The 288,358-nt window shown below is 37.8% G+C and overlaps 12 protein-coding genes across 22 annotated transcripts; 5 read left to right on the top strand and 7 right to left on the bottom strand.

Annotated features, from left to right (window-relative positions):
* Nucleotides 1–57,182: 57,182 nt before the first annotated feature.
* On the bottom strand, nucleotides 57,183–62,893 carry socs6a (suppressor of cytokine signaling 6a). The gene is made up of 2 exons (XM_079447287.1): nucleotides 62,533–62,893; nucleotides 57,183–61,883 (listed from the first exon to the last, which is right to left on the bottom strand). Exon 2 carries the CDS (start codon nucleotides 61,763–61,765, stop codon nucleotides 60,200–60,202), a length of 1,566 nt encoding a protein of 521 aa, XP_079303413.1. The 5' UTR covers nucleotides 61,766–61,883; nucleotides 62,533–62,893; the 3' UTR covers nucleotides 57,183–60,199.
* Nucleotides 62,894–68,625: 5,732 nt separating this feature from the next.
* Nucleotides 68,626–109,475, top strand: rttn (rotatin). Of its 3 annotated transcripts, none has more exons than XM_079488058.1 (49): nucleotides 68,626–68,820; nucleotides 69,415–69,602; nucleotides 69,805–69,997; nucleotides 70,196–70,273; nucleotides 70,639–70,729; nucleotides 70,833–70,947; nucleotides 71,975–72,122; nucleotides 72,579–72,744; nucleotides 73,263–73,450; nucleotides 73,565–73,680; nucleotides 74,653–74,820; nucleotides 75,110–75,322; nucleotides 76,405–76,517; nucleotides 76,627–76,753; nucleotides 77,147–77,272; nucleotides 77,535–77,651; nucleotides 78,047–78,186; nucleotides 78,271–78,442; nucleotides 78,803–78,902; nucleotides 79,409–79,497; nucleotides 80,198–80,315; nucleotides 81,414–81,510; nucleotides 81,934–81,999; nucleotides 82,102–82,293; nucleotides 82,400–82,639; nucleotides 83,160–83,304; nucleotides 84,849–85,018; nucleotides 86,379–86,598; nucleotides 87,363–87,491; nucleotides 87,966–88,076; nucleotides 90,138–90,296; nucleotides 92,958–93,035; nucleotides 93,204–93,381; nucleotides 95,063–95,160; nucleotides 95,261–95,357; nucleotides 95,444–95,639; nucleotides 96,539–96,626; nucleotides 96,935–97,085; nucleotides 97,219–97,356; nucleotides 97,897–98,087; nucleotides 98,253–98,358; nucleotides 99,332–99,429; nucleotides 100,552–100,632; nucleotides 101,075–101,201; nucleotides 104,024–104,229; nucleotides 104,928–105,204; nucleotides 108,666–108,769; nucleotides 109,037–109,106; nucleotides 109,224–109,475. In XM_079488058.1, exons 1-49 carry the CDS (start codon nucleotides 68,784–68,786, stop codon nucleotides 109,304–109,306), a joined length of 6,699 nt encoding a protein of 2,232 aa, XP_079344184.1. In that variant the 5' UTR covers nucleotides 68,626–68,783; the 3' UTR covers nucleotides 109,307–109,475. The 3 variants fall into 3 exon arrangements, with proteins under 3 accessions (XP_079344184.1, XP_079344183.1, XP_079344185.1); XM_079488057.1 differs by having other exon boundaries at nucleotides 68,665–68,820; nucleotides 73,266–73,450; XM_079488059.1 differs by having other exon boundaries at nucleotides 68,665–68,820; nucleotides 104,928–105,129; nucleotides 109,224–109,429.
* A 427-nt stretch (nucleotides 109,476–109,902) lies between these two features.
* On the top strand, nucleotides 109,903–115,315 carry cd226 (CD226 molecule). 3 transcript variants are annotated; one of them, XM_079447586.1, is made up of 6 exons: nucleotides 109,903–110,016; nucleotides 111,222–111,548; nucleotides 111,691–112,041; nucleotides 112,409–112,511; nucleotides 113,328–113,382; nucleotides 115,075–115,315. In XM_079447586.1, the coding sequence occupies exons 1-6, from the start codon at nucleotides 109,950–109,952 to the stop codon at nucleotides 115,093–115,095; spliced, it is 924 nt and encodes a 307-aa protein (XP_079303712.1). In that variant the 5' UTR covers nucleotides 109,903–109,949; the 3' UTR covers nucleotides 115,096–115,315. The 3 variants fall into 3 exon arrangements, with proteins under 3 accessions (XP_079303712.1, XP_079303710.1, XP_079303711.1); XM_079447584.1 differs by having other exon boundaries at nucleotides 114,429–115,315; XM_079447585.1 differs by having other exon boundaries at nucleotides 114,432–115,304.
* Nucleotides 115,316–115,485: 170 nt separating this feature from the next.
* dok6 (docking protein 6) lies at nucleotides 115,486–166,330 on the bottom strand. Its single transcript, XM_079447587.1, has 8 exons — nucleotides 165,976–166,330; nucleotides 142,007–142,114; nucleotides 137,387–137,501; nucleotides 132,681–132,800; nucleotides 129,941–130,130; nucleotides 129,596–129,734; nucleotides 128,279–128,387; nucleotides 115,486–117,080 (listed from the first exon to the last, which is right to left on the bottom strand). The coding sequence occupies exons 1-8, from the start codon at nucleotides 166,039–166,041 to the stop codon at nucleotides 116,932–116,934; spliced, it is 996 nt and encodes a 331-aa protein (XP_079303713.1). The 5' UTR covers nucleotides 166,042–166,330; the 3' UTR covers nucleotides 115,486–116,931.
* Nucleotides 166,331–174,584: 8,254 nt separating this feature from the next.
* crispld1a (cysteine-rich secretory protein LCCL domain containing 1a) lies at nucleotides 174,585–185,057 on the bottom strand. Its single transcript, XM_079487941.1, has 15 exons — nucleotides 184,712–185,057; nucleotides 183,606–183,927; nucleotides 181,297–181,415; nucleotides 180,056–180,188; nucleotides 179,659–179,774; nucleotides 179,217–179,317; nucleotides 178,827–178,973; nucleotides 178,190–178,250; nucleotides 177,962–178,028; nucleotides 177,198–177,328; nucleotides 177,076–177,119; nucleotides 176,919–176,991; nucleotides 176,402–176,477; nucleotides 176,180–176,313; nucleotides 174,585–175,657 (listed from the first exon to the last, which is right to left on the bottom strand). Exons 2-15 carry the CDS (start codon nucleotides 183,861–183,863, stop codon nucleotides 175,606–175,608), a joined length of 1,512 nt encoding a protein of 503 aa, XP_079344067.1. The 5' UTR covers nucleotides 183,864–183,927; nucleotides 184,712–185,057; the 3' UTR covers nucleotides 174,585–175,605.
* Nucleotides 185,058–190,925: 5,868 nt separating this feature from the next.
* Nucleotides 190,926–195,259, bottom strand: pi15a (peptidase inhibitor 15a). Its single transcript, XM_079487699.1, has 6 exons — nucleotides 195,108–195,259; nucleotides 194,448–194,779; nucleotides 193,606–193,724; nucleotides 193,337–193,469; nucleotides 193,130–193,245; nucleotides 190,926–192,662 (listed from the first exon to the last, which is right to left on the bottom strand). Exons 2-6 carry the CDS (start codon nucleotides 194,724–194,726, stop codon nucleotides 192,527–192,529), a joined length of 783 nt encoding a protein of 260 aa, XP_079343825.1. The 5' UTR covers nucleotides 194,727–194,779; nucleotides 195,108–195,259; the 3' UTR covers nucleotides 190,926–192,526.
* A 25,292-nt stretch (nucleotides 195,260–220,551) lies between these two features.
* Nucleotides 220,552–223,972, bottom strand: gdap1 (ganglioside induced differentiation associated protein 1). Its single transcript, XM_079487735.1, has 6 exons — nucleotides 223,575–223,972; nucleotides 223,047–223,239; nucleotides 222,396–222,569; nucleotides 222,158–222,252; nucleotides 221,816–221,930; nucleotides 220,552–221,668 (listed from the first exon to the last, which is right to left on the bottom strand). Exons 1-6 carry the CDS (start codon nucleotides 223,731–223,733, stop codon nucleotides 221,316–221,318), a joined length of 1,089 nt encoding a protein of 362 aa, XP_079343861.1. The 5' UTR covers nucleotides 223,734–223,972; the 3' UTR covers nucleotides 220,552–221,315.
* Nucleotides 223,973–224,809: 837 nt separating this feature from the next.
* jph1a (junctophilin 1a) lies at nucleotides 224,810–251,247 on the top strand. Its single transcript, XM_079447425.1, has 6 exons — nucleotides 224,810–225,441; nucleotides 227,020–227,782; nucleotides 237,854–237,972; nucleotides 247,516–248,186; nucleotides 248,263–248,359; nucleotides 248,927–251,247. Exons 1-5 carry the CDS (start codon nucleotides 225,063–225,065, stop codon nucleotides 248,341–248,343), a joined length of 2,013 nt encoding a protein of 670 aa, XP_079303551.1. The 5' UTR covers nucleotides 224,810–225,062; the 3' UTR covers nucleotides 248,344–248,359; nucleotides 248,927–251,247.
* A 3,207-nt stretch (nucleotides 251,248–254,454) lies between these two features.
* Nucleotides 254,455–256,890, bottom strand: thtpa (thiamine triphosphatase). 4 transcript variants are annotated; one of them, XR_013786143.1, is made up of 5 exons: nucleotides 256,770–256,890; nucleotides 255,979–256,054; nucleotides 255,296–255,835; nucleotides 254,955–255,153; nucleotides 254,455–254,859 (listed from the first exon to the last, which is right to left on the bottom strand). XR_013786143.1 is itself a non-coding variant. In XM_079447431.1 (4 exons), exons 2-4 carry the CDS (start codon nucleotides 256,046–256,048, stop codon nucleotides 255,053–255,055), a joined length of 711 nt encoding a protein of 236 aa, XP_079303557.1. In that variant the 5' UTR covers nucleotides 256,049–256,054; nucleotides 256,228–256,868; the 3' UTR covers nucleotides 254,788–255,052. The 4 variants fall into 4 exon arrangements, 2 of the variants coding, with proteins under 2 accessions (XP_079303557.1, XP_079303558.1); XR_013786144.1 differs by having other exon boundaries at nucleotides 256,228–256,888; XM_079447431.1 differs by having other exon boundaries at nucleotides 254,788–255,153; nucleotides 256,228–256,868.
* A 457-nt stretch (nucleotides 256,891–257,347) lies between these two features.
* On the top strand, nucleotides 257,348–269,505 carry zfhx2 (zinc finger homeobox 2). The gene is made up of 5 exons (XM_079447424.1): nucleotides 257,348–257,548; nucleotides 260,178–260,336; nucleotides 260,680–260,740; nucleotides 262,616–266,532; nucleotides 267,035–269,505. The coding sequence occupies exons 1-5, from the start codon at nucleotides 257,543–257,545 to the stop codon at nucleotides 267,404–267,406; spliced, it is 4,515 nt and encodes a 1,504-aa protein (XP_079303550.1). The 5' UTR covers nucleotides 257,348–257,542; the 3' UTR covers nucleotides 267,407–269,505.
* A 470-nt stretch (nucleotides 269,506–269,975) lies between these two features.
* Nucleotides 269,976–277,706, top strand: pabpn1 (poly(A) binding protein, nuclear 1). 3 transcript variants are annotated; one of them, XR_013786142.1, is made up of 8 exons: nucleotides 269,976–270,474; nucleotides 271,894–272,002; nucleotides 272,203–272,270; nucleotides 272,401–272,507; nucleotides 273,011–273,098; nucleotides 273,323–273,474; nucleotides 276,169–276,412; nucleotides 277,046–277,706. XR_013786142.1 is itself a non-coding variant. In XM_079447430.1 (7 exons), the coding sequence occupies exons 1-7, from the start codon at nucleotides 270,343–270,345 to the stop codon at nucleotides 276,206–276,208; spliced, it is 696 nt and encodes a 231-aa protein (XP_079303556.1). In that variant the 5' UTR covers nucleotides 269,976–270,342; the 3' UTR covers nucleotides 276,209–277,706. The 3 variants fall into 3 exon arrangements, 2 of the variants coding, with proteins under 2 accessions (XP_079303556.1, XP_079303555.1); XM_079447430.1 differs by having other exon boundaries at nucleotides 276,169–277,706; XM_079447429.1 differs by lacking the exon at nucleotides 276,169–276,412 and having other exon boundaries at nucleotides 270,013–270,474.
* A 399-nt stretch (nucleotides 277,707–278,105) lies between these two features.
* On the bottom strand, nucleotides 278,106–282,140 carry ngdn (neuroguidin, EIF4E binding protein). 2 transcript variants are annotated; one of them, XM_079447428.1, is made up of 12 exons: nucleotides 282,048–282,140; nucleotides 281,745–281,768; nucleotides 281,451–281,510; nucleotides 281,222–281,293; nucleotides 281,002–281,139; nucleotides 280,792–280,876; nucleotides 280,637–280,689; nucleotides 280,431–280,548; nucleotides 279,770–279,944; nucleotides 279,375–279,522; nucleotides 278,287–278,344; nucleotides 278,106–278,212 (listed from the first exon to the last, which is right to left on the bottom strand). In XM_079447428.1, exons 2-12 carry the CDS (start codon nucleotides 281,766–281,768, stop codon nucleotides 278,193–278,195), a joined length of 951 nt encoding a protein of 316 aa, XP_079303554.1. In that variant the 5' UTR covers nucleotides 282,048–282,140; the 3' UTR covers nucleotides 278,106–278,192. The 2 variants fall into 2 exon arrangements, with proteins under 2 accessions (XP_079303554.1, XP_079303553.1); XM_079447427.1 differs by lacking the exon at nucleotides 282,048–282,140 and having other exon boundaries at nucleotides 281,745–281,800.
* Nucleotides 282,141–288,358: the final 6,218 nt, after the last annotated feature.

Genomic DNA, 288,358 nt, shown 5'->3' with positions numbered 1-288,358 from the left:
CTGCAAGGACTGTTTATTTATTAGGTAAAAAATGTGTTTTTATGGAGACTCAGTGCCTTTGAATGTATTTTAAGACATTTCATTTAAATAATACAATCACAATAGTTTTAAGAATGATATTTCTCTACACAAAACACGTAAATAATATATTGTCTGTCTGTCTTTTTGTTAGAGATAAACTAAATAGCTGATTTCAGTAATTTAGCCCTCAATTGCACGATACTAAACAGAATTGCACACCACCTTACGGACACACACGTTTATCCATCTCATTTCCGTAAAGAAGCTAAGCGTCCTATTAATTTTCGGAAAGGAAGTGGATTCCCCAGCTCATTGTGTCCAGGAAAGGCAATAACAAGGGGAAGGGGTAAGAGCTCTCAGTTGCTGTGAAAGGAACTGATAAAGAGGAACCTCTGGTAAAGAAAGAGAGGAAAAACAACCATTGGGCTATTCTGTGGTGCACAGGGAGTTATATGATGGAGAGAATTATACAGATAGCATGTAAGAAAAGACCTTCTCCTCCCAAAAAAAGAGCAGCTCATTAAACTTGGGAATTGAAATGTATTTCTATTGGGAATATATCAATTTGTCTTTTCATTTGGAAAACTCTGGAATCACTAGGCTATTGTTATTATTCAAACAAATACACAAACAAAATATTGGGAGAAAATTGGTTCTTTTTTATCATAAAAGAATCGGGTTTTGCTGGGAATCACAGAGAATCTTGTTATTACATTTTTACTATTATATATTTAATATTTTTATTATTACTTAATTTGGTCCTCAAATCTGATTGGACAACAGCCTAAATACTGATATAATTGTTTTATGTTTTAAATAACTTCATATTTTATTTATTTTATTTTATTGGTAAATTGTAATCATATTTTATTTCTACAGTCTAATTGGGCGTGAGCCTGTATAATGTTTCACTATGCAACAACATTTCATTTTTTTAATTAGCTTTCCTGATAGTACACAACAGCCACTGTAATATACAAATAATGAATGTAAATTTAAGCTATCTTTAAAAAAACAAGAATTTATAATCAAGCAACGCAACAAACAGAGCCATATGTAAAAAGTATTAATTTATTTAAAGTGCTACGCAATTAGTTCCGCCATTGGATTCAGATGCTCAAACCAAAAAAACGGCATGATAATAGCATCACAGAGTCACGTTTATATTTTTCGAGTATAAACCAATCTAAAAATGGCTTCTGCATAGTAAGCCGGCACAGGATACATCAAAAATTGCACACTTCAGCCTTCATGAAGGATGCTGCAGTGCTCTGCTTTTTAAAAGGGCAATACTGAGGTCAACAGATCATAACCTTTGGAGATCATGTGTCAAAGTTAGCCCCAATTGTTATTCACATGATGAGCACTGAAATTAATGAATTCTCTTATTAGAAATACACAGCCTCCACATTTTCCTCATCTGATTTCATTCATAATCGTTCATAATGCTATTTTGGTTCTCCATATGCATTACATTGCGTGTCATTTATAATTAATGGCTTTAAAAGAAAAACACAGATAGTTTGGAGAATACATTGCTATAACAAGTGGAGCATACAGTGCATGCAGCATATTGAAACATTGCAATAGCGAGCCAGAGCATTCCTCATTCTCTTGCAAACCTCCATGCTTTCTGTTACGACAAATCACTGATCTGCATTCGTAAAAACAGAGGAAACTGAAACAATAGGCTTATCTTTCTGTCTGAACACGCCATCAGATTGTTACCAAATTGCTCATTATTTGATAATTGGTCTGAAATAAAGCGATCGCCCTGAGACTGATTTTCTCATCTTGGTGGATTTTAAAGTGCTATGTTATGCTTTTAGAAGATCAAGCTAATGCAGTAGGAGGTGAAAGGGCCAAAGAACTGACATATGTGATCAACCACCTGCATTAGATCCTGAAGCTCGGTGCCAAACACATCATAACCTGTGGGCAACCCTGCAAATGTTTCTAATGAATCAAGCTCATTAAAGCCAAGCCTGTGAAATCTGTGCTGATATTTTCTGAAGACATTCAGGATACGTGGAGCGGAGTGCAGCAGATTTTGAGCTGGTTGGAATCAAAAGAGCACGTGAGATTTCTGTCACGAATGTACATTTGGCTTTTAAGCACAGTGTGTACCTATATTCAGATTTTTTGTGTCGTATTTACCCACCGGGATGCTGCCAAGCTGTTCAAATCCCTCCGTCATCCAGCAATCATTTCCCCTCCCGGTAAAATCTCCTTCGAGACCTCTACCCTTCTCCAGCAGGTGTAGCCTTAATGATGCTTTGATGTCATATGTCAGATTTCATCACTTGCTGAGCGAAGTAACATTTTTCTTAATCACTCCAAGCAACTATATCACTGACCGACACTTCCATCTTCCAACACAAATAACTCCTTCGGAAAACAGTTTACGCGGGCGGTAACTCTCTTGCAGAAGATGATAACAGGCTCCAGGTCCATTTCTGTAACATAGAGATGTGCTTTTGGGACGGTTATTAACGACAACTAGATTTGTCAAAAGCAGATGGGCTGTAATTTCTTAGTGCGAGAATCTTCGGGAACGTGTCTATGTTAGTGCTTAAGTGGCAGACTTGGTTGAATCTTACAGACGGACAGTTCTATTATTAACATTGTCACAAATTGCTTTCAGTAGATTGTGGTTGCACAGAATGGACTTGTTGAGGTTGGTAACCAGTGTTTAGCGCCAAGGTAATGTTTGGTTTCTCCAAGTACCGAAATGGCTGCAGACATTGTGTCGCAAGCAAGATTGAGCTCAATTGAAGGAAAAAATAAATAAAATGGAGAGATAACACAGCTCCTGACGTTCCATAAACTGTCTGTGGACAATTTAGCAGCCACTAGAGCAAGCAATTCCTCTGCCCGAGGCAGAGCCTGAAGAGAATAGACGAGCTGTATTACTTCTTCAAAGTTATTCTCTATCAACTCTATGACGGTATTTCAGTATGTTATATGTTTTGCTATTTTACCAATCTTATAGTAGTGAAAAACTACTTTGTTACTTATGCAAGGCATGATTTAAGAAACACATTTTGTGTTATTCTAGCCATACTTTAATGTCTCTTGTTAGCCAAACAGATATCATCCCCCATTACTACCATAGTAGGGAAATTAAATACTATGGAATCAATGGAGGAAGATATCTGTTTGTTTTTTGACATTTTTTCCAAATATCTTCCTTAGTATTCAGCAAAACAAATAAATGTATACAGGTTTTGATCTGGGTGTGAGTTTTTTGGGTGAACTACCCCTTTAAATATTTTGTTTGCTGCCAATTAGATTGAATGCAATCAAACATGCATACTGTATGTTTAAAGGTGCTAAAAAGTGCTATTCTCAAAATAGTCAAACTTCTAAGACATTTTAAAAGTTATGAAAGATTAAAAAGCGAAAATTAAATCCTTTTACCACTTGATCATTGATCACCACCAGCAAATGCCTGAAACCAACAACTAAAATATTTGCAGGTAAAGCTTACAACCAAGTTTTGTTTTGTGCCGTGTCGAGGGGCGTCAAATGTCCCCACAATAATAGACAGTGTGCATTCACAAATGTCTTAAAAGTTTACAATAACAATGTTTAGGAGTTTATGCAGCTGACTTCGCATACATTATCCAGCTTGTAGTCAATCTTAATGAAGATAATGAACCCATATCCTGAAGAAGAAAGAGGATGACTTTGAATCTGCTAAAGTGTTTCTAGTCAAGACCTTCAAAATAGCTCATTACTTTAAAAAGTTACAATATTAGACTGGGTGAAAATAAGGTTAAGTCAAGTGTTAAAGGGATAGTTTAAAATTCTGTCATCATTTACTCCCCCTCTTGTCGTTTCCAACCTGTATGACTTTAGTTCTTCCACAAACACAAAAGAAGATATTTTGAAGAAAAACACGAGAACCGTTGAACCCAGTATCTTCTTTTGTGTTCTGTAGAAGAAATAAAGTCAAACAGGTATACAAATAAGGCGACGAAATGTTAAGAGTTTCCAAAATGCTGTTTGTGCCCAGTATAAACAGGTGGAGTAAAACTTTACCCAGTGGCAAGATCCAAAACATCCGTTGGTCTCAACCAATACAAGCAAATGTTAGTCTTTAGCTTTTGCATTTTTGTGAAAGTATGCATAGAATTAAAATAGATTGTATTTTTAGACTACATGGAAGACAAATAAAATAACTGTATTTTTAAGACTACTTGGAAGAATACTTGGAAGACTACTTGGACACTACTTCGAAGACAACTTGGAAGACTACTTTGAAGACAACTTTGAAGACTACATAGAAGACTACTTTGAAGACTATTTTGAAGACACGGTACAGTTGCATACAGTTTGTTATTTAATTCAGCAATATTACATTAGTATCAGATCGGTACTTTGTATCGGCCAATACTGAATCTCGGGTATTGGAATCAGTATCGGAAGCAGAAATGTAGATTGGAGCATCCCTTTTGAAATACAATAGTATTTGAGTAAATGATGACAGGATTTTAATGTTTTGGTGAACGTTAGGGCCAGTTCACAAAAAGGACTAAAACCCTAAAAATATATAAATAAGGACAAGATTGTTCTATTAGAGCAAATTCTTTACACCACAGCCATAATAAAAGTGATAAAGAGAGTTACACACTTTGTGTAGACATGCAGTTTTAACACTGGATTTAAATTAACAGATAGGTTTTTGTGAGTTTTAACTTAATCCACAGTAAAGTCAGAAATTGGAACCCATGTAAAAGTGTGTCATAATTAGCCTGGTGTAACACATTGAGAAAACTCACCTTTAGAGAAAACGCCAAACATGAATCTCATTGACTTTCTGCAGCAAGCATGTGATTTATGCAGAGAGCAGTAAACATTTTCTTCATTAACAGCTGGCTTGGCCTTACTGAAACAAGTGTGACGGGGTAAAATGAACAGGGCACTGTGAAGGTCTAAGAGCACGTAAACGTTTCTATTCAGATCCTTTGGGAGTGCCTGTAGGTCATGAGCAAGCAGGTTTTCAAAGCCTGTGGTTAAACCGAAGGCTTAAAATGGAAATATCACATCAACAAAAAAGACAATCACCCAACCCTGCTGTTAGAAAGATTAAAATGCTCGCTTTAAGACTGTATCTCAAAACCAAACCATGTGTTAACATACTGTACACCAAAACACGACTGACAACTGTTGTCTGTAGCCATTATGAATTACTGTAACATCCCGCAGCTTCAAATGATTGGCATCTAACTGGCATTTACAAATCCCAAGTAAAACTCCAAAGTTCACGAGATGGTCTTCTAGAGTTGTTTATGAATCTTTTGAGACTTTTCGGTTTGTATCTCATTTACAGTTTCAAAGCCGTGCCGTGGTTGCCGAATATTAAATACGAATTTTATTGACAAGTTTAGAATCCTTAATTAAATTTCCTGTTTACGCTATGCAGTACAGATGTTTAGGACACAGAGAACAACATTAGTGATTCAGAGGAGGGGAAAACACATTTCAATGACCTTGACATTTCACTACAGTTAAATGCCAGTTGATTTTCTCAGCTGACTGTAAAAGGGATCCAACCAGCAGGAGACAGTCAGCACGTTATGCATGAAAGATTGATTTCAAATGGGAGCACTATACAGAGCCTCCAAGATTTCATTATTCATCGTCTTGTCTGAAACGCATCTAAGGTGTGTGTGGAATTCTAAAATCAAACAGATTAGTCACACCGGTGAATACAGCTGAACACACAGAATTAGGAATAAATTGATGGCATCATGTCATTGTGACCCTACAAACAACCAAAAATACAAAACAATTCTGCAACCCTGTGTGAGACCCCCTCGGGGAGCCAATTAGATAATGATTAAATAATCATTGAGTATAAAAAGGCATCGAAGCAGCAAATGTGTGTTTAAACATGCTTTAAACCATGTATGACACGCTTGGTGTGCATTTAGGTAAAACAGGACACACTGTCCGGTATTACATGGGTGGTCAATTGATTACAGACTCAAACATATAACCGCTGTAGACGCAATAAAAAATTAGAAAGGAGTTTATGAGAAAAAATCATTGGCCAAAATAATTTCTGTCTCTATCAACCATCTATTTCACCCACTAACATTCGCACACTTGTCAACTTGGCAGTTCTCAATTTTTATCACTTGTACAAAAATGTAAAAATAGCTAAAATTGTATAAAACAGTTGAGATATGATTGAATATGACATTCTGAGTGTGCATGTGTGTGTGTGTGTGTGTTAATAGGCGTGAGCATTGAGAAGTAGCTGGAGCAGGTGCTTTGGGCTGATTGACTCATCTCTCACCCGCTTTCCTCAAAGACCTCGTCTCCTCTTCCCAGTAGTCTTGTGGCTCGAGCCCTACAGGCAAACACGCACACACACACATATGGCACTATTACACACACTGAACATGCCCAACAAAACTCACAACTATGCTTCCTCTGAAAATATAAACATTCAAACCATGTGCCTTCACGCACAGAGACACATGACAATGACATGTCCAGAGGCAAAATATTGAAGTTTGTTTATTGAGGACTGTTGCATTTTTGCCATGTAGCATTTATTATTTAGTATTATTAGTAGTGTTAGTATTATTAATGTTAAATTAGTTTTTGTATTAATTATTATTTTTATGAATTTGTTAGATGCTTTAAAGTGACTTATATTGCATTGTGTGCTATTCTTTTTTTGCCAAAAATATTATAGAATGGTTACAAATTGATTTGGATTTCAGTCAGTGAATACGTATTTGATCCTTGAGCAAAACATAACTTTGTACCTTGTAGGCAAGCACAGAGGTCCGACATTTCTGATAGTTGGTCACCAGGTTTGCACATGTGTCAGGATACATTTGAGTCCACTCCTCTGTGAATCTTTAAGGTTTCTTGGCTGTCGCTCAGCAAATTGGAGTTGTTGCCTCTGTCACATACTTTCTATAAGTCTAGAGACTGGCTAGGACATTTAATGTGCTTCTCCTTAAGCCACTCTTTGGTTGTCTTGGCAATATGTTTTGGGTCTTTGTCATGTTAAAGGCACATCCACGACCCATCTTCAGTGATCTAGTTAAGGGGAGGAGGTTCTTCCCTAATAGTTTACGGTTCATGGGCCTGTCCCTCAGCCCCTCAATCCTGTGAAGTCCTCCTATACCCGAGCAGAGAAAAAGCCCTAAAGCATAATGTTTCCGTTACTGTGTTTCTCTGTAGGGATGTTGTTCTTGGGGTCATAGTCAGCATTTCTCTCCATCCAAAAACAGGAGTCAATTTTCTTCCTGTTGGACCACAGTACTTTCTCCAAAGCCTTTTCTGAATCATTTGATGTTCATTGTCAAACTTCAGACCAGCCAGGAGGACCTTCTTGGGCAGGAGGGCCATGCGGGTGCTTCAGGATTGAAATAAGTTGTGGCGTAGCGTGTTACCAATGGTTTGCTTGCTAACTGTGGTCTCAACTCTCTTGAACCCATTAACAAGCTTCTTCTGTGTAATTCTGGGCTGATCTTTAACCTTTCTCATGATCATTTTTACCCCATTGGGCAAATCATGCAGGGAGCTCCAGACGAAGGACAATTGATAGTTATTCCTTATTTCTGCTATTTCCAAATAATAATAAATAATCGCACCAATAATCTAAGTAGCATATTAAAAGTTTGTGCAGGTCTACAATCTTGTCCCTGTCACCTTTGAAACGTATAAGGTCTTGACCATTGTGGTGGAGAGGTTGAAATAAAAGATACAGATTCTGTTGGCAGGCATCTTTTATATACATAACAAGCTTATTTAGTCGTAATTTCTTAAAATAACAGGGCTAATCTATGGTCCATATAGGCACATAACCAATCTGTAGAGCCAGATTTCTTGCTGATTGGTTGGGGATCAAACACTTATTTCACTGACTGAAATGCAAATCAATATATAACCTTTATATATATTTCCCAGATTTTTTGGTTGATATTTGGATTCTATCAGTTAAAATAAACCTACCATAAAAAGTATAGAACCTTAGTTTCTTTGCAAGCACTCAAACCTACAAAATCAACATGGGATCAAATAAGTATTTCCCCCACTGTAAGTTTTAGGGCCCTATCATTTCTGCAATGCGGAAAACGGAAAACCAGACATTTGCTGTATAACATGGGAACGGCACAGATTCTGGCAAATGCATTATTTCATAACCAGAAAGCAACGCTGAACAGTTTACAAATGTCAGATTGTGGTATAAATAACGTTAGAAATATTCAGATATGGTTTAATTATGCAATGTTTTGCTCTTCTATGAGCACCAATCGCGCCAAATCGTTCTAGTTGCATAATTGTTCCTCTCCGAGCCGATCTGTACCGGCAGGTATGTAAATGGTTTCATTTTCCACCGCAGGGCTGATAACGGAAATTTTTAGAATGTAAACACAAAAGTGTTACGTGCTGCCTTGGTAACACAAGAGACTGAGCTATAATGGCTCTCCGTGCATTCATTTTCAGGATTCAGCACGGTTAGACAACCATGCCGAAACTGTTTGCAATTGTGCCCGTCTTGAACCAGTTGTAGATCAAAATAATGCCAAACAGGTGAAAGTTCCACACTGCAGGTGATGTCATTTTACCCACAACAATCATGCAATGCTAGTTTATTTTTGAAAATAAATGAAGATTCTTCAAGTCTTCTATGCAGTGCTTGCTATAGGTGGCTAGCGAATACAATGTTTTTCGAACTATATTATCCACAAAAGTGCCAAAGTGTAACGTTTAGTTACAGAATACTGTACGACATTGCAATTATTTATGTTTGGAACTGAAGACGTTCATATCTGATGGCATTTTTCTTTTGTTCTTATTCTCAGCTTCTAGTAAATGTAAATGAAGTATCATGAGCTCAGAGCAGACAAATGTAAGTGAGTGACAGATAGAGGCAGAAAGACTTTCCCCTTGCTCTTCTGCTCCCCCAAGTATGAATAAAAGCAAGTTCGAGAAGAAACCCCCATGTGGCAGAGACTGATCTCTGTGAATGATTACAGTCTCTGGTGAAAAAAGGAAGCAATTCTTAATATGGATTTAAATGATTGTTTTAGAAAACAAACAATAACAAATAGAGATCATTACAAAGGAACAATGTATCACTAAATTTACGAAATATTAGAATTTCTTATTTTCAACAACAATCTCAGCGCAATATTTTGCCTAGTGAGCAAATGAAACATTCTAAAGAGTGTGTGCCAAACATTGTTTATTTGGTTAGCACCACATTTCTGATATTTACACCATCTTTACCTATGCACATGATGAACAACCCTATTGTTACTCTTTTTTTAGAAATCATAAATAATAAATATCTACTAAAGCATACAAAAATATGACATTTACATGTTACTATGTAGCTCCTTTGAAAAATTCATAAACGGGTGTGATATCACTTTTTGGGGACTGAACCGCAAATCTTTGTTTTGTTTGTGTATAGTCACACTTAGTAACACTGTGTAATAGAACATTAATTCCCATCTAATTCTCTGCTATTCCAAGTGATGGCCCCAGAAGACGGTCGAGAGATCTTCAAGAATATATGAAATTGGTTTTGTTTGGTTATCCAAAATTGGATTACTGGAAACCTACTTAGGTCGATTCCACGCAAGCTGACGGAAAGTCAGTCATTGTGTATTGCGTATGGCAATAGCTCACGTCCAAAGAATCACAATCACCTCGTTTTCAGCTCGCTCATTTATTCAGCACAACGCTCTTTTGAGTTGCTGAAACCCAAGAGCTGGTGTCGTTGAAAGCGCCTCTCAAAACTGGCTTATTTTGCTGGATATAAAATGCACTCTGCTAAAAAGATCTTGGTTTAAAGTGCTTCTTTGACAGTTGCAGTGCAGACCCCACATGAGATGTATGAAAGAGTTTCAAACTTGACAGTTTTGTCAGGGTTTCCATGGCAACCACGGAAGGGTCTCATTATACCTTGGTGTATTTTTGCATATAGGAGCCCCTTCTCCAGGGGGAGAAAGAATCAACAAACACAATAATACATGAATAATTAATACGAGGAAATAAAACAAAAGCAAAAGTATGAACATCTGCGAAAGAAAGAAAGGAAGAAATAGAAAGAAGGAAGAAAGAAAGAAAGAAAGTTTGTCTGAGATTCTCAGTTAAGTGGATTGTAAATGAGGTCATGATTTAGCACTCCAGACACCTTCATTAAATTAAAAGGCTCATTTAAGAGATGTTTGAAGGGCAACAATCCAATAACCTTTCCTCCCTCTTTTTTGAGTTACTAGAACAGTTCCTTAATCTCTCCTCATTAGATTATTTCCACCAATCACATTACTTTCCTCTCAACTTAAATCTAAAAAAGTCTAAGGCATCTTCAAACATTGCGTTCATCCCTCTCCGCACTTCCACCTGATTTATTTTTTATTTTCATCACATTTGCATCTTAATAATAAAATTCAAATTTCCCTCAGATATGTCCCATTACCCTGCTGCCTAATTCTGCAATCGTTAAATAAATCTTGTTAATAACTCATTAGCTCTGGGATCTCAATATTGTTAAATTATGAAGCATTCTATACTTCTTTCATCCGCAGGACGTTTCATTGTGTTGTGTAATGACAGAAAGCCCCAGGGAATCTCACAGTTTAATTCAGTCGGTGCGACTAAGTGATGATTACTGCAAATTCATCTGCAAATAAGAACTTTCCATATTTATTGCTTCTTATAGTTCCGAGCAGATGGTGATGTTGTGAATTTGCTAAAGTTAATGCACAGACATTTGCTCGCCATCATGGTTTCTCAATGATATAATAGGGAGTTATGATAAAACCAGAATGCCAGTTGTTTTTCAACTAATAACTAAATAAAAACTGGTAATAATGTTGATGTAGTGAAAAAATAACAGAACCAAAAGAGAAGCTAAAAAAAGGATTGAGGGGGAAACAAACAAACAGTAAAATCTCTCCGCAAACATGGAAAAACATCTCTGACTACATTAACAATGTCTGGCTGTCATTCTGTTTATCAAAGTCATAAAGACGCAATGTACATTAATTACATGCACTATTATTGTTATCCATTTATCATAAAATTCACAGTCAAAATACAGACTGATTCTTTTACTACTGTTGTCATTAATTGTTCAGGTTTAAAACGTTACCCATCACTAAACAATGGCAACGTGCATCTACATTATTTAGCTTGTATTTCTATATTTTAATATTTTAATGCACAAACAGCTGTTACTTAAAAGTATAGTTCACCCAAATATAAACAGTTCTGTCATTATTTACTCCCCCTCATGTTGTTTCAAATGTGTATACATTTATCTATTCTGTTGAACACAAAAAATATATATATTGAAGAACAGTCCCCCGGAACTGTTCTGTTACATTCTTCGAAATGTCTTCTTTTGTGGAACAATAAAATACATGTTTGAAACAACGTGATCACAGTGTTTACTATTTTTGGAAAAAAAATACCTTCATTATTATTGTATTATATTATTATAAAGAATGTACACTCACCTAAAGGATTATTAGGAACACCATACTAATACTGTGTTTGACCCCCTTTGCCTTCAGAACTTAATTCTACGTGGCATTGATTCAACAAGGTGCTGAAAGCATTCTTTAGAAATGTTGGCCCATATTGACAGGATAGCATCTTGCAGTTGATGGAGATTTGTGGGATGCAGATCCAGGGCACGAAGCTCCCGTTCCACCATATCCCAAAGATGCTCTATTGGGTTGAGATCTGGTGACTGTGGGGGCCATTTTAGTACAGTTCTTTTCTGCAATTTAAGCTTTGTGACATGGTGCATTAGGGGCAGTCATGGCCTAATGGTTAGAGAGTCGGACTCGTGAACAGAAAGTTGCCAGTTCGATCCTCAGGGCCGGCAGGTAACGACTGAGGTGCCCTTGAGCAAGGCACCTTACCCCTACTGCAGTGATAGCTGCCCACTGCTCCGGGTGTACGTGTGTTCACGACTTGCTGTGCGTGTGTTCACTACTCTCTGGATGGGTTAAATGCAGAGGGCACATTTCAGGTATGGTTCTCCATAACTGACAAAATAGGTCACTTTCACTTTCATTATCCTGCTGGAAGTAGCCATCAGAGGATGGTTACAAGGTGGTCATAAAGGGATGGACATGGTCAGAAACAATGCTCAGGTAGGCCGTGGCATTTAAACGATGCCCAATTGGCACTAAGGGGCCTAAAGTTTGCCAAGAAAACATCCCCCACACTATTACACCACCACCACCAGCCTGCACAGTGGTAACAAAGCATGATGGATCCATGTTCTCATTCTGTTTACGCCAAATTCTGACTCTACCATCTGAATGTCTTAACAGAAATCGAGACTCATCAGACCAGGCAACATTTTTCCAGTCTTCAACTGTCCAATTTTGGTGAGCTCGTGCAAATTGTAGCCTGTTTTTCCTATTTGTAGGGGAGATGAGTGGTACCCGGTGGGGTCTTCTGCTGTTATAGTCCATCCGCCTCAAGGTTGTACGTGCTGTGGCTTCACAAATGCTTTGCTGCATACCTCGACGAGTGGATATTTCAGTCAAAGTTGCTCTTCTATCAGCTTGAATCAGTCGGCCCATTCTCCTCTGACCTCTAGCATCAACAAGGCATTTTCGCCCACAGGACTGCCGCATGCTGGATGTTTTTCCCTTTTCACACCATTCTTTGTAAACCCTAGAAATGGTTGTGTGTGAAAATCCCAGTAACTGAGCAGATTGTGAAATACTCAGACCGGCCCGTCTGGCACCAACAACCATGCCACGCTCAAAATTGCTTAAATCACCTTTCTTTCCCATTCTGACATTCAGTTTGGAGTTCAGGAGATTGTCTTGACCAGGACCACACCCCTAAATGCATTGAAGCAACTGCCATGTGATTGGTTGATTAGATAATTGCATTGATGAGAAATTGAACAGGTGTTCCTAATAATCCTTTAGGTGAGTGTATGTACCTTTCATTTTTCATAGTGCTTACACTGTAAACATAATCCTCTACAGCCAAGGAACAACCTCTGTATTTGCGGAATAAAGAGAAATGGCAGATGAACGGTAGCGTTCTCTTTGCCTTAGAGGTAGATGGGAAGAGGTGGGAACATTTAGAGTAGCAGAGGAAGGAGAGAAAGCCGGAAAAACAACACAGGAAATTGCGGGGCCACACCGGGGGGAGCGGAGCGAAGTTCGAAAAGCCGCAGTACCTCTGTAGGAAAAACACAAGATCGTGGAAATGATTCAGTAAAATACCACCCAGTGACATCATGCGTCGCTTCACAGAACATCAGAGTCAATATTTACTTTCTAATGTGATGTTCCTGTAAGCCAGGAGTTTGAAAAGAGTAGAATGCTGACAGTGTCAAACCCCTGCTATGATACTAATTACACTCCTCACAAATTAGCTTAATGTGCACAAAGTGTCTGGACTCATTATCCAGAAGAGTGTCGTGGGCACAAACACAGCCCTGACCGAAAGCCCTGGTGACTGGTGTACACCTGCAATCAACACAACATAAAAGAGCTTTGTTGTGACATTTACACAACTCAGGACAGAGATGGGGGTGTTAAATGGTCAGAAACAGAGGAAATCAGAGTCGAACCACAGGCAAACAGGACTTTCTGTTCAGTGATCTGTTGTGTTAAACCAATATCACACTCACAGGCGAGTTCTTATAGGCGTACATTTTATTCATGCTATGAGTATCTGTGGCAGAACATTTATCAAATGAAAAGTCACATCAAACGATGTTGTTGACAATTTAAGTTAATTTCTGTCTAAATGACAAAATATTTCTAATAAATCTTTTTGTATAAATATTCCTGAGTTCTACAGCAAAATCTTAATTTGAAGAAAAACAGGTCAAAATGCTTTAGTATATTTTGTCTCCTCATAAAGCAAACTTCAGATGAAATTGTATTGCTGATGCACATCCATTTCTTGAAATTGTTTGTTAGTGACCTGTCCTTTTAATTCACTTGCTAAAAATCTCAAAATCTCTATCAGCAATACTATTAGAGATACTATATTAGAATTTCTTGATTATAACCCCAATACAAATGCTCATTAATGATGTCACCACTTGTGACCTAGGCCCCCATGCATGGTTTGCAGGGTCCCCCAAGGCTTCAGGTGCGCCACTGAGCAGAACCCATAGAAGAGGACAGATTTGCACATACATGCATCTGTGGGTTTGCATTATATCTGGTGCTATAAATGAATATACAGTACAAGGTTTCATAACACTAGCGACTGAGTAAAAGAGGCCAGCCCGGACAAATTTTGTGACAGACCAGAGAGACTGGCAGAAAGGCAAACGGGAGAAGGTGACTAAGGAAAAAATCTGAAGATATGTGGAGGAGTCTCCAATTTGGCACTGTCCTCCTGTCAATGTGTTGGCCCCCATCTCACCCATACTTTCGCGGTTGGCCTTGACGGCTTCTGTTTTCTGTGCGTGCGTGTGTGTGTGTGTGTGTGTGTGTGTGTGTGTGTGTGTGTGTGTGTGTGTGTGTGTGTGCGTGTGTGTCTTGCTTCAAATCTCTTCCCTCCCCTGTTAATGCTTGACACCACAGTGCCAGAGCATCTCACAGTCTCTTTCCACCCAAACCCCTCCCCTTTCTTACTCTGACATAATGACTGATGAAAATTCCACAAGAATTATTCTTCATCTTCGGAGCTGAAATAATGCAATTAGAGAGAGAGAGCGAGAGAGAGCGGGGGGAGAGACAGGAAGGAAAAGACCCGAGAGGAAGCGCCAACTACTGCTGACAGTCAATTACATTCCTGGCCTGACCTATACGGTCCTGATGCAAGACTTCCTTTCCTCTGTTTCACCTTTGTTTTATTATCATCGTAGCTGAATAATTCAGCAGGGACTATTAGAGTTAAGAGGCAGCACGAATGCTTTATATTTAGTCAGCTGTGTTGACTGCATCACCAGCTTTCATCTGAGACCCTCGGTTAACAGTTCTGACAAGACAAAAAAGAGCGGTGACTCAAAGCTGACTGCAATTAAAGACCGGGAAGGTGACGGAAGGTATTCGAAGTGTTTTTTTCTTGAATCACCATCGGTTTGCGTAAGAACGCACAACAGACTTTTTTATACCGTGTCGTCATAATAGAAGGAGGGACAGCTTATTTTTCTAATGCATGGAGTTACATTAATACAAAATATAAAAGTAGAGTTATTACTCATCTCTGTTTTTCCAAACCTGAATGCTGTTTTTTTGTCTGTGGGACAAATAAATCTGAGCTTTATAGCTATTTTATTTCATTTTTTGTTCGTTTTGGAGATTGAAGGTTGTGGTCAACATGAATTACAATTGTATGGAAAATAATTTGAAGATTTTTGTGTCTCAGAAAAAAAACGTCAGTATGGATATTAGCATATATTATTATAAAAGTAAATCTTTTATAACTAAACAATTTACATATATACAAATCTAAAACACTTATAGAGCAAATGTATTAAACCTATCGAGGACATCGCTGTGAGTTTGTTGTTTCACTTCGATGTGATCGAAAATTAAACGTGATTGTTTGAAACGCAGCGATAAGGCCGATACACATGTGGCCACATTATGAGTGACACAGAGCTGCATTTATGAGTATGTTTCTGCTCTGTCTCTATCCTCGCCAGCTGTGCTCTTTGACTGGCGCCAGGCTTTGATGAACTGTCATATCTTAAGGCTGTCTTCGTTCATTTGATTTGGCGCAGTCGCCATATAAAAAAAACTGACGTGCAAAGATAAAACAAACTTTCTGGTGTGCCCGGCTAAAAACGAGGAGACCAATTAAAAAGAAAATTCTTTAAAACATTTCTGATGTGAAAATACATTTTAAAACCCTACTGACACATCTTAGGAGACCAATAAGGAACAATTTGAGAATATCAGAGCCAGTCAAGTTGAAAGCTTCCAACAGCAGTTGTTCTTATGTTCTCTTTATATGTGTGAAACCAGTCGAAAACCCCCAACACACATCTTATTTAAGACATTAATATAGCTCTTAGAAATTTTCAAAAGAGTGAAAAGGGAATGGCTCTTCCCACACTGTCGCATGATATTCCGATACAGCACATTATTTGTGATGAGGGCCGTTCGACTGTGGGTGGAAGTGAGATATTGCTAGCTCTTCATGTCTCTCAAGAATGTGTGTAAAATAAATCTATTTGTAACTCCAGGACCTGCCTGCTCTCTCACATATGTACTGTAGTCAGACCACAGCTTCTGAGAAAGTTTTGGATGACATTCCTGAGGTTTGTTCAGTCAGAACTATAAGGAAGGGCTACAGGATTTGTCCAGATGGGTGGAGTTTAAAAAAGTTGGAATCAAAATTGGCATGGAAATTATCTTGAGTATGAGTTATGAGAAGAATCATATAGAAACTTTCTCCAGAAAAGACACTTATACATTATCTTATAGGTAAAACTCAGATGGGGCAGTCAAAATAATAATTTACTTTTTAAAGAACAATTATCATTCAATGATTATAAAAAAATCATAAAGGCACTTTCAAGCTATAGATTATAAACTGATTTAAAAACATTTTAAAAGGAATAGTGCACTTTCATGGGAAAATGTTGTCATTATTTTCACGCCCTCTTGTCAATTTAAACCTGTATGACTTTCTTTTTCTGCAAAACACAAAAGAAAATGTTTTGAAGAATGTTGGTAACAGAAAACAATTGTTCCCCATTGACTTTCTTTGGTTTTGTGTCCATGCAATAGAAGTTAATGGGACCAACGGGTTTTAGTTACCATCATTTATCAAAATATCTTCTTTTGTATTTTGCAGAAAAAAGAAAATTACACAGTTTTAAAATGACAACAGGATGAGTAAATGATGACAGAATTTTCATTTTTGAAGGTAAACTGTCCCTTTAACTGCATTAGCATTACTCTTAACTCAGCCTTGTATGGTCCCTTTTATCTATTTAACACAAAATCCAGGACACAACGACTTGTGTTAAAATTTCGAAACTAAAAATGTGTTATTATTTAACACATGCTTTTTGAGAGTGGCAATGGCACATGCAAATCTTTTTGTTTCAGTGTTATTGATTTATATAGAAGCAAAATCTAAATCTCACCAATTTCCCGTGGACCTCCTGGGGCAAGTGAACTTGGCTGGGAATCATTGGTATAGATTAACTCACTGTCAAAGAATGGGATGGACACTTTGAAGAGTTCTGGAGGCCATTGATCTTCAAGTGACCTCTTGATGTGGAATAATTTATGCTGTACCTTTGCAAAGGCATAAGAACATCTCCTCTTTCTCTCACTTTAGAAATTCATCTCGGACAAGGTCAAATATTAATGAACTCCTTCTTTTGGCACGGGATGCAATATTATATTGTCCCAAAAACAGACACAAATCCTTCATAATTCCCTATATTTCCTCTCATTCCTCTCCATCCAATACAAAATGACTGGCACTCTCAGAAAATAATGATTTTCTGCAGAGATTTCCCCTCAAAATCCGGATGCCACGGCTTCCTTCGAGCTTTCGTCAAGTTTGCTAAAGGGTTCTCGATGGGCGTTGAGTGAAACACCTCCACATCCCTCTCAGAGTTAAAAAGAGAAGTTCTTTCACTTCTATGAGCAGCCACTCAGTCTGGGGTTTGTGTTGAGTGACAAAGAACGCGTTTACACCGTGACACATGTCTGATAGGAACAGCCACAACTCTCCTATGACATGTTTCTATGTGCTTGAGAGCGCCCGACTCTTCCACAATCCACCCACAGAATGCCAATGATCAGGATAAGGGTCTCAGCTACAGAAACAGCCACTCAGGTATGACCGAATGTCAGGATTCAGTCTCACAAGCCGCAATTACACTATTTTCCTCCTCCATTGGAAGGACCTTCTGAGCACGAGGCCGATGCTCTCATTTACATGACCTTTGAAAGGGGTGGCTTACATTCGACAAAGGCCCTCTGCCGGAACCGCAGAAGCTGCCTGCGCTAGCTGTTATTATATCCTCTACTGCTCTCCCACATAAAACGTAATGAATATTAATACAGTCACAGTACAGCTTGATGGATTATTAAAGGTAATTATGGCGAAAGTTTTGCCAATGCGGGATCGTTTCATTGTTCTTCTGTATAATAGCCGGTGTAATAGATAATTCAGCATAATGAATTCAGTCCTGTGCGGCTCTGCTATATCTTTTAATAGCAATCTGCAACCACATAAAACGTAAAAAGGCAAGTGTGATACATCAAATGTTTTGCAGGACAAAAAAAGTTGCATTTAAAAATGAACACTTTTCAGGCTTATAATTGGAGTTGTAAATAAGGCACCGCTTTTAATGAACCAAATTTACATACAAAGAAAATAATGATAATACACAGTACATGCTTTTAATGCATGAATAAACTGAGTCGCAGGTGGTTCGAAAAAGCTGGTTTTTGTACTGAAACACAGCACGCAAATCTGACGCAACCGCCGCATGAATTCACCCCACAGTGTTTTATTAACATTGCATAAATGTCAACTGATTACGGGCTACAGAAATGCTAATCGCGAGCCAACCCGACGCAAGCGAATGAGGGTTTTTGTACGACCCCATTTATGTTGTCTGACTGCTTCAGAGTCCTCCTGGGAACAGCCTGCAGGGCTTCCGTACATCTGACATACAGCAGCCATATGAAATGCTCACCAAGAATAAAATCTGGAGTCACAGCCTCAAAGGAATTTCACTGAATACATTAGAGGAAAAATAAAACTGACTTTTCAAAGTATTACCAATGTCAGGTTAGAAATTAATAAGCTTGGAATATCAGACGCACATCATTTGAAGATGGTTTCAAGGTAGCGATGTTTCTTTCATTGGATATTTTCACATCATTTTGAAAGCTCTGGTGAATATTAAGCGAGAGGCGTCGGAAAAGATTGATGAATAGTGTTTGCATTCACACAAATATGTGCAAAACTCGTCTCACGTTTAGCTCCACAAATTTGAAAATCAAACATTAAAATACACTTTGTGATTGAGACAGAACTAGATCTAGATCCAAGCCCCGGTCTACTTTGTAATGCCCAATATATCTGTAAGGTTTTGCTTTCAGCTTACATTGTTTGGTTTAGATGCACAAACATACTCAGCAGCATTTGTAGATGAAGAGGAGGCAAAAGTCAGAAGAAGTTGAACTGTGGGCTCCAGGGGTACAGGGTGCTGGGGAGATAAGGATCATGCCACACAGAGCGAGGGTATGGGGACGGGAACGGGAATATGTTTTATTTGATGGGTGCTCTGACTGGCCCTTCCACTCAAGAGCTATGGAGAGGTCTCACAGCAATCCACTGATCCTCATGGCAAAGGAGCTAGAGAGATCCTGGACGTACATAAAATATGAATCATCTCAGATGATGAGGAAATATATGTGGTGTTGAGAGCAGGTCTTGATGTGCAGACTCATGTGATGGTCTGGAAGGTACTTGACAAGTGGAAAACATTTAAAAATGTTTCTTCAATTTGGGATGTGGAGGTCACATTAAAATGTGCTACCACTTTTTTATTCATTTTAGCTACTTTTTAAATATATTATTTAAATTTAGTATTAACATTTATAGCTTTACCCCAGACCGAGACTAAGGATGTACTCACACTGTCTTAATTGAACCGCACCCGGGCATGTTTGACAGATAAAGCCTGGTTTGATTGACTACTCTGAGCTAAGGCTTTGTTCGCTTATGCTGAGGCCACACGAAAACATAATCGGGGCGATTTCTCCCCTTCTGACAGTCCTAGGTAAAGTCCCGATCATTTTAAACGGCTCTTAAGATTATCTTATCAGATTTCCCTGTGGTGTGATGTGTGTTAAGAGTGAATGAACCTGATCGGAAGAACATCGGCACCACACTGATCGCAAATCTTAAATATTCAACATGTTGAAGTTATCACTTGAACAAACCCTTTTCTTTATTTTCTGTCAAAAGCATTACAAACACTATCATCACAATTACAGATAATATCAATAAAACCAGGCTATGTGCAAGTGACGGTAGTGATTGGAGTCCGAGTGTGCGGATACTTTAAGGTGTTTTAAAACTGTATTAATATTCTTTTTGAGTTACTGTGAAGACATAAATACCACAACATTTGAGTTGCAATAAAATTGTATCTAGTGCTGTGCCACTTTAAATGCTTTAGACGACTCTGCTTGATACATAGTACATTTGCAGTCACCCAGAACACAACGCATGGAACGAATGTGCTTTGTAACCAAAACAATATTCTGTAGTCATTTTCGGAAACACACTCGCGACCAGGCATTGTGCTTTGTGCAATCACTAACTTACAGTCAACTCGCTATAGGAATAGTGCCTAGCATAGTATCTATAGACACCAATAACTTTAGTCTACGTGCATGGACCAAGGAATCAGCAACATTTGACCATTAAACATTTATTGTGGTTTGGTAGTCATTGTTTACATGCATAACACTCAGTTTGTGACAAGGCACGATCATGCTACATAAGCTATTGAGATCCGTCAACATTACATTATCTCTAGTCTACCTTACGATTATAAATTGTGAACCAATAACGTTCGTGTGCCAATAAACAACCTGAGCACAGCCTAATAATAATTAACTACGAACAGTAAGAAAATATGTACATATAAGAATTTCAAATCCTGTAGCAGGAAGGCAAGCAAGAAGTCTCCATCCGTTTTACAACCTGTTGCCTCCTGCAGCTCCGTCAGATATTTATTCGTGCTCGTGTCCAATCATTATGTTTCTTTTCCTTTATTTTTTTGTGCTGGCTCTGCCATGGTGATGGTTTGGAAAATAGATTGTTTCATAATATTGTTAGCTGTTGGCTTTCTTTACTCAGTCTACGAGTAAAATGTGACGACTGCCATAAAGCAGGGGATGGGCGGAGCTTGTGCACCTACCTCCACACCAAAGTTACAAGTGTGATTTCAGCTGATAAAGGTCTGCTAAGGTAGCAGCGGCAGTCAAATTCATCCAGTTAACAGTTGTCCTACCAATAAATGCATTTTTGAGAGATTATTTTATTGGTCGAAAAACTCGAGAAATGGAAAAATGAGAAAATAGTAAAATTAAGCTGACAGTGTACATTGCGGCACACAGCAGTTCTGACCGTGAAACGTGGATGTCACACATGCATAGAGCCCATAGTGTCAGTCATACACTGTTGGACATTGATTGTAGACAAACAACACTGATGTCAAGTCGCAGTCCTACGTGTTCCCCCTTGCAGTGGTTGGTTTGTTCATCCCCGCAGTGGAGGAGGAAACACCTGGGGTCACCACTCATGCTCCAATATCTCTGTTTCTGCCTGACTGCTTCACCTCGTCATAGACTATAATTAAAACCACAGGTGGGAGCCGCAACGCACCCGGTCCCCTCCCAGTGTGAAGAGGACACCATATGGTTCAAAGCAAGGTTGTTTATTCAGTGACAAGAAGGGGTTAAAACATCAAAAGGAACAAACTTTTGATCAGACTGCAAGGTGCAGGGTAGAACAAAGGGAATCGCTGTCCTTCAAATCATTCTGCAACATAAAGCGTGAAATCTGAGTTGATGTCCAGCATGGTGAAGCTACGATTGCCGTCGGACTGGATACCCTAACATCTCATGGGATCGTGTTGCAGGATCTCATCACATGTCAGAACGACCACATACAAATAAGTCTGTGTGCAAACAGTGTCTGAATCCAAAAGTAATATAAAATGACAAAAATGTATAGAAAATAAAGACCCTAAAAATTGGTTTCGTTTCATTAGTATTTTTTTCTATAGCCTGATACAAATGCAAGCAATAGTGATGACACATAAAAAGTATATGTCATAGACAGTGAAGCACCAGCTGTGCTATATTTAATATTGTTAAAGCTGCATAATTTGTTTGTATGAGAATTTCTCAGCAGGGCAAGTGTTGGTGGGAGGGGGTGCCTTTTACACTCTTGTAAACATAGAGCACATCGCTCCCTGTAAAAGCATCATTTAAATATTTTCTCTTAATGGAATGATAAAGAGCCATCCAAATCGCTCAAATTTAAGCTTGCGTGAAATCCCATTGTTTTCAGACCAGTGATGACAGTCCCGGCTGCAAGAGCATTGAGCATTTGCACCAATGAGATTAAAGTCGGGCTGTTTTTGTCTGCTCATGTAGGGCCTCCGAGGCAGATACATGGGGACCGAGGTGTTCAGAAAGCATAAACAGAAACAAAATGCTTCATCTGCTGGATTTATTCAACGTGTCTGCAGCATCTGTTAAGGCCAACAGCAAATCAAGAGTTTGTGGGCGAACCTGGTTAATCTTCCCGATTCTTATTTAAAGTGATTTATTGTGTTTTGATGCATGAGAATGAGTTTGTTTCATCTACATTTTGTATTTTGCACAAATGATTCGTGAATGACAAAGTTTGCCGGGCGTGTACTGATCAGGGGCCTTCTGTGGAGGGATGGTTATCACTTACAAGTATTTTACTCTAATAGGAACTTTTTGATTAACCAGAAATGAAAGTTCTGTCATCATTCACTCACCCTCTTGTTTTGTGTCCATTTAATAAAGTCAATGTGTACCGCCATTGTTTGGTTACCAACGTTCTTCAAAGTATATTTTTTTATGTTCTGAAGAAGAAAGAAAGTCATTCAGATATGAAATGACATAAGGGTGAGGGAATGATGACAGAATTTTCATTTGCAACTATCTCTTTTAAATCATTTAGATATACATATAAGAACACATTTTACATTATCTGAATCCTAGATTCTCAGTTGTGTTTCAATAATTGGGCCCCATACAGTACATCGCCATCACCTAGAAGTCAAGTATCCTTTTGAATTTGACATTGAATATTGCATTTTGAAATTATCAGCTTATTTTCCTCTCTTGCTTATCACACTAAATATTCAAATTATAAATAAATTATTTTGGTTGGTTAACCTGTAAAAAATCCAATAAATATGCACATAAAAATAACATGATAATTCATAATTCATGAATTTTCACTCTAAACCCCAGGATTTAGGAATAATAAAGCATACTATAGAATCTCACATCTCATTATGATATTGAAACTCCTCCCGTTTTGACATCAGCACCATCGTCTATGCATGTATATGTCCGACAATTTGTTTACTAGTTTCAGAAAAGAAAAAAAGTTTTTTGCTTTCTACAGCAATTTGCTCTTCTTTCTTAACTTCTCTAAGCTCAAATACTTATATGCAGGACGTAGAGTAAAAAACCGCAGAATTCTGATCTGCTTCTTAGCCTGTGACCCTGCAGAGGCAGCGATCACGTAAATCAATATGACCGTTTGCTCGTGGTTACACCAAGCAACTCAGGTTGGAGGAAGTAAAACTATTAGGACTGAGAAATCTAAAAGACCATATGTGTTTCAATAACTGGAATTGTACACCATGCAGTTTAAAGCGGTCCTGCAACTGTGTTTCCTGCATTCTAACTTATTTACAATGTTAAACATGTTGTCTTATCATGCTTGACATGGTCAACTTGTCAAAAAACAAGTTTGATGTATGTTGTGGTATTTCTTTGTAAGTGAAACTGTCTGTGTTTTGTTGGCAATGTGTGCGCACATGCTTTAGTTTAGTCTCCTCCCCCCACACGCGTTGCATGTTTTCAGAAATAATCATACAGCTTTATCTGATGAGATCAAACTAAAGACCCTACTGATATTTGAAGGGTGCAATACTATACTGTAAGTAGTAAAGATTAACATGAGATATACAGAAACTGTCTGAGTTAGGGCCGCTTTAATATCTATGAGCTGCAAGACTGAAACAAAGTTATAATTGCAATATTTTTAATAAAACAATGGTGTTTCTTGTTTCCTCTCTAGCTTCAAAATAACTGAGGTTGTTTTCAAAGTTCTTTACCCACGGTCTCAAAAGCAATATCTTTCAATTAGCAGGAAAGCTGTTGTGTGTTTAAAGCCTGTACTGATTTTCTGGGTTCTCTAAATGCCTAATTTTGCATATGGTGATTTTTCAGGTAGTGCATTTTTCATATAAATAAAGAAATGACTACATACATGCATACATACATATATAAAACCCCACTTGCTTTTACTGTTTAAATGTAAGTCCTTCCATAGCTTAAAAACATATAAAAACACATAAATCCCCCAACAATTAGCCTGTCACCTAGCTCCTACTTCTACTCTAAATAAAGCACCACTGAGACTATTAAAACATGACAAGAAGGATAGTCCCACATGGGTTGCAGCTATCTTTTTGACTCCCAGCATGGATCCTCCTGCCTGGATAAACTCCCATCAGATTTATCCCACATCCACTGACTTTGAACCCTTCGTCAGGTTTTCTCATTTTGCCTTCTCCATATGACCAAACCGGATCCCTGGAGCCCTAAACACACCCATCAATCCATCTCTCCATCTCTCCGCCCTAATATTACATCCTTCAACCAGCCCACGATCCTGTCCCAGACGCCAACTCAATTCCAGCCCAAATAATAGTGACAGAGGAACAGTAGAGTGATGTAAGATCACAGTTTTGCTGTATAACCATGCACTATAGCTTTGATAAAGGCACATGACTCTTGCTTGCTCCTGGGGGACTGCACCTGCATTGATTGTTCTGGAAGCTGCTTTAGATGAAAAAGTGGAGAAGAATTAGTGGCACAACAGGAATTCCTGATCATGTCGGATAAAATAAAGGGCCATTTTTAGACACCTGTACAGCACAGACTCAAGGGCCTTTTTCCTTTTGTAAGCAATGACTACAGAATTATTATAATGACAAAAATATGCCATAAAAAATAAACATTTCATTATTATTTTGAAGGTTTAGCAGTAAAGTCGTGAATTGTAATCAACGGCTCACTCCACCACAAGCCTCTACCTTTCGAAGCACTATGGTGGCTGACACAGAATGAAGATGTCGTCACGTTTTCGCTTCTTTGCCAAAGGAGATACATTTTTGTACTGCATTTTTGTACTAATCTACTTTTCTAGTATGATAGGACTCACTGAAGGTCGGACCGTATTCGTCAAGAACAAGGTCACAGAAACGACTGTTTTTTAAAAGATTAGTTGCGTATCAAGTTAAATGCAAATGTTAATACATTTCTTAAATCATCAAGGTCTTTTTTTTCAACTCAATAATTTTGTAAGATAGACTTGATGTTTAAACAAACCCTTTCCTTCTAGCTGTTTTCTGTGGTGATAATTCAGTGAGTGTCTGACTGATGTTGCACACCAAAATCATACTTCAGAAGAGGGGAAACCGCAAAATATCTGAAGGAGAAAGACTGTAACATATTCTGACAGTTAGAATGAAATCTGAGAGGTGTCCTTGATACCAGACAGTCTGTTTTAAGACAAAACTTCTCAAACTTAACAACAAATTCTACACGTATTGAAATATAACTGACATTCTTTTTTATATAAAGGTTTTTCATGTTCTTGTGGTTTAAAATAAGAGTTGTGCATACACACAATCTTGGACTGAGCTTCCTTGTTTGTGAAAATAAAGAAAATAAAACTGTAAATATTGTGAATTGTAAATTAGCATAAAGGGAGACAATTATATGTGATTTAATGGGTCATTATATTACATTTATTTAATTAGATGTCTAAATATTGAATACATCAAATCAAAGAAATACAAATCCAGTCTGCTACGCCCCTTAAGTCGTGATTCATTCCTTGTAAAAGACTCCAATTGAAAAAAAATCTAATATTTATCAAACATCTAAAAGTTAACTGAGGTTCATCATTCACGCTGCTGTTTTTCAGCCCCCTTTGACACAATTTAATTGAGTAATATTTAAAAAGCGTGACAATTAACACACTCCAAGTCTCAGTAATACCTGCGCCCAAAATTAATTTGGACATATAGTCTCAAAAGCAATTCCAGCTAATGACTTTTAATTTGTACACAGAGAGAACCGACTCTCACACAAAAAGTGTGGTTTTGAAAAACCAATGAAAAACCTTGCTTGAATCGCTCATTCATGAAGATCCAAAGCATAAATTTATTTTTGAATGACAGAATTTTGTCCTTTGGTCTACTTTGGACTGTCATCAAGGTACCATCATTAACACCACTGAACCTTGAACCAGTCTGCAGATAAGAGATTTTATTCTGCTGCGAGACAACTTCAGACTGCAAATGAAGGTGGATGAGACTGACAAACTCCTGTGTCAAATACTCATCAGAAAACATGACACATGTAGTGCTGCATGTCTTTTCCTTGAAAAAGGCCAACGGCTCTGCTTCAGACGTAATGCTGACAGTGAGTTTTAAAACAATGGACTTTTATATGCCATGTCATGCCTCCAATCAAAATCAATTCTTACCGATTACAGAACTAAACTGAAAAATCAAAACACACATTAACATTCAGCCTCTTGCATTATGTTTGAGGAAGAGGGAGCAGATCTTGAACTGTGCCTCACTTTAACCCTTTCTACTTCCACCACCAATTCCACGTTAATGAAACTTTCAGAAAGAAAGCACTGTAAAGATACGAAAAGAGTGAGTTTAAAGCACCTGTGTCATTCGAAAAACTATTACTAGACATTGGTGGACTTTGTACTGTGTGCAAGAGCCATAGTGACCCTCTGCTTGCATGTATCCATAACTGTGTGATTTGTTCCACTAAAAGCCGCAATTTTATAAAGGCTTTATAGGAGTGTCTGTGGCCAACACAAAACATTTAAAAGAGAGGAAAGTGTCCGTCCAAGGTTTCTGACTCTCAATGACGTCATCAAAGCCCTCAGCATCTGCTGTTAGAATATCCCCTCACTTTTCCTGGCTTTTTGTGTGCACCCTACATGTAAATTTTACACTGGGTGTTTCTTTCAATAACTGCACATTTTAGTGATGTGTTCTCGGTACCCTTACCACTGGCATCAATAAAGCCATGTGAGGCATCAGCCTGTGGGTGTGTAGTCACTCTGAACTACGATGACATGCATCCCTCTCTGCATTTCAAGTGTCAAAGTTCTCCCCGCACCAGACACATACTTTACTTAGTTATATCAACTACAGCGTTCCTCCTGCAATAAGGCTATGCCACAGTCACAGCAAAAAATTATGGGAGAGTATGGTTTTAAATATCCCATTTAACCTCCTTCCATTCCTTTTTGAGGCAAAGCTCAAACTTAACATTTTACAATGCTGCATAATATAATTTAATTTAAACAATACAAATGTAGATTTTGTTTCCAGAATGAGATAACTCAGTTTGAAACATTTTCAAAAATATATTATTTTATCAACTTCAGTTTGGCTTATCCTGAAAGGCTAATTGTAATTTGGAGAAAGGCCTTTCAATACTAAACTAAGAGGAGGCTGAGGATCAGAAAGACATTTTTAAGGAATACAGTAAAAACTTAAAAATGGATTTAAAGTTATAATAAGAATTTAAATATATGAACAGTTCCACTAGCCAGATCAATCAACAAACACAGTTAACTTTAGGCCAACGTTGTCTGCATTCTATGAAACCGTCTATAAGTGATATGAATCCTATGAATAGACCCTGGACTCATTTGTTTCGTTTAATAATTTACTTTTAGTAGATTTAAGATTAAAAGGTTTTCTTCAAAATGATTAAATCTCAAAGAGAAAAAACTTTTCTTTATTTTTCTTTTTTCATTATTTTCCCACCTTCTAAATAGATTTTTATATTATGACATTCATATGTGTGTGTCCCCTTCACAAGTTAACATGTGGTGAATCCTCCAACACTGCTCATTTTTTCGGCACCTTACAGTGAACTTGACCTGTTCACCTTGCTATACTCCAGCATGCCTCTCCAACAATCTTCTTTTATTGAACTCAATACTGCAGTTTTCCAAAAGCTCTGGAGATAGAGAGAGAGTAAACCAGACTAAATTGGGCATCAATATTTAATCATAACAGACGCAATATCTGGTGCAATATTTTTAGATCTAGTAAACATTGGTGAAATGACAAATGGGTAACCTAATAGAATGTTTTACTGGAACAATTAACCGTTACTTTTCTTTATAAAAAAAGAAAAAACTCTTCCTGGACTTGCATGAAGTGATTTCTAAATGCAATTTTATGAATATCTGCTAGATGTTGGTTCTGTGTATGTGTATTGTGAAAAATATTGTGTTTGCTAGGCTGGTTCAAGTGGATTGATCCGATCCATACAACGCAAACATTCTCCTAGCCAATCAGCAATAGGGGGCGTTTTAGCTCAAGGTGTGGGAGGAGCAAGCAAGCATTCGTTATTTTGAGCGTGAAAAAATAAGGGTAAGGGGTGTATTTGTTTGGATATTGGTTTTAAATATCAAAGGTGTTTGTGTGAACTCACTTACTGCACCTTTAAGAGACTGCGGGCACCGTTTGGGTTCCAAACAGAAGAGTGTGATGGAAATTACTTCTAATAAGTGTATCATTTAAATATTAATGTTATATCAAAGGCATTCTGCTCTAGTAAAGTGAGATTACATATTTTTGTCTTTCATCAAATGAGAAACAACAAATGAAATTTGACCTTTTCTAAACATTTTTACAGTATAAAATATGTGCTCTGTGCAAACTTTACTTCTTGTAGCACAATTTATATGATACTCCTGCATTTGATCTTCCAAACTACAATATTGAATCATTATTTTAATTATATTAACAGTTCTGACCTGTCATTTGTTTAATGACAATGAGTTATCCTTATGTCTACAAAACACTCGCTTGCGCTCTGCAAACGAACAACGTGTGGTGCCATCCCAAAAAGGTAAAAAATCACTGGATCGCTTCCACTTATGTGGAATGATCTGCCCGCTGCTACAAGATCAGCAGATTCTGTAGCCATCTTTAAGAATTGTCTGAGAACACATCTCTTCCGTCAGCACCTGACCGATCAGTTCTGACTTCTTTCTCTTTTCTACCCTTTCAGAAAAATAAAAAACCTTTAGAACTTAGCCCTGTATACTGTGGTAGGCTATAATGAGAATACGCTTTGGATAAAAGCGTCTGCTAAATAACTAAATGTAAATGTAAAAGGCAATGTTTTGTGAACTTGGTGAAATACTCTGTAATTGATTTATTTTTAACAAATCTCTTTTCAAACTGTTTATTAGGTATAAATATAGCATGAATAGTTTGCAGCACTATTCCTGAATATCAATTAAGATTAAAATAATTGTGGTTGTGATCTAATTAGTGTATTGAAAGCTCCAAAATGTGTCAAACTAGTGTGAACGAAGACTCTTAACAAATGACGTCTCTCCCTGTGCCATCTTTCATATATCCCGAAATTATCCACAGGAACCCCAAGAACAATGCTGCAGTTTTCTGACAGACGCTTGTTTGCAAACTGATACTGATATAAACAGCACCATAAGCACTGCACCGCCACTGTTGTGACAAGCCGTGGCAAATATAACATGACATGACACTCCGAATGTGATAACATGACATTCCCCTTTCTGGTCCCAGTGAAATCACCTGATATGTGGCCGGTAATGAGGGCACGTTTGTGACACATGGTGTCACGCACGGAACGATCGATTGTCAAGATTCTCGATGTGTGTCAAAATCATTCGTCATAATACACAGCAGTCTATTATGTCTCCTCACAGGTTATCCACATCAAATTTCTCAACCAGAAAGCCAACCATTGAGTCGATTCCAAAAGTCTGAGGCCACACAGACAATCTATGAATCCAATTCTAATTTTAACCTGGAAATAAACTCAAAGCTCGATATTCTCTCACTTAAAATATGCAAATTTGTAACACTGATCATATAAACACCTTAAATATTTCCTGGCTTCCATTGAAGCGCATGAAATGATTCTTGGAACATTCTATAATCATACTGGGATAACATGGATCATTTCACAAATGTCTTTGCCAACCTGGAAGCATGCTGTTATTAAAGCAAAACGGGGTGTACCAAAATGAAAAAACATCGTAAAAAATCAATAGATGTATACTCACATTGATTTGCTCATAATTTCATATTGAAGAAATTGTATTTATCCTTGTGTGGTGTTTGGGTCAGTGGGACCAGTTTTCAATGTTTACAAAAAAGTGATTTATTGTCATTTATATTTATTCAAGTTAAACATGTTTTTTTCAATTTCAATAACATTACATATTAACAAAGCACGCTAGTTTGTCCTTTTAAGGCTCCTGTAAAAACAGAATGACGAATTCCATGTAGGGGGACCCTCGGTGTATAGATAGAAATAGTTCATTATAGCTAGTAAAACATATCGCTTCATTATCTCTGCAGACATAGTTATGTATATTATATTGTAATTCTTTCAATAGATACTATTAAAAACTATACATTTGTTATGATGTATAGACAGAACCCAAGCGCAGGCAGCGGTTTGCTAAATAAAACATTAAAACAAAGACCCTCGATGGGAAAACATGAACACAAACAAGACAAGACTAAAAACTAAAACTTCCCACAAGGGGGACAAAACAAACAAGGTCATAAGAATAATAAACTATAAGTCCACAAACTTGAAACAGGAGCACGGGTAATCCAAAACAAGGCAGGGTTAGCAAGACAGACTAGGATACCTGGGAAAAGTGTGCAAATGAACCTACAAGGGACAGAGGGAAACTGGGGCGTGATAAAGGGAAACACTAACAAGGACTGATGACACAGGGAGAGTGGCCACAGGTGACATGGATGAAACACTAAGGGAAAGCTAACAGGAGGATTGCACGAGGCAGGTGAGGGGACTGAAACACTAAGGGAAAGATGGACCAGGGCTGGAGACAAGACTAACACTAATGGACCGCTAACAGGGAAACAAGGGGGCGGGGCTAAAGGACGTGACACCGGAGAGAGAGCATGGCGTCTCAAACCAAAACAATGCTCTTTCTCCACACAAAACACATGGGACTGACATGATCCTGCCACAAGACTCGAAAACCAAGACAACATTGGTATATGAGTATTTGCAATCTTGGCATTGCAAGTGCCATGCTCTAACCACTGGCATAACCCAGAAGCAACAAATTCCGAAGAAAATAGATTTCTATTGACAAATATTTCAGATCCATCATTATGTTCACCAAATGTTGGAACTGCCACAACATGCAGAGCAATTGTTGTTTGTTTTGAGAAAAACTGAATAAAGTAAGCAGTCGGTTGACAAAAGCAAAATTTCCTGCAGAAAAGTCCCAGAAAGAAAAAACGATAGGACGTTTGCTTTTAATTATACGAAGCCGTAAGATATCGACATTTCTTTTTTCTCCAGGGTATGTGTGCTCTAATGGTTGGATTTGACACAGAGAAGCTAGCTTTCACCTGCAGGCGCTACGATCCCCCACATAAAGGGAAGGTCTATTTGAACCAGTATCTGTCTACAAATTAAACAGAAAGAGAATGGAGGACAATGCCTTGCATGCTCTCAAATTCTCAGTGGGGACCCCACACTTGTTGGAGAGAGCCGTCGTCTCCCACTGCACCTTGACGTGGGCTGAAATATTGGTTTTCACATTAGCGGCTAATAAGGAGAAGCAGCCGTAGCTATGCACCCTACTCGTGGCTTTCATGTGTCCAATTACAGACAGATCCTCCCAAAATCATATTCACCTCTTCCTGTCTTTAATTACATCTTCATCATTCCACGTCTTCACCACATGTCAGACTCAAGCGCAGCAGCTCTCATTCGCAGCTATCACGATGCCTGAGATGTCATTAATAAAGGAAAACAATGCTTACAGCAACATTGAGTCTTGGATTCGTCTGGGGGCTCTGGCATAATGTGTAGAGTGCACCTTTGTCGAAACCTCACATATTTAAATATGGCAGAAGGAATTTATCAAGAGACTGAAGTTATGCAGATGAAATCGCAGTTATGTGAATGTGGTTTCTAAGGCAAAAAAAGAGAGACGACAATGAAATTCAGCTTTGTTTATTAGGTGAAATGAGGATATGAGTTGGATTCAAAACCTGTTCATGATAAAAACACACTTCCTAGATCTGAAATCCAATTACTTATAAAATCACCAGAAATGGGATGACCAGCAAAACCATGTAATATCACATCACAAATACAACAGCTTTAAACAGTAGCCAATAACAATCTTAATGTAGTTTTCATGAGTTTGGCGATGAGTTATGACCATATGTGACTTAAAACGGCTACGTTTTAGCCTTAATAGATGACGAATGGAAATCTAAGCAAACCTACTTTGAGTTTGAGTTTTGAAGAAACTGTCATATTAAATAAACTGCTCAATAATCGTTTCCTGTTTCTGACATTCAATTTCAATGTTTCATCCAAATGTGAAATAAAGAAACAAACGAATGGCTTAAGAGAATACAACCAAAGTTTGTAAAAGTGAAAACCCAACCCAAACAAAATAAAACAGTATTGAGCTGATGAAGTGACATGATTTTAATTTTGGAATAGCTTCTTCCTGGAAGGGGTAAACAGTGTGACATTACAATTCATTACATTGATCAATGAATTCTGGGACTCTCTTGAAAATGACTTTCCCTTCTTTTTGCTGTCTGCTAATTATTGAAAACAAGATTTGCTTCTGATTAAAGAAGACGATCGTTGCAGAAACACATCGACATCCCGGAAACCACTTAAGGTCACGTAGCAGCTGCTTCACTTATGTACATAAACCATTACCTGAATGTGTCTCTTTATTTTCTTTCAGCAAGTACCGACTGAAAGCTTAGATTTAAAAAAACGGATCTTCTATTATGCAAGTGGTTATTATTCATCTTAGATCAGTGCTAACATGTCTCAACATAACAAATAAAGGGATAGGACGAATGAGCAATATAGGGAAAACATGAAGCTTATTCTAGGTCAAAGGAAAAAGGGCACCCACTTGAATGAGCATGCCCTGCACGTACTTGGATGTGTTTGTCAAATTATACAGACAAAAAAGTTCCCATCCCGCTTTGTGGTGACACAATTGCTTTATGTAAAGTCGGAGGCTATCCACGACCCATTCTTGTTCCGGTGAAAATATCATGTCTTTCAATCACCCTATTGGCTGTAAGCTGTGATGAAGGATTGACCTTTTCCTGTTCTTTGCTTTCATTTTGCTCAGGTTTCTGCTGAAATGAAGCCGATGGTGTGATTAAGACGCACACGCTCAGAATGAAAGATCTGGAGAATTCTGCAAAAATGGAAATTGACGTGGCAGCCAGAAACGAAAATGCTCTAGGTGGTCAGAGGAGGGAATAGTAATTCATTCATTTTTACTTTAAACTATTGGAACAGCAACACATATACAAATAAAACTCATGAGTCTGTGGAATATAAAACGGTTTTGTTTTAAGATATACACATTACACTCTGCTACTGTACTGTACAATTTCTGAAGCACCATATAATCTAATCTTAATGCTATTTAGGCTCATATACAATGTTGAAGCCAACCACCAACTAAAACATCCAGATACATGTGACCGTTACATAATGCACTACACTTTTATTACGTACATACTATCTTTTGAATGTTGAATAACACAAAAACAATAACAACAACTATCCAATGTCTTACATCTGTTCAGACAACTTTCAATGCGCTACAACATTTAGAAATAAACCTACCCTGCTGGCTCAAAAAAGCACAGCATATTTTCTAATTAAAGTGCCAAGGACCTATAGTTGCACCTGCAAATTATTAAAATTAAAAAGCCATTGTCTGCCTAATTTGCACAGTCACAGATGTATTATCATCTCTGTGGACATCTGCATATTCATAACGTGTTATGACACGAGGGAAAGGATAATGTTCCTAAAATGCAGACATTGCAACATTTTCACAATTAGCAAATGTGTGTGTGGAATCAAGGTCTGGAAATATCAGAGAGAAGGCTGGGAAACTACCCTTGTGACTTGTGTGCTGTGATTATTTATAGCCCTTGTGGAAGGCTGTTCACTCACAAACAAACAAACTGGGTTTTATGTTAAAATTTTCTTCATCTTTACCAAAGTTAAAGTTCTCACGTATCATGTTCTTCTGAAGTGAAGTACATACGGAGCTGCAACTTCATTTCTATTGCGGTAGTGCAGTTTATAAATAATCAATATGCAGAATAATGTTGGGCTGAAACAGAGCACATGACTAAAAATAATTCGTTATGAAAAAACACTTGCAACCCATTCCCTTTCACATTTAACAAAATAAGGATTTGTGACAGTTACAGCTGCCTCAGCTTAATGATGTCAAAAAAACATGAAACGTATGTCATACTGGCCATGCCCTGAAGATGTTTTGCCTGCCTGGCGTTTGTTATGTTTTCTGCATGATTTTCATTTTAAATAACAAATATTTTGTTGTTAAAATTATATTTCTTCTAATATTTATTAAATGTATTATTTTATGTCATTCGATGACTTTAGGACTGTGGCTGCTAAAAACTCACTTAAATAAACAGAACCTGTAACATTATTACACGTCTCGTTGGAATGCTTGATTCTGATTGGCCATTCGCTACATTTGCAGGTTTGTTTTCCCAGATAACAACCTCTCAATTCGATAAACACATGGGAACCCGGACGCAGCAAGTCATTTTGACAGTTTCTTTTTACAAAATTGAATATAAATATGTCTTTTAATAACATATATGACATTATAATTACAAATGATTAAACCAAATTGCCTGTTAGTGACATTTGTACATCGTTTCTTACCTTAAAACTGAAAGAAAATGGCTTTTCCTGGCAGAAGGTCTGCGTTCAGTAAAACTTGGCTAATGAAATATTTCAAATTCACATTTCATGTCCAGGTTTTTTCTCATGTGGCAAGTAGCCGTGTAATAACGGGAGACTGAGGAAGAAAACCAACGGTAAGCTGTTGTACATTGTACATAAATCCCTTACTTATATACAGTAATGACAGCATTATGCTATTGAGTAAAGGTGAGGATCTCACCTGACACTGATATAACAGTTGGCAGCAAGTTCTTCTTCTAGGGTTTAATGGCGGTTGGCAAACCAACTTTTAGAGGGTTATTCCCGCTATACCATCGGTTTTATTTTGACTGGATGATTAAAACGTAATAACAAAGTTGAGGGGGAGCAACTAACCAGGCTGGCTTTCTATGACCTAGCTGGCTTGATATGAACAATCTCACCAATCAGATAACTAACCTGGCTGGTTCCCTATAACCAATATCACCAATCATCCTTATAGCTCGGGAGAAAACTCCTACAAATAGACAAGACTCTGTACCCTCATTCTCTCTGCATTTTCGCACCCTAACTCCTCACCATCAGCCCGTTTTTCCTGCGGTATATCAAGGGGGAACGACCCAATTCCGGGCACATACCCTCCACGGACTGGGATGGGCACTCAGAGGACCTACCATGCTCGGAGCCCTCTCCCCGGGACAGCATGCCAAATACGCAAACTATCCGTCCCTCCTTTTCCGTACTTATTATAAACAATTTGCTGAATGGGTCATGTATACGGTCGCATTTTAACAAACCATATGGTACATTGACATCTAGCAGTTGAGCTTGGTATCTGAGTCTAAATTCTAAATATCGGAGAGAGAAGTTTAGCCAGGTAACCGTTCTTCTCGGTTTCTTTTGATTGTTATGATAAATAATGCAAGCACTCTATTGTTTGTCAATGTGTACCGGAAGTTCAGTTGGGGTCACAAAACTCTGCGTTTGTTTATGTTTTTAAGATGAAACCGTCTATAAATGAAAACAGTTAGCAGATAAAACAGGCAATTAAGAAAATAACATTACCAGACAGGAAAACAAATAACCGAATGAGAAAAACTTTCCAAAATTAAGATCTTTGGTAAAAGTCGGTTATTCATGACAGAATGTGATAACATTCTCTCACCGAACACTCCCTCTCAGGCTTTGTGGTCTAAAAAAATTGGTTATTATTTTGATTTTAGAGCTTTAACAATTAGTCATGAATGAATGAATTATACAAACTGTACACAAAAAACAACAACAGTAAACATCTGATAAGCTAAGCTCAGTGTTATGTGTTGTAGCACTGCTGAACTAAGCAGCATATGATGGGGCTGAGATCTCACAGAGCCTGAGATGAAATCAGGTGTTTATCACCGAGGGAGCACGAGCGACTACGAGCCATTTTTATCACCATCAGCAAAAACTTCATTTCATGACCAAAATACAAACAAGTCTATCCTTTAAATTTTTTTAAAGGATAAATGCCCCCCCTTCTAGGGAAATTAAGCCAATGTGGGGTTATTGCTACCTTGGCAGTATTCAGAAAATTATGGAGCAATGTGCACTGTCTTTGATGTCGTAAAAAATATATAAGGTCCTAACCAAAATGTATACAGACTGCAGGCGAGGAGGGATCAGGGTCGCTCGGCTGCAGAGAAAACACAGAGTTTGCTGTTGGGCATGCTTTTACACACAAAAAAACTGCTTACATCAGAGTCCTAGAGCATCTTCATCAGTGCCGATTACACCTCTGTGGCTAGAAAATTTGATGACTATTAAGAAGTAAAACTGGGCTGCTGACGTAGTGAGCTCCAAAGGGGGGCATTGTGGGAGGAAGGCCATGGGGGTGGAAGTAGGCACATTACACATTCAATACGGTGAGCTTTGGTGTCCTATTTTAAAAGCATTAGAGGTACTAATCCCATATTTTTATTTTGTGTGAAATATAAGATGTTAAATTAACTGTTATCTAGCGGACCTTTAACATGGCATTAAAAGTACCTTGTTTTAAGCACATTACGGCCCCACACCAACTACATGCTCACATGTGCCAGCATTCCTGTTATCTCATAATTGTCCTCATTACCAAAAATGTGACATTCCTTAAACTCTGTTATCCTTTAGTTGTTTAATACATTTTATTTGTTTTATTAGATGTTAAATGAAGTATATTATGAAATCATACAAATCATTTATCACATTTTGGTATCAGAGTCTCAAAATCTCAGACTCCAAGAAATACAAAGATAAGGACCCAGCTCATATTTACTTTGACGTCCTAAGGTTCACGATCAACGTTTCCTAAAGGTCAAGTACCTGCTTTCAACCATCATGGTAATTCAAGAGTTCCAGGACCTATTTTGTAACCTATTCATGGAAACCGCCATTAGCTCTAATAAGGGGAAATACTCCTCACATTCATCTCTGTCTGTCTGTCATCCTCCTCTGCTGCTTCTTGCTAGAAGCTGATCAGCTCTCACAGATTTCCCTTCTCAGTTGATATAAAATACATTGATTTGTTGATTAGATTACCCATTTGTTTGTCTTAATACATTTAGGAATTGTTTTCTTTTCTTCAAGCCTTTTTTAGTCATTCTTTTTGGGGGTCTGGATTATTGTGTCAGCAGTGAGCGTGAACGTGTCAGGAGATTTTGTGTTATTACAGTGGATCAATAGGGGCTGCTCCATTGGTAAGACACTTTGGTATGGATGACGGGTCTTGGCAGTTGTTTGGAATTAAATTAGGGGGAGGGGAGAGAGAGGCCGGGTGATGAACAGTATCAATCATCCTGTCTCGCATGTGAAGTTATTTGTGGGTTAGACAGAATCGGCAATAATGAAAGTTCACTTGTTTTCACACACAAAGGGTTTGTGGATAAATGTATTTCTCTGTGTGTGTGTGTGTGTGTGTGTGTGTGCATGTGCGTGCGTGCGTGCGTGTGTGTGAATTTAAAGATAAATATATATGGTAAGTGAAAGAAGCAAGAGAAAGAAAATAGATAACTTTCTTTAAAACACAAACAAAAAAGCTATTGTCAAGTTTTAAGTGCTCTCTTTTATGTTCTCTGTGGGAGCTGTCCTTATTTCCCCACAACAAGCATTACTGCTTTACTCCTTAGGGTCCTACACTGCGACTGATAAAGACTGCGAAGTCAAGAGTTTGTTTTATGACAGACAAGCAGAATCTCAGTGGCAGCCTTTAGGAGTGTTAAACAGAACATTTCTGTGCCATCTAACCAGCATGGCTGTTTTTTTAAATAAACTTTGAAAAAAACTCCCTTTAAAACCCTTTTCACATACTCTCTATCTCTGATTTGTTCTTTTCGCAATACGTAGCAGTGTATATACATGCATCACAGGACGATTCATGTCATTTTTGTAGTTTTCAATCATCTCAAATGATCATATATTCGGTGGCAAAAATAATGCTGTTGGAAAAAAAGAATTAATACATATTTTAATGCAATAAATCAAGTCTTTTATTTAAATCATTTATTTTATTGTTAATAAAACATTACTAGAACATTTTATTTATATTTCTAATATGAAATAGCATAAGAGAGAGTTATCTTTATTGTTAGTTTTTTTTCTAAATGTTTCCAGTCACACCACAGGACACATTAACAGCATATTTGTCAACTACCAATATACAATTATATTTTACGTATTATTACAATCTTACTAGCTTGATGGAAAAGATTAACAAGAATTCTGTTAAAAGTGAAGGACAATAACTTCATAGGGGCAAAATTATTGGAAATTATTCAACAACTAACTATACGTTAATGGCAAATTTTATTTTCAATTTTTAAACAGAACGTCTGGAACAAAATCAACCCATGGGACGTAAAAGTGCCCAAAGTTGAAAAAACACCCACATACGACATGCAACTGTGTTCCAAATATGGCAAAGGTTGCTTTAGTTAGGCTCCGCCCCTCCTCTAGCACATTTAAAGAGGAGTAATCACCCTCTTTCTGTTTCAAGAAGAATGTTTGTGGCAATACAGTTGAATTGCTTTCGGAGAGAAATTATCTGTCGGTGCCCCGTGGCAGCCGATGATATAAGGTTTTAACTAGAATTGATTGATCCCAGGTGGGCTGATGTCTCAGTTTTCCAAAGCTGCGGAAGGGCAGATGGAGTCAAGCTGGGGAGAAATCTGTATGCTGTGAGAAGAGATAAACCATGGAAGGATGGAGAGAAGATAGCGTCTGGCTAAATGCTTTGGAGAGGAGGGGCCATAGGTTGTGGTCCCACCCTTGGGTCCAAGACAGCAGTGATTTTGACAGCAGGATGAGAACATGTGACTTATGTTAGCAGAAAAGTGGTGATCTGGGAAAGAGATTAAAGTAGACATGGAGCACCAAAATGTATAAGTGGGAGAAAACTTTGGAAGAGGATCTTCACCACTGGACATTGGATTTGGATATATGCAATTTGGATGTATGACATGCAGTGGGGTTCAAAGCCTGAAGTAAAATGTGGGATTCAAAGTCTATTTTCTAAAGTTGTGCTTAAAATAGTTTAAAAAGTAAATTTTATGGCATAAGAAAAATTGAACACTACTTCTGTGTCACTACTTTAACTAAATGACCGTGGTGATTTTCTTGTTTCCATTAAAGCACAAAATATGCTATTTGGAACATTTGCAAATCATGATGGGATAACATGGATCATCGGCTTTTGAACAAATGTCTGGATTTCAGGCTAGCTCGAAAACATGGTGTCATAATGGGGACCAAATAGTTCTGAAAATTTAGATTACATTGTAACAATCTTGAACTGCGTTCCAATTAATTTCTCTTTAAGGAAAATGCAAAAGAGAAATACTAGTGGTTTCACCAAAACAATAGGATTGTCTGCATTGTGCATTCAGGCTACAATGTTTAGAAATGTATGTTTGTTAATACATGAATTGAACTGATTCTATTATACTGTATATCAATAAACTGTCATGCTAAGTCAAAATTCATGTAAGGATTCAACGAAACTTAACTTTGGAGCTTCACCATAAAACTTTTGTTTCATAATTACTAACTAGACTCACTGTGTGGAGAAATATGATGAAACATTACTGCAAAATCTTGCAAAATGGATTTAAACAGGTTCGAATGTGTTAAAAAGACACAGGAGAACAAGAGACTCCAACTGATGCCTAAAAGCATTCAGATCTGCCAAAAATATATGAACCAAATATACAAATTAACACGAGCGACATTTTGTAAATGACTGTCAAATCAGTGGGTGCAATGTCTATGTTGGGAATTATTGTGCCTTTAATTCATTTTTAATGCAGTTTATCAGGTGGCTGTCCACATGCCAGCATTAAAATTCACAATTATATAAACAATTATGTCATTTGTGTTTCACTGTGATTCCTGTAAAACATCAGTCGAAATAAATTAGAAACACCATCCCAAAACAGCTTTTACATGCATAGTGTTCAAAAGGTAACTAACAAAAATATTCTAGTAAGATTAAGAGTCGGGCAATACAGAATAAAAGACAAAGAACATGTGTGGGGACTTTTTTGGTCCCAGTGAGAGCTTGTATAAGGACAGGATTGTGAGATATGGGTGTAAATCACCTCTGCACAGTAAACAGTACAAATGAACCACTATCTCCAATAATGCCACCCAAGAGGGGCTTGAAATGTCTTATGGCGAACTGAAGGTGGATGGAAGAAGAAAGGAATTATGGGAGTGTTTTATAAGATCTAAACACACTCAGTAAAAGAGGTTCCCATCAGCAACATCTGTGCCACGATAAGTCTGCTGAGTTAGAAAGAGCTAAGTGACACCTGAACACGCACAAGATGAATGTTGCAACAGGACACACAAGCGCAAATAATAAAACTAGAATGCGTTCTGCTATATCATCCTCTGTCATAAATTGGCTAGTGTTTATGAAAGCATTCTTACCGAAAGTAATATTAACAAACAATTCTGCATTTTCCGATCCATCCACCTAATAATATAGGAATACGCGATGACGAGTAACTTTCCTCCCAAAGGCGCTACAGAAATTGCAGTTGATAAATTAGTCTGACTGCCACATTAATACGGGAGAATAAAAAAGGTAACATGGCAGCACTGGAGGAAAATAACTTCCTTTCAGGAACCCTTGACGCAGCGCCTGGTGCTTTCTAACTTCTACAGAATCAATTATTATGGAAGGTAATCGAATGGAGATAATTGGTGGCTGTGTATATTAAACAGTCCTACACAGGCTCTTGTGGAGATGGATCCAGAGCCAGTGGTGCTGAGGGGCCTCTCGGAGGCCAGAGGGCGAGAGTGGAGAGTGGGAGGCTCAGCTTGCGGAGCGCGCCTCGCTGTGCGACTTGAACACTCCTCAAAACTGAAGAGATGCTCGTTCGGAGTGTGTACGTTTAATAGGATATGCAAATCTTTTACAGTCAGAGGTCATGTGAGTTTATGACTGTGTTTTTGGTTTAGCAAAGTATTCTCTGCTCATCTGTGTATATAACCAAATGTAGTATAATGACAGCTAAAGTTTTTGGAGATTTTCTGATATCTACAGTATGTTCCTCATCTTGACAGTCACGTTGTGCTGGTTTTAAAGGCAAGTATGTCAAATAATATCTGTAGATTAAAACAGCTGGGGTTCATAATCCATCATTGACTGAACATAATACAAAACACCTAAACTCAATAATCTGTGTCATCATATGAATGGCATCTTATTTCTCTCTAGAGCTAATAACACAATGACTCTGAAGAGATGTTGCCCTTAAAGGAAAAGTTCACATAAGATAAATGCCCTAAATTTTATATTTGAAGAGCAAGGTAGACTATTAATGCTGACCTGGGAAAAGGGTTGTGTGCTGCTTGTGTGTTAACACGGAGAGAATAAAAGTCTGAGTGTTACAAAGAAAATGTACAGACTAGTTATTTGTTTATGAATGCATTGTGCACAGTAAAAAAACAGTCAAATTTGGGAAGCTCAAATCAATTTTTTGTAAAATAAATTATACGTTTTACCATGTTGTTCTTCACTCAACTTACACATTTCCAGTCTATCTTCTGGAATTTAACATCCATATAATTTCAAAATGCTCGACAATATAACATTTCTTTAAAAATTAAATTGCATTCTTTCCAATAATTTCCACAATTGTAATTGACTTTCAGGAAGGCTTAATAAAACATTCATCTAAAATTATAGGATGGAGTTCTTTTTCATATTTTAGCGTATTAAGAATAATAGACATGTTTATTTGTTACTAAGATATATTTGTTATATGAGTTTATTGTTTTGTTTTTTCATTTATATGGCATTCAATATTCTCATGATGTTATTATTAAATCTATTCCTTAAAGGGATGGTTCACCCTAAAATCAAAATTCTGTCATCATTTACTCATTGTCTTTGATCTGCAGAACACAGCGAAAGATATTTGGAAGAATGAGAGGTAACCAAAACAAATCACATCCGCCAGCTAGACCAGTAGAGAAAATATTATGGGAGCCAAGGGGGATGAGATCTGTTTCGTTACTGACATTCTTCCAAATATCTTCCACTGTGTTTAGCAGAAAAACTCTTTATGTTTGGAACAATCTGAGGGTGGGTAAATGGTGACAAGATTTGTGTTTTTGGGTGAACTATCCCTTTAACAGATATCCCCTCAAAATCAGTAAAAGTGTGAGTAAATTCATCAGACTCCACGTTGGCCTATAGTTCGAACAAACAAAAGCTGTATACTCCATATTAAAACAAACATCTATTCAATACAGTAAGAAAGTTTTTTTGTACGAGGCAACACAAGGTGCCCTGGCTTATTAAAAGCTGCACACACACAGCATTCTGAGAAACTATTCTTTTGTATCCTTCGAGTGCAGTGTTCTGTGCATTCCATAAAAATGTGATCGCACCAATAAAACTGGGTTCCACTGTAAGAGAGACGAGAGGCTCCTTGAAATCGTTGTTTGTGACTCGTGAGAAAGCGAGAAAGAGAACAGCTTGGCAGCTTTCCCCGGGGGACAGACATTCCTGCTATTTACAGCTGGTGGTTGTTTTTAAATACTCACATATTTAATTAGCAGAAAGCGCAAACATTTCTCACAGGCTCAAAGTCAACATTCTGGCCAGGTGCACTGTAAAAAAGGATTTGAGGATTAAGTTGACTCAACTTATTTTCCTAAGTATATTCAACTAAAATGCTGAGTGTACTTAAGATATTAAGTTTACCTGTGTCCAACTAATCCGTTTAATCAGACTAGTTTATTCAACAAAGATTTCTCAGTTGTCTGAGTGGCATGGAAACCCCGCCCACCGAGCATGTCAGCCGCGCGCGTCACTCACCGTTCACCCCTGCATAATTGCGTCAGGAAACCCTATCAAAAATACACACGGATCACAGGCGACAACGCGCTATAACTGACGAGAAGCTTCCATTTTTTCTGTCAAGGGTTTGTCGTGGTAAGTGCAAATTTATATCTTGTTATTTGTGAAAGTTCCCGTTAAGGTGTTTACAGAACCCTGCACATGTATGTTCCTAGTTTTACGAATAAGCTATTATTTTACTAGTTAATTAGTTCCCCTAATTTTTTATTCAGTTGTGGCCACCTGCAGTATATATATATATATATATATATATATATATATATATATATATATATATATATATATATATATATTAGTTACAGTGAAGAGAAGAGAAGTGAACAAAACTTTGTATTTCATTTTCGCCAATTTGTTTGTGATTTTATGAGGTCATCATAACGAGGACATCTTCTCAGTCAGCGGCCCCTGCAAAAACCCCGCGGAGCCTTCACCACAACACAGAACACAGGTGACCATGCGCCGTGGCTGACTTCTATATGAGTTCTTGAGGAAAAATGTATATCCAGATAGTATTTGTAAAAGTCACTGTTAAGGTATACAGAACGCTGAACATGTTCCAGGGTTTGACAAATACGCTTGTCCTCGCCAAGTAAGTTAACGAGCAGAGTTCCGTGAAGTGCCTTCATCGTTTTGCTTCTTTGTGTGTGCTCACTGTTATTTTACGGTCGTGGCATCCTGTTATTGAAATATGTCATCCACGGTTTTACTGCATAAAAAATAAGAAGCCGCCTCCGTCTCACACTCTTGCGAAAATTATTTCGAAAATGATCAACAGACTGTCATTTGTAACTGTAGTTGCGCCACAATGGAGGCGCTGTTTCTTTATCAGCACCAGTGAGGCGCTGAAGAGTCGCAGAACAAGAGCTATAAGTAGCTTTGTTTCACGGCAGTTTAGGTGAATTCCTTTTCATCAAAGTACGTTCATTTTCTTGAAATTGTAAAACGTGCTGTACATCGTTGTAACGTTTCATAATGTGCAGTTGTTTCATTGAATTATACTGTTCACAACGTGTTCGCCAGTATAAATGCACATGCATATGTGATACGAATGACTCGTTTGAACAGGTAAAACTATTCAGTCACTAGCGAATATAAGATTTCAGCGAATCATTTATAGCTCCGTAAACCACAAGAGAACGCAGGATATGAATGAGATTTGCTCATTTAGTAAAACTAAAGGCACTCCGGAAGCAGTCATACTTTCATAACAAAACGCTTGTACTTTATGTGATCCAATGTTGTTTGCCTACTCCTGGCAGAAGGCGAAAATTGGTAGCTCTTTGAGTTTATCGAAATATTTATTTAAACCGTTTGAAAAGGCTGAAATTGAGCAAAAGGGCAATACTGTGCAGCAGACATTTACATTTATGCATTTGGCAGACGCTTTTATCCAAAGCGACTTACATTGCATTATTCTATAAATTTATACATGGGTATCTGCCATCCCCTGGGATCACACCCACAACCTTGTATTGTTAACACAATGCTCTTACCACTGAGCTACAGGACAATATTACATTACATACAGCCCTTTAGCTGTTATATATGCACTAACTCAAAAAGTAAATATATACTAGTCTAACTTTGACTTTTCTTTTTCTTCAGATTTGGGCTAGTTCAACAGAGCATCTTGTGACTCGTAGGAAGTGGACCTGCAAGCTCTGCCCATATTCTTCTGCCAACCAACGCAAAATAATAAGGCACTATAAGATAAAAAACAGACACTTCAGTAGATCTTGCCCCTTACCTTGCATCTATAGTGACTGTTTGTGTTCTTTTAAGACACAAGTTGCCCTTAAAAAACATTTGTTACAGCACAAAAAATATCTGCTTCATCAGTTTCAGCCAACTATTACCCACAAATCTCGTGTAATAACGCATAGGTTACAGTGTGAATTGTGCAATTTTTCTGAGCCATGTACTTTGTACATTTGGGAACTCATTTGAAGAATGAGTCTGTTAACTGTCCTTTTAAGCAGTGTCAATTTAATATGAAATGTCAATGTTAAACTTTGCCTTGTAAATATATAAGACTAACATATATTTAAAGTACGTGTTCCCTTTTAGCAGCACTTAAAGGCAGTAATTTATTTACGTATGCTGTAGTTTAACATGCGTTTGTTACTTAATTTTTCCATAACATGCACATATGAAATGTCAATGTTAAAATATACTTTATAAAAGAAAATTAAAATGAATTAAAATAACATTCTGCTTGTTATTCCATGTCCGGAAGTCCTGTTTATGCAGTACTGTTCAACCTGTTGAATTAACTTAACATTCCAAGTAAGATCAACTAATTTTGGAAAAAGTAACCTGGCTGCCTTAAAAAGATAAGTTAATTCAACAAGCTGTTTCTTTTATCTAGTTTGCACGACTAATAATTATAAGTGTATGCAACCAGATACTTAGTTTTAACAACTAAACATTTGTTGGTCTTACTAATTTTATGTTCTTTTTACTCCAATTAAGGTTTGCGCAACTTTCTTTTCTTGTTGGTCCAATTGCCACAATTGTTGGTCCAAAAAATATGAAGTTGATAACACTTAACCATTTTAACCCCAACTATTGATTCTTAATTCAAAGAACTCTTAATATGTGTCAACAACTAAAGTTTTTTAGCATACTCAACTCAATATTTTAAGGCAGCCAGGTTACAAATTATTTCAAGTTGAATTAACTTGTTTGTTTTTACAGTGTGTGAGGATGTGTGCAAGAAGGGGAAGCATCTGTAAAGTATATTTTTTTCTAGCAACATAACGTGTCAGAAATTCAGAAGAGAACAAAGAGAAAATAGAGATGTTTTCTTAGTGCTATAATAAAACATTTTACAGTATATCTAGAATTAAGTAAAGGATATGTATTGTATACTTCTTTTAAACGATCTTGATAGGGAAAAATCCCACTTCAGATCTTCATCATATTTTCGGTTGGTAATACCAAGGCATGGTTTTTTCATATAGTTTCTGCATGATAATTGTGTGAGTAGGGACTGTAGTTAACTTTAAAGTGAACCAGTGCTTGAATTGGGAAAAAAGAGGTTCCGATAGTCTATGGTGCACGTTTCCAAATGCAAATTATTGCCACATTTGAAATATCTAGAACAAAAAACTGCATTTGGACATTGCTAGTACAAACTTTTTTATTTACTAAAGGAAGCATTTGTTATGCAACTGATTTATTAATGTTTAATACAAATATGACCAAAAACATAGCTACTTGTTCTGCAGTCTATTGAATTCTTCTGTTAATTAAATCCATCACATGCACACAGTCATATCTTATACCTTATATGCTACAAACTTATTTTAGGCATGTCAAGCCGAACACACATTACATTTTGTGACAAACCACAGAATTTGCAAAAGATAAGTAGTTTGTATCTCTGAAATCTTGCCATTTATAATTTGTATTGTAAATTATAAATTTACAATTTATAATTTACTTTGTTGTAAATTTTTGTTGTGTTTTCCTTCTCCCATCTCACTATAGTCATTAGCGCCGGCCTGCAGAGAACGTTCTGTCCTCTTCTTTACTGCCTGAACTTCTGCTTGGCCTCAGTTTGATTGGCTGAAATTCTGTTGAAATTCTGTTCAAATTGGGCAGCTCCGCGCCAAAGACACTACATGGAAAGCCTGCAATCTTAGGCCAAAATAGCATAACGTCTAATGCTAAGGCCTTGGCTCCAGCCAATCACCCATGCAATGATGCTTTGACTCGGAGTGGCAAAGTACCGGCAACATGTGAGAAGTGCAGGCACGAAAGAAAAAGTGATGGTATCCTAAAGATTAAAATAGAGAAGTGCCTCCGTGCCGGCCCACTTCAAGCACTGAATTGAACTCTATAGGGGAGACTATACCGGTTTGAGTCAAAAGTACTTATATTTAACTGTTTTTTTGTTGCAGTGGTTTTAGTTCACATTGTTTATATAACCAAATAAAATGTTTGTTCAGGTAATGAAAGCGTTTATCAAAATCTGTACAATTTTGTCATTTTTAATGTTGCAGTTTAATATAATTATTATAAATGAATAAAATGTGATTGACAAGAAATTCAGCAACACTTGTTGTGGAAGAACAAAATATAAGAAAATATAATAAAATATCTTAAATAAAACACATACTCTGTTTTGTTCGCAGGTTAAATGAACCACATCTCTTCTAATAATGAAACAGTTAAATAGAAATGATCAACATAACTTGCCCAATAACTTACCAATTTGCCAATCCCAAAACTTTCCCTGAGAAACATTTACTGGAGTGAAAAGCGTGACAACTAGCCCCAGTCTTCCCTACTCAACAATTACAGACAAACATCTCCACACGGTGTGTGATATTTGGATGCTTCCACATCTGAAGAGGAAAGAACATGAACAATCATTAACCGTAACCGTGTAAGCAAATGAATTAAACAAGATCTGAATGAATACTCAGGATATCGGAAAAGATAGACATTTTGGTAACACAAATGCAAGACCTCACTCCAGAGAATAAGATTCGTGCGCACTAACGATAAGAAACTCGCAAAACCTCTGATACGGCAACATGAATCCAAGGCAATGTCAATTAACTGGATTTGCGGGTTTAACCTGTCAACAAGATGTCAAAACAGCTTTTATCATTGTGCACACTGTAGAGTGTGAGAGGCATCATATTTAATCATGCTCCCTCGCTCTTTCTCCGCTTTCTTTCATTTACTTTTTTTGGAGTAAAAATACATCCCAGCACAGGGCAAACTCCCCAGACACAGTGTTGTTTACTGCACATTAACAAAGGGGAGGCAAGACGAGATTCTGACACCAGCTTAAGTGTGCAAGGTGCCGTAAAACCAGCAAGGAAAACTCAGTGAGAGTTTCTAAATGAAAGTAGTGTTGCTTTTGTTCCTTAGCTCCCTAAGTGGACTTGTTTGCATATGCATGCATGTGTGCACAGTGTGGTTTAAAATAACAATTCATCTTCATGCCCTTACAGTATAAGTTGTGATAAAAGACTTCTGTGCAGCCATGAATTAATAAAGACCTTTGCTTTAGTTCTGTTAGTGGGTCAGGGGTTTTCAATGTAGTGTGTATCTGACATCATGTCCTGCCATATAAGAACATATGTAGAAATTTTGTAACACATCCCATGAGAACATAAGTTCTGGCTGTTTTTCTTTTAAAAATGCTATTTGTACACGCTTGCGTTTTTAACCGTTTTCCGAGGAAAACCAATTCACACTAAAAACAATTCATATAAAGTAAAAACGTTAGATGCTTCAACGTTTGTCATTGTGTCAGGTGTTTTTTCATAAGGTCATGGCAATGTACAGGACAGAGACAGAACTTTTAAAAATGGACGGACAATAACGTAGGGAATTTGCAGCCTGTAATAAAATAAAGTTGCAAAAGCGAGAACGTGCTCGCATTCTTCTGCCGAACAATAACTGTGAGAAACTAAACATTCTGTCTCCTAAACTGCAATCCAACAACTTACAATAAATGTACTTAATTTTTTTAAAGGGATCTATTGACAGAAATGCAATATGATATACATAACTGTCTTCAGAGGTGCATGAAGACTTTACATAATGATGCGTTTTGTTTGTATTACATGAGCTATTTCTATCTACATACTGTACACTGTGGGTCCCCTTGCATGGAATTCACCATGTTGTTTCTACAGTAGCCCTAAATAGACAAAATGCTCTAGAGGGCGCGTTTGATAAATATGTTAACTCCTTTGGCAAAGAATAAAAAAATTACGACATCTTAGGCCTGTTTCAGCTTCCATTGTGCTTCGAAGGAGGAGTGGAGTGAGCCATTGGTTGCAATTTGTAACCTCACCACTAGATGCTGCTAAATAATATATACTGGACCTTTAAGGCTATCAAACTGGAGAGCAGTCAAACAACTGTTAAATACCAAAAATATGTAATGTTTTAAAAATTCTCCGTATTCACAGACCATATGCGAAAACAACATTTTTATTTATCCACTTTGGGGAGCGTTTTCAATAAGCGCGAATGTGGAATGAGGGAGAGAATTGTGTTTTCAAACAACAACATAATAACAGAGTGTATGCACGTGAGGTCACCCACGTGAACATGCCAAAACAGGCTCCCTTGAGTTGCAAAACATTTAGCAAAATGTCTGCTTACAATATCAGAAAACGCAATTCCGCGCAACATATTGTCCAAGGACTCCTGGTTCCTTTGTAAGTCGTAAGGATGACCGTCGAGTCACCTGCTTTACATTTCAGCAAATAGATTGTGTGTTTTAGTTTCTTTGTTTCTCCTGTTGAAAGCAGCCATTTTCCTGCTTGTTTTATCCCCAAGGGTACGTTTCCTGGTACTTAAGGGGGCGTGTCCCGGCGTGTTAACATGGGAAAGTGACGTCAATGCATACCCTCTATTGGGACAGGGCATCAGCTGTGTGTCTACTCAAAGATGTAGTGCATAACAACTAATGATAAAAATGGAAAACAGAAATTTCAAGATCGGAATAGACACAGCTTGAACTTCTGTCGAAAGAAGTCGTATTTATCTATAATTAGGTCACTGTTACAATCCCAACCCCCAGTGTCAGCTCATTATGAATGGCTAATGCAGTGGCAGATTCCCCAGGCCCAGACTGCTGTCTCAGCTCTGGTATTATCTGTTATTGAGGAAAGTTCTTTGCTCACATTGACTGCTGATGTTCCCAGAATTCAATAAAGTACACATATCTATAGCTTTGCCCGCAAAGGAACGACAAATAAACAACTCTGAAGCAATATACGTGAAATGAATTCTAAGTGCTTCACGATGAAGCCAGTGCTACTTTTGCATATTTTAACGTTATATTTGCAAAAATAAAAGTATTTGAATAAGGAGGGGTTAGAATTTCATCATAATTCATGGATATTTTTTACATTCTTGCAATGCAGTGTGCAAAAAACGCAAAGATTAGCACTTCACGGGGGTTATAAAGTAATAAGCCATTGAATACAGCTACAGACATCACATAATACAGCAAATATTTCTTCCATTTATCTCCATTGGTATCAATGCTTTCTGACCTGACAGGCCATATGAAAAGTGGAAATGAACGTTATCCTGTGGCACTTTACAGAGAAGAATGCTCCCCTTCAAAGAAAAGAAAGTGCTCCACACTGAAAATTATTGAACATTATAACATTTTTCATGCCTCACATGAGCATTTCAGAATATAGAAGTAGGTAAGAAACTGATCATTTTGTACAGCATGGCTGTACGATCCGTTCACCTTTTCACATACAATTCACAGTCTTAGGTTAAAATCCTCATTCCTGCTGGTTTAAATAACAGAGACTATGGACTCTCACCCATTTGCTTGAAACCATGCACCCCTCCTTTCTAAGAGCTGGTATTTTACGTTCTTATGTGAAAATCATTGTTTTGTTCTTTTTTATTTGGCTCCCTTTTCACTGTAGCTAAGTGTAGAGATACACCATCTATCAGCTCAATGTTGAATTATTTATTCTTCTAAACACCACCTACGCCTGCTCCAGATTTCCATTCTCTCTCCTTTTCTTTTTCTACTTCTCTTTCCATCTATCTCTCTCTCTGTGTCTCTTGCATATAGCTGTTGCGGGTGCTCATAGCGCGAGATGACAGTTCTCCTCCGTTGTGATTCATGGATCCAAATGCAGCACATATTGCATATTTTGCATTGTAAAATCAAGTTTGTCAAGCAGAAAGGAAAAAGTGTGTCTGACAGGAACTTCAACGGTTCACTCTTCCACTTTTCCCTACAGCATGGATCTTTCAGCTGCGAAAATATTGAAGCAAACAATTGAAGCAAGCTAAAACAATATAACAACAGACAAGAGAGTATTTAGAAAGAATGCTCATTCTTTTTTTTATTAATGCATGTTGAGGAACACAATGCTTTCATGCACCAATATATGCAATCTTCTAACAGCAAGGCTGCTTAAAGTGCAAATACTGTACGTCTATGTTTAGTTTTTATGTTACTGTAATTTCTATAATAATGTTGAAAGGAATTAGCATTTTATCAATGAAGATGAGAATTAATGAGCCATGATTGTTCTTGTCTGTGCTGGTACTGCACTTTTACAGGTATATTAGGAATTGATGGAAATGAAATGTTTTGAAATGTACTTAATTAATAATTCAAACATGGTAAAAAAAGTTTAGATTTTCACATTTTCATTGTGACCTTCATATATGTAATATATATGTTAGTTTCAATAAAAATTTACCTCAGCAACATAAAAGTGCGTGTTGTTAAAGAATCTCCATATGCGTGGTGTGGAGTTACCTTTTGTCCTTCATATGAAAGACCCAGACACTCAAAGCTCTTTGATCTGTCAATCAAAATGTCAAAGAGAGAACACTTACACATCAAAAGGTAAGGTACAGTGAGGTCTAAGATCAGCTTTGACATATGCTCAGTAACCGTCAACATTTTACAAAATGTTTTTGTTTGTATGATGTGGGAATTATGTTGTGACTAAAAACATCCCAACTAACTAAACTATTTTATATTTTAGCATCTTCAAAATGGTCACCTTTGGTTTTTTATCATCCAGCTTCTTGAGGTCTCAACCTGTAAAGCTTTTTCAACACTGTTGAAGGAATTTCTAAGAAATGTATATTTTCGTGAATGAAAGTATTTCAAACATTTTAGATGAAATTTTTTTTGAGGATGATATAAATCAACTAACCTAAACTTGTAGTGTATATACAGTATAAAGAAGACTGCTAAAACCCTTTTTTGTGTAAATTTAGAAGCAAAAATAACATTTCCAGAGGGATTTGTGATTCAGATAAATGCTGGTAATGTAACATCAGCAAAGAAAAATGGCTACATACCCCCCATCTCCTTGTTTCCTTTCTTCTTGAAATAAAGTTTAAGTACGAAAAGTGCTTTAGAGCAGTTGACAGTTTGTGAAATAAATAAATCACGTGCATTCTTTTATCTCACAGACTCCCTGTACATGTAATTCGACAGCTGTAGATATTTAACAGTCATCCTCAAACAGAATTATTTCAGTTCTGCACAAGCCGGTTCCCAAAGTTCATTATTATTGCATAGCTTATGGCTACTCATCTTCATCAAGGCTGCATTACATTATTTACAAACAGAAAACAATTGTGGGAAAAGTATATTACAAGGCCAGGAACACCACTAAAAAATAGGTTTGCATAATAGATAAAAAAGTCGCCTTATATAACGAAACCCACAAAGGTATATTTAAGGAACCAACACTCATATATTTGCTTTAAGATAGAAAGTAAATGGACAGATCTAGGGCAGATAGAGTCTCTGGGTGGGACTTTATAACTTTGTAACTCTGATGGGAGAAGTGAATTTCATAGCAAATGTATCATTTTTTTGTGAAAATCAAAGAATTAGACATAAACATTTAAGAGTTGTTTTGTCAACAAGACTACAATTTTAGCTTAAAGAGACAGTTCACCCAATAAAGAAAATGATGTCATCATTTGTACAACATCATCATCTTCCAAACCTATATGAATCTGTGAAGCACAAAATATCTAAATTTGGTATCTTTTTTTAGTAAGTGAATGTCGATAGTGGTAATAGGACCAAATAAATGCTTGCGTACACGGCAATATTAGCTCAGCCAATGTATGGGTTTGGGGTGAGTATCTACACAAATGATCAAGGACAGAATGTGTGAGTGTTTTGGTAAAAAGCAAGTATTATAGTAATTTTTTGTATTATGTTTATGTCCGAAATTACCCTCTAGCCTAAGCTAAAAAGGGAAAATATTGCATATTAAACATGCTGTACCTCCTATGTGCAGTCTTTCATTTATGGTCAGCAAATTTATAAACAATATACATTATGAACTATATTCAACATAATATTTATCATTGTATGACATTTTTGGCGTTGTGTTGTCTATATAAAAAACAACTCAAAGATATACATTTATATACATTTCAACAGATTTTCCAAAAGCAAAAGAAATATTTAAAAGCCATTCTTCTCAATCGTTAGATATCATCCAAGCTTTCCTTTATAAAGACAGGTAGGGTTTTTCCTTTTTAAACTCAAAGCAGCATATCCAGGCATGTAATTTGCATAGCCCTCAATGATGTATGCACATGAATATCTCCACATCAACAATTAGTTCCATGCATGAAAGCAGTGCCAGTTTAAAAGACAAAAATAGCGACTGTAAACAGACAAACACACAGCATGTTAAACAGGGCAACATCCTGCAATGTCTGCTGGTTTGGAACATCATTAATCAGAGCCATGTTGCTGGTGGCTTATGTATATTGAGAGATTTGTGGATCATGTAAACTCTGGATAAGATGGAGTGGTAGCGCTGCCGAAATGTAATACAGTACAGAAACACTGCCTGTGGTATGAAGTCTTTGTTGGTTAAGTACTATGTGGCATTTTGATATTGGACTGGTAAGACCTATGGGACACAAGCCGCTTGAGTGGTAAAAGGACCATTAAAGCACAAAGCCAACCTTGAACACCAAAATAGCGTGTAATATGTATAAAAATAACAAAAATAACAACGTCTTAGCTTGATGATTCTGTGTAGGAGCATGGAATGGGGATAGTTGTAGTCTTTACCACTGCTGCGATAAAAATCCATGCAAAGAGAATCACAAATCAAAAAATGCTTCAAACATATTCTGGGTTAATTTAACCCTACAGTTGGGTTTGTCCAATTTTGATCCAACAATGGGTTCAGATAACCCACATTTTTTAGAGTGTATTATTAAACTCAAGTTTTGGTTATCACTATCATGGTAGCCTGGATTTTGCACAGTAAAACATACTCCTGGATCAACATATTTGGTTGGTCTTGAAAGAAGATTTCTTAAAAAAAAACACTCTTAATAAAATACATTTACACCAAACCCTAAACACAACTAATCTCTTACATCAGAGGGAAATACTAGTTTGATTAGAGTGCTATACAAGCCTATCTACAGTAACATTGACCCTAAACTTAATCCGACAATCTGATAGATTGACAGAAAAGTTGTTTCAGGCCCAAAAATGGAACAAAGAGGGAAAGAGATTACTACAGTTATTACTATTTACATCATCCTTAATCTTTATGAAAATAAAAACACCTTTATCTTAAAAAACAGATATTCGTGGTGAATTTTTAATGATGCAATCTATGTTTGAGATGTGTCGTGCCCTTCTGTCAAAATTCAAAGTTTGCAGTATATCACGAAACCTACATAGGATTCCATGGAACTTCCGTTAGTGGTCCAGTCCGCTTAATTTCTGCGGATTGTTGCAACGGGAGCACATGCCAAAGCCTCGTGCTCCTGAGACTCTATCAGAGACTAGCATGACAAAGGAACACCTGCTTGGATTTTATCTTCCACTTCTAACAGTATGGCTTGGATTTTAAAGGACCAATAGTGGGGTGCTCTTCCTTGAAGTATGGCTACAGAGAGTTCTCCCCAACCATTTCCTGATGGGCGCCACCTGTTTTTCCTGCCACATGAGGATGCCTGGATCACTGGGGGAAGAGAATATTGTCACGATTACACCGCAGGAGGTTCTGTCTCGCTCTCTCTCTTTATTCCTTTGTCACCTGTTGTCCTTCAGGTACCAGATGTGAGTGCTGGTGTAATAAAAGTCATATTCGATGAGTCTATCTGGATAGCTTCCAGCTAGAGTGTAGGTAAACATTTGTTTATTAGCGGTGTATGATATGGGCACTAGTTCTTATGTTTTAGGGGTAGGAATGTAATTTGTTGAGGGGAGGCGAGCTGTTCTTTTATCAGACTTATAGTTTTTGCTTGGAAAACAGCGCATGTAAAAAAAACAAGAGACTTACATTGTGGCTAATCACATTAAGGCATTTTAAGCGACTTAAATATATTTATGAATAAGGAAACAATAAAGTTATGTTGGACATTCGTGGTGAAACGTGATCCGTACAGAGCTTGATCTGTGTTACTGTAATTTTATTCATCATTTACATTTATGTATTTGGCAGAACCTTTTATCCAAAGCGACTTACATTGCATAATACTGTACATCGTAACTGGGTATGTGCAACCCTGGGATCAAATCTATGAACTTGGCGTTGCTAACTTGGTGTCTGTGAAACCGAGGCCAAACGTTGTGTACGCAAGTGACCTAATCCAATGTGCTATAAGCAATCCACCAAAAACAAGCCGAAACGCAAGCCACTTTATAAATTTGTATGCGTCGCTTATTCAGTAACTCATTTGAGAAGACGAGAGAAAGTCAGTCGAGACACTCCATGATCGCCACCTCATAACACGTGTCACATTTATAATCTCTCTAGAGATCCATTTGTCAGCTGTTTACTCTGACTGCACTTTATATCATATTTATTTGTTATACTTTTACTTTTTTTAAATAATGCATGCATACTGTACTGTATGACAGTCTTAAAAAAAAGAACAGTTTAGAAACAAGATTCTTTGTTAAATTAATCTGTGTTGATAACTTTGAGGTACTTAATGTTTATAAAATTCTCAAAACTGCAAAAATTATAATAAAACTATGATGAGCATTTATATTTCCTGATCTGAAATATTATCCAATCCGTGAACCAAAATCGGTAATATGATCTGTGAGTTTTGTTATCCCGCATCCCTATTGGATATGTGTGTATACAAATATAAACATGTCCAATACAATCTCACCTCAATTTGTAATTATTTTTTGATATGTATCATATGCAATTGTGCCATCCCATTTGAATGTTTTAATGCGATCTGGCAGTAATAGTTATAGGGGCGGGGCTTTGGTAATGCTTTTTCTAATAATTCACTGCCAAAACAGCTATAATTTTACAGAATTATTCTGATGTATTAACAGGTTTTTTAATGTATAATGCAACAAAAGCAAAGAAAAATTCTGGTACCCTAGCTGCCAGAATATTAGAGCTTTTACAGGTATTTTAATAGTTTTTGCACAGTATGATTCATATGCACGTACCACTTGTTCAAATGAAAATCAGGGTGACATGTCATAGTCATAGATACAGGTGTTCAAAGAGGGCTTTCATCCTGTTTGGATCATTCATACAAACATCATAACTATGTAAATTGTGTCTTGAGTGTCATGGTTGATCTTGCTGTGATTCTGAAATCCATATCAAAAGCATTTAACATCGGCCTAGGAGCAAAACTGAGCTGACAATCTGACAATATCCACGAAGTAAAACATGTAAAAATCCATTAGTTCATTGATGAATTATTCTCCATAAATACACCATGCTTTCTTGTTTCCCCGCAGCTTCAATAGTGATTACACCTTTGGCATGGGATCACAGACTAGCCTCCAAAGTGGACCTTTAGTACCCCACAAATAAAAACATCTGGTGCCAGCAGGCACTTTAGGGCCTTATTATTATGCCGCAGACCAACAAAGTTCCTTCTGCCGTATCATTTTAAAGCCATAGATATGTTCACAGCGTAATTTGAGCTGTCTTCATCATCTACGGTTTTCTGGTGACAAATGGAACTTCATGCAGAGGACCAGATGGCAGGGCGAAGTCATAAATCTAAGAAATAAGACGTTTGATTGATGACTTTGGAGAGAAAGAAACACTCTCACTAAAAAACAAACCAATCGGCAATTTCCGTCTAATTGAATCTCGCATAACACTAGCAAATCTTTGGTGATATTTGAATTTCATTTGGGCTTCTCAACAACGTTTAGCAAATTAGGTCACGAGTTCAAATCAGATTTTGAACCCAATGTGAATCAACAAAAAACACGATGTCATTGTCCTTGCATTACGGATGCTTTTTTCGCATTTCAGATGATGAAATATGAGTATTCACTTCTCATTCCTCCCTGACACGCTTTCCCCTATAATAAACAGTGTTGCAAAGGTTCTTACCTGAATAATGTGTGTTGCCAATGGTAGGGACAGATTGAGGCTGTAAATACACGACATGACAATACCATAACAGCAATTATATCCTAGAAAAGAATTGCATAGTGCTGTGTGTCAAAACAAACCTAAAGTTATTTTCACACTGAAAGTTTGACTCACTCAGTACAGCACATTTAAAAGGACGTGCTATTTTATGAGGGTGGCATCCCAGTGTGACAACATATCACCACCTAACACCATGAATAAAACATCTTGTGCCCAGAAAAAGAATAAATATTTGTCTGTTCTTTAGGAGTTGTTAAATTGTACATTTATTCAGATATAACAGAGGAAACTAAGAAACCTTTATAGTCACAAATCACACATTTCCATATCGTACCAAAAGAAATGTCAATTGATTATTACTTTGTTTTTATTGGGAAAACATTTAATAATAAAAGAAAAAATTGAACAAATTTTTAACAGATTTTTATTCATAATTTATACCAGCAGATACAATTGTTTTTAACTGTATCCAAATGTGCAAGAAATCACTATTGGTACTTTCAATAATTCAAATTAACAACAAAAAAGAAATGACTTTGGAAAACAAACAATGTAAACTGGAGTAAACAGATCCCTTATGGCAAAAGGACTGGATTCAGAGCATAATCACTAACTGAAAACAATGACTTCAAATTTTGCATGTGATCCCAAAAGTAAAAAATTCATGAAAACAGGCCAATATGTAGGAGATATTCGTTCACCCCCATTTAGTAATAAAGGCAATCATAATCATAAAGCAGCACAAATATGTATGACACATTAAAGAAGTACATTTTTTTTATTGTACCAAGATGTTCGGAATAAGATTTAAAGAAATAGATACTAATCTGTAATAAAAACATGTAAACATTCAACACCTTCATTCGCAGCACAGGGACAACAGAACATGGATCAGAAAAATATATATTTCAGTAAAGCTTGTTAAGTGCTTGACTGTCATCAAAATACTTCAGTAATCTGAACAAGCAACATTAAACAACATACACAAGGTTATGAAAACAATATTAAACGTGATGGAGTCCTGGCAACGTCATTAAAACAAAAACGCTCACACTGCAGTCACACAATTTCAGTTTTACCAAATTACGCTTCTCACATTGGAAAACAAAAGTAATGACATAAAACAATGGTACATTGCAGTCAAACACTTCACATTTATTTTTTGCATTAAGTCAACTTACACATTCTGGTAAACACAACTTCTTTGAAAATCTTGTGCCTTGCCTACGACATTCTTTTCTTCTTGCTCGTTCACACACACAGGTAATTCTGATACTAGCAAAACTGAGAACATGAATCTATTGACTCCAGACAAACCTTCATTTAGCGGGACATCGGCAACTGTGCCGTAATACAGCAAACCAATATGAAGAGCACATTCTTTATCCCATCGTAGATACAGCATTTAAACATCGGCTTCTATTGTGTGTTCAGGAGTACTTTCCACCCCTAACTGTTCCCTCATAAGCATGTTTAAAACAAACTAATTAACAATGAGTCATGTATGTATTCACTAAATGAAACATTAAAGACTGCAAACTGGGTTTATTTGACAGCTAACCTTCAAAATCTCCCCAAGGTGTCTCACGAATACTTTACACGGCATTGTTCAACGGGCTCTGCGAATGCCAACTGCCGCTTTTTAAAGGCCTGCAGACCATGTGTGGTGCGAAAACCGCAAATAGAAAGTTCTGGCTCTGATTCACGCACATTCAACATGCCAGAAAAATACATTTATAAGCTCCCGATAGCTTTTGTTATTTAACCCAAAGAAGGCCTAATGCATGGCATCGTAACATATCAAACCGTGTCATTTAAACCACACTCAAAGAAACCTTACAAATCATCTCAGATGGTTCAGATGACTAACTTTTTTCAGAAAACCCTAATAAAGCCTTCAGTAAGGAAAAAGCAACAGGCAGTTCCCTTCAATAGGAAAAAGAAATAACGAGCAGTGTGAGGAAAAACACCAACACAAAGCGAATAACGGTGTATGAATTCTCAAATGTCTGAATACAACATTTTTGGCTTGAAGCTGATTTTATGAAACACTGACAGGTTGACATGATGTTATTGTGGAGGGCAGAAGGTGAGAAAGTCTGCTCTCGTTCTGCAATGCTAAAACATCTCCCATATTCACTCAAGAGCTAACGAATGCACAATTCCTTTGGGATATTTGCAGATTCATTAAGTAAAAGTTTGCTTGTGGTTCAAGTATAAACAAGCCAACTATGGTGAAATGTCTCCATAAAACTGTGCTTTTAGGTTGGTTGTCACAAACAATTCTAATGAGCTTAGTACTATGAACTGACAGGTCAAATACCTCATTTGGTGTTTAAAAAAAACAAATTAGACTTTATAAACCATAATATCTTTGCTTAATGTACATGAGCCATAACAAAAGATGATACTGTGTGAGCCACACACAAATATGTTTGTTCTTTACCTGCTACCCTTTTTGGATAATCACATATTCTTGGCTTCTATATGTATAATATTCGTTTCGAATGTAATTCACAGTCCTTCTCATACCTGCAAGACTGAATTTGTTGTTGCACAGATCTACAAAAGTCTAATGAATAGCAAAGAATATGGATAGATATTTAACATTGTTTTTAACATTGAATAATTGTAAAAGGTTCATTCTGAATAAATACCTATTTTCTTACATTTTAGAAATTAAAATTGTATGTCGGTTTGACACGCGTGACAACCAAAAACCGGAATCCAGCATATTTGCGCGATTAATTAAAAGTACCAATATTCAGAGAGAAAATTATCAAAACCTGCCAAAAAATTTGGCTGACATCATGTTTTCCTTATACAGCAAAGAACAACCAAATGCAAATGTTTAAGGAGTTCAAAAGCAAATTTCTTGTAAGTCTACAGCAACAGCAATATGATTGAAAAATGATTCACATCATTGTAAACACCAATCCTATCATCCATTCCAAACATAAGTGTATAAGTATTACTGTAATACGTATTCATTTTATCAGTATCTTGATGTGTTTATCAGACACGCCAGAAAATTTCATAAGGCAAGTAGATCTGAAAACCTTTGTAGTACATAAAACACTGCATCTGAGCAACAACAAATTTACTGCTCATTTAAGTGGGAAGATCAGATAGTCGACCTTTGCTAATGATAAAACTCCAGCCTATAAAGTTGATCGCTTTTCCACCATCCATGTAAACTGTTTTAAGAATGTATCACAAAAGAAAAAGTGCAATTTACTACTGTATCTCACCCTACAATCAGTTCAGTAGTGCTTCTCCTGCAAATAATCTTTCATTTTGTTTGGCAAAGGCAGTTTCTGAATCAGATCTATTCGCGTATACTGTCGAATGACAAACCGGCAAAGATATTGCAGCGAACGGACTTGCATGAACCGAGAGACAGGATTGGTCAACCGAACGGGATACATGGCGGACCCTGGCACGCGGGATCTGGAGTAACAGAATGCACCGTTTTCTGAGTCTTTTATAGAAAGCTCTATAAGATCTACTATGGAAGTGTGACCTTCTACATCAGGCTGCTCGTAAAAACTGAACCTGCCGTTCGAGTGTTCTATCCTGGTGTGGAGAGTCTTTCCCTGCGACCGAAAGCTCAAGCTGAGGAGATAGCGATCGTCCGAGCTGTCCCTCACCAAAAAAGAACCATCTGGTAGGTTGATCAGCTTCTCCTCGGCTTCCCATCGAGTTATAGGTCCCCAGTACCAACCCTGCTTGGCCAGTTTTTTAAGTTCCTCTGTAAGGCTTGTTACAACCATGGGTCCACTACTTTGGAAAGAGTCGTACACCCTGCTAACACCGGGGGCGGAATGAGGGTCAAAGTTCAAGTGGTGCCTCACTCTCTCAACGTCATGAGAATCGGCGCCACTGAACCCAGAGAGGGTCCTAGGAATTCCATTGGTAGAAAGAGGTGACAGTGAGGGAGAAAATAAAGGTGTGTCAGCTCTGGAATTGGACAGGATCATTGCTGGAGTACCAGGTAGGTGTCCATTCACGGACTGGTCCATTATAATGTCCGGTGGTATGAGATCGTGGTCGCCTTGACCCTGGTCCACGTGCAGTAAGTCAGATTCCACCTGATCCACCACTTCCATGGGAGAGCAGAAAGACTGGGATGAACCTGGGTACATTCCCTCATCTAAAGGCATTGTGTACTGGATGTAATCCTGAGGTGTGAGTCCAATAGGCACATGATCCTCAATGTTCAAATGCATGTTGCCACTTTGAGTCTCCATGTCCTTCATAGATTCGCTCTGGTCTTGAAACAGACTCTCTAATTGGATATCATGGAACTCCTTTCGGATGCCATTGAGGGAGGGGCTTGGGTTAGGGGAGTGGACCATGGCTTTAACCTTCACCTCCATCTTGATGCAAGCTTCCTCTGAGCTGACGGGCCGGAAAGGCCACGGAGAAGGGCTGTAGTGATGGCTTCGGAGAGACGAGGATCTTAAGGGTCGCTGGGCTTTGACTTCGCTGAAGCTTATTGGGACCGACGAGGAAGAGAAGGTGTCATCATCGTCTCCAGAGCCCACTGTAGAGGAACCTCCTTTCACTTTAGCTTTCTGTTTAGCAGACAACCTTCTTTTTAGAGTGCCCATGAGACTCTCGCTCTTGGATCTGCTCTTGTGACCCTTCTCATCCTCCCCATTAAGATCACAACCCACCAGCCCTTTGGTGTAGCAACCTCCGAAAAGAGTGTCGTCTTTTGTGAACTCAGCAGCTAAAGATGGCTGCTGGAGCATGACAAAATCCCCATCTTCCTTGCCCTTTATGTTGAGTGACTTTCTGATCGTCTTGAGACTGATCTTCTTCATCCTTCTACACCCTGTCAGGTGAGGACATGGGACGGTCTTATGTGATGACCGATGGGTGTTAACTGCAAGGTCCTGCCATGTGACTGTGAAAGGTCAATCGTGTGCAAGTCCTTGTCATCTGCAAAACACATGATAAAAGCTTTATTAGAAAAGTAAACTAGTCATGGAGCAATGTTGTTTTACAATGTGCAGCACATGCAAAACATTAAATGAATCCACCTATACAACTTGAGATGTCAGTTCCACATAAAAACGCTGACCTGGTTTGGTTATGTCAACAAAACTATAATATATTATGCCATTATAAACGGTTGCCATTCTAGTGCAATGTTACATTTTGAAACGCATTTAAGAAATAAAAGAGCTAACGAAAACCAAATCTGGTTAATATATTTGCGATAGTTTAAGCTATCATATTTTAGAAAACCATGAAATCTGATATTAGAGGATATATTATTTGTTCAGGATTGAACCCCAATAAATTAAGCCAATATTATGTTTAGGTCAACACTGGGTTATGAGACCAGCTAGCACGATATCTATGAAGTCAACATTGAATGACTGTTTATAAATTATGTTTTATAGAATAGGAATCGGTGTTGCACAGACAGCACCGTTTAACAATCAAGACTATCATAAGCACATTTATAACCAAGCCTGACAAAATAAACAGGCCTTTAAATGAGCTAACTTAGCTAGCACGCTACAGCCCTTCGTTGACAAGACCAAGTTATAAAACACAGACATATAGGCAGTAAGCGACTCACCACTTCAAATACAACTGAAATCCCGTCGTATTAAAACAGGTGGGTTGGATGATATGTATCACTAAATCCGACGACGACAACAACATTTAGCACTAGCGTTCTAATGTGGGACTGCTATGTGCTAAGCTAACTTTACACGAACAAGACCTCACATAAACATATTCTGCTCGTGACATGTGCTTATCTAACGCACGCAAGGGATCGGCATTTTTCTCTCCCCGTGTGCAATAATCCGTTTGGCAAGAGACACACATCCCTTAAGGTTTTACGAAAGCTCAACCATTCTTCCTCCTTTGTGCTAGCTAGCCACTTTGGCTACAGTCGCTTCCTCTCCCTCTTCCTTTGTTGCCTGTTGCATTATGGGAAAATACACTGAAAGGATAACAAGAGGAGGGAGGGTCTGGGCAAACAGAACTACACACATTTGGTGGACACAAAGCTGCATTAATATGAATTGTGATTTGTAACAACGTTTATTCTTGAGTATATTAGATGTTTAATAACTGTATTCAGTTTGTGGTGGCTGAGACTGGAGCTAGCCACACTATCATCCATTAATTGTTGGAAGTCTGTTTCTGTTTGGGCCCACATTCTTACATATTTAGATTCAACCTGTTGTTTTGACTATAAAACTATTTAACGTTTAGACCGTTACTTCCCAGAGTTGTTCAGTTGTTAATAATAATTGGCCCACAATAAAATGTACAAAATAAAAAGCCTATAAGCTTTTCAGCAACATGTAAACTGAAAACGGACAAATATAGAAAATGAATGCAGAATATATACGTATACAAACCAATATAAAATATCAATAGCAATGTATTAACATACTAAGAAGTTTGAAGATTGTTCTCTTATGATAAATAAAGGTTTAACTAGAGATCAATGTTGAAGCAGACAGCGAATGGCAATGGAAACAGAAATGCGCAAAAAGATCAATATACTGTAGGCTACTGTATATTGCCCAATGTTGTGATGATTAAATTAAAAAGCCTTGAAAACATGCAAACATTCTGCACAATAAAACTGACTTTATTTTTTTTAAGTATTTATATATATAGTATATATTATGTATTTAATATATATTGTAATGCACAAGAAGCATATTTATTAAATAATTTGAATTTGACAAATGGTATATTCAAAAAAAAATTGAACTTTATACCGCAACTACTTTTACCTCACTAATAAACAAGTGTTTGACCTTGAATCCCAAATTACATGATTATAATGATATAATAAATAAAGATATTGAAATAATTTAGTGAAATAAAAGCATTGTCACTAGGATTATTCCCCCCAAATATCTGCACACAAGAATAAAATGTGCGTGTTATGTGGCAGTTTAAAATCTTGTTTAAATGTGAAAGTTATTGATTAAATTCTGAAAGAAGCACTTTGGTTTAATAGAGCTTTGTAATGGGCGGTCAATTATTTTTCCCACTTTTTTGTTCTTATGTGTTATTAGCTTAGTATAGTAGTAGGTAATAAATCCTAGGAATAGATCAACATAAACATTAATATTTTATTTGAAAAGACAACATGATTTGTTTTTGAGTGACTTACATTTTTTTATATTTTGTCAGGGCATTATATTTATTTGTTGTGAGTGTTGCAGTGTTATCAAAGATAAAATATGAACTTTAAAGTAATTCATTGGTGGCCTCATTAGTGTCAGTACTGTTTTAAAGTGGGTAATTGTGTTTACTGCTGTTGTGCTAATTTGAGCCTCACATGGCGAGATATTGCCCCCCCCCCCTTAAAGTTAAACTGTCAAGTTAATAAAATACTGTTGTGAACCTGCTTCAGCTCTCTGTGCACAGACAACCTCTATGCAAAGCATCTAATTACGTGCCCCTATTAGGACTTATCAAGCCGAACAGCATCATATTCAAAGAAGAGGAGAGAACTCGTTTTTCTCTTGAAAAAAACGTCCCTTTTGGTCTAATTGAGTATAGACCAAATCAAAATCTAAGATTTTTTGTAATGTAACATATTCATCTACAACATGATATGTTTTGAGTGACAGGAAATACATACGCCATGAAGCTTTAGCTGGATATATTCAGAATGGAATGAAGATTGAACACTACACTGTCCATCACCAGAATTTGTATATACACCCATATTCACCAAAGGCTTTTAAGACCTCTAAGGATACAAGCAGGAGATTATCATTTGTCATCTTGTGTGATTCCTCTTTTGTATGAAAGCTGCATGAGCCAGAAATGATTTGCTCAATATGCCTCTGACATGTCTCACATTGATTTAGTCCTCCAGCTTGACTGTTTTCGCTGTTGGCGGGGGCCAGTTGTCAGAGGTCCCTGGGTGCCTACCCTAATATCCTCAACACTTGCAGTAGAGCGGAAGACGTGTATTACAGCCGTGCCAGACAGTGATGGTACCGGTGGGACCACTTGGGTTTTTGTTGTCTGAGATTACTTGGATATAGCGGCTCTTGCTCTTCGGTCCAGGGTCATTTATTGGATTGATCATGTTTACCTCTTTAGCGTGCGCCCTCTTTTCCTTTCAAGCCGACAAGCGTGTGCTCCCGTCGTATTAACATGCAGGAAAGGCAATCTGCTAGCTAGTCCTTCAAAACCCTGCCTGCTCCACATGGAGAGTTCTTAAAGGGTCTCAGAGAGTTTGCATTAATTACACCTGAAACAGCTGGAGCCACACAGAATGCAATGAGTCAGCTATACGACTTGAGCCGAATGCAATTATCGAGTGCACAGTGTGCATAGAAAATGCCAATTATATTAATTTAGGTATACATGGTTAAACTAACTTACTGTGCATGACATTTTCGTATTGGGTCATTTGAATGTTTATGTCTTTTGAAAAGCACATTTTTTTGTTGGTCTGAATATAAAAAAGACGTAAAAATTAACCTGGTTTCCTTAAAGGTTTGAGTTAATTCAACAAAAAATATTAGTTAACACAATGAATTACGGCAACCAGGTAACTTATTAACAATTTCATTTTACAGTGCTGTTGATTGTGTTTTCCTTTAAGTAATTGCTTAAAAAGAAAACTCATAATTCATAATTGACTCACCCTCTTGTCATTTCAAACCTGCATGACTTCCTTCTTCTGCAGAACAAGAAGATATTTTGAAAAATGTTGGTAACTGAACAGCATTCACTTCTATACGGACACAAAACCAATGCAAATCAATGGGTTCCGCTGTTGTTCAGTTAGCCTAAAAAGAACCAAATAACATTTAAAATAATCAAATTATAAATCGAAGTGTCTACCTTGTTTACTGCAATATGAATAAATATGAGGTTTGGGAAATGTTTCGTATTGGACTCCTAATGCAGAATATTCACGATGAGTCATAGAATGAGCATGCGTGCGAGCCAGTAAGATAGATTTGGTTCATCAGCCAAGCACTTTATCTCACAGCAGGTAACCGACCGAACCCTTCCATATCGCAGTTTCACATATCAGAAAGAAACAGTCATGTGGAAAATAAAACAGGGAAATCAGTCTAAAGGTCTTTAGGTCAGGGATGTGCTAAGAGTCATATCAACCGGTCAGAATGCTCGGGGAGGAGACCGCGGCACTGGGGTGCTTAAGACAAATAGAATGATTTTGATGGTGAAGCTCTGGCGCACCACTGAAGGTGATGAATCATACTGAACCCAGGACACATTAATCTGAAGGTGTAGTCTGTTTCTGCAGGCTGCAATGCTTTGAATGACTGATCTCAGATCTAGCCTGATTACCAGCAGGGTCTATCACGGTGAGCACATGGCGAACATTTAAGCGGTTAAACCATATTTCACCCACCTCATACAGGCCCATAGTTCTGATATAAAGACTGATGATAGAGAGGGGAAAAGTCAGCTCATGGTATTCAGTAGATGATCCCTTGAATTCAACCCAGAATGTTATATAATCAAGCAAACTTGGGTCTTCAAAAGTTTATGTAAATGTTGTTAATGTTAATATGTTAATGTTAATTTCCATAGTGATTCTTGGTATTATAACAGATGGACTACACCCTAGCATTCAGCAAAATAAGTTATAATTACAGATCATCGCAGCTGTCCTTCTGAAACTTTGTATCTCGATATTTTCTGATTTTTTTTGTTTTTGCCATAAGCTAATCATTATTATTAGTCACCCGTTATGTTTGTCACTGGGTTTTAACTAAAACATTTTAGTATACTAAATTATTAAAATTGGCTTGTTAACTTTGACAACACAAGTATTTAATTTAAAATGTCAATTTTATTTTCCTTTCCGTTCCTAAAACTGTGAATTTTGAATTTAGACATCTGAATATTTTATTTATTTCCAGATTAATTATGAGTTTAAATACTAAAACACTAAAAAATATGTGATAAAAGCTGTTATTTGAAGTCACAGAGGAATTGGAAACAAGTTTTAACTTTCCAGTTAAAACTACACTATAAAACTTTACTGTAATTTTGCAGCAGGTTTGCCAGTAACTTACTGTAGACTTAAGGTATAATTTAGTTTTAAGCATAAACTTACCTAGTTTATATATTTTTCTTTCATAAAACAAGACCAAAGATCTTGGGTCACTTTTCTTGTTATGTAAATGTATCGTAATTTAAGAAGTTATTAAGAAAATATTTGTACAGAAAACGAGAGAAAAATACTTTAGAAGAATGCCATTTATGCAGCGTTGCTGTCTCTTTTTGCTCATTTTGAATAATTAAGTGTTTTGATTTTGATTAAAGTAATTGAAAACAGCACTAATTGGAAATTATATTAAGTAGTAATTTAATCTACAGTAAATTATTGGCAAACCTGCTGCAAAAATTACAGCAAAGTTTACAGTGTAGCTTTAACGTCATCCAGCAATTTATTTAATCCTGTGCTCCTGAGTATTTAAATATATACTACCATTGGCGTTTAATCAAATATTTATGCAGGGCCTGCTTTGAAGCCTTTATCCCAAATAGAATAGTAAAAATAAATAACAGATAGGTGTTGATCATCTTTTGCTGCATTCATATTTATAATCTTGAGCTCAGTTGCTATTCATTGTTGCATCTTATATGGACAGGACAGTGGACACTGAGACAGGAAATAATGGGATGAGAGACAGGAAATCAGAAGCTGAAGGACCACGAGCCTGGATTCAAACTCAGGTCGCCGGAAGTGCTGTTGCACAACATGTCAGCTCACAGTCCACCGGACCACTTGGCACCGACAGGTTCCTATTCATATTTAAATCAGCTGGAACACACACCTGTCCTCCGTCACATAGGCCTACCACTTTTAATGCACTTTTTAAGGTAAAAAAGTGCCCGCACAATTATCTCTCAAAATCCAGATGGATTTAATTATCACATTTGAGGATCCCACTGTGTTATCATATGTCACCGTCCAGAGTGTGAAAATGTTAGTCACCAAATCAACGCCACCTGCAAATTCATATGCACAGACTCAGAGTCTTTGCACACCAGTTATTTTATGTCTAATTATTGTTTGAATATTAGCTTGTGGTTCCAAGACTCTCAGAAAGAAAATGAAAAAGCATATCTAAGAAATGTCTCTTGCACACTAGACACGTTTGGAAATAAAACAGATTACTTTATTCATCTCACTGTATCGGGCAAGATTTATTTTTATTGTGTGTAAACAGTAGCTGATAGTGGTATCAGTGTTGTAATAAACAGTGACATTTCTAGGTAGTAGAAAGATTCACAGTACAAATGCCACAATGCCACACAGAAATCAATAAGGGATATATTGTAGGTCATATCTAGTCCTCGAAAAAGCATATTGTTTCTCCAAGCAATGATGAATCAAATTGTATAAACTAGCAGACTGAAGCAGGCCAAGATTTTGATCAACAAAATGACTCAACCAAGGCTTTATGAAAAAAAACGAATTTATAAACTACTGGCATTTGTAATATCGAAATGACCACGTGTCCACTTCTTATGTCCAATAAAATTTAAAGTTTATAAACAGAACAATTTAACGTTACTAATAAACGAATGGACGAACTAACTATATAAAATCTACCAAATTAATAGTCATAAATAAAAGTAAGCATGACATCACTAGTGGGATATTTAGCATGTATTGGAAAAACCGGCAGACGGAGCGTTCTGACATATACAGGAAGTGCCTGACTGTGGCGCGCTAGTTGAAAACAGACGCGCGCTGTTGCCCGCAGTGATGGCGAGGATGTGACGTTTAACCGAAAACGGTCGTTCTTCACAATAAATGTAAAAGTTAGTGTTTCACCGGAGAACTGTATGATCATGGAGTTTTCGTCGCTTATCAAGAAGACAGGTAAGACGATTTGTTTTTATAAGATCGCTCTTTTTCACGTTAAACGACAGCTGTTGTTTACGTAGCTTGAGAAGCTAAAGAGAAGTTGGACTGTACATTTGTGAACTGTTAAGCATGTTTAACGTTACCCAATCACATTGCTATTCTGTATTAATACTGTGCCTTGCGTTTATGCTGAAACGATGTCGTAATGTGTGTTTTGATCGATATGTGTACGATCTGTCAAAGTTTTACTTTACAGACTTTATGTCTAAAGCGTAGTAACCATGTACATGGTTACGTAGATCACCTTTTCTGTAACCAACGTTTTACTACAAATATCATACATGTATGGTTAACTTATAGGGTAGCACTGCTTACTATGCTTTTACGAACAATGTCAGGATTATTTTTATTGTGAGGGGACTTTATGGACTTACGTTTATTCTAATAAGTTTTTATACGCTATAAATCTATCAATAAAATAGAATGATACTAATTATTACTATTATTAATATTCAATTGTGTTAGCGGCAACTGCTGGTATTGTATTGTTTTCACTTATTCATTTGATTTTGTGAATAAAAACATACTTCACTGATTTTCCCCCACAAGGACACCCCTTAGCTGAAATCAGAGTTCGGGCTCTTAGAAATATCAGAAGCAAACTGGATCATGGTCTCATCTCTACTCCCGATCTGGTCCAGGAAAGGATGCTGTTTGTTTACCTCCTGGAATGGTTTAATTTCCCTGAGGTTCCAATGCAAGAGGAGGCTCTGGAGTTGATCTGTACACTGTCAAAGGTAAAATAATGCTCTGAATGATCCAGCTGTATTAAGTGAGATTCTAATGACAGGGAATTATGTTTTAATGGCGGTACTATAAGTTACAAAGCGCATTGAAAAAAAAGCACACATAGAGATGCTAGAAAGAAACCATTGTGTTAATTTTCTAGCTGGCATGTTTAGAGCAGTGTCTAATTTTGGTTTCCATACCCTGTCAAAGCACCCGACTGGAGCACAAATGCTACGGGATGTAGGGGCTGTCGAATTCCTAACACAGCTTTCACCTAATGTGGATCCTCACCTGCGCACAACCGTAGACAGCATTTTCGATCAGCTGTTCCATCTTCCAGAGGTCCTGCCTAGTTGTCCACCCACCACCTACCAGCCACATTCTGTTCCCTTGCTGCTGACAGGTTTGGATTTTTTTTACATCGGTTTTATTCCACAGATTTATGAAGATGTTCATTTCATCGTCTCCAAGGTTGTCACATAGGCATTTTGAATGGCTGTGTAGCAGCGTCTTTTGAAGCGCACTGAATTGTAGCATAGAATAGTATGAAGGTGCTGGTTTCTGATAAGGTTTTCATCTCAAGCTGGTTTTGTGTTCTTAGAAGAGGACTCTTCGGCGAGGGGATATTTCCAGTGCAGTAAACTCAGGCAGACAGATGCTCCAGCCCCCAGAGTATTAGGTGGGTGAGATCAACTTTCAAATATCCGCAAACTTTCTTTTATAATAACTTTCAAGGAGAACTTTATTTATTCTGTAACATGGATGACTGTAAAGATGTACTTTATGTGTTCGATAATCTAGTTGCAATGCTTTAGCGTTCTAGTATTTTTTGTTGCACCACAACAATTGATCAGTTTGAATATTTGTGTATGTGGTTGTACTCTGAAACGCATACAAGACTGATGTATGCCATGTACAAACTCACACTGGCCTTTTGTCTCTCGTTCAGAATACTTGCAGTGAAACCGGTTGTTTTAATTTTGTTTTAGTGTAAAGTTTGCCCTTATACCCTAATAACATGCTTTTATGTTCTTTCCTCTGCAGTCAATACTTCTGTTAGATGCCTGAAGTTCTCAGTTTTCCCATGGCTTTCTTTAAACACAACAGATCGGCATATATTGTCATCAAATGAAAGGTATTTGTCTCCTCTTCTTAGTGTAATTTTACAGTTAATTCTATTTTACACGTGTCTTACTTCACACGCTGGTCTAATAACCTTCCACTTGATCAATCTTTAGTTCCCTTAGAAGCGACAATCCCAATTTAGTACGGACCACCTGTGAGCTGCTTCGTGATGTCATCATGCAAGACTTCCCCGCTGAAATCTTTCTGCAAAGGCCAAATACAGTGCAAGTGAGATTTAAATGTGATTTCAGTCTTAGATCTGTAAATGCCGCTTGAGTTTTAATAAGCTGACATTAATCAATCCGATATTGTGGTGCTTTATAGTTCCAGGTCCATTTTTACTATTCAGTGGTTGTAGAATAAGTCTGGAAATTATGAAATTGACAGCAGGAAATTGTGTCTTGTTTGGGGCTGTACCATGATTGTTAGCTGGCAAGCTGACGCTTAGCATTTTGTAAATGTAAATTTTAGTACAATTTATTACAATGTAATTAGCAAAATGTTAATTTTAGTACAAGCATTTGCTTGATGATTGCTGAATATTTGTATTATGTGGTGGCATAAATAGTTCATTATGTCTAAGATAAGTGAACTCATGTCCTCAGTGATGATGGTTTAATTTCTATGATCTGCTAGAAAATGGTTGTTTTTGGCATAATTTTCTTCATTCACCTCTAATATTTCTGTGAAGATTTATTTCTGTGGTGCTTCTTACCACAGAAGAACATAACATGCAATGTTGAACTAACAGAGACATGCGAAATACATTTTGAAATATATAGAATACATAGTTGCAAATCTTTCGTAAGACACTTGCGATAAATGTACGATATCTGTTTCTAATGTTCTTGGTCTTTTGTGTAATTGTTAAGGAATTGAAGGTCGCATTGGTTCTGACTCTGGTTGATCGATTCAATTAAGTTCATTGAATCACTGTGATTCATTGGCATGGCTTTGGCACCACTGGAGGGCTAGTGAATTTCAATTGGTACAAATTACACAACTTAAAAGTCACGATCAGGTGGCTTTTTATTTAGTGCCTAATGGAATGAAAATTCACTTTTCAACAGTTCAATGTCAACATGATGTGAAATGGACCCTATTCACTTTCCCAATAACTCTTTCTGGCCTTACTGGTCACCGCATTTTATTGCATTTACTATAAATGGGCTAGACATTGATATGCATCTTTGTATAAGTCACGTAGGCTATTCTATAACTAACTAACTAACCAAATGTTGAATTTCTTCTCCAGAGTCTCTTGTTACTTCTTGATCTGAACATTAACGGTGATGTCAGTTACCTGGCGTTTCAAGCATTGGCCTGTCTGGAGCAGCTTTGTAGGAACCTGAGGAGCCGCCTGCGTTTCTACAGGGATCCCAGCTTCTGTTCTGCCAAGCAAGGTATCCCACCATCACACCCATGTATAATGTACTTAGTCTAACATGGTTTTGCTTGGCCAGTCTCCTTTTTTATCATTAAAGGGATAGAATAAAGGGTTTAAAAATAAACATTTTGTTATTATTTATTTATTTTATTTTCAATAGCCTCTGTATGACTCTTTCTTCTGTGCGAAAACAAAAGAAGATATTTTGAGGAATGTCTCAGTGGTTTTGTGGCCATACAGCGGAAGTAAGGGCCAGTGTTGTTTGGTTATCAACATTCTTCAAAATAACTTTTGTGTTCTGCAAAAGAAAGAAAGTCATACAGGTTTGGAATGACATGAGTGTGAGTATGAGTACTTGATGAAAAAGTTTTAAGTTTTGGGTGAACTATCACTTTAGTTTCTCATATATTTATGTATTTTTCTGTATGTTCTGAGTCTTAATATGCATCTCATAGTTATCTCCCTCTTTTAGATCCTGTGTCTCAGAACTCCTCGATCTCCTACTCTCATGAGGTGAGGGGAACACAGCGGTCCGGGGTATCTACCCCAGAGGAATGCTCTCCCAGACCCTCAGTAGTGGGCCGGCCCGGTCAGCGGGTGCGTGGCGATGGCCAGGACGGAGATGCTGCCTCTTCTAGGTGCAGCATTTACCATTAAAGCAAACTGTTTCAATTAATATACATGGCAGTTTATATCGCTTTACATACGAGAATAGAGCTAGTTAAAATGTTTTATGTAAATGAGAAAATGTATGCCTAGCAGTTATAGATAATGCAATATGCTTTGTGTAAGAGATTGGTTCCAAAATGAGATAACTCAATAAAAAAATTATATTACACGTGTGTTAGCTGAAACATTTGTTGACCAAAATGTTAAAATGATTTGAAATTAATACTGAATAGGCATTGAAATACACAATAAAAGCAAATATAATTACACTTATATATCCAATCACAACTAAGATGATTTATATATAAGAAATAGTGTAGCAGATAATACAGGCAAAATTCTAGAGACGAGTACGAAATAAATGAAATGATAGGAACTAAATATAGAAAAGTCGTTCAGCACTCCCTTAAAATGTTTTTTTTTTTTTTAAATTGCTTACAACCATGCGTGTCTTAGCCAATTAAGGATTCTTTTTGATTTTATACAGCAGCAACAGCAGCAGTCAGAGAGGGGGGCCCCCCAGGCCGGCCCAGCAGTCTCCCCTCCCGCAGCCCCACCTGGAGCTTCCCCCAGAGATGGAGGCGGAAGAATCACTGGAGCTACAGCTTCAGCAGTGGAGCTTGGCTAGATTCGGTGTGGCGGCCGTGGAGCATGCTCTCCCACTCATCAATACAGGTCAGAGACCTCTCAAAACTGCCTTCTCTATGAGCTACAGCTGTTCCGATCCCACCACAGACACACTTTCAAAATCCATCTTTTCAAATTCTCCTTTCATCTCGGTCCTTTAAGAGAGCCTGAAGGTTTTCCAGCGGGCTCTGGAGATGCTGGCAGCGGCGCAAGGGCTTCTGGAAGACAGCGTGGCCCCCGAGGTGTGGGACGAGCAGAGCCTCACTGCGACAGAGCTGGCAAGTGTCTTCAACATCCCTCCTTCACGGTGCAGAGCCGCAGCCGAGAGGCTGATGTCTGCATCAGTGCATACAAACACACACCTGTCGCCTTTTACGTTCTGAGCACACCACTCACTCTGAGGGACAGATGGTCATTGTGGGACGTTAAGCTATCAGTGCAGATCAATTGTGGCACGTTGGTTATTTCTTAGGCCGTTGGTTTATATATAAAATAAAGTGCTCCCATTTATTTACAGCACATTCATTTTCAATATTTGTAATTATGTAGAAATCACTACCGTTGCTGTATTATCTATATTCTGTAAAAAAAGTGTGAACTCTGACTCAGTGCGTCTATTTGTGCAGCCCTAGCGACATTGCTTTATTCTATGTTCCTGAGTTCAGATCAGGACTGTCTGTTTCCCTTGACCAATAGCAGCTAAGCGACATCTTCATAAAACAAATATTATTTTTGTAGTTTGTGTTTGACACCATTAACAGAAAATCTACACACTTGAACTTAAATGTTAAAGTACAAATACAATTGTTAATAACCTGTTTTAACCTGTCAATGCTTTACATATATTAAAACCAACCATAGTAAATGTATTGGTCGGTGTTGGTTCAGTTAACCATTTATTCTTTAGACTATTATATCTGAAATAATTAACAAACATGACATTACATCCATACAAGGGATTATGTAGGTTCTCAAAGTCGCCTCTTCTGTCAATGCTTTGTTACCCGTACAAATCACATTAAACACGTTTATTGTGCTTAATATCTGTGCACTTAAGTGAACATTACCCGCCACACATAATTATGTATTTCAATGCATGACTCTCTCCTTCATTGATACTTATGGCATTTTATCTAAAAAAACTGGCATCCATTAAACTTTCTTTGAAATGCACAGGACTCTTGCTGCCCCCTACTGGCAAGATGTTGCCAGTCCCCAGATCACTCTTGTTTTTTTGTGTTTTCTAACAGAGGGAGAAACTACAAGCGTGTATGGAGATGTTGGGAGATATTATGTGCTACCATCATGGCACGACCTCTGAACAGCCCGAATCGTCTCTGATCCACCACAGAATGGCCTTTATTGGCACTGCCATATTTACGATCCGTCTCCTGCAAACCTTGTTACCTGTGGAGAAGGTGAGCGAGCATATGGCCGTTCCATTCTTAGACATTAATAAGCCATGTCGTTGAATGGACATATGGTCGTGTCCTTCACGGTCATTATTAAAACAAACGAGAGTGTGAAAACCCCCAGAAGTCGCTGTGTAAGGGTCAATTGTTCAGTTATGCTGTAGACCTAAGGACAGCGCTACAACTATGTGAAAAATTATGAATGTTTGTTTATTTGTGTTGTATTGTATTGTGTTTTATTTAAGTGTGTGCACTTGGTAACTGTTTGCACTGTATTTTTTGTCTTTCCATACAGGCTAGTGTGAACCTTCCGGAAAGTACAGTGGCTGCCATATTTCTCATGTGTCTTGATACATCTTTCAGTGTGGCATTCCCTATTATACATGAGTCAGCCGTGGCTTACCTAGAACAGGCTTGTTTGGAAAGATACAACCTTTATCGAAGGGTGTCTCGCGTTTCTTATTGTATGGAGGCCACATGCACTTTTCTAAAGGAAGCACAGGCTGAGGTAATAATTCGATCCATCTTTGTTTTTTGGACACAATTCCATATTCACTAAAAGTTTCCATTTAAAAATAAAAGTTGTCATCAGTATTTAATCACCCTGATATTTAATACCAGCTTTGTTTTTTGTTGGCTCCAAAAGTACATTTCTATAAAGGGTCTTTACACAGTTCTTCATAGTGACCATGGCCGTCAAGGTCATAAAATAAAAGAAAAAAAGAAAGGGATGATAAAATTCTCTGTGGAGGTGACGGTTATGAGTGAATTTCGAAACTGTTGGGCAGAATTCATGGGGTGATTTTATTTTGTTCTTTTGCTTTGTCTGCTTTGCAGCAAAAGGATTCTTCAAAAATAATGGAAAAATATGTTTTCTTTTACTCGCCCTCAAGTTGTTCCATATCTGTATACATTTCTTTGTTCTGATGAACACAGAAAAATACATTTGGAAGAATGCTTGTAACCAAACCACCACTGACTACCATCAACGCAAAAGAAGATATTTTAAAGAGTGTATGAAAGCAAACAGCTCTGTTATTTTATCCTACTATGGTAATCGTTTGTGGCCAGGAACTGTTTGTTTACAAGCATTCTTTCAAATATCTTTCTCTGTGTTCATCCGTATACAGATTTGGAACAACTCAAGGGTGAGTGAATGATGACAGAAAGTTTATTTTTGGGTGAACTGTCCCTTTAATGCATTTGCTAACATTAACGATCAATGTGCAATATACACATTGGAACATCTTAAATGTTAGTTAATAAGGATACACTTGTCTATTGTTCATTCATGGTAGTTTTCATGTTTTAGTAAATGTTCATGTAATGCAGTTACGTTATGTCAATCACATTTACACCCTGCCTCCGATAAGTTTGTCCGTCATAAAAAAATTCGGACTGGGTTCGATTTTCTACAAATTGAAACGTATTACTTTTAAGAACCTACTTACTTTTGTTTCCCACAAAATAAATACACCTTACATCTTTAGAACAGAAAATGGCATCTTTAGTAAGGCTAAATAAACAGAACTTTTATTTCAAACTTTACCTTTTAAGAATTTCTTCTTAATATGAAATGCTTTTTTACAGGGAGATAAGAATTGGCACGAACTTTTGGTTCTCGCTGACCAAGCAAGCGATGCTTTCCCATACCATCAGCACCTACCGGTGGTGAAGGAATGTGTCCAGATCTGCTCCTACCTGTGAGTTACTTACAATTATGGAAACTGCCATTGACATCTGCTGTTTTGCCTAGCGCTGCTGTAGAGGTGTCAACGTATAAAAATCTGTAAAAATCGTGTCTCTCCGTAGGTGGAAATTTGAACATGCGAGCCCACTGCTGCAGTCGGAAAGTCAGAAGTTATTTCTGAAGCTTTTGTCTCATCCTATGTCCCCAGTGAAGGCGGAAACCTACTCCTGTACTCTGAGCATTTTGAAGGTACATGCTGTACTGTGGAAATTGGGCGCTGGGGCCTCTTAATAAAAAAAAGAACAAATAGACAGTAAGAAATCGACTTGGTTCAGTTGCAGTCCGAAAATGACACAAATTCCAGCCAAAACTAGCTTCTGATAGCATGTTTTACATGGTTCCTGGGGCTGGTTATATGCTTGTTTTAGATATATCCTCCAGGAAATATGATATTTGAATGTACAGTATTTTATGTTAAAGATAAAATGCAGTTACTCTTGGTAATGGGTGCGTAAGTATACTATACATTAAATATCCTTCACATTTCTTTGCAATTCTATTACATTTCACAGAATGCCAATGTCCTTTCATCTCTGTACATGACAATACTACGACCCCATCGTGCCTCTCTCATCCCCACAGGAATGTTTGGGAGTTCAAAACGTGGCAAAACCAGCCTCATCCATCTGCAACGGCATACACTTTCTGCTTCACCCCCGCGTCCTATATGAGATCAGCGTGTTTGGCCTTCAAGACCAAGCAAGAGAGGTGAATTATTCAGCTTCCTGTTTCCATGTAATGCACAATAAAGAAACCCTTGTTATACCCATACGCAGCTCTCTGATAAATAATGTAGCTCCGCTGGATGTTTAATGTGTGACTGGGGTCATGCCAAGCTAATGTTTGACATTGGAATTGGCCTCGTGTGACCGCTGTTGGTGGCGTGCCTCAGACGCGGCATTCGGATGAGATAGCTTGTTATAAGCGCAATATCATAGAGCCATCAACTTAGTTTATGTGTGATCCAAAGGTGAGCTGCGCTGCCAAGGATATTCTGCTCTATCTGCTGAAGGGACGATTGATGATGACAGCCGCAAGTTGGAGCAGATTTAATGATGCACTTTACATGGTCATTCCCGTATTACAGGTGCACACTCTTTCTTTTTCTCCATGCTTCTGTCTACACACACACACACAAGTGCAATATAACCATCAAACTAGGTTGGAAGAATAATTTTCTATGTAATATTAACGTGTTTGCAAAACGCCCGAGGCAGACTAGTAATCCAACTACAGCAGACACATTTTATTTTTTAAACACAGTGTGGTGGGTAAGATGTCTGTGCTGTTGAATATTCATCAATCTTGTTGTCAAGGTCGTCACATTTGATTCATGTTTTCCTGAGGAGGCTCTGTAATTGGTTCGTTCTGTCAATAAAACACAAGTGGTGTGTTTGTTTATCATTGCGCTCAGCTGGATTACGTTTGTGACTCCTTTATCTGCCACGTCCGCGCTAAATCCCGATGCATTCTGTATATTAGAGTTACGCGGGCACAGACGACGTCCTAGGAAACTGCGTCCTGCTGATAAGTGAAGCATCTGCCGATAGAGGAGATGAGCTGCTTTCTCTGACAGCCAGGCTACGGGCCGCCCTTCGGCTTTTGTTCACCAAGCATCACACGTGAGTTTAAGCTGCATGCCAGCAGGTTTGTTTTCTGTTGACTGTTTGTTAAATGCAACAGTTGTTTTTGTTTGGGGCCTTCAGCGTGAGGAAAACAGCAGTGCAGCATCTGCTTCCGCACTTGACCAGCACTGAAGGTGACGGGACCACAAGACCAGCCCTGGACAGTTCCACACTGTCCTCTTTACCAGACATCTACATTGTCAATAAATCCGTTGACGTCAAGTTGAAAACTCCAGACAAGTCGTATGTGAAGGTAAACAACAACTGCATGCATATCACTTGCGATTAATAACATGTTCCGTTGAGTTTGGCAAAATAATAAAGACTGCACTGTTGCTAGATTTAGATGAGAACTGGTCATCACTGTTAGTTTCTTTTCTCAAGGAAATGTATCTGAAATCTCATTTAATAACACAATGCTGAGGGCAGGAAATGCAAATAAGAATTGTTTTCCAAATATTTTTTCAGCGTTTTATGTCTTATTTTTAATGTAAGAAGTGCTAGTGGAATATTTACAGTATCTTCATTCTGTTGCTGTGTTCCCTGTGCAGTTTGTTTATGTGATATACTGCTCTCTCTCTCCCTCTGCATGGACTGTGTTTTCTCTGAGCAGGTGGAGTCTGTAAATAAGTTGTATAATATTCTCACATCAGAGACTGTGGATGTAGTTTTGCGGAGATCTGCAGCTGAGCAGCTGGCTGTTGTTTTGCAAGGTATTCATTCATCCATCCATCCATGCGTCCATTCATCCCCACATCCATGCACCTATCCATCCCTGCATTCATGCGTTTGTCTTTGCCATCCACCCACCCATTTTCCCATCTATTTATCCATCCATCCATTTATCTATCCATCATTTATTCCATGTGTTTTTCCATCCCTCTTCCCTTATACATGCATCTGTGCATTTATCTTTTATTCCATGTTTTTTTCCATCCATGCATCTATCCACCCATGTATGCATCCATTTATTCATGCATTCTTCCGTCTGTCCATCCAACCATGCGTTAATTTATTTATGCATCCAAACCGCCACCAGTCCATACATCAACCCTTTCTTTCTTCCTTCTTTCTTTCTTTCTTTCTTTCTTTCTTCCTTCTTCATTCGTTCCTTCCTTTTTTCCTTTCTTCCATTGGTTTGTTTGTTCGTTCTGTCATTATATCATTCCTTTTTCTTCGACCATTATAATTTAGACTCCCTTGTATTTGTTTTTTCCAGATCCATCAATGCATGCTGTTCTGAAGGCCTTGGGTTTATCAGACAAGCTTATATCTTTCATCTCGGAGAGTGTCAACAACAATGCATCGGTAAAGCTTACAATTTTCTCGTTCGCCTTTTCTCATGAATGAATTCAATCAAGAACATTTAGTCTAATGAAGCCCACATATGCAGCTATATACTGGTGTCATTCAAGAATAAGTCAGTTCTTATTTCTTCTCTTGTATGATCTGTATGTCCCCAAGCTAAAATCTTTGTGCAGAACTATGCCCTGCCAATATAGCTAATTCGTAAGAATTAGTTACAAATGTTGTGGCACTTACACCGCAAGCAGAATCCGGTGCTTCGCCTCCATTCGCTATGCCTTGTTAGCTGTTGCTCTATATTATGATGTTGTTTGAGTTTTTGTTATGACTTCTTAGCCTTGAGGCTGTCGAACTTTTTGCGGCACAGTAGTTTCACTCTGACTATTATAACTTCCTTTGTGATTGTGTTGACGGTGTAAACACCTCTAGACTCAATTGTGATGGCTTGTTAGGACTAAAGTGTGGTAACTTTGGCATACCACCTCTAAACAACCTGGTGGTGTCACACAAATGTGGTTTCCCCAGGCACGACATTGTACCGAAGTTCTTCCAACAATGAACAAAACTCTAAATTATTATTTCAGCATATTCCATTACATGCTTCTGAAAGCCCTGGAGCTTCTCATCTCTTGCTCTAAATCTAATCTGCTAGGATATGTTGACAGTAGAAGGTGTACCATTCAGGTTTTGTATCATTATGTAGAGCACGGATTGCTTGTTGGAGCTCAGCGTGTGTATGTTGAGGAAGCTGGTGTTTGAAGACCCCTCACTGCGTCACAGTCTGGCTCAGCAGACGTCTCTTCTCATCACGTTGCTCAGAGGTACAATCCGCAGTGGATGACGCACCTTCATCTTACTATCTGATTGTAATTGTTTCAGCTCGCTGTCGTTATAAAGTTTATAGTAGTTACTGCTTTTAAACTCGAAATGGACAAGATCATAAACAACCCTTTACATTTTCTAGCACAAATTATGCACAAGTGGCAAATATAACTTTTTAACCTGTTCCATCAATCTTCCAGACATTAACAAGCGTTTCCAGCTCCCTTACATGCTTTTGTGAATGTTTGGAGGTTTACAGTCATCTGGAGTGTGCTAACATCCTTTTTTTCTTAAACTGAACATTTTCTCGTTTTGTTTTTCTCGTAATGTGTAATAAAGGAGCTGTGTTGGTTTGCCCCTTATAGCTTTGTTTTTATGTTTATTCCTACTCCGCCCCAGAATGTGATTCTTAAAGGGATAGTTTGGCCAAAAATTTGTTTTTAGCATTTACTCGCCCTCATGTCATTTTAAAGCAGTTTCACTTTCTTTCTGCTGCAGAACTCCTAATGTAGTTTTTAAAGAATGTTGATAACAGTTGCGCCATTGACTTCTATTGTATGGACCCAAAAACCACAGAGACATTTCTCAAAACATCTTCTTTTGTGTTTCACTGAAGAAAGAGTTTTTGAATGACACCGGGGTGAATAAATGATGACAGAACTTGTATTCCTTTAAAGCTACGGTGTGTAAATTTGTGTGAAGGTAAAATGCTTTATGCTGCCTGCCCATTGTTAATTTACAAAGACAGAAATTGCACTCTTCAGCGTTCAAATGTGTTTTCCATGTATTTGTCATAAATATGGGCAACACTTCAGTATAGGGGGCAGTTCTCACTATTAACTAGTTGTTATCAGCATGGCTATTATTGGCATATTGGCTGTTTATTATTACTTATAAAGCACATATTCTGCATGACCATGCTCTATATCCCTTATCCTACCTAACACCGTAACCTAACAACTACCTTACTAACTATTAATAAGGAACAAAATAAGAGTTTATTGGGGGGAAGTTGTACTTAATAGCTAAATGTGCCCCCTATACTGAAGGGTGACCTAATAATGCAATTTCAAACTTTGTTCCTTATCTTTTTTAAGCTTCTCTGTTAATAAAGGAAAAAAAAGATGATGTGAGTGAGGTTGCTGCATTGATGTCTATTCTGCTGTTTGATGAAATAGCACGAATGGATGTTTGGTATGTTTTTGTTTTATGTTCTAAGATTGTACATCATACATGCCATTGGTCCAAATAATATGTGAGCCTTAAAGAAACAATTCACCCTCCCCCAAAACATTTTTTCACAATTTATTCCTCCTTATGTCATTCAAAACCTGTATGGATGTAATTTCTCTGTGGAACACAAAAGAAGATATTTTGAGAAATGTCAACGTTGTTCGGTTACCATAATTCTTTAAAATATATTTTTGTGTCCTGCAGTAGAAAATGAATCAGGTTTTGAACGACATGAGGGTGAATAAATACAAATCTTAATTTTAAGGTGAACTGTCCCTTTAAACATTGGCACATCCAGCAGACAATTATTGTGATGGCAGACTTTTAATGAAAAAGGAATGCTTTAGCTCATGTTGCATATAATAATACTTGTTCCTCAATCAGGACTGATAAAGCAGGCTCAGATACAGCCTTGTCTCCCTTCTCACTGCCCGCCTCTGTTATACGAAGGTAAAGCTCATCTAATAAAATCTAGCTGTGCGTTAAATTAAACTGTTTAATTTGCCTACAAACTGACTCTATTACGTTCTCTCACCCATGCTGTTCGAACAGGTATAATCTGCCATTTCAAGCTCCCTCACACCATGCGGTGAGTCCCTACTGTTCAGTTCTGCCTATCTACTCAGACCTGCTAAGTCTGAAGCCTGCATGGGAGGCGATGCAGATCACCTGGAACAGAGCATGGCATTCTGGGATAGATGGGTTGCTGGAGCACCTAAGGGGCTTTAGGAGTGATGTACCTGAGTGAGTTGGATTCACTATTGTGTATATTTGGGTTGGTGAGGTTTTTGACCGGTCATTGTGATCATTTAGAGGGAACCCCATTTTCTCATGATGTCTCACTCTCAAGGTTTCACAGTGATCTGGTGCTGTCGGAATATCAGGCCGTGGTGTTACGTATAAGCAACATCAGGTCTGGTTTGCAAGACTGCGTTCAGGCGGTTCAGGATGCCAGTTCACACAGCGCAGTAACCTCCGCTATGACCAGGATGCACCTTTACCTTCTGACTGACCGACTGGCTGTCAAATCCACCGCAGAGAGCAGCAAGAACATCCTGCAAACCCTCAGCTGGCACGCAGCTGTGAGAAGGTGCACAAACAATGTCCTCTGTGTTTGATCTATTGATGCGTTTGGTCTATACCTCAGATATGTGTTTTGTGATCACCGGGCATGACTTTGCATGAGTCTGATGGAGTACGCTTGCATTTGATGGAGTGCGCTTGCATATCACAACCCTGAAGAATTAATGGACTGACAGATTCCAGACACAAAGCCGAACAACACTTTATCTTTAGAAAAATAGATGTTAGATATGAACTGTCGCTAAAAGAGAAACCTACAGCTCCTTGTTCCAGTAAGGAGTGCGTCAGTTTCAGGACAGAATAGGCTTAGTCAACAGCTTTTGTGGGATATTTTCAATTGCCACCAACAAACAACAAACAGAATACATACATTAAGAAGTATGAATATGAGATTTATTCTGAGATTACTTTCGTTGTAGTCAAAATGGGTCCCTGTGGTCAGACAATATTACATTTTTTTAACCTGACATTTTCTTTTCAAACAACATTGACATAAACAGTTCTCTCTTCCTTTGTTTATCTTATAGATTTTTCATGGTGCGTCCAGCCTGCAGTCAAGATGAAAGACTATTGGTGGATATTGTGTCATTCCTCAACACATTTTTTAAGCAAAATCAGTCTGAATCAGACCACACAGACCTGAAATGGCTCTTAGAATTTCTCCTAAACCAGGTATTGTTGAAGAAACCATAACTGTGTTGAATCTGTTATGGATGAGTGCTTGTGTTTGTCTGAGATTACTTTACATGCCTTGTAAGACAAGAAAGTGGCTCATCCACCTTTAATAAAATTTGTTTGCCCCCACCACACACCTTCAAATGAGCACAGTGTGGTGTATTTATTAGGAGGAGCTGAAATAAATCACCGGCAGAGCGATAGAAATACATTAATAACGTATTACTGCCAGTAACCGAGAGCCGTTCGTCAACCATAGTTATTTCTTAGACAGAGGCTGTTTTAGTTTTTTAGCTAGAATCAGCCTTTTCCTGTCCTGCCTCGCATGAATTTGTATGTATACATACAAACCTGCCCTGATGCGCAACAGAGAAATCTGGATTTCATGAATTGCCTGGTGGGGCAGGCGGTGAAACGCAGAGCAAATCCACAGTCGCTGGAGTGCTACTTAAAAATTGGTGCTGTCTAAATGGAGCACATAGTCACAATAGTAAATTTATTCTGTTAAGTAGTGCTTACTCAGGCAAATATTCCTCCCCCCATATTATCAGTGTGTGACTTGTCCTGCTATGGTTATGAATGATAGCTCTGTTGCATGGAATATTGATGTGGAGAGTACTATTCTTTTTTAAATAATCAAACTTCAATCTAAACCTCAAGCCCGACACCGTATTACAGAGACAGGGGGCTGGGCTTTGTTAACTTGGAGCAAGACGCAGCAAGCTCTCGCAACCACTCAGAATACCCTAGCAACTGGCACTTGGTTTTCTAACAACGGTCTCTTGTTGTCCTTGAAACCAACCAGAACACAATAGCAACTGGCACTTGGTGTTCTATCAACCAACCAGAACACCCTAGCAACTGTCATACTATTTCCTAGCAACCAAACAGGATACCATGGCAACAGTCTGTTGAGGTCCAAGCAACCAACTGGAAAACCATAGCAGATGCCACTTTGTGTTCTAGCAACCAACCAGATCGTCCTAGTAATTGGCAATTGGTAACTAACCAACACACCCCAGCAACTGGCACTTTGTGTCCTAACAACCAACAAGAAAGCCCTAGCAACTGTCTCTTGATATCTTAGCCACCAACTGGAACACCCTAGCAACTGTCTCTTGATGTCCTAGCAACCAACCAGGAGACCCAAGCAGCTGTCTGTTGGTGTCCTAGCAACTGGCCTAAACGCTCTAGACACTATCTCTTGATGTCCTAGCAACCAACCAGTTCACCCTAGCAACAGGCATCCGTAACTTCCAAAACATGTTAGCAAGTTGTATATGGCCCAGATTTCAGCTACATTTTATTCAAAAATGTACATATGTTGTTTAGTCATCTGGGTGGCTTTGTAAATAAATTCTCTGCAAGATTTGTATTGCTGCTGTTGAATGAAGGTGGATGCATTTCTAAAGAAGCTGCTATTTTTATTCATATTTTTCTGTGGCAGATGAATCCGGTTGTGCTCAAGCATGCCCAGAGGCACTGGGTGGTTGGAAGTTAGAGATCAGATTGTAAAGTAACCCATGTGTGTTTGTGTATAGGAGTCACACACCCTACTGAACCTGTTGCTGAGGGGTGAGCAGGCAAAAACACAGATCCAGTTGCAGGGGGAGGCAGATGAGCTCCATGCCCACCTCAGTCACCGGCTACAAAGAGAACTGACAGGGCTCTTCAACACTCTGCTTCTACGACTGACACACACTTCTGACAGGTAAAACACGCACACAGGACAGTGAGTCACAAACTCGGCACATGGAGTGACTCACTGACTTATTTAGCGACAGAATCACACTTAATGACTCACCCATATTTTTTAACCCATGCAGTCAGGCATCATCCAGCTCTATCTTTAGAACCCCCAAACATTGTGCCACCTGAGTCCTGCCTTGGCTTTGTGTCTTGTTTTGTGGCCTTATGGTGTGATGTTCAGTTCAGTTTAAGGGAAAAAGTGAGGATTCGAACCTGTGTCATCAGCATGAGCACCAGGGCGTGTTTCTGGAGTACGTGTTAACCACTACACCATGGTTCTGACAAGCGGTTTATTTTTCGATTAAAGGCATGAACTGACGCTTTGATGTGTCTTGTTTCAAGTAGGATGATAGTTTTTTGAGACCGCTGTGCATTTAAATGACTTCAAACTAACATGTCTTCAAGAGCTGTTGCTGCTATTGAGTTCATTGTGCACCTGTGGTTAATGAGGGTGTGAAAACACTCATCAACATCTGTTTGCTCCTCAAAACAAACTCGCTGAGACCATTTAGGCAGACAAGGCAGATTTGTTATTCCAGAAGTACTCTCTCTATTCTCTCTCATCCTTTATATGCATAACGCTCTTTACTACCCTCACAGGGAGACTTGTACCTCTACCTGCCATCAGGGGTAAAATACAAATCTAATGATGCCTTTGATTTAATTTAGTTATTTATGGAATAACTCCCGCATAATCCTTGAGGATCTGTAAATCTAAAGCTCCCGCTGTGTAGTGCAAATCTGATTTAACGAGACATTTCCCTGCCTACGTTTTCATTTTATAAGCTGCCAACTAAAATAAAAGCTATCGTTCTGGCATGTGCTCACAGTCTTTCTGATGTTATGGTTAATTTAACTCCGTGTTTTTTCATAACAAGCAAAATATTAAAGAATAAGCACAGCATGCACATGTTTCTTCGCAGATGTATGTAATGTTGAGATATTTTAGTATCATGTGGAGTTGAAGAAGATTTATAAGACATTTAGTATGTCTTATTCCGTGTCTGCGTTATGCTTTTGCTCAATGTTCTTCGTTTTAAAAAGGGCTGGGCTTTCTATTCTTTGTAAACCACAGTATGTAAATACGTAGGCGTGGCTACCTCGTGTAAGATGGATAGAGGTGCATGTGAGATAAACATAAAAAACACATAAACACAGAGATTAAAAGGACCTCCGGTGAATCCCACACAGGACAAGAAGCTTATTATGGAAGAGGTGTAAATAATATATATATTACATATAAGAACATCTTGGCTTGTTTTGCACCACAACATTTTTTCTTAATCTATATTTATTTCGCTCTCCTGTTAATGTCTCTAAAGTATATGTGAGGTTCTGTCCGGACCGTTCGCCTCCGAGCTGTCTCTTCGCCTGCTACAGTGTCTGCGTTTATCTGATGCTCCACGCTTCTACGGCCTGCCCTCTCTGGAGCGCACGCTCAGGACTATGGCCCATGTGACGGCACTGCCTGGCTGGAGCACACACACACCGAACATGGATCCACACACGCTCTGCCTTAAGTACCTCAGTGGCCTCTTGGAAGTATGTAAATACACATACATGTGTACTGTGTGCTTCACATACCTCAGACACAGATATATGCTGGTTAACTAAACATTACAGGGATAGTTCACACAAAATGTTTTATTCTCTCATGAATTGCTCACTCTCTAGTTGTTCCAAACCTGTATCAATTTCTTTGTTCGGTTGAACACAAAGAAAGATATTTGAAAGAATGCAAACAACTGACATCTCTGGGGCATCATTGACTACCATAATAGAGAACATTAGTATGGTAGTCAAATGTGCCCTAGAACTGTTTGCTTTCCTACATTTTTCAAAATATTTTTTTGGGTTCAACAGAAAAAAGTTAATATACAGTACAATTATTTTCCTACTAGTGTAGGAAATCTAGTCGTTGACATTCTTCCAATATCTTTGTGTTCATCAGAACAAATACATTTATACAGGTTTGGAACAACTTGAGGATGAGTAAATCAGGACAGAATCTTCATTTTTAGAGTGAACTATCCCTTTAAGATTGAGTTATTTGAGATGTATAACATTCATCCATTACGCTTCATAATAACACATCATTTGACTTTAGTACTGCTGAAAGACATCCATTTGTTCTTGTTTTTGTCAGTTCTAGTTAAATCTCCATAGACTACAAGTTGTTTTAGTCAAAAGCAACAAAAGTAATTGAAACACAAATGACCCCTATTTATCTTTCAGACAGTGTTGTGAAACTGGTTTCATTCTGTCCTGACAGCTTATTAAAGTGTTCATTTAACTCCTCTGCACAGGTCATTTCCTCATTCTACATAGATTTGGGAGGAAACTCCATGTCCTTCATGGGCAAAGGTGTGACAAAGAATGCAGTAATCTGTCTGCTTCACCTGTCACATGAGATGATGAAAGAAAGTAAAAATGAGGTCAGAAGTGCCATTTTCTCGTGCATTCTTGAAATAAATCGGGATTGGTAATATGGATATTATGGGTTGTGGTGATAATAATCTGGAAAGTGGCGTAGACGGTTTCCAATAAACTATAATGTTGACAAAAAAGAAGTAGCCTACTTGTGATCAAAAATATCTCTAATAATTAAAAAACAGTATCTTACACCATATTTACATTAGAACCCGCATTAGAACCCGTTTTATCCACAAAATGTGGATGTGGCGTGACACGACAAACCCATTAAGAACAAACAGGTTGTCATGTTGCGTAGTGTAGACATGGTGTAAGAACTAACACAAAAGGGTGCTAAGAATTTAATTAGCCAGGCTGAAACATATGTTATCATGGATAGATCAAAGTTAATAGTGATACTATCAAATAAATATACTAAACATGCTTAAATGAATGTTTTACACTCAGAAATAGGACGTTTTGTGTCTCTTTTGAAGGATTGGGTATCTTTGTGGTCTCTGGGGCGTGAGCAGAGCTCTGATGAACAGGGTGCTGCCCAGCTCGGCCTGGCCTGGCTAATTCCCCTGTGGGTGGACCGTGACCCTGAGGTAAGACATAGACATTTGACATAAACATTCATATTTGTCAATGATTTTTTGCCAGAGGGTTTCATTTATTTGGTAAATTCAGTGCAACAATTGCATAAGGATGATTTTGTAAATTTGAAGTGAGGTGCGCTTTGTTCTGAAGATAGAAACTGTTGATAAATTGATTGTTTACTTAAATCATGCTAGACAGAAATTATTTATATATGAAAATGTCCTTGAAATATATGTATTTTTCCCCCAAATTCCTGTCTTCCTTTTTCTGAGTTCTGTATTTTCAATGCTTTACTGTACAGTAGTTAATACATTTGTCCATAAAAATACTATAGTATTTACTGCAGTAAAATTCTTGTGTACTATAATAACAAGGTTCAAATATACTAAAGCATATTATAGTGTTTACTACAGTTTATACATGTACTACAAGTTGATTATTTTATCATCTGGTTCAAATCGAGCTGACTTTTATTTTGCTGTTGCAAAAACGTCTGAGCTTCAGTGTGTTTGACAGTAGTTTCACAAAAACAGTGAAATGCTCGTAATATAAACTCTGGATTAAGAGTCAAGTAAAACACTGGATTAAGTTCATCTGTTCATGTCCTCGTATAGTAAGAAACTAAGAAACTTGTAACATGTTGAAGTGTGCTACTCATTCACTCGTAGACATGGCAGTTGCTTCAATGCATTTAGGGGTGTGGTCCTGGTCAAGACAATCTCCTGAACTCCAAACTGAATGTCAGAATGGGAAAGAAAGGTGATTTAAGCAATTTTGAGCGTGGCATGGTTGTTGGTGCCAGACGGGCTGGTCTGAGTATTTCACAATCTGCTCAATCACTGGGATTTTCACGCACAACCATTTCTAGGGTTTACAAAGTTTGGTGTGAAAAGGGAAAAACATCCAGTATGCGGCAGTCCTGTGGGCGAAAATGCCTTGTTGATGCTAGAGGTCAGAGGAGAATGGGCCGACTGATTCAAGCTGATAGAAGAGCAACTTTGACTGAAATATCCACTCGTTACAACCGAGGTATGCAGCAAAGCATTTGTGAAGCCACGACACGCACAACCTTGAGGCGGATGGACTACAACAGCAGAAGACTCCACCGGGTACCACTCATTTCCACTACAAATAGGAAAAAGAGGCTACAATTTGCACGAGCTCACCAAAATTGGACAGTTGAAGACTGGAAAAATGTTGCCTGGTCTGATGAGTCTCGATTTCTGTTTAGACATTCAGATGGTAGAGTCAGAATTTGGCGTAAACAGAATGAGAACATGGATCCATCATGCTTTGTTACCACTGTGCAGGTTGGTGGTGGTGGTGTAATAGTGTGGGGGATGTTTTCTTGGCACACTTTAGGCCCCTTAGTGCCAATTGGGCATCGTTTAAATGCCACGGCCTAGCTGAGCATTGTTTCTGACCATGTCCATCCCTTTATGACCACCATGTCTGATGGCTACTTCCAGCAGGATAATGCACCATGTCACAAAGCTCGAATTATTTCAAATTGGTTTCTTGAACATGACAATGAGTTCACTGTACTAAAATGGCCTCCACAGTCACCAGATCTCAACCCAATAGAGCATCTATGGGATATGGTGTAACGGGAGCATCGTGCCCTGGATGTGCATCCCACAAATCTCCATCAACTGCAAGATTCTATCCTATGAATATGGGCCAACATTTCTAAAGAATGCTTTCAGCACCTTGTTGAATCAATGCCACGTAGATTTAAGGCAGTTCTGAAGGAGAAAGGGGGTCAAACACAGTATTAGTATGGTGTTCCTAATAATCCTTTAGGTGAGTGTATGTGCAGCACCTGATTGAATATTGGTATAACAGTTTAATACTGTTAAACATGTTATAATTTTTTCTCATATGGCCTTTTTTGGATGGTTTTCCCAAGCACTGTTGCGTCTAGGCCTCCCTTTTACTTAGCAGATGCTGAGCACTGAAAATAAGGGCTGTGGTAATTACAAATCTGTGTCAGCCCTTCGTGCCAAAGAGCTCATGGCATTTAGCACTGCCAAGCACATATGTCTGTGTGTGTATTTTACTGTGCTCAGGTCCGCTGTGCCAGCCTGGCTGTGGGTGCGGCTCTGAGTTCGCTGGAGAGAGGGTGTGTGGCTCTGTCAGCGAGTTGCCAGAACATCTCAGGAGGCCTCTGGGCTACGGTGCTCAACATCCTGCTGGACAGACAGGAGTGCAGTATGGTACGACGAGAGGTGAGTCCAGAAATCGCTTTCTGAAGTCAGAAATTTTCATCAGGCTTTAGACAGTTGGAGATAACCCACCCCAAATTGTTTGGTCAATTTACATTTACGTTCTGTCAAAAGTCAGGTGTTTCTACAGTAGCCCTAAACGCCGTGGCTCTCAAACTGGGGCCCCAAGATAGATCCAGGGGACCATAGATTTTGTGGCATTTTATGAAATATAGAAATGTATCATACATTTAATGCAATCAAACATCAGAAAAATAAGCCCACCAACCAAAATAATTTATGTTCCAGCATTGTGTAACTGAATATGTTTTGGTTAAATTAAAATTCTAAGTTCAAGATAATAAGTCTTTATTAGGTGTCATGATTCTCGTGGTGAGACACGGAGAGAGGACCCAGGTGCAGACAGCGGGTAAGGGGTTAACAGATAATTTAATAAATAATAAAACAAAGACCCACTAGGGAGTAACAGAACAAAACATGGATGCAATAACATGAACAAAACTGGACTAAGACTTACTACACTATAGAAAGACTTAAAATAAATAACTAAACTAGAGTACAAGACACAAGAACTCACCACACAAACCACAATGAACCAGCACAAGACAGAAGACACAAGGGCATTAAATAAGGGACCAAATCAAGAGGGAAACAGGTGAAGGGCATTAATCAATAACGAGGGTAACGAGAGGATGGGAACAAAGACGCAACACAAGAGAGAGTATGGAAGGCCATAAGAACAATAATTGTCTCTCTCCACATTAAACATGAGGTTCTGTCATGATCCTGCCACTATACTAAGAGAAACATGACATGATGCAGCAGAATCATAACAGAAGCCTCTCCTTAAGGAGCAGCAACCTGATGCTCCTCAAGGCACAAACAAGACAAGACAGACAATGACATAGGCAAAACCAAATCAACATGATAAAACAAATCAAAACAAGCAAGCACAAGAGTCAAAGGGAAGGGGCACACAAGAGTCCAAAGGGAAGTCCAAACATGGGCAGACACGGACTGGGTAGCTCCGGCATACACAAACTGGATAGCGCCAGCAGACACAAACTGGATAGCCGGCAGACACAGACATGATGCACTGGGCTGGAATGGCCGCATGCACCGGGCGGAAATGCCAGGCTCCGCCGGGCAGGAATGCCCAGCTCCACCGTGCTGAAATGCCCGGCTGCACAGACCTGGAATGCCAAGCTGCACCGACCTGGAATGCCCGGCTGGGGATCTTTGGCGTCCACAGGATTCCGGTGGCTTCGACCATGGAGGGAAGACCGGCGGTCTCAACCCTGGAAGGCAGTCCGGCGGTCTCAACCCTGGAAGGCAGTCCGGCGGCCTCGGCCCTGAGCGGGAATCCGGCAGTCTCAACCCTGGTAGGGAGTCCGGCGTTCTCGACCCTGGAAGGGAGTCCGGCAACCTCTAACCCTGGAGTGGAATCCGGCAGCCTCAACTGCTGCCACAACGATCCCTCTGTCTGCTAGGTCCGATTATGGCTGGTTCATTCTGTCGTGAACGTGGAGGGTGGACGTGGTGGAAGAACCCAAGTGCAGGCAGACACGGGGATGAAGGGGTTAACAAATATACTTTTATTATAACAAGAACAAAAACACCACGAAAAACACTACTCAAACTAAATACAAAAACTGAAACCAAACACTTCCCACATGGGGGGCAAAAACAAAACTACTAGGAATCTTGAACATGAGTATACATACAACACAACGGGAACTCTGAACATGACCAAGGGAACAAGTACAACAAACGAGCACAAGACAATAGACATGAGGGCATCTTATAGGAAAACTAACAAAGGAGATAACAATGGGCAGGTGTGGGTAATGAGACACAGGACGAAAGCAATACTAGGAACGAGAGGGGCGGGGCCAATGACGAGACTGGAGAGAACGCATATTATGTCCTGATTGACAATAATATGTTTCTCTCCACATAAAACATGTGGGTCTGTCATGAGACCCCTTTTCTGCCCCTAGACCAGAAAATCAAGACAAGAATAGGCAGAATCATGACAATTAGGGGGACCGCAAAGCAATGCACCCTACTCAAAGGGGGCCTTTCAAAGAAAAAGTTGGAGAAGCACTGCCTAAACGGACACACTGCTTTACAAGGAACGTTTCGTGAACATGTTATCTTGTTCAGCAAAGCAGCGAAAATGTGATGACATCGTAGTCCTGTGTCTGCCACTGTAGTGCTTTAAAGGAGAGGAGTGGAGTGAGCCATTGGTTGCACTTCTCATCCTCGACACTAGAGACTGCTAAAATCGCTACATTCCTCCTTTGATATGTTTTAAAATGAATTAAAATATGATTAAATATACATAAATACTTGATAAAATGTTTCCATTAAGGTCTATTATAATATTGGAATACTTAATATAATATCTTGGCTTTCCCTCAGAATTTGACTAAGATACTTTTTTGACTATGTAATTGTGAATATTAACTAATACTGGCACATATCTTCTATGTTACCTATTCCTCTGGCATTTTAGACCATGAATGTTATTCAAATTTCTCTCTTTTTAAAGAATCTTCCACATGCTCTATGTAATTCCACAGAGATTTCGCCCGCATGCATTTCCATTGATTTGCAACAAGATGGCAGTATTGCTGACTTTTATGTTTCTCTTCTCCACAGGCTGCATTTATTTTGCAAAACCTCCTTGTAATGCCAATGCCGGCTAATGCAGAAGAGGCCAAAGACTCTGCCTGGCAGGTATGTTTACAAAAGAACAGTTTGAACCTTCAGCATTAAACATCAATAACACAGCCGGTCATAAAAGCTCCTTAGACATAACATACTCTACTATGTTGATTTCTAATGTTTTATTTCTTAAGTATTATCTTTTAAGCACCTTCTTTTACTCTCCCCTCTGTCTCTCAGAGCCCCTGTGTGCACGATGAGGATTCGGGTCTGTGTCTGGTCGGGCTTCCTGCCCTGCAGGCTCTGTTGTACCACTGCCAGTTTTTTGAAAGCGTGGGCCAGATGGTGAAGAGCTGTTACACAGGCCGACATGCCTTCACCCTCGGTTCCCCTCCCCTGCCAGCCAATGTCACGCAGGGTACGGTGTCCACGCGCCCATAGCTCTGCCTGCTATTAGTGGTCGTCTGGCTCGCTGGCCTCCATATGCTTCGACTCATTATCAGTGCTCTTCTGTTACCCCATTCACATAGAAAAATTGCCTTCTGTGTTTATGCAAACGCATTCTGCATTGATCCAAAAAGTGATTCCGGAAAGCGGACCTAGTAACATTGACAAGATCAGTCCAGCAAAGCACCCTGTGTGAACAAAAGGCAGAAACAAGGCCGTAAAAGATGTTTAGTGATGACGCACATCTATAATAAATCGTTAATAATTTGATTATGAAAATAAATATAGTTAAGCAAGTAATTTTTGTACATAAATAAATTGAAAGCTAAAAAAATAGGCCTAGTATTTGTCTTTAGCTAAATCATGGATGAGTGCAAGTGTCCTAATCACCAAATTTACCATCAGCCGCGAGAATATAAAAAATAGCAAAATTAAAGAGTCGGGAAAAAAAGATGCATTCTATCTAAAAGCGAATGCTCACCCAGACCTGCCTAAAACGCCTCATGTAACCACACCCCCACAAATCTACGTCAGTTCATGGTATGATTTTACTAAGACCGCCCAAATATATACGAAGGTAAGGTGGGCCTACCTGTCAGTCCAATTCTTTTGGAACCTGATGTTCCAAATATGGCAACAGGAGCTATATTTCCATCACATGCTTGCAGTATTTGACCAATCACTACGCACAGGTTAACTGGCCAATCATAGCACACCTCGCTTTTCAGAGCAATGAGCTTTGTAAAAAATATGCGTTTCAGAGAGGAGATACAAACATGCACGGTAAGTGGAAAATACAGTGTTTTTAACCTTAAATCGTGTAATAATAATATTAGTTTTAGCCGTGTCATATGACCCCTTTAAACTTGAAATTACTTTTATCAATACTATTCACACGAAAATACACAGACCTTCAATAAAATTGATCGCTTACCAACCTTTAAAGGACAAATTACCGAACATTTATGCGCTTGTTTTTCTCAACAACAACATTGTAAACAATATAGACATGGTTTTTATAGCATTATGTGCAATATGCTTTATTAACAGATTTTCATTCGATCTGCGTGAGATTGTTCCTAAATGGTTATAAAATCTAAATGCAAAAAACTTTCCTCAAACTTTGTTTTAAGAAAACAATAAGTTTATTTTTAAACTCACATTTTGTACATCATATTACAGAAAAATTATTATACCGTGCCTTTTGTTTTGCAGTTAGACTATGTTACAAAAATACTGGCAAATTTTTACTTCGCAGCAACAATATTTGCTACAGAATGATAACCAAAAAAGAGAGATTATTTAGGCCTATTTGGCACTTAATAATGGAAAGCAAAAACAAAGCAAGTAAATCACTGGCAGCGTTAATGAACAAACTCTAACGATCCCGGGACAAATTCCTGGACACATTTTCTGTGTATTTTCCAGGATCTATGTGTGAAGAGGGCTTGTGTTAGAGAGCCCTGATCCTGGCTGGTGTGCCACATATTTTAGATGCTGGTGTTTGCATTTATGATTAGCTTGTTTGATGTTGTCTTTACAGAATTGAAAGTATTAGTAAGCTGTCAGAGGCATTAGTTATACCAGGGAATTTTAATTTGGTAAATATTGCAGTTTGAATTGTAAATGTGGGATTGTTTTTCTTTCTGTAGAGGCGGATCTGAATGACTCTTTGAGGTTTTGGAGAGGACAGCTGGCTCCTTTGAACCAGACTCAAGGCTCAGGATCTATCTCCACATCCAGCACTTTGGTTAGTACACTTGGAGTAGACCATTAACTTCCTCTATTTTTAACCCCTGGATTTTATCCCCTAAATTCCTTGTCATTGTCTATTGTGTTGTTTTTATAAGATTCCATCAGGTAGCTCTAGCCGGGCTCCTTCTCCAATTCAGACTTCCAGTGTTACTGCAATCCAAGATGCTGCAGTCAACAGACTCACTGCTCAGGGTATGACTCTTTCAGGAAAATTCCCAGAATTTTTCAATGTTTGGTTGAAGATTTCAATGATTGAGTATACTTTCATTATGCTATAGGTCAGAGTGACATGGACAGCACTGACTCCACCCTCACCCAAGACTCCCACCAAGGGGGGAGATCCGAGCCGGTCGCTTTAGTAACCCCTCACCTTTTGCTGGCCGTGTGTGGTCTTCTGGACAACCTGTTGGCTGTGCTTTCTGAGTTTAGTCTATCTGCCCTCAAACAGAACCAAATACTGCAGGGGATGGCCAGGTTAGAAATCACACAGAGAAGGAATGTTCCTTCTTTATTTCAATATTTTGGCATTATTTGTATATTGTTTAAGGTATAACATTTATATTTGGGAAATTAGTAACCCTAGTGAATCTTTTGTTGAAGGAGCAGGACACCAAAAATGACAACAGGCTTCTTTTCCATCCGTAATTCATAGACATATGACTTTGCTTTGTGGAAAATAATTGGATACATTTCTAGAAATTGTGCTGACCATAATGGCAATTAACACAATTATAAATATGAAATCTATGCATATTTGTAAATTGTAAAGTATTGGTACATTTTTGGATGAACTATCCCTTTAACCACTTTATGATGTTCCATGTTATTTTTGTAAAGATTTTCTGCAAACCTTTCACACACACACATATATATATATATTAATATATTCTCTTGGTTTACCTGACAACCACATCCTGACTGCCATGTCTCTGCTCATTTTAAATACCACACAGTGGTTTGTTACCTTTATGACAAACAAACATTCACATCAACTTCATATCACAAATATTAATCACTTACTCAACCTCATGGCATTTCAAACCTGTGATATTTTGAAGAGTGTTGATAACCGATAAACCAATGCTAGTCAATGCGTACCGCCAATGTTCGGTATCCAGTGTTGGGTGTAACTAGTTACTAAGTAATTTGTTACTTTAATTTATTTTCCCTTAAAATAAAGTAAGGGATTACTTTTCTGTTAATTGTTACAGTTACTTCGGATTTAATTGAACTAATTACTGTCTAATTTATACAATAGTGGAAATGACATCAAAATTCAAAGTCTAACTTGCATGCATTTACATATCTTTCTCACATTTGTAATACTTGTAATAACTTTTATTGTTATAATATGTTTTCATCTTTCTTTTTAGTGTGGTAGACTCAGCAGCCATAGCTCAATGTGTGAATGAGTTAAAGACACCTCCTTATCCAGATGCTTTTGAAGATGCAAGGAACCAGGTGCGTTATGGGAGTTCTGATCATTTTCTATGAGCACAACAAAAAAATTCTCACTTGGTAAACTGCTATTGCAGCTCACTTATTTCACGATTTTGCACGTTATGTAGCAAGTGTTACATTTAGTCACTCAGCAGTGGTTTATTGTCGCTCTTCACTTCCCCACAAACACAGTGGCAGTTGTGCGCTATTTGATGTTGTTTATGGTTGAGAATCTACAGAGCTGAGTGTGTGTGTGTGTGTGCTTGTTTGTTGATTGGTAATTGTAGTTCTCATTAACTCTCTCCTCGCTCCCCTTGTTTCTCCTTTAGGTGCTGAGCAGTGTGTTTTACGTGCAGAGGTTTTGTAATCTCCTGCAGTCAGCAACAATACACAGTGAGGATCTGCCGCTCCAGCGAGAGATCTTCAAACCCCTGCTGAACAACCTCGTTTCCATCCTAACGCTGTCTGTCACCAACTTGGGTATCGACCGAGACGCGCACTGACAACCCAAGTTTAATTCCTTGTCTTGCTAGACACAGAAAGCATTCCCACAAGACCTTCAAATATAAGAATGGCATGTTTCATGAGCCGCTGCTTGTTGTTTTGTCCTCAGATGCCCAGATCCAGGGTGCAGTACTCCACACTTGGGCGGATGTGTTGATGCTCCTGGCTACTCTGCTGCGCAGAAACCAAGCTGTGGTCGGCCCATCTGTCAGCGTGGCGCTGGGGAAACACTGGCAGCGGTTTTCAGGTGACACGCGCCTTTCAGAGGGCAAATAAACAAGGAGTAGAAAGATGGCAAATATGATGAAAGGAAAGGATGGATGAATGAGAGATGTTTTGAAAGAAAGATTGAAGGTTTTGATAGGAGAGAGGGAGTCCTAGATAAATATAGATACAGCTGAGGAAAGATGGAGACGGGTGCGGTGGGAGGCCTGCTCATTATGTCTGCATGTGTGGAGGGAGCGGTGTCCCCGCTGCATATGACAGACCCGGGCCAGAGACGAGGAGAACAATCAGCTCGCTTTAGATCTGATGGATGTGGTAGGAAATGCTAGAGCAGGTGGGTGGGCAGTAGTTTCGCATACTTGCCTACAGGTATCTTGGCTTTGGAAGTGCTTTTGAATGGCTGTGAGTTTGGAGAGGCTGTTTGTCAGATGTTCCCCCTCGGTGAAGATTGTTTGTTGTCAACTTTTGCATCTCTTGCATCTTCACATCATGAAGTTTGAGCTGACAAAACTAAATATTAGCATTCCTTGCAGTCGCAACACTCTTGTTTGTCCGTCCTCAGATGCCCTCCGAGTGTGTTTGGAGCGAAAGGGGGCCGATTCTTCTCTCTACATTTCGGCCATGCAGTTTCTGTGTGTGCTGTTCACGGAGGAGGCTAAGAGGAGATCGGGAGGTCGCTTGGAACCCGGTTCCTCTTTAACTGAAGTCCTGTCCTCGGAGCCTGGAGAGCTCGTGTGTGAACTGTTGCTGGAGGTAACACAGACCGCTGTATAGATTGTAGTCATAGCCCAAGGCAATGTGCACATGGACCGTCTATGGATTGTGTGATACATATTGTATGCAAAATAATAAGAACACATAATTCACTTCCAGACTCAATCTGATTGGCTGGATTTTGTTCTTTTGTAAAATTTTCAGCAATATGAGAAGATTCCTTTCCAGAACCCTTTGAAGAAGGTGACAGCCAAAGGTCTCATGTCTCTGTTAGCCTGTAGCCCCAGCGCTCAAAGTTATGCCTGTAAAGGTAAACACAACTTTGTTGCTTTTCAGCACAATTGGACAGCGAGGGAAAAACATGGGCCAAAAAATAAAGCCTAGTTTTTCAGTATATTTCACTAGATTTTGGTCGCTTGTGTAGATCTTCTCTAGCATTCACAATAGATAATAATTATCCAAAAAAAACAAACTTTGATTAACGCTACCAATGCTAACTGACAATAAACAAAATAATTTGTAGGTAACCGTTAAAGGTACAGTGTATGAAATTTAGCGGCATCTAGCAACCAATGGTTCACTTCACCCCTCCCCCTTCTTCTCAAGCACTATGGGGGTGAAACAGGACTAAGAGGCCATTTACACAAGATCGTTTTGAACTAAATACGGAAAACTTTTAATGCGTATTGGCTGTTCATTTACACAAACTGCATTTTGGGAGACCGAAAATGCAAACTTTTAAAAACGGGTCTCAAAGTGCAGGTTTTTTTAAAACGATGGCATTATCGTTTCCGTGTAAACTCTGAAGACAGCGTTTTCCAAAAACAATGACATCATAGGCATGCGTATTACACGTACAGTCTGTAGGCATGCGCGAGTATTCCCCAAACAATAATTTACGAAACATGCACCGTATAGCAGTTTGTCCGTTAAGTGCTACTGTAGAAACAGCATGTCGAAATCCAAATAAGTGGACCCGTGGTGCATGTAGATAGAAATAGCTCATAAGGTAATAAAAACATATTGCTTCATTATGTAAAGTCTTTATACACTTCTAAACGCATAGTTATCTATATTATATTGCATTTCTGCCAATAGATCCTCCAAAAAATTACAAACTGTGTCTTTTCACGGATGCTACTACTAAAACCTATAAGGATTATTTGCAAATTAGGAGGATTATATACATTACAGATTCAGTTTAGTCCCAAAAACATCATATTTGTGTCTGTTGTCACTGTCTGCTGGTTGACATGAACACACTTCTCTTATTTCCCCTTCAGCTGGCGTGATTGACAGCTGTGTGGAACGCATAAAGCACGTTTACACAGAGCTTCACCTGGAGTCTGTGAAAGCAGGGAAGAACACTCACAGGAGGAAGGTATGGAGGGTTCCTGTGACATGACAGACAGATTTAACATCACAAACAAATAAACATGTCAAGAATGTGATGGATGTGAAGGAGCTGACGTAACAACAAAGTGAAAACGGAGTGATGTGCTTCAGTTGATTTAACAAGTTTTGTAGAACTATACAAAATACATTTATATTTTGTAAAAACATTAATATGCTTTTCATAATTTATAAAGGTTTTCGTTTGGTATGAACCAATTTTACTACCAACCTATCAGGGGCCTTACATCCAGGCATCAAAACTGAAGTCGTTGTATGGCACGGAATCTGGCAAATGTATTACTTCTTAACCAGAAAGTAGCGCTGAATAGCTAAACAATTTTTTATTGTGCTATGAATAATGTAAAAAATATTCAGATGCGGTTTAAATAATCTGCTTGTTTTTGCGTGGCTGTATTTAAAGTGGTTAGGTTGGCTTTCAACTGCATTGAACCTTTGCAGCGACCCGTCAAAATAAAAGTCCTGTTAACTTGAAATTAGTTATAACACCCACATTTTCACACAATCCCCCTTACTTTTTGTTATAATTCAACCACGTTTACTTTAGTAAATGGAAGTTAATGTGCTTGTAAAATTATAAAAATATTACTTAAAAAAATATTACTTAAATTTAAGTTGTCCTGAAAACAAAAGAAAAATGAAGATCTACGGGTAAGATGGTTTATTAACATAGTCAAGTACATTATACATTACCTTTACAGACTTTTTCCCTGTATGGTTCAAAGTAGCCACTTTAGGTTTTTTATATAGTTTATTAGTGAATACTATAGTTTACCGAAGTATTTTTTCATGTGGGCAAATATATTACTTACACAGGATCCAGAAAAATAAAAACGAAGTAAAGGAATTTGGGAAGAAATAAAACTGATTTCATAGGGCCCTATTGGGCCGAACTCTAGATCTGTCAGCCATTATTAATCTTTGTTAATGAATACTAAATGAAGTTTGATTGAAGATTTTCCTTATTTATAATAGGAAAAATGAAATACAACACAAGTATACATGAAGACACATCAGACATTCATGAGGGTATAAATATTTTTACGATCAGCATGATCTCTTGTTCTAACAGCTCTTTGTTCAATGCCAGCAGGTGGAGAACAGCATGAGGGAACTTAAGATGACTCTCGAGATTCTACGAAATTGCCTCTATCGACATAATGAATGCAAAGTACGTCATGTCACATAATCTTTCCGGTGATGATTATTGGAGAATCTAGATTCATTGTAAACTAACTGCAGATATTGTCAAAGGGGGTCTTGTGGGTTTGAGGAAACGACCACATAATTTCTTGTAAAGTCTGCGTGAAACCCATGTGATCAGTCACGTGATCATTATTGTGAAGTATGAAGGAAATGAATCGACTTCTTGCATGAATATTTAACCAATACGACCAATTTACAACCTTTTCAAGAACGTTTTTTGCTTTAGTGATTTTAGTTTGATTCAGCCAAAAATGTGCCATCAAATACTCACCCCTATGTCATTCCAATGATCTATATATATATATTTTATTAATACAATATCAAATGAGAGGGAGTAGTGTTAATTGATCCAACCAATCCAACGTACTGTTTTTTTTGTAACTAATATCATACTGATGTCTCCCCAGGCTGTGGCCACCGAGTTGCGCTTAGCTGCCATGCTGTTGGCACTGTGGCCCTGGGTTTTACTGGATGACCCCACCATGACTGTGGTCCTGGAAATGTTGTGTGTTTACACAGCGAACAACACTGCAGGTCAGTCTGAGGGAAAGAGGATTAGCAAGCATCACCGATCGAGGGAATAAGATTTGTCTTTGTGCTTACTGTACCCAATCCATGAGTCATTTAGAGGTACAGTAAGGGCCATTGTGTGACAAATAAGGCTGATGTGAGCACGGCAGCTAGTGAAGGGATTGTGTCATACTTTCTGTGGGCTAACAGATTCCTGTGTGTTTACTAGGGAGTATTTGTATTAGGGGAGGGGATTTTGTTCAGATAAATACAAACGTTGGTGGGATTTACCCATTTTTATGTCTTATGATGGCAAATGAGCTCCATATCACATATTGTACACGCAACTGTAATATTTTATAATATGTACACTGATTTTCAGATTTTTGTTTTAAAAAACGTTGGATATATATATCAAAATGGAACTTTTTGGAACTTTCAATAGCATTTAATCGGCCAAGGCACATGGATTATTTAATACACTGGCTCTCAACTGGGGGGGCACAGAGGTATTGCAAGGGGGATGTGACGTCTCCTGAGACCTGAGGCTATCGCAAATAGTTCCTTGATCAGTGTTGCCAAATATTTTCTATGGAAAGTAGATCAAATGTGCCTGAAAAGTCGCTAAATGTCAGCAGATGATGTCACCGAAATGAGCATATCAGTGACGTCGTCATGTAGCATCTGACAAGCAAAGAGCTTCAGGTCTGGTTAATGCCTCTACTATGTGAGCTGTCATGTACAGTATTATATTAAAAATACACCCAAATTCACAATAAATAGGTTCTTAATAACTTATTTTTCGGTTTCTGTTGGCAGACACCCAAAATGTATGTAACAGTGAGTGAACTCGACCATTTGAAACTAAACACCAGCAACCACTTCCGTTGAACAGTTCAAATCCGTTTGTGTTCATGTTTATGCGTCCATACAGTCATCGTCTTTTAAATCATATATGCTTAAACATGGTCAATAAGTGATACATTCTTGAAAACACTGTTTGTAAATGCGTATCTCATTCACGCGCAAGTGCGGTATTAAATTAAATTAAAACTTCACAATGTGCATTGTTCCAAAGCAGCTTTACAGGAGAAAATATACTGAATGTTCTCCCTGCTGCTTACTGAACAGACTAGACACAGAGAGAGGCGGTGCTGCGCTGGGAAAGCAAAAACTGCCTCTCGCCAAGCTTTATTCAGAAAGTTGCTAAATTTGACGCTAGTCGGTTTTCAAAAATTAAGTCGCTAAAGGGGTCTGAAAAGTCACAAGATCTTGCAATAAAGTCGCCAGGTTGGCAAAATTGTCCTAGAGTCTTTGTTATATTTGTTGGTGATTATTTATCATTTAAACATGTAAAGCCAAAATATATATTTTTAAACAGGTTATACTTTTTAAAACAGGAAAATCTGTTTTTTTAAAGAAAAAGACATTAGCACTTCCTATAGTAGCTGTCCTTAAAAAGTGTGTCTGTTAAGCTTGAATCAATAATGTCATATAAACTATGTTACAAAAAACCAAGAAGACATTGGTCAGTTAAGCACTAAAAAGGAAATCTGCTTTTCTTCGGGTATGAGAGAGAGACTGAGAGAGAGAGAGAGAGACATTTACACACAGCATTTGTGCGTGATGGAGAAAGACAGTTTAACATAAAAGCGTATGTTTGTATATTTATATAAACATAATGCTTGTTTTTCAGAATGTCATGTTTTTGATCTCATGGAAAGCTGTGCTGTGGGGCAGGATGTGGCTTCACACCTGTTAAGAGCAAGCAGCATATGGGTGTGTGTCTATCTGTACATATCTCTGTGTGTGTGTGTGTTTGACTATATGTGGCTTTATTTTTGTGTGTGTTTGGGCTGTCACTCTGGTTTAACAGCACTACCTTACAATACTGTGCTGTGAAACACGGTGACCTGTCAAGGTCGGTGAGAACAGCAGGTGATCTTCATAAGGTTGCTTCTTGAATTATAGAGTCAGCCCTCCAGCAAAACAGCACATTTTCTCCACCGCCGTATTCTTTCTTGTGTAACTTTTATTACAGAATTCATTAACCTGCACCACACCACCCTCATCCCTTTATCTGCCTGATTAATATTGGATTTATTCAGCAAGAAAAACCCTGCTGGGGTCCCTCAACGATCCATGTCTCACCAGAATAAAGTTAAATGATTTGTCTGCAGTTGCGCTGCTCATCAAAATCTATTTGCATACCCAGCGGTGAGATGTTCAGTGGGTTTGACACTTCGACTCGTAGCATTGTTAGACCAAAAGAAAACCTTTTGTTTCATGTATTAAATTCAGTGGAAAATTCGGTTTCCAAAGAGTTTCCGAGCTCTCGGTTACACAATCTGTGCAAGGTGATTTGGAAAGAGTGCAGCTGCATAAGTTTAAAGGTATGGGTGATGTGGTTTTATATTATAAGCTGTATTTCCTGAGTTATGAGCTTTGTGTATGCGATAAGAGAAAGGTGTCGGGCCGCTTGGGTTGTTGCATTGTAACTGACTGCATTCAAAAATAAACACACAATGTGATGTGCTAAGAATGAATGAATCAATTGTTGTTATTTTTAATGAATCAAAGCCTTAATGAATCTGACAGAATCGAAAACATAAGTCATAGGTCTCAATAAATCATAAAAGTTGATTTTCTTGACTGAATTAGTTACGAACTTCAGGTTGTAATGTTGTAAAACAAATAATTGTTGCAAAAATGTGTTATCAGGCTTTTGTGTCAGATAGTGCCTTACATCAAAATATAATATAGATAATCTTATTTTATTATATTTGTCGGTGTAAATAAAGGTTTGGTAGATTCTGTTGTCATCCTGTATCTCTTTTTTTGTTTAGGTTGCAGTGCTTTATCTAGCAGCAGCGGTAGCTATGGTCCAGTTCAGGCTGTTCAGCCTAAGACTGCGGTCACAAATTCACTGATGCATGGGGTGATGAGACTGGCCTCCCAGGTTGCCCCTGACAACAGCAGCATCCACAGTCTCGCTTTCTCAGTGCTGGCCAACCTGGCCATCTCCAAAGACTGTAAAGGGGTTCTGCAAAAGGTACGGTAACAACAAGTATGGATTAGAGTAAACCGTAAATCAACCAGAGAGAAAGGAAGCAATATGATCTTGTTCCGCTTTTTTGAATTTATCACTCCTAAGGTTGCATATGGACAATTCCAAATGTCAACTTTAAGATTAAAAAATCTAGTTTTTACCAAAGGTTTTTCCATATTGATACCTGTAGGTCAGACGTCAATATTTGGTGGCTTAAATATCCAAGTGAAGTCTGTCTTCAATGTCTTATAGCCTTTTTTATTGTATTTTTTTAAACTGGTTACATAGTCAGGTAGGTGAATTATCACATGCGTAACGGTCCATATTCCTAGTAATTATTGTATGTCCTGTAAAGTGTCATCCTTTCTTCATTTGTTGGATATTATTGCTTCTGGTTCACACATTTTAATTCACAGAAATCCTGCAATGTTGTCTCTCAAAATCGTGCATCCTTTATTGTCACATTCATAACGCATCATTTTTTCCCCTCTTTTAAATAGGAAACTTGTGCATGATTGATACTTGATATATTTCTGGACTCTACCATCCGGGTTTAGTCAAATATAAATGGATGATTCAATTTATTTGTATTAAATAAATCATTTATATTTCAAGTTTTGACTGAAAATGTCACATCCAAAGCGCTGGAATTGCCCATATCCATCTTTTGCTTCCTAATCTCCCTATTATTGATTTTACAGAGTAATTTCCTGCAGCGCTTCCTGTCCCTCCCCATGCCTAAGGCAGGCAGCCGCAGCGGTGGTCCGGCGGGAGAGGTTCTGTCCCTCTGGCTCAAGCTTCTGCTGAACGTGTCATTCGGGGAGGACGGACAGCAGATGATCCTCAGGCTGAGAGGGGCTCTGGAGCTGCTAGTCGAACTGGCCCAGTCCAAACACTCCGGCTGTAAACCCACCATCCTACTCATTCTGCACAACATCTGCTTCTGCTCGGCTAACAAGCCCAAAGTTCTGGCCAATGGTATGACAGTGGGGTTCAAAGGTTTTAGATATTCAGTCTTGGGCAGATGCCAATGACGTTGTCTTAATGGGACAAAGCAGGCATGGTTCCCTATCGATACTTCACTCGTACTGCGTAGCAGGACGCTATGGGAAAACTCCTTTTTCTCCGATGACTGAAGCAATTCAATAGCGCAGTGAAACTGCACGGTGATTGGTTGGAAAAAAGTAAAACTTTAAACCAATCGTTCACACGTTCTGTGCACGGAGTTGAGGAACTTACTGGACAAAGGAGCCATAGAAATGGTTTCTCCAGACCACATTGAGTCAGGCTTCTACAGCCGATACTTCCTCGTACCAAAGAAGGACGGAGGCCTCCGCCCCATCCTCGATCTCAGACATCTGAATTGCGCCCTTATGAAACGGCATTTCAGAATGATCACGATGAAGCAGATCCTCTCACAAATACGCCCAGAGGACTGGTTCTTCTCTCTGGACCTGGAAGATGCATACTTCCACATTCAGATAGCCCCCGTCACAGACGATTCTTGAGATTCGCCTACGAGGGGGTTGCATATCAGTACATGGTCCTTCCATTCGGACTCTCTCTAGCTCCCCGCACTTTCACAAAGTGCATGGATGCGGCTCTTTCCCCTCTCAGACAGAAGGGAATCCGCATTCTGAACTACCTCGACGACTGGCTTGTTCTAGCCCAGTCGGAGGACGAGCTACGGTCCCACAGATCCCTCCTCCTCAGCCATCTAGAATGCCTGGGACTCAGGATCAATCTTGCCAAGAGTGCACTGTCCCCCAGCCAACGTATATCGTTCCTGGGGGCAGTCTTCGACTCAAATCACATGACTGCCAGAATATCGCCAGAACGAGCTCTGACTATTCGACCGCTTGCGGCCTCATTCACACCCGGGGTTTCACGCCCCCTCAGAGTTTTTCAGAACATGCTGGGCCTTATGGCCTCTGCATCTCAGGTGCTGAGTCTGGGCATCCTCCGGATGCGCCCCCTCCAGTACTGGCTGAAGCCCAGAGTTCCTCCACACACTTGGCGTCTTGGACGACTACGTGTTTTGGTGAACCAAGCCTGCGTATCCGCCCTAGCCTCGTGGAAAGATCCCCTTTGGCTAGAGCAGGGTATGCCCCTGGGCTCCACGTCCAGCAGGAAAGTGGTCACGACAGACGCCTCCAACACGGGTTGGGGGGCTCTGTGCGACGGCGAACCTGCCTTCGGCCTCTGGTCGAACCAGGACAAAAGCCTCCACATCAACTACCTGAAAATGCAGGCAGTATGGTTGGCTCTTCGCTACTCTTCGTTTCTATGCCCTCAAATGGTCTGTCTTTGCCTCCTGGTGTACACCACGCGGAGCTGACCCGGTGTCCTGTGACATATCACTGATACTGTCATTTTTGCAAGAGTTGTTGGATAACGGCCGTGCCCCTTCCACGCTCAAATTCTATGTGGCAGCTATTTCAGCCTAACATATCCACATCGAAGGAAAAGGAGTGGGCAAAAACGACCTCATTGTTCGTTTCTTGAAGGGCTCCAGGTGGCTACACCCTCCTCGCCCTCTTACAGTTCCCACTTGGGATCTGCCCACGGTCCTGAGGGCTCTAAAGAGCCCTCCCTTTGAGCCTCTGCTATCTGTGGACCTCCGTTCCTTAACGCTCAAGACCACTCTGCTTCTCGCATTAGCATCGGTGAAGCGTGTGGGCGACCTACAGGCTCTCTCTGTGAGCCCATCCTGTCTTGAATTTGGGCCTAACAACGCCAGGGTCGTCCTCAAACCAAGGCATGGCTATGTACCTAAGGTGCTCTCTACTCCGTTCAGAGCACAGGTTATTACGCTCTCTGCTCTCCCCTCCTCCGAGCGGGACCCAGAGTTTACCCTGCTCTGCCCAGTCAGAGCATTAAAAATCTACATTGAGCACTCCGCCCCATTCAGACGGTCGGAACAGCTCTTTGTGTGCTTCGGTGACCGCACCAGAGGGTCTTCGGTCTCGAAACATAGACTGTCAAAATGGATAGTCGAGGCTATATCGCTGGCGTACTCTTCCTTGGGCCTTCAATGTCCCACGAGAGTTGAAGCCCATTCTACTAGAGGCATTGCCTCTTCCTGGGCATGGTCTAGCGGTGTCTCTATAGAGGATATCTGTGCGGCGGCCTGCTGGGCTTCGCCGTCCACTTTTACAAGATTCTACAGTCTGGACGTCCCGGCCCTTCAGGCCCGGGTCCTTTCTGCTTTGGATTAGGCCGCTGAGCCCTGGCTCTGCAGCCACGCCAGCACCTAATAATTTGGGGACGATTAACCGGACTAGGCCACCTACTAGCTTGGCCTTCTCCGCCTTCTCAGGGATTCCCTGTTCTACCCGTCTCCGAGCCAAGGCTCCGAGACTATCTGTGTTTTCGTTCCATCTGTAGCACGGCGTGATTATACTGGTTCCCCATAGCGTCCTGCTACGCAGTACGAGTGAAGTATCGATAGGGAACGTACTCGGTTACTAACGTAACCTCGGTTCCCTGAGATACGGGAACGAGTACTGCGTTCCTTGCCGTGCTACAAGCTGCATTGTCGTTGCTTCAGTCGAAGTAACCTGAGGACTCTACGGCGATGCGTCTGCTTATATAGCCATAAGCCCGGCCCATTCTGGAGGGTGCCATCACCATTGGTCCGGCAGCTCCGCTACGATTGGTTTAAAGTTTTACTTTTTTCCAACCAATCACCGTGCAGTTTCACTGCGCTATTGAATTGCTTCAGTCATCGGAGAAAAAGGAGTTTTCCCATAGCGTCCTGCTACGCAGTACTCGTTCCCGTATCTCAAGGAACCGAGGTTACGTTAGTAACCGAGTACGTTATCAACATAGCCAAATGGTTATCATGTTTTTTTCTGTTTGTTTTTGATGCCACCCTGTGATCTTCATGCTTGTAGTGATTCAATGAAGTTAAAGGAACAGTTCAGGCAAAAATGAAAATTCTTTTGACCACCATTGTAATTTCTCTGGATTGGAACAAATAAATTATACAAAATCAGAACCGCTTGAGGGTGAGTAAATGATGACATTTGGGATGTTTTTGGGTGAACTGTCCCTTTAAAACTGCCTTTGTAAAAATGTTGACCCACGCACAAGTGTTGAACTCTCAATTTCATATACAGTATATCCTCAACCTTTTCTCATCCGGATGTGTCACAGCAACCGCGATGGAGCCATTACAGTGTTACACATCCAACCAATGTTTCCGTTGAAGTGCTTTTTTTAGAAACTGGTTTAAAGATGAATGTTTATACTGTACCCTGTTAAATCTTGAAAATAAACACTTAAAAAGTGTGAGACATTTTTGCCTTTTAAAATGTGAAATGTAAATTATGTTATCATAATAATGTTTATAGAATGAAATTACTTAGTATCGCTTTGTATTTGCCATTTGGTTCATTGTAGGTCTAAATCGAATATGTATGTGTTGTGTATTTCAGATAAAGCTGTTGACCTGCTGATCTCTTGTTTGAGCGGTACATCATCAGATATAAGAACCATTGGAGCTTCTGCCCTCTGGGCTCTGATGCATAATAATCAGAAGGTTTCGTCAATTATTTTACATTTATATTTTATGCATTTAAAAGATGCTTTTAACAGAGTAACTCACAGTCCCATCAAGCCATACATCTGCGTGTGTTCACCCTTCACCTAAATGTTACTACAGTATTCAGGCAGCATTTAGTATTTTAGTAACAAAAATGTAATATAAGAAATGTGCGTGATCATATTTACAGTATAAAGGCAAATTACATGCGAGTCAATCATCTCACCCTTTATCTTTTCATCCTGCATTTCTCCTCTTGTGAAGGCAAAGGCCACTTTAAAGTGTCCTTCCATCAGACTGAAAGTTGAAGAGGTGTACATGTCCGCCCGGAAAGGTAGGAATATATTCAGTTTGATCAATTTACGGCCTCATATTTTTACCTCTCAGTCATCAGAAATGGATCTTTTCAGAGAATGAGATCATTTTCAGTTAACTGCATGTGTTTTTCTAGATGCAGAGCAGAACAGTGGCAAACCCTTGAACGACTATCTTCTCAAGTGCCTGAGAAATCTCTCACAGCTTTTCAGCTCCTAAAAGTGCCTCACTGTTGATAGAGATCATGAACTCAGACAAGAATGTGAATGTTTTTCAATGTCTATTTATTTTTTGTATGTTTCTAGTATCACAGTGTAACTGTTGTTTTTCTATGCAATCGTTTCAATAAATAGTTTTTCATGATACTTTAATTCATGTTTTTTACAGTAATTGCTGTCGTCATTCTTAAACTGTCAGATCAATATGACTGGAAAATGAAAACTCAAATATTACTCATATAATAAACTTTAATTGATGTATTTACTAGTTAATACAGAAACGGATGCAAAATGTGGGTAAATGACATTATTATCTTTTTTCTTGGTTGGGAGGCACTATCCCGTTACGCATGCATGATATGAGGTCATGACATTTTCAATAGATAATAAAATTTATATTTGTATCTACTTTCATATGGGGAATTCAGAGATTTAAAAAAAACTCTTTCAGTTTCTGTTGAGAACAAACTGTGTGTGGGACAGGATTCAGCCCCTTGTAGTTTGCTCATCTTAACACCTCTGTCACAGTTTTTAACCACTAGTTGAGGGGGTGCCTGCAGACTCTTGCAGCTGGAGACAGATAGGGTCTGTGGTAGACTCGTCCTCCTCTCAATGCTGTATTCATTCTGTCTCAGAGGAGCAAGATGGTGGCAGTACAAAAGGATTACTGGTACTTCATGGTACTCGTGATGTCGCTCTGTTTGCTCAAAGGTAATATTTTTAACGTGAATGTATCTTTTGGGTGAATTTCGACGGCTTGTTTTGTTTTATGAATTTGGTTCTTGCCAATAGAAGGTTTTGTTTATATTGTGTATAAAACTAGAGAATGATAAATAGTTTCACTAGAGTTATAAAACATCTACACAAATTTCTTAAATGATACAGTTCATTACTATATTTCTTAATATCAGTGTTTAAAGCAAAGAATCAAATATAAAATATTTTCAAGAATTATGTTAATTGGTGGGAAAGTGTGTTTGCTATAATCCTTTAAGAATAGGGATTATTTTGATGTGCTCGTCCACTGTTGTGATATAGTTTCAAAATATCATTGTTGGTTTAATGTAAATAGTTGCAGCGCAACTTTGCCTTATCTGACTGTGGTTTTCCTCCTTCAAAGGCAACAGCACTTCAGAACCAGTCTTATTATACATAATATAAAATGTTATGAATAATTTAAAACATTTTGAGGTTCTCAGGCCTTCACATAGATCTAAAACTTAAAAGTTTTTTAGCCAGAAAGTTCTACTGGATTTGCTCTTCTGTGCTGTGATGTGATTCGTTGTTTTTTAACCTCAGCATTTTTAGATGTATTAACATAAACATAAAGAATATTATTAACATAAAGAACGGAGGTAAATATCCAACAATAACCAAATATGGTGTATATTTATATGTTTTATGGCTGTATTGATATAAAATAGAATAATGCTGTGGGTTCAAGACCTGTGAACACTGGCAGAGTTACAAAAACATGAACATCATGCTCCACCCAGAAAGGAAATTTTTTTTTATTTAAATACACAATGAGATATTTTGAAGGAAAGCAAACAGTTCTAAGGCACGTTTGACTACTATTTTAATTGTTCCCACTGCCCTAGTTGATGTCACAGAAATGTCAGATGCTAAAATTTTTCCAAATCTCTTTTTTGTGTTCAACCGAGAGAATAACTATTAGGTGAGTGGACAGAGGCAAATAGTGGATTAACAGTTCATTTTAGTGCGAACCATTAGCCCCGAAGTGACCACTTGAGCACCAGTTAAAGCCCAAATTATGCAAAATGACAAACTAAGATGAAACCCTTTGCTGACAGCTTGGTTCCCTAAGTTAAAAAATCCCATCTCCGCCTCGGCCTTAAACACCAATAATGTATGCTCATGTCTGACTCTCATGCTTACACAACGGTCTACTGTAGGTTCTGTTCAGGTGAAAGCTCCAGAAACTACAGTCACACTTCAGGAAGGAATGGTTTTGGACTGCCTGTGCCCATGGAGCGGCCAGCTCACAATGGTCTCTTGGACTAAAACATCTCTTCCACAACCTGTAGCCGTTTATCATCCTCAGTTTGGCACCAACTTTGCCCCATTTTATGACGGTAGAGTTGTGTTTCTGAAAACTACACCCATGGATGGAAGCATATCTATTATGAACGTTAGTCAGAGCGACGTCGGCCACTACCATTGCTCTCTACAGACCTATCCTCAGGGATCATGGACCAAAGACACATTTGTCAAAAAAACAGGTGAAGCATACAATAAAACCTATGAATAATGTAATTTAAATGAACGTTAACACAATATTTATTATGACATACCAGTTAAAAATGAAATTTAGAATTTACTGTATAGAAACATTGTGTAACAAAACACCCTTTATTTGTCCAGCAATCCCCATCGCCATTCAACCTGACACTGAGTTGGTGGCCGCAGAAAATGACAACCTGACCATTAAATGTGACCATATCCAGAACGGTGAGGTTTACCTTGTAAGCATTGAAAAACTGGGCCCAAAGGATGGCAGTAGTACTATAATAGCGACGTGCCAGATGAAGGATGACATTATGGAGCTGAACGAATACAGCAGTAGAGGAAGTCTGAACTGCAGCGATGCTATGGAGGTTAGTTTACACCTGACGAACGTCATTGAAGAGGACGGAGGACTTTACCGTTGCAACTTTACCACAGATGCTGGTGTCCAATCCACCACAGTTCTGCTGACCACTCTATCTGCCCAAGGTAATGTAGGCGATTGTTGAATGATTCCAGACAGAGACAGAATTGTTTTAATTGATTTATTGACGGTCTTAGATTTGATAGGTATTTGTAAATATAAAGTTAGTGTACTAAAACTTAACCAATATTTTCATTTTAAATTACATAAACTATTTTGGGTTAATATGTAGAACGATCTCAAATGAAACAAGGGGCTAACGCTCATTGATCCTTAAGTTCAGCCCATTAACAGTGGCTCAACCAATGGCCTGAGTTCGGGACGGGGCTATTTACTGTCTGTACCTACAATACAACTCCTGACCCGAAACAAAGTTCATGTAGCATTTGTTATAGAAACATTATTAAAGCTTCTGTTTTACTCTTATTTCAGATTTCGGAAGCTTTCGGTACATGCTATATGTGTATATTGGAGTAGGGGTGGTCGGTGGCACTTTTCTGATGGGTCTTATTTTATTGGTGACGTGGGTGAACAGGTAACGTTGTCTTACCACATTACTAATAAAGACAGCCAGCGATTTTAACACTTATGGCTGCAATACCCTACAAGACTTTCAAAATCTGAACAGATTTTTTTTTAAACTAGACATCATACACTTGCAGACTTTTTGAAAGCTTCAGATAGAAACACACTTACTGATAAAATCCGCAGACTGGCACAGACTTTCTGCAACAAGTCAGACTTCAAATCTGAGCAAAGGTCTTGTAGTGTATTCCAGCCATTAGATACTATGTGTATTATGTAGGCCTACTGCATACTGTATGTGAAGTATTCCCTGTATTTTGTTTGTAAACGATAAGATATAGTTGCAGGGTAACTAAAACTGTAACTGAATAATACACATGGCCTGGGACAAAATATTTTATAATATAAACAATTAAACTAAAAAGTATCTAAATGATATATTGACACAATCTTGGATATGGAAACTTTTCTGTGTATAAATAATATTTTATATGATTTATAACAACATGATTTTGTATAGTTCAAGTATATATTATGAAGACACAGTATATCCTTATGGTTTATACATAAGGTTATAACTTCATAGACTGTGAAATCCTGTCCCCTCCTTTCACCATATGTCCAACATGCTGTCTGCCAGCCCCGCTATAGGTTTTATACTGAGTGTGCAGTTTGTGTTATGTATTTTGTAATGCAAGGTTATCTGCATACTGCAGTGTTTGCTTTTCTGCTCCTCGCAGGGCTCTTCGTAAATGATTAAGGAGCCTTTTATTAATTAATTTGTCATTTCTGTAATCGTCCCTCATCCTCTAAACTGTTTTTACAGGAGGAAAAGAAAGAGAGAGGAATACAGAATCAAACTGCACCCTGGCAAAAGACAGGTAAATATGTGACATACGTTTTGCTTTACCCAGCTGAGTATGGATTAATACTCAAATTATTTTTTGCTTTTTGGAGACGGCAGCTTATTGAAACGGGGCCCCTGTTAAAGAAACTTTTTTTTACCCATGATGCCCCCAAGAATTATTCCCATGATGCCTCATTCTAGCATTATCATAGATTCAAACTGACTCCAATAACATGCATCATTTATCAGTTTCTCTTTCAAAATATACTTTAGAGAAAATCAACACAAATGACAATTCATGCTTTACAGTATATGTGACTATATTGAGAATATAATAGTGTTAGATTCACGCATATAGAAATGTCCAGCTATGTCTGTATTCGTGATATAACCACAATCTTGATAATAAAATAACACTACATTGGGAGGTCGATTTAAGTAAATTTGGTGGCATCCTTTTGCTAAAAGATGCAGTCTTGTATAGCTGTTACTGCAGCCTTCAGGATCAAACAGTCCGTTATTTATATTTTCTTTAGTTTATATTAGAGGTACACTGTTATATCAGAATTGGTTAATAAAAGTGATTTTTCACATTATCGGCTATCATACGATAGTTTTTAAAATGCTGATGATCAGGGCCGATATATCCGGTCAATCTAAAGAGACAGGCAATGAATTTGTGCTCTGTATATAGAAAATGTTAAAAAAACATCACCAGTTTGATGTTCAATATTAATAATATTTTATGAATTAATAACATTCGGAAAAATAACAAATAGTCATTTAATCGTCAGAAACAATATCAGCACATATCACTCTGAAAAATCGGCTATATGGTTTTCAGTGGAGAAATATTGTATCGGTGCATCTCGAGTTTATAATGAAGTTTGGGTGCTGATTGATAAATGTCTGACACTTAAAAAGTATGGCCGTGTCCTTGCAATGTCTCTACCACAATGCCTACTACATATTGAAATACCTTAACACTGTTTTTGCACAGTTGGTTGTGCAAAAGTTCTAATGCTGCCTTTTATTTTGGCATAACTGAAACTTTAACTATCATTGTTTTCTTTTCCGTAGCAGCGCAACCATTATGAACAAGCGTGTGTCTATGACAGGATGAAAAAAGGAACCAGAATTGGGGCGAGAGATAAAGAAATATATGCTAACTTTCAGATAGTGAGAGCGCATGAGAAACAGAAGCGAAAACAGAAGAGATGAGAAATCAAGCTTGCAAGCACACAATGGAACTAACTTTATCTGAAAACACAAATCATTCATCTTTGCCACATAATGCTTGTGCGCATGAATGATAAAGGATGAATCAAATGGACAAAGAGATGCATAATAATGCGGAGGATTCATGAAAAAACGCTTATTTCATTAATTTATCAGTTGATAAACTACTACTTGCTATCATCATCTTCATAACATTAATCATTCAAGAAACTCAAGTCTGGCCCATAACTCTTATAACATGCATTTCATTGCATAGTTTGAGTTTTGTCTGCTTATGAACGCATTTAAAGTGTTTTCTTTCTGCTCTGTGAAGTCTGTTTGACAGGTAATCTGTTTAAGGTTTCAGGGTGATTGCTTAAAAGCTTGGTCCATTCTGAGTGACTGTTATTATCAAAGGACTGGACCGAAGAGCGTTTCTGAGTGGATGAGTCCTCTTAAAATTCGTTCTTGTCTCAGTTTTAGCAAAATCATGCTTTCTTCTCTGCAGAAATGGACGTACAGAGAATGAGGAAATGAAGACTCCATTACTGATAAGAGAACTGGAAATACTTCCGTTATCATACTCCGTTCAATTTTAAAACGCTCCTGGCGTTTCCAGTATGTTTCCTTTCGCTGTTTTGTCGTGATTTGCTTCCTGTAATAAAAAAAGGTTAAAACTTTATTAGGACAATTGGCTATAAGTTCAGATCTGTGCAATATTTACAGTAATAAAATGAATCACATGATGCATCTAGTTTTTGTTTTCTTGGTCTTACAGATCTGTCTTTCCTTGATCACTGATGAAAGTTAAAAAAAAAGTGTGGTTTAGTGGTTTCAGGGTCCAGGATTCAGTTAAAGATCAATGCTATATACCGTAGGAGGAATTGCAATTTTTCATAGTTATAACATAAGCACTATTAACAACCCTACTTTATTATCATGTAAAAAGAATGGTAAAGTCTGTTTAGTTTATTTCACCCAGTAAACATTGACATATCCACACAGGACAAAACTTTACTTTATGCCATGGATTAAAACATGAATGAAAACACACACAATTACAAATAAGCATAAACACACACAAAGTGAAAGCTGCTGAAAATTCAATCGTTTGATATTTTTACAACAAATGACTATTGAAAATCTCCCAGGGAAAATCCAGATAATTTGATAATATATCAGGGACATAATCAGTGTTTGACAAAATATCCCTTGAAACCCCCTTACTAAGGAGTTTTAAATAAAGTATATATGTCATTAAATAGTTGCTAATTTACATTCAAGTGCTAGAGAACTTCAGGTTATTGCAAATCAATGCACAATAGCTTTCAAACAAAGGGAAAATTATCGTTTGATGTATTTTTCATGTGCTTCTAAAACCTTGACCTCCATATTTCGCATGATCATGTTTGTTCTGGTTTTCCTTACACAGTTAAGTTACACAACAGATAAACCGTCATTTAAAGGTATAGATGTAAAGCCATTAGATCATCTGTCATGATTGTCTGCATTAAACGTGTTTGCGTATATGTTAATTCTTCAATATCTACGTGAGATCAATAAAATCACAATCGGTTCAAAACACTTTTTTTTCTGTGCGGGAGAAAAATAAGACATCTTGCTTTTAGACAAACAGTGTTTTAACTTAATTCAGTTACACAGATGGTGGATGGCCGGAGGAATAACTTCATTTATTTTGTCTTTCCAGTCAGAGTCTAGCGGAGTCTGAAGGCACTTCTTTGCAGTGTGAAAGGAAGCTTGGTTCAGATGAACCAAACCTCCAGTCCAGTGTGTAGACGGATATCATAAATGAGCTCCTTACAAATTACGATTGTTTTGGTGGAAAACGTTCCCATTTCCTCCAAAATGCCACACTGCAAGCATCTTACAGACATCATGGCCACACATAGTGAAACACAAACTTAACAACAAAAGTGCAAAGCAAGCTCTTTTCTGAAAGTGCTGGGTGCAAAAAAAAAAACTAGATTTGTCTTTTTACAGATCAAGCTAATGAAGCAGTCGAGGTGTTCTATTAAGACGACAGATGAACTATGTTTAGTGGTGTATCGTAGTCATATTTTCTGTACATCTGAAAAATAACTGCAGAAAGTCCATTTGTCTGAAACTACACAAGGAAAAATAAAGTTTATGGTACAACTTTTTGGCATTTGTTTTTCTTCTTTCAACGTACAAAAAGGCTTCTAGAGTTCTTAATATACACACTGTTCTACAAATAATTATTAGGCCGTACATATACAGTACATACATACATACATGTAGAGTTCATACTGTACATGTGTTGTTTAGCTTTCTAAAGCTTTGGAATGTCCAGGAGTTGTGGCTTTGAGCAAGTACAGTACGGATGTCAACGGAGCGGTGAGGTACTGCAATTTCTATCGTAGCCACCAGAGGACGATGCTGCCTGCTCTTGGTTCTGCTGTTCCTCCGTCTGCTCGGAGAGGAAGCTTTGAAACGTCTGTGCTCGTGGAATGAGTGTCATAGTCAAGCTTGCACCTTAAGAGAATGAGAGAGATTGATGTGTTACTGATATTGCCAAAAGACATGCAAGGCATGAGAATGATATTATCCAAATGCATCAATTTCCTCTGTGCATTAGTATCACGCTGCTCCTGAAATGAGACTGAGAGATTTTGGCAACTGTTCATATATCAGTGTTTGGCATGCATGCAGAAGAGAAAGACAACTTAACTCGATTTTATAGAGGTGATTGTGTAATCAATTATGGATGAGAGAGAAAGGAAGACTGTCCAGGGTGAGATAAGAAGACCTGCTTTCTAGTAAGATGGTGCAAAACATGCTCCTTAACTCAATGTTGCATTCAAGGTTTCCATTTTTTTATCTATTCCCTGCAACCTTAGCATGGGTGATGCCGTGCCCACCACTTGATCTACAGGAAAAATTCAAGGTCCAAATATAGTGGACTGACTCGAACAAAAGATTGCATTGAAGTCTTTGACTTCATTCAAATGAGGAGTGTAATATGTGTGCCAGAAATACCAAACGGTAATGCAGAAATGATCATTGTTTTGAAGCACCGGAGGCTGCTGTTCTGTTTGGTACTGTTTTAGTACCAGTGCTGTGGCCTGATGTGTTTTGTAGCTGACATTATTGAACCCAAGTTTCTGTTACTCAACCGGTGCTTGCTAGTGGACCCACATTATTCAGATTTCAAATCAATACAGCCCCAAACGTTATTTGGATATACATACACAGATGTTTACATTATTTAAGCCAAACAGACCGTATACACTGTACATCATGGTTATGTTCAAACTGTACAAGTGAGGCAACTTAGTTAACAAAAATTGAAAAAGCCAATACACACCCCATAACCATAACTTACACCTAAAATCTGAGGGAAATAATAGGTGAATAACAATGGTATAGAAGCACCTAACCCTGGTTGTAAGCTTTACCTTCAAAATAACTGTACATTTACTGTACAAGAACTAGGAATATTTTACAAGGGTCAACGATGTTGGCCCAAGAACGTCTATCACTTGGCAAAATTAGAAAAGCTTAATGGTTAACTCTGTTAAATCCTATGATATAAGGTGCTATTTTTTATTTAAAGCAACACTTAGTAGTTTTTTGGCCTTCAAATAAAACGATTTCTGTCGTAGAAAAACTCTTAAATGGACAAATTCCACTGCAGCCTCATAGCGGCAAAAACCACACTCTGTAAGTTGTGTGTCCGGTTCGGTACACAGAGCCCCGCCCATCCCCTGCCTGCGGAAGAGTGCGGCATGGTTTCCAAACAACGTTTCTGCATTCGCCGGTTCCATCAGCATAGTAAACAAATGATCGTGTATTGCTGTGCCCACGAAGTAGCTTATACAGCGATATTATTAACAACACTGGTCACAGACGATTTCACTTATCAACCCCATGGGGGAACCCGTGAGCAAACATTCTAAAGTGTCGCTTTTTAAAAAGTACTAAAATAGAAAAATCTACTGAATGATATAGGCGAAAAAAACTAGTTCCTGTTATATAAAAATATACAATTTCTCTTTGAGATTTAGTTTTGTGGTTACCATAGTTAAGAAAAGCATTGCCTAGTGGGTGGTTACAGTTCTGTAAAACCTTCTTGTTAAAGATAAAAGAAAATTTTATGTCACATTAACAAAAAATATTTATGTTGAGAACAATAATTGAAAATATGAAAAAATAACATTTAAAAACCATGTTTGTTTAACAGACATAAAATGGGGAACTTGAACAATTAAATTATGTAAAGGTAAACACAACTTTATTATGTGCGACCAATGTACATAATTTTTTGAGTGTGGAGATTCATGTCATATGTCTAGCCGGCTCCTTGCTCGACTGTGAAGGTGAAAAATCGTAAAGATCTATTCCCATATAAGAGATTTGATCGGTCATCTTGGTAATAAACAAGTCATGGGACCGGATTCACAAAACATTCTTAAGGAAATGCTTCTAAACTGCCATATTTTTTCTTAAATTCTAAAAAGTTTGCAATATTTTGTATTCCCGAAAAAACATCAGAAGACAGTTCATAAAATGTTTTTCTCAAGACTTACAAAACAGGTCACTTTATTCTTATGAAAAAAATATGTTCTTGAGTCAATATTTGAGAACTTCTTAAGAAGGAATATTCTTACAAGCTTCCTATAATTTATCTTTCGAACAATCCTATATTTATGTTTCAAGAACAGATTTGTAACCACGGCCCATTCAAATATTTTTGGAATATTATTACATTCATAATGAGCGTTATGAAAGTCATTTCAATAATTCTTCTTAAAAAAGCATGATTAAGTCCTTTAAAAGCATAAAGTCCATTTTCTAAAGTTACCCGACAGTTTTTTTTTTGTACAGTATACTAAATTCACCTTTAGCTGTGTGAATTAGTATTCAGGATTATATATCCACCTTCCAGCAGAGTTTAGTTGCGGCTCCACTCATCTGAATGATCTAATCAATGCTGTCAGTATTTTAACACGGATTGGACTTAACCTCTGCAGGAAAGTTCTGTAACGGGACTGACGTGATTCAAAAGCACACAGCATGTCCTGTCATCTAGATGTCACACTTTTGATGTACCGTAAGTGGATTTGTGGCACTGTGAAACCAAGGACAGGCGACTCCGAGCGCCACTTGTCCTGCATGCTTGGTAAACATGTTATGCTTCTGTGGCCCCAGGGACCTGCCAACAGAGACACCAACCATGTGTGTGTGTTTCCATCACCTTGGAAATTGCTGTCAGGCCACCGTGCGTGTGTCCCGCACCACGGATGATCCGAGATGGCAGTCAACAGGATGGAGGAAATGAAGCAACAACCAGATAAACAGCACTTGGGTAACTCAACACACACACTCTTACACACGTCTACATGTTGTATCACTTTCTTATAACAAAGACAACACAGCATACCTGAGCAGTCAGGAAACTGTATCTTTATCAAAAAGTGAGAGACAAGCCATGATGAAATATCAGATTTTAGCCTTGAGTATGAATCTATTTATTGCATCATATATAGACCCAAATATTTTGGAGTCACAAAAGTGTGCATGCGCAGTAATGTTTGTTTATGTTGTTAAGAGGAAACCGTTTTTTGTGTTTTGCATTCAAAGCAATATATTAAGTACCAAAAGCAAATCAGGCATGCATACAGATCAATTGAAAACCTAATAAATCTTATGATGTAACATCCTGAGGAAAAATTTACTGATTTCCATAGTCATTAACATAACCTAAGTCTTATAAAGCATTTTTACACAATTGTACGAGAAGCACACAATTTTCTAGAATAGCATTACATGTGCTATGGCGTTAAAGGGATACTTCACCCAAAAATGAAAATTCTGTCATCATTTACTCACCATCTTCTGATTTTAAACCTGTATGACTTTCTTTCTACTGCACAACACAAAAGAACAGCGGTACCCATTCATTTTTATTTTATGGACAAAGAAACAATGTTAGTCAAGGGTACCGTCACTGTTTGGTTTCTTCTTCAAAATATATACTTGGAAAGAAATAACCAAGTAAATAATTAAAGAAGTAACATTTGAAAAGGCTCGCCTTTATCTATTCAACTTATAAGACGACGCTTAATACTAAAACATTAAACACCACATGCGATGCCCTTCATAGAGAAGAGTCCCTCTTTTGCTCTGGGTCTTTAAAGGAATAAGATACACCGAAAATGCGTGTTGATTCATTTTGAAACACGGGTATCTTCCAACATTTATTCTAAGTAAAACCATTGACAGAAATGCCGCCGTGTTTGACTCACTAATTTCAACTGCAAACAGCCAATTGGCCAACACCATCAGTTTCCACCACAGGAGCTCGAACAAACAATGGCCACTGAAAGAAAACAAAGTGACAACCTCTCGATTCTTCTTCATTAGTTTCTGTGAAAAGTCAGAGGCCACTCAAGGCGTTCCACTACTGTACCTTGCTTCCAACAAGCTGGTGTTTAAAAGCAATGCCATTATAGCGCATACAAGGGATGAGCTGGTAAACAAGCACATTTGCTCCTGCAGCCGCTGGGCTCTGGGTTAGAGGACAGCTGTCACACGAGCGAGCAAACACACACATGTATGTACATTCACGCCCACGCCAGGCTCGGGTCTGATCTAACCTGGTGGGATGAGGATGATTTGTCATTGGCCTGACATTAAAGAGAGATGGTCTCACCAGTCTAACTTACACAGCAGCTTCAGAGCACCAGAATCAAAAGAGAGGGATAAAGAGAGAATCAGTCTGCTTTTGCAAATAAACTCTTTATATGTGAATACTGTGTATATACTGTAGAATAATAATATGGGACATTCTACAGAGTTGGTGCAAAATCTGATTTTTATGAATGCAAATTGTATAATATCAAAGGTACACATTTCGAGTAATTGTGCAGTACATTTTCATATTGTCATTTCAGAAAGTTTGGGAAAATTCTTCCTCTCCTCAAAATGTGTCACTACCGAAAAACAATAATTTATAATACAATAATAAGGATTATATTTACATTTAAGATTAACTATTAAAATGTATTTTTATTAAAACATATGTAAATCAACAACCGTTACAATTTTAACAATATTTCAAGGGTAATATTATATGAGATTTGTTGTAAGTCTTTCTTTGTAAAAGGCATAAAATTGATCATACTGATTTCAACGTTATGGATTCATTAGTTTATATTTACATTGAACCAAACAGTATCATAACATCTTAGTTGATCATTTAATACACTTAATTTTTGACAAAACGTCCCGTGTTTCGGTTGTGACACACACATTTTCAGTAGTGATGTTTTGGTGGTGATCACAATATTTCATTTGCACACCTGAATCAGACTTACCACTGAGCAACCAGCATTGTTTACGTCATCTGAAGTGGTCTAAATGCACACAATCCTTCAGCCCAATTAAACATCCACATCTAGCATTTTCTCAGTCTAGGATTCTTTTCCAGTCATATATTGGTTTAATTCTAATAGTACGATGAGAAAGTGAAAAAAACCTATCCCTTATCTCTACGGATAAGTACGCTACAAAACAGTTTAGCCAATTTCAATACATGTTAGAGACATTGTGCAGATAAACTGCCTTATAAGGCCCGACATTTCCATTTCAATTTAAATGACTGAAATTGATTCTTCTCGGTCTTGACTTGTCATCACCTGGGGAAAAAATCGTTTCATTTTTTTGCATCTGTAAATGTACACATATACAAAACTCAACGGACATTTTCTCTGAAAGTCAATTTACATAACATTAAAAAGCTGATCTGCTGACACAAGCCGTCATCACGGAGCTTCTTACGGCCCTGAAGGCCACGGTCAATGAGACAAACTAATGAAGCAGAGACGGTGTTTAGCAAAAGACTCTTGTTTTCCAAAATCTTTAAGTATTTAACAATGTCTTGAATGAACTTTTTTCAACCAAGATTATCGGTAAAAACATTTGTACATGTAAACATGTCTGTCATTACAAATTGAATGACCTCATTTATTTATTTGCACTAGCTTTTATTATCTTTGAAAATACTTATTTAAAAAAAGTGTCAGGTCCCTGCGTTGCTGTCTATTTATGCAATTTATGACAAAAATACACTGCAAGATTTTTTCACAGATTTTCCGTCTGGATTTGTTGCAGAAAGTCCGTGCCAGTATGCAGATTTGATCAGTAAGTGTGTTTCTATCTGAAACTTTCAAAAAGTCTGCAAGTGAATGAAAATCTGTTCAGATTTTTAGTCTTGTAGTGTATTCCAGCCATAAGTGTAGACGTTTGTTGTCTGTTGCAAATTTTGAAATATTGTTTACATACTGTACATTTTCAGTCTATCTTTAGCAAAGCTGTAATAATTCAACCTATTATCAGCACAAGGTTAAGTACCGCTGGTTAACAACTTAAAATGCAAAGCTGTTATCTTCTTTATGAGACCCGGAGAAAAATACATTTCTGCAAAGCAGCCTACGCCTTTTGCTAAAGGAAAGATTCAGCGCACACGCACACATGTACAAAACCTTCAGCGGTGAACAGAAGTGGCTCGATCAGAAGAAAGCTAGGTGCAGCTGGTCAAAAGGACACACACGGGACCAATCAGGCTTATCAAAGCACTCCAGAGTGTTCCCAAGACCTGAGACAGCACTACTGTACTGTGTCTCCCTCCTGCCCCAATCCTCCGCTAAGTCTCTTTATATCATCATGCTTGGGCTGGATTGTGATGTCTGGTAGGGTGGCATGCCGATTAGCTCTGCTTTATTGATTTCAGAATCGAGAGATGGTATGCTATGTGAAGATGGGGATTTGGGAGTGTGTGTTTATGGACTGAGCATACAGTCAATCGGTTTGAACTCGAACAACCTTGAGCGCAGGTGTCTTGGAGAAAGTGTGTAATTGAAGGAACCTGCATGTGTCTATAAATGCATTTTTATTTCTTTCTCTCTTTCATTCACTCTCTCTGGCACTCAACAGTTCATTGTTATGTTGATGTGTATTAGTTGTCAGAGGAAATATGCTATAAATGATAATGATACAAGCAGTGCTTGTATAACTGAGGCCTTTACTGTTTATTTATAGTGTGTTTAATAAAGCATAAAAATACGTACAGCTCAGATTAGTCAATCATCATTTAGAACCATGTTTCATTTTAAGTAAATCCGAGAAACTCTTGAAAGAACTATTTCATTCTCCACAACATGGTTGAAATGAGTAACTTAGAACAGGTGGAATGACATCTGGCACTTTATTTTCCCCCCCCAACTTTTTCAAGTAAAAGAAGATCTTCAACCACCCAAAAATGCAAATACCTCAAACTAAATATTATATTAGTAATTTTTGAATACATTTTATTAGGTTAGCAACTCTTGTTGCAACCCTGTTAGCTCCACAAAATTTGTCTATACAGTTCAAAACCCTGATTTGTGTCATTTTTTACTTTTAATATTTAATATACAGTATATATATATATCATTATTTTCTTTTCTTATTATTTAATAAATTCATTCATATGTCATATGTTATGGCGTTGTGTCCTTTATACAGTCTAAGGTCAGGACCACACTTAGTTCAATGTTAGATCATAATAATAAACTTGATAAAAGTGCCAAATTCTCCCCAAAACAACAAATCATATAAAAAAATGAATTGTGTTTCCTGTGTTAGAGGGGGAAGGAGGTGTAATGGGAGTGATTCATTTGTAACATGAATATGACTCATTTTACATGAGTCAGCAAATCCACACCTGCTGCCTAAAAAATTCATATTGTGCCCAAATGCAGGCTGCCAGTTTAGAGCCCGTGTTTTATCTGTCACCTGAGCTGTGATCTAATTAACATCAGCATAACAGTTTCCAGACATCATTTTTCATTCATAAAAGCACAAGAAGACATGACGTTACGAGCCAGATGTGGATATAACCACATATTATAGAGTATATTTATCTTTATACTGTAATGTTTATTTGTATATTTATGATGTATGATGTTAGGATTATACTGTAAATACACACAGGGGTTCGTACATTCATATAAGGATAAAACACATTGAATCTTTTAAAATGTAAAAAATGACGTGTTTACATTATTTAAAATATATGTGCACCATATCATTGTTTTTAAGTCAATTCAAATTAAGGAGATTTTAAGTCAAAATAACTAAAAATCTTTGTGGCATTTACACAAATATATGAGTTCACTTGACCTTCTCTACTTAAAAAATCATGAAGCACGAGTTCAATCAACTGACAGTGCTCATGTAGGCTGTACTTAAATTTTTAATTCATTTACCTTAATGTTCATATAGCATAGTGAAGTACAGTATGTATTATTATAACAAATAGTATTGAAATAATTGATGAAAAATTTGATAGGTTGAATATGATCTATGCTTACCAAAACAAACACGAATCACCAGAATCGTGACTTTACAGAAAACGATTATTCAGAACAAACAAACAAAAAAATATCTTTAAGCATCTTTGCCCCAAAATAGCTTATTATTTGAAAAAAGTATGAATATTCAAACTTAAGGGTATTCCTCACATCATTTGTACTGATAATATTATAGTTCAAAAGTATGTTATGTTTACTTCACTTTAACTGTAGTTTGCAAAACTAAAATATTTCTGTTCATTTTATGCATACTCATGAGCAGTCCATGCCCAGACCTGTCAAAAGCTCTGATGATAGAGCTGGACAAAGGACGTGGCAACTCTACAAAATTTCAGCCGCTATTAGATTATCAATGATAATCTTAAATCTAAAATTTCTACATTTTATTTTGCCTTGTTATGCAAGCACTGCCGAGCTTGTGCAGAGGCTCCAGCTTTTGCCAGAGGGGAAGTGGAATCCCCTGGTTAGGCCTGGTTTCCCTTTGAGGTTTTTTTCCTCCTTCAATGGAGTTTTGGGTTCATCGCCCACCATTTGCATACTGTTTTGCACTGTTTGCCTGGCTGGGTGGCAGCTAGTACTTATTAAATAAACATTGCATATAGGAATTTATATAGCTTTGTAAAAAGCGCTATATAAATAAAGTTGACCTGACAAATCGCTTTTAAGAATGTATACATTTGATATACACGCTGTTAAAACAAATCAATAAAAAAATGACATGGCTTACATTTAGTATTTTTTTGTACAGTCTGTATTTTTAAATTGCTAAGAAGAGTTCCTTTAAATTGAAACATACATTTGAATTATTTTGTCTTATACGTTTACATGATACAAACTAGTGAAAGGAATCATATACTGTACTTTTTAATATGCTCATAATTAAATGTTAATTTTATAGATACTCCTATACAGTTTGGTATAGATTGTACAGAAATATCCTTTCTTCAGGCATGAAAATTTAATATTTATATAAGAATATTTAATGTTAAAAATAATATTTAACTTTGTATATTACTGTATAAGTCAAGCAGTAGGTTGTTCCTCTGCCTGCTGATTAATAAAAAAACATCAGATGCAGAAAAACATATTTTGCTGTATTTACAGCAGGTGGCCAAGTTCTCTTTTCAGCAAAAACAGTAAAGAGCGCGCTACTGCACAGCAAAGATCTTTGTATATTTTACATATTCCTCTTACTGGCTCTCCGTGTCTCTAAAAAACCCTCAAACACACCGTCCTTCAACATAGTGATGCACATAATTTATTTATTGAAAAAAACATTCAGCTGAATTTGTATTTCTGAGGGAAGCTGATGAGAGGAGAGGTAACATTCACTATATCAGGCTAACATCTCAACAATGGGTATGCCACAATGATGAATGAGATACAGGTTTTAAGGCCGGTTGCCTTAGATGCAGATACATCAACAGCAAAACGGCCTCAAAACATTATTTTACTGATTAGTGATGCAAATATTGTGATATATTTGCCAACAACTGTTTTGTAAGCATCCGTTGATGCATACAGTATGTTTAAACCTTTTGATTATTTTTGGGAAGATTATGCATATAACAGTTTAACCCATTGTAAATTATTTGTTGTGCGCATCTTCATATTCCTCTTATGTCACTGTATGAAAAATGCAGTGAAAGACATCAATCTTAACAGTATTTCAGAAAAGAATGAAAGTCATGGGCTCAGAACGACATGAATGAGGTAAATGAGTTTTTCTTTTGCGATGAACAATCCTCTGATAATTAAAACATACATGTTGTTCTTAATGATACAAGACTGCGTCCTGATAAATCAGACATTCGGTTATTGCTTACCAGGCAGATTAACTTCATCTCTTTTCCCAGCAGATGGTCACATCATTTCCCTAATGCTACATGTGTCCGGATCACATGGACATAAGACCCTGTCAGTTAATACACTCTACCAATCCAACACTCAAACCATTAAAAAAAGCCGGGGAAAATCAATGGCACATAAATAGCAAACAAAGTACATGCAGAATATTCAAACATAGATCTGCCAGTAAAGAGGATGTAGGTGAGCAACACAAAATCTACCAAAACTATTTTTATCCATTAAATGAAAGTTAATAGTGACTATTCACTAAATAGTGAAATTGTAAAGTCTGCATTTTTAGTAAGCGATGACTTTAATTCCAGTCTTTTTCTTAAAGGGACAGTTCACCCAAACACTGAATGTCAGTAACCAAACAGACCCCATTTACTGCCATAGTAAGGGAAATAACTATGGGAGTCAATGAGGATGAGATCTGTTTGGTTAATGACATTCTTCCAAATATCTTCCTTCGTGCTCAAAAAAACAAAGACATTTATAAAGGTTTGGAACAATCTGGGTGAGTAAATGATGACAGATCTTTTATTTTAGGGTGAACAATCCTTTTAAACAAAGCTATCATAAGTTGTCCTGTCTCCAACAGGGTTGTCACAATATACCGATACCGACAATAACCATGATATTAAAACCACACATATGATAATATCTTAAATAATACAGCACCTATTTAAAGTATTGCCTTGAGAGCCAAATTTGTTACAAATACTCTCTAATCCCTACACTTAAATGTTACATGTGATTTGTTGGCCTGAATCACAAATTGGATATCGTGACAACACGGTCGGTAAACATGTTTTGGTAAACATATCCTTTGTGTGCCTCTAAAAACGATCATCTTACACATTTAAAAAACATGTGAGCGAGACTGTCTGAGCTGTCCCTTTAAGACGGATGCAACTGATACCAAAAAGCGCGATGCGGCATGAATTCATCGTTGGCAAGTGATAAATAAAGCATAAGGTTTCCATGACACAATTGTTTTAATTAGATAAATACATACTCATCAGCTACTTTATGCAAATCAGCTCCCTATGCCAAACACGTCCTTACTGCTAATGCACCATCGCTATGGAAACCCTTGGCACTTAATTCACGTACACTTAAAGTATTGAATTAAATCCCCCAGTCTGATTTTTTGTTTGCCTAATGCAACATCACATTCAAGCCTCTTTTCCAAACACTTTATACTCAATGCCAGCAGTATATAAATTGACATATAATGTTGGTGTATGCACAACAAACGTGTTGCTATATTAGTGCTATACTCGATACGCATTGCTGCATTGATTTACTAGACATCACAACTAAATCCAGGTGACGGGAGGAGTCGCTCGCCAATTTATAAATGTACTCAGTGGAGCCCAAGATGAAATCGTCACCTATTTAAGTACTATGGATGTTTAAAAATGCTGCTTTCACTGAGCTGTGGAGTGGGAAGGAGCTCTGTCTCACCTTGGTAATTGCAGATGTCTCCCACGCTGTTCTGACGCGTGATGTGGTGCCAGTAAGCGCTTCGCGGGAGAGATATCGACTTTGTTAATGTGCTCTCGTTCGAAAGAGTCTGTGAGGCAGAGCGAAAAATCATTGGGTTACATTGGCTATATTTCCAGTCAAATCACTCAGAAGGGGCTTACGCTGAGTTTCAAAGACCAACCCACTGTAATAAACAGCGGCCCTCCATTAGGCTGTTTTGATCATTATACTTGACAGGTGGAGTGTGATGTCTTTAGGGCCTTTTAAAAAGAAGCACGGCAGTACTATTAATCATGGTGTTTTGTAAATTATAACAAATAAGGATCCTGCAAGACTATTAATGAGACTCTAGGTAGATTTTCAGAGCGAGAGGCATTTTTGGCAGGTGTCCTGTGTGGCGAGATCCAAGCGGAGGGCCATATGGTCAAGTCTCATCGGCTTCTACTCAAGGCCTCAGCAGAGATTCGCAGCCAGCAGAGCACTTTAAATAGTTCACATCTAAAAGAGCGAGCTCGGAAAATGTTTGCTTTCAATCGTACGTACTAATAATAAAAACAGCGGGGTCGTAATTCAAGGAAAGCCAATGTAAATTTATGACTAATCTTTTGTTGCTTGAACAATTCATATTCCTAAGCACCTGTTTGCACTACAAAGATTTCCAGATCTGTAACTTAAGTGCAGCAATTGTAACCATAATTTATGTAGTAAAAGTTAATTCCTGAAATATAATGTATGACTTGCATTGTAAAGTAAACAAATCATGTATGACTTTCAAATTGTTTTCAACAGTCAAAATATTAAAGGACATTTGGGGTAAAAAGCCCCACTAAAGGGATACTTCACCCCAAAAAAGTAAAAAAGTATTTTTTCTACTATGGGAGTCAATGGGTGTTGAGGTCTGTTTGGTTATACGTATTATTCCAAATATCTTTCTCTGGGTTCATCAGAACAAAGCAATGTATACACATTTGGAACAAAATTTATTTTTTGGGTGAAGTATCACTTTAAAAGGGATCCAAAAAATAAAAATGTTGTCATTATTTATTCAACTTAACGTCATATATATATGACTCTTTTTTGTGAACACATAACAAGATTTATCTTAAGAAATGTCTCAGTGGTTTGCGTCCATACAATGGAAGTCAATGGGGGCCAGTGCTGTTTGATTACCAAAAACATTTTAAATAAATATATTTTGTCCTCTGCCGAAGAAAGAAAGACATACAGGTTTGGAATGACATGAGGATGAATAAATGATCATTTTGGTTGAACTCTTAAATCAATGTTGAGGCGTACCTGTGAGCTCTTCTCCATCTCCATCATCATGCGTTCATGCTGTTCGGCGATGGAAAGCGTTGCAGAATGAACCCTCTGATAGATCATTTCACCTTCTCTGGTCTGAAACGTAAACAAGCCCTCTCCTGTATCGCACATCCTGTGAGAGCACAACACACACAGCCGTTAAGCAATTATTGCTTTATTTGGTTCTCAGTGTCCTCACGCTCTTGTCCTAATAGGCCGGACAATAATGGAACCCTTTAAAAGCCTTGAAAGTGAAAGCATACAGTATGTTAAATGTTGAGCACGTACTGTACATCAGCTAATAGTTAGCCACAGCAGCATGATCTGATGAAAACATACCTCCCGGATTCAAACGTGAACCAGGTGGAGTCTCTGCCGTATCTTCGGAGGGAGTTGAGCGGCCACATGACCAGCTTGACTCTGGCGTTATGGATGTCCCACAGGTAGATGTTCTCATGAGTGATTTGCATTGTGCACTCCCCGTAGATGTCCAGGTTGGGAGTCGGCATCAAGTAAACGTTAAATCTCTCTGGAATATATGAATTCTGAGTCATATGCGCTGGGAGAGAAATGTAAATGCTAAATTAAATATCAAATTAGTGAATTAATTAATTACTCAAAATACACTAAAACTTAAAATAATTCAAATAAAATAAGAAGCTATGTATAGCATTGATTGTTAATAGCATTTGCATTTTCAGTTAGAGACATTTTCGTGAATCATGCCAAAATAACAGGAATGTAAATTAAGAAATAAAACAGCATTAAAGGAACAGTTCACCCAAAAATTCTGGCATCATTTACTCACCCTCAAGTTGTTCCAAATCTGCATAAATGTCTTTGTTTCTGAATATTTGGAAGAATGCTTATAACTGTGTAAAATAGTAGGAAAAATGTCTATATATTTCTTTGTTCTGCTGATCACAAAATAAGACACTTTGAACAATGTAGGAAAGCAAACAGCTCTTGGGGTACTTTTGATTACCATTGTAATGTTTCCTACGATGGTAGTAAATGGTGGTAATGGTCAACTGTTTGGTAACAAGCATTCTTTAAATATCTTTCTCTGTGTTTATCAGAACAAAAACATTTATATAGAATTGGAACAACTTGAGGTTGACAGAATTTTTATTTTGGGCTGAACTGTCCCTTTAAGTGCATTAAGAAAAAGAGACTTTATTCTTAAAAAATCAAATTACTAAAACAAAAAGAGTATTTTTTAAATGAATGATTAAAAGATACTAAACATAAGTATTAGTATAACAAATAAAATATGGAGCAATGTATTGCTTTAATTATTGAGAGTATTTTGTATTTCAAGCAAAAGTATTTGTTTTTGTACCAGTGAACCATGCAAAAATACAAAGAATGTGCATTAAGAAAAAGTATTTTGAAAATTTGTTTTCATCTGTACTTCAAAACCGGAGAGTGTACTTTTAGTAAATAACAAGATTGGGAACCCCTGCTGAAGATTAAAAAAAACTATTTCCAAAGCAACAGAAATGAGAGGAATTGTACTGACATTTGTTACGAAAGCCATTCGTTTTTTTCATAACAGGGTAAACAGTTCCTTTAACGGGTCTGAAAAGGTTGTCCACTGCTGTTTGATTGACATTTCTTTTTAATAATAATAAAACATGCTTTTTCCGTTCAACTCTCATATTTACACAGAGATAAAACCACTTGAGTAAATGTAGCTTTTATTTGGGAAGCTAAAAGACTTTGCTCTGCCCAAAGATGACCGAGAATAAGAGTTTATGGCTGAAGTTTGAAAAAACATCTCAAGCAAGTCATCTAACATGAATATTATTTTGGTCTGACTGTTATCCATTTTCGCAGATGTGGTCTTTGCGATACACGAAGGTCAATAGATTGTTGCCATAGTGCAGAAGACTAAAACCGACGGAGAGTGTTTCTTGAGCCAACCGTAGCTGGAGTAACCACACCATCTCAATTAGCTCCAAAAGACAAGGGTGCTCTTCATAATCCAAATTAATAGTGCCTAATTATACCTAATGCTTCAAAATAAGCTATGTGTCTCTCTGGAGGCACAGGCCGTGTAATGTGGGGCTATTTTAGGGATTGTGAAAATTAACTCTGATTTAATTATCGAAGCTCCACGTTGGAGAGGTCTAATTGAAAAGCGAATGGCAAACTCTGCACATTATCCCTCGGCCGTCGAAATTATCATTTTCCTGACTGATACAATCACATACACATTGAGCTCGCGTTATGAAAACAAATCGATATTCGTCTGTCATTCGTTTAAAATATTTTTGATGATTGCTCTGTATAGCGCCTGCCGTGGCTTAATGCTCGAATGCCTCAGCAGCACTCGGAGATGAACTCATATTGATTTTCTGAATTATGTTCAAAAAACAATCACACACGCAGACACAAGGACAGTCTTGAGTTTCTTTTAAAGATCTTGGGAAGACATGCAGCCTGTGGTTCTTATTGGTGATGCACAGATCTGTTCTGACTCAAAGTCAGCAATAGTTCACCTCAAAATAAAAATGATTTCATCATTTATTCGTATGACTGTCTGTCTTTTGCAGAATACAAAATAAAATATTTTGAAGAATGTTGGTAACCAAACAACATTGGAACCCATTAACTTCAATTGTATGGACACAAAACCAGACATTTCTCAAAATATCTCCTTTTGTGTTTCACACTTCTTTACCATTTGCATTGTTCACATTGAAGTTACAAAAATTACAAAATGAAATTGATGAAAAAATGCATTTCCTATAGACACTGGTGGAAAATTTTGGAAGATCCTCTTCTCTTAACCAATTCCCGCGCAAACGGCACGTACAGTACATTCATTTAGCCTTTCTGCACCATAATCTCATCCATCTCTATGACAAGCTTCATTATGAGTTGATGCTCTGATGCACGGCAGTAAACATTAGCGCTTGGTGAAGAACCTTGGCCCGAGCGAATCATTTATAAACATGAGAACAGACCTGGAGGGTCTGTGTTTAACAAACACATTTGGTCCCTGTAATAGAATCATTTAGGGAGTACAAGAAGAAAAATCACCCAGAAAGCCGGGCTCTAATTGGATACTGACCGTTCTGTTCCCTCTGCACCCCTGCTGCTAACAAGTCCGGTTCTCCTAGGCTGATGTCATTAAGTCGGCTACCCAGACACTCCAAACACAATAACTTCCACCACTCCTCAGCCTCCAGCTCTGCGAACACACACATCCATATCATCATGTTTACATACAAAAATACAGCCGGGCCGCAGAGAGCAGCTGGTGGAGAGAGAAATGAGTGCAAGAGAAAAACACATTTGCAGATTTGGCACTAATGCAAAGGAACAAGCCAGTTCATTGGTGTGGTCTAAAATTAACACATTTTAAGCAAAAAAGGCGATCAGTAAAACCAACAGGACTCACAAAACTATTTGTGGTTTAACTGAATTATGCTGCTAGGTCTTTTTAACATAAAAATGTTTGGACACTAAATATACCATTACTGATGCTCAACCAAAAATAAGATCAGAAAAGCAGAAAAGGTTTTTTCACATTGTTAGTACAAATTTATAAAAAGTAATCCTTTAAAGTGGGGTACAGACATCTTTAAACACTACTGAAAACGGTTATAGTTTTCATTCTTTTACATTTGAATCATTTTTATAAGAAAAAGAGAATTTTAAGTTTAGGGTTTACTACTTTATTATTATTAAGTCCTTCTTTGCTTTCAAGACATGCAGCATTATGTTAGCAGCCCAGTTAGAAATCCTTACATTTAAAGAGATAGTACAACGATTTTTTTTTTTGCCATCATTTATTCACTCTCATGGCATTCAAAACCTCTTTACGACTTTAAATCAAAAGAAGATATTTTGAGGAATGTCTCATTGGTTTTGTGTCCATTCAATGGGTGTCAACGGAGGCCGATGTTGTTTGGTTACCAACATTCTTCAGAATATTAATTATTTAAAATATAAAAGAAAGTCATAAGGATTTGGAATGACATGCGGGTGAATAAATAATGAAATTTGGGGAAACTTTCCTTTCAACTTTGTTTTAAATAGTTCCATAGCTTTCTGTTTTATTTCCAGCTAAAACCCACAAACCCCATGCTGCAGGAAGCCACTTTTTAAAAAAGCCTCTTGCATGTGTTTATTTTGAATATTTGATGTGTTTGTTTCTTCATTGTATCCCCCATCCTTCAAAAGCTCCAGGTTAATCTACACAAGCCTCTTCGCAGCAACAATTGTAAACAGCAAAACGCCGCAAATGAAAATCCATTGAAAAGAGCCGAATGCTGTAGTAACTGTTAACAGATTTCTGACCCTGTCAAGATTGTGTTTTAATTTATTTTAGCAGGTAATTAAAGCCTTAAATGAATATGTGTGTTTGCATTTGAACTTTGCCTGCCAATATTTATACTTTACTTATCTGCCACAATAACATACATCTTTATTTAGTGTTTTATCAAAGCAAATAGTGATTTTATGGGATTCAATCCGTTTGAATAGTTAGTAAGTAATGCACTTAACTGAATAAAAATAAATCAATCAATTGACATCCTTGGTATAACTTATACCTTGAAATAAAGGATTTTTGTTACTATATCTTCTCTACACACCTCTACACAAAACAAATGTAAGTCAATAGGCCTTTTTTGGGCAAACTTTCCCTTAAATCAACAAAATGTTTTTGGCAAAACATGATTTTTTTATGTGTATTTATCTCACATGATCCAATCTAATATGGGACTACATGAATAATTTCTATTCTGTTGTATTCTTGCCACTGGACTTCCATTTCCTGGCATGCTTTGACTGCATTTAGAGAATAATTACATTTTTTTGTGTTGTTTAGTGTTTTTCACCAAAGAGAAAAACTTGTTAGTGTTTTATATTCATTATCTTTGACATTGAAGAGTTTGTTGTATTTTTGAGTTTCGCGGTTACCACTGTTTTGAAGGGTGGTGCCTTTGCGAGAGGTTACGCTTTAAAACTTGAATTTCGGAATGATCTTCGTTAACTTAATATCTTCTTGAAAAAGCTAAATAAAAACCGTACGTCATATTAACTAAAAAAACGTAAGTCTACAACTTAAATCAAAATATGAAACTTACAGACAGTTTAAAAATCATGTTTGTTTAACAAACCTAAATCGGGCAACTTGAAGTAAACATAAAGTTATCAACTTGATTAAAAAAAAGTTTTTTTTAGTGTAGGCTGTCTACTACAGTCAGTCTTCAATTATACGTTATAATCTTGACAAATAATTACATTTTGAAAAGAATGTTTGCACATTCAACACCTTGCAAAATCCCCCAATGCCTTGAAATCTCTTTTTATCTAACCACCTCAACAAAAACAAATCACTGTGCACTTTCCCCATTTTTCACCGTACAAGCTTGTCACTGGATTTTTTGCATGGCCTCTCTCCTGAGACGGTGACCTTTAAGTGTGTCTAAATCCACACACACTTTTGGGCCCACTGAGTGGAAAATTGGATAAACAAATACTTCATCAGCATGGCAGACCCTCAAGTGCTCAGGCGGCTATGTGCACAAACACAAAGATGCCCAGCGGAAGCACGCAACTTCACAGTGCAACCTTCTCACATGCTAATGGCTCACTGAGAGCACAGGAAATGATGAAGGGGATGAACAGTCAGGAGAAAGTTGGTCAAGATGGAGCAAACAGAATAGATAGGTTAGACAGCTAGGACATAGACAGAGTGACAAATACTGACCGAAAGTGAGAGGACGACAGGTTAAAATACCACAGGCATAACCTGACAGAATCAGAGGGAGGTGAGGAAGTGGAAGTGAAGGATCACGGGAGGTCAGGCTCCTACATGTGGCGGACATGTGAGGGACATTTGCTCCATATGGCAGGGGTTTGTGGGAACGGGGAAGTTCAAGCGAGGGTGGTTTGTGAACATGTACCTGTGCCAAAACTAAAAGAGCCACAAGCAGAGTTTAGCGCACCCCACACATACGCACACACATACTGCCCTCAACATTAATGCTAATGTGGTTTTCTACCACAAGGACAACAAGGTGAACTAATTCAGCAGGGCACATTAACAGCAGGTGTTATTAAAAGAATGCCTCAGAACGAGTCAGATAATGAGACTCGGGACCAGAGACATCTTCACTCAAACCGCCTTAAGGCACGTTTATATCCTTTTTAAGCCCGTATCTTCCGCAGCTCTTCATTTATGCCCTGTGCCCGCCCAGCCCGTTTCCCATTAACATCCTGCCTCGGCAAGGAGGGGGAGGAGTGTTGGAGATGGGGAGGTTATTGTGGTAAATGGATTCAGGAGAACATTCCTCGCCTCCCTCCGGCAGGGCGGAAGACCCCAGAGGTGCTAATGATATCCCAGCGGGTTAACCATGCTGCTCCCCCTGTGCACATACACTCCATTGCCTTTCCTTTTACTTCCTTTTTCCCTTTTCCACCTCGAGCTGCTCTGCTGATCAGTGGCCTACCTGGGAATTCTGCCTGACAGCAAATTTAAAGGCAAAGGACAAATTCAATGCTGGCAAGACAAGTTTTTCTCTTGTTAACAGAGATATCTCTGTCAAAGGAGCTCAGTAACAACATGTTTTTGCTCAGAATATTGTGAGGTAGATTTGTTAATCGTGCACCTTTGCCAACATGTATTTTAATGTAAACCCATACGTCTTACTTATGAATTATCAGCAATTTACCAGTATAAGTCAGTGTATTCAGTAATATTCTTTCAAATGTAACATGTTACTGTCATGGATATTCCAAATCACAGAAACCAACGGGTCACCGGAAAAAGCTAGTCATTTTCAGAAGAGCACCAGGTATTATTTCAGCTGGCTAAAAACACTTTGGTGGCCAGTTTAATTTCTTAATTTATTGGTAAGCATATTGCCTATTTTACATTTATGCAATAATTTTGCCAAAACAGAAAATGAAGTCACGAGGATTCCAGAATCCCTAGATACGTAATTTTGCGTAGCCTTAGTGGAGAGGCGGAGATTATACGAATTATGGATGAGCGCGCATGCGTGCCCTGTTTACGAGTGATTGGAATTCATGAACATACACACATTTCACTATCAAATGTGACGTTTACAAAATATTTGTGAATACGGAGGAAAGTTTTCAGGAAGGTCCGTTTTAGACGCAAATTACTCAAAATGTACACATACTGTCTATTTAATAATTTTTTATGAATGAGGCCCAATATTGAATATTGAAATTAGGGAGAAACATTGTAAGTATGATTAAATGATAATTTTACCTAAATACTTTCCTATAAATAGTACATTTAGAAAAGCTGAAAATAATTTTCAAATAAACACATTTTTCACAGCTGTATTTGGTTTTAGTTGCACAAAACCTTAAATAAGATATGTTATTACTTCATTTTGCTTTATTTAAGTAAAACTCTAAGGTAAAATTTGACTTTGTAGCTAATGTTAATATTGTACCTTTTAAAAACCTAATATTATTTACCCAGTATGGAAAGTAGTTTTTGGTTGCAGCTTTTGTCTGAGAGAAAGCTTTGATCCGCTTTTGACACGGCCATCATTTCACAACAAAATTTTCAGTGTGAGAGAAGAGAAAACACATGGGACAGCAGACTGTTTCTGCCGCCAAGACAGTAGTGAGTAAAACATATCATTCATATTTCAAACGTAAACTTGTACCTTGTAAAAATCAATACTACAGGTTTTGAGATGTAGAATTTATGGAGCCTTTCCAGATCTGATCCATCTTCTCTCTTTGGTGAAACTATAAGGTAAACTTTTCTCATACAATGCTTACCTGACTCACAGGCAAATGTCTTTGACGTCTCGTCGCAGAAAATAATTGCCAACGCATGTTTCTTAGTCTCTCGGGGCATTCGGGTAATGTTCTTGATGTTGTGGAGTTCAGTTATCTGCGGAAGTAAAAGACAAAACTCATTACCAAAATTAACAAACTCAAGGGAAGCGGGAAACAACACTAGAAGGATGACACTGAGGTAATGTGGTTACTGTTATCTGAAACAAAATGATTTGAAATGACTGGACTAAGACTGGACTTCTCTCTCAGCTTTTATCATAGGCTACTATTGACAAAATGTATAGGCACGGATCATCGAGAAACTTGCAACAGAATTAAAGTATTCACTGTTACAGTAGCTGAGACATGGCAGAGATGTTTGGCACGTTTATTGTGGAACGTTCTGTCATGTTTGAGAGCGGTGGTTTTTAACTGGGTAAACTTTTATTCATTTATTCTAGGTTATATCAAGTGAACCAACACAGTCCCAAAATCTTTGATCATAAATTCAGTAAGTGAATATAAATGCTTCAAAAACAATTACAAGGCGATAAAGTTAATCTAGCTCTTCCATCCCCTTAAGTCTGACATCACGCACCACCGCTTCCGCCCAACTGCTCAGATGCCATAGACAAATAACAAAAAAGGTAATATACACTCATGTCATGCTCCAAAACTACCAAAACCCCCGATCTTAACCTTTATCTCCATAATAAAATCCCAGATGGCTAATAGACGATTCCTTTTGTACAAATTATTGAAATATTAATGTTGGAGATTACAGAGTTTGGAGACTGTAGTGTAGACGTACACGGTGTCTATACAGGAAGCGACAAGAGACAATAGAACACATTAGAACCCATTTTATTTTTACATTATGTCCACACAGGATGCAGCGCGACAATCCCATTAGAACAAGCCGTCTGTCTGCGTCTGGTGTAGACACGGTGTTACGTACTTAAATGTGCGACCTGAATAAACAGTGCTCATAAACAGCTGTTTAAATAGTATCTTCACTTGAAATGAATAGTAGCTTGGACCCTGAAACAGTATTCCTTACGTCAGAACTGAACAAAAAGAGACATTTCAAACATTTGATTTCTCCACCTATAGCTGGTGTGTGGCGAGCGCACCGGCGCCGTTGTACTGTGGCTGCCGTCGCATCATCCAGGTGGTTGAGGAGAGACCCCCCCCCCATATGATTGTAAAGCGCTTTGGGTGTACAGCAATACACAATAAAGCGCTATATAAATGCCTCATACATTCATGAAAACAAGATGTTGTCTTTTATGATTTCCAATGTTAACACATCCATGATACACAAAGTTACCTTAAAGAAAATAAATAGGCCTACTCTGCTTTTGAAGACAGGCTGTGTATTTGAGGGTTTTGTCAGATATAATTTAATCCTTCATCTAAAGTCACACTCCTCAAAATAAAAAAGAATGAAATAAAAACAAGTTTACCAACACTTCCTCAGAGTGTTAAAGTTGCATATATTTGTAGTCTAGACAACAAGCAGACACTATACCTCACCTCTCAGTTTTGCCAGAGGCATTTCTGTGTTTGTGGGTATATGAAACAGCCTGTGGCAAAAAGCAGGATGTGTTTGCATTTGTATGTGTTTGTGAGCCTTTAAATGTTGTTGAGTGTGGGTTCAGGGATAATGAATGTGAGGAAGGGTTTGCTCAAGGCTTTGAGATAACTTCTCCAGCTCAGGTGCATCACATTGAATGGATGATTCATCACTGAGCATCTACCACAAACTGCTATCAATTGTTTAAGTAAAGATTAATATTAAATTCATTATACAGTATATGAATGTACAGTAAATATCTCGCTGCTATATTAAACACTATATTGTACATTCACACTGACTATAACCTGGACCAAAGGCATTCAAGGTTTTTATGATCTGGTCCAGTTCATGATGTTCATAATGGAATAGTTTCTCTTTGAAAACCATGAACGTCAATCAAATACTGACAATGTGCAAAGGAAAGGACACTGAACATGAAATCAGACCCCAAGGATATCTTATAATGTGAAAATCAGCCGATTTAGCGTCTTTTCCAACAAAAGTTCAAAAGCAAAACAAAGCTGAATCTGCACAGAGCCGTGAGGCCATAGAGACAGATTGACTACAGCCAAACAGTCTCAGCATCTTCGCAAACACAGATACGCCGGCTGTTGCTTTGTACGGCATTAACTCATCTCCCTCATGTATAATGAGTAAGCTTATTAGAAGGCTTGTTAGAGTCGATAAAACCGCGTCCCAACAATGCAGCAACATCAAACAACGGTGTCACGGCCTTAATCTAAGGCCGCATCTGCGCTCATTATCCCAGAATGTTCAGCACGTTCGCCACCGCATAAAATCATCAGCCATCGCACTGATCATAAGCTCTAATTGGAATATTTTCAAAGGGCTTAAGGACAGGAAATGGATGTAATTCTTGAAATTATTCACATTAAAGGAAGGTCCGGGAAAATGCCCTTGAAATGGAATTTTACTCTGCAGTGGAAGCAATAAACTTCTAATCTACATATTTCAGGAGGATAGAAGATCATAATTGCAAAGACATTTTTGCAATCTGGAGTCTATATCGGTAGAAATGAAATGATAAAAAAATAATTTTAAAGGGATAGTGCACCCAAAAATTCTACTTCTTTCATAATTTACTCACCCTGATATCACTCAAAATCTAATCATCTTCTATCATTGACCATGCTACTTTTAATTTAGAAAAGACCATAAATGATTTATTGTGGCAACTGAATGAAAACCCTAGACTACTGTAATTGATCCATCTATTTAACACCATTCAATTGTTTGACAAAGTTTGTGGTGAACTACTAACATTATTTCTCCCATATTTCAAATAAATACATTGTTTTTATTTGCATTTATTTGCAGAAATTGAAAACTGGAGAAACAGGTCAAAATATGAAAATATGCTTTGTATTTTTCCAGACCTTAAATGAAAAGAATTCAGACACTAGACTGGAATGGCCACTAGGTCTGGGACGATAAAATGTGAAATGTGTTTATGCTCAGTTTCTCAATGAATTGCAGTTTAATAAAACTACATCCAAAAGCCAGAGAGCGCTCTCGCTTAGAAACTCAGAATATGGGACACAGAAGAAGAACGATTACACACGTAGTTCCAGGAAATGCCAATGGTCATATTCTACCGCTGGTCTTCGAACCTTTTCATGTATTTTCATGATAATAAATCATATTTAGAATGATGATGTTTTGTGAGTGTTTCAATTTTCAAATGCCCGGTAGAAACGAATCAATTTCGTAGTGGTTTTAGATCTAGCAGTTCTTCATGGAAGTACTTCGTCGTAGTTCATGGAAGAGTGCATAAAACGATTTCAGAATCGACCTTAGACCTGTATAAATAGTGTGAATCGCGATATATATCGTTACAGCCCTGATGGCCACAATACATCTAAAATGCTGATTCAATTCAAACTTGCAATGGTATCTTTATTTTTTTCACAGCTGTTATTTTTATCACATTTATGTGCCCTAAAAAAACCTATGCCACACCAGCATATTACGATCTATAGTTATATTTAAAGTTAAGTGCCCTCTAGTGGTCATAAAAAATGCCAGACTTATGTTGTGTGTGACTTCATGAACATGTGAACTTTACACACAGTCCCTTACTCACTGTTTTTCCAACATGAAATTAACTAAAACTGCTTTTAGATGTATGCATTTGGCCTGCTGCTGGTACAAGCGTTAATATAAAAAACGCTCCTATAGGCTGTATTTGAGGAAAGGGCTCAACGAACCATACAGTCATATGGGTTGTATAACACTGTATGGAGTTTTTGCTAATGCTTATTTTCTGTTGTAAAACAGGGTTACTCAGCTATGGTCCTGAAGGGCCAATGTCCTTTAGATCCAACACCTGTCTGTAATTTTAAGTGATCCCAAAGACCTTCATTAGCTTGATCAGGTGTGTTTAATAGGGTTGGACATTGGCCCTCCAGGACCGCAGTTGAAAAATATCATTTATTTATATTCCCCATCCTCCCCACATTTTGCACCTACGATCAAATCTAATTCATTATCTCAATGACATTCAATGTTAATGGAACAACGCCAGAGTCGGTGTCGATTCGGGTCTGCTCGGATCAACACTCCAGAGAGAGCACATCATAACATCATCTGCTGTCGCATCTGTCACAACATTTAAACACAGGCATGGGCTCGCTCTTACACCTTTAACCTGAGCTACTGTCCACTCCAAAAGTACCAAACAGCGATCACTCCGGAATTCGTATGACCCCCGCTAACTAAATAATTAGACTCTGCGTTTCTTTCACGGCATGAACCCTTGAGCCAGATCCTGCACTGTCAGAGAAGCTTCTCGAGGGGTGTGCTGTTCAAATGAATCATGCAGGTAATAAATAGAGTTATCCCTGAGCCGGGAATGAACCAAAGGTGCATGTTAAACAGAATTCAGTCGATGCCGTTCTTAATGAATTGATTTAGCGAATTCTGAGCATTATCAACATGAATGTCATTGAGAATACCGTATGCCTGTGTGCTTGAGTAAAACTTTGAGGCTGAAATTTGAAACAAACTGAAGGAAGTGATACCTTGTGAAAGCTTCGGAAGTAGGCGGCTTTTTCATCTGGATATTTCTCCAGCCGTCGTGGTCCTTTGCTGGACGCCTTCTTGAATACAAGCCAACATCTTCTAAAGATCTGTTAAAAATCATATTAATAATGACAATATTAGACGTTTTGGATTCATCAAAAAAAGAATACAAAAAAAGAATAAAACATTTTTTGAATAATAATTTGTAAAAAATCATAATTTCCCCAAAAATAAACAGTGAAAAACAGCACTGAACAGTTTAATACTAGAGATGCATACTGTATATCGGCCAATAATCAGTTTTGGTTGATAAAAGCTCTTTTTCACATTATCGCAAGAGTTTAAAAACAGATGATGATATTCAGGGCCGAAATATCCCATCAAGCAAAAGATCACAGGATCATTCATTTGTGCTCGGTATCTAGACCATCACCAGTTAGATGTTCAATATTAATAGCCATTACACGAATTAATAACATTCAGAAAGTTATATATTATACAATATGAATTTAATCTTCAGAATCGGTATCGGCAAACATCACTCCGAACAATCAGCTATATGTATCGGTGAAGACATTTATCAGTGCATCTATATTAAATACTGTACAATTTACAGTTCATATAGATTCATATTAAAAACATATTGGAACAACATTATATACTATATATTATTATATGCACAAATACTACTTTAGAATTTTTACTATTATTGAACTATTACAATGTAATATTTTATATGTATACTAATACAAACAAATCATATTATATATTTTACTTGTCATCTGACAAGGTATTAGCGACAATGCAACAATACTGAGGAAAGTAACAGCTTGGCAAATCTAACTTTGCATGTCAAAAAATACAAATAATTGTACCATTAAGCCATGTGTTTGCCCATGCTTACACAGCCTTACAGTGAAAAGACATAATGACATGAATTCTCTCTGGAACATCCCTTCAAGCTAAATCTGAAACTTTCTCAGATTAAACACTTACATTTCCCAGATAGCATTCCAACAGGGCCGGGTTGGGACTCCTTTTCAGCCCTGGAGTTTCATGCCTTAGACCGGCCCACTTTAGTTTGCGACTGACTATATTAAAATAATGATAATTAAAACCTCAGGAAATAAGTCTGCAATAGCGCACTGTTCTCTACAGCCTTTTAATTCATTGTATTTTTCAAAAATATCATAATTTCCAATTCAGTGAAAATACAGTAGCCTAAGTTTTGCTTCACAGTGAAGATTTATTGGAAACGTAAATAGCAGGACAGTATCAGAATCTATTTTTTTTAAGAATTAGTGTTCATAAATATCTAAACATTGAAATGAGGGAAAAAATCTAAAATAAAAGATTAAAATAAAATGTATTACACTGTCTAATGACACTATAATTTATTTTAATGAAAAGTCTGCTTTACAACTTCAAATAATTTTCACAAATATGAGAACATTAGTTAAATAATAAAACTATTGGACTGTTATCTGACTTTTTTCACAGTATAACTTAATAATGATTGTTTCATCTCTTTTTCCTCTGCATAAGTGTAGCTTCAAGGAAACATGGACAACCCTAAAACATTAATAAACGCCTGAGCAGAGCACTGGTCTCTGCAACTTTATCTATCCCTGATTCATTATGTAGCCGATCCCACTCGCCCCGCTCTGCGCGGACTTCGAACCGACGTCAGTCCGAATGGGAGACGGGCGCGCTAACGAGGAGGCTAAAGACCGCAGTCTGTAGCGTATGTCGCTAGAGCGTCCCTGTTGGTCGGGAAAGCCACATTTCAACCGTGCCATGACAATACCGGCCCTCGCGGCCAAAAAAACTGACCGGCCCACCGGGAATTCTCCCGGTGCTCCCGATTAGCCAATCCGGGGCTGCATTCCAAGGTCAAGAGAAAAGAGAGAACGTGAAAGAATGTTAACAGAATCTCTGTTAAATAACATACGACGTATTTATTTCATTGCATTCCCCCTAATTTGTGTTTAATATCTAATACTGCCAAAAGATAGCCATACGACTCTCACTTCACACAAAGTCTCAAGCACCCAAATGCACTGGGGGGGGAAATCATCATTTTGGCCAATCAATAACCCAGCAGTTTCATAATTAAATGAGCTTTGAATGGCCTTTTCTCAGTGGGACCTTCCACAGCTGTTTAATGCCTCTGATTTATTTCCATAATAAAACGTCATATATTAAAGAATGCCAGACAACTCTTCTAATGTAGCTTAACATTTTATGATGGATATTTACAGAGGGCTTTAAAGTGCATCTGGATCGGTGCCATGGTTAATTATCTTAATATATTCATTTAATGCTATCTTGAAGCCTGGCTTCCAAAAGAAACTCTACACAGAGAGACGGCACCATAGCACGCTTCGAAACGTATGACCCAACATGCTATTGAGGTTAGGAGGATTAATTTGCAGAAGGGATAGTTTATATCTTACTGCGGGCAGCCAATATTAACTTGTTGATGTATGTGTATTGCTGTCGCTTTCCAGCTGGATTCATATCCATGGGTGAGATTAATTTGTTTACTCTGTTGATGTAGTGCATGGCAAAAAAAGAACAATACTTAATTTGGCACTTGCCATTATTGATCTGGGTACATTCCTGTATGCATGCCTGGTACCCCTGATACCAAATACCTGCTAGGTGTGTCATGCCAAAATATAAATGAGTCAAATATGTACGATAATAACCAAAAAACACAATAACACCTATTAACTAAACCAATTCTGGATACAATTTAATACAATATAATAAGTAAATAATAACGTGAACCAGAAGTACTGTAACATTGCACAAGTGACATGTTGCCACCATTGACCACCATAGTAAGAAAAATTACAATGGTGGTCAAAAGTGCTCCAGAAACGGTATGCTTTCCTACATTCTTCAAAATATCTTCTTTTGTGTTCAACAGAACAAATGAACTGATAAAGCAGTTCCTACTTTGGTAGTCAATGGTGGCCGAGTTCTGTTAGGTTACATGCATTCTTCCAATTATCTTTTTCTGTGTTTATTAATTCATACAGATTTGGAACAACTCGAGGGTGAGTAAATGATGACAGAATTTTCATTTTTGGGCGAACTGTTGCTTTATTAAAAGCTTATGCAAACACGCGCCTGACATTGATAATCCAATTCCACACATTTCACTTTTACTTCAACTTTGCCAAAGCATAATATATCTATAATCCCATCTCTTTTCATTGATTCTGAATACAATTTTATTTAGGTCAACCAAAGCCGGCAAAAAAACAATTCCAAAAAATCGTTGCGACGCTATGACATATAGCCGGCTCTTGACCCTCTGCTACAGAAGCAAACTTTCATGGTCTTGAAAATCATCTGTAATGTTTAACAGATTTTAGGTTGATCCCCAGATAGCAACTACGTTAGTGTTGACAAATATACATGACCTAGATCATTTTTATTTATCCCGAATTTGGTACCTCAAAGACCAAATGAGAACACTAAGTCTAATCACACGGCATTTAAACTTGACAACAGATGTGAGTATGCATGATAAACACATTATGAAACACATTATGAAACGCAGCGCAATTTCCCAAAGGAAACCACAACAACTAATGAATCTTGTATAGCAATTGTTTCTTCAAGATAGCAATGAGATGGAGACTTTGGCTCCTGTCAACAACATAGCAACCTTTCTTGTCCCGTATAGAGATTAGATATCATTGTCGTAAAATCCAATCAAATCAAAATATCTTCAAACAAAACGCAGTCATTTTAAATAGCTAGTTCACCCAAAATTAAAATAATGTCATAATTGACTCACTCTCGTGTCAAACCTGTATTACTTTTTCTTTTGCAGAACACATAAGAAGATATTCTGAAGAGTGATGGTAACTGAACATCATAGGTACCCTGTGACTTCTATTGTGCAGAGTTAAAACCAATGGAAGTCAATGGGAGCCGCTGTCGTTCTGTTACCAACATATATCTTCGTTTATGTTCTTTCTTTATATTCAGAATAATATATGTATAATATATTATAAAACAGATTCGTGAATGTTATCATCTAAACCATGATTCAAATGTTATACCTCTATAAACAAACTATCTCTCTAAAATGGCACTTTTCTGCCGATCTACTTTAACTACTGCCACAGCAGAAGCCCACAGAATATTTAATGGATGAGACAGGCTTGTAAAGGCAATCTGAGTGTGTAATTCCTTTATATAAATGCTAATTCTGACCACGGCATTCAGTTCTTCTCATTGTATTATCCCCAAATAAACACAAACACACACTACCCTTACCCAATCTTCACTTTAGCGTAACCGTGGCCAAAGTCATCAAGTTAAACTATGACTGACATAAAACGAATTCACAATCAGCCTCCCACTTTTCCTAATGGGCGGCAAGAGTTACAGATGGACAGTATTTTTCTCAACTCCCTGATTGCATACTGAAATTTCAAAGGCTGATTAATGAACAAACCTTCGTCTCTGAAGTGGATTGTTCAATTATGAATCAGGACACAATGTACCCCTTCCCCCCCAAACGGTCAAAATTACAAGCACAAGGACTCTCCACTGGAAATAAAGCCAGGTAAACGGAGCCACTTCATTAGGTACAAACCATAAACAATTGTAAGGAATTCAGCAGCTTTTTAAGAAACAGAGACAAACTGATATATTGAAGTTTATTCAACTATGGGCATTTTTTGGCCTCCCGAAAAACACAAACTTTTAAACAAAAAGCTTTCCTGTAGCTCAGTGGTAAGAGCATGGCACGAGCAAGGTTGTGGGTTCGATCCCAGGGGTTTGCATATACTTAGAAACATACTCCTAGCGCGGTCCGGTCAACCAGATCTCTCACAACCTTCAAAAAACTACTTAAACACACCTCTTCCGTGAATACTTGACAGACAAATGAAAAAATTAAGTACACTAACCCTCTTCTCTCAACAGGTAGTGGTCTAGCTTTTGTTGAAACTAGTAACTTTGTATTAGCACCTAATGTACTATTGCTCTTTTATGACATATCGCTTATTGCTCCCCGAACTCTTTGTAAGTCGCTTTGGACAAAAGCGTCTGCCAAATGCATAAATGTAAATGTAAACTTAAAAACAAACCCTAAAACCTTTCAAACTCACTTGACCTAATAATGTCCAACAGTGAATATGCATTACATACAACTGAATTTGTTTTTGTCCATAAACTGCAATGAATAAATAAGTTGGGTCTCAATTTCAAATCAATTTACAGTTTTTGAGAAAAATATTCCATAGGCTACATCAACATTACAACCTGGAAATATTACACAAAGACTGATAGTTAGATGTCAATATCTGGTGGTTTAAATACTCATGTGAACTTTCTGTTAAAGTCCCAGTGAAATAAAAAAATGTAATGCCTATTTTTTCATGATATATTGCACCGTTTATTGTAAATAGTTCATCAATGTGGGTCATTCTCTTTTTAAAAATCAGTTGCCCTCATAAACTGCCATTCTGTCCTGTTATGACTATCCATCTTAAATTACGTACTGTATGTTAGACGGCTAAGGCGGAGCATCCGTTGACTCCTCTCCGTCTGCTGTCAGTTCCATTTCAAAATGTGACTGCTGTTTTATACATCCAATCAAACTGCAGAGAAAGACGAAAGTCACACCCACTATTTTCCTCATTCAAAATTCAATATCAAACGGAAATGCGTCAAAATACATAAGTGAAAATGATCGAAATAATAAATAATTTGTTGTTTGTTTTTAAAGTAAAATTTTCTATAGTCAAGTAAGTGAAAATCCACAACAGTCCATATTCCTCGTAAATAGTTACTATATTTAAATTTTCATGAGCCTATTTTATTTTCTGTAAAGAGTTTTCCTTTCTTTATTTGTTTTATTCACAAAAATCCTACAATGTTGTCCCTAAAGAATTTGCATCCTTTTTTGACACATCCATAACACATTAATTTTCCTCTTTCCTAAAATAGAAAAGTTGTGTATAGACTAACATGTCTGGACACTATCATCAGGGGTTTAGTTAGTAATATACAGTATAAAGAGATGATTCAATATATTGGTAACAAACACATTCTTTGAGAATCAAATTTCAAGTTTTGACTGAATTGCGCAAAACATTCAGTTTAATGTATGTGTATATCTTACCAGTCAAACAATAACACATATACAAAAGGAAAAAAGCAATTCACCCTTTACAAAAATATATGTATACACTATATAGAAAAAGCATGCAAAGATATAAATAATTTTTAATAACCTTTTTTTACTTGTAGGCGCTCAAATAACTAGCAGGTTTCAACAAGCCAAAACGCTGCCTTGTTATGGCTGAATCGTGCAACAGAGCCCTACTCATTAACCAAACCGTCAAATCCTTAAATATATTCAGAAAACATGAGTATTACAATCTGAATTGAAATAAGACTCCACCGGAGGGCAAAGAATTCTGATATGAGTCACAAAGCAAATGAATCCTACAACGACCCAGTAAGAATGCAGAGATGTGTTTACGATATTAGCCGGTCAAAAGACAATGCAGCTCAGTCAGGGAGATGACTGACCTTTTCAGGTGCCAGCAAGATGATGTGAACCACCTCGGAGGCTCCACGGACTGACGTTTCACCTCTCTAATAAAATCTGTGTCTGTTGTGATCCACCAACCACCAGCTGCTAGGAGAAGGTTATCGGATTACTTATAACACACTGCAATCATATTCACTGCATCCATAGAGAGAAGGCAGAGATAGAATATAGATCGCTTCTCCCAACACAGAAGGTTATGACCATGGCAGCATTCGTGATTTCTGACTGTAAACCCAAACAGAGGTTCTTTCCCAACCAAGGCAGAATCTGAATATAGTCAGATACTGTGAGACCTGAATACCAAAAATACAATTCATTTACATGAAGAGACACTTTTCAGAGACAGCATATAACATTGTAGCGGCTGTTACAAGTAAATTCACAAGTTTTTTTTTGCTGAGCATCAGACTAAGGAGAGCAACATGCACCCATCGTCCACGTTATTTTGGGGTAACTTGTTTGACGTGCACCATCAGTACACGGTGCGCATTTCATTGAGTCTTTTTACACCTGGTCATTTGGATAGCTATCCGATCGCGGAAAGACCAAATGCCCTCTGAAACGCGTTGGATACAGATTTAAATCCGATTGCCCAAACCACTTCATGAGGTGGTCTGAGGACGCATTCCAGACAAAACTGACCAAGTAAATGCATTGTTGTTAAAACCACATAGGTTAGCGCTTACTCCTCCCAAACGGATGTATGTTGCGCTCAAGTTATTTACTTTATTTCATGCATACTCTGAACTTATCGGAACGGACTCCAAACGGACAGCCTTAAAAAAAGACATAGGTGCGGCCAGACATGTGTAGCTTACAGAAAACATTGGTTGTAATATTTATGTACCCGGGCTTTACATTTTGAAGAAAAAGTTGATAGTGGACCCCTTGCAGTTCCACCGCAGACCCCCGGTTGAAGATATGCCATAAGGCATACATTCTTGATAAATAAACCTTGTCACTAGTTGCCTTTTGGACATTGGACAGCATTTACTTCATACAGTAGTAATTTTAATCAGCCAAGATGAGTCATTTTAACACTTCAAGCAGGGGTCAACCGCACAGGAACACACATTAAAGTTAAGATGATCTCTTTAGACACACACACAAATCAATTTTCTGCTGATTGTGAGAAACCGTGAGGAATGAAGCAACAAGACTGATGAGTAGTGATGTTGTTTGGGAATATCCTGACACCGTCAGTACCAGTTTCCAAACAAGAAAATGGGCTCCTCTCGACATGATTGCCAAGCTGTTTTGGGACAGCGCTTTGGAGGATGCCATGATTTGATTTGTTATCTGGATGGATGGTTGCTAAGGCTATCATTACTGCAATCATATCTAGACTTCTGTTTGCATTCTGATGAAGGTTTTGTCTGAGTTGTCCTATTCAGATTGGCAACCGATTAGATTACCGGGCCAGATGCTTATCGAGGACGACCTAGGGATGAATGGTTTGTCTTATATCAGCCAGGGTAATGGAATATATCACAATATATAGTAATTTTTACAGGACATTCATCCTCAGAGCAATTTATACAGTATGTTATCTAACCAGAGTATATGGAAATCTATTTTCGGATAACCGAGTGATTTAAATAATAAAAAATGAAAGAACGTGTGCTTCGTATTATGTAACACATTGGTGTAAGCACAATGCTATAAAACACCAGCCTATACTAAAATCTGTTTGGATCATAAAAGCACAGTGTGCATTCTGTGTATCATTCTGCATTATTATGAATTTACATTCGTCATGTGCCATTTTGCTCATTACTTTTATGTTTTAAAGCTGTTTTTTTTCACAAAGTTTTTCGGCACTATAGGGATTTTTTCACAGTACTAAACTGATGGTTTACTAGTCCAAAAGCTGTAGTCAAGCCTTGGATTAAATTGCACTGCCACTGGCTGCCATGTCACTGCAGGCTGGCGTGTCTCAGGTTTAGACATCACCTAATTTATTCAATTGCTCCGTGACAACTGTGGAAAGTGAAACTTTTTCCTAGTTAATCATAGATTACTCTATCTGGGGCATTGCAAACACACTGATGCCCCAGTCGCAAGCAATCACCGTATAGCTCGGGCTCGTTTCCCATGCACGGACGGTCTTTAATAAAATATCCATGGGCTTCCACCCGAGTCCTGATACGTAATATGGACTTAATGGCATGGGCAAATGTGACACGTATAGACCATTGGCATGTGGTTGACTTCTGATATGGGGAAGCAAAGATAGTGCATTGCATAAATATGTCATCTCCTTCGGCAAAAAAAGGTGGAGTAAGCCATTGGTTGCAATTCTCAACCTCACCATTAAATGTGGCTAAATTTCATGCACTGGACCTTTAAATAACTACACAATTGCAGTGAGATGTGCAGTTTTAATTGTTAGTACTGCTGTAAATGTTGTTCAGCTATTATCTGCCATTATGTTACTATATGCAAGTGTTTCATTTCTATTCGGCTTCAGCCAAGAATTTTCATTTTGTTGCATCTCTACTAAAAGGACTACATTTTTTGTTCATTTGTGTTTAGTTTTCGATAAAATGTAAATAAATGAGTGAAAAATATTTTACTTTACATTTAAAAAGCAACAATAAGTACTACATAAAAATAACCAAACAATAAATCTTATGTAGGCCTATATTTTTTACTAAATATAAGGAAAGCAGTCATAAAAGCAAACCGCGCTATTGAGGCACCTAAATCACCGCAAGATCATTTAATTCACCGTGACAGCCCTAGCTGTTCACGACTTAAAAAATCTGTTAGCTATATTTGCGGGAACTTTACCATATGTGTGTAAACGCACGCACAGATTCCAGAAAATCACTGGCAGTGTGATTTGCGTGATAATATGACATCCCGAGCCATCCTGGAACACATTGTGAGTTGATTTTTCAAGATCTCTGCATATAATTCAGACTTAAAATGTGCACTTTAGACAGAGTGCTTCAGAAGCGCAGTACTTCTGATGCAAGATGGGACCGTTTCAACTTAAAGACAGAGAAGGCTGGTACTGCGCTGATTGTGGAATTACATTCTAGAATAAGAAAGACTGTTTCACATGTTGATTTCATATTGTTCACATTTTTCATTATTTGATCCGAGATGAAGAAAATAGGTCTACACTTGTGCCGGAACTTCTCGCATTATTAAGGCGATTTAAATTATGCGCAATCCCGCTCCGAAATTGGAGCCTTGAAATCATTATAAAATTAAGAAAGTAATCATCATTAATAATTACAATTCAAGTGGCTTTTATTGTCATTTCAACAATATATAGTGCAGTATTCAGTGATAGGAAACAACCTTCCCCCAGGACCAAGGTACAACATAGAGTCAAATCTGTGCAAGTACTACATTTAGTGCAAAAGAAAAGCGTGCTAAATCACAGTACACATCGTTCAACATCAGAGTGCAAACAAGTAGTGAAACATTGTCCATGTAATTATACCACTGTACATGTAAACGTTCAATCCGGAACTAGCAGCAGTGTTGGTGCAAAAAAATATGCAAGTAGGGCAAAAAATATGCAAGTAGGGCAGTTATTGGTGCAAATGTGCAAACAGGATGTTACAAATCTATATGTGTTAGTCCTGAGTCTTTTTATTTAGGAGTCGATTGGAAAGAAGCTGTTGCACAGTCTGGAGGTGAGGGCACGAATGCTCAGGTTACTTTTTCCAGAAGGGTGAGAAGTGTGTGAGAGGGGTGAGTGGGGTCAGTTATGATGCTGGTAGCTTTACGGATGTAGCGAGTGGTGTATAAGTCCATGATAGAGGGTAGAGAGACCCTGCTGATCTTCTCAGCTGTCCTCACTGTCCGTTGTAGGGTCTTGTGGCACAGTTTCCAGTGATGCAGCTGCTCAGGATGCTCTCAATAGTCCCTCTGTAGAACGTGGTCAGGATGGGGGAAGGGAGGTGGGCTTTTCTCAACCTTCGTAGGAAGAGACGCTACTGGGCTTTCTTGGTGATGGAGCAAGAGTTGAGGGACCAGCTGAGGTTCTCTCGTAACGATCTCCACCGAGGAGCCGTTGATGTACAGCGGAGAGTGATCACTCTTTGTCTTCCTGAAGTCAACAACCATCTCTTTAGTTTTATCAACGTTCAGGTTGTTGACACTACACCAGTCCGTTAGCCTCAGCAGATCCTCTCTGTATGTTGACTCATCGTTTCTAGTGATGAGACCCGCCGCGGTCGTGTTATCGGCGAACTTTATGATGCATAGATACTGTATATGCGGTAAAGTTAATTGAATGCACTTTTTCTCCCTGCCACTCACTCACTGCACAGAGCAGATGGAGGGAAAGACCAGCCTAAAAATGTATTCTGTTCATCTTGCAATTTAGTCCCACAGGGCTGAATGTATTTGGTTTTCTCTCTTTCTCTAGTGCTCCTATATTCTCAGCTGTGCTTGTGTTAGTGGGGTGAGCACTCTGTATAAAGTCCGGTGCTGCACCGCTCCTGCAGTTGACTTGCGCCTTATTTGTTCCTAAGATGTCACGTTATTATATTTAGTAACGTTTAAAAAAATTATCGAATAGTAATTTCGCTAGCAGATTGAACCTATATTCATTGTGAATACTGTTTTTTCTCCCACCTCTATTATTTATCCAGTGTTCTTTTATTTTGCAATATTATTTTCACAAGTAATCAGTTTATCATCAAAATGTTAAATTAATAACACACTGCCATTCACTTTCATGAATCACAAAGACAAACACAAGTCAAGCTGTGTCAGCATAGGGCTAGTCCAAAACCCAGCCTATCGAAGATCTGCATTGGTGATAACGCCAGCATGAACGGGTGTCCAACATACTGCAGGACGTGAGGGGGAAGGGTTTTGAGAGGCAGAGAAAGACAAGGCTTGTGATGAACATTCCCCGCTTACAGCATAACCGTAACACTCTATTAACTTATTTCTTGTGTATACTGCAAAAATATAGCCCGCCAGAGCACACACACTGTCTTCTCTGTTACAGCAGCCAACAGATCTGAGTGATGTGGGAGGAAATAGAATTCAGGTGACATTCAGCAGGTGCTGATGACTCACTATACATTTTGGTGATCGGCGCAATCGCATCCTACTGTTTGATATCAGGAACAGAAAGTCAGGTTACAGAGTTATAAGCAGGCTTGGGAAAAATATGAACACACATCCTTTCTGAATAGTGCGAGAATATAACGGCTGCAATCCTACAGATTACTTTTTATAGTCAGTATATGTACATCTTATGAAAAAGTGCAATAAGATATATACTCTGTAATACCAAGTATTCTATACATATTTTATAATATTTCTGATAGTTTTACTCATTTCTGTATAATGTTTATTCTATGTCTCTACTACTTTTCTATCTTGTATTACCTGTAAGGATAACAATTCACATTTGTAAAAATCATTATAGAAAATATTTTCGTTGAATACAAAGCTAGAAAATGTTTTATTCTTATTGATCTAAAATAACTATTTACTCTTATGGGTTAAGCATTTAGGTAAATATAATATACAATAATTATTATATATTAAAATGTGTCATGATTATCAAAGCAATATTAACAACTAAGAAAGGTGTTCTCTTCAAAAGCTATTTTTAATGTTAAATAACACTGTTGTTATCAGCGTAATGCTTCTTTCCCTTTATCGTCAATTGCTTTATTTTATATCGTCAAATGTTTTATTTAAATTAACTCTTCTGGTGCATTCTAACACATATGGCAACATTTCATTCAGATGCGAGGAGAGTAAGAGAGCAAGAGCGAGAAAGCTCCACATGGAGCATGTAGGTCACTCTAACCTTTTGTGAAGAACATTAGTTAAAATGTCAGGTTTGAGGCAGGTCTAACCGCCTGCCTGCGCTCTGCTCATACCAGTACATTACCAAAATAGCTGCAAAATAATGTTGACACAATATGTAGGTCAACTTTCCTCATCATAAAGCACTGGCAGTGGGGATTATATGGATGCTAAAAAGAACCTACAACTTATTAAAAATTAAGGTTAGAAAGTTTTCTGTTTATTTATGAACCTCTAAAATTAATCTATATTTGTTTTCACTCTCAAAATACCAGCAGGTCTTGTACATCCCACATTCAACAATGTTTTGTGTGCAATCTTGTGCCACAAAATGGAATTGCAAAATGATTAAGTATGTTCAACAACAACTGCGTCTCAATATTTTCATAAAGCAGCAGAAGTAGTGTATGTCAGAATTAACATACGGATGCTTTACTTATAGAACTTTCATTTTGACTGGAACTGGCGTTTTTGGTCAGCACTTGTTAAGCAGCACTTGTGTGCAAGTTGTCCATGGGCTGAGGGTGTGCATCTGTGGCTATAAGCCGGATAACAACAATACTCTCATTCCATCTTTCTAATAGGGGATTTCGTTTTTTTTCATTATATATATGGCGGTGTAATTCAAATGTCTGCACAGGCACAAAAGCAGGGAGGAAAAAAACATTGCTATTCACTGAACTGTCAGGCAAGCTGATCTATATGGTATAATAAAATACAAAAGAAAATAAAAAGCAAACAAACTGGCCAATTCAGCGGTTTAGAGATGCAAATGGTACTTCGGTTAATTAGCAAAGCTAACGCATAATCCAAGCAACAACCTGAAGGTGGGACACATTTAGCATTTCGCCAGCTCCAGCAGGCACTGTTGGTTGAATTGTCAATTATCAAGTGGATGGTACAGCAAACCACTCGGAAACTGTCTAGAAAAGGTCATCTGTCAAAGCCTTCCATAAGAACAAGGAGGAGATTTGTGAGAGAAGTCAAAGAGAGGCCAACAATCACTTTGAAAGAGCTAAAGAGTTCAAACGTGAAGAAGGAACAAGAGGTATGGCAGTGAACCATATCAAGAGCTATGTAGAACAATGCTTTGGATATGGGAGGATGGACATACAGTAAATTGAATGTCAAAAGTTGCACCAAAAAATATAACAATAAAAAATTAAGAAAAGAAATAGACCATTTAGACAGATGTAAACACTGTTCCAAAAGCACTTTACATACTTAAAATGATACACATAGTGAAGTCTTAAAGATATTCGTTTAACATTTTGGTTCCATTATAAATGTTCTGGTTGGGTTCAAACGTTTGGTTCAAACTTTTGTGTAGTGTTAAAAACTGACACAGGAAGTTCTTCTGGATCAGTGTTGCTTTTGTGCTCAAATACTCTATAAAAGTATTGAGTTCCCACATATACAGTATCGCTGCTGTCCTTCTGGAACCTTGTATCTCCGCATGTTGTGATTTTTATCATTTTATCATTAATCATTATTATTAGTCACCCTTTATGTTTCTCACTGGGTTTTGCAAATATCTAACCAATAAAAAGTATTAAGAAGTGCTTGTCAACCTGGACAACACAGTAGTAATAATTTAAAAAAGTATTGCATTTTCTATGGAATGATTTTGAGGACAATTTTAAAAAGGAATTGCAAAACGCATTTGAGTTTACATGAACATACAATGGTTAAAAAGGAAAAGCAAAGTCTATTTTGAATTACCTCTGACTTACGAGTTACAACCCTGCCATATTTAAATCCTAATAGCAATTCCCCATATGCCTTTATACTTCCTATGGCGTTGCGTAGTAAGCTGCCAAAACTCGAATGAAATCACAAATCCCTTTGCATTTGCTTTTCCTCTCACTTGTACAGAAACCTCTCAATCATTGATGGGGGTGGGCTTATGCAATGGGAGTGTTTGTATGGGGAAGTGAAGGTGGTCACAGTCAGTCAAAATAACAATACTGGAACGAATGAGGGTCAGATGCAAAGTTTCAATTGATGCAATTTCATGTCAATAAATGTAAAGTCCTCGCCTTGACTTGGGAGTACTGTGAAAATAAATTCCTTGCGTGCAGAGGAATGTTGCAGAAGATGATGATTATCTGCCCTCACGGAAGTTTTACATGCTAAGTTTTATTGCGAAAATCTTGTGTATGATGATTTTGTCTGAGAATGTCTCAATTCGTGAAAGTGAATTCTGTTTAACATGTGGCACTAATGATTCGCGTTTATTTACTATTATACACTTGTTTTAATGTCTGACAAGAGAAAATGTCAATGAGGATGGCTTTATTGGGCACTCAGTTGTATTAAAATACAATATGTGCCGGTTCAAAGACTAGAAGTGAAAGTGCCAATTTGCCAACATTAGTCAGACTATGAGCGCAAATTTGGCGTTATTAAATTTTCTGTATGCTAATTAGTACGTTAAGAATCGATTCTGAATAGAATCGTGACCCTAAGAATCGATTACATTCAAATATATCTATACCATTATCATTGCCATAAATAAACCATTATATATATATCAATGTGGGAACTAAATTATTGTGTAAACAGCATATATTTCTATATTCTCCTACTGTAGCATAACACAAAACCATGCCCCATAAAATAAATAATTTTGATATTCAGTGGTTTGAATCAATCAAATTAATACGATCGAACTGAAATTCAAAGAGGGTTTGTTTTCCACCTAAATGAGACAGCTGGTTTAAGATCTTGTGTAGAGCTCTATCTTATTTAGACACAAGGTTGAGAAACTCCAGGATTCTTTGATTTTCTGTCACTTTAAACTTGTTTACCTTCACACAACCGTGACAACCATCTCCCACATGACAACACGATCAGTGGTGAATAAGGAAGTGGAGTTTAGGGACACTGTTGCAGTGCTATTTTTGGACTAATCACCAAGCACGTGCCCTCATGCACCTGCTATGGCAAACATCTAGGATAAATACACAATTTTTTTCCTACGATTATTCGGAGAAATCCTTGCGGCCCTTTTTTTATTCAGGTGCAGCGGTTTCTTTCTATATGTATCCATTCAGTGCAAGAGTTTAAATCTATCATAAAGCCTATGTGACAGATTATTGATGACCTCAAGAATTGAAATGCACCGGTGCACAAATGAAATTCTATGTCATTACTTGGTTATTTTTAAAACCCTTTTTCCCTATAAAAGACATAATTCAATGATCCGGGCATAACAGTGTGGTTGGGAACAGAAATCGTAGAAAGGAAAATGTCTGGAAAAAATCTGCAGACAGTGCCACTAAACAGTTGATGACAAAATGAGCTAATTCGCTGCAATCATTCAATTGTAATGAAAGGGGAATTGTGGACAGACGTTTGTGGTTTGAGAACCCCTCTAATGGACAAAAAAGGTCAGGTAGACCTAAGAGCTGGTCCTTTCAAATGCGCACATAAGACGCTTTTATGAAGAAGAACCACAGTGGCCTACAAATCTCAAATGAATCTCCATTCCGGGGAATATATTTCATCATATTCATGACACATAATTTTGTTCCTGGCAATGTTCCCATAAATTACATGTTGTTGTTACTGTCTGGGCCATTTGTCTTCCCTGCATCTACCATTACCGATAATATTTTTGGGAAAAAATGTTTTTGTCAAAATAATGCCTAATAAAAGGGAGATACCGTCCCATATAATTCATGATAATAAAATGCTTTATATTAATCAAAAAACGAATCATTCTCCTCATTACAGTCTATTGCACTTGTATGTGGGCGATGTTTTTTCAATACTTCTCAGCAGATTGCCCATGGTCACTTATATGGAGGGACTATTTTTCATTCTGCCAGCTATGGCAAAGCATAATGGGCAACCATTAACTAAACACTGGATTTTATTAGAAGTCTGATGGGTCTCTGGTACCGTGTGGGCAGCAAAACTTCACGATGAGATCAAGAATCTCTAAAATATAAAAGAAAAAAGCCTGCAATCCTGCTTGTAAATAACTTGTTTTAAAGGATCAAACAACACTGATGTTTTAGTCTTCTCAGCTTTAGCTGTAAAGAAATGTACAAATCAAAGACTGACAGCATTATGGATTTGTAAAAAGCTGTTTGCATAACCTACTGCAGAGGTGCTTAGCGAATGGCTCTCCAATTAAAACCGAACATGAAAACTCCCACGTTCATACTTGGTCAGCTAATCTATATTTTGTAATGAGTGTGTTTTGCCCTATGAGCAAGAATACTACCGGTATCAACTTCCTGGGTTACATCTTGCAATACCAAGCCAGATAAACAGGCAAGCAACGCGGTCCAGTAGTGCATTGTGTCCTCATTCGGGGGTCATAACTATGTATATGAATATACATAACGGTATTTTATGATACATAGTGTACACTAATGTCTACGAAATTCTGAGGAAAAGAATGAAGTCAAAGCACTACTATTGCTCATGGTTATCTGAGGGCACAAAATAGCATTAAAATTCTAGCTCCTGGCAAAGGAAGGCAGATAGCATGGCCACACAGCCAATTGTCAGAGTCCTGCAGCATTAAGAACTTTCTCGGAATGAGAGAGAGAATAAAGGGGAAAGGGTGATATTACAGTGAAATAAAAATGCCCTGTGGAAAAATAAAGCCCCAAAAGTGTGCTCAATGGGCCATGCTAGTATGGCTGAAGCTGGGTTGGCCAGATTGGGTGCTGTTGTGTTCGCCCTAAGCACATACTGTACTGTGCTGAGAGACACTAGAAAGCAGAATGACTAGAGATGAGCAAGACCCAGGAGACACAGCTATGATTAATGCGTGCCAAATGATTAGAGGAGAGACAGAGGCAGAGGAAATGGACCTATGTTAAACTGAATGACAAGAATTGTCTCCATAGACTGGAACCACATAGCTGTATATATTACATGCTACACATTCAGAAAGACAACGTGATTTTATCACCTTATCACTGTGTTCTGAAATATTATCTTACATTTATAATAATAAATTACTATATTTTATCAAACCAAATAATACGCAATGAGTCACCCTTTCTTGTGAAACACTTCACTGAAATTAATTTATTAAAATAAACTGCTAATCTGAGCAATGGTGACTATTACCATTCTGTATTAATTTTGGTGATATTTTTACAGAATCTCTTATATAAAGGGATAGTTCACACAAAAATGAAGATCCCCTGTTTTTAATACCTGTTTGACTTTCTTTCTTCTGCAGAACATAAAAGAAGATATTTTGAAGAATGTCAGTAACCAAACAATGCGGGTACCCATGCTCTTCTGTCGTATGGACACAAAACCAATGAAGAGGAGTACCGCCGCTGTGTGGTTACCAACGTTCTTCAAAATATATTCTTTTGTGTTCTGCAGAAGAAAGAAAGTCACACAGGTTTGAAATGACGTAAATTATGACAGAATAAACATTTTTGGGTGAACTATCCCTTTAAAAACATCCCTTCCGCTGTGGTCTTAAACAGTCTTGAACGAAGTCCTCTTAGTCTAAGAGCAAAGACAAAACCTATACTAAATGCATTCGGGACCAAGACCATCAAAAATGGTCTTGAAACCAATGTTAAGACCAAGATGAAATCTTTAAAACTTTTATAAATACCAAATTATTTCAGAAGCATTTTCAGGGCTCGAAATTAACGCTTCTCCAGGACAAGTTCAAGTTTTGTATGGGCAAGTGAGAGAGAGTTTTACTTGCCCGACCGGACAAGCAACAAGTAACACTGCTACAAAAAAATTTGGTCTGTGCTGAGAATAAGACCTGCGTGCTTGTGTGAACTGCGTTTGTCGTGGTTGTTTGTGTGTGACAATAATCAATGGCACACAGCATTGAGTCCATATAACTCGTGTCTCTGAGTGAATGAGGTGCAGAGATTAACATGCTACACGAGTGATGATCAAGGATTTCATGTCAAAAACACTATAACTCAAGCATCTTTCCGGCGACCCGTCAAAATAAAAGTCCTGTTAACTTCAACACTCACTTTAGTATTTGCTTGAAGAAATTGTAGTACCCTTGTAGTAAATTGATAAACTGTAATATATTACAGTAAGGTTCAGATACACTATAGTATCTTGAAGTCGTACTGCAGTTTACTATAGTAAATAACACTATGGTATACTAGAGTAATTTATTTGGACAAATATAACTCTATTGTGTAGTAAAAACATGAAATACACAGAACTTTTTTTATCCATCTGTATGTAACATTAATGTAATTTGTCAATTACCTGCCTTGGCATATTTTTTGAAAGATGACAGTAGAGGTTTATCTTGTGCTACAACTGTTTTCCTCTGTAGCACCAGTGCTATGTGCAAAAAAAGGTTAACGTACAGCCCTGTTCTATAGCAATCATGTAGAGTATTAACAAATTTAGGTGGCCGCAGTGGACACAAGGTAAAACGGTTATAAGCAAACTTGATCAATCAGGATCCGAAAATATTATATCGACACTTCAAATAAAATTGTTATATTGTGAATGACAAACGTACAGGACCACATGACAATGCTTAATGTCAACGCCTGCATTTTGCCCTCCACAGTATAAATTAGCACATTTTGTCATTTTTGGTTCTCTAATCTTGCAGCGCATTTTTGGCACAACAAGAACATCATACAGTAGCCCAAACTCTCGCACCAAACTCCAAAATGCAAATTGTGGATAGCTCGGAATCAAAGCTAAAAGTGCTCTTTACAGCTTCAAACTTTCTATTTCATGTTGCAGTCTGATGATTGGCTAAATGTCAGCCGTCAAATGACCTTGGATGAAAGACTCCTTTGACTGTCATCAGTCATTTAGTCTCCTCATACACCGCATACATACTTTCTCTCCCTCTCAAGAGGATTTAACTTATAGACAGACTACGCACCCAGACACACATTTGAAGAACTGCTCATGACACAAATGTTATTGTGTGTCTGATTCACTCAACTCATTGTCTCAGATGAGCAGTGGCCGTTCCAACTTCTGTGAAGAATCAGTTATGTTATACACATCGGTGACATCTAATAGTAATGTTTGCTTCCGTTTAAAACAAAAGTGTGTTTTGTAATTAAAAACAGCAGGGATCGATAATGCGAATGTTGGAGTGAAGACTGAAAAGAGATTTATCTGTGTGAGAAATGGCACAATAGTGCGGCATTATTCACTCTGAATAACATTGGCTGCTGTGGGGGGCAATTCATCAGACCTAATAAGAGGCTACAATTCGTCTTCAGCTCTTTGTTTGAATCAATTTGATGAAAGCTGGATAAACACCGTTAACATAAACATGAAAACAGTGAATCTTTATGAAAATGATGAAGGTCTAGCTGTCAGGGTAGAGATTTATTTAGACTTGACTTGCAAATGCCTTTACAGTTTCCGTTCAGTTTCTGAACTGAAATCGAATTTGAATTGAGATAATACACCAAAGTATAGCCCAAAGTCTTCATATGGAGCCAGACAACATTAAGCAGGTTAACAGGAAATTTCTCTTCAGTACTAAGATGCTGATGTGCTGGAGAATAAGTCATCTGTTAGGTGACTGTGTTGAATTTCTTTGAATCACTATTCTTGTAATTAGACATCCTTGACATCCAAATGCAACGTAATATGTGGATGTGTGGGAAATATAAGACAAATTACAGTTCGTGATTTAAAAGGGAGTCAATTGTGACCGACTCTGAACTCACAGTGACAGATGTTTAAAATATTTATCCAAACCTGCTGTCATTAACTATAATTCGATACTTACAAAACAATTTGAGTAAAATTGTGGTGCACGTTAGTTTAGTTTTCACCATATATGAAATAATGTCCTTGAGTTTTCAATTGGTCTTTCAATATGCTATATTTTGCCATGCCCCATAAGAATGGAAATACCAAAATATCTAATGTTCTCAGAAAGTATTTTTATGTTTTTTTAAATGTCGCAGACATCTTAAAGGGGCAGTTCGCCCCAAAAATTTTAATTCTGTCATTGTTTACTCACCCTCAAGTTGTTCTAAATCTGTATACATTTTGTTTGTTGTGATGAACACATAGAAAGATACTGAAAGAATGCTTGCAACCAAACAGTTCTATGGCACAACTGACTACCATAGTGGCATTTTTCCAAATATCTTTCAGTGTGTTCATCAGAACCAAGAAATGTATACAGATTTAGAACAACTTGAGGGTGAGCAAATTAAGAGAGAATTTGTAAACCCCTCCGTTTTCCTCATCCACACAAAAGTGGATACATTTGAAAACGTAGTTTTCGCGTTGTAGAAAACGGCCAAATGGCCAAAACGGATAGAAAAAGTAGTGTGGATAGCCTATATGGTCAATACTCCAAAAAACATTTCAGAAAATGATTCAAACATCAAGAAAGCATAAAAAAACTGTCTAACAGCCTACTTGATCAAATGTTTATGGTATCAGATGGGCTTATCCAAAATACTGTGGTTTAATTGTCTAGAACTTCATGTAAGGATGATCTCTGTCATACATGAATCTGGCATTACTAAACTGTCTGAACACTCAAAGACGGATGACAATCTGCAGATCTCAAATATGGGTCAAGTACTGGCTTGCAACAGCAGCTTAAATAAGATTACAATTCCATTGGAAGTGTTTAGAGGAAAGTCTGACAGTCTGAAGTCAAGATAACACCTCCAGGGTAAACCTAGATGGCTCTTTGGGGATTCACAATGCATTAAAACACGCAAATGATGATTGTTAGTGTCATAAAGTATGACTGTCGGTATAACAGAGTGGTGTAAACAAAAATGATGTCAGATTATTCAAGGTTAAAGGGCATTACAGTATAGAAAGGGTTGACGTTACGTACAAAGTCCATGACTATCTGTAAATTAATACCATCCTGAGTAAACATGCTGTGTAAACACAACTGACAGAAGAGACGCACGCATCAGTCTGAATGAGTTAGGCTAAAAGAGAACTGATTGTATTTGCATCTGCGGTTGTTGTTTTCTTTTGGCACCTGCATTAGATTAGGTTTTAGAAGACTTAGAGAAAGAAGGAAAGAATGGCATCCAAGCATGGAGGGAGATCTAAAAGGACATATGTTCCGAACATATCCATACTGTGTAAAAAATAACACATCATTGATGACACAGTTATTTTTTTCTCCTTAAACCAGGCTTCAATGGAGACGAATTAGCATATTTATCAGATGAACATGTTGCTCAAATGCAGATGGCTGATAAAACCAGTAATAGTGAAATATCAATATCGAATGAGTATCCTTTACATTTACATTAACAGAGTTACATCCACATTTTTTGTTGTTTTTACAGTATATACACAGAAACAGAATATAGGAAGTGGGACAATACCAAACGCACACAAAACTGTGAGTTCAAAGGCCATTTTGTGTGTGAGAAGGTCAGTTAATGTCAGGTGCACTGAACTGTGTACTCATATTTCAGGCTTTTACATTGATTTCACAGCTGCCTTACTTGACAGTGTAACATTTTTTAACATTATTTTGTTTTAATGACAAACGCAACTATAAGGACGTTCTGAACATAATGGGAAAATAATGAAAGTAGTTCTATTTTTTCACAGTACAGTTATAACATAATAATTCTATGTTCTGTATGGAACGCCAAATGCAGTAGATGTGGCATTAATGTGCAGTTTTTATCTGTGTTCCAATAAGATGAGACTTCTTTCGTAAATTTACAGGCTAATGTGTCTCTGAGATTCAGCTGGTAACTTTATATAACCAATAGAAATCAACAAGCAATATGAAGCTGCACTTCAAGTAAGGCATTTAGAGTAAGCCCATACGATGAAAGCAATATCTACGGCAATACTCTTTATCTTTTGTCTCATAACCCGTGTCTAGGGGCAAAAACAAACCATCTTGGTCAAACATCCCTGAAATAGGCTGAGAGAGGCAGCAAATATTGATCTAAGCTTTCAGTCGTGCTACATTATATAGTGAAAGGGGGCCTTCTCAAAGCTAAGACAAATACTGATGCCTACTGTTCATTAACACTATTTCTTCAGATACTGAATTGTTTTGTTGCTGTAATATATAGTGTACAATAATGCATACAGTGCTGTGTAAAAGGGATAGTTTTCCCAAAATTGACAATTCTGTCAACATTTAGTCACTGGGATGGATAAATAAGATTAAAAGTGGATGGAAACTGAGCTTGTCAAAGTAGCCTAAAGGAAAAATATGTCAACATTCTTAAAAGTGTGTAGTCTTTGTGTTACAGAGCAGATTAAAGGAACAATTCGCCCAAAAAGGACAATTCTGTCGTCATTTACACACCCTCAAATTGCTCCAAATCTGTCTCAGTTTCTTTGTTCTGATGAACACAGAGAAAGATATTTGAAAGAAAGCTTGTAACCAAACAGTTTTTGGCCACCATTGACTACCATAGTAGGAAAAACATTTTTATAAGCAAATGTCTTTGTTCTGTTGGACACAAAGAAGATATTTTGAAGAATGTAGGAAAGCTACCAGTTCTAGGACACTTTTGATTACCATTGTAATTTTTCCAATTATGGTACTCAGTGGTGGCGAAGAACCGTTTGGTTACAAGCTTTCTTCCAAATGTTTTCTTTTTGTTCAACAGAACAAAGACATTTGTTTATAAATAATTTTTTCATCAATAATTTACATCTCAAGGGTAAGCAACTGATGACAGAATTTTAATTTTTGATTGAACTGTCCCTTTTAATTATATACTGTAGATTTTAAAGACGACAAATGTGAGTTAATGCCGACAAGCTTTTTTTTAGTCAACTAACCCTTTAGTGTTAGGAGCAACTCACTAAAACAAATCTCCTAAGCCAATAAACTTCTCATATATTTTTTTAAAACTAAACACACTAAAACTTTCGCATGCATATGCTTTGCATATTATATCCAAGTTTTTTGGTAAACATATCATTTGTTACCTTATCCTTGGTGATGTTGTATGGATTGGCTGTGTGTAGAAAAGCATGCACTCGTGCATACTGGTTGCAGTGAAGCATACAGGGCATATTATTATGTATTATTACACAGACCTAATGACCTACTCTATCTATTCACAGCTCCAGAATCAGGAGGACAGTAAAAAGATGCTGCTGCTTAATAATATATTAATACACTGGGTGAATGGGTCTTCCCAATCTGCACAGTAACTAACCAAAGCACTGCCTTGAACTTTTTTAAGTTCCTACGTTTTTTTGTAAAACATAGCCTACATAAAAATGGTTAGCCTACTTTTAAAACAAACGCATTTTACTAAAGCAATAAACATTATAGACTACGGCTACGAGCAAAATGTAGAGATTTCTGCTTAGACATTTAAGAAAATGACAAATGTTTACTAAAATGTTTACTTGTTCAGACGGTTTACATCAGAACATGATTTAATCTATGCATACTGTAAAAAAGTATAATAATACTCTCTTGTTGTTAAAAATTTAAGCAGAAGTGGGATGACTTGCCCGTGCACGTTGACAACATGTTCTTATCGATCGGCGCGCGCTTCCTAAAGCGCTTTTAAACACAGATGCCGCCGCAGCTCCTGATGCCAAAATTACTGACCACACAGTAACGTCCAGCAGGTTACGACTAACGTTACTCACCCCCAGTTTCTTACTCCGAATCCTCACGTATCCCTGTTTCACTATATCGTTGAAGTTTGAAGCCATCCTATCAGCCTGCGCGACCTCGTCCCCCCGTTTCGGCTACGAGCGAGTCTCTTTAGAAGTCAGTACGTCATTCGGCTCCTCAACAACCTGCCGCCGCTACCGCTCCTCGGGCAACCGGCTCTAGAGGCTCAGTCCATCTGAGGATGAAGAGGGGAGAGAGTACCCGTCTGACGATTCATTCTATACACGGTGCGTCTTCCTGGAATGCACCATTAATGGAGTCACAGGGGTGGACGGGGTGGGATACCTAAAATGATTTGGATGATGAAAACTGCCTACATTTGTGTGTGTGTATTTTGTGATATTTCTCTGCAAAATATCATAATATTACGTAAAGAATTTGGTAATCTGAAATTATTTGGATGGAAATTCACATTTCTTTTATCAAAGTATAGCCTATTACTGGAAAATTATCGGCATATCATAGACAAAGGATAAATTCAACCAAAACATTTCTTGTCATATTTCACTCAAAAGTGAATATCACACAAAAAGTTTAAACTGTATATGTTTTTTATATTATGAAATAATCATTTTAATCTATTTAAGGAGCAAAATGTCTTCACATTTTTATGAAGATATCTAACAAAAAGCATCAAAAATGTATAATCTAACAAAAATTCTGATATTGATTTACATCTGAACAACCATTTAACTGTAAGTGTTATATTCACATTTTAGATGTCCAGAACGCCGTAACTCCATTGACTCAAATGCTTCAAATGTATGAAAAAAACGTTTTCATCATGTAATCTTACTTTCTATGCCTGTGGAAAAATGTCAAATTCCATTTCATTAGACACAGCTGATGACATAGTTCCATGTGTGATAGAGTTATGTCTCCCATGACAATGAATGATGTTCAAAATGACAGATTTCTTTTCTGCTGACTAAAGATTAAGTAAAAAACGTGTAAAATATATAGTAAAATCTAGATGGAAACTGACGGTTTGTCTGATCAATTTGTCAATTTGTTCAGTCGGTCCCAGGACTAGACTATAATACAGAGGTCCATAGGCATCCCCCACACAGAGCCCATGACAGCCATCCCAGTTGTCCACTGCTGACAACGGCCCTACATCCTTTCCCCCCTTGGGAAAAAGAAACTTTCTATTTTCGATAGTAGAAAAAGAAGGTGACGTTCTCCATTACTTTATAGATGGTACCAGTGAAATCTGTCATTTATTAATTGTGCTTGCTTTGGGGCACAACATTACGCCTCTGTTTCAGACTCTTTTTCTCCCATTTCCGATGGCCATGCACAGTGCTTTTTCTCTCAAACAGCGTAACTTGGGTAGCTATTTATCATTCCTCTCCAGGGATGTATTCTAAATATTGAACCTGTCTGAAGTGTGCTAGAATCTAACATATTCAAACTTTCTAAAGTAAAAACATGACAAGTTGATGACACAACGTACTTATATGCTTAGCCTCAGAATATAATGCAAATGCATCTTACTGAACTTAAAGAAGGCTGTCAGATTTGACATTACAGTAAGATATAAAACATGACAATTTATTTAAATTAAAATGATCCATGGAAACAAAATGAATAACTGACTGATTGCAATGTGTCGTGATCAGCAACATAACAAAAATATTGAAAGATTAAAACAGCAACCTTTAACTCCATCAACAATATGTATCGTAATTTATACTTCCTATAGAATGCCAAGTAATTTACATTCAGCATCACAATCATTATTTTAAGAAATACAACCCTCATATGTGATACATTTCACTCCAACTTTATTTATAGTCCTTCAACTTACTATAATGCAAAAAGATATCTCACTGTCCACCCCCAGGCCAGATTTATGATTTATTCATAACAGTTGAATAAAAAAATGGTTTGACGGCTTTCTTGACCTTCACATTCTGATGTAACACACTTCAGCAGTTGCCTTTTAAGTAATTTACCTGTGCTGAGGACATATACTCTACAATAAACGTAACTCTCAATATGTAAGAAACCTAAAAGCGCCCTGTGAAAGTGACAATAAAGGATCCACTTTAAAAGTCCTTCACATCTTGCAGGGGGAGTGCGTACGTTTGCGCTAGACAGAGGTGTTACTCAAAAACAATTAATCACAGGCTGCCTGTGCTATATTAGGATTTGTTTAGTTAAAAATGCTTACCTTTTCACACTTTATTGCTGTCTGCTGTCAGTGTCATTCACACATACACTGTCAGCGTGATATCTGTCAATGCAAGAACGTGGGGCTTATACATTTGCTGATCATAAAACATATTATTTAATCACAAACGTGAAATAATGGATCAATTTCGTGCTGTACAAACAATAAGTGCTAATAAGAATGTTTTCCAAATTAATCTTTAAGCATATATTAAATATCTGTGACACAACGCCACCTGCTGCCTTTGGCTATTAACAGTTTTTCACTTAGTTGCTGGAATGCGCTTAAACGTTGTTTTGGGAAAAAACGTCTTAAAGTCAGTTAATTTAGTTCTTCTGTTGCTTCTGTTGAACTCTTGTCAACTTGCCACAACAAAATCGTCCAACAGATGGCAATATAACATTTGTTGCATTTGCATTGGTGAGGGATTTGTTGCATTTTCATTAGCATTATTTATTTATTTGTTTATTTTAAATCACTTACGTTATTGTACATCTGTTTACTTTGAAAATGAGCCCACAAAGATGTTTGACCTTAAAACCCTTAACACGTGATGCAGAACGCAGTGAGAATGTCAGACTGACATGTAATTTCAACAAAATGAACCCCCTCCAAGGACACGATTTGTTTGCTTTTTTGCATCATAAATATTAATGTGCAATTAACAATGTTCTGCTTATTGAAAAGTTTGAAGACTGGAATCAATTATGTAATAAAACACCGACTTCAAAATGATAGGGGAGGGAGAGAGGGAGAGAGAAATCAAGTCATCAAAGTGGGCTAAAACCATGAGGGTATTAATGCTGCAATTGCTAATTATAGCAAAGTGCTCGCAGCATTCCTTTGCCTTAGTGCTTCACACACAAGTTTGCTGTTCACAGTCTCCAGGTGGTGAGATGTGGATATCACACACATATTTCATTTCTCTTCAATTCAAACTGTATTCTCAGTGATTATACTTTAGACTACTGAAATTAATAAATGTATACAGTATATTTCATTATAAAACAAATAATGATAATAAACATCTAACAATAACATATTTATTTAGTTTAGACTATAAGGGGCAGTTTCCCGGACAGGTCTTAAGGCTAGTCCCCGACTAACTGAAATGTTAGAGGTGTTTTAAACGAAAATAATTTACACGGGCATATCTTGAAATATATCAGTGCGATTGTTTTGTCTCAAGATGCACACCAGTGATGTTTTTTGTAAAGTATAACTTAAATATCCTAATTTAACTAAGGCCTAGTCCTGGTTTAAATTAATCCTTGTTCGGGAAACCGGCCCTAAATGTTTAGGCAATATTTCTGGATGACATTGAGAAAGTATGTCCCCATGCAATGTCAAAATCAAACTTTCGCCCTTGGGTAATAATAACCGTGTTTTACACCAATAACAAAATATTTTCTTTAAATTAAAGGAACAGTTGACCCTAAAATTCTGTATACATTGCTTTGTTCTGATGAACACATAGAAAGATATTTGGAACACGTCCCTACCCAAATCGACGCCCTTGTTATTACCTGACTTCTTGACTTACTGTCAAATTAATCTTTCATCGATTCATCGATCCATGACTGAATGTTTGAAATCTGTTTGAAGTATTTGGTTTGAAAGGTTGTGCGTATTGTGTGAGACATTGAAAGATGTATATGAAGATTCTTTCAGGTGGTCACCAACTAAATGTTCATTTTCTATGTCTAAGTTGTTTGCCCGGAGGCCAAGACGCTGGAAGGGAACCTGCCGGACATGACACCGGAAGGGAGTCCGGCAGGCTCTACCCTGAAGGGGAACCCGGAGGTATCGACCCTTCCCGCAACGGTCCGTCTGTCTGCTGGGTCCTGAGATGGTCGGATCATTCTGTCACGGACGTGGAGGGAACAAGGACAGAGGACCCAAGCGCAGGCATTGGGTAAGGTGTTAACAAGGACTTTAATTATAAATACAAAACAAAAACCCACGAGGGGGTAAAACAACTGAACAGCAAGGGTAAGAACAGGAAGGGTACACAGGAACAAAGACTGACCACACTAAACAAGACTAAATACAACCTTAGACATAACTACAAACTAACTAAACTGGACTAACGTGACAAGCCAAGGGTAAAATCCGCACAATGATCCGGAGCAAAACAAAAGACATTAAATAAGGGAACAAATGAAGAGGAGAACAGGTGCAGGGCATGAAATAACTAATGAGGAGACGAGAGGGCGGGAACAGAGACGAGACCGGAGAGAGTGTATGGCAGGCCATAAGGGCCATAAATGCCTCTCTCCACATTAAGCATTAGGTTCTGTCATGATCCTGCCACTAAGAGAAACATGACATGATGCGGCAGAATCATGACAGATAGACTGCTTACATTCACACACAGCAACATTACACACTGCATGAAATGTAATGACATTGGACATTGTAGTAGTTACTCAATAGTCTCCCTGACTATAAAGGATGCTGTTCGAGTTTATTTGTACTGGGTCTGCAAAAAGTCTGTACCTTCAAGATTTTAGACAAGAATTTAAAATTCATATGGCCTTTTCTCCCCTATGTTTAAAAAACAACTAATCACAACACACCATGTACTAAGGAGGAAACGGAGGAAAATCTTTTATGTTTGTCTGTTTGTCCACATCAGTGGGTTAAATTATAAATTGGCAAGTTCTGTCTTTAGCTGCTTAACAACTCACAGATCTTATTTTTAAGTCACAGAACTGTGTCTAGAGACTTCCCTTCATTTTAGACATTTAAGGGCTTTTTATGCTTTTATAAAGGAATAAGCATGACCTTGAATAATATTTTGATGAAATACTAGCCTTTTGAATTTCTTTTGTTTTGCTGTAAATAAGACACGGTCGCAGGAGCAGAGGTTTGTGTATTAATTGTTATGATGAGAATCAAATCCTCTCAAAACATGTTAATCTTTGATATGTTTCTAATTTAACATATACTTTTGGATTTGTTGTTGTTGTAGGTACTATGTTTAGTTCATTTGATATAAATTACACTTTTATTAAATATTATTAATAATTTTGTCTAAAAAAAATAAATAAAGTGGTCTTGTTTACACACTTTACTTTAATGCAAAGGTCTTGGCATTAAAATAATATGTCATATACATGTATAATATTGGATTGTTTTTACATTTCTGTATCATTCCTATTCATTTCCATCAATTCAATAATATTGTAATTTACAAAGTTGAATTACCTGTAAGTACAGTAATTGAAATGCTGAAATACTGTAAATGCCGATCAAGTTAAAAGCTCGGGGAATTTCATTAATAAACAAGTGTCTGGACCAGATTTCATTCTACAAGCTGTCACATTTGAGCTGTACAGAATCGTTTATTCTGACAGGTTTAATATACAACAGGTGAAGTTTGTGAGGCTGTGAATCTGCTCTGGTTTGGCAGGAACAGGTTTTGTCAGTGATGCCATTTAAGACAAAGCGAGTCTTTTACCTCCCGCCGGGTTTTGACAACGGCTCATGTGTGAACGTGGAAAAAGAAGTGAAATGAAATCTGTTTTATAAACAGAAAAAGGTCAGTGGTGACGTGGACGAGTGGGACAGCCTCTGGTGCTCACAACTGTATTGACCTTAATCCAGCATGAATCAGTGAGTCATATTAACTGACTAGAGTACATCAAGTTTTCCATCTATTCAGCTGTTCAATTTCATGCTGAACATGTCAACAAAATATGTTTTTCTGAAACTCATAATCTCAACTCTACACACGTTCGAAATGGAACACATTGTAGACTTGCGTATCATAAATCTTTTTAATTTGATTTTAAAAGCACAAACATTGGCATGCCATTTCAATTGAATATATAAATCTTGCTTTAACCTTTCAGATGACTTGGAAATTCACACAGGGGATCTCTGGATATTGGATGCTGAGTTGTTGACATTAAGATTGCTTGTTTTAAGAACTTACTACATATGGTTCACACCTGAGCCAAACCTTGCTATGTTTTTTTCTGACGTCCAGTAAAAGAACGCTACATTGGTTTTATTCTAGCCAGAATGAACAAATGTTTTTCTTTGGCTTTCTTTGGCAGGATTTTGGCATGACAGTGAATGTTAACAATTACACTTCTCTCTAAGTGTGGAATGGTGCAAATGCTTATGCATATGATAGGGAAAATAGACAACGACGGATTACAGTACCAGTGTTGTTATTGTAACCAGTTATAATATATTTATATATATTATATAACTGAAATGTCATTGAACAATAAAATGTGGCACAGAATACATGTTTAAAGGAAAGTTTCACTCAGCACAGAGGTGTTACGATAGTTTTATGTTCTCAGGCCGGACCCACTACAGAATGATTCTGTCTGTCACCTCATTTCAATGTTTTTGCTGTTTTTAAATGTTGATGACTGATCTTTAAGAATTTTTATTCGTTGTAAATGGGAATAACCCATTTCGTTGTCAAATAAGATGATGACTGTGGTAAAAGTGAGGCATGATTAGTCATGTTAACGTGTCAGGTGTTATAAATCACATCATTCCATCAAACGCACATGCACATGAAGATCGCATGTTCACATTAATCCAAAGCAAGTTTGTTCATTATTCATGGAAACAAGCAGGCAGTGTTTCAGGATCCAAGAAAGAATGCCAGATGGTAATTAAAGGACATTTAAAATCGCATATTTGTACTATATTTTCATCTAAAGAACGAGAACTAACACCAATATTAGGACTCATTTGACAACTAAAGACATCATCTGTTCACCAGCTCTTTCCACTTAAAATATTCAATTTGCGTGTCATATTTTTAGCATTTTCCTTTCATCCCTTAGCTCAATGCCAAGGAGAAGGCGTAAATTGAAGGGCAGACATTACCTCTGGTCACCATAATAATTCAATTCACCGTCAACAACTTTGTGCTTTCCAGACTGAATCCTTTTCAGAGCTTTAGGTAAATGCAGCCTTTGAACCAAAAAGTGAAAAAGATTATTGCAGCGTCCCTAAGGATAAAAGGAGAAAAGTCAAACATTTTCTTGGCTTCGCTGACAAAGTGAATATATGTTGTACAATTAAAAATATTATTAACGATGACTGTTATTTCAAAGCACTCCCAAATAAGTGGCACCATGAGTCTGTAAGGTTCGTCTCTCATCATGTGCACAAACACACACACACACAAACATCTACAGTTTTCAATCCGCCGCTGCCAACCGCCGCACGTGTCACTGGAAAGTGGCGACTCCCAACCCGTCCGTCTGCATGAATCGCTGGTGTGTGGTGACAGTTTGTGCTTTCTGATGCTATTTTCGAACCAACTGTACAAGCGAATTGTTTAGTATTTTACACAACCTTCTTTTTTGGGCCCAAACAGGGCAAGCAATGTTCCAAACTAACTTCCAAAAGGGCAACAGACTGGCGAGGTGTGCTGAACCAGTTATAATCTGAAAGGTCACTGCACAAAGAAAGCTTGGGTTCCTGAAACTCCCTTATTGAGTGTGGGACACATGTCAGAGAGCCACAATGAACTTGTATGCGGAGATGAGGGTTTGGAGGTTGGTTACACAGTCATTTTACAGAAAAAAAGAAAGAGAGAGAGAGAGAAAGAAAGAAATAATTAAATTGAGTATTGAATGTTTTGTGAAAATTTTAATACATTTTTTACTTTAAGATCCTCAAGAACTTACTTCAACAAACAAGCAATGTTATCAAGCAATCATGTGGTTACACATTAGCACTTTATATTATAAACACATGTCAGTGTGGCAGCTGTACTTCTGTCTGCTGCATTATTCTGTCAAAGCAAGTGTTTTGTTATGATGTCAGCTTGCAGGTTGTTAATTACACTATAGTTGCGTTTCTGCACTGCAGGCATCTATCCAGAAACTGCATGTGGAGTGATGTTTTTGACATAATACTGACTCACCAGAACGTGAGATTAGAGCATAAAAGTATAAAAATAGTTAAAAGAAAATATAAGGTATATGTCAATACCCAGACAGCACTGACAAGGTAGACTTTTAGCCAGAAACTGCAGGTGTTTTACCAATGCCTTTGACCTTCTGGTTAAGTAGTTAGGGCTGCATCTTAGTTCTAGTTCATTCTTTTTATTTTTATGTTATTCACTGCTTTACTAAATTGCTGAAGCTTACAGGATATCTACTTACAGTAAATACATGAAAGTAATGTGGAGGTGTGTTTCTCAATAAAGTGATTTTATAATGCATAAGGAAATTGTTGTAACTGTTTACCCTTGGGGTCAGCGAACAGTAAACACTGAATATGTTTCCATCTGGTTTTCATTATACAGACAGATGGCCTCAATCATTTATTCGGTAAATTGTCCCATTCTATGTTTTTTCCCAAAAAATGTAATGTCGTATTACACAGTGGCCAAAGAAATGCAAAGGACACAATTTTATTGTGAAAGGTTTATTAGTGAGGTAGCAAATTATTATATACAATCATACTGTATGGATACATAGATTGTTTTATATATACAAATGGCAAACACAGTTAATTGTTATATGTTTAGCAACACTTCTTTGTTTCTTTTACCAACCTACTAAGTCATGTGACGATAATACAGTTGTTTTTATGATAAATACAGTATGATGAAGCACCTCATACAATTAATACTATTAACAAGCTATTTACAACAGGTTATTAACATAATGTTTAATGTCCTTGACATGTCACATACAATTGTTGGACTCTGATGTCAATCCCTGCCCTGCAGGGTTATATCCACTTTCTTCATTATCATAATAAAAAATTATTAGCAAAACTCAAGCATTAACAAAACCGTAAATGGTGCTTTATAGCACCTAACATGGTTCTTGGCTCGTAATCAGGTTCTTCATCAACCATATAGCACCGCTTCTATAAAGAACCTGTTAAGCCCCTGAATAGTTCTTCAGTGGTTCTATATAGCACCTCAGTCATCCCAAAGAGCTGCTGAAGATATTCTAAAGAACCACTGAAGCACCAAGATATGGTTCTATGTAGCACATCAATGATTGTCTGCGTATGGTTACGAGCTAAGAAAGACATTCTTTAGAGTGTATCAGCAGTCCTTTGTTGCCAGACAGCACAAAACTATAAAAATAAATATGACAATAAAATAAAAACCTTTAGAGGAATCCGTAACACGCAATTAAACAAGATATGATACGTAAATGTAAATACAAATGTAAATGAAAACGAGTGTTTTTCTCTGCAATACAAAGACAATGTTCCCTCCGTGACAGATTCATTACAAGCTTTTAGACAAAGACAATGAACTTAACGCAACACAGAGACTCCCATATAGAGCAAATAGTTTTGTGAAAGAGGAAATATATGCCGGCTTAGAGCAGAAAGGCCCTCATGATGGGCCGTATTACAACCTAATCACCAGACTTGGCGGACTGAGTTGATGACTGACCACAATTTCAGCACACGCTCAAATAACTGCGAATACTCTGAATGCTTTTCCTTCCACTGGGTTTTGCGGGCTGCAAAGGAATACAGAAGTTAAATAAGCAATGTTTCCTTACCCTCAGGCATTACGACGCTAAAGTAACCTGCATTTTCTGAAAAGCGTGGACATTTTACGAATCTCCTGTGATGATTTGATGGGATTTGCAGGCTGACTTTATATTATTACTATATGTGCCATTGTAAATTGGCACAATTGCAGTACTGGTCCTTTCATAAACTATTCTGTAGTTCGTATTCAGATTTTTGTAGTGTATAACAAAACACGAACTGACAAGTGATTGTTATTCTTTGGCTTGAACACACTCAGAGTGGAACCTCGGTTGTGCTGGTACAGCTCAATTCTAATCCGCTTTCTCATTAAAGACCTGTGATAGGACTTTATAAGCTTACAGAGGACAGGCTACCCCATACTCTGCCTTCCACCGGGTCCACATGGGCCACTTTGGGGATAAAATCTTATAAGGGTCTTTCGTGATGATACCTCTCGTGATTTAGCACTTACTCCTGCATACAAATGTTCTGTAGCCGAGCCTTACCTTTCTGAGACGATGCCATTCTGGTATGAAGAAATGTACAGCTGTCTAGTGTCCAAGGGCATCACGTCGATGTAACCACCAGACTCGTTGTTTATGATGCCAGCGTGAATTGCCGCCCTGCATATACTAGATTTCTAAAAAACAAACAAATAATATATTACGGTGTTTGGTATAGAACAGCGATTTGGTTTTAAGGTCAATGTTGAAAAACTAAACACTTACATCTGAATAAATTCTGGTGCCAATGACTCGGGAAAGGTTAGGATTTTCTTCCATGCAGTTCCGAGGACAGTAAATCCTTATATAAACACAACGTAGGATGGACAGATTTGATTATATCTTTGAGATTTTCAAGTTTCATTATTGCACGTATGGGAGCAAAAGTTTACAAGGACATTTAAAGAGGAAACTTGTGAAAATGTTTTTCACAAAAAAAACATTCCAAATTTTCATAGAATCAGCATTTCTAGATGTATAAGACTGAAAACTGATAAAAATCACACATTTTCCTATACATGTAAAAACATTACTGTTCTATTGCTTAGAACTTAATCTGAACTCAAAAAAATATTGAGCATTTTTCTGTTATTTTGACCAAATAAATGCAAATAGATACAATATTTTTATTTCAAATTTGAAAGAAATATTGTTTTTGTTAGTTAAAAATGATAATTTTACCGAAACATTATTTTCAATGTCTATAGTTATTTCACCACAGTCTATTTAAACCAAAATGTACCTTGGACAGTGACTTGCAGACTTTTGGTAAGGGCATAGCACAGAAACAGTAGTCGCACATGTGATAACTTTTACTGCAGCAAAAGAAAAATTATATTTATAGCAAAAGTATACTGCACGTTTATATTTAAATAGAGAACGTTGAATTTGAAAATTACCTGTCACTTTTGATACTGTGAAGGCATTTGCACTCTGGTACTTCCTGTAACATTTTCATTATGTTAAGATCGAGTTGTCACTGTATACATAAAAGTCACTTTCTATGTAATAGGTTATTTACCCGAGAGACTGAACTCCATTTTTGTATGATTTGATGAAGAAGTCTTTTCTGCCATGTCTTGTGACATCCATCCAACCTCCATCGTTGTCAATGACACCGTAATGAATGCCTGCCCGGCAAATACTGGATTGCTAAAGGCAAAGATATTTGAATATTTAAGGCTAAATATGATCAACTGAAATCAATTCTTCATTTACAGTGCATGCAACATGGGGTGTACAATTGTATCAGTCCATGGGTTCTTTTGAAATCAGACCTGTGATATTGGTCTTGTTAAAGGAAAAGTTTACCCGTCATTAAACCACCATTTACTCACCCTCGCGTTGTTTCAAATCTGCAAAAAGGTCTTTTTTCCGATGAACACAGAGAAAGATATTTGGAAGAATGCTTATAACCAAACAGATATTGGCCACCATTGACTACCACAGTAGAAAATATTGCGTTTTAATATTTTTGTCCTGTTCAATAAAAAGTAAGATATTTTGGAGAATGTAGGAAAGCAAACAGTTCTGGGGAACTTTTGACTACTACGTATTGGATTTTCTACTTTGGTAGTCAATAGTGGCCAAGATCTGTTAGGTTAAAAGCAATCTTCCCAATATCTTTCTCTGTGTTCATCAGAACAAAACGTTATATAGATTCGAAGAACTCGAAGGTTAGTAAATGAAGACACAATTTTTGTGTGAACTGTCCCTTTATCTCCTTGGTTTACCAATTGAGCTATACAGGAAACCAAATGTACAATATTAAAAAAAGAATCTTACCATGTCATAATACACTGTTCCGACCACTTTTGTTATGCTGTCTAAACATCCAGCAGGACACTCGTACCTTTACATTTAAAAACAATTTTAGTGGAAGGATGCACTGAACATGTCAGTCAAGTAATACAAATAAATACAAATTAAAACATACCATATATTGTATAGCATATTTATTTGTATATTTTTCAAAAACAAAAGTCTTTTGTTTCACAAAAGTTTTAACCTCACCTATTACATGTGGTGCCCTTACACTGGTCTCTTAGCTTTGTGTCGCATGTCACAATCTGGGCTGCAAAACAACCACAAAAGACACACAGGTGGTTGAGTTAGCCAGATCATTTCTTACAGTGTTTATACATGCTGTATAGTTTAGTAAAGCTACGGCTGGTATTACGCCGCTCCGTTCCTCTAAACCTGTAAAAGCAAGCTGAGGAATTCCAGCAGGAGCTTATGGTGGCCAACAGCATGAGATCCCAGCTTTCAGTCCCAACCCCCTTTCAGCAAAGGAAGCAATTTAAAACCCACAAGTATTCATCAACCCCAAAGCAAACATGCTCAGCAGGGATATCACCATTAGGAGAATACAAAAAACCTCCCTGCTGCACAAAGTGACGTGCAACATTAAATACATGTTTGAAAAAATAACTGCACGGCATAGTGGAAATGACAGATCCGTGCCTGCTGAGCATCAAAACAATCAGAATGAAACAGAAATAAAGTTGCCACTTCAATCCACAACACAGAAAATTAACAGATAAAAAGAACAATTAATAGGTAAAAGGGAAATAGTTTGAAAAGCAGCTGTTATTTCAAAAAGTTGTTCCTCTATCAAAACTAAAAGTATATTCAGAAAACCACAGCTTACACATCTGTTCTTCGCTCACGACTACATTTGGGCGTTTGGTTGGACTTGGGGCCCGTAAACGGGGTCCAGGACTGTGAGGGGCCTCTGGTTCTACAGAATTTCTTTCCTCTGTTTCCTCACGTGGGCTTGGTCTATTTGTTCCATCACCTGGAAGTGAAAATGAGCGGTTCTGTTAGTGATGAAAAGCATGCAATCTAACGTGTAATGTTCATCCGGTTTTTCCTGAACCATGTTTATACCTTGCAGAAACTGATGCTATTCATCAAGCCATCTTTACAGTCCATGATTGATTAAACATAATAAACGTATGCACTGTCAAAGCTGTTTAATTACAGTATCTTGTAAAAGTAGACTTAGAACAGTTGAGTCGTGAGGTTTGTATAAACAAACCTTTATAACAAAGCTTTTCCCTGCACACTCCTCCATAGCTGGGTGGACAGGCGGAGCACGGGGTGCCATGTTTATACGGAGCGTAACCCCACCAGTTACCTCTACATAGGTCAAATCACACAGGAACAACAATATTAAAGAGATTGTTACTACAGAGAACAGTATTTAATGGTAAAGGTCCAATGTATGATATTTAGCAGATTCTAGTGGTGAGGTTGTGAATAGCAACCAACGGCTCACTCCACCCCTATCTTTCGAAGCCCTACGGTGGCTGCTAATATAAACATTACGCTTCACTATGTAAGATCTTAATACACCTTTGAACAAATAATATTATAGTAATATTAACAAATGTATATTGCATTGCATTTCTGTCAAAAGATCCTCTTAAACATACACACTGGACCTTTACTTTATGAATATCTAATGATAAAAAACTCACTTTGGGGAGTAGTTGCACACAAGATAAACAGCCTTTGCCCAGATCTGGCCCCACACGTTCATGTCGTAGCACACATTGATCGCACAGCCAATTCGACTACTTGTTGCCCAAACAAGCTTAATTCAGTAAAAATACACATTTTTTAGAAAAATCCACAGAGTGAAACTATAATATAATACTATACATTATTCTTAACTAAACTCTAATGTTTAGTAAAATACACTTAAAGACCAAATACAACCAAATATTGATTCACTTTGAAGGTATTTTTACCAAAAAGCAAAACCAGAATACACATTAAATGTATAATTCCTCCAACTGGATTCACATTAATTTTAGTAATCCATAAATTAAACGATTACTGTAATATAAGAGATGTTTCATATATTACATCTACCTGAGTATAGTGGGTACAGACTGGACCGCTGCACTTAAAAGGGCAGTATGGGTTACATTCCTGTGGGTATGGAAATGAGTAGTCTTTGACCTCATCATACCAGGCCTGTACATGAGAAGTAGGCGGTCGATACCTGAGGTGAGCATTCAAACAGAATTATTCATGACATTGTTGAAAAGTTACCTTTAACTGCATGGTACGATGCAGAATAAAGCCAAAATATTACTTCAGTTCATTTAAACACATGGACCGGCACATACAGTATGAACTCAGACCTAATAACACAATATCATTCAGAGATGTAATCTGTAAATCTGTAAACTGATCGATAAACTATTTTTAATTCAAGGCTGGTTTGTTCCAAAGCTTTACTTTTGTTTTGTGCCCTAAGTGTCAAGGACTGTGTTTTGCCAATCAATCAGATTATCGTTTGCCAAATCGAAAAGATGATTTGTTTCATTTTTTGTCAGTGAATAGACTATATATTCCAAAGATCTAGGCTGCACTAGTTAGATCAACCGGAACCAGGAACACTTCCAATAACAACTGATGCATTTGTTGCATCAAAGAGTGCAGAACAGTACTCTACTCTCAGCCAGTCTTGTCTTATTGTTCCAAGGTTACCGGAGCGGGCAGGACGCAATCCATACCCAGACCTGACAAATGCTGTGATGATAAAGCTGGACAAAGGACGTGGTGACTCTACAAAACTTCAGCCGCTATTAGATTATTAATGATAATTTTAAATCTAACTTTTTTTATTTTGCCTTGTTGTGCAAGCACTGTTGAGCTTGTGCAGAGGCAGCAGTTTTTGCCAGAGGGGAACTGGAATCCCCTGGTTAGGCCTGGTTTCCCTCTGAGGTTTTTTTTCTCCTCCAATGGAGTTTTGGGTTGCTCGCTACCGTTTGCAAACTGTTTTGCACTGTTTGCCCGGCCGGTGGGCTGCTAGAATTTTATAGTCTTATTTAATTAACACTGCATATAGGAATTTATTGTGTGTCTGATATTTGACCTGTGTTTTGACTTCCATAACCTTTTATGTTTTACTTATAGTCAATGTTTTCTTGTACAGCTGCTTTGTAAGAATGAAAATTGTAAAAATATTTTATTTAAGGTTAACTGAAATTTACTAATGTAAAACTAAAACACATGTTTAATGATAAAATCAATGTAGCAGTTCAGTTAACCCGATATGTTGACTAGCGAGCTCACATTTCTACCAAAATAACACGCATTCAGACCTTCCCCAGTGAACTCCCAGATTCTGACCAATGTGAGGCAGCAGGCCAGCTGGACCATGTTCCCATAGACAGGTCTCGGCCCATTCCTCAGCGCTCCGCTCCAGTTCAGTGTCCCAAACCTTTAAAAAATTCAGAGATTAAACTCATGAGTAGAGCGTTATAATAACAAATCCCTTTTTATCCTAAATATTTTGTGTTGTATTTGTCAATCACTCTATGTTATTACCAAGACAACAAACAAGTCAGTCAATGGTTGTTGTGGTTTATAGGCCTACTTGCAGAAAAAAAGGACAGGCTTCTGGATTGTTTGACTTGTGCATTTATTCTAATGGCTCAATGGATTTGGATACTGTAATGTTCTCCATATGTCTTTGTTTCTGTGGCCCAGTCTTTTGCAGTTCCTGCTTTGTGATTCTGGTTTTGGCTTGGAAGCTAAATCATTTCAGTCTATTGAAAGCCACTCACATGTGTACAGTAAGTAGCCCCCCGTCCAACTGACCCACATTTTGCTTTTAAATGAAAACATTAAAATCAAACTTATTATTTTGGGAATTGCTTATTGCTTACTTTAAAGCAAAACGCCACGTTCACCTTGAAGGGAAAGCACGCAGAACTCAAGGTCCGAGAGAAATCTGAGCCAGAACAGCGAGGGGGGTAACAGGGGAGTTGTCCGCCCTGTCACTGCTCATACATTTTACACTTTTTCCCTGGGAAGTCCCAAAGCACAGTCTAGCTGTAAATCTGCTTCAATAAGGTCCCCAAAATAGCTCCTGTGCCCTCAGAAACAATTGCCTGAGACATTAATCCTTGAAGTGAGCACCTGCCAACAGGATGCTTTGCTTTGCTAACCTATCAAATGAGCCTTTATACTGTAGAATTACCATTAGGAAAAGGTTAAGAGGCATCTATGAAACCAGTGGACAGACTATTAATGCATGAATAATACAGATACCTTTAGGTATTATGGTGACTATGGGGCAAGTTGTCACAAAACCCAATTTCATAAATGCTGTGGTTTTGTACCAATTTTACATAAATATAAAGTTCAAAACCCTGTGATGTTAAAATATTTTGTGATTATAATGCAATAAAAAAAATTAAGGGCTGTCAAAAATGAATCGCGATTAATCACACCCAAAATAAAGGTTTGTATAATATATGCTGTGCAAATATAAAAATGTCTAAACATTTATAAATTAAATTGTTAATATAAATAAATAAATTGAAATATTTCCTAAATACTGTATATACATGTATGTGTTTGTTTTTGTGTTTATAATAATTATTATACAGTATGTCTGTGTACTGTGGATATTATGTAAACACAAAATTATTCTGGATGGTTTAACAGCCCTAACAGCCTTAACCAAACTCTAGAAAATAAACAAAACAGAACAACACATAACAGTAAATAGATTGTTCAGCAGTCCGAATGATGGAGAAAAGTGATTGTATTCCCCTCCAGCTAGTATTTCACGTAGCCTATTCAGATTTGCACACTGAATCTGAAAAAGTAAACTGATTCTGTTTGCACAGGGTTCTCGGCAGGGGAGGCCCCATAGAATCCGACTGCACTTACCCAAGCTCTGTAAAGGAAAACACGCCCTGTCAGCGCACATGCTCGCACTCTTTTAAATACCATTGTTTACTTCGTTTAACACCTCATTAGTTGCAGGTTTTTGTCATTTGGTAACATTCCAAAAAAGTGAAATATTTCCAACGTCTGCTTGGGAGCTTTTTTCTGTGGGCAAAGAGCTATGTAAAGAGTCAATGTATAGGTTAAACGTATGAGTGAATGAAAATGAGTGGGTAGCTGTTGAAATTAGGGTCTGCTGATAACTCTCCTCACTGCAGTCCAGATTTCTGCTGTTTTTGTTTCACCTTGAATTTCAAAATTGGTTATTGTAAGAGGCTGTGGAGTGCAGGAGCAGTGGATCATCACATTCCATGCCTCCACATCCATCACACCATTTCCTATTACTTTCTCTCTGCTGAGCTACACAAACTCCACTCCTGACACCCAATTCACAACAGCCTGTAAGGCATCCCTCATACTGTTGCCCTTGTTTTTGTGAAAAGCTGTTATAAGTAGGGCAATGACTGGCAGAGGTTAACAAAGCATTCTTTTTTGTGGGGGGTACCAGTAAATTCACCTGGGTAAGGGATTTTTTTTAAGTTTGCTTAAAATGAATATCTAATTTATTGTCTTAAATAAACCAAGAAAAATGGCAACCGAACTTACCAATCATTTATAACGAATCTCTCATTCTCTCGTATGTCACATTATTTCATAAGCAGATCTATCTTACCATGTATTCCATATTTGAAGCTGGTGGGTAGACCTGTCCCCTGAGTTTGTTATGAAGGTCCAGGATGGCTTGCATGTCGATGGCAGTGATGGCCCTCTTTCCTCGCTGTCTCCCCGCCGCCCAGTCTCCATCATCATCCAGGTACTTCTCCAGAAGAACGCCCAGATCAGTAGCATTAAATAGCACCATCGCAAACACACCCCGCGTCACCAGCAATAGAGAGAGTAACCACAGCAATGCACATGTTAACTGACTCATAGTTGGTGAATTCTGGATTTGGAGAGGAGCTCTTAGCTTATGACGTTCAATAGTCTTCTGGCAACTGTTGGGAAGAAAGGGAGTATGACAACTCTACATTTACGGCAGTTGTTCATTTGAAAATGTTTTATCCAAACCAACTTTAAGTGCATTTAAGCTATTCTTTTTATTATATGTAGGCTACGTGTTGCCTTGGAATCAAACCCATGACGTTTGTGCTACTAACAGGTTGAGTCACAGGAACTCTGAAGAACTTACAGATAGAAGAACGAGCAAGAAAAAACAGTCCTTACGAAAATAAGCCATTTAAAAAAAGGTTACTTTAATTATGGTACACATTCGTCATGGTTTTGCAAAAGTAACAATTGTTTAACCACGGTATTATGTAATGAAATAATAGCATTATAATAAAAGTTGTTCGTACAAACACTTTTCCATGGTGCAACTTATTTGTTTCACAATATTTCTACGTAAACGCGTCCTTATGTTAAAGATGAACACGCGTCACGCATCAGAACAATTAACAGTACGCAAGTTATTCAAAACGCAATGTCAGTTTAATTCATACAGTACCTCGACCAATACTAATAAAAACAGACAAAATTCATGCAAGAACACGTCTGTCTGAACGCCATCGGCTTACACAATACATGTAAATGTATATGTTAAAACCGCATTCCCTTTATAATGCCAAAAACACACGCAACTTAGGAGGCTACAATATCAAATAATTGCATTGCCAGTGATTCAATTCAATGAACGTATGCAAAACCCATCACATAGACAAACTGCTGCAAAACGACTCTGAAAGGTCTTGTCTGTTTTAAAGGTTAGAATGTCATAAATACCTTAAATATGAGCAAAAAAGACTTTTCTCTCATCAGTTCAGATGCCGCAGTTCTGCACGCGCTGATGTTTTTGGAATGCGTTGCATCTACTTATCCATAAAACATGTGAAACCAGCACATACGAGCCGTTTAATGAGCATTAACGCGAGTTTCTCTCTTTTGGGACATAATGCAGCATCTCTTCAAATTCACGCTCAACTTATTGTACAGTATCGAATTTCTATGCAAACCACACCTCCCAGTTAACCCTCCAGCTTTACTTGGATCCAAAGACATCATATTTTGACAGAAAGAGAGGCTGAATATTATGACGAGAGCAACAAATTTTTATACATTTCCTGGATATGATCGATGTACACACATGGTAGCAGGCTACAACCTCTGTTCTGCTGTTGAAACATTTTTGTTCAGACATTGAAGACAAATAAGATGAAATATTTAGTTTCATGCTTGTAAATGATATTTCTGCCGTTTGTATTTACAAAAATATCATTTTCCTGTTCTTGTTAAATATTCGAAACATTCCATGTTTGTGCTTCCAAACCAGAGGCAGTTTTTAATAACTGCCTTAATAGATCTCTACAGCATGACCTACCACACTGTAAACAGCAATGACCCGGGCTTTGTGGGTACTTGTCTATAGGTCACTGGCACAAGGCCTTGACTGCAGCCATCATAATACATAGCCTGTGTGAAGAGACCAGGACTCACTACAACTGAAATAGAAATGCCATGCAGCTCTCTGTGCCAGCAGGGGCTTGCCACAAAACACTAATTCATATGCCAGATAGTCATTGCAACACATTTAACTTCTCTCTCTCTCTCTCTCTCTCTCTCTCTCTCTCTCTCTATATATATATATATATATATATATATATATATATATATATATATATATATGCTGTCAGCACATATACAGCCTACCTAAAACCTCTAAATAAAATATGCATATATGAAAATATGTATGTACTTTACACTTACAGTTAAAATTGGATGGATATTTAAATGGAGATTGGAGCTAAAATAAAAATTAATTTGTATATTTCTTATTTATTAAAAACTCATTCATATTCAAAAACTAATCAAGCTTTAACTTACAGAAACCGAAAACTGTACTTCAAGTATTATCCCACAATCGATCATCTTGAACTCTCAGTTATTCCTATTTGGTTAGCTATGTGGACAGCCAATTCTCGCCTCCCTTACTAAAGCTGAAATATTAAGGCCCTGATTCATCTTAGTGTCCTGTGTCATGTATAAGAGGAAATAATATATTTACTGCCTAATAAACTGAATGAACTTAGTTATTCAACACCAGATGCTGCTCAGTGTCTCCCTCTGTCTTGAATGCAGTGGAATTTTACCAAAACTCAGGCTGATGTGTCTATCAGCTAGCCGTACAAATTAATTAACAGCATGACAACAATAGTATTTTAAAGGGTAAAAAAGCTATATTATTTATGCATATTTACAGGTGTGTGTGTGTGTGTGTGTGTGTGCTCGCGCGTTAAAATGTTCTTAATATTGTGTAAATGTTGGTATAATGAGCCACCAGCAGATGGCGATTTTTTACAATATAAATAACTACGTAACTTCAGGGCAGGCAAGTCAATTACCATTCCAGTTCTTATGTCTAGCTCTACCCGGTGACAAATAAAATACTACAGATTAAAAAAAGATTATTAGCAGTGCGGATCAAAGCTTGAATAAATCATCAAGCAAACTTTAACAGGCTCAGTTAAGGAAAAGTTTGTTTGCTGTAAGCTAATTTATTGTGGTGTGAGATGTTAAAAGACTCGTCCCATTTCGTCACTTCTACTGGGCCCTAAAAGTACGTAGGCCTACGTTTATGCTTACTTCGAGAATATTCATTTCGACATACTATCATTTTAAATATACGAGTTTTAATTTCTAATAGCCTACTATTTGTGGGCAGTATGATAAAAGGGACGCACGGAGTGTCGTTTTAGTCGCATGATGGCGACAACGAGCTATAATCATCGTTTGAGAGACTGCAGCCTGCAGGGATACGGTTTGGAAGTTTGTAAGGGAGGGAGATTACAAACACAAATGCAATGTCATTATTTCAATCTTTTTACATATTTTAATACTCCATCGTAAACCATAAGAAACAAACAGACGTTGTCTGTATTATGTTGAGTAAGCTGGGTGCGAATGCAAACAAACCGCCACACAAAGATATTAAATAAAAACTGATGCAAAGGGAAGAGAAAGCAGTTTAGCTTGAGCTTGATCTGTGCTTTTTTACGTGCAGTAAATGCATTCAATTGCTTTTATTTAGTCAATCTGCTGTGCCGACACAAACAACCTTACTGTATATTTAACATCAAAGGCATCCAGCATGACAGGAGTGGTTTAGGGGACCCGATCTGATTTCCATGACACAGAGTTGATTTTCATACAGATCTTTGAAGTGAATTTCTCTATATACAAGACTGTTTACCTCCTCAAAGAGTACAGTTTTTCAAATTTAAGAATATGTCAGATTATGTGTGTGCATTACTAAATTATGATCTAATGTCTGTTCAATCATAATGACTAAGAAGAAATCAAATAAAAACTATTTATCAGAGTATCCCATGGTTTTGTTTCACAGGCAATTTTAACTGAAGAACACTGTAAAGAGCTTGCCTGTGTGTTATGAGAGAGCAGGCCTACAAAAACAACATCAAGGAGAACAGATCATTGCCTTGTCACCATTTATGGTCAAACTGGCCACTGCTTATTTTTCTCATTGAGAAGGGACACAGCTCACTGGGTTGCATCCTCAGAACTCAGAACTCTGAGTGGAAGCCCACCGAACTCAGCAAGATTTACAGCTGAGAAAGTTTTAACATCCGTGCGCCAACATCTGTCGGGATCCCCTAACATGTTTTATTGTTGGGGGCCTTGCTCTCTGTCAAACAGATGTGTAAATTCACGCTACTTTAGTTGTCATAAACCACTAAACACAGTTGTGCAATTTCAACAGTTCTCCTCACCTTCTTCAAGAGCTGGGGGATAACATGAGTTACAATTTGTCTATATCAGCTGTGACTTTTGTCAGGATTGGTTTTGTATACTGCATTGTTCCGGGTAGCCCCGCCCTCACTGAAACCATGGAGTAAGGGTTTGGACATGCTTTCGTTAGCCCCCGCTGATAGATAACGTAAGGACACCATCTGGTTGTTAAAAACATGCTTCTCCGTTGATGGCCATTCAAAACTATTTAAAAGGACAGTGTACCCCAAACAAATATTTTCCAAACCCGTATGAATTTCTTCTGCAAAACATTTTGAAGATCATTGGTGACCAAAACAACATTGAACCCCACTGACTTCCATTGTATGACCACAAAACAATTGAGACATTTCGCGAAATATCTTTTTTTGTGTTCCACAGAAGAAAGGAATGATGCAGGTTTCAAATTATATTACTTATTCCTCGAAATGTGCATTCTGAATAAATAATCCTTGCCAATGTTATAATTTCAATGTTCATGCAAAATGATATTCAGTAATGCAAGAGGTTAAAAAACACATTCTGGTTTAGTGTCGACTAAGGAGAACTTGAGCCGTGATGATGAGGCTTTAGAGGGATGGGAAAGCTGGGAAACAATGCTTAACACCATTAGCCCTTTGCAGCATGTGAGCTGAGAGAGACAGTTTGGCATTGCACAGGGGATGTTTACAGCCCGTTCTGTTGCTTTTGCAGTAGACCAGATCTAGTGTCTGTGCAGAGCTCCAGATGCTGGTGCTTTACTGCTGGTTACCCTCCATTTCACCAATCTGTTTTTTCACATCCTCCAGGAATTACAATTTGAGTACATTCACATTGGTGCATTTGGAAGAATGTTATAGAAATAAAATTGCATAGCATTCAGAATAAACACTTTATCAATGTTACTGTTGTCAGCATCTGCTTTGCAATTAAAGGCTTCACTGTTAAAAATAATCGGTCCTTAAAGGTCCAGTGGTCAAAATTTAGCGCCATCTCATGGTGATTTTACCAATTGCAACCATGGCTCACTCCACCCCTCCCTTTCGAAGCATTACTGTGCCCGACACAGGACTTAGATGAGATAACATTTTTGCTTCTTTGCTGAAGGAAATAACATATTTATGAAACGCTCTGTGGAGCAGTTTGTCCGTTTAGAGATACTGTAGAAACATCATGACCAATTCCGTGCAAGGTGACCCGCGTTGTATGTAGATAGAACTACTTATAGGTACTAATATGTACTCTTTAGGTGCAAAGGTGTACTTTTTGAATGGGCAGAAAAGGGCTTAGTTACGTAGGATCTTAAACTTTCTTCCAAGCTGTGCAATATTTGTTAGCATCATGCATATTACATTGAACGGTTTGGTATCATTGAAATTAGGGATAGTATTCAAAGGCCAGAAGGGGCCGGTCTGAACTTAGCCACCTCAGTTGAGGGGAAGGGTGGGGGTGAACAGATTTGTTGGGTTCCTGCAGAGGGAAGGAGAGAGAGGAAAAGAGAATAAAGCACACCAAAAACGGAAGAATGCTATCTGCATGGGTCCCAGGAGACATGAAAGCAAAAATCAAGGGAGCCAAGTTTTCATGAGCAGGTTGCTGATCGGCCACGTCCAGTCGCAAGCCAAAGAGACATTCAATCATTCAGTTGCATTCACCTGATGTTTAGCTCATAGATAGACTCACATGCCAGTTTATCACCTGTTCTCCACATACAAGTTGAAGTCATTGATAAATCCACAGACTCAAAATGTAAACACTTTTAAGGACTGCATTGATCTTTTACTTCGATTTGGCGCCACCTCATCACATCACACAGATTAGTTTGCTTCAAGTTGACTCTACAAATATTTCAATAAATATTTATTTTAGTTTGCTTGGTTGTGAGAGATCAAGCCTCTACTTACAGACCCAAAATGCTTATTTATACTTGAGCTGGACTTGAGCTGGTTTTTACAATGAACACCATTTGTCATTTGACCCCGGAGCCGAGATCAAAACAATGCTGTATTGTACAAACCTAATGAGGCATATAAAACAATGAGGCTAGTTAGAAGTCAGATTAGAGATTAGTCAGCCTTTGATCTATAACTTTAGTGGTAAATATAACTGAATAAAATCTTAAAAGGACAGTTCACCCAAAAATGAAAAGTCTGTCGTCATTTGAGTCGTTCCAAACCTAAATGTCTTTGTTCGGTTGAACACAAACTATTCCATAGAAGTCAATTTAAAAATTAAAATGGTAGTCAACGTGCCCCAGAACTGTTGGTTGCTGTGAAACAGAACAAAGAAATGTATGAAGATGTGGAACAGCTAGAGGGTGAATAACTAATGACTAAATAAAGAATTAATAATAAATAATAAAGAATTCTTCCCTTTAAAGAATATGGTTTACTTGAATTGTTTAAGTTGTATTATTGTGTATTATTTAATCACCTCCATGTTGTTCGAAACCTTTGCCCATAACAGATAATAAGTTGAAACAATGCCATTGTTTGGCTTTAGAAGATTTGGAATGTAGGGCACAGGTCATATACTCTACACATCCATGGATGTTTTATGCATTTTCTTCTCAGTTCACCCATTCACGTGCACTGTTCTTCACCTACTTCCCGTGAAACTTCCTGTGAAACACTGTCTTTTGAATTATTTTGCATATTATTCACAACTACTGCATTCCATTAGGTTAACTAGAGTACAGTGGCCTGTTAGTCTTTGTACGCCATAGGCCGTTTGCCGCTCCTCTCTCACAGCTGAAATTCTGCAGAGAAACGGCTGCGTCTGTCCAATAGATCAAAACATTTCTGGCCTCATATTTCATTGTGATACTTTTCCCAAGTCTGCAGAATTTGGTAGCTGTGAGTGTGTGTTTGACCGCTCGCCCCACCCCTCTACCAGAGCGCACGAGGCAGGGCCTGCTCTCACCAGGTTCATCGGTTTCATTCGCCTCTCGCAAGATCACATACATATTGTGTAAAACTGGGCCAAAGTCAACGTTTTCTTGGAAAATTTTAATTGTAACCAGTTCTCATATCAAAGAAGTGGTCTTACAATTACAATGCACAAGTGGAAGTGAAAACAGAGCATCAAAAGGAGCAGGGAGGAGGAAGTTTCTCAGAAAACCCCATAATAACTATCAGATCTGCCTGTTTTTGTGGCATGAAAGAGAGACAAAGGCAAGAGTAATTTAAAAAGAATAATTCAAGAATAAAACTTTGAAGCGAAATGATTTTCAACTTTATTCAGCAATACAAAATACATCCTCTAACAGACTGGATATCAATTATAAATATGAATTTAAATTATACGTGAACACATATTATTAATAATATTTATGCTTTAATTATAATAGTTTCTGGTTGAATTGAATTTGCTTTGGTTATAAGTCTAATTAAAAAAATATTCAATCATGTTTATCTACATTCTAAACCTTAAAAAAATACTCTTGATTCGAAAATTTGAAAGGTGTCTGATCTTTGCAATGATGCACAAAAGGGCAGGTATAAATAACACAAACACTTGCTTCATATTAAAATAGGTATTTAAAATCATTTGTATAAAAAAGCTATGTACAGTACAGTTCAGATGATAAATACCTTATTACTGAAAGACAGTTGTCAATGCAATACACATTATTCCCTATCTGAGTGCCACTGTTGTGCATGCATTTTACAGACAATGTACTTGTGAATATAAAATAAATGTATGTACAACAGGTAAAAATCACCGTGAATAAACCCAACAATTAAAAATATACAAACAAAAATTGAAATAGTACATAAAAAAGATAAGGTGCATTAACAAATCAAACACGTTCCATTAGAGTACAGAATGCTTTGCCATCCTGTTAAATGCTTTGTTTTACCAAATAAAATGTGGGGTCGCAAATGTACAGCGTTTATATTTTACATCTAATCTATATTTATGATCATCAAGCACATTTAGGAAGCCTAAATGCTTAAATGGTCATATAATTGTAATTTCTGTGCCAAATTACATTTTTACAAACATAAAGACTGTTTTAAAACAAGTTTTGCCAATACCTGCCCTGTCCATAACACAACAGCTTGAATCAGCGTTGCTATGTCGAGCACCATTTTGAAAGCACCACCAAAAGTGTTGAAAGTCTTAATGTCAAAAGAAATGACACACATTACTTTTAGAAATTGTACATATCCTAAAAGGAGACACCAAAAGCATTACAGATGACGCTGGTGAGAAGAACAGTGCCAGTGATGTACAGTACTACTTAAGAGCTTATTATCTCATATGAAGCACCTAAAATCAACCCTCAGAGTTATTATACGTGACATCAAACAAAACAGGCTGCTTGACCCAAGGTCTGTTGTTTAACTTAGACTTAAACAGTATTACTGATAACCACACCCTCACTGTCTATACAGCAACGAATCTTAAAAAATACATTCTTGAGAGTTACAGTTCTAGACGTCCATTACACTTAGCCAGCAAATATAAACATTGTTAGACTAATTTTGCTGACAAGGCTTAATAAGAGTCTTGCAGATTAAGGCTCTCCTCTGAATACCGTCATCACCAGTTATGTGTTGACAGATCACAGTGGAGTCCCCTTCAGTAAAGAGCCTATATTTCCAATAAATGATTTTATAAACAAAACAACAATAATAGTTATACAAAGTATAGACGTGGAAAAATAATTTATAAACATAAAAAACATGCTGCCTTGCAACCCGTGGTCCTATATGGCCCATATGTACAAAATGGGGGATGCAGGAATGTTGTGCAAATTCCCATGAGGGAGAGCGTCTCTGTGATGGGGCATGTGCATTTTGCCTGTGTTTATTTGAACCAGTGCAGGTAATTTGAGTTCACAGCAGGAAAGCACATGTTGTTACTGCATGATCCTCCGTAGCTTGGAGGGCACATGGAACAAGGAACACCTACTTTATATGGGGCCTCACCAATCCAGTTTCCCCTGTAAACAACAACAACATCATGCCGTTAGATACGATATGCATAGATTTGATATTAATTGGTTCATACATTGTATTTGTAGACTAAACCCTGTTTGGGAATTAGAACGTTAGAAAGTCATCAAATCAATCTGCGTTTACTAGTTGTCGGCCAGTATGACAGGTCTCCAGTTTAAAAATACCTGGATAAACAGTGGCCTAACAACTTTCACAAGTGCACTGCCTTATAAGATTAAAGAAACGAGGTCATAAATCACATGCTAGACAAGATTATGGTTCTTTGATTCCGGAATTAGAGGGAGAATTCCACTTAAATTCCACATGACCTGGAATGCAAGAGGTCGTAGGTCTTTGAACCAGAACGTCAAAAATCTTTTTAACAGAGAAGTGTCAAGTTGCTACTTTAAGGTTTGTGCATTTGTAGGCCCAACTGTTGCCACAGATTTTTTTCCAAACAGGATAGACTTACTTTGGAGAATAGTTGCACACCAAGTACGTTGCCCTCTTCCATACAGAACCCCACACGTTCATATTATGGCATGTGTTGATGGCACATCCTATTTTATTTGAGGTTGCCCACACCATCTGGTAACAACAGCAATATGGTCAAAATGGATGCACACCTAAAAGATGATCATACAGTGAGACGGTTGTTGCACCAGGATGATCATCTCACCTGAGTATAATGGGTGCACATTGGTCCATAGCACTTCAGGGGGCATCTGGGATTGCAGTCTCGGGGGTAAGGAAAAGAGTAGTCCTTTACCTCATCATACCAGGGCTTCACCAGCTGCAAAATGGATCTATACCTGCAAGCAATCCAGACATTGAAAAACTTTAATCTTGTGAAAATGATAATGTTGAAACAGGAAAACACTCTAAAATCGAACATCACTGCCCACAGTGAATAAGACTAAGACAGTAAATAAGTGTGAAAATACGCACCTTCCTGTTCGGACTGAAAGATTCTGACCCAGAAATCGAAGAAGACTTTGAGGACCATGATCCCAAATACATGTGGAGGCCCACTGCTCTGCTGTCTTAGCAAGAGTGTCATCCCACACCTAAAACGAAAAATATGCTGCGATCAGATCCTTCGACAAATTCCTGCAATAAATCATTTTTTGAAGTCCTGATTTTATTTAGGGAACGTGTTGGGTTTCTAAAGAATCATTTGCAGAGATAATAAAGGTAGCCAACACGCCTAAAGAACAAGAGTGTTTGTTTCTGTAAATGTCTCATTAACCTTTCTGCCTCAAGCATTACAAAGATTCCATTGATTCACAAGTGACCCGAAGGAGCCTTAAACCAAGCTATTGACAAAACAACGAATGCTGTGTCAGCATTTCGTCCTAGACTAGTGACCACAAAACCATTGAATAATTCCGTTTACCGTAATGAATTACAAAATTCATGATACTCTCCCAAAATAATCCAACATTACATCAACATTTCTGATACTTTTGGAGATATGCACATTTATCTCTGCTGCTGCTGATGATATATTCTGGTGGTCTCTGCCAATTAGATCTGACCAGCAGCTGCTGGTGCGAAAAGGACACGGAAACATTCGTCCTTTTTGCATCCTGCGAGTTACACGCGCGCATTGAAGTGTTCAGATACAGTACAACAGCAGCGGCGCGCATTCCAGGCAAAACGCCAGACTATTACAGAAATAAATATATAAACGCTACTGAACCCGGTGAACTGCAAAGCAAAAGTTCAGAATTCAGAACAGTGCAGTTCAGAATTCATGTATTTAGAAAGTTTGAAAGATAGAGACTTACCATATATTCCATGTTTGAGGCTGGGGGGAAGACTTTTCCTCTGACTTTATTATGATAATCGAGAATGGCAAGCATGTCATTTTGGGAAATATAACGCTTCCTTCGGGTTTTGGCAAGGTTCGCAGCCTCAGTGAGATATTTGGGAGGCGCGGAGGCTGTATCGGTGAAATTGCTCGCTGGAGCAAATGAAGACAGACTGGGATTGAAGGCTGCCATGGCACTTGCTCCACAGGATATGCACAAGAGCAGAATGTCGATAGCCAAACGGTTTGCATTCATGATTGACGTCGGATATGTGATAAACGACGATCTTCCTTTGGTACAATGCCTGCCTGGAAAATGTAAATATTTTGTATTTACTATATGAAACCTCATTCTGCCAGCCATTGATTATTATGCAGTCAATATAGGCTGTTTATTGTTCAAATGAAACAGAACAAAAATGACAGAAAGGTTCTGTGAAGAAAAGAGATGCCATAACGTATTTGGATTTCAGTAAAACTATAAATGAATGTTGTAAATTGTAACATGAATAACCTACAGAAAAATTTAGCCCCAAATAACAAATGCTAATCAGATTTGGTGTTTAAATTACATTTGCAATATAATAAATGCAATATACAAATGTAACACATCAAATTTAAACACACATTTTCTTACCTTCGGATAAATGTTAGAGCAGATATAAACACGTCTCTTCTTTGTCAGTGTGTAAATAGCAGCAGCTTTGGTTTTATTCTCAGAGATCTAACTGCTGAGGCGCGCTGTCGGTTTATATACGGCTGCTGTGCCGGTTCAGGAAATGTTGCGGCTTTGAAGGTGCGCGGGGTTCCGCCCAGTCCGTCACCTGAAACGCGACATCATCGGAGACGTAACACTCCGCTTCTTATATCAGTTTCCTGGCAGTCACATCCAAACAGGCTTAATCAAAACATCTGCTTTTAGTTTGCGCAGCTGGCAAGAGTAGAAAAGAAAACAAAAGATAAGTGAGTGAATAATCCAGTGACCCCAAAATGCAATGAGCCATTTGAGCCAAATATGAATGCGAACTAGGATCAGTTAATGCAACAGAAATGAAAAGTAGACTACCTTCTATCAGAAGAGTAACAGTCCTGTTAATTCATGCATGCATGTAAACCCTGTGTTCATGGGTTTTACAAAGACATCATCATCAGGAAATCATTACAATAAAATAAGAAGTTGGAACTTAAAAGTCTTAGAGTGGCTAAAACAGTCAAGGTATTACGACATTGGAGAATAATTGGAAAAAAGTTTTATACCAGGCTAAGTTCCAGCTATTCACCACTTTAGTTTTTATGTCTTGTTTACGATAATTCATTAGCCTATATAGATTACATTTATATATTTTGAGTGTCGATATGAATCCAGCGTGCCATAGCAGTTAGTAAGCCAAGGGCAAAACCCCCTCAGCAGTATAATCCTTTTCTTTGGCAGCTGGGCACAAATTAAAGCAACGTGACGCAGAAGAAGCCCCCCAACCTAGCCCATATGCACAAAAGCTAGTGGTTTCCAAACTTTCTTGGAAGTGATGGAAGAGCTAGAATTGTGAGAAGATGAAGCAGTCACACACGTTGAAATCTGTACAATGTTATGGGGCAGTGAATGACGACTCAAGCTCACTCATGGAACATTTCACTTGACGCACAGCCCTTTATTTCAATTTCAATTTTATGTATATAGCGCTTTTCATAATTTGCATTGTTTCAAAGCAGCTTTACAGAGGAAAAACGAAAAACACAAAAAAAAGGTAAAACACAGAACATGAACAGTTTAAGTTGTTATAAAAAAGACCTAGTAAATAATATCTAATGTCAGCAGTCTCCCGGTGGTTTATTTAGAATATTTTGCATTAAGTGAATGCTTGGCTGAAAAGATGTGTCTATTAATCTAGATTGATATCAGGAAGGCTATTCCAGAGTTTAGGTGCTAAGTATGAGAAAGCTCGACCCCCTTTGGTGGATTTAGTTAGGTGTTATCAAAAGTCCTGCGTTTTGAGATCTTAGAGAGCGTGATGGCTTGTAGTGTGATAGAAGCTCTGTTAGGTAGGTAGGGGCTAAACCCTTTAAGGCTTTATAAGTGATTAAAAGAACTTTAAAGTCAATACGATACTTGATGGGTAGCCAGTGAAGGGTTGATAAAATTGGGGTTATATGATCGTGAGTTAATCAAACATATATTGTTTTGTGAAACAACCCGTGTGATATAGCTGTGTCATTTGTACAATGCTATATGTGTTGCATTGTGTTAATATTAGCTAGGCCTAGTTATTTAGCATTGTGCGATATGCTGTAAAATGTTAAACAGACTGAGTTTCGCGCGAAGAGAAGAGGCTGGTTGAAAGTTTGTTTTATGTTTTCATTTTGTAAACAGTTTAAAAACACTGCCTTGGCTAAAGAGGGAACCAAATTTAAATCTCATTCACAGGAATATAAGAATAAAAGTACAAATTGAGTCACTGTTGTTTTTCTCCTCAGAAATAATGTCAATATTTAATGCAATTAGGCCTGTAACGATAGTCAAATTATCGGGCGATATATAAACTTAACGACGGTAGTTTTTGGTGATGCAATATATCGCCATTGTGTGTATATATGCGTTTGTTTACATAAAAATGAATGACATTAACACTTTATCCGATGACGCTGTCTTTGTTAGCGCTGCCAAAAGCGTGGCCCGCCCCTCTCGTTCTCTCGTTTGACTCTGCTTCAGTGTTTCATTCCCGAGACCTGTCCCTTGTTTATTAGCCTTTGTTAGTCTCCCTATTTAATGCCCTTGTGTTTGCTGTCCTGTGCTCATTCATTTTGCTTACATGTCTTGTTACGAATAAAATCCTCTTAACAATTTGCACGAACTTTAAGTAAATTTGCTGCTATAATTCAAGTAAGACTAAATTAAAGTAAATTGTACTTATTAAAAACATAAAGTTTTTGTTCAAATATCAAGTAAATGTCACCTGAAGTAAAAAAAATCACTTGTTTTCAAATTGAAATTCACTAGTTTTAACAACATAGATGGTCAAGTGAGAAGAGACTGGGGGTTTCTGTACTGGCATTAGCACAGTTATAACTGGTCATTACTAATAGTTCGCCTCCCTATGCACAAACTCTTCTGAACAACGGTAACAACTTAAAAACCCGAACTTAAAAATAATGCCAAAGTTCTCCTTTATCTCAAAGTTAAGCAACACAAAACACAGCAAGTCTTTCTTTTTTACTGAAAAGCACTTAAAATGACAATTAATCTTGAAAATGAATCTCCTAATGCAGTCAGACACAAAGCATGCCGGGACCTACAGATCTACTGCCAAAGTAGTTATATCTAAAAAAATGATGTAGCCTCAACACAAAATAATTAAGTATACTTAATTTGAGCAATCTAAAGGGGTTTAACATAATAAAATTGAGTTGGATTTACTAATAAAAACAGGGACATGATTATATTAAGTATATTTTAATGATTTATTTTCATAAAATCTACTAAGTCAAAACATCATTGGTTTCAGTGTTGTCTCGTTGTTCACCCTTGCGTTGTCTCTTGGATTACCTTGCCGTGTTGCATGCTGTGTTATTGTTTAGTCTTGTTCCAGATTTTTTTGTGTAAGTAATTGAAGAATTTCATTTTTTCTTATTTTGTCGCCCTCGTGGAAAGTGTTATTATTCTGTTTTGTTATTTAGTCTTGTCCTTGTTACCTCATCGTGGGTTTTTGCTTTTTCCCTATTAAAGTCTTGTTTACAACCGCTGACTGCATCTGGGTTCTTTTTCCGGTTCACTCCAAACCCTGACACATTATTAAATTATCATAACTTAATCAGTGCCATAAAATATTTATAAAATGACAATAATATCGACTATTGCTATTATTTCTGATGCAATTAATCGCCAAACAAAAAGTTGCTATCGTGACAGGCCTATGCAATCCACATTTATTTTTATCTTATTTTCACATTATACCCTTATTGTATCTCAACATTTGTGTTTCATTTGCGTTTTTCTTGCTTCTGTGAAGTTTTAGGAGAAAAATCTGAGACAGGTTGACACTTTACATATTTGACATAATCTCCTTTTATTCTTTTCAGCTTTGAAAGAGTTGAAAAAAATCTGGGTCGTCGTTTGAGATTTGGCAGAAAAGTTGGAATAAAAATATATCACCAGTGGATATTTCATGTCACGTGTTGCACAATTTTCCCTAAACATATACCCAACCATCTTTCAAATCGTGATGTTAATCTTTAACATCAACAGTCACCTCCGCCACAGGTAGTTTCATTATCTCACAGTCAAACAAATAATCACTTCTTATTTGCGAGGGAGAGACTGCTAGCAGAGGACTGTTACGAAGAAGTCCACCTTTTTCAGACAGAACATTTATTTACTTATTGCTATGTTCCAAGTTTCCCTTCACGCTCCCTCTCAGTGGCCTCGCGGAAGCCCGCTGATGCCAATAGGGTTAGACGCAAAAGAGGCTACACATCATGGAGTTCATCAGTGTGCCTTTAGCCTGTCCATTCAGACACCGCTCACAGCTGTGAACTCCACCCCAGGCTTCGGTTTCTCCTCTGGCAGAGAACAGCATGTCTAGGAAAATCACTTAGCAATCATCAGTGTGTGAATGAAAACTAAAACACCATTGCTTTAGCAGAACCAGTGTGTGTCCTCGGGGGTCTGATTTGAGAGCTACGCAGGAGCTTTGATTAAATTTGTGCAGTCACCAATAATTTGGTTTTATTTGTTGTCATTGAAAAGGCCAGTTTTGGGGATGATAGTGATTATGTAAATCTCAAACAACACCGGACCATCTGGTTTTTAAAGGAACTGGGGAATTAATTCTGCCATGAATTTCAGCCCTGCTTAACAGTTAAAAATCCTCTGTAACAATGGTACTTATCTTTTCAATTAGAAAGCATCACATAGAATGGGTTATTCCCATTGCACTCTGGTTCTTTTCCATTACTTTTTCGTATAAACTTGCTTGTTTACATTAGAGTGCTTCTCGAGTTCCAAACGCATTTTTCTATTATTTATGAGCGCTGCAAATTCTCAAACTTGGTGTCCCTGGCCCCCTGGGGGCCCCAAGTCTGATCCATTTAATGATATATAGCAATATATCATACTTACAACGAATAAGTTTGAGAACCACTGCTCTAAGAGACACTGCCATTGTGCGTGTGTTACTTTCAGTTTCACTTTCGTAAGTCTGTCTGGCTTAGTGGCGGAGTGATGCGACTGGTGAAGCGGTTCCTGGTGATACTAGTGGAATATTACAGCCAATCAGATTTGAAAACCAGAAAGAACTGTTAGATAAACTTCAATGTAAAACATATTATGCCACGGTGTATCTTATTAAGTGTGTCTCTTTACTCATGTACTATATCATAATAAATATCATAAAACATCAAGATGTTTCACATATTGTTTTGGCCATACTTGCCATGCTCAACCTTTGACCATATGCTGCTACCTGGACATGATACAATTATCTTTTGATATAAAAAATGTAGTAGTTTACAGTACGTTTTAAAATGTCCCCTGCTGGTTGGCATACAGTTGCAAACTGATTTTTGTGCTGGGTCTCAAACCCTTTGATCATGTCTCAGAACTTAAGTTCGGTCTAGATGTTTTCGCACCATGTTGTCTAGATACATGATTTCACATGGTCCTTTCTTGGTTTTAGAGCACACTGCTGGCTGCTCAATGATCCTATTGTCAGGTTTGACAAGCGCACAAGACAAAAGTCAGCTCCCGAACCAAGATCAAGTGCAAACAGTGTTGCACAAAGCCCAGACCTGCTGCAACCTTGGTGCAGTTAGAGGAATCCCCATAATTGCTTTAATCTGTATACTACTAAGATTAAATATATTTTACACATACTATATAGAAACAACACCTGTGCTCATCTTGGTGAATCTTGTCTTGTGTGTGCATCACGCAAAAGTAAATACAACCGAGGTGTGGGAACATGACCATGGTAGCAGACAGAGTTCACCTCAGAAATAGGTTGTATGTCCTACGGCACTGTATCTATTTTTAACCTGCCACATTCCTTTGCAGCCAAAATATTCTCACTCATATATAAGACATTTATGGCCATCTTTGATGCCCTAGACCTTATAAGCGTTATAAGCGTTGTGGCCACGCTAAGATATTTCACAAGAAGTTCAGATGTAAATGCAGCAGAAACAAGTAAACATGAAATGCTCTAAACTTGGCCATGGGCATTGAGAATGTAACTAAATATCAGTCTAACATACACACAAATTCAAACACACATTTACTGTAAAATACTGTAAACGGTATCTTACTGGAGACACTTAAACAAAACTTGATAACAGTTCCAAAAGTACTATAATCTACATTGGTATACAGTCATGGCCAAAAGTGATGTCCGGGGAGGCAGTTTTGTACAATATTTGCTTTTAATGCTCCTTCAGGTTACCTTAAAACATCAAGGTGTTGACACAAAACACCAAACTTTTAAATGTCCAGTGTTACATTTCGTGACATCTAGCGGTGAGGTGCGGATTGCAACCACCTTGGGCTGTAAGCGATTAATCGCAATTACTATTAAATCCTGCTTAAATCAAGCTGGCTAGTTCAGTTTTTAAATCACTGCGATTATGCAAATGCATCGAGTATGTTTTTATGCGCAGCTTGTATCTGAAGCACGGCTCTGTGATCAGATACTGCTCGATCTAAAAGAAATACGAGTTTGAGTCGCTTATAATGTGCATTTGCAAATAATTGCCAAATCATGTGCGGTTAATTTTCGGTTAATTGTTCCAGCCCTAGCTCTACCCCTCCACCTCCCTATCGAAGCACTTCAGTAGCTGACATTTTAGTTTCTTTGCAGAAGGAGATCTTTAAAGTAGTTTATCCATTTAGGCCTAACAACATGGTGAATTCCTAACAACATGTTCATGGGGTCTGTGCTGTAGGTCTTCATCACTTTTTACTCTCTATTAGTTGGCCATTTTTAGTGTGAAGCGACTCTCTGTCTTTTGGTTTGTTAAGTCTCCCAGAATGGGGGTTTGCGGCGCTTCACGTCAAAGCGCTCACAATCTGAGCATCATCGCCCAGTTCAATGCAAGTTTCGCCTCGGTTCGCCTAAAGTTGAACTTTATTAAAACTATTAACAGCTTTACAAAACAATCTGACTTCTGAAATACGTGAGAATTACCTTTTTTAATATGCACGCGCAGATACCTCACGAACCTTCAGAATGAAAGAAGGTCAAATGAGTATTTGATTTGTTACTTTGCTATGGGTGCATTCATTCACATGTTTTTCATCATAGCTCCCAACTTGCAGAGCGCCGAATTAACCACGCCTACTTATTTACATATATACATTCTGCGGAATACATGGAATAGAAAAATCTCTTATAAATAAAGCATGATGTATATTGACTACAATTTTGTTCGTTATTTATTAATTTACAAAGTTGGATATCAGTTTTAGCTATTACTGTATCTGACTCTTCTTAAGGTGTATGAAAAAAGACTGTCTTTTGACCTGTTTATAGCATCTAAGCACATCTGGCCGTGGTAAGAGTAAAGGTGTGCATTGTGGCTCAGTGAAATTCGTTTCTTGGTTTTACAGATCACTCTTGGTTGTGAAAATGCGGCCACAGAAGGCCAGAGGCTGTCTAGACAGCAGATGAAAGATGACTTGCAGCTTTGGCAGTCGGCTGTTTTGGCCATGTTCCTGGCCAAGGTTCTTTACCTGTCATGGCTACATCAAGAGCATGTATCCAAATCAAATGCATTTGTGTAATTCTAATTTAGGGCTGTATGTCAGATACACCCCACTGACGTGTTACTTTCTTAGTTTTGTATTGGTCTTTTTTCACAGCTAAGACTCTACTGAGCTCCTTTGAACTAACTTCAAAAAACCGTTGTGTCGAAAGCGTTTGACAAGATAGGAATAGTGTGTTATATATGCTTTTGAATTAGTTTGTGATTTAATCATGTTCCAATTCCAGTTGATCATTTCTTCTATATTTAACATTCAAAGTATACGAAAGAAAGACTAAATGGTGAGAGAAATGTATGTATCTATTAAAATTGAGTATGTGCGTTTACTAGAATTAGAACAAAAATTAGCTACAGCTTAATGTTACAAACTTTTGAGTGAATGTCATGTTGTAAACAATACAGTTGGAACACCCCAAGATGTTCTAAGTGGCAGAGCAGACAGATGCAGATTCTTCTCTGGTCTCCAAAATCAATAATATCCATTTCCTAGAATTCCTAGAATCAAAATGTTTTTGGGAGATTTATGTTCTGCTGTATTTTTCATCATGTAGCTTCTGCAAGAATTGTCAAGAGTAAAAACTGTACAGTAGTTTGCTGTAGGTTTGGCTTGTTGGATCAGGATGGAGATGATGGGCTGAAATGAAAATGTTGGGATCCTTTGGCCATCTCTATAAACGGAAATGACTAGCCAGTGTTGTCAGATCTATGTAACAAAAACAGTCCAAAGGTCAAATAAAAGGTAGCCCATTGACTCAGGTCCAAATACTAAATTTAATAATTTGTCAGATTTATACTTGTAATATCTTCTTAAAAGAAATGTATAGTAGTAATCATAAAGAACTTCATCTTACCTTGAAAATGACAAACGGTGAACAAAGACCGTCCACCTTCTATCTACACCTAAACATAAAACCCACAGCAAAAGTTTAATAAGGATACAATTAAAAATAATAGAAAATTTGTTCTGGCTGGCCACTATCTACAGCCTTTATAGACTTATGGATTTAGTCTTTGATATTTAGTACAGGTATATAGCTAAAAGTATAGTTAAAATTTAATTTAACTTATTATTAAAAAACGTAAAAAATATGAAGTTGATTCAGAATATGCTAAATGGCCCATTTTTGGGATTGACGCCGTAATTGACCCTTCGCAAAACCTGCACCACTTTTTTCTGTTGCAATGTCCAACAAGATTTCTGTATCAGCCATGCGCTCCCAGTGTAAATTTGTGCACCATTTGTGAATTCGTGGAAAAAAGACACGTTGATTCCAGACAAAAAGGTCTGCATTATGCATTTGAGGGATACATTCAAGATTTTAGATAACAGTAATACCTATATTTGCGTCCACACCAGCAGACCATAACGTTATGTTAATTCTAAACTCACATGATACTGTACATTTACAATTACATTTACATTTACATTTACATTTACATTTACATTTACATTTACATTTACATTTACATTTACATTTAGTAAGTTTTTAAGAAGGAAAGGGAAGAGAATTAGGATAAATCAATCAGCGACGTGTTGACGGAAGAGATGCATTTTTAGGCGTTTTTTAAAGATGGCAAATCCTTGTAGGCTACTGTTAAACAAATGGATATATAGCTTACCTAAATGTGGTGGATTAAGTGTTTATATTTACTCCGAAATTTGTAGAAATTACAATTTTATAAAGAGATTAAATCCGGGCAGAGTTGCACAGTTTTGGTCGCCTGTGATCCTTTTTTATGAAAAAGAAAGTAAACTTTTAAATATCAGTTCAGTACAGAAAATAAAACCAGTCCATCAGTGTCTTAATCTTTATTTGTGTTTAGTTCAACAAACACAGTACAGCTGTTATTGCTTAATGACTTCATTGCTAAAAACGTCTTTCCTTCAAAATGGAGGCTGAAGGTGCGCTGATCACATGATGCAAAAGCATATCTTGCCAGCTTGCTAATACATATTATGCAAGTAATATATCATTATACTTTACTGTAAAACACCACTTCCCGAACACTTCCGTCTGTAATTTCCTTAGAAACGAGCCCTGTAGATCAACAGGTCTACCAACTCAGCCCAGGTAATGCTTAAAAACAGATTAAACTAGCTAATGTCCATACATATCCAGCTATGTCCAGTAAGATAAACAAGCCATAAACTTGAAATGGTTTCAGTTGGATTTTCAGCAGTTACACTACATTAACTTTGTTTGATGATAAGTCATAACCCAAAAATAAACATTTTGCCATAATTTATTCCCCCCATGTTGTTCATAACCTGTATATGACATTTTCTTTTACAAAAGAAGATATTTGAGAAATGTCTCAGTGGTTTTGGTCATACAATGGATGTCTGTGGGGTCCAATGTTGTTACATTGTTCTTCAAAATATCTTTCTATCTCTTCTGCCGAAAAAAGAAAGTCATACAGGTTTGGAATGACATGAGGATGATGACAGAATTTTCATTTTGTCACCTCCAGTGCTTGTAATGACACATGTCCACTGTTACACTGTGTCCCTTTAATTGACTGGTTTTGCCGTTTTCCACTTCTTTTAAAGCATGTAGCCAATGTTAGTGGCAACTGAAAATTCATCATAACTTCTGTGCTTTTGTTTGGCTTGCTCAACAAAGAATCCATTATAATTTAATGATTTCTGTGTCTTTCAATCTGTCATCCATCAATCTAAATGCAACTGTGGTGTATGATCTCATCGCCTCTAAAAACACAGAGCATCACAGTCACGGTTTCTTGATATATTATTATTGCTCGATAACACTTTTATTTGCAAGAAAGTCGTTTAATGGAGTATCTTCTTTTGTGAAATTTCAAATAGGCTGGTTCGCCCTCGAGGTCTTAATTTTAAACCATGATAGCTTCTTGTTTAATAAAACAGCAAAATCTTGGCATAGAAACCCTGCTGGCTGTCACCCGGAGATGACCATGAGAATATTCCAGTCTGCCTTGGATTTATTCCCATCCACTAGCATCAAACACTGACCTCAGATTATGATGAAAAGAAATTTGCAACTCTTAAATACAAGTTTACTCGTTGTGGGAAAAATGATTGTGTATCTAATATCGATTTAATCACAAATGAACTCATAAATGACCAGTCGTGCTTTCATGCTAAATCTTAATTTAAACAGCCATTCATGTTCAAAACACTATCTGATTTATTGCAATTGCCACTTGCAAATTCAATATTATAGTTTCTGCTTAATGTTGGAGAATTACTCTTTGATGTTGCTGGACTCTTTTTTTATATCACCATGTTTTCTACTCTGTTATTTCAAAGACACTGTGTTGAGCAGACCAAACAAATTTAGCCACTCCAGGTGCAAAATACGTCACCAGGCACCTTTGGTTAGACAGTGCTTTAGTAATCCAAAGTTTTAATGTTTGGACAAAGCTCACAGACCATCAGACGCACAAATCTGCATCACCTCAGTCTTTGTTTTGACTGCAGCTCCACCATTGGTCACTTTCCTCCTCCATTTTGACTCTGGCACAACATAGGCTTTATTCCTGGAAATAAGTGGATGGAAAATGTTAATTAATTTTAGCTCTGTTTATGAATTTATGCACGTGTATTTCGAGGTGTGTCTGGCGGTTACAGTCCCAGATAAGTTTAGGCTTCCAGCGTCCCAAGCAGGACATCATGTTAAAACACATCTGCATGGCGTTTGGGTCTTGCAGAAGCACTTTAGCAGAAGAATTATCTTTCATTACATTCGACTGAAAATCGATAGTGCGTCACTGTGCTGAAAAACATGTCCCGCTGCCAGTCAGCTTTCAATGACTTGCTTGGCTCATCTTTTCAACATTCAATCTTGTCATGTGGTTTTCCGCTAACAATAACCATGTGGCCATTGGTACAAACCGCAAATTATATTTATTCTGCACCTTCCAGATATCAGCAGAGTGGGTCTGACAATCGTATTACAGACAGACAATATTTCCATCACAATTATTTAACACAACAGAATTAAACATTTGTATTAAACAAATAAACCTATTGTTTAATGCGTAGCTCAAACCGTATTACTGTAGAATACATATATCATCTTGTAAAGTGCTAAGATGCAACACGTTGATCATGAAAAATTATTGATTCAAACCAGAGATTCTAATGTTTTTTGTGTATACATAGCTATACTTCTACTGTGACAAATTTGTAATGTTAGTACGTTTATTTTAGGTGATCATATTAGTAAAATGTATTATTAAAACTATTAGTTTCACACAAATGGACTAAATGATAAGATATGGATGTCATTAGATTAAATGGTTGAACAATCACTCTGTGGTTGTATCCATTTGGTCACCTTTTACCCCAGATGGTAAAAGCCCACCTTTTACCCCAGTGGTTTTGGACGAGGTTGAGACCCTGAAGTGTTCCTTTGTGCTGTTAGAATGACAAACCTTTAACTGACCTGTGACCTTGGACATCACACAGTAGCAGAGTAAATCCAGATGGTAACACTAAATACACACAGTAGGTCACAGTTAATGTCTTGTTTTGTCCAGTGGTAGACGCTTTATGATGAGAAACTTAATCCACCTTCAGACATTTGAATCCCAACACCTAAACATTAAGGACTTTGATTAGCAAAGGGACCTAAAAAACATAAACATCACCATTTCCCTCAATCAAATCTCCCTGAACTCTTTCCCATCATCAAATAAACTGCACTTTCTGTTGTAATGGAGCCAGTAAAAGCAGACTTCCAGAGCTCCAAACATGGTAAAAATGGTAGTAACCAAAATATTTCATCAGTTAGCAAAGATAAGAGAACCCTGTCAGAGTTTGGGAAACCTGTACTGTGACATCACAGTTTCTGGCTCTTGATTTATTGTACGAGCTTTAAGATGATGTTTGGTGATGACCTTTGGCTTTAATGACGAACAGATTTGTTCTTTGAAACACTTAGTCACTAGATAAATAGTCTCAGCAAAGCTTGAACTGAACAAGCAACGATTTACCAATGAGAGAAGCAACACAGAATATCACGACATGCGAGACTTGCATCAACAAGTATGGAGGTTTCAACAACAGTAAACTGATTTAAAAGGATGTGTTTATTTTCGCAATATCAAATAAACAGTATGACAACCAAGTTCACCTATATGAAACAGGTTATTCAGGTGTGAAAAAATATATTTATAAGTGTATTTATTTTGGGGAGAAAAAGCAGCCAGTGTTGTGTAAAATAATGGACAGAACAACATTGAGTATAACACAGCGGCCGGTTTTGTCCAATTTGTACTTGACAATTGGTTGAAATGAGACAAGACAACTCTGTTTGTGTAGCATCTAAAATCTAGCATCCAAGTATTTTTGTCAATTTCTTTCAACCAATTGTTGGCTCAAATATGGACGAACTAACATTTGGGTAAAAATAGGCTAGATGTCTACATTTGACCCAAACATGGGTTTAAACAACCCAACATTTTGGGCTGACACCACCCAGCATATCGTCGCTGTCCTTAAAGGTCATATCATTTTTTAAGTGAAGTTGTCAAGCACCTTTAATACTTTTTATTGGTTAGATATTGGCAAAACCCAGTGACAAACATAAAGGGTGACTAACAATATTGATTTATGGCTAAACATTTTAATGCCGAAATATGGAGATACAAGGTTTCCGGGGACTGCAGCGATATATAAATTTATAATGCAATTTATATCCAGGTTGGGTTTATCCGTATTTTACCCAGCCGTGGGTTAAATACAACACAGCATTTTTAAGGGTGAACTTCATATGGCACCTTTGATATTTGTCTTTGCAGATATATTTTTCTAGGTTCTCTTCCACACATATAAATTCATCATAAAGAGACAATTTTAGTGGTCCTTTACTGGAATGCAATATATCAGATATACCTCTGATTCCACTATAAACGTGTTTTGTTGAAAATGGCACATGACATTGGCATATAGTGTACATTGGAAAACTGTAATCTTGTGCATATTTTTTTGGTGTATAAAGAATTTCCTCTTAAAAATAACTGCGTAAATCATCTGAATTTACTATGGTGATTTTTATTATGATAACATGCCATTATAAATGACTTCTGCAGGGTAAATATAACATCTTACATGGATAAGGGCAACAATTGCAGTAAAACACCTTGGATTTACATTTACATTTAGTTATTTTGCAGACGCTTTTATCCGAAGTGTTGCAATGAAACGTCGACCTGTAATTTAGCCTACAAATGGTGACTGCTACTGTAACTATATGAACATATGACTAATTGTTGTTAATTTTATATAAAAATTAAATTAAAAGGTTACTAATTGCAGCTTTGAATAAATGTATTTCTTATGATTCTACAGTCCAAGTGGCATTTAACTTAGAGTATATTGCCTGAAAAGTATTTACTTTTACTGGCAACACGGGAGATGAAGAATTAGGTGCCTGTTTGAAGATCAGTTGGATTGCTAACAGCAAAGGCTATCATATGTCCAACAGATTATCCAGCAAGGCTAACTCTTTTTCCCAAAATTAATAACTAACATTAAGTGATGGGGAGGGTTAATGTGCTAAGTGTTCGTATTTAGTAGAATCCATTATTTTTATTGCGCATTGAACTCACAGTCATTATTCTACTTTTATTGAAATGAGCATGGAAAGAATGATACGTTCATAGAAAGGTATAGAATGGTCAATTTGGTTCGTCAAAGATGTCAAAAATATCTACTGTAGCTTATACTGTAATGTATTCTTCTAAATGTACAATTAATATCCCTGCTTGCCAAGTCAAACTTCATCTTCGTACGTCAAATACAATTTAATGTAATTTTATGAGACATTAACTCAACAACCATCCATTTTATTTGGCTGGTATTGTTTTTGCAAAGTTGAGAATTTGGTCATGTGCTTTTTGAGAAGTCAGTGTCAATGAATTGACCCTTGTCATCGAGAGATGGTCAGGGAAACACACTCATGTTCCCCGTCCATATGTTGAAGAAAACTGTGGGTGGTAGTGACGTAAAACCCACTGAAAGAATGTTCTATTAACCTCCCAAAAAAAACATTCCATTCAAAGACCAATGTCTTATATAGAGGCATTACAGACAGACGTGAACATTACTGACATCAGCTTCATGATCAATTTTTTTATAATTGATAATTCGATTAAAGTTTACCATCATGACAGCACTCATGTGAAATATTTGCTATTATAAACAAAAGCCATTTGCCTTTTTTACCTTCCTGTAGCTCAGTTGGTAAGGCATCAGAGTAGCAGTGCTAAGATTGTGTGAACACAGACCGAGAAAATGTATACCTTGAATAAAAAAGCACAAATGTGCTTAATGGACATTTTTCTTAGGTACAGTCATTGAATGAAAGCATTTTTATCCAGGTCTTGCCTATAAGTCGTACTCTCACACAATGGGGAGTCTCTGTAGTTCCTGATGATGAGAAAACCAGTTGTTCTCCCAAAGGAGTAGCCAAAGGATAAAATAGCGGTGGATCTGTGCAGTCTTTACGGTTTATGTATCAGGTATGTTCCTATAAAAACCAACCTACGATTGAGCAGAAGAAATAGACAATTTCACTACTATTCAAATCTATTTCCTCCAAATTAATTTGGGCTCTTAGCAACACTTAATGTCAGAATGTCATAGCATTAGGTTTCAGACTGTCAAGGCGATTGGCATCTGGTACAGATACTGTAGATGGGAAGCCCAGACACATACAATAGTCCATAGAGCATAGAAAATAACAAACCAAAACCCACTATTAGTGGTAACGGACAGGCTTTTGACACATAAAGTTGATTTTAGATCAGTTATTGAAGGAAACATTGACTAGTTCCTAGTGGTACTGATTGACATCAATCCCAGAATGCAACAAAGCTGTTGTTCTAGGGGAACCGGTGGTGCAGTGACGCAACTGGCCACAAAGACTTGCTCTAAAATGGCTGAAGCATAAAATTTTGGTTTCAATCATGCAGATACACAAATACACATGCTCTTAGCCAACACAGCATGAAGCGGTTTATAGTGATGAAAACACAGTGCAAAACCAATGCACCAATGTTTGATTTAAATACATTTGGGTCACAGTGACATAAACTTCAATGTTGATGTTTGGGGAGGGTTGCAAGTGTTTTAATGATAAATGGATGGTGTTTAATCTAATCAAGCAATGTGAAAAATAAGCATTACATTTTAATCTGGCTTTTGTCTGTGAAAGCTCTTCAACAAAGCACTTGGCTGCTGTAAATTCATCTCTGTTGTCTGGATAACGTCACAGTATTTTTACAACTTCTTAAACAGATGAGTATAACTTGACCTGAGCATGTTTCAAATGTCTGACAGGCATCTTTAGTTTAAAATATAGTTCTGTGAGAGGAGATCAAATGTAAGAGTTTCTGGTGCAAGAAAGGGTGCAGACTTTTTCAACTTGTGTTCATCATGACATGAACCAAGCAGAGTTTACAGTCGTTTGTTTTGCGTCATGGATGTTATACTGGGCTCTTTAAACTGCCCTGTTAAAATCCCTTTCCAAACCAATATTCAGATATCAACCTCTACTGTTTGGTAAATTACAGTACAGTGCAGTGAAAATCATTGTTATGACATATTTCTTTGGCTGAATGGTTTTATACCATCAAATGAAGTGTCCACTAAACAAGGTAAACCAGAAAGAGAACAAGTTTTTGTTTTAAAAGTTTGTGATTTTTTGTGACTATCCCTCTTTTGAAAACATTAAAGCATCTGTTTTTTTTTCAGATTTGCACGCATGAAACATCTGTATCAAAGAATTTATCGTTTACAACAAATACTGTGACAGCTTTCAAATTGTAGTTCATACTCCACATGCCTTTCAGACAATAACAGTACAGTAACCTAAAATCATAGCCATGCTATTTTCAGTAGACCTTATAATGTATGAGCTGTTCCTTTGGGTAATAGAAGTTTATTTTATCGTCCATATTTTGTCTATTTCTAAGTATATAATCTACTGGTTATGATTTCAGTGGTCACCAAAGGAAAGCCTTGACATCGTGTCTGAGTCATCCAAAAAGTGTGGGTATTACGCTTCCTGTCATGTGACCTGCAACAATTCTACTAGCAAAAATGAATGTAATATAATAATGTTGGTCTCATCTTTGATGATCCTGCAGTAATTGTATTAGTAAAGACTTATTTTAAAGGAGTGGTACAAAAGGGTGTTTCGTGCATTCTGACTTCTTTACACTGTTAAACATGCTGGCTTCTCATGCTTAACATGGTCAACTTGTCAACAAACGAGTTGGATGTATCACATAACCCCATAGGTTTCGGAAAGGTTTCGGAAAGTTTTTATCGAACATGAAATTCCTAATAATTTGAATGTTATATTAACAGTGAATATATTGCTGGATTAGGAGATTGTTTGAAACGATTCCAGCGCTTAAAGATGCCAGACATGAACCGAAACAATATGAAGTGAAACTACGTTAAATGTTTGTGTTTTGTTGCCAATCGTCGCATATGTGCATTACGTCAACAACAAAACTTATAGTGAATCAACAGTTGTGCATGGATAATGCGATGATGTATGTGTGCTCGTGCTGTTAACCCCACCCATGCCTTCACAGGCTCGCCTGTTTTCAGACATATTCTTACTGTATCTGTCAATTTTATCAAACTAAATATGCTTGGAAGATAAAATAGTATGCAGTACCACTCTATAGGTAGTCAAGAGTGATATGAGATTGGCAGAAATTGCGTGTGTTGCCTCCGCTTTAAAGATATTATGATATTTCTACTATGATTGCATGATGGATCCTTTTTATATTTTCATTCTTTATAGAAAATCTCAACCAGGCACAGTTCAGAATGAAAAGGCTATTCACAAACTAAAAGCAAATTTTTGGCTTTGGTCAGAAGGTCTTGTACCAAAAGCATGGCAGCATGGCAGTGGTCCCTCTTGTTTATTAATAAAGGGAAGTGTAAACACCACAACCTTCAAGCAGTAAATAAACAAGAGGGTACTGAGTTCATGTATTTTCCCACTGTGAATTAAATGAACACAATAATATTTTCCATCCAAGTGTCACAGGGTCTGGCGTGAGAGTGTTTGGCAATTTGAGTGGAAGAGACATTTGTAATCTGTGCGTTTGTGTGTGGTTTTATATAGCCATGGGAAATAAGAGTGGATGGATTTGTTCATTGTAGACTGAAGGATTTTTTTAATGATTTTAACTAGATGACCTGCAATTTAAAAAGAATTTACTGATTCATTTTCAAATGTATCCCTTGACATCTACAGTATTTTTATTTCTTCATCATACTGTATATGAAAATGAGGAAACGTGGCTTTAACATAGCTTTGCTTTCTTATAAACTTAAGAAAAAGTCTTAGGAAAAATTAATATTGGTATGTCGCCAATTGATTGACTGGGGTTCTTGAGAACACACCAGGCCTTCTGTCCTTAATGTTTAGTAAGTCTCAGAATATGTGAACATATGCCATTATACAGTTATCTGATCTGTATTAACCCCAAAGAGAGCTGAAGTGTTCTGGCATCAGTCTGCTTTTGTACTGCAGAAGGTTTTTGCCAATTGAGCAGCAGATTTGGGATCAGACAGGCAGCAAAAGCTGATTTTTTTTGGCTTAGCTTTTGTGACTCAAATCCGTTTTGATATTGATATTGTCTGAAGGGCAAAAGTCACGTGCAATCTGACATTTACAAACCAAATCCATGTGGTTTGAAATCCAGTTAAAATCTGATTGTTTGGAATTGGGTTGGGTTGTAATGCCATGCAAGGTGTGCAAAATCTCTAAAGCTGTGCCCTGATCAGAATGTGCAATAAATGTAAAATATAATAAATACAGAAACAAATTATCTTACGAATTATTGCAGGAATTGATGAATGAATTAGTGTTTGTAAGACTTTAATATAAATAATAATCAAGTTCCCCATTAGTGCATCTATTGAATTATTTTTAATACACACATTTCTGTATTATTTACATACATTTTTATTTTCATATTATTTTTCTATCCCCCATAATTACCACTTACAACCATCAAAGAAAAAACCATGATACAGGGTTTCTACTTGCAGCGGTTGGTTTTTAATTGGCAAGAGAAGAAGGAACGAAACTGAACATATCCCAATGTTAACAACTGGCAAATTCCGTGCTCCATATCCAACCGGATTGGCGGATGATGCGTATTATGGTCCAAAATGTGTCATTTTTTGGTATACGGGGACAGTTTATTAGGTTTATATAAGAGCACATAGCCGCAGTGTTTCTGGACAAATGCATGATCAGCGAATCAGAAATTAATTTAGTCCTTTGTGTCTTGGTGTTATTCTCTGGAGATTTCAGGTGGAAGAACGAAAGGATAGATAAAAATAAAGAATGGCATGGACACTAAGGAGTGAAAAATTAATTAGGAGTAATGCTCAACTTTCACCATGCTAACATAAATTAGGAAAGAACTAAAGCATTTTCCAAAATTTTCTGGAAAGTGGTCACGACTCCGGACATTTCATTCTGAAGAAACCTGTATGAATCATGTGGCTTATCAGCCTCGTGACATTAAACATTTATGTCTGTAGCCAAGAATATAGTGCAAAACCGGGCTTTTACGACCACGGTGACCGATCACATCCAGCTTTGCCCAGACTTTTAGTCTCATTAAATAAAATCTTGAACTTCGCTTGTGAGAGATATCAACAGCAGTGCCATTATTCCTTATCTAATGAACAGTGGGACAAACCGCTGACAGGCCAAAACATCTATTAAACACCTTTGTTAAATTTCCATTTTCTACAGTCAAACATAAAGTTGATGTATTTGGAGCGATTTTGAGATCTATATTTCTTTTCAGATGGACCTGTCTGCATGATTTAAATACACACGCACGCCTGAGATGTGCTTTATCATTGTCAGATTTACAATGTGTTTCTTCAGATCTCTTGAATAAGCAGGTAATCCTAAACAAAACTAATTGAATTTTGGCATTTTGTATATGTTACATGCATGGAGCCATTTTTACTTCAGCGCCATGTCATTCAGAATCTATATATTTTGAGAAATGTCTCAGAGGTTTTGTGTCCACACAGTGGAAGGCAATGGGGCCAGTGTTGTTTGGTTAGCAATGTTCTTTAAAATATATTGTTTGTTTTCTGCAGATTAAAGGATGTCATTCAGGTTTTGGTTGAAGAATGGCTAAGGAATCAATTTTAAAAGGCAAAACTTTTCACCATTTTTTTCTGAAATCAATCTGAACTGTAAGAAGATTTTTTGTAGTTCTGTTGGCCATTACATTTATTCGTTGTAGATCTTTATTGAATATGTTACATCAGTAAACTTTTCTGCCATTTCGTCCAATGCATATAAAGTGTTATGAATAATTGACAATGTTTGCAATGGGACCTATCAAACGGTGTAACAGCACATTTACGATACCACCAAAACTTTTTGTTTTGCTTATACAGTGTTAATTTTTTATCCTTAGAAACACTAATTTATCAACATGCTTTTAATAACTGTTGTTCACATTATTCCTGTGTTAAATACACTGCATGAGTGTATACTGTATACTGCTTGCTCAGCAAACCTTTGCCATAAGCTTGATAGATCATCTTTTCAAACACATCACTCCCTGATGCAAGTCCCCTCATAGTCATTAGCATTTTCAGTGGTTGATAAGCATCATATTAATTGTCCCCAGAGTTCTCCTGCTAAATGCAGTGTTGAGCCAAGCATCCAAGAAACCATGGCTGCTGTTATCTTTGGCTGTCACCCGATCAAACTCCAACTGTCTCTGTAATCCACAAGTTATTTAATGGGAAGAGAAATCAGCAATGAGAAAAAAATCATTTGGCTGAAGTATTTAAATAAAAGGTGTTTGTTAAAAGATTTTGGCATAGGCTCACTTTACTCCATCACTTTCACTCCAGTGCAAGTGCTTACATCCAAGCACACTCATTTGTAAACATTGTCAGTCAACAACAAAGTTTGGAATTAAAGGTTTGGTGTGTGAAATTTAACAACATCTAGTGGTGAGGTCAGGAAATGCAACCAACGGCTCATTCCACCCCTCCCTTTCGAAGCCCTATGGTGGCTGCATAGGAGTAAGATGTCATTAAGTTTTCGCTTCTTTGCTGAAGGAGATAACATTAAGAAACATTCAGAGCAGTTTGTCCGTTTAGGGCTACTGTAGAAACAACATGGCGAATTCCGTGCAAGGGGACCCACGGTGTATGTAGATAGAAATAGCTCATTCTAAGGTCATAAAAGCATAACGTTTCATTATGTAAGATCTTTATACACCTCTGGAGACATATGCATATTATATTTCATTTATTTAAATAGATCCTCAAAAATCTACACACTGGACCTTTAAACTCTTTAAAATGTTTAGTCTGTATGTCTATAACAACTTCACACAGAATATACATACAAAAAACTCCATAGTAATTCGTGTCATATTAGAAATAACCCTTATGCTCCAGACATTTGTCTGAGGATATGCCAGACTGTTTTATTAAGTCATACACAGTCCATTTATGACACATTGAGCATTGCGTAAGAAGTGGACCCTTGTGAGAGGGTGTATTGATGTTTACAGTTGATTCCAGCTGTGCCGTGGCTCACCACTGCATGACTGCTGTATGTGTACAGACGTGAGATAATTATTCTTCAGACATCTTTGGGAGAGATTTTCAGCATTCATATTTTTTGTAGTTGATGGCCTTCTTGAATTTATGGTTGTCTTGGATCAGTAATGCAATGCTGTCTGAAAAGGCAAAAATAAGATTTTTTTTCTCTGTGTTATAGGCTTGAAGGGTATCATGAGGGTCTTGTTTTTTAAGAATCTTGAAGAAATATGCTACTGTACCCCTCAAAGGTTCGGCGCAGGTCACGAGAGAGAATGTAACAGGAAGTGAAAGTGTGACATTGACAGTGTATGTGCAGAATGTACTATTATATAAATCAAGTATTCTTCATATATTTTATGCACAAAAAAAGAAACCATTCTCTTAGCCCTTGCATTAAGGTGGAGTTCACATTTGCATGTTTAAGTATCTACCCAAAGCCCAAACATGGCCTGATCCCCTATAGATCAAAGCTGTTGGACACTGATGGTCTTGGCATATTTGTGTAGCAAACACATGCGTATTCACAGGCTGGTGAGAGGAGACACAGAGACCCAACCACAGCATGAGACCAAAAACACTGGCGTAGCTCAAAGCAGCTTCAAAATACAAAGACAAGCATTTGAGGAGAGGGCTGAGAAGATGTCCATTACTCGACCCAAAGAAAACACTGCTTAGTTTGTCAAAAATGACATCAGATTATTTAAAGCCATAGACCGTTTCATCGGACGCGCACGCATCTGCCGCCAGTTCACTTCCGGTTTGTGTCTAATAATATAACTATTTATATTTTATTAAATGTATGTTCATATTAATTTGCATTATTCTTTTTCTGTATAATAATTGTATTTAAAAAATGTTGTATGTTCACATTAAATAAACAATTTGTTGAATGGGTCCTGTAGTTTTGATGCTGGTACATTGACGAGCTTGGTATCGGAGTCTACATTCAAGTAACCGTTCTTCTCGGTTTCTTTTGATTGTTATCAGAAATAATCCACAGGCATTGTTTGTGAATGTGTAGTGGAAGTTAAGTTGGGGATTTGCACGGAATTGCGTTTCCTTTTGCTGAATGTTTTGCCCCTCATGGGGGCGCTCTGGCGTGCTAACGTGGTGTTCACATGGTAATGTGACCACACGTCCATACCCTCTATAGCAGTGGTATTCAATTAAAGTTCCAAAAGGACAAGTCATTATATATTCTTCCAAACAGAGGTCCGGACAATATGTTTTTTTATAAATAAATCAATTAAGCCCAGTTGGATATACTATATATACTGTATAAAAGATATGATATTTTATTTGTGTTATATTTTGATATCCACACTAGCTATGTATGTGAAGGCTCTGGTGGCTTTATAGTGCCCTCTTGATAGAAGTCCGATAATTGCAAATGTAATGTGACAATTAAAATGCTCATCATAAACAGAAAATAAAGTTACTTACAAAATTAGCCTTTCCATGCCATTCATATCAGAACTACTTCTATCCTTAAATAATTTCCCAATTAAAACATTGTTTATTACAAAATGTGACCCTGCGTGTGAAAACCCAGCAAAAGTCCTTCATAAATTCATCCTTCAGGATATTCTGTAAAAGTATCACAATATCTTCAATATTGGCTGAATAATGCCAAAATCGTAGTGAAATGAATGCTTGAAATCAATCTTTGATGCTTGTTATATCTAATAATCAATCCGATTCTGAGACTTTAGCCTGGGTTTTCAAAGGGTCAGAAATGGTTACATGCTGATCAATAATGCTAATGCTAAATGTAGATAAAAACCTTATGGTTAATAATATCACAAATCTGGTCGAAAAGTTGGAGATAGCAAACCGTAAACAGACTGACGAATGCAAATGCTTTAATATTTGCTGAATTTTGTTTACGTTTGTGTGTCCATTAACCTGCTCTGCGTATCTGTAACAGTGTTGATAAAAAAGGACGTGTTTGCTGCTCATCATGCGGCTTGTGTTTGGCGGGAGAGAAGGAAAGGGTTCAGATTAAGCTTGTTTGGTGCTAAATAAAGATATTAGAGGATATAGCGGCAAAAGATCAATTTCATAAATGCGCCTGAGTGATTCTCTGTTGTGTAGTCACACTGCTCAATTTAAACATGCAAAATAACCCAACTTTTTTGTTTAATAGGCTATGTCACTATGTCTTGCGGTCCTGATGGAACGAAGCAAAGGTATACTTAAAGTGATGGTTTATCCAAAAAGTTAAATACTTTCGTCATTTTCTCACCCTCTTGTCTTTTAAAAGCCTCCGCAGAACACAAAAGAAGATATTTTGAAGAAAGTTGGCAACTGAACAGTGCCAGCACCCATCTACTTCTATTGTATAGACACAAAACCAATGCAAGTGGATGGGTGCCGTTTAACTAAATTCTTCAAAATATCTTCTTTTGTGTTCTGCAACAGAAAGAAAGTCAAACAGGTTTCAATTGACCAGAGGGTGAGTAAATAACAACAGATTTTTCATCTTCGGACAAACTATCACTTAAGCAACTAAATATAGTTTTATTCTTTCCTTTAAATGGTAATATTTTCAGTTAGTTTGATAAAACAATACATATTAGAATAGAAATGTTTCAAATGTGACTACTAAATGTGAAATGTGAAGATTCCCAGCTGAAATAACACAGTACAAAAGCTTGAAATTTCATTAGCAACAATGTGTGGTCTCAAAAGCCAAAGATGACTTTATATAATGTGTAATGCATTTCAATAAAAAAGTGAGATTTTTTAAAATATCGGGTGGCATCATGCATTCCAAAAACAAAGCAGTGTTCATTTCTGCACATTAAGAAAATTAATTAAGGATGTAAAACAAGTCGGTATGCTTAGCTTGGCCGAAACAATCCCATCAAGCAGGCTTTAAAGTGCACGGGCCCAGAAACTTGGCTCTTCTCTCGTGTCTGCATGCTTGTGTTTATGCAGCCCTTGTTTAAACATTTGAGGAGCACATGTACGATGAATGATAGCAGAAGGTTTCATCAAAAAGTTACGATGTTCAAACTTGCAGGGGGGCCATTCTAACACTCGTGTCAACAAGCCAGAATCCAAGCGGCCTGATCGGTAAATACTGTAAAGCTGCTTTCTGGAAGGCAGACACTTATTTCTGAGAATGCCTTTTGACGGGCCAACACATTTGGGCGAAATCGTTTTCACCGGGGTGATCACGCCAATTGTGACAAACTGAATAACTGTTTTTTGGACTTAAGATGATTTGACATTGACCGCTACAGTATCACAGGGTATTACGCAAAAGTGCTTAGTAGACATTAATGCAATGGTAACCATGGCGCCTGTAGCCAGCAACAGAGCTAGGATTACGAGAAAAGGATGCCTGTGTGAGAGCCAATGGGTGGCAAGGTCAACAGAATGACATCAGTGTTACTTTGTGTAGTAAGTGATACTAATCACGCTCTTGATATATTTGAAGAACTACTTGGGCATTGTGTCAGTGTAACGCTTTGGCTTACTGACAGATTTCACAGTTAAGGTATGAAAACCCTAACTTAAACACCTGACATCACATCCTGAAAATAGCAAACGGGGAAGGCTGGTGAATTATGAGTCTATGGTAAGAGCATCAAGCGTATATTTATGTGCCAATGACAGACAACAGACAGAGCCACATGAAGCAGGATTTCTGGGGATCTTGCAAAGCACTCATGAGTATATATCACTTGTGTCCATGGAAACTGGATTCTCTGCCCACTCCTAGCCTTTGTCTTTGTCTCCTGCACGTTGCTCGGACTGCGAAGATGGACTGGCGCAAAAAAGCACCCTGGAAGTTTCCATGCACCCCACCCGCACGGAGACCGGGATCACTGCCACTCCACATTGAGCTTTGTGAGACGTTATTTACCTTATTCTACTTTGCTAGATTTTCTTCTTTTCTGTTCACTTTTACTTATTACTGTCTAATCAGAGTTTCTGGTGTTCTCTCTTTGAGGGTGGGGCATTGACTTATTCCCTCCCCAAAGGTAAGGAAGATGGATTTTTCAAACACACCCTGCCAAATTTAGGCCACATCAATTGGCGCTGGACTGCACAGGGTTTTAAGGTTGCCAATGCTTAATCACGTTCACGTTTACGAAAAATTAGCTTTGAATGTGAGTTTATCAGGCTGATGTGGATATAAACAGAACACGTGGCCAGCTCCATGCACGTGATTTTGCCTTTTTCAAGGGAATAAAATAAAGCCTGGTTTATGCAGTTTTTAAACAACGTGGCTACTTAAAAGCTAAACCATTACAACTTATAAAATAGTTCATACAAATGATGGTCAGTAAGTCCAGTCTGTTGGGACATTTAAGACGTGATGTGGGATTTTAATGTTTTGTTTTTGTTGAAATAAAACTAATTTTAGAATACCGAGCTTGGAGCTTATAAAATACTCTCTGAGACATTTTGTGTATTCATAAAATATACTTTTATTATCTTTTTCTATTTATCTTATGACAGCCTAATGAGACATAGTGTAATTGTGAAGACTATGATGTGTAAATAATACCTTACATTTGACAGGTACACTTTAGTATGCCTTTGCAATATTTGCTCTGCACTCCAGTGAAAGGGTTTGAATACCTCATGGACCGCAATAGAATATCACGTCTGTTACATCTTGCAAGACGGGAAACCCCTCATTCAATTGTTAAAAACACATGCTGAGATTTAAAAACGAAATAACAAGATGTCAAGTCCAATCGACTGAGAAATATGTAACGTGATTTATTTAGTCAGCTGCAGGCTCGGTTATTGGACGCAGTATTGCACATAATCTTAGTCCACACGAAACACAATGAGATAAATACTCCATTCGAAACGCACACAACTAAAACAGCAGGCTTATACTGCCACCTAATGTATTAAAATATATTTAATATTTTCGTTTAACATTGCGTTTGGATATAATCAGACAATTCAAAGCAACAAAAAGCAATCATTTTATTTAATATTTTAATATTCGAAATCATTCTAAATGTTATTTGTTGACAAATGAAAACATCTCTGTTAAGCTTTTTATCATTTGTAAACCAGACATCTGCAAAACAAAGAAATACACATTTGAATACATACTCTTGTATTGTTTGTTTTGTACAGAGAGTGGGCTAGATCATGAAATAATATATATATATCATTTTATTCTATCAGATGAAAAGCATGAATCCATACATTTTACCAGTGCAGAACAAAGAACATTACACATTATCACAGGTATGAGATATGTTGGGTTATGCAAAACTGTTGCATATTATATATTGGCCATTAAAGGACGATGTGAAACCATGAATTGCAACTAGGTTTAATCCGACCCGCATTTGAAAAAATTGATTTAATTTGTTTCCAAACTGTTTTGTTTCTCACTTCAACAGAAAAGTGCTTTTGTGCAACAATTATGCATATGTTACCTATAAGCCAAATAAAATATGCACAGGTCAAGACAAAACATTGAGTCCCAATATCAATCTATCAAGACACAAAAAGTCTCTTTTTGAAGTAATGGAAAGCAAAGTAAGTGGCGCCCCCTAGCAATCCAATCAACAGAGTAGCACCAACAAATGTTGGAGCTTTTTTCTTTGCCACCCTGAACGCAGTGGGCAGCACAGCGGATATGAGGATGTTATTGACTTGTCCAAGCACTCTGTGGAAGTTGGGCCGGTTCAGGACAAGCTCATAATACGTCTCAAGGTTGACTCGGATCCCATTGCCCCAGTAGCGACGGGACAGGCCCAGGAATTTCAGTCGGTGAAGAGTGACAGCGAGAGAGACGTCAGCAATACTGAAGAACTCCCCACAGAGCCAAGCCTGTTGATTTCCCTCTTCTAGACAGACAACGATCGAGAGAGTTATATGGTTATTAATGTCATTTTAAAATAAGATGCTGTTATTTCTTCATAAAAATAGCATTTTATTGTAAATAAAATAATAACTGTCAAAACTTTTTTATAGTTTTCAAACTGTTCTCTTACCTGGTGTCTCCTCAATCCTCCTCTGAAGCTCTGTCTCGACTTGATCCAGAACATTCTCTAGCTCATCCAAGAGTTTCTTCAGATATTTCATATTATCATGGTCAAACAATTTACTCTAAAGAAATGCAAAATTACTGTTTCATTCATATGATTCTTTTCATGAAATTCAACAATCAGGTTTTTTTGCCTGAAACGAAAATGAAATGCACATGCTCACAGAAAAAAATCATTGATATCATCTGAGGTCTTTGGCAACATCCAGTGTCCTCTGCTGCACAGATACCCAGAGCGGATATTCATCTGAATTATTTAAACAACATTATGTCATTCAGGTTTACTTACCTTCAGGCGTCTCTGTTTTGCGATATAAGCGTCTTTTAGGTCAGGATTCTCCTCTGCTAGTTTCTTTAGCTCTGATTCCGTATTTCCGATCTGTGCTATAAGAGACAGAACGTACAGAACACCCCCGATTCAGAAAACCATTACATATTGCAACAGTGAAAATAATACAATATTTCATTTTGTGCTCAGACAAAATAACGTATTTGTGCAGGTATTATACTCAGTTCCTATTCCTTACTGCGTATGTGGGTGGTGGCATAAGCCGGCATGTGGGAGTCCACGGTGATCTCTGGGTGGAGGATGCACCCGTGGGTGTAGGCATCCATCTGCAGGGAGTCCAGCAACTCCCTGTAATGCTGAACTCTATGGTAATATATGCTCCCCTCCTCCGGGATCAATTTTGGAGTGTTTTCTATAAGAGAAAGTGGTAAAAGACCACATAAAAAACGTTTTAAAAAATTCTCACAAACAAATGACCCTGGATGAACATGAATGAAAAAATGCAACGGGAAAATCACTAAATGTATCTATATGAAAGAGAAGATAGCCTTCACAATAAACATTTTAACTCACTCTCCATTGTATCTCACGTAATCCATATTTCTGCACATGCATGCTGAACTTAAAACAGCACATCGCAAACATAAATGCAGCCAAATGAAAGAAAGCAAGTAATACAGTACAGTAAAAACAGGCCGGACAAAAAAATTAATAAATCAACAATATATCTTTCTGACATTTTAATGCATTCATTAATTACATGTAGGTTAAGCAGTCCATTTGTTAATTCCCACGTTTATTAAACCATGACCTTTATGTATCAAAGGCATTCTGCTCTATCCATTCATGCAACCTGCTATGGACATACAGTCGTAGGCTATTTGTTTACCATCACAGAAGTTCTGCTCCAAGTAGTCCATGATTTGTGTTGGATCACAGATGACACTATCATTGTGAACCAGTACAGGGACTTCTCCAGAGGGGTTCAGATGCATGAACCACGGCTCATTATGTTCACTAAGAGGCAGACTCACATCATATTCCTCACACTGAAGGCCTTTCTCCGCTATTGCCAGTCTCACCTGTGAAAAGAAACACAATGTTGGATTGTTTGGGTGATTCTTATTGATAGTCCAGGCTTGCATTCATCTATTGCAATACAACAGTATGCCATACGTTACAGTGTTGTCCTTCACAACACAAAAATCATCATATGTAATAGCCAATAATAACAATAATATGCAGCATTAATAGTGTAGAATTACGAATAATTAACACACAGACTGAATCAAACAGGTAACAGGAATACAAAGATAAAATGTATTTAAGGATGCGTTTGTTACTGTCACAATCACAACACCCTACATGTTATCCTTGAGCTCTCCACACAGTGATGTGATATTGTGAGGTTTCTTACCTTTTGTGAGCTAAAAGATTGTGTCCAGTGGTATAATATCAGTTTGCTATCTTTGTTTTGTGCGCTTTCTATAACCTTGCCGCTGTCTTGTGACACTGTGTCCTTTTTAATAAGGGCTTCCTGTGAGTCTCCGATGTTTTCCACCGCCATTTTCTCCATCAGTGGATGCGTTTCAAAACCTGGGTGACTACGACAGACATCAAGGCGTTAGCAGCTCTTTTGGGGCATCATGGGACGCTCAGAGTCAGCAGCGTCACGTTGTTTCACAAGCGCAAAGCCGGTTATTCTATTGCACCTACTGTATATGCTCAATACTGCTGGTGACCGAATGCTGTCTAGATAGAACGCTCACTGGGTTTTAAAACACAGCCATTTGTCCAACAGTCCAGCCTCCAGGTGTGGTACCCAACGTCTTAAAGAACACGCAACCACACTCGCAGTTCGCAGACGCTTTGTGATGGCCTTAATAAATAAAAAGACATATACAGCTTACTCTGACAAATAAATCATATTATTGTGTATCTATTTTTGGTATTATATTTGGAAAAACATAGTGCAATTAAAAATTGGATACTCATTTTTAAATGTCGAATAATGCAGCATTCCCTGTAAATGCTAAATGTTAAGTGCTCTGCGTAAGTGCACTGTTTGAGTTAACCAACAGGTGTCTCTGTAGAGCTTGTTTCTCTGTATATTAACTTGCGCGTGACTCCTTTAATTGTTTACGAATAATTATATCACTTCTGGATATTTTCCTGTTTATATTTAGTTTTAATCGTTGCTTTAAAAAGCAGTAGACTAATAATATAAATGGATATTTGTAATCCATGTCACCTCATAACGAGCGTACTTTTTCATCATTTATTGCTTATGACCTGTATTTGCCTATATTATAGACTCAAATTGAAGATGTGATTTTGCAGACATTTTTCATTAAATTGTAATTAATCTTTTATACCTTGTAAAACGGAAAATACTACGTAACGTTATGTAACTGTAGATTTACTGTAGCCAGTACATACATGATCATCAAGTATCAACGTTTGTTAAAAAATAGGTATTTGTAGACGGAAATGTCAAATATACTTCTACGCATGAAGCCTTTATTAGAGCTAAATACGCAGATTTTCGACAACCTGCCATGATACAGCGCGCTGAGTTGGGGTGGGCGGAGTCATTCAATGACGCAAGAGAATTGGCAGCGTCTCTCAAAGCTGCGCCGCTGTGTCAGCTCTGCGCAGCGCCTGCGATCGGAGGGAGTCGGTGCAACGCAGCGGCTGTTTCGGCGTGTGCGGCTCCGGGAATGATGCTCTAAGCCTGCCTCCTCATTCATACTCTCACAGCCCAACCAAAAACACCCATCAACATCCCCGTTGCGAGTATTTCACCGTGTTTCCATCGTTGCTGCCGAACTCCGGGTTTAATGAACGAGAAAGAAAAGAAGCGCACGGCAACGTTACGACTGTTTTTATTTACATCCCATTCTGAATGACGGGCGGACGGTTCGACTTCGACGATGGTGGCTCTTATTGCGGCGGGTGGGAGGACGGGAAAGCCCACGGACACGGCATCTGCACGGGACCCAAGGGTCAGGGCGAGTACTCGGGGTCCTGGTCCCACGGGTTTGAGATAGTCGGGGTTTACACCTGGCCCAGCGGGAATATGTACCAGGGCTACTGGTCGCAGGGCAAACGGCACGGGCTGGGTGTTGAGACCAAGGGGAAATGGGTGTATCGTGGGGAGTGGAGTCACGGGTTCAAGGGTCGATATGGGGTTCGGCAAAGCACCAATACACCTGCCAGATACGATGGGACGTGGAGTAATGGACTGCAGGACGGGTATGGGGTCGAAACCTATGGGGATGGTGGTAAGTGTTGTTTACAAATGTATGTGTGGACCAAATTGTCAGGTCACAAGCCATTGCCAGTGGGTCTTAATAGTACTCATGTTTTAAAATACATTGAAATGATGCTCATGATAAGAGGTGTCTAATAAGATTGTCTAATAAACTCTGTGTGTAAAGGCACTGCAATGTGATCCAACGTCTACCTACATTTTGCATCTTGGAGCCACAATAGATTTCCCACAGGTCCGCATTGATTTAGTGATCTCTGTCAAATGTCTTTGTAGTTATAAAGTCTGATCTTGCTGACATTGTTGAGCAATGTAATCCTAAAGCAAATCTTCCATGCATCACTTGACAAGTCATAGTGGCACTGCACATTCTTAAACATTTAGATGTCAGATCTCGGTTCTGGATTTGAGTTATTCTCTGTGAGGTGCTAACATCTATCTGCGGAGAGGTTAAAAAGAATTCAACGGCCATTAGAATTGATTAGAACAAAAATCATATCAGCCTTTCATTTTAAATCTGAATTTAACCATCACTTATTGTTTATCTTAAGGAATTATTTACGCTTTTATAATGAAAACTGACAGAATGTATCATTTATAAGCACGTTATAATTTATCATTGTGATTCATTTTATTTTTATCAAATGCTAGTATGTTAATTATTTCATAATTTATCGGGGTGTGTCTGTATACATGTAAGGGACTCAATTCAACTTTTATTTATTTAGCGCTTTTTCAAATTGTCATTGTTACAACGCAGCTGTACATGAAAATTTTTAACTATAAGCAATACATTTCATATCGTACACGTACACCAAACACACACACACACACACACACACACACACACAGCGAGAGAGATAGAGGTACAGGAGAACCAGTTCTTATGGCACTTCTGCTGCATCTCGACAGTGCTTGCACAACTAGGCTAAATAAAAAAGAAATAAAAGAGGTAGATTTAATATAATCTTAATATTCTAATAACTAATAGCTCAGCTGCAATTTTGTTGTGTAGTGGGGACATGTCAGGTCCCAGTCTCACTTTTTCAGCTCCACCATCCACACCCACATTGACATACTGTGGTGGCTATTCAGATTATAATTATAAAATTAGAAACAATGACAAGTTAACAGAAAGTGTATTAAGCCTATCAGTATATCTGCCATTCATTTTTTATTATTTATCATTACTATTTTAGGGGAAAAAATATACTATGCTTTAAACTAGATTCAGTAATACCATTCAAATGTTAATACATTTGCACAATATTGTTACTGTGGGCAATTTATCACAGTAGCTTACACATTAGAAAGTAGAATACTTCATGTTCAGCAACCAAAGAAACATTATTTTTCTAATATCAATTGCTGTTGACAAAACAACAAAGAACATGTAATACAACAACATGATAATAGTGTATACGATGATAGAAGACTTCAATGCAATGATAAAGAATTATCATGAAAATGTATTGGTAATGCCTACCATAGACCAACAAACAGCATAGTACGAAACATCATCAACACACATCAACTGTGTGCTGTTTATTAATTTAATGTATAGCAGTTCAATGTTTTTTTTCTTTTTCAGGCACCTATCAAGGCCAGTGGATGGGGGGCATGAGGCACGGCTATGGTGTGCGCAACAGTGTGCCTTACGGTATGGCAACAATTATCCGCTCTCCTCTTCGCACCTCCCTGGCCTCCTTAAGAAGTGTGCAGAGCAACGGCACCGTTCTGCAGGATGCTGTACCGGACACTCCGGTTGGCAGCCGTGGTGGTTTCGTGCTGAACTTTCACAGCGATACCGAAGTCGTCACAGGCAAGAAGAAGGGTCTGTTCCGTCGCGGGTCCCTGTTCGGTAGCCTCCGTCAGCTCCGTAAATCTGACTCCAAGACCTCCATCTCTAGCAAACGAAGCTCTGCCCGTAGCGACGCCACCATGAGCCGCATCAGCACCAGCGATGCCAACTCCACCATCAGCTATGGAGATGGAGAGATGCCCGATGAGTACACGCCCATGGAGGACCACGTGGATGCCACCACCACTGAGTCCTACATGGGCGAATGGAAGAATGACAAACGCAATGGTTTTGGGGTCAGTGAGCGATCCAACGGGTTGAAGTATGAAGGGGAATGGTTGAACAACAAGAGGCAGGGATATGGATGCACTATATTCCCAGATGGAACCAAAGAGGAGGGGAAGTATAAAAATAATGTATTGGTGCGCGGGATAAGAAAGCAACTTATTCCTCTTAAGAACCACAAAACGAAAGAAAAAGTGGACAGAGCTGTCGAGGGCGCACGAAGGGCGGCAGCTATCGGCAGGACTAAAGTGGAAATAGCAGTTTCAAGGTAGGGCACCTTCTTCTTGATAAACTTTGGTTTAAAATATTGTTTAGTGTCACTTACAGTTAAAATGTTTTTTTTTTGTCTAATGTGGACTGAACCAACATCATGTCAACCAATTGTAAAATCCATTTGAGTATTTCATTTGTAATTTCCAAATGTACCAGGTTTCTTCAAGACATTCACAACATTCACAAGATTATTAAATTGTAATGTCTGCATGGTTCAGGCATATGGCTGCATCAGGCGAAACAATTCAGACATACAGTAATTCATTAACCATATGTCTTTCCCTATTTTTAGATTTGTAGTTTCACACACCAAGATCTGTGTTTTAGGTGTCATTCGATTCATCTTCTTAAGTGTTTGGAGTCTATTGCAGAGTTCATTAGTTGTGCAACCTTTTAGGAGGATTGGTTTCTATTATTTGTCCATAGCTCAGATGCACAGAGAGAAGTCGTGGGATCATGGATCTCATAGAGACTATTATGATGTTTGTTCTTTTGCCAAAAGCTACACTAGACAGACGTATTAATGGCTGTACTGGGTAAACCATTTATTCAAGGCACACAAATTCTTAGCATCCTGAACAGGTCTTGGGGAACACACACGGTCATGTTCCTTCCTTGTCTGACTAGAACATTTCTATTTAGGCGTCATCTTTCAGATAGGTTTTGCAGAATAGACTGTAATGTTGTAAATGGTGTTAAGAGTTGTGATTACCACAAAATATTGCCAAAATAAGCAAAACAAATGAAAAGGGCATGTGATGGGATAAAGTTTAGGATTGACAAGCATTGAAATCCTGCAGAAATCTGTGGATCTTTTTGTGAAGTTGTGCATATTTTAAATTCCATTGTAATAGATCATATCCAGGTTAATTTAGCCATGACTTTAGGTGAAGTGTATTTAGCAGATGTGTTTTATCTAAAATTATTTATGGGACATTAATTCGGGCAAGATCTCTGGTGGATAAAGCAGGATTGTGAACACAGAAATTCCAATTGCAATTGTTACCTCACCTTTACTATGGGCTGAATATGTATTACAATTGTGTTTCAGCGGCAACAACATAAACATATGTTACGTGGCCCAAACGTAACTTCCATAAGACCTCTGCAAAGAATCTGTAACTGTTGAGTAGTTTTCATTCATTTTACAGAAAATCTGCTAAAAACAGACTCTCTGCCACTGTACTTTGGATAAAAGCGTCTGCTAAATTACTAAATGTAAATATTAAAATAAATAAGGCACGTGCGTCTGATGAAATCATCTATAGATGAGAGCATTACACTTTTTTTCAGCTATTGATTTAAAGAGATAGAGACCACTGAGTGGACGGGTGGGTGTTGGTATGTGTGTAAATGTACATTTATTCAGTGTAACTCATTGCATTGAAGGTACTACTATACTATTTATAAACATGGAGATGTGTTACTTGGGAATCGAATGAATGACCTTTGCGCTGCTTACACAAACCTTGACCAACTGATCTACAGATGCATGCATCATAATGCACGTGCCCATACATGTACTGTAAATGCTTGTGTGCTTTGTGACCCCAAAGTTCTGATGTCATATTAGTGATCATGAATATAAAGAACTTGATGCAGAATAAAGGCAGGCCTCGTGTTCCCAGTGTTCAATGGGGTCATAGTATGCTAACTATGGCTAGTGGCTAGGGACCATTCAAAACAACGCCTGGTCATTTCAGCAAGATTGAGAGCCAAATTCAGATCACTGACAGTTTCCCTGTATATTCTATGGTGCTTAAAGAAATGATAAAACTCAGAGCAAAGTGTTTGTGCATGTACTGGGTGGCTTGTGAAGAGTAATGTATCTGGCATTTGTCCTAGTGATGGGAAGTCCGGTTCTTTTCTGTGAACCGGGTCTATCGGACAGTTTTTTTCAATGAACCGGTTCAAAAGATGGTTCTGCAAGCGTGTGACGAAAATGTAATGCCTCTTAGCATATTTGGAGCATCAGGTTCCAAAGCAATTGTACTGACAGGTATGCCCACCTTACTTGAAAGTCACACCACGAACTGAAGCAGATTTGTGGGGGTGTGGTTACACAAGGCGTTTCAGGCAAGTCTGGGTGAGCATTTGCTTTTAGAAAGAATGCATCTTTTGTAACGACACTAACATTCATTGCAATTTTACGTGTCTAAAACATTTATGGGCAATTTATAAGACACCAAAGACACAGAAAAACAACGTATTCACATAAACACATATTTAAAGACATAAAGTGAATAAATAAATCCTTATCAGCGTTTTACAGAAACTATAAAACACATGCATAATCCAAACCGATTTATTTGTTATTAAATAAACTTATTTCGAGTCAGAGGGAGTGTCAGACACTCCAGAAAGCAAGTCATTTGTGATTAAGTGCCTAGTGTAGATGCAAACTGTTTAGAGCGATTCAGTTCGATTTGGTTAACCAGATCGAGCAGATCACTGAAAAGAACCGGTTTAAAAGAACGATTCTTTCGCAAACCGACCATCACTAATTTGTGGCTTATCTTCTGAAGTTACACCCCCTCCCGTAAGCAGTGGCTCGGGGGTTAAAGGATTTATACACCAGGGTCATTACAAGTGCTGTAAAATAAATGTTAAGCCATTTTTACTATGCATTACAACATACATTCGGTTTCAGCCGAGCTGAGCTTGTTTGCGCTCTTGGCTGGCTAGCATTGCTTTAAAGATTTATATTTATATCGTTTCTGTACTCGTACTTTTCCTCAGGGACACGGCCTTTGCTGTGGTCGACAGAATTCACTATTTGAGGTGTTAGCAGTAAAGATTAACTAGCATGGAGTTCTTTGTGAATAGAATTGTGGTAGATTTGATGTCAGGGTGGCGTCAGGATAAGAAACCATGAGAAGGGGTGTTGGCGATTCACTTGGGTGTGCACTTTGGGTTATCCAAGGTAAACAAAATTGTGTTTAGTCAAGCTTGTAACACATACTAATGAACAGATGCATTTTGGTAGTTTACAAATAAACCCGCCATTTGTCCTATAGTGTATGGTGTGACATAAATGTAGAAAAAAAACTAAAAATGAAGGCTGAATCGCTCTTATGCCATTTTCTATTACAAATATAAAATTTATAATATGACATAATAATTATTAATAAATTATTATTTGTATATTAAAACAATAAAATATATTATAAATATAGATATTATTACCATTTGTTTTGTCACACAATATGACACATAGGACAGTTTCATTTGTGTACTATTTACACTTATGATAACGCATATGACCAAACAATATTCGCATATTGAAGTTTGCTTTTTTAATTTCTTTTGGATTATAGTAATGGAAATTATGAAATGATAAATATGTGTTTGTCTATGATGTACACATTTCTTTAAAAAAAGTCCTAATATATTTTTTTGTTATTCTTAATTCATTTTCCTAAAACAAAAAATCCCTAATTTCTTTATTTTTATTTAGAATGGAATGTGACAGTAAGGCACATATATTAAAGGGATAGTTCACCCAAATATACCAATTTTCTGTCATCAGTTACTTATCCTTTCAAAGTAGGAAAAATGACAATGGTGCCCCAGAACTTTTTGCTATCCAACATTCTTCAAAATATCTTATTTTGTATTCAACCGAACAGAAATGTATAGATCAAAACGTTCCTACTATGGTCAATGGCGGCCATGAACTGTTAGTTTATAAGCTTTCTTCCAAATATCTTTCTCTGTGTTCTTCAGATTTGGAACAACATGAGGTTGAGTAAATGATGACAGAACTTTCATTTTTGGGTGAACTGTTCCTTTAATGATCCCCCCTTCCCTTTCAATAACGTAATTGCAGTTGTATCCCTGGATAGGTTGGCGATTATTTGAACATACAACCCTTCCATGTGCACCTAGTTTCTCTCTCTCTCATGCACTGTTGTGTCAGCAGCACAGACCTTTAACTGACCAAATAAGGCGAGGATGGAGTCAACTTATCAGCTCTGGACAGAAATACATAAGCCAGCAGCAGTTGATACAGTAGCCCATCACTGCCTGCCTGTCATCTGCCCTGCATGCCAATCGAGTTCACAAATGTTGATCATCAATGGCAACGATGACTTCAACTGCCTTTGTTCTCTACTCACATGCACACAGATGTAAACACACTCATACAATGAGACAATTATTATGATTAAATATAAATGAAAAATAAATAAACAAAAATAATTGTATATAAATTATGAATCATTTCTAAATATTTAAAATATATACTTTCATACTAAACATTTTTTTAAAGGCCTTAACGTTTTAATGTTTTATTCTATTGGACTCGTTTCCTTAAATAGTTTATAATTTGCAAAACAATATATGTCATTCTCAACAGATAATGCTATGAAAACAAAAGAAAGAAGAGATGTACAGAAAAGATCAAACTTTGATTGGTTCAAGAGGCCCGTTCGTCACTTGAGTCGCCCAATCCGATGGCTTTGTTTTTCACAGTGGCTGATCTGCAGTGAGGGATTTGTTCATGCTGACAGGTTATGAGTGAGTAGCCTCTCTACATCAAGCTCAACGCGGGACCCACGTGAGAGCCACCGTACCCTCAAGCACACCCTGACCACTAAAATAAAACGTGCTGATGTCGAACTCTTCTATGGTCCCCTGACTAGAGCTTAATATGAGCAACACATAAAAAGACTACAGCCATCATGTTTTTAATTGATGTGTCTTGGAATTAGCATGCTTAATTTAAGTTCTGTCATCATTTACTAAATCTCATGTCGTTCTAAAACTGTATGGCTTTTTTCAGTTGTATTTCATATACAGTACTGAAAGTGAATGGTGACTTAAAGGTCCACTCAGTAATATTTAGCAGCAAGGTTGCGAATTGCAACCAACCGCTCACTCCACCCCTTCTTTTGGAAACACTACGACGGCTGACAGAACATGGCGAATTACATTTGTGGGTACCCACGGTGTGTGTCGATAGAAATAGCTCTAGATTCTAAAGTAATAATAATAAAACGCTTCATTGTGTAAGCTCTTTTTACACCTCTGAAGTCATATTATATTGCATTTCTATCAATAGATCATCCCAAAAATGACACACTGGACCTTTAATGTTATAAAAGTACATTTACTGTAGATGTACAGTATAGACAGTATATTGTCCTTTTTGTCTCCATGGAGTGAACTTGGATTAATAAAACAAAGCTTTTCTATTACATAAGAGACCAGCATGATATACGAATTAGTTTATAAACTGTCTAATGTTCCCCTTTAACCTGGATTGTAATGAAAGGGCCGTATGGATTTGTTGGCTCATGAATTAAGCCGGCGAAGTGGAAGACGCGCCCACTTCACCTGTGTGTATTGACTGAATGGAATGGAAAGTGAGGAATGGGTTTGGAAGAGCAGGAAATGGTCCAGCCCTAATTAAAATGGAGCTCGATGTGTTGTGTTGCCAGGCAGTCTGACCTTTTCTCTAACAGGGTGTTAGGAACATTGTATAAGAGACATCAAGTACAACAACCGTGAGCGAGTGTGTAGAAGCTCACAAGCCATTCGCTACCCTGGGCAATGTGAAATGTCTGGCTCAGATATGTGTTTGCATTTGTGCATGTGTGTCAAGTAAGTATTTGTGATCATGAGCTTGGTGTTTTTTCTGCCTGATTTGTAAATGGTCTTGCTATTTGTTAACACAGGGACAGATGATGTGTTGAAGCACCTGCCAGAGTGCTGTAGAGTTGCCATGGTGATCGCATCAAGTCATCCTATTAGCCATGCACAGCTTTTCTGCAATAGAAGTGTTACTGCGAGCCAGGCAGATGGTTCGCTTCTACTTCCTGTTTGTTTATTTATTTGTTTTATTAAATAAAGAGCAAAAATTTGAAAGCGAGGGCAATGCGATTACACTACGCTGATCACAGGATGAAGCATAGGATGCAGATCTCATTGACATGATGCAAACCAATAAAATGCAATGGCTTTCTTCAATATTACCCCAAAATATTTCAGTTTGTTGTGTCATCTAAACACAACACGGCTATGAAGTCACACATTGTATGAATCTCTATGAAGCATTGAGAACGCTATTTCTACAGTAGTTGAGATTTGCTATGAATGATGTAACATGGGTGCCATTTTTGATGCAGGAAAGGTTATATAGACCGGTTCGTTGGACGTGTGCGCACCTGACCCCCAGTTGATTTCCGGTTTGTGTTTGGCTAGTGTCTAATAATAAACCACTTTGTTGAATGGGTCCTGTAGTTCGGTGGCATTTAAACAAACCTTATGGTACATTAATATCTAGCGATTGAGCGTGTTATCGGAGTCTAAATTGAAAATATCGGAGAGACAAGTTTAGCCAAGTAACGGTTCTCCTCGGTTTCTTTTATTTGTTATCAGAAATAATCGATATGCACTCTATGGGCTAGTTGCACAAGATGCCACTGCAGATTAATTTCCGGTCGTATAACACTATCGATTTGTTTTGGCTTAACAAAGTGCTCAGCAATGTAAAGGGGATCTCTCATATCGCTTATTCCTCTCTTCTTTTTATCTAAAAAACACCCATATTTGCCGCCCAAAAATCTTCATTTTTCCATACAGTGTTTTACAACCGGAAATTACTCTGCCGACTCTGGCGTCCGAAAAGATCATTGGCGCCATGTTGTGCAACTAGCGTATTGTTTGTGTACTGGAAGTTTATTTGGGGTCACAAAAGGGAGCATGCGCAGTAACAGTTGTTTATGTTGTTAAGATGAAACCGTATATAGAGTTGACTGTTGGCAGATCATAGTGTACTTAAAATGCCGGCAACCTGCACTCAAAGTATGTCAAAAAGAGATTAAGAAGCTAATCCAAGCAGAAATGTCCATTCATTGGGTATTTTTCATTAAATCAAAGCTGATTTTGACTATTCGCTCCAATCAACCATCTGTCTACGATTTGGTGATGGACACTGGAAAGATGTTACCTCCTTAAACTTAAACGGGCATATGTACATGGTAAACAGATCACTGACCTATGCATAAACTTGCCTATAACAGAAAACGTAGGCCTCAGTTCCCATGTTGACATTGAGTGACAAGTATGATGATTTACCATAGTGTATTAATGAATATTCCATTACAAAGACAATGCTCTATATGCATCTTGGAGTATTTTATGATGTCTATGTGTGTCTAGTTTTATCATATTAATTTTTGTGCGTTTCGGTTCTACTTGTTCTGTTTGTATTGTTTGTAGCTCCTTTCTAGCCTGTAAAATGTAGGCCTAAGTAGATATATCACACATGCTTACAATGGCTGACAGGATTGTATTACTTTTATGACTAGTGCATTTTTGTGAACTTGGTGGAATCATATATATATATATACATATATCATCATCTTAACGATACCTCTTTTAAAAAAGTACAAAAGCTGGTTTCAGTAATATACTGTATGTCATCTCTTAAACTATGCCGATGGCCTGAGGGAGACCATCCAATCCTGAGGACAGATAGACACTCGCCTGTGCCGGCCGTGGCCTGAAAGGAGGTCGAGTTGAGGGGATGAAATTCAAGTGCTCCATAAAATTAGAGGGGTGCAGAGATGCATATCTTGGTTTTAAATATCCAGGGGTGTTATTGTAAGTATACACAGAAACTGAAGCATTTGGAAGAAATGGAGAATATATTTTCTAATTTATAATATAATACATTTGTTTATTGCAATAATAATTAATATTTTTTTACTACAGATTCCACATGTTTTGAAAATAGCCAAATACTATAACGTAACATAAATCTAAACAGAAAGTTCAAAATAAAAAATAAAAAAATTCCTTGATAATACATTTATTAACACTTTTTATGTAATAAATCTTTTTTTTCTCTATATAATAAAAATGTATAAGTGATCTCAAGTGACAGTATGTATGGCATATTGTGGTTTTACTGTAAATATAAAAAAATGTATTTGACAAATTTACGTACTTTGCGTTTTAACATGCTTATAAGCCTTACAAATGGTTGTTATATGTACACTCTTATCCAGGAATCTCTACAACTTGCTCCCATAACTCCCAAAATGGCAAAGTGAGTCGTCTGGGGCTCCATGACATTTCATCACTTCCCTCACATACTTCACACTGTCTGCATGAGACCAAGACAATGATCGTTATTATGCGACTGTCAGGAATATTCACATGTGTCCAAATCTGGGTCTCGGCAGAATGCACCACTTTGTCCCCCAATGCTAAACTATTTTTTAACTAGGGGCCAGACTATCCTACAGCATCTGGCCCCTTGCATTTTAAATATTTTGAGATCATGCTTAATGATTAAAAAGTCCTCTACTTTGTCCAGTAAAGGTGTAAATATGCTATTAAGATCTCAATCCATCATGATCACAAGAAGAAACAGAGATCTTTTGACTTTACTTTGGACTCATTTTTACTGGCTGTTTTCCCAAAGTACTAGGTTGCATTAATCCTCTGTGGTTTAGAGCATTTATTTTGTACATTTGATGCTGGGTTGCGTAATAGTTATAGCAATAGCCTTGAAACTAAGGAAAAACAACTAATGCCTAATGCTTAAAGCTGCACAGGCCCAATCTGTCCGTACTGAGAAGAGATGAAAACAGCGTGTCGGGGGTTATGAAGGGATTTGGGATGCAGGTCATCTCTTGATTTCCGTCCATAAGCTTGTGTTGCAGCATGATGCATGCTTCATTAAAGCCATCCGACCAAACCCATCATCAAACTGTATTTATTTGTTTATTTTTTATTTGTTAGTAACTTTTTACTTTGTCAATCGTTATAAAAACAACTAGAAACGACAAATCTCTATAATTAAATGGATTAAACAGTGATAGATCAGATCATCTAAAGTAGATTAAAGGAGTAGTTCAACTTCAAAATGGCAATTCTGTCATCATTTACACGCCATCTTGTCATTTTATACCTGTATGAAAAATGTCGGTATCAGAACAGCACGGGCCCCCATTCACTTCACTTGCAAGTGAATGGGGGGCTGTTAACAACATTCTTCAAAAAAATCTTTTTTAGTAACAACCAGGCATGCTAGCGCTATAGATATCAATATGAACAGCTCTCATCATATTCTTCCCAGACAAAACTATAACTAAGGTATGCTAGTCACATATTGAAATCACAAGGATTTGTTTCTGTGTAGTAGTCAAACACAGAGCGATGGTTATAGCTCCGGCGTGTTTACAAATCGTCCTATAAACGGTTTAGTCATAGGCTGACTCTTCATATAAGATTGCGCAGGAGATGTTATTGTAATGCATATTAAACCAGCTACATTACTTGTGCATGTTGTTTGCTGAGTGAGAAAGTGATGTTGTGGTCTCCACCCTCTGACCGGATTTTGTGCTTTGTCCTCTATTTGTAAGAGCAGGATTTAGATTTGACAAAACAGGGGGGCCAGCATGCTTCTTTAGTGCTTTACAGGGGGTGGAATCCTACACACACAAATGCACAAACACATATGCATACAAGCACTCTTGCGCAAACACACATGGTTCCCTCCCTCCCTATACTCAGATTAAGGCAGGTCACATCAATACACAAGTTAATGCATCCTCGTGTCAGTGACCCAAACATGAGCATTCAGCGAAACACTCATTCAAATAAATGCATAGCTACACACTCACACACACATGCAGTATATGAGGAAAACCTGTAAACAACATGTATGTAAATGTAATAAACTCACTACATTTACATTAACTATTATATTAGATGTATTTGCGCAAATATCAAAGCAACTTTTTACTTTTAAGAAAGATCAAGATAAGTCTTTAGTTAATGTGATGGACAACATCTGTGCTCAGATCTTGTGTGGACTTGAGGTCACCTGACCTCATACCTCCACTGAAAATGACCATGAGACCAGCTGGTTAAAAGACACAAATGGCTTTGAAGTTATTTTTGAGTCTCCAATTACTTGTTAGAAGTTGCTATTTGGTATGGTGTTTAATACAATGAAATTCAGTTTTTACACATTGTCCAAAATAACTTTTGATTTGATGTTATAGAATACTGTAATGTTAACTTTTATACTGTGTATTTGCATGTGTAGGACAGCCCACGCCAGAACCAAGAGTGAATCAGCAGACCATGCCGCACTTGCAGCCTGTCAAGAATCGGACTTAGCCAGAGCCGTGGCCCGAGAATTATCTCCCAGCTTCTATCAACCAGGTACTGTACAACAAATACACAAACTCACTCAAAATAAGACTGAAATATCAGATGTCAAAGACCCAGTAGATGAAAGTCTCCAGATTACACCAGAATTTAAAGGGATAGTTCACCTTAAAATTTAAATTATGTCACCATTTACTCACCCTTGAGTTCTTCCAAACCTGTATAAATGTTTTTGTTCTGTGGAACATAAAGAAAGATATTTGGGAAAATGTTAGCAATTTTCAGTTCTGGGACCTTATTAACTACCATAGTAGAAAAAAATAGTATAAATATTTTCTTGTTGAATACAAAAATGGGGTATTTTGAAGAATTTGGGAAAGCAAACAGTTCTGGGGCCATTAAATTGTTTCCTACTATGACAGAATTATAATATATTAATATTATATTATAATATATATATTATAATCATATTTTTGGGTGAACTGTTTCTTTAATAAATGTCTCTTATTGCTTAGTAAATGTCTGCTGAATGGAACTGATAGGTGTGTGAGAATAGTTTAAGCTCATTTGGTGAAACACATTTGAAGCTTCAATTCAAATATGGCACCACATGGATAACTTTTAACTAGTCTCATTTGTTTCTTGAGTGTCTCATGATAAAATATGGGCATCATATTGCGGCTGTACAATATATCGAAATTATCAAAACATAAAAAATCTTGTGCATACCGCAATATACATATCGCAATCGTTTGCAATAACTACATTTTAAAAAAACGCCACAAGTTATTTATCAAATATTCAAATTGATGCAGATAGCAGAGCGACTGTGCCTGATGTGTGGAAGATGATCAATAATTAGAAAAAATGTGAAACATGTATGTTGGTTGTAAAATTCAGTTTTTAAATGTCTTGATACAGTTTGAGTTGGATTTACAGAATCATTGTATTGTGTATCGCATAATTTAGCAACGTATCATACATCACATTTTTCTTCAATACCGCACAGCCATACATTATATGTTAATGTGTTTATGACTGTGACGTAAATACTGTAGTCATTTCTGATTAAACCATTTTTGTTCAAATGTTTTTGTTCACATGTTTCATAATTGATCTAGAATGACTGAAAGCTTTGTGATCTAAATATTTGTCTGCGTAATATATTTAAAACTAGTGTGAAATATACTGGCTTTCTTGATATGTCCTGTTTAAGCATTACATTTAAATATCATTTCCTTTAGCTCACTAGCAGCGTCACCCGTCATATAATCATCGACAGTTCCTTAATGGTTTATACAGTTTCTTTGAAATCATTTCAGACAGGAGTCCAAAAATGTTTGAGTGCCATATCAAAGAGAGAATGTACTCTGGAAAAAAAATGTTAGGCTTGTCAAGTGTGCCGTGCACACAGCACATCGGCTATCAGTAAGTGCATTCAGATAAGAAGTGGGCATGTCAAGTTACAGCTTTATTGTACTGGTCACTTCTTATGGAAAGGGTCCCAGAAACACTTCTCAGTTTTCAGAAGCAAGCCCCACCCAAACCGCCACAAAACTCCTGCCAACCGAACAGAGGGAGGTCAGGGGAGAAAGGTCAAACTCACAGGGGTCTGGTACATAACCTTCTGCTGATCTATAACTGGATTTCACATTCTAGAAAAGAGAGAGCGACAGGATTAGACAGGATGTGACTGCAAATGAATCCGATTTCACAGGTACCTGACAGGGAGATATTATCGTATGTTTCAGGGGAATTACAGCATCTTTTCATGTGTATACTGTATATATTGCTCAGATCTGCCCCTGTGTTATGATGAGGTCCTTTTTGATGTACCATTTATTTCATTCTCTTAGTGACTTGATCTACCACCCCATCATTAAACTGTGATCTATTGTTTGTGAAATCTAATACCAGATTGTGTTTAAGCACAATACATAATTCCAGTTTATTCACTAGGGAATCAAAACCGGTTTTGTAAGAATTTGTAACGTAAGACTTTGTCCTTTGATGGCTTTTGATGCATTATATGACGCTCCCTTAGCCATAAAGATTCACAAAAAAAAGATGTAAGGTAAAAGTGGACCTCAGAAATTCCAAAATATAGTATTTTTGTGGATTTCATTTTGTTAATAAATGTTCTCTGATGATTTTATGCAGAAAACAGTTAACCACACCTTAAAATTGATTTTCAAAGGCAGGGTCATTTAAAACAATACGTTCTGTTTATTTTGAAGGCAGCATTACTGGAAATTCTGTTTAATCCAGTGAAGGATATAATTTGTTAATGAGCCTGTGATATATGAAACCAGTTTTCATGCCTAACACACTTGTTGAGAACAGGGACCCCTTTCAATAAAGAGGTTCAAGCAACCCGGAGTTAAAATGTGAACTCTGAGTTGATTTACTCAGATAACCGCTACTCTGAGTTTTCTGTTTCAGAACAGCTGGTTTCAATGAGTTCAATCCACTCTGAGTAAATTCACCCGAGGTTACGTGCGTTCATCACGGCTTTAAAAAGCCATCATCAATTGAGCGAAGATAACACGATTCACCATGGCAACGCCACGTGACAAAAAGCGCTCCGTTTATTTCTCGCCAGTCGAATTGGAGGCACTATATATATATATAGATATATACATATCTATATATATGTTTATATATACCTACGATTTTTGTCATGTAGGTGCAATCCTTCTGCAATAAAAAGAACATGGCAGCAGCTGCAATTACATTTCTAAAAACATCGTTCAGTCCGGTGAGTTTAAATGCTCTTGCTTGTAGAATGCCTGACTGGGAAATGTTTGATATATTTAATAAACTGGCCTTGAAAGTTTTGAGTATATGAGAACCTGGCTATAGAAGACAGAAAACTGGCCATGCTTGCCCCTGCTCCAGCTGTGTAACGGAGGCCAGCTAGTGAAGAGCTGTGCAGTGTGTAAGCCTCACTCCCCGACCAACAGAGACGCTCTAGCGACAGACGCAATAGGGACTGCGGTCTTTAGGTTCCTGTTATAGCGCCCGTCTCTCATTCTGACCGACGACGGTTCGAAGCCCGCGCAGAGCGGTGCGAGAGGGACCAGTTACATGTGCACCCAATCACATTGGGAAATCCTAAAGGGTATTTGAATTATTATCTACTTCCAGAGGTGTCAGCAAGACCACATTTATTTGATCAGCCTAATTCAGAAAGACATTCACTATTCACCTGCAATCCCATGAACCTCCTCTTTGATGGCTCTCACAGGAAACTTAACAAAAGTGTATAAAAAGTGCTTGAGAGCGATGCACACTTTTCTTACTGCTCTACGTACAGTTGCCTTGCTAACGTGTTCTGCATCCCCGGTGATATATAGAAAGCTTCCGTTAGCAAAGAAACGTGACCATAAAAATAATCTGCTCAGATATAAGAGCGCGTTCGCGAGTGAGGTTTGTGATGTAAGGATGAAGCAGAGTGTGGATATATTTAATGTACTGTACAGAAAAACTGTATCGCTCAAATAAAGAATCCTCCGGATATGATAAAACATCCAAACGGGCTTCACCATATATGGTATATATATATTCTCTCCCAACGTAAATGTAACTCTCTCTGAATGAATGCAGCTTCCTCATCTACGGGTTCCTGAATAAACGGACATGCCATTTTAATGTGTGTTATGAACTTGTGCGATTAAGGAAAACTAATGAAAAAACAAACGGCGAAGGCAATTTCAACACCGCTCGCGCTTCTAAAAGGGGGCGGAGATTGTAACAAACCTCGGGTTAGTGGAATAAAACCTGCTCCCGACCAGTTTAGGTTCACAGAGTAGGTTACTATGGTTACTCACTCTAAGTATAAGATACCTCGATTTCTGAAACTGGCTTGACTTACCCCACTGTCGCGGCTTTGATATACCTCGCGTTCTGAAACTGTATCCCGTTTTCTGGGGTTAACTTACACTGAGTTTGCACTTACCCTGCTTTCTGAAACGGGTCCCAGAAACGCCATGTGTTTATTGAGGCTGATAAGCTTTTATGACCTTCCTACTACAAATGCTGATCAGCCGTGGTTGCATTCTGTTAGCATTCCTGTTTGTAAATTTATTTATGGATCTTTTATTTTAATGTATCTATCCTGTTCAAATTTGTGGTTCACTGAAGTAATTGTTTGTTCAACGGAAGAGTAAGTGGTTTTCAGGCTAACAATATAGCAGGCTAGCATCGAGCATAAGATCCCACCTTCCCTTCAAAGTGCTCTCTAAAGCCATGCCTCCTCCAAAACACTAAAAGTCCCCGTGAACCGGAAGTTGCGATCGTTTTTACTTCCTTATTTTGGCGCATTTCCAAGAGAAACAGAAAATTGTGGGCATGTGTCATGAACGGGGTGGTGAGACACGGACATAGGGCCCAAGTGCAGACAGCGGGTAAGGGGTTAACATAAGACATTTAACAATAAATAGCAATACAAAAACCTAACATAACAAAACAGGGATGGATACAAAAACATGAAAAGACAGTACGAAGACTTATAACACTTAAACAAGACTAAAACTACACTACACTTCACTACAAGAACTACACAATGAAATAGACTAGACTAGACATAGGAACTCACCATCCAACCACAATGAACCAGCACAAGACAGAAGACACAAGGGCATTACATGAGGGATCAAATAAGAAGGAACAGGTGTTGGGCATGAAACCAATGACTAGCAATAACGAGGAGACCAGAGGGCAGGAACAGAGTCGAGACTGGAGAGAGAGTATTGAAGGCCATAAGGGCCATAAATGCCTCTCTCCACACACAACATGAGGTTCTGTCATGATCCTGCCACTAAACCAAGAGAAACATGACATGATGCTGCAGAATCATGACAGGCACGGCTTTCACCAATCACTGCGATTTGATTTGATTTTTAAAAAACGCCATTGCATTCTAAATGGAAATGACAGCAGACTGACAGTTGAAAGGGGGGAGTTAACGGATGCCCACCGCACAAACCGTCTAACATGCGTCATTTAAGATGGATAGTCATTACAGGAAGGATGTGCATTTTCTGATTTTAACTAACGATTATGAGGGCACACAAATTTAAAAAAGAGAATGACCCACATTGATCAACTATTTACAATAAAAGCTGCAATATTTCATGAAAAAATAGGCATTGTCATTTTTTATTTCACCGGGACTTTAAATATGATGATAAAGGACAATTGCATGCACGAGCAAAGGTTTGCAGCGGTATCCAAATACATAGTTTGACGGACAAGAAGGACATCCTACCATTGCATTTGGACTGAAATGGAAGCAGTAGGTCTGAAAAAACTTCTGTTATTTCAAGCGTTTCTCAATATTCTATTTTCTGCAAATAAATGCAAATAGAAACAATATTTTGGAAGAAATATTTGTATTAGTTCACAGAATGAAACAAAAATAATAATTTTACCTAAACCCAATTTTTTCCATTGCTGTATATATAAATATATTTATACCGCTTCTGATACCTGATTGTTATTAGGATGTAAAGAGACAATTAGCATAAAATGTTTCTGAAAAGAATCACCTATCCTGCCTTTTGATGTGGTATTTGAAACAGGTCATTTTCTTTCATACCAAACCAACATTGTTTATTGTAAGAAGTTGTCATTTAGTGATATATTTTTTCCTAGTGTAAGCAAACCCACTCCAATCTCATGTGTCTTTTAAAAATGATGTATCCTGATCAGCCCGATCCCCAGCTTTGCCTGGTTCTCCTGGCAGCTCTCAAACATGGCACCCAGAAGACCACTAGGACTCGTGATTGACACTTCTGGCTTGTAGCAGATTAGAGCAGAGGTTAAGTATGCCTTTGTAACACATCAGGAAAATGCTCTGCTCTGTCCCTGTGCTTTTCTTCGGGCCCCATCTGAAATGAGCCACCCATTGAGGTTTATAGCGTGACGTTAATTGCGCTATATTTGGAGCGAGCGTGTCCTTTACGGGGAGCTAACGGAGGGTTTGTTGGAATGGTCAGGAGCGGCTATGACCGCAGCTGTCCATTCCTTCAGTTAGATGTTTGAACCCTGACTGCACCTCCTCAACCCACGTCACTCTAAATCACTCCATCACAACACACCTTCTCAATGCAAGGTGCACAGAGGCCAGGTTCTACCCTGACCCCATGAACCGCAACCCTCAACAATATCACTCTCTCTCTCCCTCTCTCTCTCTCTCTCTCTCTCTCTCCCTCTCTCTGTCATATGACATGTCAATGCAAACTGGATGGCTTAGGTTCTGGAATTTATTAAGTTTGATAGGAAGTTGGTTTGTATATGGAAAGTAATACAAGAAAAGTCTTGCTTTACATTTAAGGTTTGGTTGTAAATAGACAGTAAACAGAAAGTTATGCTAGCTTATGTTCCCATAAAGCGAGCATTATATTTCTAAGCAAACAAAATATTAAGTATAGCTAAGGGAAATATGATTATCGTGAATTAAGTTGTCAAAAAAAGGTGTTACTTAGCGGAATTATGCCAGATGGTTGGAAGCATTGAACACTATGACTTTAGATGAGAATGTGAATGAAATGAAATCAAATGAAAAGTCATTTCGGATGTGGAGCTATTTTTAATAAAAGGTTACAAAAAAAATTTCTTTTGGAATAACCAGACCCATTGAGAGTTGGTCGACTCCGGTGGAACAGTTTTTTCACAGCAATGACTGTTCATTGAGCATGTCAATAGTTCCCGGAAGTTACTAGTAACGCATGGAGCTGCAGCAAAACAGGCCGATTGGTATGGACTTTTAACCCATTCAAAGAAATTATTGAATAAAAAAAAGAAAGAAATAAAGCATTTAAAGAGAAAACATAACTTCCTGGAATTATCTGAAGGCTCCGGGAAATCATGTGACAAGTGAAAATTTTGATCTTCCATGGTCGCGATTCTCTTTCTCTCAATTGCTCTGTGAAGAACGTGCATTTAGCAGGAACATGTATTTTAAAAGCACATTTTATGTTGATTATAGGGTTAAGACAAAGGAAAAGATACACAGATCAACTTTAAATAGCTGGTCTGTAATATATTATTATTATTCCATCAGATGCCATCAGTCATTATGAAATATATTGTGTCATATCTCTTCAATACACACAAGACGCCACTGCTATGACTTTATGAAGTGCTTTACATTTGGTTATTGGGCGTATTAATATTCTTCACTAATTAAACAATGAACAAAATCTTATGGGTGATAGCAAACATTTCATCTATATGTCCAGATTGGTTGTTTACACTGCTTCTTGGATCTCTTAATTCTGTTACAAGTGCAAACAATGGTACAGCTTTATTAGCAACCGGCTTTATGTGAGGGGTAATTGAGTTTTGCGGGTGAAAAGATTTCATAATCCTCCTCATGTCATAAGAGCGGCCTCTGGATCTTTGTCAAATGCCTTGTGCCCGTAAGGCTCTATTGCCACCACTTATTTTTGGAGTTAAATTTCACACGACAACATGGCAGTTCTCATTATACATTTTGAAGCCTCATCATGTCTTCTTTTAAGGTAACAAGTAGGGCTGAGGATCTTGATATTCAATTAGTAGTCGTGTAGGTTTTCATAATATCAATAACAATTTTTTTATCAGTATCTTCTTCATTTAAAAAAAAGTAAAATATTGTCAAAACAACTTTTTAAGACATTTAAGGATAAAAACATAAATTATGCTGGGTTAATGCCATAAGAAAAATGATATGCCAATGTTGTAAAATATAGTAGTATTGGCTCACACAATTTTGTGCAAGTAAACTGATCACATTTTTGAGATACTTATATATTTCATATATTTATACCACAAAGGCATTTTTGCGCTATATCACTCATTCGTGCATTACACAACCTCTAGAGACGACAGCTTTCTGTTGCCCTGACTATCAAATGAATACCTCTCATTATTGACACTTGCTCTAATTTAAGTTGGCGAGGATGCAACGTTCCAAAGGATTTTAGCAGACAGTCCAGATAAACATTCTGGTTATATAATTCCATAACCATTGCTTTAGTTTGGTCTATCGCCATCTTTTTCTACTGTTGTTGTAGTTTTGCTTGGGTAACTAATGTTTTTCGAAGACATAAATACTTTGTTTTCCAGTAAAACATAGTTCAAGTAGCTATAAAAAAAGATAAATTCACTTAAAGCAAATCTACATTGGAATCTTGGGTTGTTTTCCTACCTCACTGACAAATGGTGAAATATACTGAAAGTAAACTGAAAGTAAACTGAAAGTCTTTATAGCATTTCACACAATGTTGCTTTCTTAACGGTTCAGTGTATGAATTTTTGCGGCATCTTGTGGTGAGGTTGCGAACTGCAACCAACCACTCCCTCCTCCCTGTGGAAGCAAAACAGAGGCTGACAAAGAAATGTGAAACATTTAGTGCTACTGTACAAACAACATGGTGAATTCCATGCAAGGGGACCCGCGGTGTATGTAGATAGAAATAGCTCATTCTAAGGTAATAAAAACATAAAGCTTCATTATGTAAGGTCTATATACACGTCTGAGGACATGGTTATGTATAATATATTGCATTTCTTTCAATAGATTCCCAGAATCTACTTGTTTTAAATATGTTTTAATTTATTTTTAGAAAACATTTTTGTGAAGTGTTGTTAATTTTATAGTATTTTTTGATAAATAGTTATTAAACATAATTTTATGTATTGTTTTGTAATTGCTTATGTTTTACTCTTGTAGCGGTTTTTCACTCTCAGATTAATTCTTGAGGATTAAAGAGAGATAAAAGCAATCTTAGAGCATTATGTCCAACACAGCTCCATGATTAACAGTTCTTGGTGTTGGTGAGATAATAATACTCTACACCAGGGTTTGTAACATGACACGTTTTATCATCATAGTAAATTCATAGATGTTTCTTTTTTATGCTTAAAATAATGACATTTAAGACCTTCAGTTTGGTAAATAAGTAGACCAGTGTTTTTTTTATAAATGTTTAAAGGACAGACTTGTCTGTTGGGCTGTAAATTAATCTTTGGGTGACCTTACCATGCTCCCATCAGATCACTAAACCATACAGACAATGCTGGGATTTTCTAACATAAGTTTTGTTCAGACAGTACGAAACATTTTAGAAGCTTCGTGAAGCTCTTATCACATTATAGCCAGACCTAATTTCCAGAAGATACTTTAATCCCCCCAACATGAAGAATGTCCTCTGTCGTTTTGAAGTTGGCCAGCATGCATACCGCAAATGTCAAATGAATGATGAAACCAGCGGTTAAATTGTTTCCCAGTAAGCTGTATTATGCAAAGTCATGTTTGTGTCATTCGCAGATTCACAGGTTTACTGATCTGAAAGTTTGACTACAAGATTATATGTTTTACTTCCTTATTTCTCTTTATCTGAGAAAGTTGTCTTAGACTATTAAATGCCTTATAAATGTTTAGAAAAATCCAATATGTATGTAAAATATGTAGTTATGTTATTTATTGATAGCACATCACCTCACAAATATTTTTACCAATTAGCGTTGGATCTCCTCATGACTTTGTGTCTTTTTATATCGGTTTGTAGACCTGTGCCTTTCCCTAACTTTACTCAACATTCTATACAGGTCTCGACTACATCAAGCAAACATTCAGTGAGCCGGTGGAGGAGATTAAGGAGGAACCACCAAAGGAAGAAAAAGATGAGAACAAACCTTCCGGCAGCCCTTTCTATCGGCCCGGCACAACTCCCTCTCAATCTCCCGCCCGGAGCCAAACCCCTTCGCCTCCTTCCTCCCCTCAAAAGATCCAACCAGCCGACTCCAGCATCACACGGAAGATAAGCAAAGACAACAGCGGCGTAACCCGAAAGATAAGCAAAGACAGTAGCAGTGTAGCTCGCAAGATAAGCAAAGAAGAGAGAGCTACAATTGTGGCAGAGATCACCAAAGTAACCGTTGCTCCTCCTGTACCAGCAATCAAACTGCAGGACGTCCCCCCACCAAAGCCCCCCAAGGCACCTGAGCCCAAAATTGCCAACACAGGTAATGGGCAGCTACACACTGCTTATCATAGTTACTATGTAAAACCGATGGTAAAGATCCCTCCACCGGAGGAACCAGAGGATGAGGAGCCGGAGATGACACAATCTAGCCTGGCCAGGATGCCACCACCACCTAAACTGGTCAGCACACCCACTCCCAAGATCAGGAAACAAGAATCTATTAAACCAAAGAGTTTGGCAGAAATGAAGAAAGCCAGCATGGATATTGCCAATAGAGGATTAGAGGAGGAAACCGTACGTGGTTGTGCTTAATATATAAACATACAGCGTACACTTAATATTTCCTCACACTGTTTTTCTTTTTGCACAGGGTCCTAACTCGATTGTGGTTGCCATGGTGATGCTTTTGAATATTGGATTGGCCATCATTTTTGTCCATTTCTTGACATGAAAGAGTTTTATCTCAGGTGAGTTTTATTTGTATCTTGCATCCCTCACTGTGAATTATTATTAAATTAATGAATTAATTATTTACAAAATGTTCACATTTTCAATGGATTCTTTTCTAAGTTAAATAAATGAATAGGAATTAAATATTTAAAGATGCTAAATGTATTCATGTTATATTGCAAGTGACAATTTACATTTAAATAATTTACAATTTGTGACAATTATTTAATGAAGAAAGCACACAAAATCGATATGACAATTTGGATGACATTTAATTGTGATTATCAAAGGCAATTTATCACCATAATCACAATTAGTTATTAAAAAATTAATCTAAAACAACTAGATACATTGAGATATTTTTTAATAATTAGGAATTTTAAAACAATAATACATATTACTAGTAAAATCAAGCTCTAGAGTTGTGAATGGCGTGATCGGGAGGCTCAAAACGTTGGAGAACCACAATCCTATGGCATAGTGAAGCACTTTTTAGTCCCCAACTATTGTGTCCCCACTGATTCTGTACCATTTCCATCCTTGTTTATATGTCAAAGCGTAACCCTGTATTACATTTACTTTAGTGATGCTGGCTGGCAACCCACACAGTTGTGTCAATGACCTTTATGAAATCCACATGGCACCAAGGAATCTCCAGAAGGGCAGAGAGAGCTGAAGGAGTTCGAAACACACGGCATCATCCTTGAAAATGACCTTGTCAAGTGTCATGTGGCTCTGAAAAAGCTTAAAAAAGGGAAAAATATATTGAAGAATAACACTCTTAAAAAAAGAAAACAAAAAACGTTGTAACGTAAATCATATCTGCTGATGGAAAGCCTTAATATCTGAAGCCACTCCACGGGTCTGTGGTTTTTGGCAGAGACTTTACTGGAAATGTTTGATGATGCACTTTTGCATGAGACAGACAAGAACAGCTGCCTTACTCATTTACCATCTGACGTGTAAGTGGGAAATGCACTCGCAGTGCCAGCGGAATGCGTCCAGGGGACTTTGTTGCAGTGGGAGGGCACAAGTTCCTGATCTTGCTGCTCTTGGCTAGAGGAAACCAAACGCGTACACCAGCGTCTCCCATCTGACTCACACCCTTGCCCAATCTACCCGATTCTAGCATCCACTGCGTTCTTGGTGGAAGTCGATGCTCACCGTACTGTAATGGTCATGTTTGTTTTGTATACTTTTTCCTTTCCTTTTATGTTTGTGAACATCAACCAAAATCCTGTTTGCGTTATGTACCAAACAAAAGTATACTTTTCACGAGTCCCACTCTTTTGTGAGTTTTTGGTATCACGGTAGTGTTCAAAATATTAGATGAGGAAAAATATGATATTTATTTATAATGTGCAATATGATTTATTTTGTACAATTACAAAATTGTAATATTTCTCCAATCAGTGGCTTTGTAGTTTTGTCCCATTTATTCTGGCATTCAATAGATGAAAAAAGAAATTGTCATGTGCCAACCTGATCTCACGGGAAAATTTAACTATTTCCCAAGATGGCAATTTTGTGTGAAAAACAATTGATTATTTAAAAAAAGTACAAATGAACCCCAAACCTAACATGACTGGGGCGAAAACAAATCATACGAATTAGCCACTTCGTAAATAGTTACAAATTGCCATGAAATTGTGTTGGATTTGCGATTTCCCACAATGCAGTGCGCTTGCCCACCCTGATCATGGCAAAACTGAAAAAGTCTTATGAAGTGTGTTATTTATTGAATTCTGGGAATTGACTTCTTGTCGTGTTTATGTAATATGCCATTGTGCATGCCATGTTGTGGAAGAGTTATTGTGCTTCGATTGTCATATATGACATGTGAGAGCAGGTGAGAATTTTGATGTGTAACTGAAGAAAAAAATACAAGGCTAAGGGCTTGCTTGCATGTTTGTGACCGTGAATACTTTGGATATCAAAAGACTGAATGCATTCAGGTAGTGCCACAGTCGGGGTGGTGCTTGAGGAAGTAGGATCCTGCCTTTAAAAGTCTTTAACAGTGCTTCTGTTTACCTCAAAAGAAATCAGAAAAAAGAAAAGCCTCATTAGAGATGATGTCTTTGTCTTAAATCTGTTATATGCAAATTCTGACTGATGGAATCATTGGGAATTGGTTTTAAATGTGCCACTATATTGTAAGTGTTTTTGTCCTAATGAAATTACTTATATTTGTTTATATTTATGTGAATTTCCCCTCTTTAATTAAAGAAGATTTATTTATTATATAGAGATTTATAGATATTGTTTCCAGTGTTTGGTGAGTGTACTTTGGAAGGGCTTTGGAAAACTCAGTTTCTCACCCTCAATTGCTTTTAATTTTGGTTTGCATGGGGTCTGGGGTGAAATGCATTAATGCCTGTTAATATTAAGTTGAATTTGTGCAGGGGAATTTAAGTAATCTCAAAGAAAATATTTTATTTAAATTTTAGTGTAGATTTATTGGGCATTCGTCAAAAAATACTTAGCAGCGCAATGGGCCCTTTTTTATATTTTCTGAAAGCTAACAGTGCAGGACAAGGAATTATTTTTCTAAAACAAATGTTGCAGAAGCAAGAAAGCATTTATATATTAAAGGTTTATTGTATTTGTAAGCATTTTTACAGAACACAGCCTTTACACTATTGAATTCTATTATATTTTTCTATGGAAATGCACAAGTGTATTTTGTCAAAAGCAGTTTGAATCCTTTATATCAAGCATTGTTTCTCACACATCAAACTTAAGACACGTGTCATTTGAAATGTGTAGGGTCAGCAGAATGCAGGAATTATTTTTTAAACCCTTCCATGCAAAAAGGTTTGTACATTTGAGCCCACAGAGCCCCACATATTTCTGTCATTTGAAATAGTATGGTATTTATCTGTACAATAAAATGTTCTTTACATGGTTTTGTGTGTTTATTTTAATTATTGTTATTGTTAATATTATGCTACAAAAACATTTCTGTTTACCAAGTACAGTACTAAAGATGAGGTGTTTAACTGTATTTAGCACATAAACCTCTCTGCATGTAACTGTGTCTTTATCAAAGAAGTTTAAATGTCATCATAATGAACTTTTCTGGTTATGTTTATGTTTTGCTGTGAATTACTCAATGCAAATTGTGCATGTATCCAATCACTGCAAAAGTGCATTACATAAAACAATGTTTTTCAGAATGTGTAATGTGACTTTTGGAAAGTGCAGACACTATCAAAATTATTTGTGAAACTTACCAACACACTATTGCTTCCCTCTAAAACAGCACCCGCCATGCATTTATTATATGCATGCTTTATTATGTCGAATATTGTACTATAGTACAGTGTATGTTGCTATGAATACCCCAGCCATTTAAAATACTTTTAGCGTTTCAGTTTTGCATGGCTAAAAGTAGGTAGGCATGGCGTGACCATCAAGCCGTGCTAAAGACTCAGTTTCACATGTGTAATCTTAAACGTCTTCAGAGGCCAAAGCTCAGCCACTTTCTAAAAACCGAATGTACCGTCTTGCTGAGATTAAATTAAGGTTGGTAAGCAGCGAATGGATATGACCGGCTGTGTTTTCTTAAAACAGAGTTGATAAGACATCAGTAAAGGCATCTTTCCCTGTTTAACTTTGTATCATCAGCATCATTAGAACACTTAGACAATCTTATTTCATGGTTTTAATAACAAACATCTATGCATGCATGTGTTTTCATATGCTCTTGTTCCCTACTTGTAAGCACTAGAACTAGTCTCAGTCATTTTACATGCCAAATGTACTGGAAGTTTAAACAAACTTAGTTTCTGCTTTCCTCATACAAATAACCGTCAGAATGTAAAATAAGTATCTACATTTTTTTGTTTCAATGAACAATGTTATAAGTTTATCTTCTGCATAGTTTGCAAAATCATAAAAGACCAAAGGAATTCTGGTTTATTAATTTCCAGACTGCCACATTATCATGTTTACTTTGTAAAGGCGGGGCTTGTTCTGTTCAGTGGCTGCCAATGGTTTCACTTCAGGCCTAAATTTGACATTAGACATCAAGTAGGCCTAGTAAGACAGCACAGAACCTAAACAATTTTTCATACAAATACATTTGCATTTAGGCATTTGGCAGACAGTTTTATCCAAAGCAACTTACATAGCATTATCCTATACATTTTACATAGGTATCTGCAATCCCCTGGGATCCAACCCAGAACCTTGCGTTGTTAACGCAATGCTCTTACCACTGAGCTACAGGAAAGCTATACAACAAATATGTATTTAAAATAAAACAAATAGTTTGGTTTGTTAATATAAAAAGTACATTTTAGTAAATATCACCAAAAAAAGCTAAATAGGCCCAGCAATTTGTTCCAGACACCGTGTCTATGCGACCGGCGCGATGCGACGCATTAGAAACAAAAATCCACATTGTATGCGGCATGGCAAACACAACAAACCAGTTAAGAACAAACAGGTTGTCATGTTACATCGCTGACACTTTTGTAAATGCTTATGAGAAAATATTGTTTTATAGACTTTTATGAACGTATAAAAGTAATGAATACACATTCGCTTGCGGTGAGGAGCGGATGCTTAGTGGATGAGATGATTTATTTAAAGAAATTACTAATGGCCTAACCTTTGGTTTAATATTGATGCATAATAATAATAACAAATATTAATAGTATTAGCAAACAACTGAGCTTAAACACACATTATATGAACTTGATTTATTAGGCTACATCATCAAATGCATGAGCTATTTCTGTGACAGTAAAAAAACTATTGAACAATGAGTGACTTCTCAATGCCACGACCATTTTTTAACCCATGTGGACAGGATCTGGAACAGTTTGGGATCTGTGAACAGATTAAATGGAAATCTATGACCTGGAAAAAAGAAACTTCTGTTTATCTCCATAAAGCCTCTTTATCACACTTTTTTTATATTATGGTTTAATCCAAATACACAGTGCAGAGGAATGTTTAGCAGGGTTTATTAGTCACTGGAGATGGTGTTTGATGTGTGTATGTATGTATGTGTTTAAAGAGGGGTTGTGACGCAGAGACACAGACACTGCCAAAGCCAAACCAAAATAGTGTAACACAGCTGCTGTGAGAGTCAAATGTGAGAACTTTCAAAGCAACAACACCAAGTGGCTTCATTTGATCACCTGTGTAAGTGTTCTAAAGATGACAGGAAGGTCACTGATTGTTTGAAGACCGAAAGAGAGAGAGAGAGAGAGAGGAGACAATGGATGAGGAGGGTTTTTGAGACTGAACATATAAAAATGTAATTTAGATGCATGTGTTAGCTAACATCTTACATCTAACAGTTTTTATTAGCAACAATTATAAGGCATCCAGTTGTTTGGATGTGAAAAGTCCCCCCCCCCTCACCCTTTTCCAATACCATCATTAAACACCACTTTAATTGTGGCCTGTCTCTTCAGACTCTGCACAATGGTTTATTACAACACACATGCAAATATCAGCAGGAAGTGGGAATGAGCAATTATCTAGAGAAACATTTTCCTTAAACAAAAATATGTTTGTAAAGTCCTTGCATTGGGAAATCTAGAGATACTTGCACCTTAAAATCAGTTCTGAGCTCCCAAGCCTCAAATTTCACCTCTCCTAATATTTCCCTCATAAAAGTCTTCCTTCTGCTCTCAGGCTAAAGTCTCTGAATGAAACACAAACCTCTTGCATCCCTCTACCACATTATTTCTTCTTTATTGTAGCTTTCTCACGAGCTGGTCATGTTATTTAACTCCCATTTAGTGTGGACTACAGATTGTGTTCTCTTCTGTATAGGAAAATTACTAATAATAGTACTTCACAGGTCCGATGGTTTTACCCACTTTTACACTATCATAACATTCAGATTTAAAGACTTGTGCTTAAATAATTTTTTAACATTTAATTTAATTTATAGAACAATATAATTCGAGGGCAAAATGATTATATTTCCTAAACAAAAATGAATGTATTGTTTTTTTGAGAGGATTTTGTGTCTCAACTAATTATTTAATTTGATATGTGATATATTTTCATGATTGCTCACTTTTAGCATTGCATGCCTTAAGCCATTGTTAATCAATAAGAATTAGTTGGAAAAGTTCTGATTTTGTTTAATATGCATAACCCAGCGGCTTTGTAGTATTTTAATGAACTGTAAATCATTTTCAACGAAACACTGTGCACAGTATTGGCAGCTGAGGAACAGATTATAAGTGTGATAACAGCGTCCTCTACTGACCGCACGTTGTATTTTAAAACCATATACAAATGAATTTAGGTCACAGAAGTTTTAAATTAGAAATTAATATAAATAAACGTGTGTATAAAATTTGCAATATGTAGTATCGTAGAATTCAACAATATAATGATAAATGCTGTGACACATAACAAGCACTGGAAGTTTTAAAGAAAAGGTTCTGTCAAAAATAAACGACTAAGACTTTTTATAGACATATTTAATAGGTTTAAATGGATAACATTTTAATCCACGGTTTCTGTTCATGTATCTGTACATAGTCTAAAAAGAATTACAATTATAAATGATGTATGTTGTCAGTCATCCATTTAAATGGATAACATTTTAATCCTCGGATTCTGTTCATGTATCTGTACATAGTCTAAAAAGAATTACAATTCTACATGATGTATGTTGTCATTCTATCCCTTATATTTTAAGTAGGAATTAAAATTATATACTTTTTATGATTTTCTCATAAAATATGAGCACTTAGAAGTTTTGTATAATGGTCAGGTCGATATCGTTGTAGGTAGACATACATTTTCCCCTGTACTTTCTTCTCACAGCTTAAACCTTCAGAGAAAGACAAAAGAAGCACATGTGTTAAAATGATTATTTCTTAAATCATTTGTCGTCCAATCAATCTTTTATTTTTTAGAAACATAATATATAGGCTACACTGTGTACACATGACAATGTCCACACACCAGCTCACCTAGTTCTGCAGCAATCTTTGTAATTCTTTGCAGAGCTTCGTTAATGTCACCTCCTTCAGGCACCAGTACCTCAATCTCCCCCACACAATGGTCAAAATCAGCCTTATCCAGATCCACCCGCACCGCTCCTTCTTCCCTCTCCAATATGTAGGAACAACGCTCTGTCTTGAACTCGGCAAAACAGACCAGATTCAGGTCAGTCAGCCACTTTTTGGCATCTGCTGGGCAGCTGTCGGTGTTCTCGTTTTCTCTAACTTTGTCAATTTGTTCCCTTTGTGAGGAATTTGATTCACTCCCCTCTGCAGTGTGTTCTTTTATTATCCTCCTGACCTCTGACTGAACCAGAGGGAAACTGGTTATCTCCTTGTATCGTGTGCACAAGGTCTCAGTTTCATTCATTGGTTTACTCCCTAAAACCGCAGGGCATTTCAGCTCCCACAATCCCTCTCGAGATCTCAGCCAGAAATCTTTCAGCGTCAAGATGAAGTCAGGAGAGTCAAAATACTGGTCTTGAAACTGTCGTTGACCAATGGATTTAGCTGGGTAGAGACATAAAAAAGAAACATGAATAATGTCATCAAACAAAGAAAATAAAACAAATGGATTACCAGTTGACACAATTGAAGGCTATTTCCCATGTATTCACTTTTATGTATTAAGGAGTTAAAAGTTTTGAACACACCTCCAATATCCATTAGTCTCCCCATAACGTCTGCATCGCATACAAATTTTCTCTCCACCTCTACAGTCATTTTGGCCTATTTAATAACAAAACCAGAACAAGACAGTTGAACGTCCTCCTATTAACCAACTAAAGTTTCTTCACACTCTATTGGACAACTTGGTTAATGTATAAACACCCTACTGCATAGTTATACATCAATAACAGCGGAATACGCCTAGCTGTGACTGAATAAACCGAAACACCTACCTATTAGGGCTGGGAATCGATTCCAAAAAGAATCGATTCCTAGGCGTTTAGAATTGAGAGTCGATTGCAAAGGTCGGAATCGATTCAATTAAAGGAATCTCTTTAAGAGCCTTCATAAGCACAAGCCCCGCCCCTTAGCTGACGTAATTGGTCAACTAAATCACATTAGTTTCTCGTCTAAAACAGTACAGACTTCAGAATAAACGATGGATGATGTCTAGAGCTGTGGCATGACATACAGTATTCTGCATCCATCGATTCTTTCGATTCCCAAACCAGGAATTAGAATCGGAATCGACTCCAAAATCCAGAATCGAACAGCCCTAACTAGCTAGACAGCATTTTCTGCGCTTTCAAACGCATCCTTGATAAACAAATGTGCTGTTTAGACAGGTACCCCGTAAAGGTTCTATTACACCGCCTGTATCAAATATCGTCTGAACCTGACAAACAGGTTAATAATACGTTGTTAATTTAGTGGTAATTGCTTTTACATCACGGCTGTGGTAAAAAGTCCAGTCAGTATAGAAATATAGACATACCCTAAAAGACAATAAAAACTACAATTAGTGATAAATAAAAATAAAAACAGAAGGCGCAAACATGAACGTCCTGCGGGTCCGTTTCATTCAGGCATATTTACGGACACCCTGAGTTCTGCGCGTCATCAAGCGACAAGCGCACTGCATACGCAACAAAGTAATTTAAGCATTTATTTATTTATTAGTTCGGCTAAACATGAAGGCCGCCTCACGATTTATTTAACAACTCTGCAAGTTTTGTTATTACCATATCTAAGTCGGTTTGCTATTATGTATATTTGCATACGTGGATACTAACACAATACAAAATGAACACTAGAGCAGACTTTTAAAGTAAATCTGAAATATTTGTACCTGTTTTATTTGCAATGAGCAACAAAATGTCACATTCGAGCACAACGAATAAATACATTTTCGTCATTTAAATAATTATATAAAAATGGTCATGTCTCGCTCCGATTGTTTAAATAAGTGGGCTCTTTTTAAAGTTGAACGTTGAACATATTTTATTAATTGCAGAACAACATTGTTCCAACATGCTTTTAGGTGTGTTTAATCATTTAATAAACCGTTACTGGGAGGAAGAACATTCTTGGAGAGAGTGAGCAGTCGGCTTTTGGGGGAGCTGTCGTGTGTTTACTAGCGGAGAGCAATGCAAGAGTGAACGAGAGAGAGAGAGGAGGGAGGGATAGAGCGCGAGGGAGGGAGCGGGTAGAGAGAGAAAACTTTTCAGTTTTAAAGAGCGAGAGGACGCGTGTGCTGGAGTCCCAACCATGCAGGTAAAAGCATTAGCTAATTGCTTTAGTGTTAATTAAACGACGATGACGTTGATTTGGTCAAGAAGTTGCGATCGAGGGGGCGATGCGGACCTAATCACGTTTCAAACGCGATAGATAATTTGACGCATGGCGTTTTAATGTGTATATTTAGTAGCATTTCGAGTGTTAAATTCCAAACTTTTCTGCCTCGGTCTCATTATGGCCCCACCACCCCCTCTCGCAGCTCGTTGTGTTGCACGTCGCTCTTTTCAGGCAGCAATGCGCTTCATCCATGTTAATTACTGCGTTCCGCAGTTATTAAAACACACTTAATAACTACATTTTATAGTGAATGACGAAGTTGTATTGGGAAACGCGAGCTATCGGGTAAGTCGAGCGCCGAGAGGGGACCGTGGGTGGCTTGTTTTTTTTTACACATCTGTAAGAAGCAACCCAAATTCATTAATTAAATAGCTTAGTCGATGTAGGCCTCAATTTCCGCTGTGCAGCGGGCGGCGAATGTCTCAATGCCCGACCAACAGGCCACAATCAGGGGGACGAGAAACTAATCAAGCCCGAGGTTTTGCATCGGAGAGCTAAAAGCCTATTTACACAATTCAATTAGTGTATTAAACCGGACTTGGGCTGCGGCGTCTCGAATGGTACGATTGTTTTCGCGTGTATTACATCCTTTGAAGTTGTAAATGCGTGTTTTTGAGAAGTTTATCGGCGATTTACGGCTTGATACGCGATTCATAATTAGTTGACCAATTTGTTGAGTGTTGTTAGCTGGGTTAGCCATGTGAAGTGCCACGAATGTTTATCGGGAAAAAAGTGTCCTTTTGTTTTAACGTCGGCAATCAAGTAAGGGATCGCGAAAATCAACCTCTTTGCCCAGATCAAAGTTGGAACAGGGGGTAATAAGGGCTACAGACTGCGGTGATATGCACTTTAATGGGGGTATTTGTCATGATTAGACTGTAGTGTTTATGAGTGTGCGCGTTAGCGAGGCAGGCTAAAGCTCTACCCGTTTCCAATTGATATAACTGCACACGGGTCTTGCTAATTAGGATGTGGATTAATTAACGAAATAATCGAGAGTTTAGGCGGCTATACGAAGATGAACTAGCTTGCATTTGAACGACGGCGTCCCGCGGTGTGTGGGTTTGTCTGTCTTTGACTTTCAGGACAAGTTAATATTACTTGTGTTGGAAATTCAGGGCATGTTTTCTGTCTAGCAGGGAAGCTAATTGGCGTGGCATTGAAGCACTGTTGGCATTTGATGTGTGTAACGTTACATTACTTGACAGTGGACTGCGAAAACAGTATGACTATGATTATTTTGCATGCATAAGCAAAACGAAGTCGTCTGGTTTGAAATTAAGATGCTTAATTTATCCTGCTGTCGACGAATCTGTTATTTATTTATTTGGGTTATTGTTTTAAAGAGACATTACTGGCACGAGCATCTCCCAGGGGGTTTGCACCCATTATCTGTTATTTACAGCCCATGTCATTTTATTCACAAGGGCCAACAACATGTTGACAAAGAGCACATTATTGTTTTACACACATCAGCATATTTTTTTAGACCAGTCAAGGTCAACATACAGGCCTCCTCTGACGGCAAATAGCCCAGATATTGCAGAATTGATAAATGAATGCATACTTGTGGTGTTCCTTTGGGTGTTATCATCTTTGATTAACATGGGATGCCTTCAGTACTGTTAGATGCAGTTAAAAGCAGAAAATTATAAACGGGGCACGGTAACAGTGGTCTAGATTTGTTTTGTCTAGATGGTTCCTCCTTAAAGCAGAAAGAACAGAACCGCAACACTGAATCAAATTTGGTCCATTTCATGGAGCTCAATATTAAGGTAGCACAGACTGTGTGGCCCATATAAATAACTAGTCTGGGTGTCAAACTTTATTAAGAACGTATTTAAATAGATGAATAGGTTGTGAAGTTAAAAGCTATATCCAGATAATGTCTTGGGTTGTTTATTTAAAGCTGTGAATTGGATTAATAGGATCATTTATTTATTTTTTGTTATTGGATGATCAAATATATGATCTGATATTGGGATGCAACAATATGTATTATAGAGCCATGGCCATTTTTGGCATTTAACTATTGGTTGTGTCATGTGACATGCATCAAGTTTCACTTAATTGTACTCAACTGCTTTAGGAAGTTCTGGTAAAGCCTTTTAACTCCTCCTAATTTTACTTTTTTGTTGTTTTATTTGCAGTTAACTTAGAATGTAGTTTGTTCCATAAGGTGTGCAGCAAAAATGTTATTGATAATCGTCGTTTTTGTTTGAAAATGTTTTATTTAAATTTAATTTTAACTGTAAATTGTGTTCAAAATATTGTGATATGAACCCAGTATTGTATATTAAATCGTGAGCTGAGTGTTTTCTTACATCACTATTGGATATCAACTGTGAATTGTACAGTTGTACTGCAAAAATTGGTTAAAAAAGGATACTGTCTGTTATAAACTGTAAATAATTTTAGTTTAAATGTATTTAGCAATTAAAATGCTAAATATATGGTTTGAATGTAAAAAATGTTATATTTATTACTCATATGACTGATAGATGATGATAAAATATTACTGTGCATAATAATACCACTTTGGTTTCAGGAGGAGACAGGAGAAACGCTGGGAGGTGACAGCAACAGGGGGTCAATGTGGATATGTCCTTTATGCCAAGAAAGTCAACCAGACCGCGAAAATCTCTCATTTCATCTTACAGACAAACACAGCGTCCTCCCTTCTTGCCTTGATAAGTTACTGGACATTGTGAGTATATTTACAAAGGTGGATTCCACTTTTTCAAAATTAGGTAAATTAAATTTTATATAATTATACTGTGATTTTGGTGGGTTGTCAATATTTAAAATTCATGTTTGTGATGTACTGTCTGTTTGTTGCAGCACAATTCTGGTTAGTTCCAATAAAACACACAGAACTGCATGAAACAATTGTAAAGTATATGAAATAATATGACACAATTGTTATGCAAGTGAAGTTGCATTGCCTCTAAGATATTTACAAAGATGTAACATTTGTTGAAACTGTGAGTTTGCACAACAATGTTTTGTTTATAAAGTAAAATAATTGGTTACCCCTTTACAATCTCAAGGCTGCTCTCAAACACCCTTCCGTTGCTGAAGATGAAGAACCCAAAGCCCTTAATGATGCAGGTAAGTTTTATCATCCATAAAAAAGTTATTCCTTTAACTGTTTGCATTTTTATCAAAGTAGTTCAAAATTGTATCCCACCACTAAGATCCAAGGTTCCAATGTTATATATCTGACATTGTCCAATGTGATACTAAGTTTAGGTTATGCACCACTGGGGACAATTAACTGTTGGTAACCACCTTGCTTCAATAGTTTCCATGGCAATGAAGCACCTGTGGTTTACTGAGAAAAAGACTGTTGTCCCCCGTAAATATTAAGTTTTCCTACTGACTGAAATTATTGTTGGAAAGAGTCCCTCGTATTCTATGTGCATTTTTATTAAAGGGATAATTCACCCAAAAATGAAAATTATGTCATCATTTACTCGCCTTCAGATTGTTCCAAGTCTGTATAAATGTATTTATTCTGCTGAACACAAAGGAAGATATTTGGAAGAAACAGATCTCATTCCCCATTTACTGTCATAGTAGGGGAAATAAACTCTATTGGAGTCAACGGGGCATTAGATCTGTTTGGTTAATGACATTCTTCCATATATCTTCCTTTGTGTTCAGCAGAACAAATACATTTATACAGGTTTGGGACAATTTTAGGGTGTGTAATTGATGACAGACATTTCATTTTTGGGTGAACTATCCCATTACAGCAGAGGTCGTATTAACCCAAAATTCTCTGACAGATTATTTTACCAGTGACCGAAAAATCGGAAGGCTGTCTGTCATTTTGTCAGAATACAATGATGGCAGTTTGTAATTCCCCATTTTGTCGAGTTGGTAGCATCCAATAATTTCCTTTCATCAGAACGTGATCGTTGGGACGCGTACGTTTCCCATTAATTACAATAAATGCCTTGTCCATTCAGGAAAACCCACGCGGGATCAGCGGAGCCAGGGGCGTGTATAAACAAGACCACTATGACGGCCCACCACCGTCTAATTTGTTTCTCCATAGTTTCAAAACGAACTGAAAATCTTTTCGCACTTTTCAAAAACCACACAGCGATCTCTAACTTAGTTTGTAGTGTTGTTTCTGGATCTGATTCTGCAAAGCGTGCATCTGTCATTTTGGATAAACCTTAACTTTCAGTGAGTGGAAAAAAGTATCCCTGCTTCTTCTCCTTTCATAACCTATCAGTAACTTGTAAGTGAATAAATGAATTATTACAAAACAGCGTATACAAGAACCTGTCATTGTAACTGACTGGACATGAACATTTGTCGTATTTTGTCTGACAACAGAAACATTAAACATGTAAACGACTTCAGCTTTATTGAGTATTCAAATTCAGTAAGTTAAAAGAATGCATGTACATTGTGATGACGTCATAAACATACTTATTGGCATGTAATATCACCTTGCACCATAGTGACGGGTAAAAATAGATTTACAGATTTTTTGCTAGCCGGTTCGAAAGACAGACGATGACAGACAATGAAAAAGTCTAGAGCAACCTCTGCTTAATTGATAAAGTTGTACATCAAGAGATCTTCAACCCCTTTGTTATATAAATTGGATAAATCTGACACCATGTCTCCAGCCTTTTAGGCTTTGCTATAGCATGCTAAATGATTTAACCTTTTTCTTGCCCTTTTATCATTTCAAACCTCCATGACTTTCTTCTGCAGAACACAAAAGATATTTTGAAAAATGTTGTTGACCGAACATGTACAGTCATAAACTTGAAGTATTGATGTAGAGAAACATGATGATGCACATCAGTTTTTTATTCAGTTTATAGCCGTTTATTATTGTGTTTTTCATTTATATATTTGAAAAATCATATTAGCAGCTAAATATTTATTTTGATGTACTTGCATCTTACATTTTAACCGAAAAGCTTACTAACATGATTTTTATTTCCATCAATTTATCAGAATTCACATCACCACAGATGTATTTAGAGAACACAAAGTCCCCCTCAATGGCCGCCATAAATATGAGTGAATCTACAGATGCAGGTGACAATGATGGTTCTTCTCAGGACAAGGAGCTTGATGAAAAGCTGGAGGGGTTAAAAAATCAGGATAATGATGCAGGGGGCCTGGAATCAGATCAGGACAATGTGGATCAATCTGCTAAAACACCAGAGGCTTCTGTAAGCAGTGGCAGTAATACAAAAAGCGTTGCCTCTGAAGGTGATAACCGTCCATTCAAGTGTAATGCATGTTTGGAGTCATTTCCCACGAGAACGGCTTTGAGTGTTCATTATAATTCAACCACCCATATTCAGAGAATGAGAACAGGGACAGTGAAAGAAAATGACTCCACCCCATTCCTCGCTCGACCTTATGTCTCCAACAAACCATACCAGTGTGCAGTCTGTCGTGTCTCTTACAATCATGCCATCACCCTGGAAAGTCATTTAAAATCTGTGTTGCACCAGAGTCGCAGCAGGAGTGCTGGGAACGCTACTCCAAGTTCCACTGCGAACACAGGAAATGGAACCATGGTCACAAACTTGGCTGTGACTACCGTTGGAAGCACCGCACAGTTAGTTAACGCCTCCACCAGTAATTGTGTCACCCAAGCAAACCTGACTACATCAGCAGTAACGACCAAAGACGGAGAGCAGATGCAGCCTCAGTTAGCGCCTTCATTACTTTCTTCTCCTGTGGCCTCTGCACAAGCGATGTCTGCTATTCTCACTCTCTTGACTTCCAGCCCAAATTCTGTCCCACAATCCATTCTTCCTTCTCTTTTTACAACTGGGGCATCTGCAACACCGGGGGCTGCGACCCCGCAGCTTATACCTCAGCCTCAGATGCTTATGCCCCTAGTGTTGAATGGGCTGCAAACCCAAATCCAGGGTCAGAATTCAGACTCTCCAAACCAGCTTTTGCAGCAGGCCGTGCCAGTGCTGGGTCTGAGTGCTGCACAACAGGCTCTTTTGGCCCAAAGACTCAGCGGCTTACAAAGTCAGTGGGCTGCTTTTGGCATCCCAACAACAACTACTCCACAGAATTCAGAGGAGCCCAATAACAGTGCAGACTTAAGAGTAACAAGCAAGATGAAAGTTGAGCCTTGTGATCTGCCGATGTCACTGAAATCTAAAGTTGACTGGAAAAAAGATGGTGTAAAAACAGAGTTCTGTAATAATGGTGACAACAAACAAGAAATAGTTGATGACGGCACAATGTGCGAAAAAGCGCAAATAAAAAGTGATAAGGAAGTTAAGACAAAAGGTGAAAAGGGAAGTGAAGAGGAAGATTTAAACTCAAAAGTAAACGAAGCCTCTGGACCTCCAGTGCTTTCTGATCCAAGCCATGATCTCAGCCATAAGCATACTGTTAACAGTTCTGATCCTGTTAACTGCACCTTTCGTAAAACTAACCTTGCCTTACGATCTTCAGGCCATAGGATGGCTAAAGCATACCCCCTCTTGTCTGCAGGACGTCCTTTGCTCACTGAGTTCCAGTCTCAGGTTCTGTGGGCATTCCTAGAGTCACGAGATGATGCTGACACATCAAGTCCACAGCGGGAGGATTGCGAAGCCCTCGGCAGGGAGGTGGGTCTAACGGGGGAGGAGGTACGCAGATGGTTCTTAGATGCCTGGCATGTCAAAGATAGAGAGAGATTAGACAGCTTTGATGATGAGAGAGACAGAAGTCTGGAGGATGAAGAAGGTAATTTAATGATCGACGAGAGTGAAGATGGACATAGCCCATCAGCTTCAGGCAGTCATGCGATAGACTTATCAAATAGTGCAGAAAGACACAGGGACGGGATTGGTAAGGCAAGCCCAAGAGAGTTGCTGTTGACATCTGATTCTGAAAATGAAGAGTTTTACACCTCTGTTATCGTGACTGATGAAGAGAGTCAATGTAGTTCCGTTAAGGAAGAATCGGGTAGCCCGGTCAAACAACCTTTACAGGTAGAGATGACGGGTGAAAAATCCAGTGGTGGTGGAAAGGTTCTTCGCTCAACCACTGTCTTTCTCTCGGATGCCGAGGATGAGTATGATGATGAAACAAGTGCAAAGAGAAGAAAGAGAGAGAGTGAGATTGACAAAGAGGTTGAGGTTAAGCAGGAGAAACAAGACATTGATCTTGATCTTCAGTTGGAGGAACAAGCAGACCCTCCAACTCCTCTTTCAGTCGCAGTTGATCATCAGGGGGTTCCAACTGGGATCTTGCAAACACTGCCCCTGTCCCTTTCATTGGCGCCACTTTCTACCCAGTTATACAGCCCGTATGTACTCTCGCTTCCTTCCTCAGTTATCGGGGTTGGTGTTTCAGAGGGAGATCGGGGTAAAGTGACAGCATTTTCAAAAACTCGAGTAGTTACCAGACATTCAGCAGCACTTTCTGAAGCCCTTAATGCATCTGCCACCAGCTCCTACCTATCTAATGGTAATGATTGTGAGGCTGCTTTGGACCTAAGCATTGGGAAAAACCACAGTTCTACTATATCACCTGTTTCTACAACCAACAACCCCTCTGTACAGAAAAGTCATTTGCTTGATGGTCTGGGTCTGAGACCAGCAAATGTTGGTGTCACTGGAGATGGAGGTCTTATTGTTGTTCAGGTGAAGCCAGATTCTGCCATCGCAATCCCATCTTCCAATAACAGTACTAATCGCAATAATTTGGCTAAGACTAGCACGGTGTACATGAGGGCGGCAGAGAAAGTTAGCACACTCATGGAAAGAGAAAAAGAGAAGGAGCAAGAAAAGGAGCAAGATCAAAAGAGGCAAAAAGTACGACGCTTCAGGGACATGAGACGGTCCAGGACCATCATCCATGCCGATCAGCTAGATATTCTCTACGGATGTTATTTTAAAGATCCAAATCCGGGAAAACATGAATTTGAACAAATATCAGAGTGGGTTAACCTTCCGAAGAAAGTGGTTCAGATCTGGTTCCAAAATATGAGAGCCCGGGAACGAAAGGGAGAAGTTCGGTTTATCAGCGATGGCACTTTGGCGGCTGTTGGGAAACCACTAATAAAGTTCACCTGGCCACTCACTAAACCCATATTCTCATCCCCACCTAAACCAAACCCAAGCCCCTCTACTGGCTGGGCCTCTGGAAAAACCCAAACTGGAAATCTACCTATAAAAACAGTGAAAGAGGAAGTTAAGGAACCTCCAACTCAAGGTCCAAGTAGACCAAATGAGATACCTTCCTTCACTGTTGTGTCTGCCAGTCCTTTAATAGCACACAAGATCAAAGCAGAAGCAACCCCGGTTACGATGGTAAAAATAGCTCCCAAGGCGGTGGCCAAACCAGTTGCAGTTCCTCTCTTGGTCAGTGGGACTCCCACATCTCGATCTGCTCAGAAAAGGAAGGTGGAGTCTGATCATACAGATGAAGATGATCCTGATTACCAAGTAGAAGTTAAGTCTACCAATCGCACGGTGCCAAAATCGTCCACTACGCCAATTAACAAATCCTTGGCATCTCAGAAACATAATGGGCTCAAATACTGGTCCCAAAAAGGTCCGTTCAAGATAAACACTCTTACAAGAGAACAATTAGGCCTAAGCTCCCCGCGGCCTACACCCACCATCACCACCATGCCATCCCCTGTGGTGGTTACACCGCCTTCTGCTCCAAGCCAAAAAGAAACAAGTTACATACAGCAGAACTTCACCCCAAGGCGACCCAGAACTCACCTGAATGGTCTTCAGCTGTCCATCCTCCAGTCATGTTATGAGACGTGCGCTCATCCTAATGCACTGGAATGCGAAGCGGTAGGGACAGAGCTTGGGCTTCCACTAAAGGTTGTGCAAATCTGGTTCCAAAACACACGTGCCAAGGAGAAACGCTGGAGGCTTCAACAAGAAAAGATGGTGAGAACATATCTCTTTGCAAATCTTAGTTTCAACTTTTAATATTTTATCAAAGTGTCCATTTTATTTGCCGTCATGGCATTTTTTTTTAAAAGTAGTCAAATGTATTACGTATAATAGACAAGATAAGATGGAATGAATGGACTTAGTTCTGAGTGTTTTATTTTCAAGTTTTTAATTTCATTGTGTTTTAATTGGATGAAAGGGATATGAACATTCTGTCATAATTTACTCACCCACTTGTCATTTCAAACCTGTATGACTTTCTTCTGCAGAACACACAGGAACATATTTTGAAAAATGGCAGTACCCATTCACATTGGTTTTGTCTCTGTATAATAGATGTGAATCTGTACCACCATTGTACGGTTACCAACACACTTCAAAATATATTTTTACATTTAGGCTTTGTACCCTTTGATTTACTGACGTCGATAACATTTTCTTAGTTCTTCTGTTAGAAAAACATTTACATTCTATTTTTGCTTTACCTCCTTTACAGTCCCCTAATCCCAGTGACCCCTCTAAGAAGATAGACGTTAGCTCGAGTAGCTACCTACAATACAATGCCCTTCGAGCCAACCGTCCCATCCTGCCCAAACCTGTACAACTGACAGTTATGGAACCTTCATCATATACTGTCAACCAGTCAACAGGCCGTGAGACTTTGAGAGGCAAGTGCGAGGCCTGCGGGGTCGAATTTGAATCCAGGGCTGCAGCACGTGATCACGTCTTCTCGCCACGGCATCTTGCCACCTTGAAAACCACTAACTTTGGTCAGCTTGCATCGTTGGTCAGCAATGGATCCGGTACTGGGTCTACTGGTCTTGCAATCCAGTCTTCTTCCCCATCACCAGCTAGAAACTCCAGCTAAAGAATGAATTAAAGCTGGTGCAGTTTGCGGACCCACTAGACTTGTTGGCTTGCAGTAGACAGAAGATGGGTGCTGGACTTTTAAGCTAATGTTTTTCAAGGCTCTAAGATTGAAGAGGGCCCAGATTGCTCTGGCCATCTTCGCTCTCTCCGTGGATATCAGCAAGACATTGTTATGTAGAGTCTTTGCATACAGGGCTCCTTTTAATGACCTATGCCACAGCATAATTTTACTATAAATATCTACTGAAATGATAATCATGGACATGCTAATGCTTATGTGACTATGGTCCGTCTTTCACAACATCATCTCAGTTTAAACTCCTGTAATGTTGGGTAATAATGTACTGGCATTTACACAAAACACTTTATTTGATTGGGAGACTCTGCAGTAATGACGCACCAAAAATCTCAACCAAAGTGCTCTAGGTTGTCAATTTTCTGGTACTGTTTTTGCTTGGGCCAGGGTGGTCTTAAACCTGTTTTAAAGCTTGTGTAGAGGAGGCGTTTCTGAGCTGAAGTCATCCTGTTAATTCAAAGCAATTTATTCTGTAAACAGAATTTTTCATTAAACGTTCAGGTTAAGTTGGACGAAATGTCTAGACTGTACTAACAGTTAACGGTATTGAAATAATAAGGATGACAAATATGGCTGAGAATTGTGGAATATGAAGATTTTGGGAGAGTCTCATAATTCAGACACACAAAACGAGGATGTTAACAATATGATGCTATTTTTTAAACCAAACCATCATGACAATCCTATATTCATCAGCAGAACTCTAGTTGAGAGGTAAAGATGTCAGATGGTCATTATACAGCACTTTGACCCATTTAAAATCTCAAACATGTTTTTAAAGTTTTCTTGTTCCACATAAAAAAGTTGTTGTATGGTGAATTTATAATTCTTCATCTAATTAAAATTAAGTATTAATCAGCATTTCATGTTATTTTAAAGGATTAGCATAGCACATGGACGAAAATGAATCAGACCTAGCCGCTGTGCACGAAGCCAAAGTCTGTACTTTCCCAATTTTATATGAATTTGTGGAACAACGAAATTAAATACTTTATACCCTCTGCGTTTAAATTTGTTAGAAAATAACTCCATATTGTCAATAGAAAAACACAAAGTTCATTTATTTATGGTAAAAGCAAAATCATTTAAGGTATGGGAGAGAGTTGTCATTTTTTTCATGTTTAAGCATTTTGTGTTGCAAACTGCATGCTCATAATGAGCTGGATGAAAGTATTTTCTTCCAAACCTGCCAGGAGAGAAGGAAAGGTTCCTTAGTGGACCTGTAAACTATTCATCAGGGCAACAGGAGGTGTGATTTGACGGACATGAAAAATTCTTTTTGGGTTTTTATTTTGTATTTTACTGTTATTGATACTATTAATACTTTAACAAAATGCTAAACTAAAAAAAGATTTTTTTTAATGAACTATATAAAGAAAATGATATTCCAAAGTTATTCTTTCTCTTGCTTTGTCTCATTAATTAAACCAAAAAGCATTGGATTGGAAGCGTTCATAATGCAAACCGTAACGGAACTCCCTTGCCTTGACACTTTGAACTAGTCCAGGGTTTAAGCATGAGCTACATGTAATTACATTTTAGACAAGTCAACTTGGAACACTTGAAGTTTCTTTCAGTATATCTCGGCAAATACAAGTTGCTTTTGTTACATTTTAGTGTCAAGTTGTAGCTCATTAAAAGAACATGGACTGGGTTGTAGTGCGGTGCAGGATGTGGGATCTCACAGTGTTGCACTGTTCAGAGTATATAGGTAGAACATGGAGAAATGCTTTTTATATTATCTTTTCACTTTTTCCATTGACACTTGATTATCACTTGTTATATAACTGTACTTACTATTTTTTTCAGTACTCATCACTGTTTTGATTACTATTGATAACGATTTTAATGGCATCTCAAATTTAGAGATGTTGTTGATATGAATATTGAATGATAATGGTGGCAGTCTTGTTATGAAAAATTAGAATATTGATTAAGCTTGTTTTTCCCTCATTTGTACCTTCATTTTGTGTTGGTTCTCATTTTTTCTTATGCAGAAAACAAATAAACTTAAATTCATGAATTCATGCTTCCATTGACTTTATAGATACGCTCTTGAATTTTGATTAATAATTTGCATATACTGTTGATTTGGATTTACAGCTCATTTCTGATTGATACAAGTCTAAGGCATGAGCAGCATTATATTTTACCATCTGTCCAGCATCTTGTCAAAAAAGATTTGTGTTGTGTAATGGGCGTGCAACTAAAAATAACAAAGTGCTTTTTATTTAAACACATACGCACAATTTAGGTGGCCTGGTGTGATTTTACAGATCTCCACTGTGCAGTTAGTAGTAGTTCCAGGCCGCTGCCATTCAAGGTGGTCCGTGAGCTGTGATTGACAATAATTTCGTCTAATCACTGTCGCTGTTGTAGAGTCTACGTAGTGAGTGCAGGGAAATGCCCTTAATAATACTCCAATCGCAGACCTCGATATGTGTAGGAGGCGCGGCTAAACGACGAAATCGTCCAATCACCTCTCGGAAGTGCGCCTGCAGTGCCCTGAATTCCCGCCTACGGCTTCCATTTCTGTTCTGAAACACACGAGCTCTCGCGAAGAATACCCAGTCGCTTTTTTGAAATTGTCGTTAATTGTAAATAGAGTTGTAAGACGGTTGCAAGCTGTTGACTAACCGCAATCTATTTACATTCGGGAAGAGAGTGAATTTTCTCCGCTAGAAAACACGGTGTACCACCAGAAGGAACTAGGCGGGCTTTTATTCCCTTTTTAACTTTAGTGAGCGGCGTTTTCCGCCGTTTTTACTCCCTCCCCTGTCCCTCTCTAGCGCTCCCCCCGTGAGAGTCGCGGCCTGTCGTAGAGCCACGAGGCGCGAAGGACCACCGTAAACTAGGCGATGGCGGAGTTCGGTAACGGACTGGCAGAGGAGTCTCTGCTGGACTCTGACCCGGGTCACTCAGAACTTGAAGACCCAGGCGTCGAGGAGGAACCAGGATTAGACGAGGGTGAGGCCGCTATTGAAGATCCGGTAAGTGAAGGACGTAGTATACTTTAACATTCAGTTTTGCTTTTGTGCCCAGCGCCGGAGGAAAACTCAACATTACATTTTACGTTAATTTAGCATTAAAATAAATATGTACATTCCAATTTGAGACCCCAATAGTCATGTGAACGCGAAACCAGTTTCGCCAGGTCGGTTTGTCCGCCATTGTGGCTCACGCAGTGCAGTAAGATTAGCGAGTGACATGCGTGGTGCTGGCCGCCATGTTGGCGCAACATCGGTTTGGGTTCCTCTGCGCCAGATCTGTCGACCTAGCGGGGAAATATTTTCATCGCAAAAAATGCGAGACGGGAGATGTAAGAGACAGGGGCGAGGGTAGGATATAGGCCGTCATTAGCCGCTGCAGTGTGGGTCCATCCGGAGAAAAGCAGACGGCTCACGGTAAACACGCCTCTTTTATTATCGGTGATGTTAGACGTTGACAGTAACTGCGTTTTTGGTGAGCAAAAGTAAGTCGTTTTGGTGACTTCGTGTTGAGACGCGGGTCGTTTTTGGCCTTTGATATTGAATTAACTCTTACAGCGAAATGTATCGCTTATAAAAATGCGGTTAATTATTAGTTTTTGAAAAGCTTCGATTTGCTTACAAACGTAAACCGTTGAGGTTTCGGTTTACAGCATCTAACGTTACCATAGTTTTGCCTGGCAAGTGTATACCGCGATACTATAATTTAGCGATGCATGCATGAAAATGCTTTGCGATTTTGGGATGGAGACGGTGTGCTTGTTTCCATGGGTGCGGTGCATTGAGGTTGGGCTGGTCCATCTCTTTTCCAATACACACTGACATTACTGGAGCGAGAGTAGGTCGCGAATTGACATGCTGCATGCACGTCTCATTTATTTAATCGCAAAATGATGCTATATTAGTGGAGGTGTTCAATCGTTAGATTGCTTGCATACGGTTGGATGTACTATTGATTACATGCGTATACTAATATCGTGCATAATGTTGTATACAAAAATGGATTCAACTGCGTAAAAGGGACCGTCACATGCGTGCAGTGTTACTTTAGACGGGCTCGATGGCGACTCTGCCCACTGCCCTGCAATGCAGCACTGTCGAATCTGTGCGCGTGAACGCACACAGAAAGTGTGTTTGCTCGGTCATGTGTACATTGATGGCTTCATGCTTAGGGGGTGGCTCTGTCTTTAACATCCACAAATGTGTTGCAGTGGCGTCTTGCTGAATGGACAGTCTGTGTTGAAAAGCAACGAATGGCATGTTCATGCTATGTCCATGATCAGTGCTGAGAAAAGTGAATACATGGGCATTCTGGCAAACCTATGGATTGAATTTGACGCCTAGTATTTACATATTAAAGTATTCATTAAATGTGTACTATATATCTTGATTATATTGTTTTTTTTATTTTGGGCTTTTCAGGAGCTGGAGGCAATAAAAGCCAGGGTGAGAGAGATGGAGGAGGAGGCAGAGAAATTGAAGGAGCTACAGAACGAGGTGGAAAAACAAATGAACCTCAGTCCTCCACCTGGTAAGTGTGACTGGATGGATGGATTGAATGAGGGATATTAAGGCACAAGGATAAGGAAAGGAGAGCACATTGCAGAACAGACAGTCCTGATTTGCCTAGGAAAGAACATAACCTAGATTTCGGCCATTTAACTGTCCAGTGTTTTGGTTGCAAATTTCTGCATAAAGTCTTACATTGTTGATCGATTTCTCTATTTACAGCCGGTCCTGTCATCATGTCTATTGAAGAAAAGATGGAAGCTGATGGGCGGTCTATTTACGTCGGGAATGTACGTTTCTTTATTCACATAGTGTTTGTTAATAATCAGTCACAAGTCATATTTATATATTTATCTCTTTATAATTGCCTTTGTTTTAAATGAATGATGACTACCAATGATGGTAATGTCTTTGTTGCAGGTGGATTACGGTGCAACAGCAGAAGAGTTAGAGGCACATTTCCATGGCTGTGGCTCTGTAAACAGAGTCACCATCTTGTGTGACAAATTTACCGGACATCCTAAAGGGTAACTAATATAATACATTAATACAATTAACTTAATGTTCTTTCTGTGCAGTTGAGTGGCTGCTAAGAATAGGTGCAACCGATTTGAATTCAGTGATGCATCACTTGTTTCCACAGACTGAACTGTAGTCATGACAAATGGATAGTTTTGAAGTGTTGGCAGTGATTTTTGTACAGTTTTTACACTTGTATATATAAATAGGGCAGCTAAGCATTCAGTATATAGTAGGTGTGAGACTGTTCTCTGGCGCTGCATTAATCTGGTTCCCCATACTGTTCCTATTAATAATTTCAATTCCTAATAACACATTTGCGTTTTAATAACGTGGTGTAACACTTGATAATGCTTTAATCACAGCTGCTTTTGAACAGTGAGTATTTTACAGTATATTCTAATCTAAAGGTGTCTGAATTCTGGATGTGTGTTTCTAGATATTAACTTCATAGTAATCAACTTTTTTTGGTCCTTTTGCATTTGATTAAACAAATCTCTATATTTTTCAGGTTTGCATATATAGAGTTTGCAGACAAGGAATCTGTTAGGACGGCAATGGCACTGGATGAGTCTTTATTCAGAGGAAGGCAAATAAAGGTGAGACGACACATTTCATGCTTATTTGCTAATAGCCATGAAGTCTGCGTAGATGTCCGTTCCCAAAGGTTTAAAATAGTTTTTTTAAGGTTTAACTTTGGTTTTAGTTGGTGAAATATTTTTTCCCACTTGAAGTCTGAAAAGGATTTGCTCAAGTGGTTTATAAAGGAGGGGAAATATTACTTACAATTTCTATATATATATTTTCTGTCTGTTTCTTAAAGGTTGGCGCCAAGAGAACGAATCGTCCTGGCATAAGCACCACAGACCGTGGTTTTCCACGTGCTCGTTTCCGCTCACGGGGAGGAAACTTCTCATCCAGAGCACGCTACTACAGTGGGTACACACCCCCCAGAGGCAGAGGACGGGCCTTCAGGTGAGTGCCACGGCATCCCACACACTTCACATTCCCTGACACACAGGTTTTATTTTGACAGAGAGTGCTGATGTGAAACTGTGAGGGGAGACAGAATATGATATTATGGTTAATAGTAGTTGGCCAGTATTCACAAGGCCCTCATATTTAGCAATTTGATTAAAGACAAGTTTATTAAAGAGAGAGTGATCATGTAGATCCTCCAGAAAGCAGATTTCTGTTCACGGCAAAATTACGCATGAAAATGTCTTCCAAAAAGAGGTTGTAGCACTTACGTGAACAAATGTGGGCTTTAAAGTTTATATTAAAAGTCACTTTTTTGTTGGTTGATATGTTTTTCAAAATGAAACTCAAGGTTAAAAGTATTTTTGCCATGTCTTATAATTGTGTTAACAACAGGACTGTGTTATAACAGCATGCAATTACTTTGATATCCAGAGAGCTTTTTTCCTATTGTTTTGTTCATGTTTTTAATTTTCTTTTTGTTCAAGTTTTTGCTTCTTACCTTTAAAGCATTTATGATTCTCTTAAAGTACACTTTATTCTTTAGTGTATGAAGTCTGCCTTCTAGGGGTGGGAATCGTTTTGTCCCTCACATATCGATTCTTGATGTACTAATTAGCATATTTAAGAGTCAGACTAGTGTTGGTACTTTGGCTTCAACTCTTAGAACTATCACATATTGTAATTTAATACAACTGAGTGCCTAGTAAAGCCATTCTCATTGACGGATTCTACTGTCAGAGATCAAACAAGTACATAATAGTAATTAAATGTGACACATCAGTGCTCTATGTTAAATGACAGCCACTTCCACGCATTGATGACAATGACAAAATCATTATACACATGCATTAAGAGCGGTTATTTCACCAATATTCTTGTATTAGTCTCATGCAGAGAACCCAGCGTGTCCGTCTGGCCAACAAAATGCTTATGCAAGACAAAATATGCAAGATAAAAAATGTATCTTGCAGTTAAGTTCTACAGGGCGAATGTATCTGGCTTTCTCGTGTTACTTTAAAGGTCTGAGTGCTCCACTGCTCTTGCATTTGAGTTCAGACTTATTTGTTCCAAAGATGTCACGTTAATATATTTGGTGACGTTTATAAAATAGATTTTTGACATTTGTGAATCTATTCGAATCGCTAGCAGATTGAATCGATATTCACTGTGAACTTTTTTTTTCCTTTCCCACCCAATACGGCTTTATCTTTTATACCGGAACTTTGATGTTATGAGAGAGACCGAAGAGACTACTTTGTAATGTGCACTCTCTGTACAAACTCCTGTGTGTCATAATGTTACAAGGAAATCTGAGGAAGAATTGTCAAAACCATTAAACACATGCCAGGTCATGGTCATCTCCATCCGTTGTTCATCCTGCGGTGTAAGATTATTACATTTAGCAGACGCTTTTATCCAAAGCGACTTGCATAGCATAATCATATACATTTATACATAGGTATGTGCAATCACCTGGGATCATACCCACAACCTTGCGTTGTTAATCCAATGCTCTTACCACTAAGCCACAGGAAATCTTATTAGCAAGAAATTGCAAAACACTTGAGTTGAGGTAAATTGAGAATTACACAGATAACATACTACCAGGCACCTTACAAGGTTTTGCGACAGTTTGGATTCCAAATAAGATTTTTTTGGCCACACACTACCCGTTGGTCTTTGGATGGAATCATTGAAGACACCTTGATCATAATCAACAGGCTAATTTGATTTTTTTTAATAGTTAACCGTGGGATTAACTAAATTTTCTTTTTATTAACAGCCTTGATTTAGTTTACAAATTACACTTTGTTTATGATAATGAGCCTGCTGTTTTAATGCATGGTACTGATGTCAAGCACAGCTCAGAATAATTTGAAAACAGGCAAGTGTGTGTTTTATTTAGGAGGAAGGTATGGTTCTAAAAGGCCATTTTTATCTCATTGTCACTCCTCTTGCATGAATAACAATGTATTCACTTCCAGAATGGAGGGTTCATTCCTGCAGCCTGATATTGACCATATTAGTATCCAAACAGTAACAAAGTTTCTGTGCCATAGAGTACACAGGCTTTTCTTGGAGTAGGTTGCGTGAGAATGATATGAAGTCATGGAGCGCCACTGGCTGCTTGAATGAATGCCCGTGTATATTTGTGTGTGTCTGATTGGTGTGTTCTGTGATTGTTATTGTATGTGTGTGTGTGTGTGTTTGAGTGTTTATGTCCCCACAATCTCTCCCTTACAGAGACCTCAGGAGCTGCCCTTACAGAGAAAGAGAGAAAGAGGGAGAGACTGCTTTCACTATCCCCTACACTGGACACTAGACCCTATAAAGCTTGAATAGAATTAATGCACACACATTTTGCTGTTGGATAATCTTCCTCAGCTTCCCTTTATATTAAATTGTATACTGCACTGGATACCTATATATTGTTGCATTAATCACTCTTTCAGTCAGGGGGTATACATTGCGTTTCGTACTTTGAATATGTGTATACCTGAAACATGAGTGAAAATTATTTTATGCATAACCCTTCATTCTGTCCTCAAAGTTGGAAGGCCCGTTAAATAACGTAAAAATGTATATCATACATAGTTGCAAACACGCACCATACCCAAAAATTGGTGTCCTTCGTCTTAAACCAACCACAAAAAAAGAACTCACCCTCTTTTTCTCTCTCTTTTCCAGGGGCCGAGGGCGAGCAACATCGTGGTACTCCCCTTACTAATACTTCCCTACCCCTATGAACCCCCTTTATTATCACCTCATGTCCCCATAGAAATGAATAAAGATCCCTCTCAAAAAAGGAAGGAAAAAAGAAGAAAAAAAGAAAAAATAAAACAAAAAGAAAAAAGAGCATCTCCTGGAAAGACAGACTGACTGGCCGCAGTGTGCGATTGTGTGTGCGTGTGGAGGTGGTGCGATCACCCTGGTAAGGTACAATATGGCCGTTGGGGAGATTTGATGGCATTTGTTTAAATTTGAGATGATGATGATGATGTAATCTCAGGCTGCAGATGTGTCCTTTTGTCTGGCTGTGATTTCTCTCACCAAACAGCCCCCTTCATGTTTGCACTCAAGATGTGCAAACTGAAAAAACAATGTTAACTTTTTTTTTTAATGATTGTACCGTGAAAATGTAAAAGTTCCAGTAGAAGAATGTTGTTGTTTTCACTAAGTTGTGCTATTTGAGAATCAGTTTCTATTATTTGTCTGTGCTCTCTGGAATCCCTTTCCCCAAGCACTGGTTTCTTTCCCGTTCATCCCTCACTCGCATTACCACCTTTACCTGCGGTAATTCGCCAGTGGATAATAGTTCACCATGGTTTTTAAGTTTTATTGTCTTGAACCATCTTCCACATCATACGACTATTGTACTATGGCATGGCCTGAGATCTTGAGATCTGTTGTTGTTTTTTCTTTTTTTTTTTTGTTCTTTCTAAACTTTTTCCGTCTCATGTTGCCATACACCATTCCCGTTCATCTTTTTCTTCCTCTGTTCCTAATGCTCCCCCATCCCCTCTCTTGCTCTCTCTTTGTATTAGACCACTTCTTGTCGTTTCAGGTTTCAAGACCAGTGGAGGCTGACTACCCCTCCTCCCGTGGCCGCAGCACCCCCTACTGTCTCGGCGGCGTCTCTGTCTCTATCTGCTCCCGCTATGCACACTCACCCGATCCTCTCTGTGTGGGGGGGTGGGGGACAGGGTGACCACCGGCCCACAGCGGGAGGCATTTATTACAATAACAAGCGCTGAGCTTTAATAACATGATCATACTGAGATGCACCAGGCCCATGTTAACACAGACACACACAGCGCATACACCGCACACATTCAGAACACACATTTATGTCATGAAGGCAGAGCCATGATAGAGCAGTGGCTGCTTAAATTGCTAGTGAGTGAGAGAGGAAGGACCAGAAAGACATTGAAGGGGAGGGTTCTTCTAGGGCCTTGTCTTTCTCAGTGCACGGTGCAGTTAGGGCCCGATGGAGCACTAATGCGTGGGCTGCAGGTATCGGTTACTTATGGAGGGGTTCGGAGCTTTTATTTCAGGGAAGGGAGGGGGATTTGTGCGGCAAGGTTTTGTGTGTTTCTTTTCCTTTTTCCAGATGGGGAAAGTGGGGTGTGGAAGAAAAGCGAAAAGATGTTTTCCTTTTTTATTTTATTTTTAACCCATGAGTCTGTAATTAGAAAAAAAAATAAAAGACATTGTGTAAAAATTTCTTTAAGTGTCTTGTATTTTTGCCGGGGTGGTTGTGGACACACAACAAGTGCTAGAACTTAAAACGGAATTGTCTGATATCTGTGACGCCAAATGAGTAATGAGAAATAATTTGTGTTTCTAGTCTGGCATTGGTCTGCCCAGAAGCTGACTTTGCTCAAACTGCAGTCTAAAAGTGACAGTGGACGTATCAGCGCATTCATGATGTGCACTTAATTGGTTTGTGTGATCATAAACCTATGTCCCACAAGTTTTAGGAAAATTCCTACACGACTTTATAGTTTCCTTTAATGACCTCTGAGGGTTTTTTTTCTAAATGAGGATGCATAATCAATGCATAATGATTTAACAAAGCTGTTCAAAAGGATTTGCAGTGTAGAGCAGAAATAAGACTCGATAGATAAAATTACAAAGATGTCAAATTTATTTGGAAGTCCGTTACAAACCATTATCTTCATCTCAGATTTTGTTCCTTGATATCAGGTATTCTACTTGTGTTTCCTGAACCCTAGAGAGAGAAAAAAACACGTTCAAGCAATTTTCTTTTTTTTAATGCATATTTAAATAGAAAATTAAACATACCTTTCTTTTTAGAGTTCTTGCTAATTTTCTTTTTCTTGGATTTAGGACGATCAATATCCTACAAAAAATATGGAAAGCATTCAGTGAGGTTGATCATGTCTGCCTTTTTGGAGGACTTTGCATGCTTTCAGAAATTCTATTTCCACTTCAACCTGGAAATAATTAATGAAACACTGATCTTTTAAAGTAGGTTAAGTTCTAGAATTGTATGAATGACCAAACTATTATTACATTTATATAGTGCTTTTCTGGGTATGAATTAAACATTTACCAGGCAGGAATAAACACTGCAATAGTGAAAGTTTGAAAAATATCAAAGCAAGTGATTCAACTGGATTAATATTTTTTATAGGTTAACAATAAGGTCAAATGAAAACACTGTTGCTTCATTTATAAAGGTTTATAAAAGGAAGCTTGCATTTATATGCTCAGTATAGTTAGTTACATTAATTTAAATGCTTTCCCATCATATCAATAAACTTTTTTGGGGTGAAATACAAGGGGAGTTGCTTCACTGTCGCTTTGCTCAGAGCTAATTGGTACAGTTTTGGTTTGCGATCACTAACCCAGAATAAAACCTGCCCCAAGGCAGGTTAGCCGTGTGACGTAAATTAACATGGCGACGAAACCCGCTCAAATCAATCCACCTTCTTGAGGCCAAACTCAGGATTATGCCTAAACTTAATGCTGATTATCTGGGTATAAACCAAAGCCGGCTTTCTGCAATAGGCCTCTGCTGTATAATGTTAGTTTCAGTGTTATATTTCAATAAGGTATCACAAAAATGACAAGATTAGAGGCACATAAGGGAAGAAATTATAAAAAATGTATAACGGGAGCAGTAACTTTTGTCAGTAAAATGTTTCAATAAATGATGCAGTTTAAGTGCTTGAGCTTGACCTGTATTCATTTCAAAACCTCTAACATACACGTTTTAAGATGAAGCAAAGTTTTTAAAAAATTCAAAGTTACCACTTTGTAGGAATAACCCATATACGTTTAATCTATTGAATAAATGCAGGTATAAATTGTCACAGTAACAAGTAGAATTCTCAAAAGACATGCAGAACGATGCCAGTCCAGCTCACCTGTGCTTCTCCACCTGTCAGAGCTGTGATGTCACCAAATTGTGCAATGTTATTCAGCTGTGATGACATTCCCATCAACCTCCTCTTCCTTTGCTTCTGCTCACGTGTCATGTTCAGACGGATCATCATGGACTCCTCATAGTTTTTCCTTTTGAGATACATTTTCCAAAGGCAATAAGTCAGTGCCATATAACATTTTTAGTGCATATTTACTGAGTAATTGATGTTATTTACTGTAGTCTGCACTGAACTCCATATTATTATCTGATATATATCTAATTGATTACACTAAGCACAAAACAACAGCAGCTGCCCTTAAAAGTGGACATAGGAACAGAAGAAAATTAAACTTGTCAGCTCATTCATGTCTTTACATGACCCTTTACAGTTTATACCTGTATTGATCTTCCTTAAGCTCACGGTCAGTCTGGAAGTCTCTGCGGTCTCTGATCTCTTCAGGAGCGTCGCTGTATTGCTGCCTGAGCTCCTGGATGACAGAACTGCGGAGTGCTGCTTTCCTCCGTTTATCTACCAGATCCTTTTGCCTGTCTGCTTCCGTCATATCTCCATCTAAGTACAGTGGGGAGAGTTCAGGAATGAACATTAACCATTAATAAAACTATATGTATTTAACGGCTTAATGGCATGAAGTTTTAAAGAGTGAAACAAAGAAGGGGTAAAACCCCAATTAGATTTTTATGTGCGATTATTCATTTTGGGTAGGCAGTCAGTTTTTCCCCAGTGTATCTGTGACTCAAATTAGGTATTTTTCACAACAGTAAAAACACAAGAACTTAGTTTTAAAATCTGATTAATCTGGCATGTCCTGAAACATGAGTATTGGCTATATTTTTGTCTTGTATTTCCAAACTGACAGCATCTTTCAAATGGTGTATGAGAAAGTATTTTATTGACTGTCAGAACATTCTGATTTCATCATTTAGAAAATGAAAGTGTGAACAGCTAAAACAAAATTATTTTTGTGAATGCAGTCTGAAAAAGCCTTTGTGTGTAACTGTGTATTATAATGAAGCAGTATCAAATTGAACAACACACCATAATGCATTGGAGCAATTCGAGGAGGAACGTATTTCTTGGCTAGAGGTTCTTTATCCCCAGAATCCTTCGTTTTTTCTTCTCCATCCTCATCAAATGATTCCTCAGATTCACTAAGCTGGATAAGCAATACATAATTGGCATTCAGGTTTAGTTCAGAATTTTCATTCAAGTAGATTACCTGTTTATTGGCATAAGAGCTTTACCTTGCTGCTCATATTCTGAGGATTAGGACGGAAGTGTAGAGGGTCATTGTCAGCTGGAAAAAAAAAACTTTGTCAGAGATTGTAGATCTTAATACATCTGGCAATTACAAAAACGTCAAAGTCCAGTACTGCATTGTCAGAATAAAAACACTAACAGAGGCTGCCTGTCACCGCTGTCCGCATTAATTTATCAATCTGATATTTCAGCTTTTGATCCAAGGGCCGCATTTTTTCCAGTACCTACACAAAACAGAGAGAAAGAGTGCGCGAATAATACTTAATGTATGTAACATTTAGCATTCCAGTCCAGTCTAATATCCCACAAAGTATTTCATTGTTTTCACACGATGGACTTCGTTTCTTACCGTTCTAATGGTGACCAGCCTGTAAATGGGGCTGTTGTCCTTGAGACTTTCTCCCTCTGTTTTTAAACTGATCAAATGAGTCACATCTTGCAGGTAAAACAGTAAAAGCTGATATCTCAAGTCAAGAAAAGACAACCCCTAGAGAAAAGACAAACATAATTGTCAAGTTTAAGTTATTTTTTCAGCTGTACCGGTTTTTTTAATTATTATAGAAAAATACCTTAGATGTTTGAAACGCCTTCTCTCGGACCTTTGTTATCAGCTCCCGGACATGACTAGTAACGGATGCCACCTGAAATAAAACTGTATCTTTCACCATGACAACACACACCTTACTATTCTTATCTTGGTACAGCAAGCAGCTACGCATAGATAACTTACTAACCATAAGAGGACATGTCTATAAAGCTTTTTTCAAGCAAATTTACAGGGTCTGTAAATGTACAAACCTGTTCTGTGAGACTGTTTAGTAGACGCACTGCAGTAGGAAGGTCATTGTCAATAAGATCCTACAAAACATGAACACGCCGGGTAAATATTTGGAAGAAAATCTAACTTTACACAATGTAGCAGAGCAGCTTACATGGTAGCCGATGTACAAATGTATCGCTTGTGCTATTTATTTGCTTCCAAACACATAATTTACAATTAAACAGCCCACAATAGCATCCTCACGCAATTTTGACATTTCTACGTCTAAACCAAGTTAATAATATTTTCTTTGCAAGTACAGAATAACTCACGTTTCCAACTGCGGTGGCCGCCATCTTGAATCACCAATTTAATACGGATGGGACGTGAGGACAAAACTCAGAGTGAATATTCAAATAAAAGTCTTGCGATAATTATCATATGTTCAATAATTTAACACAGCGCACTATATTTGCTCAATTAAGTTTTAAATCAAAATATATTCAAATATTTTTCGTATGGTTTATTTTTTTAATGCATTTTAAAAGATCGATTGCATTTAAGAAGTTAATTTATTTGTTAACCGGTACGAAACCTTTCCAAGCTTTTCTTACATAAAATATAACACACAATACATTTTTGTTTACGCAGGACTTAATCCTCTTCTTCCCATGTGAGACATCGTATCATCACTAGAGCACTGATAAGGACTGAGAACATGTTTCTATTGTGTTTAATTTCTGTTGTTTAACTTATGTATGTATTCATTTACTGATTAATTTGTTTATTTATTGGTTCATTTATCTATTAATTAACTTCAGTCATTTTCAGCACATTAGTAAATCCACTTAGCTCTCAAGCGCTTTCTGCCGCCATCTTGCTTGTTTTGGTGCTGTTACCATGGCGAATCCTCATATGGGAGATCCAAGCGCATTACTCAAGGTAAGCCTACCCAGAGTTGATATAACTAACTCAGATAAGCTGTCCTGAAACCAAACACTTAAAGTTTCGCATCTCGGTTTAAATCAACTCAGTGTTCACATTTTAACTCGGTGTTGGTTGAACCTCATTGAAACGGGCCCCTGGTAAAGTTAGCCTATTAAACGCCAGCACCATCAAAAGAAAATGAAATAATACTATGCAATGTCACCAATAATAGATCACTATAATAAATGTACTGCTGTACTTTAAAGTAGTAACAATAATTGGGTCATGACGTCAAAGTACGGCATTTGGTCAAAATGGTTACAGTAAACGTCGACTTTCTGCAGTTTTGAATTTGACCAGAAGATGGCGCATGACTCCATATTACATTTCTGCATCAACGAGTGAAGTGTGAGGAAATCGGTGCAGTCACACATTCATTTTTCAGAACTGCAAACAAGTGATGACACTAGGCTTTTTGTCCGTCTAAGAAAACAGTGTGAGGATTTCTTTATTATAATTTTGTATCCAGTTGTGGTCGAACTGAATCATTTTAACGCTTTCAACATACATTACTGCTGACAAATAAAATATTTTCTAGGTTTTAATTAAGGAACAAGAAAGAAACACAGATGGACCGTTGCTCTTATTTATAACACAGTGCTATTAAATTCTTTAAACTGGCAGCTATATCGCTACGTAGGCTAGTTTATTAAGGTCAATATTACAGTATTATCATCAAGTAAATATGTTGATCAAATTATTATGGAACATACAGAGGATGTCAAGTAGATTTCAGAAAATAGATCAGATAAGTCTTTCAGTAATGAAAGACAAATGCGAACTTCCACTTTTTTCCATTCTCGCCCCAGCTATATTATGCTGGTTATTGCTGGTTCGGTGATGGTCTAACTAGCTTGCACAATAAAAAAACCTTTATATAGTAACATAAAGTATTGATGGTGAGAGAACAAACAGACTGAGAGAAGTAACAGATAGAGACAGATGTGTCTCGCTGTGAGCGAAAACTCTCTGTGTGGCCTTGGGCAGTCACTGCTGAACCAAGGGCCGGCGCTCTTCCTGTTAACCTTCTGACATGATGGCCCTTACAGGAATCACTAATGAATTTGTGTCTGGTCCTCTCAAACTATTAAAGGAAATCAAACACAGCCTTCTTATGACAGAGCCTTTCCCGAACACACTCTCTCCCCTGTTATCGCCACTGGTGCAGAAGTGTTTTTTTATGTTGTGACTGCTGAAACTAACCCCCCCCCCCTTGTCTGCACAAAAACATCAAACGACATTGCTATTATTTTTATTTCTCTCTGTGACACCCGCTAAATGAATGTTTGTTCTTATTCTCCCGGATTAAAGGGAAATGCATTAAAAAGTCTATTTTACCTGTAAAGAACCAGTAAAGAGCTTCCCTCTCTGTGCACCCACTTAAATCAGTCCTGTTTGGTAAGAATGTTTGCTGGGTGAAACTCAACTTTTCCTTTAAGATGATATCTTATTAGGCCGACCCTACATAAGATAACACAACACCTAGGGAGCATAACAGTTGAAAGTGAGTGAAATACAGACCTCATTGAAAACCCGCAGGCCCCTTACCAAGCGCAGCAATCCAAGCAGATTGGCCTCATGCTCATGCAAAAAAAAAACGGGCTACATTACAAAGAACCCAATGGTAACACTATGTGAGCTCCTGCTCAATGACAATGGCGCACAGAACACCCCCACACTGGCTATCAGGGGACTTTTAACAGTTATGCGTGCCGCCACATAAAGGATTACAGGGCTGTTTCTGTTACTCAGATAACATACAACTGCTTTTAACAAAGGCACCATGCAGGCAAAGCAAATCCTGTGGAGATGTGGGAATTGAGCTCTTTTTTTCCACAAGAGGCTTTCGATTTAGGGCTGAAATTCATGCATAATTCCTGGCCTTTTCAACACTTTCCCATATCAATGATAAAGAAGAGAGAGTTAATATTTGTTTGTTATTTTGCCTGATTGTTAAGCAAATACAATTATATGCTTTTTTTGTTGATGTTTCTCACATATAAATCAGATTTTTTCCAATACTTCATTTTTCATGTGTGTATTTAAACATGTTTATATAAAAAGAAACATGTTTAGTTCTCCAAGTGTCGCATTGAACATCATCTTTTTATCTCTGACATTTAGAAAATTTTTGACATAACTCTTGTAACTTAAGTAGAAATATATTACTATAAATTAAATAAATAAAACCTGCATGTAAAGTCTGGAAGCAAAAAGTGAAAAACATATTTGAGTAAATATTAAGAAATTAGTAAAATACATACAAATAGACATTAAAATGGCCTTCTTTGGTATCATGTTGTGGATTTACATGCGATATTATGTTGTGGACGTTTTATTGTGCCTGCATTTCTTTCACGTGATTTCCAGAACTTACAGTGATGTCAGGGGAACAAAATGCCAGAACATTATATATTACGCTGCTACAATCTTGTCTGGGTATATGATTGACACTTCTGCATCTGCTTGTTTAATTAAGACTCCAGCTATTGATGGCTGGATGTGGAGTTGGGGGGGCAGATACTAATACGTGGGTGAAGAGCAATTCAGTAGCACTCAGCATTTTTTCCCCTAAGTTTACTGTAAACACAAGGCCGTTTCAACCTCTTCCCAGCATTCTCAATTGATGGAAATGGGGTAACACCTCCAGGCTTTGTCTGACAACAAGGGCGACATCCAAAGATGCAGTGTTTAAGGGCCCACCAAACATTTCATATTCGTGGATGCCAATTACCCGCACATGAATGCATAATTACTGCATAGGAGCTTAAAGTAGCGAGTCTTTAAAGCCCAGTTATTTCAATGAAGCCCTCAGGCCACGGTGATCAGGATCAGGTGGGGATGGCTAGGCTTTAAGTTCATCTCCTGAGGAACTGTGGAACAATGTGGAAGAGGGTGTGTGTTGATCTGATCGTCAAACCCAAAGCTGAGCTTAATGTAAATGAATGAGGGACTTCCCTTGTCACTCTATTAGGAAATAACAGTAAGTTTAACACGAGCAAACAAAATGCTGATAACTGCTTAGATGATTCATCCATCAATTGCGTGTGGCGGATCTGATTGTAAAACAATGAATCTAAATCTATCATTGACTTTCAGTGAACACGCTTACTTATAAATTAATCTAGATTGAATTCACTGTTTGGGGCTTTGGTGTCACCACCAGTCACTTTTGCTGACAAAATGTATAAAACTGTGCAAAACCTGATGTTCTTATTGTCCAAGCAGGATCTGAAAATCTAGCAAATCTAACCAAAAGCTAACCAAGCCATTTTTAATTGTAACCTTTTTAATTACAATTATTCCGTATAAATCATCACAATTCTCTGTTTTGCCTATCACTGTCCTTCCAAAAGCCTGGATGTCCCAATTGGCTGTTTTTCAGGAAATGTAAAAAAACACTGTACCTTTTAAATGATTAAAAAAAGTACTTTTTATTTATTGGTTAGATATTTGAAAAACCCAGTTACAAACACAAAGGGTAAAAATATGGAGATTTGAGGTTTCAGAAAGACAGCAGCAAATGTAAAAATCATTAACGTTTTAGTTTAGATTTTTAGTTTGGTCCCAGAAGTACCCCATTCAATTTCTAACTGCAAATCTCATCTATTGTAAAACCTAAACCAAAAGTTACTGAAGCATTTGAGTTCATCGTGTCTTAGCAGATGTTCAATTAAATGTATTACTCTTAGGCTCTCCAAGTGCTAAAATCCCCCAACAGCCTTTGAATCTATTTTGACCCTTGATTTTCTCCCGAAATCACTTCAGCCATTGGCTGCTCAATTGGTTTACGGTGTCCACAACCCCTGTGTTGAAACCAGCATAACCAATGACACAGGCCTGTGTCCACAGTTTTATTTGCCCCATACTGTCTTATTGTAAATCCTTAAGCCACTGTATATGTGCTTACAGGCCTCATCTCTGTAATTGCTCCACCTGTATACTGTAAATTGAACCGTACTGTTAATTAGTCTTGGCCAATCCCACTGCATTTCAATAGCTCCCCTAGTGTGCTTCTGTGCCGTCTATAACCGACATGCTGCCTCATCTCTAGTCTTTAACCTCGGTGCAACTTCATCCCCTTTTTCACTAGCTTAAGCAGATTCGAGTGCTGGCTTAAGACCCCTCCACAAATTAGAGCTGAGGAGGAAATATCAGACCGACATTAGTCACACCGATTAAAAGTGGAGAACACAATGTGTTACAGAAAGCTTCCACTGCATGCTTATACATTAGCATACATTTAGTGCTCATCAGAAAGGATCAAATTTACATTAGTTGGTTAAAATAATGTACAACACATGAATTGAAAATGTATGTTTTTTAAATATAGACAGTTTCATCAGATACACTTGCCTGGGCGACGTTAACTTCCGGTCTGTGTTTGGTTATATAACTATTTATTTATTATATATTATGTATATTTCATTTATAATAATATAAGTCTATATAAAATTTTTATTGTATGTTAATTGTATAAAATTAAATTAAAAGTTTGGGCCACACTACGTTTATTGAAACTGTTTATAGACCACTTCGCATAGATGTATTGACATTTAATATTATTTTATAATTGAACATAACATGTGAAATCTTAAAGATATTCGTTTAACATTTTAATTTAGTAATACATATTGTGTTTGTTGAATTTTTTTCATATCGTTGTATTTTGTGTTTGTAAAAATGTTCTTTTGGACCACCATTGTTTACGTCCAAAAGTCTAACACACAGAGTTTCTATTGAAATGTGGAAGTAAAAATGTAAAAAACAAAATTGGAGGGAAACAAAATTATATATCGAATAATCTGACTTTGGAATGAAATTTGCACAAAATTTTATATCTACATTTATTCATTTGGCAGACGCTTTTATCCAAAGCGACTTACAATTAAGAGAGCATAAAACATTTTGTCAACACAAACTGTACCGATAGTTTACAAGGCCATGTTACAAGGAGGATTAAAGCAAGGAGGAAAATAAACAACATGAATGATTTTTTATTAAACACAAAACATAGACAGTTATTGGTTAGTCAAATAAAAGTGAGGTCATCTAGTGAGGTCAACGCACATCAGGTAAGAAAGGTGGAGGTAGGCTGCCAGAACTTTCATACAGATTTTTACACAGATTATTTGTAATAAAAATAAAATAAAATACAAATGCAACACAGAAAGTGGCCCGGACTGTTGGACCCAACTATATGTGTGTGTGTGTGCGCATCTCTGTGTTTACTCACAAGCGTGTGTGTTTGTGCAGGGGGAGGGGAAGCATATGGAGCATCGGCTCTCATCGGCGTGTGTCCACTCCACCTCCTCTCCTCCCCTGCTTACAGTAAGTGGCTGCTTGAAGCACAGCTGCCAATGGAGCAGTTTCAGCCTCCTATTCACCCGCAGACCTGTTAGCTGTGTAATTACAGTTCACCCGGCCTTTGTTTACCCCTTAATCTGGATGCTGCATTGTGGAGCGCACGTGCCCGAGCTACCCGACCTCGGCCTCCCCTCCCCTCACCCAACCCCTTCTTCTTTTCACACTCGGGTCCAGAAGTGTGCTGATCTGCAAAGAGCTGAAAGAGACACAATTAGCAGGCTGACAGCCAGTGTGAGGAGAATCCCCAACACAATAGCTTCGACTCCTATACGGCACTCGGAAAAACCCACAGTGCCATGTGCCGGCCGGACACATCCACTCTCATTCGCAGCTATTGTAACAACTGGCTATTGTCATTCGGGTTTGAGGGGCACACTTTGCCAATGATGTGAGTGGCAGAGGTATTCTTAGCTGGAAATGCTGCTTAACAAATGGGTCTGGAGAAGTTAAAGTGTCATTCGGACAGAGTCTGTGATGGAGTGCTCCAAGCTCTGTCAATGATTGTATGAGGATCAATGTGAAGACACAGGCAGACAAATGAATAACAGGCCACACCAAAGTTAGACAGACAAATAAAATGTATCCTCTTTGG

Source organism: Barbatula barbatula (assembly GCF_947034865.1).
Source record: "Barbatula barbatula genome assembly, chromosome: 23".
In the NCBI taxonomy this organism is placed as follows: Eukaryota; Metazoa; Chordata; class Actinopteri; order Cypriniformes; family Nemacheilidae; genus Barbatula; species Barbatula barbatula.
This window is presented reverse-complemented; position numbering and strand designations above follow the sequence as displayed.

Bases quoted from the DNA above. Each gene is read 5' to 3' on its own strand.
- socs6a (XM_079447287.1), bottom strand. From the start codon at position 61,765: ATGAAGAAGATCAGTCTCAAGACGATCAGAAAGTCACTCAACATAAAG.
- rttn (XM_079488058.1), top strand. From the start codon at position 68,784: ATGATCATGGAGTTTTCGTCGCTTATCAAGAAGACAG. The intron at 72,745-73,262 runs GTGCAGCATTTA...GATTTTATACAG, and splicing joins GGAGATGCTGCCTCTTCTAG to CAGCAACAGCAGCAGTCAGA. The intron at 74,821-75,109 runs GTGAGCGAGCAT...CTTTCCATACAG, and splicing joins CCTTGTTACCTGTGGAGAAG to GCTAGTGTGAACCTTCCGGA.
- cd226 (XM_079447584.1), top strand. From the start codon at position 109,950: ATGGTGGCAGTACAAAAGGATTACTGGTACTTCATGGTACTCGTGATG. The intron at 110,017-111,221 runs GTAATATTTTTA...GGTCTACTGTAG, and splicing joins GTCGCTCTGTTTGCTCAAAG to GTTCTGTTCAGGTGAAAGCT. The intron at 113,383-114,428 runs GTAAATATGTGA...TCTTTTCCGTAG, and splicing joins TGCACCCTGGCAAAAGACAG to CAGCGCAACCATTATGAACA.
- dok6 (XM_079447587.1), bottom strand. From the start codon at position 166,041: ATGGCTTCAAACTTCAACGATATAGTGAAACAGGGATACGTGAGGATT. The intron at 132,801-137,386 runs GTAAGCATTGTA...GTGTGTTCGCAG, and splicing joins GACATTTGCCTGTGAGTCAG to AGCTGGAGGCTGAGGAGTGG. The intron at 117,081-128,278 runs GTGAGACAGAGC...CATTCTCTTAAG, and splicing joins AGACATCTGCAATTACCAAG to GTGCAAGCTTGACTATGACA.
- crispld1a (XM_079487941.1), bottom strand. From the start codon at position 183,863: ATGAGTCAGTTAACATGTGCATTGCTGTGGTTACTCTCTCTATTGCTG. The intron at 179,775-180,055 runs GTAGATGTAATA...TACTGAATTAAG, and splicing joins TCTGTACCCACTATACTCAG to CTTGTTTGGGCAACAAGTAG. The intron at 176,992-177,075 runs GTAATTTTCAAA...CTTTTGCTGCAG, and splicing joins CACAGTATCAAAAGTGACAG to TAAAAGTTATCACATGTGCG.
- pi15a (XM_079487699.1), bottom strand. From the start codon at position 194,726: ATGAATGCAAACCGTTTGGCTATCGACATTCTGCTCTTGTGCATATCC. The intron at 193,725-194,447 runs GTAAGTCTCTAT...TTTTCGTTTTAG, and splicing joins CCTCAAACATGGAATATATG to GTGTGGGATGACACTCTTGC. The intron at 193,246-193,336 runs GTGAGATGATCA...TGTTGTTACCAG, and splicing joins TGTGCACCCATTATACTCAG to ATGGTGTGGGCAACCTCAAA.
- gdap1 (XM_079487735.1), bottom strand. From the start codon at position 223,733: ATGGAGAAAATGGCGGTGGAAAACATCGGAGACTCACAGGAAGCCCTT. The intron at 221,931-222,157 runs GTAAGTAAACCT...GCATTTCTTTAG, and splicing joins CAAAACAGAGACGCCTGAAG to AGTAAATTGTTTGACCATGA. The intron at 221,669-221,815 runs GTAAGAGAACAG...TTGTCTGTCTAG, and splicing joins GAGGATTGAGGAGACACCAG to AAGAGGGAAATCAACAGGCT.
- jph1a (XM_079447425.1), top strand. From the start codon at position 225,063: ATGACGGGCGGACGGTTCGACTTCGACGATGGTGGCTCTTATTGCGGC. The intron at 227,783-237,853 runs GTAGGGCACCTT...TTGCATGTGTAG, and splicing joins GTGGAAATAGCAGTTTCAAG to GACAGCCCACGCCAGAACCA. The intron at 237,973-247,515 runs GTACTGTACAAC...CATTCTATACAG, and splicing joins TCCCAGCTTCTATCAACCAG to GTCTCGACTACATCAAGCAA.
- thtpa (XM_079447431.1), bottom strand. From the start codon at position 256,048: ATGACTGTAGAGGTGGAGAGAAAATTTGTATGCGATGCAGACGTTATG. The intron at 255,836-255,978 runs GTGTGTTCAAAA...GTCTCTACCCAG, and splicing joins GAGACTAATGGATATTGGAG to CTAAATCCATTGGTCAACGA. The intron at 255,154-255,295 runs GTGAGCTGGTGT...CTTTCTCTGAAG, and splicing joins AAAGATTGCTGCAGAACTAG to GTTTAAGCTGTGAGAAGAAA.
- zfhx2 (XM_079447424.1), top strand. The intron at 260,337-260,679 runs GTGAGTATATTT...TACAATCTCAAG, and splicing joins TTGATAAGTTACTGGACATT to GCTGCTCTCAAACACCCTTC. The intron at 260,741-262,615 runs GTAAGTTTTATC...TCAATTTATCAG, and splicing joins CAAAGCCCTTAATGATGCAG to AATTCACATCACCACAGATG.
- pabpn1 (XM_079447429.1), top strand. From the start codon at position 270,343: ATGGCGGAGTTCGGTAACGGACTGGCAGAGGAGTCTCTGCTGGACTCT. The intron at 272,508-273,010 runs GTAACTAATATA...TATATTTTTCAG, and splicing joins TTTACCGGACATCCTAAAGG to GTTTGCATATATAGAGTTTG. The intron at 273,099-273,322 runs GTGAGACGACAC...TGTTTCTTAAAG, and splicing joins TCAGAGGAAGGCAAATAAAG to GTTGGCGCCAAGAGAACGAA.
- ngdn (XM_079447428.1), bottom strand. From the start codon at position 281,768: ATGGCGGCCACCGCAGTTGGAAAC. The intron at 280,549-280,636 runs GTAAAGCTCTTA...TTGCTTATCCAG, and splicing joins CTCAGAATATGAGCAGCAAG to CTTAGTGAATCTGAGGAATC. The intron at 278,213-278,286 runs GTATGTTTAATT...TTCTCTCTCTAG, and splicing joins CAAGAACTCTAAAAAGAAAG to GGTTCAGGAAACACAAGTAG.